Genomic DNA, 276,074 nt, shown 5'->3' with positions numbered 1-276,074 from the left:
GTCCAAGCGTGTTGTGACTTGTTCACACCTGTCTCTGAAATACAAATTAACGACGATCGCTGATCAGAGAGGTTTTTGTACGATCTGGAAGTGTTGCCATCAGTCAGCATGCAATGCAAACATTTTCGACTTTTACTCAAATTACCGTACAAAAGTTTAAACTGATAAAACTTAAAAGCATTGTAATTTTTATTTGTAAAGCTTCATAAACAGATCCAGAAAAGAAAGATCCAGATTCGAAAAATTCGAACCTTGGTTTCAGTGGTTTGCCGTTTGCGTGGTAAACTGTAAAGTCTAGGGAGAGACGCCCCGTGGCGGCAGTCAGTGTCTAAAGGTCTGTAATAAGCGGCAAAACTGAGCGTAAATAAAAGTTGCCACTTGCCAATGCAGGGAATTTACCGCGAAGCGAATGCAAAAGGACTCATAAATACATACAATGTAGGACGAAATGGTCGCATAGCCCCATACCCAGCATTCTGTACGCATGCGGTGCAGTGCACTTGTACGAACCGGATATTTTGACTTAGCCGTACAGTGTACTGCACTGCATTCGTACTGAATGTGGAGATGTTGGGTATGCGACCATTTTGTCCTAAGCTGTATATATATGTATATATATGTATAAATACATTAATATATGTATATATACATATGTATATGTATATGGATCCGCTCAACTCGGAGTCGAATGCGGCAGATTCCGGCAAACTCCTTAAACATAAAACTAATACCAAGCAAGTGTTTTAATGCTTATTTATAGCTAAAATGCATAAAACAACTTTCCATGTAACCGATCTGCAATGATTCTGACTGCGCAACAAGACGTGACGATCTTGAGCAGTTAAGCCCGGGCAAAAATAGGCCTTTGGCTTTGTGCACAACGCATTAATCAGCCACTTTCTCATTGAACGTCCCATGCAAGGCTACATTCTATTCTGTCTCTGCCCAGTTAAACATTCCTTTGCCAAACACTGATTCTCGAACTTTTCCGTTTTTTTCAACAATATTCTAGAGTTATTGGTCGACATTCTACAATCTAAACACATTTTTCCTACATGTCAGTGGTCACACACCGTCAACCTAGCGAAGCAAGTCTAGCGTCACACACCGCTTACCAGTGACTGATACGTCGTTGATCAGACTACAGAAGGTCCAAGCTAACTGGCTTGTGCATGAGCTGCAGGAGATCGCCACAATTTTCTTTTGTTTACACAGGAAGTTTTAGACCCGCAACGGAAGCTACAGCTTCGTATATTATGGTACGACGGATATCCCGTCGTATACCGCATATATGTATACAGGAACGCTGATCACGATTCGGCTGTCGCCTGGAATCTGCCGCAAAAAATTCAGCCAAGTAGTTCCAGTTTTTGACACATTCGTACTTGTTCTTACTTTCTCTTATGGTTAGATATATTGCAGACAGTCATAATATTATTATTTTTGATCATGTACAAGGTGATCATGACCAGACCAGAAATCGTACAGACCAAACGAACGTCCTCGTACTGAATGTACGTAGTACATTCGTATGGGTAGCACGACAACTCTATGACCTTCATTTCGTTGACCGATAATTTGATGACCGTATTCGTATGTGCACCATATTGTAACATTTCTCATCGGTTCTCAACTTCTCATCAATAAACATGCACGTATGACCACGCATAAGCAGCTGTGAACCAGGTAAGTTAGGAACAATGGGAATCAGTGATCCACGCGACTGGCAGCGTCTGGCGGGCACGCACCACCGTCTGGCGGGCACGCACCATCACACTCGCGCTCATCCGGCTATAACCGGCACCGGCAGCATACAGGCGCCTCGCACAGTTGGCCAATCTAGGTACGTACGTCAACTGTCGCCCCTTCTGACGTTGGAAATTATCAGAAGATATCATCACAAAAGTAAGAAGGTACTGCGCTCCCACGTCTATGGGCATGATTCAGTCACTCAGCTAGGAGTCCTCTTCGAATGCAATCATGTGATGCGGTTTGCTTCGATTCGATTTACTACAATTTACAATGCCGAGGATATCGGTCACTCTTAGGAGTCAAAAATAATTGTTTCTCTATATTCGTTCTAAGTAAAATTCCTTCCTTCTTTATCCTTTACTTTTCATTTCTGTGGATGTGGATCACACCTCTCCGAATCTTTTAGAACTGTTGCATACACTGGGTACACAACAGTGTGGCCCGGTGGACATTGGTCATCATCATGAGGCATGATTAATGGCCAAACTGACTAGTAGCAGGCAATTACACAATATTTTACAAAATCTGTGCAGTCACGGAGACCAGATGTGAGACAAGTACAGCGCTGCATTGTTTACTCCACAGCGTTTACTGAGCAGCAGCCTCGCCTTCGGCGGGAGCAGCTTCCGGTGCTGCTTCAGCAGCAGGGGCCTCGGCAGGTGCGGCTTCCTCCGGAGCCGGAGCGGCAGCAACAGCACCAGTCACGGATCGGACATAGTCATCCAAAAGCGGCACATTTGAGCCCTGGTAGAGACGGCTGTTGGAGTAGTCATAGAAAGAGGCGGCCTTGCTGCAGTCCACGTCGAACCACCAGTTGCAGACCAGGGTGATCTGGTTGAACACCTGCAAACACACCCACCCATCAGCATTCTATCGACCAATCAGAGAAGACATTGTCGTACACTCATGTTAGGGCACAAATACGAAGTCTGGTTGCCGTTGATGTCGCAGCGGTGAAAGACTGCAAGAACACAAATCGTGACCTTTGAGTTGATGGAAGTATTGTTTAATGTCTTCTTACCTTGGCAGCGGGAGGCCGGAGAGGGATCAGCGTAGAATCCAGGCTGGTGGGTGCTACCGCAGTCGAAGGTCGTCTGCGGAATGGCGACATTGTTGGGATAGTCTTGACCGGCGCGGGCGGTGGCGATCAGGTTGTACTGATCGGGCACACTAAGGGCATTCCTTCCACGCAGCTTGTCCAAAGCTCCGAAGGCAAGCGGATTCTGGGCCTTTACCGCACTCGCCTAAATAAGACTTCGCTAAAGTACTTTGGCTTCAACTTGGTAAATAGTTATTTTTATTGCATCCTATTCCTTTGACCTTTACCTTGATAGTGGCGGCCGAAGCGGTGGCGACAACAGTAAGGATTACAAAAACCGATTTCATGGTGCCGACGCCTTTTTGTAAGTTAAACTGTTATAGAGCCCGCTGCCTTTTATGAGCGTAGAAGTGAAATGTGAACGTAGACTGCTGCTGAACTGGAAGAAATTTGTTCGCTTTATATTCGACTGACACTTTCATGGTTAAATGTTTTGGGCGTTGGCACGGGCGTTCACTTCCGTTATATTGCTGGCAGAGAGATGCAGATAAGCTGCATTATACAACTCTGTTCGCGAATAAAAATTTCGAACGAACAGTTGCACAATCATGAAGAATTCATTAAAATATTACTGAAACGACCTTAGAATGTCTGATGATCAAATCAATGGCACATGTACTGCACGTGTAATTCGGTTGGAGCGGGTGGTACGGTAATGCGGAAGCCTGGTACGTAGTTCCTAATCCATTCACATTAATGTATAATTAATGTTCTAATTCGTTGCATAATAAATTGTACATTTAGCGGCAGCCGCTCTCCGGACACTGGAGTTCGACAGACGCGCCAAATTGGTAGTGACAAATTGTATTGCAGCAACAGCTGCTGCCTGTGGCGCTTCGTCTCGATCGAGTCCGCGGCCTCCGTTAGCCAACTGAACTAAACCAGACGTACCAAGCAGAGCGTTTTAGCGAAATTTTAAATTTACTAGTATTGTACATACGTACGTATGCGAAAATTATTGTATAGCTGGTGATCGATGTCTTTGCGACTTGTGCTGAAACTTAAAAGATTTCCATTGCGGAAGCTGGCGTATCCTCGATCGATGCAGCTGATTATGTACCACTACCAACCAACTAAAAAATTGGTAAGTCTTCAGTTAATAACTTACGATTAGTTCGACCTTATAATGACTTTTTTCTGGGGTGACTCATTTAATCTAATCGAAAGTGTATCGCGCAAATTTTCGCAAAGGCAACAAACGAATTTCATTTGCTCTGCACGCGACGCTTGGAATGGATCGCACGGCGCATGTTGTGTGTCTAAATGTGCTAATCACGGTATCGCTTTAACAGACGGGGATGATGATATGCAGCGGCAATGCTTGCAACGGAAGCGGTCGGTTTGCATTTGTCCGTTTTCCCCCCATCAACCGATCGGCAATGAATCACAATGAAATTGGCTACTTCCGGGCTTCCGTTGTGCCGCTGATACGCCGTGGTCCATGTGTCTAGGTTTGTCAGACACAGCAGTCAACACTCTCTCGGTATGATGAAGCAGCTGAGCCGTTTACCAACAGGAGCATGGCGAGTATTTAGACGGACGTTTCTCCGTTGATTGGACATATTCAGCCAATCATCTTCTTCCACACAGCGATATAAACATATTAGCACACAATCGCTCATTACGCTCCAGCAACATTGAACAAATTTCATTTTGTGACAAAAAAATCAATAGTAAAACGATGCTACTGTAAACGTACGTACGCACGGTCGTATGCGGTTGCATACAGGGTAATCACTTGGTTGCGCTGCTGCTCTAACGTGTTTAAAACAGGCTGGTTAAATTCTGCGCGTACTAGTGAAAATAACCGGTTGCGCCTGCTGGTATTGCGCAGTTGCGCTCGGCAGCGGCACAAACACGTTGTCAGATTTCTGCTCACTTTGACTTGACTTGTGCAGTGTGTTTCTCCCGGTCTGCGTAACCCGCCAACGTCATTTGTGATTTTTTACTTACCTGGTTTTCCCAGAAAATTAGACACATTTTTAAAAATTGCGGATTTTATAGATACGTGTTAAAATGATAACCAGATCTTTGAGATAACGACCGCTGCGATGATACAGTCATGTGATGTACAATATTTTATCGAGGTTTTTCACCATGAGCGATGATTTTCCTGACTGATTTCTCTCCCCAACATGAAGAGGAAGTTGGGATACTTTATCGCATCTGGCATAACGATTTTATGGGTTTTATTTTTCTATCAATATGTGTTATTTCATCAAAATATTCAGGAACTGGATCCGAATGTATGTTTAGGCTGAGGAATTTACTTTAGAAAATTCACTTTTGCAGAATATGTGCTGATTTTGTGTGGTTGGCTTCTCGCAGGAAGGCGCGAATCGCAAGATCAAGCACCTTTCAGCGCTCTTCGACGATGTACATAATTTAGAGCAGGATAGCGAAAAGATCAAGCAGTATGTTGAGCGGGTACAAGAAGGTGAGTTTTCAGCTTTGCGAATTTTGTTTGCGAACGAAGGGAGCCAAAAATCCAGAAAATCATTAAAATGGATAATTATTTAGAGTTGATAAGACCAATTCACGGTATCGCTAATGTGATGCAACTTATCATTATACAAGAAGCGGGCGGATGCGCCATATTATAATTTGCTGTTTTTGTTATTTTAATGTTTTTAAAATTCTTTTTGGTTTTCCTCCCAAAACCGGAATCGTGCTATTAGAAATCTTTCCCCAGAAATCTGGCCAGAATAGTTTTGAAGAAGTTTGTTGTTAATTGGCGATTTTCCTCACAGTGATCGGTGTGGATGGAGGCGACTCAAGTTTAGCAGTATTAAGGAAGGAAATCCCAGTCATTCCCGTTATCGTTTTCGGATGTAATCGTCCAACAATTAAGCGAAGTCTGGACCAGCTGATTAAGTAAGGCTCAATTAAGTTTTTGCAATTAACTGCGGAGCTTTTTCTAGCTTTTGGCATATTTTCGGTTAAAAATTTACAATTATTATTCGGGAGAGCAATCCTGAGTTTTGTTGTGGTTTTTTGTTTTGAACTTCCTGCTTTCGGAAAGTAGTCGCAGTGGCGTTTTTAAATTTATCAGTACTGTAATTGTTAACTCTACCAGCGTACCTGAATACATATCACTGACGGCGCGTAAATTACGGCAGATGCTGTTTTTGATTATTCGGTCGTTGACAGATATATTTTGCGCGAGATTTCACGGCTGTGCATTTGCTATTTAAACATATAAATTTTAAGGTTTTTTCGTTCTTTTTTTAACCGTAAAAATTTGGAAGGCACCGCAGACGAAGATTTATTGAACTAATTTTACACCCGAATCTTTATTATTACTGTATAACAGCTGTTTTATTTATTCTAGGTATACGGTATTTGGGATTTAATTGTAAATGGCATTTGCTTGTACAAGGTTGAAATAAAAATAAAAACTGTATAACAATGAAAGAATCGTCCTTTATCGTTCCTTCTGGTTTAAAAATTCTTCTTGCCCGAATTTAGACGTGAATTACAGCATTAGATGAGTTTGTCACAAATTATTGCCCAAATTACGAGCGTGTCCCGATGTGGTTATGGACAGTTTAGGGAAAATGTTGTTTATTCTTGCGTGACGGATGTTTAATTTAACGTGTTTTCGATACAGTGTTTTCGGGCTGTTGGCTGTAGCTGTGCGTTGTCGTCTCTCCGTCAGTGACGTTTATTTTGACGAGCTTGTCGGTAGTCACGAAATCTGACTGTAAAGCTTTCGAGTTTACGTGTCATTTCTGCGGGTGATGTGTTCGGCGTTCTGGCTGGCGAGAGTTAACCTTGAGAAGGATTATGCCGCATTGCGATTTCCGCGTTGGCGTTGTCTGAACCGGCCGGAGTAGCGTTCAATGCATTTTCCAAAATTGAAAAATTTCTGTTGAAAAATGAACTGGGCTTAGCTAAATAATACTCTGATTTCCGACTTTTTAGCTAAAAACAATAGTATTTTATGGATAATTACCGGAAGTTGTCGTATGACTTGTGATTATATGTAATTCTGATATGGAAACATGATCTGAAATTTACGGATAAAAGAAAAAAATGTTTGTAGTTATGCGGATTGTGATCGATATGTATACTCGTACTATAGCGATGTTAAATGAAGTTTTGAATAAATCTCAGGCTCGTGAATAATACCCGTTTTTCTTTTTTCCAATGGATAGAATTTAAAAGTCTTTTTTTGTGAACGTATTTATTGCAGTTCTTTTACGATACAGAAATTATAAATATTTAATCACGTATTTGTCAGTGGATTTATCCGTAGATTATTTGTCTTTTTTGTATGTGAACAACATTTGAAAAATCAGAAAAAACATTTTCTTTTCGTGAAACTATTTATTGCAATTGTTTTACCGTACAGAAATGATAAATATATATGGATTATTTGTCAGTGGGGAAGTTGGACAAATGCATTTTATTATATATCTGTACTGTACGTGATCGTGGATTTGAATACGGTCCGCTTTTGTGTCACAGATTCCGTCCGTCGGCCCAATCCTTCCCGGTGTATGTCAGTCAGGACTGCGGGGATGCCGCGACGGCGGATGCGATCGCCAGCTACGGGGATCAGTTGACGCATTTGAAGGTGGGTTTGACAACAGCAGCGTGTGCACAGCTCGGATGACCACATTGCGAGCTTCCCTCTTGACCTCTCCGTTGTTTCCTTGGACCATATTATTCGCATTGGCAAACAGTCGATTACCAAACATGGATCCATTATCGCAGTGTAACTGTATCGCTTTTCGAGTGGTTTAATTTGTATTCAACCGAAAGAATGACAAAGTTTGTGTGGGACTGATTGCCGTCATTGAGCGGATGAGTGTGGGAAAAAAATACCTCCCCGACCGGTGTTTCTCTATAATTATTCGAAAATTTTGAAAATGCTATCTAGCTGAAGTGTCCGGGAAATTTTATTCAGTTTTTTTGATTTATTTATTCATTAATTTTTAAATTGTTTTTGAGTTTCGGTATGTTTATTTATCGTTGAAGAATCAGTAATCAAATGCCAGCGTAATATTACAAGCTAAGTTGTGGTTGAAAAAACCATGAAAACTAGTAATTTCTTAATTACATGTCCTTAAGAAAATATTTCGAACTTCTAGGATTTTGTATTTTTATCGTGGAAGAATATTTGCCAGGATATTTTTGCCAATGTTTATATACTGAACTAGATCAGAACAATATTCTTCGTACTATTTTATTTCAGGATAGTTTTAGCCTTTCAATAATTTATTTGTCCCGCAAGGATCCGTTGTCATTTATTGCATTTTAAACTATTCGTAGTGGTTGAAAAAACCAGAGAAAATTTTTTATTGATCGACTTTTTGTGATTGATGCACTGATAAATGCCTGTCCGATTTTTCTTCTCAGCAATTTACGGAATTTGTTGACAAATGATTTTCATGTATGGCATGTGAATGTTTGGTCCATGTTGCAGCACACCAACAATACTCCCATTAATCTGTCAAAGAAGGACAAGAAATTTGAAGGCTACTACAAGATTGCCCGCCATTACAAGTGGGGATTACAGCAGATGTTCCGCAAATACAACTACTCAGCGGTGATTATTGTCGAAGGTAAGCCCGACCGTCTTTTCCCGGTCGTGTATGTAGACATGTAGGCCACTTCCGACTCCCCGCTAATCGTTCCCGGCAGCGCCCTGTTATTAGGCGATAATAGTAGGTATTTTTATTAAAATTGCCGTGAAATGATACGGTAATTTTCAACTGTTTTTGACCTATTTTATTCTATGAATATGAATTCTATGACTTTATTCTGTGAATAAAAAGATAAAATACTGTAATAAAATGATTTTAATGATACACTAAATAGTATTAAAATTTAAAATCAATATTAAGTTATTTTTAATCAAATAACAGAAATGTATATGAATTTTATGAAGTTTATTCTATAATTATAAAACTAAAATAGTGTGATACATTGAATAATTTGAATTTAATGATATGATAAATAATATTAGAGTTATCGATAAAATTATTATTAATAAAATAATAAAAAATAGTTTTGTTGCGCTCATTATCTTTGCAAAAATCTGCATTTGTAGATTTGTTTTTAGTAGAAAGCTTGCGGTGGATATTGTTGTAACCAGACTGATAAAAGCTGAAACAGGTTATTTGGAGAATTTTATTTGTTACGGTGTTTATAATCATTTCTTTGTACTCTGAATCCGAATAACCGAATTTAAGTTAACAATTTTAATATGATTTTCATGTCGTTGTTCATCTAAAGTGAAACACTTTCCCCGTCAGTTAAAAATGGAAAAGTGCCATTTAATACCAATGTCCCTGCCACTTTTCATCCCATAGAAATTGATGTAATCCAATTTACCTCGCTGCACTTAATTCAATATGAATTTGCTTATGTATTCCTATCTTCTATCGGTATGAATGGGCTAATTGGGTTGGTGCGGCATTGATGAGAAAATGGTTGGTGCCGAGTTAATGTCGCTCGTGGGTTAAGTGGATTTTTTCCCTTGTAAAACTGGATTGATTGAGTTGGGAAAACGGGGAATGGATGGGATAGATGCGACGGGAGAGAGGAAGAGAGTGATCAATATGATTTAAAGCATTTTTGCGCAACTCGAGCACCTGCTGGCGTGACAGTGCGAGTGTTTGCCTGTTTGTCTTGCATTTCAATATCGGCGTATATCGCGCGCGGGGAATTGTGCGGGCGTTTATTAGGCAGGGGATCGATTGTCCGGGGCTCCGCTTTTTAAGGCCAATATGACAAATAGGCGCTGTGTAATATGCGGCGGCCATCTCGGATTCCATTATGTACTCTTGAATTTTTCGGGATAAGTCGACAGAAAATGCGCCGGTTGTGTATCGGGTAGTGGTCCGCGTGATTTGATTGATTCAGTCTGGGATTTTGGTTATTTCTGTAAAAGATAAATGCGGATTTTGTCTTCCGGTTTAATCATGAGACGCGGGACTTTGTCTTTGTCATATCTTCATGCCCATGTTTTGAAAATTAATATAAATAAAAATTTGTGAATAAAAAATCAGAATTACACAGTTTAATTCTTGTTTGAGCAACATGCTACAAGCTGATGAAATTCCTATCATGAAGACTTTATATTGATTTAATTTTTATACATATGTATTTTGTTCAGATATTTTTATACTCGTACAGATAGAAAGTATTTGCAGATAATTTTATATGTTTACAGGTATATTTTATTTTTACACCGATATATTGATGTAACTTTTTCTGTATCGTTTAAAGAATAATTTAAAGAATTGAAGGGTTAGTTTAAAAGAATAAAGAACGACCGTAATGAACTGTGGACCTGTTAACTTGAAGGGCAAGGCGGATGAGAAAATCTCACATTCACAAAGAAAATGAAATTTGTTGAATAATTATCTGATGTTGTGTCTATTAAACAAAAGCTACCGAAAGCGCTTTTGCGTGGTAAATAAAGATGGAAACACGGTGCGATTAGCCTCTGACGTTCAACATCTGCCCGCAGACATAAACAGTCCCCTAGACTTTTATTGCATCTATTCTTGGGACGGTCGTTTCGTAAAAATAGCGACGGTTCATGGGCTGTGCGGACTGCCAAGTTATTTGTTCCGTAATAAAATTTTTTTGCATCGGTATGTGAATTGTGAAGTGCGTTTACGGCGTTCGTGTTCGACACGAAGACGCTTTTACTGGTATTATGGGATGGTTTTCCGGAGTAAACCTCATTGCTGACTTTCCATTTCTTTACTCAGAATCAAATTCAGTGGAAGTGTCAAAAACTAAAAAAGTGTTTCCGTACAGAGATCACAATAAATAAATAAAATAAACAAAGCAGTAAATAATAAAAATAATGAAATAATAACAGTATTAACCAAAAAAGTATTTAAGTTTACAGTACGTACGGAGATTGCAGTATTTAAATTGGAAGGAATATGTTACTAATGTCATAACAGATCTGTATTTTAATGTGTTATTTTTTGGTATTTTATATTATTTTTTTTAGCTTGGCATCATTTTTATAGTTTATTTTGTTTTAGTTTCTTTATTTTGTAACGTGAGCTGTTATACTACTGTTCGGGTGTTTTATGGTAATGGTGTGCAAGCAGTTCCCAGCGGACTGCGCCCAACGACACTAAAAGCCAAATTAAAACCGGCGTAATAGGTTTTCGATGAGGTTACGTATGGGACCGTGGGGAGCCATTAATGCGCCGCTGCAGTGTGATCTGTGTGTGTTGACTCTCCCACGCGTCCCCGTACCGGTTGCGATGTAATTGGAGAATGCCGATGAATTTACTCTTTTGGCATTGCAGACGATTTGGACGTTGCTCCGGATTTTTTCCAGTATTTTGCCGCGCTGTATCCACTGCTGGCACTCGATACGTCCTTGTGGTGCATATCCGCGTGGAATGATAATGGAAAAGCGGATCTGACTGAAAATAACGCAGGTAAACATTAGACGACTGGAAGATTTTTTCCAGATTATTCATCGACTGGTTGCTTTCATTACACGATTTGCGGATTATAAAGGAATTTTTCTACAAAAATATTTTATGTTCTTATTTATATTAATTAGTTTTACGTCAATCATTGAAACAAATACTTTGCATACTGGAACATATTTTTTTAAATATATTTTTATATATTTGGAATATACGTTTCTGGTAAAACGGACGAATTGTCAAGCAAAAAAAGCAGAATTATCATTACATTACAAATAATATTTTGTAATTATTTTATAATTATGTTAACTCTTTATCGAGAATTGTAAAATTTTCTGTGGCTGACGACGGTAAACTTTGTTGTAGAATTACTCCATCGAACGGATTTTTTTCCCGGTTTGGGCTGGATGTTAACCAAAGAAATCTGGAACGAACTGGAGCCGAAATGGCCCGAAAAGTACGAGTCAAAGCACCCGTATCGATTAAACCGTCGACTTTCCCATAAAAAAATTAATATCGATCTGTATAGCGCTTTCTCCGATATATTTTTCTCCTTCCATCCATAATTGATTTTGTCGTAGCCGGTAATTGAATAAGGTGTTGGGTGTGCAGATTCTGGGACGATTGGATGCGCCGGCCCGAGCAGCGCCAGCAGCGCTCCTGCATCCGACCGGAAATCTCCCGTACCTCCACGTTCGGGAAGAAGGGTGTCAGCAAGTGAGTTATGCGTTTGATTATGTCCATTGGAGTGTGTCGATTGATTGCATTGTGCCGGCGGCGGGAATAAATCACTAATGATCGTTTGCTTGGATTGGAATAGTGGGGAGTTCTTTGAGACGCATCTGAAATTCATCAAACTCAACGATGTCGCCGTGCCCTTTCGCGAGCGCAATTTGGCCTATTTATTGAAAGTACGTGCCGGTTTTCTGATGTGTTTATCTGTGTACGGATGGTGATCGATGCCGATGACGCGGAACGATCAATTTTCCTGTTTACTGATGGTGTCCGAAGAAAATGTAGTCGATAGTTTCAAAGTCGTAGATTTTCACGAAAATATTTGCATCCAGTTTTTAACCGTTTATTTTCGATTATTATTTTTTGATGTTTTATTTTTCCCGTTCGCAGCTGGTAATTAATTCCTAAATGATACAAGTTTTGGATTTTTGTTCTTTTATTGCAGAATTTATTCTTTCAGTGACCTGCCAGTGATCGTTATTAATTACTGCTTACTTATTGGTACTTTTGTTTAATCATGATGGTTTCTCTTTATTGATTTTTATTTTGTTTTACTCGTTTTTCATGTTTATATATTTTTTTATGTTTGTAACAGGAGATTTATGATCCACGCTTCAATTCCATCGTGTACAACGCGCCCGTGATCCGGTTGGATGACTGGAAGCAGAAGGAGATTGTTGGCCTGCCTGATAATGCCGCCGTCCGCATTGAGTACCGCACCAAAGATCAGTTTATCAAAATTGCCAAAGCCATTGGAGTGATGCAGGATTTCAAGGTAGATTATCAGACTGATACGTCATGCCTGTATGAGTTATACTATTTTATAGAAAAGGAACATAATTATTACGAAAATCACGATGAATATGCCGGCAGAAGTTAATTAATTATTGAATTTACCGTTAAAGTAATGTGGTGGTTGCATGCTAAATAAAAACTTTTAGAAATGAAGTTACATGGACACATTTTCGGTTTTTATTCGCATTGACTGCTGTTCGTACATGTATCGAAGCGGAGATTGATTTTCAATTATTAGCCGATATGTGTAGGAGGTGTTAAAAATCCTGACCTTATGTGAACTTTCTGTTCTGTTTTCTTCTTTATTATATATGATTATTATATTATTAAGTATATTATGTTATTATATTGTATAATTATTATTATATTTATAATTTTATTTATTTTTTGTTTGTATAGGCTGGAGTGCCGCGCGGTGGCTACCGCGGCGTGGTGACCCTCGTCCATCGTGGTCGGCGGGTATTTTTGGCGCCACCGGCCGGCTGGGATGGCTACGATCTCACCTGGAACTGATGGATGAAACAATCAAAAAAGCCTACTCCTTTTTTTTATCAAAACCCTGGAGCTTTGATTCCCCCATTTCCCCGGTTCTGTTACTCGGTCCGCGAAGGTTACTAGATTATGGCGCTCGGGACATTCTGCCGTTGGGCTTTCCGTTCCCCCCGTGCATCGGATGTGTCGCGAATGTAGAAAACAATTTTAGAGAAAATGAGAGAGAGAGAGTGGAAACCCTTTTTTGGAGGATATTTTTTATTTTGCTCATCTGTGTGTCTGAAATTTTATTGGGAGAATTATTATGTGAGAACGGTGGACGAGATGCGAAATCTTACAGAGCATGTTCTTTTTCGATTTTGTTTGTTTTTCTGGGATGTTTGCTGTTTGATTACTCATGATCTTGCCGTGATGGGACGGTGGTGTTTTTTTTTCGTTTTTATTGGTTTTATTAACGATGATCCGGTGGGATGGTCGGTTTTTTTGTTTTGTGTCACGGCTGTTGTGAATTGGGGTTTTTTTTTCGGTTACTCCTGTTTCTCTGGATGTTTTTAATTTATTTCTTTGCTTCAGCTGTCTGTGACAGTTTTCTTTGATATGAACGTGGATAAAAATGATGAACTTCACCAGGCAAAAAATACTGGTCGATAAATTCTGATAATATATTAATACAAAGTATGTGATAGTCGAAGATTAATTGCTATTTGTTGAGCAGTTAAATTCGAACCTTAATGCAATGTAAGGAAATTAATCTGACGTTAGCAGTATTTGCAAAATTCTTATACATTATTATAACAAACGAAAAGCAAATTAACCCACCAAAGTCAGCTACCAGAAGGAGTTATTGTTAACCAATCTTCGTTATTGCCGCTTACTGTTTTCAGCCGACGTTTAGTAACTTTTTAGTGAATAGAAGTTGCAGAGGGTACTCTACAAACGGTCTCAACCATCACTAAGCGGTTCATAAGCCAGTAACCACAGCGACAGCTACCCGCACCGCATCACCTACATCCTAGAGTAGAGTATACGATGTATGCCGCACCGGCAGTGAAAAACTGTTTCCGCATGGTCATTTCCGCTATTATCCGCTATAGCTTGGTAATTCAATGACGCCTATTCGTAAGGGAATGCCGAAATGCTGTACAATTTTAAAAATGACTGGGTGAAATGCCTTCCATGATTTATGTTTACCTCAGGTCAAATCTTATCATTTCTTCTAACGCTGGACTAGGCATAGTGCGTACTGCGTAGTATATTCGTTTCTCCGATATATTATAAATCTGAATTATTAAACGGAAACACTTTTTAAGTCCATAATTCGCGTTAATTCTTGTTGTTTGCACTTTATTCGTAAATCGTTTTTCAAATTCTCTGCCAAAAAAGTGTTTTTTGAAAATTTTTCGAGCTTACTGACCACCGGTCATTTCGATGACCACCGAAATACCAGCCTTTGTAACACTTTTTTGCTCGAATTTTTGATTGCATGTGTGGCTTTCCACTAAACCTTTGAGATTTTATATCGAATTTATAGTTTTATTAGTAAAGTAGAACCATGCCCATCCCTGTCAAACTTGGCAGGAAATTTTAGAATGACCGTGCTTGTCCGCTGTCCAGTTATTTTTCTTGTCTTTTAAAGATTTTGCAACAAGGGCCGCTAGATTGGCTTGGATTATTTATTTTGGAATTATCTCATGCTGGGAGGCTGCAGGGGCAACCAAGACCTTCGCGAACCCAAAATTTCAGATTTTGGGCACCTTTGGTCACTTGGTGCATGCCCAGCCCACACTGTGTTGGACAGTCCGATTTTTAAAAACGACACATAATATCTCTACTGTGAAATATAACTAAAGAATATGAGCTGCGTGCGTTACGGGCTCATGTAGGAAAAAAGAGTCACCCACCCTGCCATTTGACAGGAATGGACGGGAACGAGTTAAAAGTAAAGCTGCACTTAATGAGTACTGAAAAAATTATTTAAACGGTGTCATCTAAGTGCTTGGAAATGGAATACGCAATTTTATGTAATATCGTATACGCAGCAGGCTGAATATCGTATACGCAGCAACACGCGTGACTGGTTAAGCATTAAAACATAAAATGATCATCATAAGTTTGAGTTCAAACTGATCTTTGTTGTTACTCGGATAACTTTTTTTTAGATTTTTCTGCGTTCTTCTGTAGTTACTTGGATAACGTTTTTTAGATTTTTCTGCGTTCTTTCTCAAAAGGCGCGCTCGGCCTTATGTTCGGCCTTCCTGAATCTAGTGTACTATGCGTGTGTGCAGAGCCAACCACACCGCACGCGAGCGTAACGAAATTTCTGCTTAGTCGACACTCGACAGCCACTCGGTGAGCCTAACGCCAGTGACACACGTGTTTTCCCGATGCCCCGGTATTTTGGGCGTACGGCGAAGGTCACCGCACGTGCCCCCCCTCCCTTCCCCCCCCGTGGCAGCGTGTGTGTGAAAGAGGCTAGTATATAATGGAGTGGAAAAACCGCGCGACTACACAAGTGCCAGAACCTTTTACACGGTTCCCGTAAACATTGAGGAGACACTTCTAGGCCAGATGGTTCCTTCAGCCAGGTCATAGATTAGCCACGTTTTCGCTGACTTTTGCTTTTAATTTAACGCGTCTCAACTCGAGCGGCTTAGCCAGTGCTGGGAGGGAGCCAATGACTGTTCGGATTTTAAAAGGTTGCAAGGTCACGAATCAGCGATGATGGCGATCACCAGAATCCAGAAACACCAGTTCACTGTGCGGCTAGGTCACGTGTCTAATTTATTAGAACGTCCCGTACGAACGATAGAAGAACCAAAACTAAAGGCTGGATTAGAAATGGATTGGGCAGGTTCCGATACATGTGCCCAGTCTTGATACATTCGTACGCTAAACTGGTCAGACCAGATGGCCTCCACATGGTGAACCGCTTTTAAACAACATTCATCCGCTTTACTAACTACAGGGAGCTCAGTGCACATATACTATTACTGTAAAGCAAAAATGAAGATCCTTGCCGGCGAGGTTATTGTCAAGGGCACGGACAGTACGACGCGTCCTCACGTAACTGGACGACACAACTGAAGCTTTTCTACTTTGTATTTTATCATTCTACAATGTACAGAGTAGGACGAAATGGTCGCATAGCCCCATACCCAGCATTCTGTACGCAAGCGGTGCAGTGCACTTGTACGAAACGGATATTTTGAACTCAGTGGTACAGTGCACTGCGCTGCATTCGTACTGAATGTGAGATGTTGGGTATGCGACCATTTCGTCCTAAGCTGTATGCGCTAGCGTTATAATTATAGCAACAAACTTTTCTCAGTGAACCGGCAGCGTGGAATACTCCTGATCCAGCCAGACCCAGAAGAATGCACCAAGCAGTCATCATCATAACTGTGCAGTCATCGTGAGTCTCGTAACACCTTCGCTGGCTTGTCGAATGAATGTCGCGTGCACCACAAGCCACATTTTCTCTTGATAACGGTTGCTCACTGAATACCGCGTGTACGACGACCTCGGAGAAGTATCAATTCGCCCTAACTTACCTAACAGATAAATCACCAACGGCATCAGTATAAAAACGTTTCCATTGTGCATTGTTGTGTTAGTCGTACCCTGGACCCAGGTAAAAAAACGATGAATTCGAAAAAAATTTGGAGATTTGTACTGCTATTCAGATAAGCTCAAGGTCACGTCTAACAGCAGTTCCACTGACAGAATGCATATCTTAACGACGGTATTAAACTGGTCCTGCCTGCAAACACAGCGGCGTCATTTTAGCTGATTAATCTAAATTTTAGACGGTAAAGTTAGACAACATGCTGTTCTTCAGGCTTCTGCATTTTTGCAGCGCCGGCTGAATACATATAACAAGAGCTTCCATGCTTTCCGACAATTTAATTATTATGAATTTTGGAAGACTTCTGCTCACGACGTTCACTCTTCGAACAACTACAAAGTGACAATTTGACAGCACTGAACAATGCATGGGCGCGGCACCGCATTTTTGTGTATACTCGACCTGTCGTACTGCGTACATGTCACGCCGGTTCCGCAGATTCAGTGCATGTCACACTAAATTTTTTGATATGCCTGGCAGGCAGAAATGCACTTCACTATCCATGCCGCTGACAAGCCGTAGAAACCGTTGTAATGTCTGAAGTTATTGCAAAAAAACAATAAATCTCTTACTGCCATTATAGGCGTTTTATTAGCCTAATCTTTTGGCAAATTATGGGAACTTCCGGATTGTTTGTCTGGCTCAGTATTTGGCTGACCATTGTGTTATTGATGGTGACACACAGCCAACAACAACTACAACCAATTAGTACGTAAGCGGTTAGCATTATGGACATGCCCACATTATTATAACGTCCTTGACTTTTTTTCAGCTGTCTTTATGGATGGGGATTCGGGAATCAACGCAACCCGGCTACAAATTCCGTCGGAGATATTCTCCCTGGTTCCACTGAACAGTACCACCGTCCACGTTACCAATGCCGGTAATTTGATTTTGGGCTATAGCGCTACGCTATAGTTTGAGCGCATGCTACTGTGTTGAGGCAGGACGCGCCAAGCGAAGCAATAAAACCAGTGTTCATATATTTTGTAGAAACTAGAAAGATTACATACTAACTTTCACCGGCGCTCTTAAGTTTAAGCTGTTCTCTAAATCCGCAGACGTTTAGCGGTTACGATTAGCTGCTTTAAGTAAAGATGATATCTTGCAAATTCATAAGTGCATTATAACGCCCTGGGCGTTTAATAAAACACTTATTGCATATTCGGGTTGGGTTAAAAACGCCGGCATTATATGTGTATAGAGCATGTTCATGCCAAAAAAGTGGAAAACAGCCAATCTGTCGGCGGCTTACAAATTCCAAAATCAAATTAAATAATCACCGGCGTGCACCAGAACACAAATAGTCCGTGCTCGCCTCGAACAGAAAAAGCACTGGTCTGCGCAATATGCAGAAAACGTCTGATCATCGAATTTCAGTGTACCAGAACTGAGGTTCCAGTAGATCCTCTGATTTACCCTGCGTCCTGTGCTAATTCAGTAAGCAGCGTTTAGTGACAGTTCTCCTAGAAAAAACTAATCTATCCTTATTAGTGTGCAGGACCCTTCGACAGGGCTCGGGATTATGGTTGGGACTATGCAGTGCGGATGTGTGCCGGCAACTGGCATCGTTCAGCCAAGCTATGCACATTCCACTGGTCATCAGCGCGGCGTATCACGTATCCACCGAACAACCGTCCTATGTGCTGAATGTGCGCCCGCCTACTATGACGGCCGTGGGGGAGATTGTCCGTAAGCTGTACAACTGGACGGAGGTACTGTACATCACGGATTCACAGACAAGTATGCTTTTTCGGCAGATTTATCGCTTGTGACGTTACATCGATTTTAACGGCTGAACAGATTACATATTTGCGGTGTCTAAAATTATTGCAGAATTTGACCAATCACTACTACTATATTCCCGTCAATTGTCGCAGTTAGGCAATGAAGTACTGAAACCGTACATGCGACATTTTATTGTCCATTCGGTGGAGGAAGCCGGCGCCCTTATCAAGGCAACCGTTCTGCGTAGTCCGATACGGGAAAGCCAGATTATCTTCGATATGCCGGTGGGAATGGTCAACGCCATTCTGCGGGTTATGCTGCAGGATGACATGGTGCGCCAGCGGCATTTCCACTTTGTCCTGGCATCTCTGGTATGTTGGCTTTTCTCTTGCAATTTCAAAGAAATACCGAATAATCAACTGATCAGCGTCATTCTTCTACTTTCTTTTGCTTTAAAGTAACAGTGTCTCCTAACTGACCTTGCGTTAGCATGGTAGGACTACCAAGAAATCGCTCGCGATATTCTGCGATATTCTTCCAACAGCTTCACAGCCTTGTCCATGCTCGACGACTCCGCTAAAATCACGGTTCGTTGAGAAATTAAATGGACGCCAGAGCAATTTTTATTTTATCCAAAAAACGCCGTTGACAGACGGAGGACGCATTAGTGCGCGACGCCTTGGGTTTCATTCAGTCTGCTACTCCAAGTCTGGGCGCGTCTAAGCGAAATATTTCGCTAGACTGTGCAGCTGCTCCATACGATACCTGGGCAAATGGCGAAAATACCATAGGACTACTGAGGACTGTACGAAATTTGCTGGGGAAATGTTATACGAGTATATATAAAGAAAACTACATATTTTTCAACGTGTTGTAGCACTCGTACAATGGACTGACGGGAAAGTTAACGTTCAACGCGACAGGCAACCGCAAAGGGTACCAGTTCGGGGTTATGGAGTCGCTCCACGGACGAAATCTGACTAAAGTGAGCAGAGCAGTAGGCAATAGGCACTAAACTATTGCCGGTGAATAAAAATGATAACGCATATCACAGTTTCAACCGTTGGGTTTCTCACCGGGACCTAAAATTACAATGATGAAACAGAGAAACTACAAAGTATTGGGGAATTTTAGAGAGCAGTGTGGAGTGACACCAACGGGCTGCATCTTCTAAATAACGATACCGGAGATGCCAAGACTCCTCTCAAAGTTGTAGGAATACTGGTATGACTCCTTACAGCACACCGCTTTTTCTTCCGTTAATCCGACGACAACGGCGGCATTTCGCAGACGGACAGATTCCTGATGATCAATGCGTGCAACTCCACTCCCGACGTGCGGACGATACGGTTATCATCGAGCAGCGCTGACGCGGCCGCTTCCGATCAGTGCTACACGGGATTCGTGGTGGATCTCCTGCACGAATTCGAGATCACGGGTAACACCTTTAAACTCCACCACAGTCAAGGCCACTATTACTACGGTAACAATATCAACGGCACATGGACCGGCGCTGTTGGCGAACTCCTACAAAAGGTCACCGGCAAGATTTACAAGTTGTAGCCAAAACAATTTTCTTTATGATTGCCAGAATTTTATTTCCTTATTGTTTGTTGGTGTAGAATGCGGACCTGATTGTCGGCGACCTGAGCGTCATTGCCGAGCGGGAATCTGTGCTGGATTTCACGATCCCCTTTATGAATGACGGTTTCATTATCCTGATGCAGAAGGACGCACAGAAGACCTTCGATATTTTCAGCTTCATGTCGCCGTTTTCCGCGCGCTTATGGGTATCCCTGCTGCTGGCCCTCATCGTGTCCTTTGTGATTGTCCTACTGGTCGGCCGGTTGTCGGCGATGGAGTGGCAGCGGCCGTCGGACCAGCCGCGCAACGGACACCGGCGTCTAGAAAACCAGTTTACTCCACAGGAATCCTTGGTAGGTTCACCAGCGTACTGTTACGATCTTCCGTGTTCGCTTGAGCGAACTTTCAAGATCCGCAGTGCTAGGATTAACTCCTGGCCGCATTCGGGGCTACTGCTAACTATAATTAATTTTTATGGTTCTAGTCGACTGCGCGCTAATTTTATTAGGCGTTAATGTTTGTTAAGTTTGCTCTCATATCGTATTACGACTCTCTTCGCTGCCTGATTCAGTCTTTGTAATTAATTTTTTTGAGTGGTGAACAAACGACCAAATAATGGACTTTCTTGTAGTGGCTGATGATCGTTACACTTTTACAACAAGGACCCAACATCGCGCCGCAATCCTGCGCCACGAAAATTGCTGTTGGCTCCTGGTACATTTGGGGGTTTATTGTGTGCGCCACTTACACGGCTAACCTCGGTACGTACAGTAACAAGAGATAGTTTTTCGCTGCATGGTGATGTGGTGCTTCACATTATTGCAACTGGCAATGAGCTCTGTTGAAACTTGCTCATGACCGAACCAATCACTGATCAAAGGAGAATAAACTTGCAGCGGCCTTCCTGACCCTGAACCGCATGACCTCGACCATTCAGTCCGTGGATGATCTGGTCGGTCAAGATGAGGTTCGCTACGGTATTCTGGAAGCTAACATGGCCTCCACGAATTTCTTCCGTAATTCCAAAGAACCGATATACGAGCGAATGTGGAACACCATGCAGCGGCGTGACACCTTGGTAGACAGCGTGAAGACCGGACTGGAGCGTGTGCGTCAAGGGAAGTTCGCGTTTATCGGCCCGAAGACCGTGGTGGACTTTGCCGATCAGGGACAGCCGTGTGATACACGCATCGTCGGACAGCCGCTGTACTACGCTAATTACGCGGTGGCGGTGTTCTCGGGTTCACCGCTTCGGAAGACATTCTCTGAAGCCATACTAAAACTGAACGAGAACGGCGTACTAAAGACCCTGGAAAAGAAATGGTTCAGCAGAGGTTTGCACTTTTAATACCCAAGGGTGTAGAAAAGCGTCAATACGGAAGGTGATTTATTTTTAGATGAATGCACAAGCGGCGATGGAAATTCGGTAAGGAACTTGTGCACTGTTGTATAATATTACTGGCTCTGAAAACATGGATTTTGGTTACAAAGGAATCACAGTTTTAAAAGACGATGAGCTAAACATAGCCGTGCATCGCGCTAATCATCGAAGGGTTTCTGTTTTCCCGGCATTTTTTATGATACGGTAAATGTTGTTTCCACAGGGTGCCGGAAATCTAATTCCTTTGAATCCAAACGAGGTGTCCGGTTTGTTTCTCATCCTCGCTATTGGACTGACAGTGTCGGTGGCCGTGGCGCTGGGCGAATACTTTCGCATTGGACGGCGTCGGTTCCGCAAATACGGGGTTTGTCATGGTTTACCTTGTATTCGGCGTGCATTATGTGACAAAAGTTCCCTAGGTGACGTTCAACGAAATCCTCTTGACCGCGCGAAAACCAACGGATCAGAGCGCTACGGAGAATCAATCCGAAATGAATTTAACATCCATGGATGCCTCCTCCTCCCAAAACAGTTGGCTGGAACTAAAGCTACCCGGTACAGTGGCTGCGCGCGATAGACATTAATAGCATTCGGATATGCAGGGGCTCGGGCTAACTATGTGCCAATGGTTCCAAATCAAGACTGTTATTAGAGAACACTACTCGATCCTGATGTCTTCATTCTCAGTTTTTTTATCTGTTAACTAGTACCCTCTAATCCGTGCCGCATGTACTGCAACATTACAGCTGACGCTGCATTAGTTTCGATGAACTGCAGTTCAGTCTGGTTCAACAAAACTGGCGCTTTGCCGTCAGCATAATTTCCCCGCACGCTAAGTGCCATACAAGTACGAGTACTGGATAATTGCTTTGTCAGAATGTTTCACGCGGGCAAAATTTTTTTTGCTACGGTAGATAAGCCGGTATGCCGGATTTTGTACTGACTGTCCAGCACAAAATATTACGTTATGCTGTCCCGGAGAAAATTCAGTGCACCCTAGTAGATATCTGGTATTTTGTGCTTATGTTTGGAGGATCTTAACCGCTGCGATAGTTTATGAACCAGTTTACGAAACGGTTGTGTATACGTGCCTTCCAGCACTACAGATAGTTGTCGTTGTTCTACGCTAACGACCGACATTGTTATCAAAGTATATTACCGAGGTTCAACCTCCCTGCCTTCGTTAAGTAGAAGCCGAAAGTAGAAATAAAATGCCTGCCAGGCGGATTAAGCCGCGGATAATCAGGTCCACTGTTGCGGTATCTTTAGCGAACTGTAATAATAATAATAACAAAATTACACAGCGTTCACATTGCAGAGTTCTCTACCATGCTTTCCAGAATACTGTCTTCCTTTAAATTTGTTTTATTTTTTTTCATTTGTCACTCAATACAGGCCAGTACGCTACAATCAGCTCCTATCAGTAAGTTTTACTCGGTAGAGTCATCTATCCACTATGACAGGGCTTTAATTTATAGCTGTCTTTATTGACGAACGGGAACCAGCGTCAATCACCCAAATCAATAAATCACCGTTGAACCATACTGGATTTCCCTTGAATGCCACCACAGTGGCACTGCGAAGTAACGATACATTCTACAATTATAATGCCGGTGAGTTGACCAAGTACCGGCAGCAGCATTTAAACAAAATGAATGCCAGGTACCAAAAATGGTGTTTACTGTTTACAGTGTGTCGCAACGTTAAAGATGCAGCACACATGTGGTTGGGACTGTGCAGTGCGGAGACCGTCGCGCAGCTGTATTCCCATAGCCAAGCGCTGCACATTCCTCTGGTGGTTAACAGCGCGTACCAGCCTGCTGTCGCCAATCAGGACAAGACTGCGTCGTACATGTTGAATGTCCAACCAGCAACTTTAACGCCGGTGATGGATATTGTTGGAATGCTGTATAACTGGACGGAAGCCATCTATGTCACCGAATCACCAACAAGTACGACAATATCGCGATAGGATTGTTTTTTTTTCAACAGCTGACGTAAGTACAATGATGCTAATAAAGAACTTATGCTTATACTGTACAGAACATAGCCAATCCGTGCTGACGTACAACCAGCACCTGGCGGATACGGGACGGCCAAGGAAGCTGCCTTATGTGACCTTTATTCTCGCCCATTCGGCCAGTAATGCGGCTAAGTACATCTCGACGACAGTACTACGGTACACCATTCGCAAATGGAATATCGTTCTTGACCTACCGGCTACGTTCATCAACACCCTGCTGACGGTGATGTTCAATAATGATGCCGTGCGTCAGCGAAATTACCATTTCGTTATAGCGTCTTTGGTAATTGTGCTTGCCAATTGAAAGTGTATGTCTAACGTAAAGCTGTGCTTCTATCCAAGCGCAGGAAGCGGAGGCGGTCAGTTTTGAAACGCTGCGATTAACCTCCAACAGTATCACGACGCTATCCATGCTGTACAATGTGAAAGTGGCGGACGACCAGGCCAGCATGAAAACCGTAATTGTTTCGTTCTCACGTGTAGCGAGCAACGAGTCTTTATGGTGTCCATCTTATTTTAGACGGAAGACGCATTGAATCTGGACGCGGTTAATCTGATCCAATCGGCAGCGAAGGAACTCAGTTATTCCCGCACATCCGTTTTAGATTGTGCAACAGTTCCACTTGGTACATGGAAAGATGGCGAAGCATTAATATCCTTGCTACGAAATGTAAGCAGAATATTTCGCCAATATTATATTGCTTGCTTTTTGTAGTGCTCCATATTTTAGAATGCAGGAATATATATGTACATTCTCACTGTTTCTTTCATCAGGCAAACTACACGGGGCTGACCGGTGCACTGGAGTTCAACGAAAGTGGAAGAAGGAAGAATTATCGGCTGGATATAATGGAGTCGCTGAACGGGGCTGTCCTAACAAAGGTGTATATCAATAACGCCCATTTCTGCAGAGCGTTGATTTCTAAAACTGCATCTTGTAGAAAGCTACATGGAGCGATACAAGTGGATTTCAGCTGCTGCCGGTAAATCGCACCGAGGGAAAAACGGTCTTGAAAGTTGTGGGAGTTTTGGTATGCTGTCATTTTCGGTGTTTTAATTGGCACTGGAATCCAACTGTTTGATAGACAGACCGGTTCTTGATGCGGGAACCCTGCAACGGCACATCCTACGTGTACAGAATACCGGTGCCTTTTCCTAGCAGTTCCGACGTGACACTGTGCTACGTGGGATATATTGTCGATCTCATTCACGAGTTGCAGGCTATCACCAGTTACACCTTCGCTTTCCATCACAGCCAGGGAAAATATTATTACGGGAACTTTATTAATGGAACATGGACCGGAGCTGTCGGAGAACTGCTGCGCAAGGTGCATGATTTTGCTATTTCAATCGCAATTTCATTTACGTGATTCTGTTCTTAGAAGAGCATGAGCATCCATAAAATCATTTGGATTGAAACTTAAACCTAATTAATTTATTAGAAGATATTCGTTTATTAATCTAATACCGAGTTAAGTTATTTAAATAAAAATAATGTGAGTTATTATGTATAATTTGCGGTAATAAATTTTTCAAAAGCTAGATTTTACGTTCTAGAATGTTGATATGATTGTGGCCGATCTGGGGGTCATCTCGGAGCGGGAAGCCGTCATGGACTTTACCATACCCTTTATGAACGACGGTTTCGTCATTCTAATGAAGAAAGACGAACACCGAATGCTGCAGTTATTCAGTTTTATGCAGCCCTTCTCCGCGCCGCTGTGGCTGTCACTAGCGTTGGCCCTGCTGATCACCTTTGTTGTTGTGTACGTGGTGGGACGGTTGTCGTCGGCGGAATGGCATCGGCCAGCAGACTATCACCGTATCGCCAACCGTACCCTGATTAATGAGTACACCGTGCAGGAATCTTTGGTACTTATGCAGCAGTCATTGGGAACCTGAACCATCACTAGGGTAGTGAATATAACGATGAAAATTCAGTGCAAAAATAATTTTTTAGTGGCTGATGGCAGCAACGTTGCTACAGCAAGGGCCGAACATTTCACCCCGCTCGTGTGCTACAAAAATTGCTGTTGGCTCGTGGTACATTTGGGCGCTGATCGTGTGTTCCACCTACACCGCTAATTTAGGTCAGTAAAACAAGTTCAGAAACCCATTTTTTTAAAATTTTATTTGCAGCTTGCATTAATCGTACGTTATCGGCAACAAAACATTCAATATGATGGATGACATTTATAATTGACTTGCCGTGTCTATTAAGTTTAAGAAAAATGGCCCGGTACATAGCGTCAATTATGGGATACATTTACTAAAACTTTCGCTTTCGCGCACTACGAATCAATTTTTTATAATACTTTATGTCATTCTAAAGCTGAATGATTTGTAAACATTATTCTGAAAACCGTTTGCGCGCGCAACATCCGGTTGCCGAGATATGGCGTACTAAAATGGGCGAAAAGTTTTAGTGCACTGTTTAAATTAAATGCGTTGTTAAATGCATTGTTTAAATGCATTAAATGGGCGAAAAGTTTAGATGCACCAAAGGTCTGGTTATTACCCGATCTTCTTGAAACTTTGCTGCAAAAGACACATGGCCGTGAAGTCGAAAGTGAACCAACATCAGATTCATAGCATTTTTTTCCGATTTTAAAATGAATTTTAAAATTTTTAAAATTTATTTTGAAATCTTGGGATAACACTATGACCATGAAATTGGTTTCGGAGAGCGCGAAAGCGAAAGTTTTAATGTATGTATCCCAGTTTTGACACCATGTACAGGGCCATTTTCCTTAAATTTTAAAGAAATCACAACAGTGTAATTTTTGCTTGTACATATGTGGAAAATCGTTTCTTTTGGCAGCGGCGTTTTTAACACTGAACCGGATGACCTCGCCCATTCAGTCAGCGGATGATCTGGTGGCCCAGGACGAGATTCGCTACGGCATCCTGGAGGCCAGCGTGGCCTCCAATAATTTCTTCAACAATTCCAAGGAGGATCTGTATGAGCGCATGTGGCAGACGATGCAACGTCTGAACACCTCGGTGGACAGTCTGCAAACCGGTCTGGATCGGGTGCGGCACAGCAAATTCGCCTTTATCGGTCCGAAAACTGTGGCGGAGTTTGCCAACTCCGGAATGCCGTGTGACACGCGGATTGTCGGACAGCCGTTATACTACTCCAATTACGCCATTGCCATGGCGGCCGGTTCACCATTGCGGAAGATCTTTTCGGAAGCCATTCTGTATTTAAACGAGAACGGAATATTACGGACGTTGGAGAAAAAATGGTTTCATAGAGGTAAGAAAGGTCACATTCTTGTTTTCTGGTTGAGTATAACTCATTCAATCAAAGCTAGCGCTTTTGGGTTCGCAACAAAGCATGCTAAATTTGGGCTTGCCTTAATTTTTTCCCCCACTACCCTAGGCGATTGCCTGTAATCTGATTCAAAAAACGTTTTTCCAGATGAATGCATTAAAGCGAACCAGAAAGATACCAGCTCCAGTGCGGTATGTATAAGTTAATCCATGCTACGCTTTTGTAATGCTAGAAATTTGTTTTAGGATGCTACTGATCTGACTGCTCTGAATCCTATCGAACTGGCTGGATTGTTCGTGATACTCGCCGCTGGCCTGGTGCTGTCGCTGATTGTGGCGGTTGCCGATTATTTTCAGAATGGACTGCGAAGATTTCGCAAATACGGAGTCAGTTTCTCCTTCTCTTTCTTTCCTGTTGTAATACTATATTCTACCAAAATTTGCGGGACTGATACGTCGGGAACGTGGTTTTTTTAGGTATCTTTTGATGACATATTAATGACGACGTCTAAGGAAAAAAAGCGTGGGCATAGGCACATCAACAATACCGGTAACGCCACGCCTCTGAATGAAGTGTCGCAGCGGAATAGTTGGTTGGAACTGATACCGTCCGGCACACCCGAGCCGACATAGTGGATACGCGCTCAAAGTAAATCTGTTAATTTTTTTCCAAAAGTATTACTGTCATGTGACGGATTGGGAAGTAATAATGTAGTCTGGAACAGAATAATATAGACTGTTCGATGCGAACTGAGTAGCGCGAAGCGCACGTGGTTCTTACCTTTTATACGGCTTTTGCTGCTGCTTGTTATCACGCATTGTATTGCGCCGACAAGGCCGAATGTACCGACAAATGAAGTACTGGTCATTTTATATACAGTGTGTTACAGAAAAACGTAATTAGTCCTTATATGTACATGGTTTCACTGGAAGCATCTGCGGTTTTTATGTTCTGTAAGTACCGGCATGTCGAAAAAAAAACAAACAACTTAATTTATTGGCTCAGTGCTTCAGGTGGCGCTGCTCCATATGTTTAGTTGATGGTGATGGTGTACATTATTACATACGTTGGTTTGTTATTTCTCTATGCTTAATAATGAATGTATGATATGCTCACTTGCAGTTATAAAGATTTATTGCCTAATATATTGCACTAGGACAGCTGCATTTAATTTCCATTCAACTTGTGCAATCTTAAAACCGGTTGGAGCGATCGTGCGGCTTCGGTGATACATGTACTTGTACCCATTGTACAGAAACATCCATCAAAATACAGACTGTGGAAGCGGTAGCGACACAAGGAAGTCGTCGCTCTAGTTACCTGCATCCGAAAACTTCGTAGCTAGTAACATTCTGAATAGATTGTCAAACTGTCTTGGTACGTCAAAATACATGACTATCGATATACGTGTAGTAATGAGAATAACCGGCAGGAATTCTGCTCGTCCAGATTTTGGGTGTCAAATAGCCTTTACATTTCAAGTATTGCTTTTTCATTTATGTTGCAGGCAGGTTGCTGCTAACAATTGTACGAGTAAAATAAATGGTAAGGTAAAATTATACGTAGTAAATCGGGAAATTCTGAGCATTTTTGGCGAGGGCAAAGCTTACAAAAGAAAAGCCGGTTTGGCGCTAATATCAGTTTGGAAAGTTGCTTAATTTATGATGACACTTCTGTCTGTCTGTGATAAGTTGTAACCACGATTCTACATAGCTCGTAAACATACTCTATCCAGTATTCCCATTTTTTATTTTTTTGCAGCAGCTGGATTACCAACATCCAAGCCGAGCATCCCCAAAACGGTCTTTTCGACGATACAAAAATGCATTATTGAGCAAAGCATTTACGAAATAATGCGTTGTCGATCTTTTAAGTTCTTAATAGTATCATTGTCCCTTGTGCTATCTTTGTTCTCTTCGGATGGATCCTGAGAATTTATTCGGCAGCAGCAGGAGCCTCACCTTCAGCGGGAGCGGCTTCGGCTTCAGCTTCGGGGGCGGGGGCCTGACCAGCGTTGGCACGGCCAGAGGCAACGGCGCCAGTGACGGCACGGACGGTGTTGTCATCCAGCAGGGGCACGCTGATGCCCTGGTACAGACGGCTGTTGGAGTAGTCATAGAAAGTGGTGGCCTTGCTGCAATCAACATCGAACCACCAGTTGCAGACCAGGGTGATCTGGTTGAACACCTGCAAACACACGCACCAATCAGAAAACGAATCAGCCAATCAGAACGCACGGTGACGTACAGTCATGTTGGGGCACAGATACGAGGTCTGGTTGCCGTTGATGTCGCATCGGTGGAAGACTGTAATAAAAAGTGACCTTTAGGATGGGTTGGAGAGGTATAGGGGGCGGCGCTTACCTTGGCAGCGGGACTGCGGGGAGTTATCGGCATAGAAACCGGGCTGGTGGGTCTTGGTGCAGTCGAAGTCGCTCTGCGGGATGACGACGTTGTTGGGGTAGTCCTGGCCGGCGCGGGCGGTGGCGATCAGGTTGTACTGGTCGGGGATGGTCAGGCGGGTGCGGCCGCGGAGGTTATCCAGGGCGGACCAGACGATGGGGTTCTGGACTTTGACGCTGGCAGCGGAGGCGGCAGCCACGAGAGCGAAGAGGAGGATAGCCTGCATGGTTGGTTTGGGTTAGGGGCAGTTGAGGAATATAAAGGCCGGTAACTGTGGCTCGAGTTGAAACTGCTCAGGCAACTGGAGTGATGATTGTTCACCGCGGTGTCGCGCGGCTTATATACTCAATGTCAAGTTTAGTTCCTGTCAGGCCGTGCCCGGGTGATTAAGCAATTCCCGCCGCCAAAGTGCTCCGCGCGACAGTGACACTCATGTACAATACAATACCAGTTACATAACCCGCCTATTAAGTAGGCCATTAATTTTTTTTACTGTTTAACTGGGTCAAGAAGGCCCGCAGACAATTGGAGCGGCATATCTTCCTCCTGTGTGTTGAGAATTATGTATTCGCCGCATTTTTCCGGCGTTCTGTTGATTGTGTAATAGCGGGTCAGAAAGTCAGACGCCAACCGTTAATCATCGCTGTTTTAATGGCTCTTTGTCCGGCCGACAGGCTGCCTGCTGATTGGTGGAAAAGAGACAGCTGCGGTTACATAACAGCGATTAGGACGCATCGCCGCTCGTCTGTGGTTTAAGCGAATTTCGCGATGTCTAGCGGAAGTATGTTTGTTGTCCTGCTGAGTTTGCTGTAAACGACCTTGAGCCGGTGAAGGTCGAAGACCAGATGTCACGTGTTCTGGCGGTGCTTCTTACTTGACACTTGACAGTAGTTACGCTTGCTTGTCCTATTTTTCGCATCTTTGCAAGCGGCTTTGTCGTTCGGCCTTCCAAACCAATAATTTAAAAATTCTGGATTTTTATGCATGTATACTTGCATACAAGCTGGCGCCATAGCCAATTTGTGTGGAGTTCCGTACAATATACAATATACCAATTAAAACACTGTATAATATATTCTAACTTTTGCAGCCCAAAACGTTTCCCATTCGTTTTTTGTTATCTGCTTATAATTTACTTTAATATCCTTTAATGTCCTCAAAGTTTTAACAGTATGCCTTGACTAATTAAAACGCTAACTATTTTAAAAACGAATTTCCATTAACAAAATCGCTCAGTTTACCTTACCTTTGCAGCATCTAAAAATTTAAAAGACATGTTTATGCGCCCGTTGTTATAACATCTAATCTCATTTTAACTGCTCAGTAATCAGCCAGAAAAGTATTCGTACAGCTTCATAAATTATCGCGGTAATTAAAAGTTTAAAACTATTATATTTTTCATGGATAGTATATTTATTAAATTAGAAAATTAGATAATTGCTGCTAGCTGGTTGCCGGTGTTAGCAGTACTTTAAGCTGCAATTTTATGATTACATTTTGGGATTAATTTCTTTGATTTCATAACTCGCTACATGTCTATAATGAATGTCATCAATAATAAAATACGCTTTCCCAAATTGGTTTTCGTTTTCCCCATGTACTAAATTTTTTCCTGGCTTGTGCATTAGCGACTAAAGTTTAACAGCATTTATAAGCGGTATTCATTACTTGTAATTTTCGACTCCGAAGCCACAGTCAGTGCAGTTTCTGACAATCAGATACATGCCTAGGAGGCATGACCGCTCGAATGTCCTACTTCCGCCGAGAAAATTCTTGTTATGGTTACATCAGTTGGTATGGGTACAGTGTCGCTTTCGCTTTTTACGCCATTAATTCTCCTCACAAGCAACCAAAACTGGTTCTCAAAGAAATTATGTTAAACCCGCCCTATTTTTCTTTGCATTAATAAAAAATGCTGGCACGTCTACGTTCCCACACTGTTTGATTTCGCATTCATTCGCAGAAATGTAATTAAAATTAAATCAGTACTCGCTCGCGAATGCGTAAGATTTCTTATCCCAGTATTGTTATTAAAAATTCTAATATTTTATTATCTGTTTAGCCAGAGTCGTTGCAATTCCGAATTCGTAAAATATGCTATGATTCTTTATTGCGTTGTTATTGGTTTGCTCTGTTGCTCATTTTCTGTAACTTCGTAAATATTATTCCGCCATCTGATTTGGTGCCTACGGCTTCTTTCAAACAGCCACGATTTCAGAAAGTGGCGGCAGCACAAAATTGCTTCTAAAAATTTCCGGTGTGCAGTTTCGCTCAATATGATTTTGAGGGAAAAATAGGCGATACTACAATGGTAAAGATGGGAAGCTTATAATAAAGCGATACCATAATAGCGTTACCATGATAATGCTCCTAATCGTACTCGTCGACACAGCCACATTCAGGCTGCATTTTAATAAATAAAATTTAATGTAAACCTGTTAAGTTATAGGTATATCAGCATTGACCTTAAAACTTTTAATAGGATAAGGTCAGTTCCTTTTCTTCTCTATACCTTGGTTATAGCACTATTAACAACCAGAAAATATTTCGCAAAAGTTTCCTTTCGCACCCGGTTTTGAGTTTTGACGAACCAATCCGAAATATTTATTATCGATCTCATCAACATCACACATACGAGGGGATTGTTAGTGAAAGGTAAAATTGAATGTAATTGCACTGAACGGCTTATATAGCTTGCAGACGGCATGGAGGCAAATCTTCAACGTAAATTTAATACTGTTTAAACGGATAGCAGGCTGTACACGTATGCGACATTTTGCGGACAAACACCGGCATTTCTTCTTCATCACTCCGCTTCAGTGTCTGCACCGGCCGGGGGTCACTCGAACTTGACGATAAAACACCTTAGGGCACTCTTTCTACAACCAGCATTTTGCTGCAAAATTCTTTCTTCAACATGAAAATAAGAATGTTGGTCCAACTTCCGGCTGCAGCTAAGTAATTCGCAGAGCTGCAGCTTCCGGCAGATGCTGAATAATTTGCGATATTTAAGTTTTGTCTGTTCTGACCGTAATTTTTTCTGCTTCGCCTCCACTAAAATGACCAGAAAGAAAATAACCTTGTCGTTTTCCGGATGCGGGTTTATGGGAATTTACCACACGGGAGTAATTCGGTTCTTGCGGGAGTGTGAAGATTACATTGAAGTAGACAAAGCCGCCGGTTGTTCGGCTGGCGCTATGGCTGCTGTCGGTCTACTATGCCGACCTTTTGACAGTAAGCAATCGTAAATACATGAAATCATTTCGAAAAAAAAACTTTATTTGACACCTGGAAATAGTATCAAATGCAGCCTCTCTCTCTTTGAATTTAATCTGAAGGCGAATTTTGCAAATGCAGCTCGCAGCCTGCTTGTCTAGCTTAATTTGTTGTTGTGCAAGATTGTATCTACCGATTTGTAACTTGTACAGTTGTACTGTAGAATTTACAGAACCGTGAAGGTGACAGCGTTTACATTATCTTGCTCATCTACACAGTCATTTTTGGCACTGTAAAATGAGATGCTGAATTAGGTATATCCGTTGTTCCGTTGAAGATCTAGATGGGTACGATGTCGCTTTGGCATCCTACTGGAAGCTGTTGTTGCTTGTAAACGGTCGTAGTGCAAGATCCGGCTTTCCGTAAAACCAGTTTAAGTCCGAATGTAACTGACAGGTTGACACGTACCGTACAGTATAAGATCCGGCTTTACGTCAAACCATCTGCGATTGATGCGTCGATACTGAAATTGACATGTACTGCTTCTTACGTGCAATGTGCAACCGCGATGGCGTATGCAGATCTGCCTTTAATGATTGGCTGATCATAGGGGACTTGCTACTGGGCATTATGGATGTTGCACGTGCCACGCGTGCCCATCCGCTGGGTCCACTGAATCCGCGCTTCAGCCTAGCCAAAGCCATTCGGCGGGCTCTGACACACATGCTCCCATCGAACGCCCATGAGATGTGTCGCGACCGGCTGCGATTGTCGGTGACCCGCTGCTACGACGGGAAGGGTGTTGTGCTCAACAATTTTGCCAGCCGGGAAGAACTCATTGATGTACGTACTTGGCTGATCACATAAGCCCGTTGCTCAAATTGATCAGATGAATTTGTAGTGCAAGTGCATTTGTAGTGCAAGTGCAGTTTGTAGTGCACAGTGCATATAGATTGCAAGTTTGTGATCTTGCACAAGTTAAGCAACCGTTCTCGTACGTGGGCGGATTCAGTAAAACAAATTCTTAGCTAACGTATGTTTTTTTGTCTTCCTTAGCGCGTCTTCGTACAGCTTTATCGCAGTTAACTGAGTAACTGCGCTTGAATGGGCGAAAGCAAATCTGAACACTTTCACTTCGCTATTTTCATCTTTGTAGGCTGTCGTTTGCTCATCGTTTGTTCCATTTATTTCCGGCATCGTTCCACCGCTGTACAGAAACACCGTGAGTGCGTGGACATACAGAATTTTTGATTCATTACTGGACCAGCGCAATGTTACACCGCACACCGCACCTGAGCGTTAGGTTTTAATCTGTGTAATGGACTTTTTATCTTTATTATCATAATTAGTACAGCTTTAAAGGAAAGACTGCCACACTGAGCAATACGAGTAATCATGCTTTTATAGTATTACTGGGATGGCTTCCTTACCGACAATCTGCCCATTTACGATGAGCGCTCCATTACGGTATCCCCGTTCTCAGGCGAAAGTGATATTTGCCCGTTGGATGCATCGTCAGCGTTTCTAGACATCTACTTCTCCAACCATCATATCCGCCTTACCGCCAAAAACTTTTTCCGTTTCTCCGTAACACTGTATCCCTCCTCCCCGGAAATCCTGGAAAAAATTTACTGGGAAGGATATCAGGATGCCAGACGCTACATCAAAGATATCAGTACGTGTTTATATCCTGGAGTTTCTTTGAAAATCAACCTTTTTTGTGACCAACATGTATAGCGTATCAAAATATCATTGTACCGTATATTATATATATACAAGAAACAGCCTCGGCTTCGCCTCCGCGTTTCTTGTGGTCAACGTCCACTTTATTAAGTAATTAATATTTATTAAAAGGATTTAATCTCTCAATATGTATGTGGCGAGCTACGCTCAGTAATAACAATCAAATGAAGAATTTGTACCAATCTTCATTAAAATAACATATTTCGTCGAAGCATAATCGGTACATGGTAATCGATACATGGTCGAAGCATAATCGGTACATACGAAGCATAATCGTTTACCTAACGGGACATTTGCGGTGGATAGAATCGCCTGCTTGGCCACCCGCTTACCTAACGGGTCCGGTACACTGGACAGTACCGGTACCTCGGTCACCAGCTCACCTAACGGGTCCCGTACATTGGACAGTACCGATAGCTCGGTCACCAGCTCGGGTACACTGGACAGTACCGGTAACTCAGTCACCCGCTCACATAACGGGCCCCGTACACTGGACAGTACTGGTAGCTCGGTCACCCTCTTACCTAACGGGCCCCGTACACTGGACAGTACTGGTAGCTCGGTCACCCGCTAACCTATCGGGTCCCGTACACTGATCAGTACCGGTAGCTCGGTCACACGCTTACCTAACGGGTCCGGTACACTGGACAGTACCGGTAGCTCGGCATCCGCTCACCTAACGGGTCCCGTGCTCGGCCATCCGCTAACTCGGTCACCGGCTAGCTTGTTTGCCTAACGGGCTATCTGCGCTGGACAGTACCGGCTGCTTGATCACCCGTTCACCTAACGGGTCCCGTTCCCTGGAGAGTACCGGTTGCTTGGTCAATCTTTCGCCTAACGGGCTCAGTGCACCGCACAGTATTGAACAGTATTGGTAGCTTGGTAGCCCCGTACACCGGATCCTACCGGTAGTTTGGTCGGCCGGCATTTGTGCAGAAATTGTCCTCGATGACAACGTTAATATATAGTCGTTCTTGTTGTAATAACGGTCTGCTAATTAAATTCGTTCTGATAGTTTAAATAGTAGAAATGACTTTCATTTTTTAGTTACATTTTATTTCGTTTACGTGGCAACATTGCCTGGTTAAGGTAGTCGAAACTTTTCCGCTCTGGCGTTCCAAGGCGTTTTGAAAGAAATGAATACTATCTGGCCAGGTTTTTGACTACGGGCTTTCAGAATATAATACTGGTTTGGGTCAGTCTTTTCTGGTTTGCCGGCTCTGGTGTATCCCATTCGTGGCTATATAGATCTGAATTAGGATATATATATATATATATATATATATATATATATATATATATATATATATATATATATATATATATATATATATATATACATATATATATATATATATTATGTCTGTTATGTCTGTAATAGTAATATGTTTAGAAATGGGGGTACCTGGTATGATATTAGACACTCTGAAACAAAACATCTACAACAGTTTGAACAATTGTAAGACTTTTGAGAGGCACTTCTAAATATGGCTTTTCAGGAAAATCACGAGATTCATAGGATTCATTCTAAACTGAGGATTTTGGTGAACGCAGTGAACCAACAGCCGAACCACATGAACCAATGTGCCGTTTTGCAGAGCGAGTTGAGCTGAGTTAGGTCGCGCGGACTAAAGGTCACCAAAAGGTCACCAACTATAGTTATAAGAAGAAAACGGTCACGTGACCACCGAAACTATGGTAATGAAAGGTCACTTGACCAAAATTTACACCTTTTTAGAATCAGGAAGAAAAACGAAACAAAACTGTCCATAAACAATTTGGCAAAATAGTTCCGTTCACCGGGTTCATTTGGTAACCACGCCCACGGTAACGGGTTACCGTTACCGTTAGCGTAACGGGTTACCGTTACGGTAACGGTACCGTTACCGTAAGCGTAACGGGTTACCGTTACCGTAACGGGTTACCGTTACCGTTACCGTAACGGGTTACCGTTACCGTTACCGTAACGGGTTACCGTAACCGTAACGGATTACGGTTACCGTTACCGTAACGGGTTACCGTTACCGTAACAGGTAACCGTTACCGTAACGGGTTACCGTCACCGTAACGCGTTACCGGTTTGATTACCGTTACCGTTACCGTAACGGGTTACCGTTACCGTTACCGTAACGGGTTACCGTTACCGTAACGGATTACCGTTACCGTTACCGTAGCGGGTTACCGTTACCATAACGGGTTACCGTTACCATACCGAACCCATAAAGAACTATCAATACGAATGAAACCGAAGGCGGAGCCGAAGGCGACGCCGAGCTGCGGCGCGAGCGAGCGCAGCGAAGCGAGCGGAGCAGCAAGTGAGACAAAAGGACATAATGTTGTTGCCTATTTTTGCGTACCCCGTTTTTTACATTTTACTTCTGACTTACATTTGGCTTTCTGATTTGATTTTGATTATGTTTAAGGAAAATTTAACTATTAAAAACAACAACAAATGAAACAAACTAATTACGGAAGAATAACTCTTATGGGCTCAATGCGAACGGTCCAATACCTATTACAGACACTCGTATTCACCGAAGGTGAATTGAGAGCACCATGTCGACACCCTCTATGTCGACCGGCCAGCATGTAATAGTAATATAGATCAAAATCACCCCCCACGGCATCTTCGTCTATCGCTGAAACCAACTTTTTATTAACATTCATAAAATTCTAAGACTTTTGAGCTTATGTTGTAAATATATGTTTTGAGGAAATTCTCGAGATTTATAAAGGTCACTCTGAAACAAGGATTTTAGTGAACGCAGTGAACCAACAACTGAACCACCTGAACCACTAACTTACTTTGTTGGCCAGGTCGAGTTGAGTTAGACCATCGAGGTTAAAGGTCATCGAAAGGTCACTGGACATAGTTATAAGCAGAAAACGGTCACGTGACCATTGAAACCATGGTACGGAAAGCTCACATGACCAAAATTCTTCGTTTTTCAGAATCAGCAAGAAAAACTGAATAAAACTGACCATAAACAATTGGGTAAAATAGCTTGGTTCATCGGGTTCACTTCGAGACCACGCCTACAATCCGTTGAACTTCAATACCATTACCGCAATGTGTTACCATGGTGTAACTGGATCACACAACTGGAAAAAGTATCGAAAGGTCAGAAATAGCAACCACCGTTACCGTTACCACTGATACCAGTCTTACCAAGCGTTACCACTGTTGCCCGGCGTTACCACTGTTACCTAGCGTTACCTAACCGTAAACACCATGGGCGCCACCGCTACCGTTACCCACGCTACCGCTGTTATAGTGGTAGCGTGGACTAAAGTAATAACGTGCCACTGCGGGCACCGTAGTGGGTTACCAATGCGGTTTAATTAGGATTGTCCGTTGTCTTAGCGAGCGGAGCAGCAAGCTAAACGAAATGACTTTTATCAATATGAATTTCATTTTTACTTTTGCCATTTTTACTCCTAACATAATGTTCACTGTTACCGGTTACCGTAATGGGTTACCATTACGTAATGGGCTACGTAATATATTACGTTACCGTAATGGGTTACAATTATGGGTTACCGTAATGAGTCAGCATTACGGGTTACCGTTACGGCGTTTCGTAATGGAATACCCTTACGCGCTACTCTAACGGTACCGAAGCAAGTGACCGTTACTATCTATATCGAAGGCGGAGCCGAAGGCGACGCCAAGCTGCGGCGCGAGCGAGCGCAGCGAAGCGAGCGAAGTAGCAAGTTAACACTCGCACAATTTCTACTGCCGCTCAGGCGCAATAAATGCTTAAAAAACCAAGAACAAATTCTGCAGATGTGCCACGCTCTTTAGCCTTATATGTATTCCTAGAGAATTTGATAAGCTATAGAACTAGCTAAAATTTTAGGAAAACAGAACAACTGTGTTATTGTTAGCCAACAGAAACGGGAACACTCCCGAACCGGAAGTGGCACACGTTTTCCCTGCTTACGCTCGACCAGATTTTTTGTTTTGGAATCAGACAACGTACGTTGCTAGATCCTGCTATTCAGCATATTTTAATACCGGTTTATACTTAGGGAAAATTAGTTTGTTGATACGGGAAGAGACGTTTGTGACACAAGAGACTGTAAAAATCGCTCTGTCCGCGGTTTCACCGTCTCCCTCGGACTGGCTTTGTAGCTGACTGCGCTGATTTGATTTTACTAATGTTTCATTTGTTGATTATTTGAGTATTTGAGGCATTTTTATTATTCGGTATTCTTCATTTCTTCTTAATATTGATAATGTTGGTTTCGCTCCAGAAAATGAATTAAAATTCTGAAATATCATTTGCTCATTAGGAGCCGTGTGAACACCACATCTGAGGTCGACCTGCACAGCAACCGTGTAACAACACGCACAGAGCAAATTGAATTGCTGGTAACAGCTGGTTTACACAGAAAGCGAAGAGCTCACTGAAGAAACGTCAGAAGATAAGCAGTTTGTTACGTTGTTGTTGTTATCTGGAAATAGCGTAATAAAGTAGAGATCAGTTCCTCAGAGTAAATGGGAGCCTCGACTTCCCAGACGAGTCCATCTCGCAAAACTAACAACCGGATTCGCCACAATGACGGCTCAGATCAACACTGCTAACTTGATTGACTACCCAGGAGTCGACTCCTCTTTGAAATGTAAACATAACATCCACCTTCTTTCCTCACAGATTCTGCGGATGTGCGCTGCTGGCTGTGTTTTTGAGCTACGGTTGATATTGCAGACTTTGAAGAAACGAGTTACTGTTCAAACAACGCAATTTTCGCAGGCAAATGGAATATTAACTGAGCGTCCCAATCTTGATCTGCAAGTCAATGCTCCGTAATATCGATGATAAGAATTTACAAAACTAAAATAGGTCGACCCAGATTTATTAAATATCGGAACTAACTCTGCACTCTGAAAAGCACAAAGTAAATGAGTTATGAGAGGATAAAAAAATCCAAGATCAGACAAACTGAATTTTCGATTCTGTAACGGAATGTTAAATTTGGCGCGAGTGTGCAAAAGCCTCGTAACACAGCCGGAAATGGGCGTGTTGCACGATCGTGATTGGCGCTGCCTGGCCGGCGCACAGGAAAAGCCGACGTAAATCGAATGTGAAATTGTGCGAGTGTTAAACAAAACTACTTAACCGTCATGGGTAACCATTACGGATTACCGTATCGGATATATAATATATATATATATATATATATATATATATATATATATATATATATATATATATATATATATATATATATATATATATGTTCTGAGATTAACATATATGCACGTCCGACTCAATTCATTAACATTTTTTTATTGATAGAAGTATAATGTTCAGCAACCAATTATTTGCGGTTTAGTTTTGGGTGATATGGACATTCCCCGACCGGTGGATCGTCAAAATCGTTCTGCCTATCACGAGTCCGCGGCTAACAGCGCAAATGAAGGGCAGGATCAGCCACGTAATTTACAACGACGGACCATTAATCGGCAACCCGACCCGCTATCCGAAGGTCACACATCATTGGTTTGATGCATTATTAAGTTATTAACAGTAAAGTTCACTTTCAAATTGGTGACTTCATCATGCGTGTACCAATACTGTCTACAGAATTTGGCCGAGCTAGCAACCAATTCGTCTGTCTGCTGCACTTGATCAAATGTATGACGCTCCCGTGGATCCTTCCACTGGAAGTGATGTATGTGATTATGATTACCGTCGTCAGCGCCCTGTTGCATCCGCGAAGAGCCGTTCGGGAGGGATATCTTCTCTTCCACGTTACAGTTGCGATGCTGTTGGGATATGATAAGCAGCAGCGCAACAAGCGAAGGCTAAGGTAAAAGTGCAGCGACGGTTTAATTTCCGAAATCAAATTATTTTGCTTAAGACTGTGCTTTGTTTTACTGGTTGCAGGCACATTCGGCATTTCGTCAGCTTTGTTGATATCATCGCCAGAAAACTTATCGGACCGCTGCACGATGATAACAATGCACTGGAGTCCTCGCTGGCGCCAGCAGCTTAATGTTCTTTACTGTGATATATGTAGTTTCGCAATACAGAGCTGTTCAAGGCTAATGATTATTTATTTTTAAAATATTCTGATCGAGAGCTTTTGCCTGACATAGCACAGAACCTGCCTTCTGTCTATTTCTGAGGGACACCGGCAACTGCTTTTCACACAATACATAGATATTTGTACTCGTACAATCTGCAATGACGAATGAGAGTCTCAAGTTCTTATCCGGAAATTTCGTATTTGTGGGTTTTTAACACACACTCACGGCTGTAATACACGAGATTTTAAATGCAACATATAACTGTATGCAAAGTAGCGATTGTTAGAAAAATCAGTATGGTAATACATTATGGAGGCAATGATCAGCAGTACAACGAAACATTGAGCAATCCGACAAAGGTACCTAGCCGGAAGGAATTTGCGCTTGTCGGCACGGATTTCGACTGGAAATGCAGATCTAATGATGCAAACTCATTCGTACCACCGTTGGATTTTGACAGACAGCCAGTTGCTGGTACAGTACATAACACCATTCGCCACACAAGTCGGAGATCTAGTTTACGTGCTGGACATGCATTCTATCCAAAGCGATGCTAACTGTAACCAGCTTCGTGCAGGGGATGGTCCTAGCAGCGTTTTCCCTTACACCTTCAGCCACGGTGCGTAAATATAATTGAACATTTCATAGCGTGTTTAGGCAGTACAGAGTAGCTCAAGCTCGAGCTCTGCCGTTTTTAAGTGTTAAAGCCTAGCTACTGTTAGAGGAAACTTTGCTGCTGTCTTGGTGGTGGTCGCCCGAATGTCCCGTAGTATAAAGGGCTTCGATTGTTTTATGATGTCAAAATTTCAACCACCTTAAATGGTGTAACCATGACTGAATTTGTCCTGCTCTGATGGCTACTGCCAGCGATAATTTAGGCTGAGATAAAACTACTAACCAAATTTCTGTACGTATGTGTTTTTGTGTTGGCAGTTCTTTGTGAAAGAATCTGTTACACGCATTACTGTCTCTTAAATAACTGCTATTTTCCTCTGGAATACATTTCCATACCTCTATTTATTCCAACCGTCATTATTCAAAGGTGTCAGAGATGGCCAGTCACCGATCACAGCCAATGAGATCTTTGTGCCCCTTGTGCGTTTCTCGGTGGAGCCGATGACGCGCGACCAGTGTCGGCGACAGTTTACGGCCAACTGTCATCTGCCTGGATACGGCAGCAACAACTGCACCGCCAAACAAGGTTTGACGCTCCATTGCAGCCGTGATGCCACACCACAAGAAGTGCAGCAGTTAGCCGCATCCTTGTCCAAACCCCCCATCAAGGCGATGCGCATCGACCTGTTCGACGGAGAAGCTGTGACTTTTGCGAATTTGTCTCCAGTCCGGGAACAGACAGTGATCTTCTATTTAAATAGCTGTCAGTCTCACCGTGCCACAGACACGCTGTCCGTATTACGCTTTCCGCAGTTGCTTGAATTCGGGCTCCGTGACTGCCGTGATCTGGACGTTCGCCGCAGCGATTTCTGGCATTCCAGCAAACTGCGTCTTATTACTTTTTACAACACGGCACTGCGCCTGCTGGAAGCGGGGACTTTCAGCGACTTGCCGGGACTGCGTTTGCTGGCCTTAGAGCGGGGCTTCAGTACGATGCAGGTTTTCGACGCCGACGTGCGGGACTATCTGGCGCGATTGCACTGCGGCTGTGAATTCCAGTGGTTCCGCGATTGGTGGCGCGTTAATGGACTGTGGCAGCAGGCGGCCGAAGGCGACGTCTACGACATTCCCTATGATTCCTGGCGCAGTGACAACTTTACGCGGAAAGATGTCTTTCTGTCCGTCAACTGCGCTCAGACTCCCTTTCCCAACGGATCCGCTGCCGTGGATTTCGTACAGGAAGTATACTCGGCCAATGAGCTCTCGTGTAAGTAATTTAATCAGCCAGTCAAAACAGTGAAACTGACTTGGATGTATCATGTATGACGAAGAACAGAAGTGGACTTCGCGATCACATATAACAAAATCTGTACACAGTGTGCAGCAGCATCCAATGCGCATAGTAAAACATTGGCAGTTGTCAGCATTGTGTTCGAACAGAGAACCGCTTGTTTGTGCAATATACGTTGCTGTAGAAGCATCCTCTTTTTTCGTCTTACAGTTGAACAGTTTAACTGTAGGCAGCTTAACAGGAGATGCGCCGATTCTCGTTTGTGATAACCACAAAGTACAATATATAGCGAAATGTTTGAAATCTGAGCCTTGCAGACTCGAAAAAAGCGCATCCCGCATGCCCAGAGGAAGAGAGCGCCAAGCAGAGCTTCCCCGTTTTGACAACAGCACCTGGCACCGAGGAGGAATGCCGCCTTTTCTACAGCACACCGTGCTGGTCACTAAATTTCCGCGTGGAGGATTGTAAACAGTTCGGCCTGACACCCACCTGGAATGATGACTGCGATTATCCCAATGGGACGGCACAGGAAGTCCGGCGAATGGTGCCGCTGTTAGCAAAGCTGGACCCCCGACCGATTCGCCTGATGTTGACCGGTGAATCCGCGGCAACGGTCATCGCTGCGGATTTGGCGCCGGTACGGGAGCGGATTATGGTGTTCAATCTGGTGGGCTGTATCGATACCCGCCCCACGAAGAAGATCAACGAGTACGACCTCTTCAACGCGCTCGATTTCTGGGTGGCGAACTGCGCTGATATCGACGTCAAGCGGGCCGACTTCCAACGCTCCCGGAAACTGCGCATAATCGTCTTCTGGAACTGCACGATTCGTAGCCTGGAGGTGGATGCCTTCGGTGACCTTCCGGATTTGCGGATTGTGTCACTGGAGTACGGCGTGTACACCAGCCACAAGGCCATCATTGAGCCGGCAGCGGTGTTTGAGGAACGCCATCGCGATTATTTGTGGCGGCTTCACTGCGGCTGCGAGTTTGTCTGGTTTCGACGGTGGTGGCGCAGTCAGCCGGCGCTCTTGCGCACTGCCGTGGAGCAGGGCGACGTTTACACTTTCTGCACTACCTGGCGCAGCGGTTGGATGAGTCGCGAGGACATCTACGTGCCGATCGACTGTGCGGTGGAGATTCCCACGGGAGCAGACACTGTTGACCTTAATCAGACCGACTACTCGCGCAACGAGAACTGCTAAAGGACGGATACCGCTGGGACACACACCATACAGATACTGACTTGTGAGCTAGGTTGTGACCAGTATCAGATTAAACACTAAGCTCAACTGAACACTACACTAAGTTATGAGGAGAACTGTCAAGCAAATATTTTTGAATTATCTGCAAGCTAATTGACTAGTTCCGCAAATATACGACAAAGAAGTTAGTCGACCCAGCAGACAAATACAAACCGAGAAAACACAAAAACTTATCAACAGGATGGCCGCCCTTAAACGGGCCTGAAATTCGTAAAAGGATTAGGAAGCGAATCCTGTAAAACCTTAATATTTCCGAAAGAGTAAAAGGAAAATTGCGCAAACAGATGAAACACGGACACAAGACCTCGATCCGACCTGACCTCTGCCAACGTCACCCGGGACGATGGACAACGGACGCGTACTCGATTATCGCGACGGGCTTAGTGGTTTGTTGAACGGAGCCGGCTGGCAGCCGTAGTGGTTATAGGATTTGGCGCATGTTGCAGAAGCAGTATGCTCCTCAACCCAACACAACCATCTGCTTCATGTTACCGTACCCTGTGTAAATGGCTGGTCAGGTTTACTTCTTCATTAATTATTAAAAGATCGTCACATCGAGCATTACAAGCAGCGTTCTATTTGCTAATGTCCGAATCGTTGCGCTAAAATTTTGTTTGACATGGGTACATATAGTGATATTTCGCGATCCGGAGGCGGCCAGCTTCGTCCAGACAATCAGAAAGGCTGAAGGTACGTTATGATCTGAAAGGTACCTCTGCCATAGCGTGGTACCGTAATTATAGAATTAGAAGCCCAGGGTTACAAATATTTCAAATGACCCACGGGGTGGGCTCCAATTACGGGCATGGGCTTGTATTTGAGGGGGGGGGGCTTCAGTTTTTCAGACCAGCTCTTTGGCATTTTTTAAATATGGGCTTCACGGTATTTAGCTAAACCCATGGGCCTCTATTTCGGGGGGGGAGGCTTATAAGTTCATACGACCTTAGGGGTGGGCTCTAATTACGGGGGGGGCTTGTATTTGGGGGGGCTTCAAACTCGATAATTACGGTATCTTTCTGATCACACCACTCCACGTCACTCCATTAACGAAGCGAGCAGTGGCTGTGCATGGTCCAACACATACAGTACTTCACAACTTACGTTTTATGTACCATGGTTAGTTTACCTACATCATGTCTACATGCATGTTACAATATTCTACCCTTTGTTATTATTATTACGGCACAAGAGCAGACAACCCCAAAGGGACTTCAAGTCTGGTCGAACAAGAACATTTTTAAATGCAATGTAAAGAGTTAAGACAGATCCACAGACTTGAGTACGAACTTAAAGGCAGGTACAGAACTGGCATCAAGAATTTTATGGTTAACAGCAATAATTTTATCAAGCAGACGCTTTAAACGCATTTCCATAGTCCACCCTCCGATTACTTTCTTGGCCCGGGTAACTTCGATCCGTGCCGGCTTCCGCAAATTATAGTGCATAGTGTTATCTTTTACTTGAACCATATCCAGGAGGTAGGCCGGAAGCGGGAACTGATTTTTGTTCCAGATCTTGAACAGCCACACCGCTTCGCTCTGACGCCATCGGTCGGATATGTGAAGAATACCCAACTTCTGATACAGTTCCGGAGTAACCGGCATCTTGTAGTCAGTAATGGTTTTCAGAGCTTTACGTTGTAGTCCGGCTAGCTTGTCGCGCTCAGTCAAAGACGCTGCAGAGCATACCGGAGACCGGTGTGCGATATGGCAACCGAAGCAGGCGTGATAAAGACCTTTGCGCTGTGACATGCAGTGCCAAATTAATCATGGCAGTGCCAAAATTCCCTTTCCGTTGTACCTTTCTGAACTGCTCGCTCCACTTCAAGTGGTTATCAGTCTCAACGCCGAGATATCGAACGCAACTAGCAATGCCGACAACCGACAGATTGATGGCGATTTCCGGATCCGGTTGTGTGTTTCGGTCAGAACATACATACTGTACATCGCCTGGCACTTTTTTCCATTTACGTGCAGCAGATTTTCTTCCATAATCTTGCCAACCCGAGCTAATCCACCGTTCAGTTTCGCTGCAGCAATAGTTTTTGTTTTGGCATGGCATGCACAATTGTGTCATCTGCAAAACAGTCAACATCGCAACCGCCCGCGTCAGCAGTAAGCACGTAAGCTGCTTGTTATACACATGGATGACCATATTATAGTTATTCAATAAACCGTCATTGTTTTGTTTTGGTGATGCTTATACTGTATTTGTTTCGTGTTTGTATCTATACCTTAACAGGCTGTGTTTTTGGCTAATATTGGATCTGTCAGTTACAGTTGCAGAGCAGATCTTTGTACTTGTTAAACTCCTTTGCGGTATAATAATGAAAGAATAATTCGTTGATCACAAAAACAAGCCGCAATATGCGGAAAGTACATTAGCACTTTAGCAGCTTGGACTAAATTAATCGGTTATAGGCAGACCAAAGACAGAAATTACTTGCCGTAACTGGCCCGAAAGCCATCGATGATTCATCATTCACGTTTTTGCGAACTGTCTTCGAATTTAACAAGCGCACCTATTTTTCGTAGTCTATGCACAAAAAAACAGGTTGCTGTCGACCATGTGAATGCGCATGAAGCCAGTTACATGCGAACGAGAAGATATGAATTCTTTAAACGCTTTGTCTCATGGGTGTATATTATTACAACCCGCCATCAGAAACGTAAACGCCATAAAACCAATTAAAACCCGGTTGCATAAAACACCTAACAGAATGTCCCACATAAAGCAATTTTTTAAAGGCTGTCGCATGGATTTTCCCGTATGAACAGCTGACCAGACGTGCGCGCTTTAAAGACCTTAAATGTCTTATTGCGGTAGGTACGTCCTGTACTGGATCCCGAGCTAGGTTCGGCGATGTCAACCTTTTAATCCATAAAATAAGCAATGTTAGCGCATTGAATATCAGTCTGCTATATCTTTAGAGCATTTCCGGTACCATAGATATGAATAAGCGCAGAAATAACCGACGTGCTGTTTTAACTTTATGGGATGATCTATCATCTACACTGACCTTCATGTTGTATAATACCGAACCGGAGTCGATTTCCTTCTTGTACGTTTTAACGGTTATTCGGGCTTTGCGGAATTTGGCACCACATTTTGCATAGGCCGGTGATTCCTTGGGGGCGATACTGCCGATTCCGAAAAAAGCATCCTAAACCAATCACACGTTGCAGCATTAGTTAATGTTAATAAACACATGGTACATAATGGCTAATGCCATGATTATTATTCTGTAAATAAATATAACTTTTACAATTTCTACAATAAGGAATATTTGCTCTTCGTGAAACAGTTATATTACATATAGTACATACTGTAGCAATTTGTTGAGAATCGGAATCGCCCGGCTGACTAGGAGCGGCGCAAACGATAGCCACGAGGCCGACCAACAAGAACGACAACTTCAGCATCGACATGACTGTGGCTGCAGCGCAGTCTCAGATTAACAACGAAAAAAACAACGATTTAGCGTTTAGTGCGGCAACAAATAAAACAACGGCAGCCCACCTTAAATACTACCGCGATCAAAAAAGGTGCGCCGGGTAGCTTCTTCATTTCATAGCTTCAGGGGGATGACAAATTAAAATGGATAAGCTGGTCGGTCTTATGAATGGATAGTTGGCTACGGGTGCTACGTGGCCGTCGTGTAAACGTTGCATAAAGTATCTAAGAGTCTAAACTCGCGTTATGGCCATAGATCATAAATTTCTTCAGTAAAAACATTATGCGTGAAAAACAAGGGTACGCGCGGTAAAATACGAGTGTCAAATCAGCCAGCGAGACGGTTAATACTTGAGCAACTACGAGTACGCCAGATATCTACTGAGTATGCGTTGGTCCATTTACGATACAAAGCGTCCACTACGCTGTCTCAAGAGCCTCGATTTAATAATATTATTATGCTGATGTGTTGAAAAATCTTTCTGTTATTATATATGGGGTCATCATAAACCGGAATAAGAAAAAAAACAACGGTGTTGATTATGGTACACGTCGCAGAGACTTTGCGAATCAACCTGCTTGCAAAATTACGGTATATTAATAATATACGTAGCTAGATGTGGATCGCTTCGCCTAAAAAATAAAAAAATATTTACCCATTACGCAAGGAAACTCTCTTGTTTTCTAGGTTATGTGAAATTAACAGTCACTGACACAGGTGGCGTATGTACCGCTCAAGGATTACACTGATACTGCCGAATTAAAATTTCAGGATTTTTAAGGCCCAGCTGCTGATGAGTGACTGGTGTACTTAAATAAAGTAGAAACATAATGATCCTCATTACAGGAAGAACGGGTGTTGAACGGTACTGCAACCTTTTCAATTGGAGAGTAAGTTTAATTTATCCTGATGCGTGATGCAGTAACAAGTCAAAACATGTGTGTTTTTTAAGAAAATGGAAAATGGTAAGATTTTTAACAAACGGTGATTATAGTGCAGTCCTACAAGGTCAGCGAGAGTTCCCGAACGATATTCTAGGTTGTACGCGTATGTAGTGCAAATCACGTTAACACTTCTCGTTTACACTTTGGCTCGTCGTCGAAGCTGGTTATGGAATTGATACAAAAGTATGCAATTTACATAATCAACTAACACAAACTCAGTGATGCAGAGCGCGCAAATCATCCTCATTGTCTCCGCTGCAGTGACTGCGGTAATTGTCGACAGGTGCCGGCATTTAGCGGACGCTGCGTTAGCACAACGATTGTTCGCTATAAAAACAACCATCACGTAACCTTGTGATCATCACTGTCTCACTTTCTCTCTCCGCCGTTAGAGACCACAAAAAACACCTCCAGCTACATTTATGCATATGTAGCATCCTTTAGGTGTGAGAAGAATGCGCTAGTAAAACAGTGACGATGCGGTGAACGGACACTAGTAAGATCTGATAGCGTTTTTTTTACGCAACGGTCGCGCTGCCCACTTTCGCTTTCTTCTGAAAATCAGCCCGTGCTTTTTCGCTCGAGAATTTATTAATTTAATCCAGATTTTCTATTAAAAAAAATAAATTATTACAGCCGGGATCTTTTTTGGATAGTTTGCTAATAATTATTGCCATAATTTCTAATGCAATGGATTTTGATAATGTGACGCTGAACGATCTCGGATACGAAGTGTACAATTACACCGAGACATACAATTTCACGGCGGACACCTGTGAGAAGTTGCTGCGCGCCCTGGCCGAATGGAATATTAGTGTGGAGGACTTCGTGGCGCAGAAAGCGGATTACATTGACGAAGATAATTGCCATCGACCGCTGAAGAATGTAACGCTAATCAGTGAGCATCCCATCAAATATGCCTATATTGCCATCTATCCTACCTTGCTGGCCTTATGCACCATCGGGAATCTCTTGACCATTGCCATACTGCGCAAACAGAACGGGCGCCGTAATAAACGCTGGTCCGCCGATGTTTATCTGGTTGCTTTGGCCATTTCCGACATTTGTGCGGTGTAAGCCGTAGCACTAATAAGAACCTCTCGCTTATCAGTTGCACAATAAATGAATAATAATAATAAATGAATAATAATAATAATTCTTTTATAATTTTTCTATACCCAAACTATTTGACCAGGTAAGTACTTTTAATAATGTTTGATAGTATTGTGAAAATATAAAAAAGTTTTAGTTTATTTCGGAATGTTTTGCGGTGCTATATGCGACGCACTCGATTTAAAGGATAAATCGCTGGGAGTTTTCCATTGACTGAATTCTCAACCACAACCTTGTAACCTAAAAACTACTTGATCAATGCAAGGGATTAAAGAAACCCGGAAATGATCAGCACAAGGCCATCGCATTGTCTGCACCGTTTTATCGTAGGTGGGGTCAGCTGGTATATTTCAGTTCCACAATCGACGCCGCCATTGCCGATCCCTACTACAAATCCTTCCTGAGCGGGGCCAGTGGCGGCATAGCGTTTTTTGCCGACGTATTTATAAATTTTTCTGACTGGTATGAAAAAAAAACAATTTCTTTAGCAAGATGTTAATAAAATGCAGAAATTATCGCTTTTGTGGATTTCCCACAGGATATTAATCAGCTTTACCGTTGAGCGTTTGCTGGCCGTTGTACTGCCGTTGCAATATGGAAGGCTGGTCAGTCGCAAACGCACGTTTTTCACCGTGTGCTGCCTATTCGTCTTAGCCGTACTAGCCGTTGTGTACAATCTGTACGACTACTATTACTTTTATTTCTGGGATGATCCGCGATGCCCGGTAGGGAACACGTTACCGGCTTAAAGTGTACCTATGACTGCAATAATAATTCTGTTCTTTTCAGTCAACATTTTTACCATTCCCCGTCGTGCTAAAAAACTGGCGTTCGGCACAAAAATATTTCACGGTAATACGGTAACAAACAAATTTTCTCGTTGTCGAATTTTTCAATCATATTTCTTTTATCGCGTGTTAATATGCTTTTGTATAATTATACTGTAGCCGCTAGATGAAATGGCACCACGTTTAGATCCGGCCGTAGCCCGCCACCCGCCAGATATCGCACACGCTACGTAGAACATCGAGCAGCGTGTGCGTCGGTATCCGTACACCAGACTCTGTGGTGCAATTTCAACAAGCTGCTACAGTACACAATATACAAAAGTATACAATTACATACAAATGTATAAAGTACAAATGTTTATATATACAAAGTGCCACAAGACTTTGGTAAATTCCTGCCCGTTTCCCAAAGTTCTTTTTATTGGCCCACATGAAAAAACGATTTCCAACGATGCATAAGGTATAAAGCAATTTTTTAATTGAAACTAATGACTGCCTTCAACTACTGCTAAAATAACCACACGCCAGAAAATATCCCAACGCTGTTAATGATTTACTTCAGAACGATTTTTTTTAATGCAAATTATTATAGGCAAAGCGCTTTTAAAGATGAAAACATGATTTTTCTTGACCTAAACTAACTTTAAATACCGAAGCAATTTTCCCAGTGGCTGGTGTTTTGCAGATAATTGTGCCGGTGTTGAATTTCGCCATAATCCTGACTCTAAACAGCATCGTCGCTGTGTGCTTGTGCCGTCAGCGCCGATTCCGCACTTTGTACGTACACAGCAGCGCCACCAACCCGGATGTGGATGCCGGTAAAGATGGCGCGGCCATCCAGATGCTGCTGACCGTAGCGCTCTTCTACATCGTCACCCAGTCGCCCAAGGTCGTCTTCAATCTTTGGATAGCCGTCAGCGCGTCGCCGCTGTGTTACACTCCGCCCACCGAAAACCAGCATGCCATCCTTTTGCGTCTCAGCGATATTATCTTTATTGCCAATTATTCCTGTAATTTTCTGCTGTATTACGGCGTTAGTAGCGCTTTCCGTAAGGGGTGCCGGCAACTGTGGCAGTCGCAACCGTTCCGGCGTCTGGACGGGCGGAGCGGCGCGACCACGCCCACCGGACATCCGGGTGCGTATGATACGCAGCGGGGCGTAATGAGCGGATTGGAAGCCATACAACCGGTGCAAAAACGGTCGTTGGAGTCATTCAGTTCCAGTAAGACCATGTCCAGTACGGTGATGCCGCTTAGTGAGAAGTCCTCGAATGGAAGTAGTAGCACCGGCAAGTGAGGCACCACATTCACATTTTGCCTGGCGGCAAAAATTGAAAACTGTGCTATGATAAATTTATCATTATTGCGGTATATGGTTAGTTGTGCGAAGAATTCATGTTGGTTGGCAGAGCTTGTGCAGTAATTTTTGCACGTCTGGTTTTTTCTGTCGTAAATCTCTTCTGAGAGCAAATGGGAAAACTGAGCTTTGGTATTATCTTTGTAATAAATTATGATACTCGTATTAACTCAATGTCTCCTGCAAAAAGGCAATCACTCCCATAAAAGAAAACTTTGTCTAATATGCACAACAAAATCAGCGAGCTGTAACAAATTGCCCGAGCGTAATAGGACGTACAGACTGTACGTCTGTACGTGGCCACTTACATGGCCCCCTTGTGCAAGGTCACCGGAAATCGTTTGGCAAGTTGTTTTGTAAATAAAGCATTTATCTCTGGTCCGGACTCGAAGTATACTCACCGCTAAACAAGCGATTTGCCATCTGGCCTGATCTGGGTAGGTTATCTTGGCAAACCGCAGTAGTTTTTTTCTAGTTGCTGAATCATACTGTATATAACATACTGTATATAAATTATCCTTCATGCGTTTCCAGAATAGCATTATATACCAGCAGCAATTTTTTTTACTGAAAAAACTGTATTTCATAATGATAATAATTATTGTGATCCTCTTGCGTGTACAACCGTACTAACACCACAAAAAGCACCTGCGGCTATGATTACGCATACTGGTATTGCATGCAAAACGCCGGTAGGTTGTTTGTGTATGTAAGCATAAGTACAATGCGAGCAAGAAAGGAAGCTACGGGTTTAGGGTATGCGTTGTAGCGAAGACAGCGAAAACCGGTTTGTACAGCTAGTACGCGCACAGACAGCCACACTCATACGTGTGTAAGTGAATGCGAGCGGATTTACCCACTCACACACACATGTGCGCGATCGATCGATACAGCAAGGCAGCACTCCGCTTGCGCTTTTTGGCAGCACCGGAATGCGCTGTCTTCAGTCTATTTATAGTCACAACAGTGAGGCTGCATTGATCAACCAGCCTCAGCGGGCAAAAAAGGCTGTTCGCTGGCTTTTTAACATAGACCGTAGCCTCCTCATTTAGTCAGATTGTAAGTCAGAGCTGCCGACAGTAGCGCGCATGCCAAAGTCAATTCCGGTGAACGAACACACAACAAAACATTGAACTGTGCGGCATATCGTCTTCCGCGTTAAACTGATTAATACTCACTTTCATTTTCGTTCCACGATGGTCATCTATCCCTAATAAAAAATCATATTATTAAATATTAATTAAAAGCCATGGATTGGAATCCGTTTACCAATGCGTCCTACGATTATGTGGACGTCAAGGAGGAAGTCAGTGTCAATTTCAGCACGTGTGATGACTTCCTGCGAGCTGTGCATGACTTTAACGTCAGCGTTGAGATGCTGCTAGCGCAGGTGGACAACGAGGATTTAGCACGGGACGGGTGCAACCGGACGCTGCCGAATATGACCACCATCACCGCACACCCGGCAAAATACGCGGTAATTGTCATGTATCCGGTGTCGTTGCTGCTGTGTACGATGGGGAACATTCTGAATATTATTATCTTGCGGAGGGAGAATGTGGTGCGGCGTGGTAAACGCTGGTCAGCAGAAATTTATTTGATTGCACTGGCTGTTGCCGACATGGGCGTTCTGTAAGTCAATCTGTTATTCTATCTCAATACCCAGCAGGAATATTAGAGAAATAATCTGCTAAAATTAGGCAAAATAAAATGTAGTTAATGCAGCGCAATTTGTAAGGCTATCGAAGCGTTTTTGAGAATTCATAAAAAACTATGCTAAATTCGTCGCTTTTTTATTTTTTAGCTTTCTACCACTTAATGTTTGTGCGTACGTGCTAAATTTTTAGATTTTTCTGTAATATAATTTTATTTATAGCGAATAAAATGTGTTTTGCTGGCTTATTTCTTTGACTATGATTTTTCTTTTCTTCTTGCACTGAATCTTATATTTAAACAAAACTCGTGTCGAAGGCTGCTGCATCTTGCTCTTTGTCAATAAATGGCTCACGGAAAACGGCGAAGTAAACACAATAGACAGTAGCCGCAAAACAATGGGAATGATTGCTATGCAGAGCGATGGTGTTGATCTTGTTGCCGTTTCTGCGGCGCGGCACATGCCGAGATCTATTTAGCACCGACTTCCGTAACACTTCGTCAAAGGAAAAAATTTTGCACTTATGCAATCTATAAGTTAGTCATCTAATCAAGAGTTACGGTTATGGTTCATAAGCATGTTCTGCTTATAATGGCAGCGTTAACATTAAAAGCACTTTTGGCAGCCGGACTACTCGTAGCATTTCACGTTGCGTTCTAATGAATATTCGATAGCAATTTTATTCCTGTAAAAACAGACTTGTAATTTGCGCCATTTTCTTAGTTTTCTGTACAAAGTCAGCAAAAATAAAACAGAAAATGTTTTTCATTAAAAAATATTATGGAACTGGATAATTTAAATCAGACAGAGTTTGCAATAATTTCAGGGATAATTCACTTTACTAATATGGTACATACTGTACAACTATTAATACTTCTCAATCACATGGTTTACATATGTACAAGTACATCAAATAAAAATAATAATAATTAAACAAACAAGCTCAATAAATATGTAACTGATCTAATAGAATTATAAATGCGAATCTTATAAATGTATTATGATTATTTCGTAAATTCAAGGTCATGGTGATGTCTGTGACGATTCTGTTTTTTTTTTAATTACAGGTGGAGTCAACTGTCTCTGCAGCTGTCGCAAATTGACGTGTTGGCAAACCATCCGAAATTTTCTACTTTACTTAATGGAAGCATTGGTTTATCGACATTTTTAACGGATACATTTATTAACTCTTCCGACTGGTAAGGTGCAGCCAATTTTTTTAAAGGATATCTTCATATATACGTAGATCAATTAGCACTGGATTGGAATCCGTAGCCATAAGCCGGTAATACAAAATTTCGTCAATATTACAGGCTCCTGATCGTCTTCAGCATAGAACGACTGCTGGCCATCGCTTCCCCACTGAGATACGGGCGCATTGTCAACCGTCAACGGACCATCATCATCGTCGTTAGTGTGTTCTGCTTGGGCATGTCTGCGTCGGCCTTCAACTTGTACGATTATTACTGGTTCTATGCAAACGAAGATCCACGATGTCCGGTAAAACGTTTAACCAGTGCACTACTGTGCAATGTACATATCCAATAAAACTCATATATCTGCTGAAATTCTTATAGGCGTGGCTCACAGTGAAGTCACCATTACACGAGGATTGGAATCAAGTACAGCGTTTCTTTGTGGTCAGTAGGGACGCTTGTAATTCTTAATCATATGAGTACTGGTAAAACGAAAGTGTTATTAGAAAATTTTGTTGTTAAAGGTCAAGTATCTTTTTTAGTCAAGTACCTTTTTCAGGTAGCGCAACCGTTAATCAACTTCCTGGCGATCCTGGTTATCAACACGATCGTGGCCATGCACTTACTAATCCAGCGACGATTCCGCGCGTTACACGTCCGCATCTCATCTGTCTCCGACACCGATGCGGCCAAAGAGAAGCCTCTCATCCACATGCTCCTAGTGGCGGCGGTCTTCTACGTCGTTACCCAAATGCCGGCTTTTGTCTGGAACCTGTGGACGATCTTAATCAACCGTCCGTTTTGTTATGACGATGTAGCGGAGGAGACACGGGTGTACTTTATGCGCTTCACATCCATCGCTACCAATGTGAATTATTCGCTGAATTTTCTGCTGTACTATGGAGTGAGCCGTGCCTTCCGCCGGGGATGCAGAGAAGTGTTTTGTCAGCGGAGGATGTTCGGGCTTATTCTAGATCGTAGCGGTTCGGCCTGGCCTAATCGATCCGTCAAAAATGATGCGGGTCAACAAGTAGAGAAACGCAGTCTGGAGTCGAGCAGTTCAAACAAAAGTCTTCTTAGCCAGAGATCCTCCATATAAGGCCAGGGATGTGATTTCTCCGACGGAATGCACTTGTTACTGTATATACGTAGTTTATGTATTTCATCCTAAGATAGTTCCTTCAGTTGGTGCGGACTGTTACGCATTCTGTATATATTCCAATGAAAAGCTTGTGATTGCGCTGCAGTTGTGCGAACACTTCAACACTGACGGATCCCACGAACACGAATGCCGACGGATCACACAACTCGCTGAAGGTGTTCAGCTGCTAACCTTATAACTGATTGAATGTTTCTGCGTAACTGCTTTCATCATGTTTCTCTTGCATCAGTAAATAACTGCTTACTTTAAAAAACGGCTCGTTGCCTCGTCTTTCCGAAGAAGTTAGTGTATGTCCATCGCACGTAATAAGGTTTGCGGTGACCTAAATGACGGGAGAGGCAAAAACGTCCTGCAGTAGTACCAATGACCATAATCTCGGCATTCGAGGCGTCTGTCCTTCCTTCTGAACTCAAACAACATACTACCAATTATGTCAACAATACTGTTCATATTAAATAGCGACAAGTGGTTTAGAGTACGTATTAGTACGGTTACGTATGCAAAGGACCACGACTACCGTTGTGAAATGATGGTTTTTTCACCAAACAGTTGACTGTCTGGGCATAAATACTGTAAATTATTTTGCATGTGCTACGCTAAAAATATCATAACATGATTCTAATAAGAAAGCAATCACTAGAGTTTTCCAAGATATACAGTATATTATAATCTGCATTAAACGGGTTGCAAGCGCCTTTTTTGCCGTGTGCATACACAGATTAACGTTTTATTTACAAACAAGGATCCAAAAGTTATCCGGTGCCCTTGTAAGCGGTGACCTTGTATTAGGTTTGTACTTGAGGTAGAGTACGAAACTGTATTACTGTATATGGAATAGTCGGAAATGGCCGAAGTCATTTAAGCGGTGCAGCGGTGTTGTAAGTTATTCAAACCTGATGCTCGCTCTCTCTTTTTATTTGCTCCAGAAGTTGAATTGCGTTGAAGTTGAATCATTAAAGAACTGGGAAAGCGTCTCCGGACTCATTCAGGAGAAGCCCGCTCACACGAATTTCTTCGGCAGCGACTGTCTCTAGAGATGCAGCGGGGTAATGCCGCTTCCGTTATGGGTACCGTTGAAAGAGCGGAAATGTTTAATGAATTTTTTTTTCTTTAAATGTTCTTCGAACGTGTTCAAATGAAGTTTGAAATAAAAACGCGTAACAGCATTACGACAGTAGAAGTCAGCCGAATGTGAATCACACAACCCACACTGTAAAAAAGCACCATCCATATTCTTACCCCTCGTCCCCTTTGATTTAATAGCACCAAACAAATTTTTCGCATATTTTCAGCAAGTCGGACATTGTGTTCGCTGTAGCATCAGTTGCCGCCGCTGCTATTACTTCCAATGGAGGATTTTCCACTGAGCGACATCACCGTACTGAACGTGGTCTTACTGGAACTGAACGACTCCAGTGAACGCTTTTGCACCGGTTGCATGGCTTCCAATCCGCTCGTCACGCCCCGCTGCGTATCATACGCACCCAGATGTCTGGTGGGCGTGCACACCCACGTGGGCGACCACGTAGTCGCGCCGCTCCGCCCGTCCAGACGCCGGAACGGTTGCGACTGCCACAGTTGCCGGCATCCGTTACGGAACGCATCACTGACGCCATAATACAGGAGGAAATTACAGGAATAATTGGTAATAAACGTAAGGTCACTAAGGCGCATCATGATGGCGTGCTGGCTTTCCGAAAGCGGAGTGTAGCAGAGCGGGTATGCGATGAGAGAACTCCACAGGTTGAAAACGATCTTGGGCGACTGGGTAACGATGTAGAAGAGGGCCACGACCAACAGCATCTGGATGGCTGAGCAGTTTACCGGCATCCACATCCGCGTTGGTGGCGCTGCTTTGCACGCACAGGGCGCGGAACTGGCGCTGATTGAACAGGCAGACAGCGACGATGCTGTTGAGGATAAAGATTATTGTAAAATTCAGCATCGGCAGGATTAGAAAGTAATCTACACACTACGAATACGGAACCGAATACGAACACGGATGGAAATGGTGTTCGTAACCGCATCCGAGATCTGACAATGCATTCGGACCGAAACAGATGTCGAAACGGTCGGTACCGATGATTTCGGCCATTTACACTTCGGTTACGTTTATTCGGCCACCACTCACATTCGACCACATTATGTACTTTTAGGCAAAATTCCACCAATGCTAATTATTATCAATAATTAAAAAATTTGCAAACTTGCAGTCTACTAAGAAGAATAAATGAATGCGTCGATGCATTGTTGCCAGCTTTTATCTGTTTCTATAAAATTTGATCAATACTTACTTTCATTAGGAAAGAAGGCAACAAATAAAGCTACTTTTATTAGGAAAGAAGGCAACAAATAAAGCTATTATCTATAACCTAAGCGTATTTATGGTTGCGTAATGACGCGTTGCGTTGTGTCTACCTGATAACAGATCATTTATCAGTTCACATTCAGAAAAAGAAACAAACTTTGTTGGAACAGAACACAGATTACGCCACGACGGCCACGTTCACTTGCAGCTTCAGCTCACCATCAGCCTCTCATAATTCAAAAATAAATGTAACAGAAGGTTTTCTTGTAAATTGTAAATAAGCAGCTTACAATTTACAACAAACGCTAAGTAACAACTTGACACAAGAAAAATAAAAGCCAAAATGTCGTGTAGCCAAAATAACCGTGGCCGAAAAGAGTGAGGACCGAAGTGAGCAAGGCGAATTGTATGTTGCCGAAGTGATAACAAGTGCCCGAAACGTAGCGCGGCCGAAGTGGTCAGGTAAAAACTGCTTCAGACCGAAAGCGCTCAACCGCCCAAGTCGGCGACTGCCAGCTAACTAGCTGCACTCGATCCAACTGCTTTTAGAATTTTCCTATTGGTCGGTAGAGCTCGATGCATACGCCTGTACGACTCGTACAAATTGCATTTTTTAACGTAATTTCAATTGCGATACCTCATGTCAATCAAAAATTTGTTTTTAAATTGTGAAAAGAGTTTTCAAAAACTTTTAAGCTCATAAAAAAGAGGAATGTTTTCTCTGCTTAAAATCCAAAGCAAACGGAATTCCATCAAGACAGGCAGAATCGACAGCTATCCGGAGACACGCTACGATTCAAAGCTTAAATTTCGTGCTTTACGGAAGGTTTACGAAACGAATAGGGGTATGACGTAGGCAAAAGAGGCGGGGATTCGTATTCGGAACCGCATTCGTAGTCTTCAGATTGCTTTCTATTATCTGAAAAATAACGGAACAAATGTAAATTGATTTGTGTCCTTTACAATAATGTACAGAGCAGGTTTCAAAAACAAGTGTCCACTGTAAGCGTGCTGCACATAGGCCGCTAACAGTAACGTATGAAGTGGCGCATAAAACTGTCTAAGATTCCCTCTTTTGCACCGCAGTTGCGTCAACTTCGTGACGTAGTGCGCCGTAAATGGCTTAAGCCAGTGTTTATTTCACGGTTGTACAGAGTAGTGCTCACTTGTTTTTAAAACTGGCTTGTATAAATGAAAGCAAAATATATACTTTGTAGAGTATGGTTCTCGCGAATATTGTCTAAGGTCACCTTGTTTGGCATCAGGTATTTGCTATTTACCATGTCAACCTTCCTGAACGACGATCAGTCGTGTTTCTGTAGAACCTTAATAAATTATAAATCGACCGGAGCGAAGCGAAGATCCCTTATATTCAAGAGTCAAGACTAATGCTTTAGTTGATTTCTGTCCGTTACGGTAAGTCGTTGCGAAAGGTCGTTACGAACCTGTTGCTGGCTGGTCGTGTTGGTAAGTTTAGATCAGTAATAAATATGTTAAGTAATTGTTAAGAGTTCTACTGGTAATCCGTTAAAAATTATTATCACTCGCACGAGCGAAAAGCTGCTACTCTCCGGTCTGCCAAATGCACGCCAAACTACTTTTTCTAGTTACCATTAGTGCCTGTGTGGCAGTAGTATACATACATACATACTTCGATGTTTTTCTTATTAGAAAAGCTATTATTATTTTGGAACAAACGCCCTCGGATAACACTAATTTCCTTTTTAGTTATAGAAATTTATTATTTTGTGTTTGTGTGGACTACATCGATTTCGCCCGTAAACTGCTTAAGCCCACTGTACAGGTCAGCTGATTGCTCACTCACGTAAAATGGACATCAGCACATCGCTAAAGCCGCAAAACCGGTTTTGCGGCTTTAGCCATGCCGGCCCATGCGCACCTGATCGAGTGAGCAGAGACACAGAACAGAGAGAGCGGCTGTTGCTGGTGAGCAAGCTGCTGGCCCGTAAAGCGAGCTTGAGCAATTTACGGGCGAAATCGATGTAGTGCAAGGAAAATTTAAATATTATGGTCAAAGGCCAGGTCGCAAAAAGGACAGCAAAAGCATTACCAGTGAAAACATGGAAGTGTGAACTAACCATGGTAAGAATCCCATGGCTAAACTGCACAGAATAAACACTCTTTTACGAACTCTACAAACTATTTTACGAACGAGTGTAAGAATTACCGTAAAATATTTCTGTACCGCACCCCATCGTTTTTGCACTTTTGTGGGTTGTAAAAACGTGGCCTAAAAAACAATCATGTTAGTGCAGCCAGTATTCACATTATGCCGACATTATTAATTATTATTATGTATTCCTAACCGGGCAGCGAAGATCATCCCAGATATAAAAATAATAATAGTCGTACAGATTGTACGCGGCAGCTAGCACGGCAAGGGCAAACAGGCAGCACACGGTGGAAAGCGTACATTTACGGCTGACGATCCTCCCATCCTGCAACGGCAGCACAACGGCAAGCAACCGCTCAACCGTGAAACTGATTAATATCCTACAAAAATATAATAAAAACTATAGTAAATCATAAAATAGTGATATCATTCTATTCTATTCCAAGAATTCGTATTAATGTGTATAGCATACCAGTTGCCGTACATAATCGTAACACATGTATACTTCTAATTCTAGTGATATCACTCCATTATGTAAAAAATCGTATTTTATAGCCTACCAGTCGGAAAAGTTAATAAATATTTCGCCAACAAACGCTGCTCCGCCAATGGCTCCGCTCAAGAAAAATTTAAAATACGGATCAACAACGGCGGCGTCGATGAGGGAGCTGTAATCGAGCAACTGACTCCACCTATGACAAAACGATGCAGTCAATGCGCTGATCTTGTTCTGATCCGAACTTCTCTGATCCTAGGAGTAGGTACATCAAGTATCGATTGACCGATTTTTAAATTTACCAGGCTGCTAATTAAGTATTTTGTCAATAGAAATATTTCAACCCAAGCAATCCTTGACAATAAAACGCAATGCAGATGAAACCGTACTCCAAAGGCAATACTTATCAATCCAACATTTTTTTTTATTCTTTTGGTTATTAAAAAACTTGTTATTTAAAAACATTTATTTAAACAATTAATATATCAAAGCAAAAATTTATTATGTTGCGATACTGAAAGGCAACAGGTTTTAGTAATGCTATGACTTACACTGCACAGATGTCGGAAACGGCCAAAGCAACCAGATAAATATCCGTGGATGACCGTTTATTGCAGCGTACATTACGTTCACGCAACATGGCGATGGTTAGCAGATTCCCGATGGTGCATAATGCCAACAAAATAGGATAAATGGCAAGATACGCATATTTCACCGGGTGCTCACTGATTAGCGCAATATTAAGTAGCGGTCGCTGGCAAGTATCCCGCTTAAAATAATCCGCTTTCTGCGTTATGATTTCCTCCACACTGATATTCCATTCGCCCAGAGCGCGCAGCAACTGCTCACAGGTCTCTGCCGTGAAATTGTATGTCTCGGTGTAATTGTACACTTCGTATTCGGTATCGTTCAGCGTCACATTATCAAAATCCATGACACTGTGAAGTGAAATCGAAGAAATGGTAATGTGATTTATACTCTCCAATCCAATAAAAACTGCGTTATTTGATAATTCCTTGTTACAGATTCTCGAATAAAATTGTAGCAGCTCATTTCCATGAGAAAGCGCTACTTATGTACCAGGAATGGATCACGTGCAAAGTGAATCACTCACAGCTTTCGCAAATGATGTTTAGTGTCTCCACAAATTTATTTATTGCGCCGGAAACACAGAATTAATCAGCATCGAAAGGCACATAAACCAGTTTCTGGTGTGCAGAACAGTTTTCATTGAAACGGTACGGCGAAATTATAGACAGCCGCACGTGAATATGTATATGCATTATGCAGTAATCATCAATACTCGTATGTACCAGATTACGAGAATCTTGCGACTCAGATTTATTGGGCAACCAGTGCCAGCTATTACAAAGTATCCGTAAATATTTTGCGGATAACATTTTGCCGGCAGGCGAGATCCGGGATCGTTTGTTACCTGGCAAAATATTGCCGAATACATTGCAAAATGTTATAGCCATAGCTTTGCAAAAGCTTTCCGTATATGACACAGATTTGTCGAGGAAGGATCAGCATTTGGTGATTACAGTATATCGACCGATTAAAGCATATCGAACATCCAAAATGCAGAAACCGTTATTAGCAGGAATATACGCCATTGTTGTGACGCAGTTATCCCATCGCAGTTTTGGAAACGATAAAGGTAGCGTTATTTTAGTTGTTACAACTGTCTTGACCTAATAACATACATAATATTTATTTAGATGATAATTGTCTCTGTTACTCTGTGCGACAATCTTCATAAATGCAATTAATTATATCCATATTATAAAAAGCGTAAAATGGTATCTAACCATGAATTCCAGTAATTTTTGCGTGAAAATAACAAAAGTAGCTTCTTACAGCCTAGCCTCCCTTCAGCTTTTGCTTTAATGATATTTTGAATGTCTGTGAATACTTACCTGGAAACTGGCTCACATGCTAGCGAAAAAAAGGGACAGAACTGGCCCCTGTGAAAGCGACCGTTACATGATCCCAACTGAAGACGCTGCAAGCCTGCAAACTGCAAATTACCTATGCAGTGACTTAACGCAGTCCACGCAATGTAGTTCCACAAACCGTTTGTCATTGCAGCCGAAACGGACCCTTTTGAGTTCTCCGTGCCATTTCCGCAGTTTTCCACCGAACCAATGACCCGGGATCAGTGCGCGCTACAGTTCTCTGCCAACTGCGGTTGGAACGGATACGCCATCGATAATTGCACCCTGGACCAAGGTTTGCATTTATTGTGCAAACCTGAAGTCGACGCGCAAGAGCTCCAACAGTTAGCCAATGCCTTGTCTAAACCGCCGATCAAAGCGGTTTTCATTGGTTTATTCGACGGAGATTACGTCAGCTTTGCTAACCTTTCTCCAGTACGCAAGCAAACTATTGTCTTCGGCTTGTATAACTGCATCGCTCCGCGCTCAACGAAGAAGTTGGCACAGTTCCGTATGCCGAATCTGCTGCACTTCGCACTGGCACACTGCACAAATTTGGACGTGCGACGAGCGGATTTCTGGCAATCCAGCAAACTCAGACTGATTGAGTTCCATAACACGACACTACAGTTTCTGGAAGTGGATACCTTCAGCGATCTTCCGGCGTTGCGATTGTTATCACTAGAAAGCGGTTTCAGTGAAATGGGGGTTTTTGATGATCGAGTCCGGGATTACCTGGCGCGACTGCATTGCGGTTGCGAGTACGAATGGTTCCGCGACTGGTGGCAGGTGAACGGGCTACTGCGTCAGGCTGCGGAGGGAGAAATATATCGAACCCCTTACGGTTCATGGGAGAACAGCGTTTTTGTTAAAGAGAGCGTTTTCTTGCCGGTTAACTGCGCCACGAATCCGTTCCATACTGGTTTCCACACTATGGACAACTCACAACCGATTTTTTCAGCCAATGAGGAGCGGTGTAAGTCACGGAAAATCTAACTAACTGCTTTTCAGAAGGTTAGTAAAATTTCATGTATGTAGCGACTGTGTAACACGTATTTTACTATTAACCTGCTGGAAGCCAGCTAAATAAATAGTCGCTGAACAATAAACATGACAACAACAAAGGACATTATCGTTGCTACCGTGCATTAGCCGGAACTACGGGCAATAAATCAGATTCACGTGGTACTTGTACTTGTACATCTTGTACTAGAACGTACATTGTACGTACACTACTTAAAATTAAATGACTGATGTGCGGTTTAATAGACGTTTGGAAAAACGAAAACCATGCGTAAGCTGGCAAAACCTGCGCAAACACAGTCTGGCAGAAACGTGGACACTTCACAGCATATAAAAATGTGCGAGTACAGTACTACAAGTGAACTAACAAAATTTACGGCGGTTGGGTGTGCCGGTTACACACGCGGGATGATGCAGTGAGGTGATTGAATTATGGAAGAATGCGCAAACGGGCAAAGCTTTTCAGTTGATTATGTTGAAATTATGGGAAAAAACGATTTTCGCATAAAACAATCATGAGAGGAACCGTTAGTCCACGCGGAGGCGCACGGCAGCGAATGTCGTTCTCTCTTTTTTAAATGTTTTTCGTCTCACCCAAAACAGCAAAAACCGAACAACACATAATATATATATATATATATATATATATATATATATATATATATATATATATATATATATATATATATATATATATATATATATATATATATGCATTATAAGTTGACTCACTTGCTTTCAGATCCAGAAAAATGGAATCCCGGATGCAAAAGTAGCAGCGGCGACCAGGAAAAATTCCCTGTAATGGGAACCGTAAAGGGCACTATTGAAGAGTGCCATTTACGATTCTCTTTGGGCTGCCTGCCGCTCAATGCTGCAGTCTACGGTTGCGAATCTTGGTATGATGGCGTTGCAGGAGTGGACGTGGGCTGTGAAACTCCCGAGGGAATGGCAGAGCATGCGCGACTGACGGCGGCAGGGTCGACAAAGTTTTACTCACGACCCATCGATATCTGGATTTCTGGGGATGCTGCATCTCACCTTACCGCTGTGGATTTGCAGTCAATTCGAAATCAGGTTGTAAGTTTCGGAATCTTTGGATGTGTGAGCGTCCGGTCGACGTACATGTTATATGAATTTGACTTCTTCAATGCGCTAGAGCATATCTTGCAAGACTGCACGGATCTCGACGTCCGGAGGAAAGACTTCCAACGATCCAAAAAACTGCGAAGCATTGTTTATACTAATGTTACAATTCGTACGTTAGAGAGAGACGCATTTAGCGATCTACCTGATTTGCGGATTGTGGCGTTGGAGAGAGGCGTACAAAAACACCGTGATGCACAATTTCGCTGGGTACCGACACCTGTTTTCCAGCAAAACCACAAAGACTATCTGTTCCGCCTGCACTGCGGATGTGACTTTGCCTGGTTTCGCCGCTGGTGGAACGAGAACACTGCCTTGTTGCGTGACCACGTTCAAACCTTCGAGGTCTACGCTTTCCAGTTTAGTTGGGCAAACAGCGAAATGTTTAGAGAAGACCTTTTTCTGCCGATTGACTGCGCTGTTGAAATCCCCAATGGATCCGCATCTATAAATTTTAATCAAACAGAATACTCGATAAATGATACTGAGTGCTGAAAGAACTTACAACGGCAGACTGGGAACCTTGTGTGCCCATTTCTTTAGTGCTCTGATATGGTTACCTGTCTCAGTATCGGTAGTGCGAATCTTCCCGTATTTTGTTTAGTGGTTACATGGTTTCGTTGAAGCCATAAGCGAAGGCAGTTTCAATAAAATATGGAACAAGTTACGCAAAGCTTCTGAATTGTCCTTGTTTCGTTGTATACAGACTGTACTCGTGCCGATTTCTGCACATAAGGCCCTGCGTCGTTAAATGAGTGAACTTAGGTATCACAACCGACTCAGCGAATACGACTACTCGAGTAGGAAGTGATAAATTTATGATGGGTCATACCTTTATCGTTTTCGTGATGCGGTTTGATTTTTTGCGTATAGTGTAAAGAGCGCATAAATTTTGCGGTTTCCCGTATGTGCACTCATGCCGTGGACGTACATGGGAATGCTATTTGTCTTATTTCAAGCGTAATGGACGGTCACTATCCTGATCCAAGGTGGCGATGATACTTATTATCATGATAATTATGGGTTTTTTGTACTTAGCGTGATCGTGATACGTGATACGTGATACGATACACTTGTATCGTGATACGTGTTAAAGACCAGTTCATTATTCCACTGAGCAGAAAAGCTGAGCTTTACAAGAAATGATATTGTAAATACTACATGCCATGCTGTACCACATCAAGACTTTTTGTATAACCACTGTGTATGGGCGTTTTAGTAACTTGTGTTTAAATTTTATCGCAAAGTGTTTCATTTTTAAGTCAATTCCTATTTTACACATTTTCGTGCTTCCACAGATTTTATTAAAACACAAATGTTTAACGAATCCATTACTTAAATATGCATGTACAGATGTGGTGGTACACTGCACTAGAGTAGTTCTTCCTTAGCTTATTCACTTTATTGCATAAAATGTAGAGGCATCTGTAAGCAATATAGTGTTCCAGAAGTAGACTGTACCTGTACAACTGCGCTAACTGTGAAAATAAACTGTACAGCTGTGCTAACTGCGGAAATAAACGGTCCGTACAGTGGCATCGGAAGAAGTGTATTCGAATGTTAACTAGTGCCTTAGAAAGCTCTATACAAATAAAAATATTTTTTATTTCCGGCAGCAAACAAAGTGTCTAATTCTGAATTAATGAATTTTGAATTTTCTTAAGAAACTTTCATTTTTTTAAACCGGAAAAATTGTAGGATACTTTTACAAAAAAATTCATTTCTGGAGCACCTTTTTTACTTTATAAAACACAAAATCTTTTCTTACTTTGCTATGTCGTGAATGCAGCACGCCGCAGTATATGTATATTCCTGTTATATCGGACTTGAAACACATACCGCTTTATACATATAGTGATACAGATACCCTGTTATGCGGTCCTGAAGTGTTTTGATAAATGCGATTCGAACAATACCTCTGCGTCAGTGCTTTTTCGTGAATTTTCACTGGATACCGATCACAGTTTGCTGCGCAAGCTACGGGTACTTTTAATAAAGCTAGGTTATCAGCAGTAATTGAAGATCCTTCCGAAGAGGATTGCAGGAAATCTGTTCTGAAACGCTTGAAAAGTGCTAAGCTTCGCACGGTTAATGCATTACCAGTCCAGCAAAATCCCGGAATTTTTTCGAGTCTACAGAGTACAAGGCATTTTACAGGAACCGCCTGAGAACAATCGCTTAGGCAGACAAAAAAATGGAATAAAACAGATTTCTCACGACTAAAAAGAACAAGGTATGGTAGCAACATTAGTCCAGAATTAAATTTTTTAAGTAATTGCAATACAGTTAGTTCTCTGTTGATAACGATGGGGCGTCTGGCCGATGTATTTGCGCTTATATTTCAGTTCAGTGTATATATTGCGGCAGCAGTGGCCTTTGACACCACCACTTCAACCACAGTTATTACAAGTAAGACAACTGATCATTTTCTTTCACATTTTTATGTACTATACTTTTTTTGCAGCTCATGGTGTGAGTGGTGTATGTATGGATGGATTACCATGCACCGGAGAAAAAGAGTGCGGGAGCCCCCTGTACTGCCGATGTTCCTTTCCGGCAATGAGAACTAGCATTAACAATACGGGAATATGTTCACCCGTGACACATTCTCCAGAGCCAGTAGCTGCGGCCACAACGGTAAGTGCAGACTGTGCGTTCACCTATCACCTGTACTCGTATAAAACTCAAATCTCGTTGGCGGTTCCTATTACGGTAGTCAGTTGTGCTAGGTTTCTCTTTTTTAGTACCGCCTTCCAAGCCTGGTTTCCAGTACTCAGAAGTCGGTTCTTAACGGCGACGGGCCGACCGGGAATCAGTCCTCACCTTTGGCCATAGTTCCTGCCCAGAAAGGTCCCTATCAAAACGCTCTCAGCGCTCAAAGTACGGCGTTGGATGGAACTGGAATCAACGGATCACCTGGGAACCAGACTATTGCTTCAAACATGCGTCCTGTCAACAGGGATACTAACCATAATGCCAATCGTCCGTCCGGCAGCTCGTCGCCTGCTGGGGATAGCGGCAGACAACCTAATCAGCAAGATAGCGCTCAACATCGTGCTACGTCTGGCCGCGTCCGAGCCCACGCTAACGCCGGCGATCTCATTCGCCACAGACCAGGCTAACCTAACAATCTGTACCGGCAAAGACGCTTGCGAACGCTATTGTTTAATACTTCTCGCTTTCAAAACACCCGGGTTTTTCATTTTACTCGCTGGAAAAGGACACAATTATACAGCAATGATTATCCTTGTTCATTTAATTGACGTACAGATATGTAGTTTCCTTTCAATTTTCAATAAATTTTAATTCAGTTGATCTCTCCGACTCAGCATTTTCAACGCGTGTGCAGAATCACATAACATAACAGGTTTTTAGATGCAATTTGCAACTAGCTTTGGATGCAGTTAGCAACTAGATGTGCGTCGCATTAATGGCAACCAGGCGAAGGGCAGGACGCACAATGATCAACCTATCGGTTCATCTTCCATGTTTGAAGATGGATGTAAACGAAGACGCCGACTTCGTTATGTAAACGAAGACGGCGACTTCGTTTTAAATTTTTTGAAGTACAGTACGTATCTACTTATTATAAACAATTTTTTTGCGCAGCTTATTGTTTACAACACTAATCGATGAAAAATTTTCGAAAATATGTATTTTACTCAGGCAGCACGAACCACCGCAGGTGGGTCATCACTTTTTCATCACTGCTCGATAGCTGCAAAATTCCACGGTGCTGCAGTAAAAAGTTGAAAAACAATATTTTTTTAACTTCGTAACTGCGACTGCAGTCGCCTGTCACAGACATTAAACTTCAGATACGGCATAATTTTAAGTTTTAACCACGTAACTTCGATTGCGGTCGCCTGTCACAGACATTAAACTTCACATACGGCATAATACGAGCCTTCAAATATGTACTGCTGTCGTACGTAGTACAAATCATTTACAAAATAGTGGCACAACGAAACCTGCATCTTATTTTTTAAGGTTGATTGATCGTTCTAGCGCGCGACTGTCTGCATGTTCTGATTTGTAGGCGCACTAAGTTCTTCCTATTCCCATTTTTTAATTTTTCAGGTAAAAGTTGGTTTTGTTGTGATAGTGCATTTGTTAATGCTACTCGTTTCCTTAAATCATTGGGGCGAAAGCTGCTGCATTTTGCCTTTTATAAATAAATGGCACATGGAAAGCGGGGATTGTGGCCACGTGCTAAGTAATCCAACGAAGAGTTCATGCGTTACACGTCCGTACCTCATATAGCTCCGGTGGTTTTGGCATGCACGCTACTCTCGGCAAATCTGCCTTACATGCTACATGAATAAGGGCGTTTTATATAAAATATGCATAATCATAATGGCAGGTGTTTTGGGGTGTTAGTATCGCTGCGTAGGCAAAGGACCACAACTACCATTATGAATAATGTTTATTTTCACTGGTAGAGGTCAATTACATTTGGGCAACCGATGCGCGTCGGGTAACGGAGTAACGCGTAAAAAACCATCCATGACTTAGCGAAAAAATTATCGTCCAGTCGTAAGTCGAGTACGCTTCCGCGCCAAGAAAGAAATTGAACACCGAAGTGGAACTGAAAAACTCATTTTTAATGCTGTAATGTGGTAAATGTGGTATTACGTCAAAAAAGTTAATTATGAGTTTTGGAATGTGACTCTGGGTCGTTGCATTTACTTTTGGTCCAAACACACACACATTTTGTTGATCTGTGCAGGAGAGTTACGAGTTACTCGTGGTTTGGGTAATGGTTGCGCTTCGACGTCGAAGCGCAACGCTTACGCGGACAAGTAAGCTGAAAACCCATCCCAGATTTTGTGACTGCGAATCAGAATGTTTGCTTGTTTACGCGCTGTTACGTCATATTTTTTACGCGTTTCCCCGTTACCCGACGCGCAACGCTTACCCAAATGTAATTGACCTCCACCACTAAACAGCGGGCCATCTTTATATAAGTAATTTTTTTTGGATGCGCTCAAAAGATAATCAGATGATTTTAATAAAAAAGAAATCACTAGAAGTTTCTAAGATAGGTATATCTGTAATAAGCAGACTGAATAGCGCATTTTAGTTTTTGGCTGTCCGCATATTCCAGTCCACGGACGAACATTTTATTTCCAAAACAAGGAATCAAATGATATCCGGTGCCTTTGTAAGCGGCACGTAACAGACAAGCACGAGGAGATCACGAGTGAGCTTTATTGTACAAATAAAGGGGGAACAATGCTGCGTAATAGCAGGAAAGCAAGAACAAAGCACTGATGGCTAAATCTAGCAAGTGAATGCTAACAAGGTTCTTGAGCGTCTGATGGCGTGAAAGAAGTGCTGGCGGCAACCACGTGCTGTGTGCCATCAGCTGTGTGATGATGCGCAGACTGGACTCTATCCAACGCGCGCGTATGAACGCTGAGTCATACTGCGAGAGAGGAACGAGAGAGCAAGTGTGGCTCAGTGTATGCGCTGCGTATATCCGCTTCAGCGGATGAGTGCAGTGCAGCAGCACACGTACGTACAGCGAGAGAGGCGATAAAGGCATGCAATGGGTGCAAGTACGTCCTATGTGGACCGTACGCACCAGGCGCAGTCGTACGCCTCTGACATGCCTCTGGGCGGGAATCCGAGCTCCTGCGAAGGATGCTCCGACTCGGTACCGCACCAGTACCGCACAACTCTCCGGTCGGACCCATGTGGGGTCGCCGGTATGCGTCCTCCGCAGTGGGAGTCCGGTGTCCGGTTGACCGTCCCTTCTTCACGTCCGAACCCATGAGTGGAAACCACTCACGGCCGAGAAATCCGGAAGCCGCTCGGGCGTTTCGTTGGACCGGTGATGCATCTGTTGGCTGGCTTCTTGCTTCTGTTGGCATCGGAGAACAATGTGAAAAGAAAAAGTGTAATGAAAGTTTATGCAGCGCGAAAGAAAATATGAAAAAAAGTTTAATCACAATTCCAGTGAGCACAAGAGGTTACAAAACAGATCTGTCAGAGAGATCGAACTAGAAAAATACAATTCCGTTTGTTAGGGAGAAACAAAAATGCTAAAAAATGCAAAAATCTGTCCGGGGTCCTATTCCGACTAGGATGACGTCCACGGGGCAACTAGGTCTCCACGGGGTCTCCTGTCCACGTTGGTCCGGTAAGTTGGGTCCGGGGCATCGGTTCCCGAGTTACCCGTAATAACCGTTTACATTCACCGAGGTCGGATAAGCACGGTTAAACACTTACTTCCGACTCGTATCCGTCCGTCCGGGGTAGAGAGGCACTGTTGCGGTTGCAAATGCCGAGGCATCCTCTCTGAATGGAGAATAGGACCGAGGTCGGTTTGACCAAGGTCGGCCTACCGGTAAGTCAACCAGCGGCGGGGGTAATTCGGCTATGTTCCGAATTCCTAAAGTTCAGGTCGGAAAAAGCTGTGTGTAAGTCATGCGGCCTTTGTGGTCGTCATGTACAGCAGTTCCGTTCAAATGTGGTCGGTTACAACCGTTCAAACTGCTACCACGAGCCTGATTTGGAGTAATCCGAGTCGAACTGGCTCGAAGGTCCGATCGGAATTCAAGGGTTTCTTCGGTGGAAGTGTCCAGTCGAGGTCGGCTATCCCGTCCGACCTGTAGTCAAGGTCGGTTATCCTATCCGTCGGTGGTCGACTAGGGTTAACCTGCAATGACATGCCCATGTGGGGCTAAACAAGCTCCTTCAGGTCGAATTCGTCCACCGCAGACAGCGATCTATCTTCTTCCGTCATGCCGACTAAGTTTCCGACTTCCGACTTGAGGTCGGTTATGGTCGACTTCGGAAGGTCGGATGAACTGTGTGTTCATCCGTCCGAAGGCTGAATTTTTCCGTTAGGAGGTCGGTTCTCGACTTCCAAATGCCTTTGCCGACTTGTTGTCGCATTCTTCCGACCTCTGTTCGGTCACTTCCGACCTTCGTTTGAGGTCGGTTATCCATGTGGGTATTCCAGGGTCAGCTGTGTCCGACTTCGCTAGGTCGGATGAACTTTGTGTTCATCCGCCGAAAGGCTAAGTTCTTCCGCTGGGAGGTCGATTTCGCGTTTCTGATTGGTTTTCCGACCTGTTGTCGTACACTTCCTACCTCCGTCCGGTGGCTTCCGACTTCCGTTCAAGGTCGGTTAGGCCCTCAGCCTGATGGTCTATTCTTAGGAGTTCTGTGCATCCGGCTACAGTTGACCGGGTCTCCGTTGTTCGGATATCCTACGGTCAGCTCTGGCTGGCAGAGGGATATTCAGCAGCACAACTCCGTTCCTTCTGTGATTCCTGACATGAACTCTGGGTCGGATCCGAGCTTCTGTTGGCTAGTCATACCTCTGGGCGGCCGAGTCCCGCGCAGTTACGGTTTCCTTGGCATCTGTTGGCCGAGTGACTGGCGTTTCGTCATGCAATTGTGCTCGCTTACAACACTAAGGGTCTCTGTGGCCCCAGTTGCCAAGCCGAGCTCTTTGGTTTTTAAACTTCATGCACATGCAAGTCCCTGAGGTCGTCAGATCCTATTCTTCCGTTTTGTTTTGTCGCGAACCTGAGACGCCTAGCCGCTTCTGTTGGGGGTAGACAACTCACGTCCACGGGGAAATTTTTTTTTACCGGTGACGCTGGCCAACTGGCCGTTACTGTTGCGGGCAGGTGGTCATCGTCATCGGCGTTCGTTAAGGGGGTGCAGGTCGAGTGTTCTAACTCGGTCTGCCTAGGATGTTCCATTGGGGAGACATGGGGAAACAGGTCGCGGCGGAGTCGTTGGAGTGGCGGCCAAATCACCGTCGCTGTTCCTCTTCAGGAAATGGCAGCACGTTCAAGGCGCGCGTAGTCGTGGTCACCGGTGAATCGGCTAGCTTACCCGATATCATCCGGGGGAGACTGCGGTTGGACTCCGGGTACAGGTTCCTAGTCCCTGTGGGTCTGGGTTCAAACGGAGAATCCGGCTGGGCTGCCACGTAACTCCTGCTAGCTTCCATCCATTCCTCCTGGACTTCTGTTGGCCGTTATGGTCGACCTGTGTGGTCGGCCATAATGTCGACTTCTCGTTAGTCGGCTACCATGTACTTAGTCGATCTGTGTGGTCGGCTAAGGTAGATAATCGTGAATCAGCCGTCTGATTGGCTATCGTTTCCGAAACCGACTTGTGTGGTCGGCTTGCACAACCGACCTGTGGGGTCGGTTGATGCAGCTATGTCCGCAATGTCTCTATTTTATGGGTGAAGTACAAAGTCGACCTTTGTGGTCGGCTTGAGTACGTATAGTCGAATCCGAGTCTTCCTGCGCTGTAGACGGCTCGGCCGAGGGATTTCCGCTGTTTACAATGGTGAAGGCTGCTCGGCTACCCGGTTCCGAGGTGGGCCACGGGTGCTTGGCAAACATGGTGTGAAACGCGCGCAACGACGTGTTTCGCACCATGTTAGCGTAATCCTCTCGGTCTGTGCTCCGGAGTCGGTTGGCCGGAGTAATCTTCGTAGCTGATCATGGTTAACGGCGCAATCTGTACCATGTAACTGTGTGATCAGCTCCATGTAACGCGGATTGGGGCTTCTGTTGGCTCCAATGGTAGCAAAACGTGGTTCGCGATTTGCTATCTTAGGCCGAGGCGGCTGTTGGCTTCCGGTCGTAGCACATGTGGTTCGCGATCTGCCGGTGCCATACTGGGGAACTGAGGTCGGTTTGCTCAGTTCTAACCAGGGATTCCTCGGATGACGTTCCGGAACGGTGGAAAAAGCCGGCTTGTCAGGTCTAACCACTCGTGTCCGGGTCAAACCGAAGAGTCTGGCTGACTTATGTAGTCAGCATTCTGGCAAAGTCATCGTTGACGTCCGCTGTGTACATGGTTAATCAGTTTCTGTAAAAAGAACTAAAGAAAAGTGTCCATTCCGAAGTCGTTTCTCGACCGTGCTGTTTCTCAGCTAGACTGTTTCTGAGTCAGGTCGATTCTCGACCATGCCGTTTCTCGGCGTTAAGTCCCCTGAGATGTTCCAAGTGGGGGGTCGAGTTCCAATGTGGGAACTCGGTCTTAACTGAGTGGGACTTCGACGGGTTTGTCGCCGCCGAAGTAGTCCTCTTCCTCTTCGTTCTCCGGGCGAGGTCGGTGATGTGGCCGTATAGCCGAATCCTTGGGTTTACAAGTCGCCGGGCCACTCCTTTGAGACATCTCGTCGGTCTCATCCGTCTCCTGACCGGGGCGATCTGTTCTACCCTTCTTCGATTCCCTGGCCGCCTGTTTTTGGAGCCGCAGCGCATACGGTCGTGCGCCGGGTGCTATGTCATCCGGCATCCAAAGTTCGTAGGGCGACGAGTTGAATCTGCAAGGCAAAGTCTTCCTTTCGCGGTACCAGCTGATGAATCGAGTTGCGTCGTCGCTGGGATCTACGTGATCCTCACGAAAGGCATACTTTGTCGCATATCGTTCGTGGGTGTACAGCAAGTCGCGCATCCAGACGGCGAGGATAACACTTCTCATTGGTGTGCCGAGTTGGGCTGCGAGGGTTTCCAAGGCCGCTGGTATCATTTCGTTCTGGTACAGTCCGTACAGGGTGTAATGGCAAAAGTAATTGCCGAGTCGTGCTGCGAAGATGAATCGCAGGAATGCCGTGACTCCATCTTGGGCCATGTCGACTTCCCCTTCGAGAAGATACTGGGTTAAGTCCAGTGCTGCCCGAGCCGCGGTGATTACAAAGGCTGGGTGGGCGTCCGTGATGACGAATAGGGCAATACTCTCCAACTCGTCGTGAGGGTATTCCCGAGCTCCTAGATGGCTCGCGCGCGTTCCGTCCGGGCTGTAAAGCGGTACGTTCAGTAAGACCGGATCAGTCATCGACGGCAACGCATTCGATCTGGTATATGGGTGTTCAACATTCTGCGCTGTGTGCGCGTTCATGTTGAAGTCGGGTTGCCACTGATGCTGTTCCAGCAGCGTCTGATATCCGGATCGGACGAGGAATTGACGGAGGTTTTCTACCATCCGCCAAACTTCTGGTCGATTCCGTTCCTCGTAGTTCATAACGTTCATGATGTGATTCGTTCGTTCGGTTGGGTGTAGCATGACGAACTCGATTCCCTGTTGTCGGGCATGATCATAGCGAGGATCTTCTCGGATCGGCACTTCCACTTGTGGTAGTTGTGCCATTTGGTCGGCTACATCGACGTCCATTTGTTCCGGTTGAGCCGCTGGTCCAGCTTGGACTTCTACCACCGGTTCTACCTGTTGGGCTTCTGGCTGCTGTTCGGGTGGGACAAAGTTACGTTTCGACTTATTTGTTAAGTCGACCGTAAGTCCGATTCCCGTCTCTCCAGATCCAGTCCGTTTCCCTGGTGGAGGTCTTGTCGGCTCTTTTCCGACTTGTCGAATAACGGCCCGTTGTTCTTCGATTCTGTCTCGAAGATCTACTGGACCGATCCTATGTCGGAGGTCGTGTCCCGCAAGGTTCTTGCTAGGTCGGCGCTGCTGCTGTTGAGCCGCCGGTTGAGTCCGGTTTCCATGTTGGGGAATCTGCTGGGAAACAGTTGGACGAGCCTGTGTGACTACTGGCGTTGCCCTATGTGGGATTGCCATCAACTGTTCCTGAGTCGCCGGGACAAGGGTAACCGGCTGTTGGGTTTCGTCCGGCATGTTCATCATCATTGTCACCGATGCGCCCGTCCTTGGTCGGTGTGGATCTCCGACGAAGACATCGCGTATGTTGTGCATCAGTTGCTCGGTTTCCGAGCGACCCTGTGTAAGTGCCGGTAACCGGATCTTTATTTCCGGCTCGTAGCTAGTCGGTGGGGGATGGACTTTCATCGAGGAGATTCGTTCGTCGACCTCTTTGATCTTCTTTTGGTCCTCCAATTGACGATGTAAGTCTTGCGCTTGTCGGTACACCCACAGCCTATCTGTCAAGACTGGTGGTACGGTTCCTGCCCAACTCGGGTCCTGACTTCGTTGGCGCTGGATGGGTGTTCATGTTGGTCCATGTTGTGTCCAGGTTGTCCTGTTCATGAGCCTGCAGCTGGTCCACCAGAGTTTCATTCCGGGCTATGTACGGGTACGCGCTCAGGTTTCCAGCGACAACATTAATGTAAAGTGCCGCTGCCTGAGCTCGCATCCGCGGTCCAGTACCGGTAACCCGTTCGTTGGTGAAGGAAACGATGCATTCCGCAAATGGCAATCTGTTGTTGTCCCGTGTCGCGTTATCCCTGCACTGTCGGCAGTCCCCCGTATAAGCTTCCGTACGAGTCTGTCAAAAGAAAAGTAAGCAAACCGTTTCTCGGTTGCGTCCTATAAGTTACACCCTATAATTACTACGGTCGGGCCAGGTCGGTTCTCGAACTGGTCCAAGACGCCTTTGTGGTCGTCTATGAGGTACGTCGACTTCTGTTGGTCGATGACGCCGATGTGGTGTCACTGGAGGAAGGTCGGTTATGCCACTCCTCCAACGCGTTCTGCGTTTCCTCATTCCCGCGTAGGTGCTTCTGTCGACTCCGGCCGACTTGCTTGGTGCGAGTCGGCCAACTCGGTTGCTTGTGCCGAGAACAGTCGTTCCTTCGGTAGATGTCCGTACCGATGAGTTGACGGGTTTAGGGCGATAAACCGTTAACCGCCCTGGATTTGGTCGGTGTTTGTGGCGAATCGTTGTTGATAGAGCGCCTTCGATAGGACGAATTCCAAGTCGTCTTCCAGGGAATATTCCTTTCGTCCTGCGGTCATATCCGGTTTGGCCTTGTATTTGGGGTCGACTAACTGAGGTTCTGCTGTTCTCCATTCGAACTCGAACCGTGCTATGAGTTGGTGGAGTATTTCTCCACGAGTCAGTCCTTCAGGATGCCAAGACATTCCCATGCACGCTTCGATGGCGTGTATCCATCCTTCATATGTTGAAGGGGCCGGGTCTCTCTGGGCCGATGGGAGCTCCGCAGTACATCCGCTTTCCGCTGGTGTACGTACGTATCAGCTTCCGTGCATGGTATCCCAAGTCGCAATAATGTCGGACGTTATTCTGGCTTAGTTGTCGCCAATCACCCTTCTCGTCTACCTTCCAGTGTTGGAGGAGTTTGAAGGCTATCCTCGGTGTGGCGAATTTCGGTCCGTGTAGCCAGGGCCTTCAGGGCGGTGAAAGTATACATCCATCCCGCGTCGTATGCCGAGACGCTCGGCTTCGGTCGCGAAGCCGATTTAATGCCGGTATACTTCAGCCTTACGTTGGCCAATGGGGGAATATCGTCCGGCAAGACCTCTATCGTGTCTTCGTTGAACTCGGAAAGAAGTGGCCGGTGGTCGGAGTCGGGCGTCAGTGGTATTCGTTTACCATACTGACGAGGGACGTATACTCCACCTTCATCTTCGTTGCTTCTGGAGTCGTCGGCTTTGTCGCCGCTATCCTTCTCTTCAGGTTGTTTATCCGGTATTTCCGGTTCGCCCTGCTGTTGAGGTGCTGGGGCCGACGGTGGTGGAGGTTTACCATTCTCGTCGTCGTCGTCGTCATCGTCTTTGGCGATCCCAGGTGTTTGGAAATCGTCGTCGTCATCATCGTCATCAGTTTCTTCCTCGGATGACGAGATCAATTCCGATGACTTCGGTTCCTTCTTCTTAGCCGGCTTAGTCGACTTCGTCTTGGCCGACCTCGACTTTCCCTTCTGTTGGGTCAAGTCTTCCGGTTCTGGCGAAATTTCCATGGGCGAGGACGGTGGTAGTGACTGTACGTCCTTCGGTATGAACCGTCCCTTAGCACTCCGAGTTGGTTTGGCAGTACTTGCTCGTCCCGTCGGGGCTGATGCCGTGCCGACATATGTTGTCGGCTCATGAGGTGCTCGGGGTCGGGGTAGGACTTGGACTCGTCTTTGTGACCACTGTCCAGCCGTTCGAGCTATGTGCAGCAGGTTGGCTGCATCATCCGACGGTTGTTCGTTGGAGTCGCTATACTCTTCGGTAGGTTCCGTGCCCGCCGGAGGTTTGTCCGTGTTGACATAAGACATCCGGAAATTGAATTCACGCCGATGTTGTTCCGGTATGAAGTTAGGCACGGTGTACCGTACCGGTACGTCGCGTTCTGCGTTAGTCGTCTGGAGAGTATGTTGCTCGACCAGGGACGCGATTCGGTCGCCTATCCTATTCATGATAATTTCGTCGATATTCCCCTTTTTATCCATGTACATCACGTTATATACACGGGCAATTTGGACCAATGTCGATCCGCGGGGATTCCGAATGTATCCGATACACCGTGCAATTCTAGTCGGTGTGTCGTCCTGGTTCCTTGCGGCTTCACTTCTGAGCGCTTTGATAAGGTCCGGTGGGAGCAGTTCAGCCATCCGTCCCCATTGTCGGTGAACGGCGACTGATAATCCGTAATCCAGAGTCCAGGCGACGATCTGCATCATAAGTTGATGTGTCAACCATTTTCCGGTTTCGCCTCCGACCTGGATGTTGTTCGACAGATCTGGGACCAAGGTTTGGTAAATGTCCACGCCGTTTTTCCTGGCGTTTTCAATGCTCCTTACGACTTCTACGTGTACTCGGACGGTACGGATTAACGTATCAACCGGGTCGTCCGGCTGTTCGTCCGGAAGGCGTTCACGTACGTCGTCCGAGGCTGGCCACTGTGATTCGTCAGTGTCCGCTCCGTGATTGAAGATTTCTTTTAGATCGCCTTTGAATCCTTCATAGGGGTCCCCTTCTCCATTGTCGGAGACTGAATCCTTATCTTCAATGTCCGAGATCAAGTCGGACTCCACATCGGAGTGTGGTTTTGATGTGGAAGGCTGGAGTTCTTCAGTCGAAGTCCGCGGTTTGGACGATTTTTGTGGTCAACCTGCTGGAGTTTTAGTCGGCTTTGTGCCGGCTCGCTCCATGACTTCTTGGAATTTACGTTCTACCGCCTCCTTGTCGTGCGGTTGTTGAGCCTTCTCCTTCTGCTCGGTCCTTTGTGGGCCGGCATCCGAAATATCCAAATCGTCGGATGACTTGTGTCGTTTAGCCGGGTTAGGCTTCGGCGTCTTCACCATTGAGTCCGACTTCGGTTTGGTCGGCTCCTTGGCTTCCGACTTTATGGGTTTCTTCTGTATTTCGGTTGGTTGCGGTTTAATGGGCTGTTTCGCTGCTTCTTTCTTGGCCTTCCGTTTATCTTTATGGGATTTTGCGGAGTTGGCTGAGTTGATGACTCGTGCGTCGAGATCATCGTCGATCTGGACGGAAGGTTGTCTGGTCCGAGGGGGAACTTTCATCTTAACGACGGGTTGCTGTACCGTCTTCTTTGTCGACTTGGGTTCCGGGGCGGTGACTTTGTGTCGAGTCGGCATAGCCGTTTGTAGAACGTTAGGTCGACTCTTTTCCGCCCGGTAATGTTCTCCCATGCGCTTCATGACGTCGGCCATTTTCTCGGTAAGTCGGTCGTGGTCGCTTCCGTAGTGTTTCCGACTGTGCTGGCACGTCGGATTCTCAACGAGTGCCAGAGTTCCCTGTCCTCCGGATATGCCATGTCGATGCAGGCATCCTGTTTGGACCTCGTTAGGTCCTTTACATGTCGTAAGGCCGGGTCGTCATGGAATTCACGCGACGAGTCGTGGGGTGGCTTCTCCTTAGCCGTACTCCGTTTGGTCGATATGTTAACCGACTCGTCTACCGGCTCGTTCGTTCGAGACTCGTCAAATGCTAGACGTGGGCCGGAGTGCATCGAGGTCGGTTCGTCCCTTTGTGGTAATTTTTCGACCGTAGTTTCGACTCGCGCCTCTGAGGGGGATGTTGTGTCCATCTCCTTTTGGGTTTTCTTCGGTTTCGTCGGAGTATTCCGAGGTGAGAACCTAAGTGGTTTTTCAATCGTCGGTTGACTTGGCAGCTTAGTCGGCTGGGATGCTGATCGGTTCGGCGAAATCTGTTTTACCGGCGATCTACCTCGTTTCGGCGTGGATCCCTTCGGTGGTACCGCTGCCTTCTGTTGAATGGAGTCATCGGAGTCGATGTCACCCGCATTCTCCTGTTCCTCGCTACTATCCGACATGGTTATCGGAATCTTCTCGGTTACCTCTTCTCCGGGCCGAGGTTGAATCTCCAGCGTATAGGCGCCTGGGTTGATGCTGGGGTTGCGGAGACGTTGGATTGTTTGGATCATGTTCGGATCCAGCGGGAGTTGTCGTAACTCCTGCTTTCCGCATCTTAGAGTCACTAACCGTCTCAGGACTTTGTCCCTATTCTGGATCGTAGCGTGGATCTTTTGGGCCATTTGAGTCTGTTGCTCCTCCGTCATGGTTCGATCTCGGATACCTCCTTGGAGTTGTGCTTCATAAAGTATCCGTTGAAGGTCCAATGTTTTGGCTTGGCTGACCAATTTCTTGTGGACGCCAGGAGTAAATAAGGCCTTCGTCCCCATCACTTTCCGTGACGGGCTCGGCTTCTCTTCAGCCGGGGGTAAGGAAGACGGAGTCGCCTTTAGGAATTCCAAGAGTTGTTCCTTGGTCCTGACTGGTGATGGCGACTTCGACGGGAAGAAACGTCTGCGTGGACCGTGCTCTTCTATGTTATCCGTCGGTTTTGGCTTCCCGGCAAATTTCGGTGAGTTCGATCCACCTGGTTGGAGGATGAGTCGTTCGTAAGGTGTTCGTTCACTCTGCGGTTCTCTTCGTGAGAGCCCAGGTAACGTTGTTGGTCGTTCCAGGGGTTTAGGTCGGCTAGCTTCTGTTGCTGCAACTTCCTCCGATGTGTCCATCGGTTCATCTTCGCCTTCGAGTCCTGGTACTGGTAAGTCGTCCATCGGCTCGCCTTGGTGACTCACCGATGGGACTACCTGTGTCGGTTTGACAGGTTGTACCTTAGGCTTTTTGGCAGGGGGCGGCCTCTTCAGCTTACGTTGTTCTTCCGTTAACTTCCGCCTGTAGAAGTCGTCTACGAAGGACTGAATTATGGCCGTCAAAGTTTGTAGCCTTTCCTGATTCTTCGACAACCACACGGTTGTTGGTCGGAGGATAAAGCGGGCTTCCTTGGCGTTGTTTCTTCCAAGTGTCCGAGGTTAATACCGATCTGACAGTATTGTGGGCTCCGTTGGTCGGTTTCGTCCATCATTTTTCGCAATTCAACGATGACGGCGTCCGCTCGCAGTAACTGTGTGTTAACTGCTTTTACCCATTCGAGGTCGGGTTTGGCTGGTGGGGCTGGAGGTGGAAGTCGGACAGAATCGAAGGTCGGTTTCCGAGCCGACTGGATCTTTGTGATCCGAGACGGCCGACCTTCGGCCATGGCGTTTGTTGCCAGGTTGGTCGATTCCTTCTCTTTGTCCCGTTCCTTCTTTTCCTCGTACTCGTTTACCCTTGTCTCCAACCATGAGGTGGTTCGGATTAAGTGTTGTCGAGTCCTGGTCGTTTGTGGGGCGTCCGGATGACAAAGTCGTCGTATAAACCGAGCGTTGTTTCCCCATGCCAGGATGTCTCGATCCAAGTCGTTCGCTTCTTGGCTGTTGTCGACACAGAAGTTTCTGCGGGCCCCCATCTCTGTGATAAGTTCCGCTACTTTAGCCAACAGTTTGACTATATGTGGCGCGACCGTACTCGACAATTCGTCCGCGTCCGGTATAGCTTCCATGATCCGAGCTTCTGTGGCCAGAGACATGGCCCGGTCGGCCATTTCCTTTGGTTTCGGTTGAGCCAGGCCTGCTGTTGAGGTCGGCTGAGGTTGAATCCGAGCTGTTGTCGAAGTCGGCTGACTCGAGGTGTTTGGCTGTTGCGAACCGGATGCGTGTTGTTCCGTTTCTTTGCGGCATTGTTCGAGTTTTTTCCGCCGTAAAATTTTGAGGTCGACTTGTACGTCCTGGATGTGCATCCGCGAGATCTGTATTTGATCTTCGATTGCCGTCCGAATGTTACGGATGGTCGGATCTGTTCCGTCCATGTAGTCAACTTGGCGTTGCAAGCTGTCGGCAATCCTCCGTGTACGAGCTAACTTGTCGTTAAGGGCTTCGCGCTGTTCTGCCAATGTAGGCTAGAGCGGTTGTTGCGGAGCGACCGGCTGCGTCTGAGTGGAGGTCGGCTGAACCCTTTGTGGGTTAGCCTCGAGAATCTTCCACAAGTCTTCGCCCCGCCTTGAGCAGATGCTATACTGCTGATCCAAGGCATCGCGCATTTGTTTCTCCATGGCGTTGTTGGGGTCGAGCTCCCGGAGTTGTTTTCCGAGCTATCCATGACGTCAACCGCTTCGACTTCGCCGATGTTGACTTCCTTTTGGTCAACCGCGTTGTCCACGAACGGGAGTTCTACGTCAACTCCGGGTGATGGGACTGGAGAAGGTGTTTTCTCCCGGATTTGTGCTGGCGCTCCCGCTTTGTTCGGGTTTGCCAAGTACTGTTTGACGTAGTCGATCACCGACTGAAGTGGTTCGATGAGTCGGTCTCGATTCGGACCTGGCGGTGGAGTTCCCCATGAGCCTAGAGTATCGGCCCAATCCAACTCGAGTCGTAGTGCTCGGTCCATCCGTGTGAGGGTTCTGCTGAGTCGATGGTAGAAGATATCGGCTAAGTCTTGTCCGGCTTGGGTAATTATATCCAAGTTGGCCGGTAAGTTATCCATAGGCGTTGTGCCGACCAGAGTCATCACCGCTGTTGTAGTCGGTGCTGCTCGGCGAGGTGGCGACGGCGTGGCAATCCGAGTGTACTCGGGTTCCGCGTTGAGGATCTCTGTGATCCGTTCAACTACCGACCTGAGTTGTCGTTGGTCGACATCAGTCGTGTGGTAAACCACACATTATGTGGTGTGTTGGCGGTGTGGAGTGTATAACATGCCAGCGTTACACAACGCTGGCATGTATTCCGCCTCGGGCGCATGCAACGCGCACCGAGCGGCGTCTTTATAAATCTTGTTCGTGCAATGTTCATGTAGAGAGTGAGAGAGAGTATAATTAAATACAGTTATGGTGCCGGCTTTGTGCGATTATGCTGTATAGTAGGCCGTTGTCCTACATTGGTAGCGAGATCGTGGTTTTGTAACGATCTTTTACACGGCAAAGTTTTTTTTATATACCACACATTCACTGCACGGAAATTCCAAGCACGGAACGAATGCAATTTTCTCACACGGCTTCCTATGGATTTTAACCGCCGTTGACCGTTCACTCTCCAGCCACGCACTTCCCAATAGCGGCACCTGCCATATTCCCCCTACACTCCTCAGCCACCTATTCTCCACGGACGGCATAATACTGCACATTTCCCACGGACGGCACACTATCGCACATCTGCCACTGTCAGCATTCAACTGCCCGTATTTTCCGCCCGCCTTTCCCAGCCTACTCTGCTGTTGCGCGTTTCCCGTGGACAGTTTTCTGCCGCCTGCATTTCTGCCAGCCTTTTCCTGCTGGAATCTACATATTCCCCAGCACATAACAGTACGGACGGCATCCTTTCGGCCCACATTTGCTGCCCACCTTTTCCGGTCAGATCAACAAATTCTACGGCACCTAACACCACGGACATGGGGCAAGTGCAAAACTATAATTTTGCAAGAAAATAAACAAATTTTAACAATAATTATGTAAACCGTGCCATAATAATTTTTCGAATTTGCACTACTATACATTTTCTACGGTGAATCTACGAGACTGTATATAGTCTCGTAGACACAATATATATTCCGTACAGTATACACTCGGGAAAAATGCCCGGCCGTAAATTTTCACCTAGGGGATAATATACGGACCCCCTCGTGACCTTTAGTGACCTTTTGATGACCTTTTAGTGACCTTTTGATGACCTTTATGACGTCACTCTGTGTGACCTTTAGTGACCTTTATTGACCTTTCCAAATTTTATGACGTCATTAATCCAAAAATTTTTTTCTCTCTTAACAACATAAAATATTTTCCATACCACGGTTTTATTTTACAATATTGCTAAATGATACGCTGCAGCATAGCGGCAGGTCCGCTATTATCATTAGCAAGTTTTAAAACACTAAAACACCGATGAGATATTTAGTCAATTGATATTATAGAATAACACGCTTGGTCATTCACGTAATAAAAAGGTACATTACAAATGACATCACAAAGGTCACTTTCATTACACAACCATGGTACGATCTATTAACACGTTGGCAGCTTAAGCTCATTCCCCTTGTCATACGCGTTACACAACAGCGCGTTCCTTGGCAGCTTAAGCTCATTCTTTTGTCATACGCGTTACACAACAGCGCGTTCCTTGGCAGCTTAAGCTCATTCCCTCTGTCATACGCGTTACATAACAGCGCGTTCGTTGGCAGCTTAAGCTCATTCCCTTTGTCATACGCGTTACATAACAGCGCGTTCGTTGGCAGCTTAAGCTCATTCCCTTTGTCATACGCGTTACACAACAGCGCGTTCGTTGGCAGCTTAAGCTCATTCCCTTTGTCATACGCGTTACACAACAGCGCGTTCCTTGGCAGCTTAAGCTCGTTCATTTTGTAATACGCGTTGCATAACAGCGCGTTCCTTGGTCATACGCGTTACACAACATCCCGCTCGTTGGATACTTGCAGTCGTTCTTTTGACAATTTGGCACTTCACGCTCGTATTACGCGTTACGCAATGCGTTGTCCAACGATTGATTAGGCAATATACCTTAAGGCTACCAAATTTACCACAATCGAGTGGTATATAAGGCTCAGGTTTCACAGCAGCCAGATCACTCCACTCTTCTTTCGTTTTCTTCAAATAAGTTCTTTAACTTATACCGCTTCAACCTTCGGATTAACACCGTCCCAATCATCACAATTCCTTTTGGACCACCAGGCGTGACCCTTGGACTTGATCTTTGGTAGTCACCTTCCTTATTACATACTTCCATCATGCCATACAGGTAGGCCGAAACCAGATAGACTGGAGTCCGCCACATCATTACGATGTGTGTTAAAATTTTGACCGTTCTCTTAGCGGTCATTATTATTGTATTTCTTATATACGCAATCCTGCAATCCCCTCAACTATCCCGTATTCCTTTTAATTCTACAATAATTCAAAAACTCCTTCACTGAACTATCAGTCCATTTAACTATAACAGAGAAATTTTCCCCATAAAAAGGTGCAACAATTAGAAGCTTGGGAAGCCGGTATGGTCGACGTAGACGTACTCGGCGATGCAATCGCCAACGCAATGGCCCGGACGCCTACGCGTCCGGACCCGGTAGAACCACCCAGATTTGCACATAACGGGAAAGATGACATTGGTCTATTCATTAAACGATATGAAGTTATTACTGCAGCACAGGGATGGCGGGACCAGGAACGGGTCAATAGAATATCACTTTATCTGCAAGGATCAGCCCTTGCTTGGTACTCAAGACGCCCCACACCCCATGTAGGTGCACCAGCACAGACATGGGATGAACTTAAACAAGAACTGTTAGATACTTTCCGCCCCCCTGGATACACTGCATACATGATGCGATATTTGAATAAGCGCAAGAAAACAGCACACGAGTCCCTTCAGTCCTACTATATGGACATGATTCAAACCTTCGACATACTTCATTCATTAGGTAAACAGTTCAGTGAGGAAGAAAAGGCTGATGCTTTAACAAATGGACTCTCGGGCACGTTGCTCAGAGACGTAACGTGTCTAACACCAGCGACCCCGCAGGAATTTTTAGTAAAAGCTGCTAAAGCTATTGAAATGGAGGATAAGGTTCAAAAGACAACGGATTCCTTAAAAGGTTTAACACTTAACCCAATCTTCAGAACCGACTTAGAAGGAGCAAAAAACGATTCAGATGAAGAGGTGGACTTGCGCGATATCATTCGAGCTAAAAAATTCCTGAAAATTCCCAATCTTTCTCCTTTTCCCATCACTATAGCAGAGGAACACAACCGTCGATCCGGACAACAGTACGACAGGTCAAATAATTACCCTCGAAACAACAGTTTTAACTCAAGACGAATGTTCAATAGAGATTATGGTAACCGCATTCGCAATAATAATTATAATCGCGAGTTTAACAACAGCTATAACCGCAATAATAGGAATTTTCGACAAAATTATCAGCGAAACGATTCGAACTACAACGGGTCACGAAATCGCACTAATTACAATAACGGTTATAACAACCGACAACATCCAAATGATTCACGCGGTCGAGGTTTTTACAATCGAAATAATTTTCAGCAGCGTAATAATAATAATTTTCGAAATAACAATTACAACAATGAGCAATCACCAGGTGTGCAAGGTCCTCCCCAAGTTCAGGCAATTGAATATCCCACGCAAAACCAGCCTGTAGCTACCAACAAGTTACAGTGCTGGAAATGTGGTGGTGAACATCCCACAAACCTTTGCCCTAATCGGGCACAGAATAATTCAGGGCCAGCAGCTAGACGTCAGGATCGTGTATTCGTCATTCAACAGGTGCCATCGGCCGAATCACACACACAACAGCCTTTTACCTCTTACACCAATCATGGCACCGCCACTACCATTATCGATACAGGGTCAAATCTTTCAATGATTAGTCTTAAGAAAATTCAAGAATGGGGCCTGTTAGAGCTCATTGAGCCTGATGACCAACAACAAATCCAGGATTTCACTGGAACACTTCACACTTCACTAGGATCCTTTGCTTTAGAATCATACATGGCTTTTGGGTATGAATTAAAACTGGCAGTCTTTGATTTTCCGCACTTTCCAGCCGACGTCCTCATCGGCTGGAAAGATTTACGAAACATGTTCCAAACCCCAGACATTATTCTGCCCTCGGCTCCACCCGACCCGTTCCCAGATTTCGATATTATTGACTCAGGTTCGGACTCAGAAACGGAACTAACGATTGACGAACAGTTTAGAGCACATAAAGAAGACAATGAGGACGCTCACTCAGAATTCGTAGAGATTCCCTTTCAGACACTGAAGTCGACAACCTTACAGTATCATCATTTACTGAGAGAATCTTGACCATTCATGAGGATTCTGACACCCATATTCCACCTGTCGTAAACCTTGAAACGAGTGTAGGCAGCTTGCGAACGTTTGTCGACACGGGATCTTCTCTTTCAATTATTACATCAGCTAAAGTTTACGAATTAGGCATTCAAGAGCTGCTGTACACAGGTCCCGAACATAACATTCAGAGCTTTACGGGTCATACACAAACATCGGCTAGTTACATCGATCTGTACGTACTCACCCTCCCTCCTTGCCTGCTTACACTATCCGTCTTTGATGTCGTGCCCTTCGGGGCAGATATCATTTTAGGATGGAATGACCTTAATAAGCTAAATCATCCTGATTTAAACCCAATTTCCCAGTTGAACCGTTCGGCCAATAACACATTCGTTATCGAAGAACTGACTAAACAAGACACTACCCAACCAAACTGCGACAACCAAGGACACACAGTTTGTACTTGTGGACATGTTTCCAAATCTCAGTATCAAGCCAGGACACACAATTACTATTGCAGCAACACTTTCAAAGCACAAAACGAGGTTCAGTACAAATGCGTTTGCGGACATAAAGCGTACAATTTTTCTCAATGGTATTATCACCTCGAGGAATGTACAGTTTTTTCGAAAAAGGTTAAAATGAACGAACTGCTTGTGTGCGAAGTAGAAACCTGCCGCTTCGCAGCAACGGATAAAGTAGAATTCGCTAAACACTTCAGCTATCATCGAGAACTTACACCAGAATCTGAGACATTGTTACTTCCATATACCGTTGGTAACTACCAGGAGTTAGAAGAAGAAGATAAAACATTTCAAGACAGCTTTGCTCCAGAACGCATTAAAATGGGAAAATCACTAAACGAAGAACAAAAAACACAGTTAACCAGACTTCTGACTCGTTTTTCCGATCTCTGGCCGTCGGAAAAATACCCGATAGGAGAAGCAGATGTTCCTCCCATCGAAATCGAGTTAGAACCAGGGGCGGTATTTCGCTCATAACCCGCTCGGCGGGTTGCCCAAAAAAGAAAAAGTGATCATTGAGGGAATTATACAAAAATTATTAGATGAAAAAATTATCGAACCGTGCAGAAGTCCCTGGGCTTCACCAGTCATGCTGGTAAAGAAACCAGGGCCCTGCAACTATCGGCTTGTAGCCGATTTCCGAAAAGCAAACACGCGGTTTAAACAGGATAGGTATCCTATTCCATCAATTGAAGAAGTTTTACAATCAATGAAAGGTCAGTATTTTTCTGCGATTGACCTGGCACAGGGATTTCACCAACTCCCTGTACACCAAAAGATAGAGAAAAGCTAGCTATTATCACCCATTGTGGTTCATACCAATATTGTCGCCTGCCCTTTGGCGTGCACTTCGCGCCGAGCGCATTCCAAAGAACAATGCAAAATTTACTCACACATATGATTCGAGAAAACAAGGTCCAAGTGTACATAGACGACATTACAATCAAAGGAGAGACATGGGAATCCCACCTTGAGAATCTAGAAGAACTTCTTAGTATCCTGCGTACCGCTAATATCACCATCAACGGAAAGAAATGCAAATTTGGAAATACAACATGCAAAATTCTAGGCTTTATCGTTTCGGAATCGGGTATCGCTCCCGATCCTGAAAAAGTTCTAGCTGTCCGAGAGTTCCCTGTTCCTGAAACGTATAAAGACTTAGTTCGGTTTATTGGTTTAGCAAGCTTCTATCGAATATTTATTCCAAAATTCGCCGAGCTGGCAGCCTGTCTACACGAATTAAGCGCGCAGTTTTCGGATAAGAGAAACGAAAAACTACCGTGGATGACTACCCACCAAGAAGCTTTCGATCAACTAAAGAAACTAATGACTCAAGCGCCTGTTCTGGCGTATTTTTCCGAATCCTTCCCAGTACTACTCCATGTTGATGCGTCAGACATCGCGATCGGAGCAGTACTAGCGCAGAAACATGACGACGGAGTACATCCCGTCGCATATGCGTCCAGAAAACTTTCTTCTTCGGAGAAAAAACTATCGGCTACGGAAAAGGAATGCCTGGCAATACTTTATGCGGTCGAAAAATATCGCAACTTTATATTAGGCCGCAAAATACATTGCTATACCGATCACTTCAGTATGCAATGGTTGCAACAACTTAAAACAGAAAATGCGAAACTTGCTAGGTGGGCGCTACGCCTGCAAGAGTTTACTATTCAGATCTTCCACAGGCCGGGACGCAACATATGGATGCCGACGCTCTTTCCAGAGCGCCGGTATTCCCAGCTCCCCGCCTTTCCAGGAACCCGTAACTTTTCCGATTTACGGCATCAAAAATACACCACCGATTGAGCGCATCGATATACGCACCGAGCAGGTAGCAGATAAGTTCGCCTCACAGTTAATCGACTATTTGGAAGGAAATACTACAAAACACTCGGATAGACTGAACAGAATAATTCCAAATTATTACCTGGATCACGGTATTTTGTACTACCAGACAGATCTGGATGGTACACGGAAAGACTTACTTGTTATTCCGCAATCCCTTGTCGATGACATTTGTGGATCAGTACATGAATCCGCAATGTCACATCTAGGATTCGCCAAAACTTACGATATTATTCGGCGCCGATTTTATTGGCCACACATGGCCAAGTACGTACGGAAGTACGTAGCGTCATGTGTTAATTGCCAACTAAAAAACGAACCTCGCAACAAACGTATCGGAGAGCTTCAGAACATCCCATTCCCTCCTCGACCCTTCATTACATGGAGTGTCGACTGCGTCGGTCCACTCGTTCAAGATAAAGAGAAAAAGCGTTATATAATAAATGCCGTGGATGATTTTTCGGGTTTCGCTGTGTCCCGCGCAACGCGACGACACACGGCTGAAGCAGTCGCCGAGTTTTTACTACAAGATGTCTTCCTTCGATATGGTTTTCCAAAATACATACGTACGGACCGAGGCACCGAATTCGTCAACACCCTTATCACCGCCATGTTCAAATTAATGGATATTAAGCATTTGAAATCGGCCGGCTGGCATCCTCAGTTTGCCGGCAAAGTCGAAAGATTTAACAAAACTATGGCCCAGTCCTTGGCCAAACTTTGTTCAGACAACCAAAAGGATTGGAGCACACACTTACCTTTCGTGGTCTTTTCATATAATGCCTCTGTGTCCAGAGTAACTGGATACAGTCCCTTTTACTTGGCACACGGAATCGAATGCCTCTTTCCGCTAGACACAAACTTGCCATCCAAGACCGACACTCAGGACACGGACGACTTGTATGATCATATGCAAGAAATTTATGCAATAGCCACTGAGAACATGGATACCGAAAGGTTAAACCGAATGTATTACTACAATAAAACTCGAAAGCCCGTCACTTACGAAGTTGGTCAAAAGGTATTGTTATTTTCTCCTGGACGCACAGGACCCAGCAAAAATTAACCAGTTTTTATCATGGACCATATGAAATTTTACAAAAGATCGGGGAAGTCGACTACCAAATCTCCTACGAAAGGGCAAACGACCCAGGCAAACCTACAGTGGTGAACGTTGCCAGGTTAAAACCGTACTATGACCGGCAAGATCTTCAGTTATGGGAGGAACCTTCAATCGACGAACCTATGCCCTTAATAGATCCCGACAAACCGCTTTTACCAGTTTCCAATCTCAAGCCTCGAATTCCCAAACCGATACCACAAATAGAAACTCCAACCGAAAATATCGGAGAAAACTCTCCGGAAAACCCTATTCCGCCTCAGCAACCCATAGGAGAAACGCCTAAGAAAGCGAAAAATACCACGAAACTTAAAAAACCAAAAGGGTCCAGAGAACTAAAAAATCTGGGACCGGTTGATAAATCTCTCTGGAACAAGCCCCGTGCTAAAAGAACTGCGAAAGTTAACTACATCGCAAATATGAAACCATTCAACATGGCGTCTTTGCTTGCCTGGACAATGATAATTCTTTGCACTATTCCAGGAGCAGAGTGTAAAGCTTTTACAATCTGTAACTGTGAACATCAACAATTCCTGGGAGTTCTGGACATGGCAGATTACACAAAATGTGCACCATTACCTATAAATCCGTCTCCAATTCAGGCAAACTACTCCATTTTTGCAGTTCAACGTCCTTCTCTTTCCTTTCCAGCAACAGTTTGCACGGCAACTACAGTTACCATGGAAATCACTCAGTCATTTTTCGGGTCCTTAGACCATCTTCCAAGTTCTGCAAAAAGGGACCTCACAGATTCGGAATGTAAACTCATCTCGTCAACTAGGTCCTGTTTCGGTAACCCCATGGTAGCACGTCCAAATTCGAATGTATGGGTATTCAATGGAAAGCCTAGAAAAGACTATTCATGGTTAACAACAACGGTCAACACCGTAGTACAATGCACCCTTGAAGAAACAACCCTTACGCAAGATTCTGAAAACGAGCCCATTTATAGTTTCTTGGGCCCTCTTTCAACACCCAGAAAAGCAGGGTTCGCCATTAGAAATCATGCTACGTTCATCTGGAACACCAAGCAAGAACCTACACAACGTCAGTGTAAATTTCAAGAATTGCCAGGAGAAAATGCTCAAATAACAACCCTAGGACCCAATCAATACAAACTCAGAGATTCGTTTCGTCAAGTGGACTTTATCTTTAAAGAAATACCAGCACAAACCAACTGTTCTTTTGGCAAACCAGTTTATGCGGTCGAAGGTTTTCCGCAAACATATATATCAATAGATAGAAAGACTTTCAAGGCAACTAAGGAGGACCTTGAGGATCTACAAAGATTCAAACGCGATTCACAGTCTTTCTTTCGTAATACTTACGACGATCCACCGGCAGAGGTTATGGCCGCATCTCGACTTTCCTTTAACTCTGCCACAACGCGCACGAAACGACCCAGATCAACAACACAAATGACTACGCCGACTCTACTCCCGTACTATGCTGTAGCGACGGAAGATGACCCAACACAACAGTTACAACCTCTTCAACAAACCGACGAGGTTTCAGCACGGTCACATGCTACAGTACCTCGCGATATTTACGACACAACGACCACTTTGGAACCATTTACCATCCCAATTTCGCAAACCGAACCATATGTCCTGAAACCGAAAGTTCGTACCCGACTCTAAGTCCCACAGAACAGCGAGAAGAAGATAATTATGTGGATCAACTACAACAACAGCTGACAAGTTACCGAGGGATCATTGAGGAATCACGTCGGAACGAAGCACGTAGAGAAGAAGAATACGAAAACGAAAAACGTGAGATGCAACGCCGAATTAACGACTTACAAAATCGCCCTACACCGTCTTCCAGTCCTTTAGTTACACCACAGAGATCAGACTTATTCCTTGGCCCCGTCTTAAATCGAGTCCTAGGCTTGGGACAAAGAAAACCAACTGCTTTTCAGCGAGTCCGAAATATGGCTCAAGAACCAGAACCCTACCGACCACAACCAGTAACACAATCCCCATCCTATAGTAACGTACCAGACAATGCATATGCGCAGCGGTACGGAGAAATACAAACACTCCGCTCAACTAGCGCCCCAATTCTTAGTCCTAAGGACAACATAAAGAAATTTTTCTCAATGTTGCATCATCAGCCATGGACAGATAATCACGACCACTACTGGAATTCTTTCCGATACTTAACTGCTCATTTACAGCACTTATCAGACACAGCAATCAGCACGTCAAACATCCTAGCACAAGAAAGCTATAAACTGGACTGTAAGCAGAGACAAAACACCGCGGAGCTCTTACACCTGCTGTCCCGATTTTCGGGAATCCGCGCAGCCAAAATTCTCGATCTCCCGCTTGTACCACAGTCACAGCTAACGGCGAGCAGGCACTTGTCTACCAATGCCTTGCCGAGGACGTTCAAGTTAACGCAAAGCTGACATCCTGTGGATATGAGCCACTTATCCAAGAAAATTACACTATTGCCATAGATGGACACACTAAATACAAATTTACGCCTTGCCTCCATAGAGGCGGTTTTGCGGCTTTCGGAGACCAAACACTAGAGTACAACAGTTCACTCCGCGATTGGCAAAAGGTCACCAAATCAATAGCCATACAACACGCTAGGTTCGTTAAATCTTTTAAATACAAACCGGATCAAGCGCTACTAGAGGGACTCGACACATCAGATAAGACACAACACCATGCTTTGGATTTAGTGGGAGAGATGAACGCTTTCTTTGATGATACAGATTCAAATTCATTAGCCGAGGTTCTTCAACAAAAACAACAAATTCGAACTACTACTAGCCTCGCGGATTGGACTCTATTTCCCGCAACTCGAGCTATTTTTATCTCTCTATTTGTAATCCTCGGACTGATGCTTCTTTTGGTGATATTCTTTCGATGCTTTGGATGGAGATGGCTACTGGAGAAATATTACAATTATCGTCACCAAAAGCGAGTCAGGCAAACAGAAGAAAAGACAGGGGTTATCTATATACCTAGTACAGAAGTGGCTTCGGGAAAGTCCCCTTCCCCTCAAGAAATTCCCTTACTAGCAATCGAAGACAGTCCAGACCGGACAACTTGCACTACTTCACAGGCTCAAACACCCAAAACGCAGCTCAAAACTCAAATCAACATTAAACCTCCCAAATCGTATAACCCTTATCAAGATCGCAAATAATCAACCAAACACCATCCACCAATATACCGAAAAATGTCTTTCTTCAACAGATTTTTACTCCTATTACTTATCCCATATTCTACCTATACCCAACCGGATTTTGACTATCACGAAATTTTATACTACAACGACAATCTTCCCGAACTACACGTAGGCATATGGCCTGAACCATTCCTCATCGACAAAAATATTACAATAATTCATCCAAAATGTCCCACATGGAGTGTTGTCCTGAAACACGAAAATAACAAAAATCTATGGAAAAATCAGAATTCAGCCGATACTGCGTTCCAATATAACCCCCAAATCCATAATCTTACTAATTTCCATAACTTATTGCGCAGAATATTCCAGGAATTCGAATTTGCATCCTTATTAGAATCTTTAGCCGCCTTTACCAGAGATCAACCTATCACCAAATGTATTCAGTGGAAAGCAGAAGGAGAACCCGATATTCCCCATAGCGAAATTTTTCATGAGATAACAGATATCGCAGATTTCTTTTCAAAACCAGCCAATCAACCCAACATCTCCGAGCCCCGTCTTTTTAATGTTTCTCGACGCGACTACTATTTTGATTACATGGAAAAAGCAACAAAAGGCAGGGACCCCCTAGACACGCATCAACAGTGGCAACTTGTTGCCAAGTTCCACAATTATTTACTCTACGATAATTACTGCCGATACATCCAAATTATAAACGATACCGAAGCAATTCCCAATTGCCTCAAATACTGGGTTCTTTATAACCCACAGCTTGCAAATGTTTACCGCAACACTTTAGTTGCGGCGGACTTCCAGCCGGATGCACTTACGCTTAATGACCTGGAATTTTAAAAGGACAGGAAAACTTACGGATTATTACAGCCTACTGCCCGTGTTACCTTATTACTTACAGACATATTCATCTTTTTTTCCTTTCCTTCTTTATCCCTTTCCTTACTTGCTCTACGACCAACGTCCCGGAAAACGAAATCTTCCAACATAGGCCGGACGTTATTCGCGAATTAAAAAATCCGGGAAACTGGCCTCGCTTCAAAAACGTTCTTCTCCTTAGTCGAGCATGGAACGACATGAAAAAAGCATCTAGTCAACTCAAGATACATGCTATTTCGGCCTACGAACCTTCCAGTAATTACTCCAACAACCCTAGAACTACTACTCCTTCCCCAATTTACTCCTTCGAAGAAGTCAACATATTATTCAAACCATCGCCCGAACAATTAATAAAAGAAAGTCAAACTGTCGCAGGATCTATCATACGATCAATGTATCACGATTATTGCATGAGAACGGGCAACATTAATGGGAGAATACTTCTCGTCAAATGCATGGAATACTTCATGCTTTTCCGAGGAGACAAACTCGGATCTCTCAAGGAATACTCTTTTGCGGATCTACACGAAGACCCACAGGAATACTAACGCGCAGGCCAGACACACCATAAAAATTACAAAAAATATTTTTCAAAATCCTTTCCTTTCTTTTTTCCCGCTTTCCCTGTACTTCCGGAACTCTCCCGGGTTATTGCAATAACTTCTTCGTCCGAAAATCCGAAACAAGCTTATCTTTATCTACAGATTAATCCTATTTATCGGAATTACCTTAATCCCCTACACTATTAATGGATCATATACTTCAAACGTTGAACCGCCACCACGACAGCCAGAGGACCTCTTTGAGTTTGACCCCAGCCCCAACAAAGTCGAACTTATTTATACAACAGCAGATGGAAAAGCCTTCTGGGGATTATTTCCGAACCCCTACTTATTTGAAGAAAATATCACTGTGCTCTACCCTATCAAACCCCCCCCGTCTATCTGTTCTTCATGGAACATTTTCTCAAATTATCATAATAACCCGCCAGGATCTTTTTGCAATTCTTGGAGCAATGTTATTGAATACTCCGATTTCCTATACAACTATAAAAATAATACATCGTTTTTCCCTCCAGGCGGCCTTCGACAACCCCTTGAAATACAAAATATTTCTAAATTTGATGATATCCTCAAACGGGTATTTCAAGAACTACAATTTTCAGCACTTCTTGACACGATGATCACACATGTCCGCGATCATTCAGCCTCCTTTAACGAATTTCAACCTCCAAATCCAGAACTGGTACACGAACTTACTGATGTTTTGGACGCTATTATTCGACAAGAAAATATCACTTCTATCGAACCAAACATACTTGCAACTCCGAAGAAAGACCATTTCTTCAACTCGATGGAAACCGTTATTATAAACAGAGATCCTCTTGAAAATTTTAATATGTGGCAAACAGTTGCCAAATTCCATAATTTCCTGCTGTTCGATCGCTTCTGTCAATATATCCAAATAATGACAGAGGTTTCAGCGATCGCGAAATGCCTAAAATATTGGATACTTTATAATCCTCGTCTTGCTGAAGAACATCGTAATTTGATTTACCAGCTATCCACAGCAAATATATCCACTTCCACACCAACCGACCAAATTTTCCAAGAATATCCCAGCGAAACAGAATATTAGCTTCTCCACTTTACTATTATCAAATATTTTTAAACTCCGCATAGGTTCTTATACCTGGAGTTTTTATCTTACCAGTTCTAAATTCTTTTTTCTCTGAGTAAAATCTTTAATTTCTAATTAAACTCTAAAATTAAATTCATTTTTTTTCTCGTTTTCTTCTCCGTAAAATCAGTTCTCCAAATTTTAAACAAGTAAAAATATCATAACCAACGATTTTCGCGCGTACACGAACGAATAATTCAGCAATTTATTCCAGTTAGCAATTTGACGTGTTATTTTAGTTCATTCCTTTATCCGAAAGACTTTGCACCGACTTATTATTTTTCCTCTGACCCAGACTCGTATCTGTGTGTCAAATGTGGATTTTGGACCCCCTTTATTGAAAAAATCGAAACACATTCTGACCGTTACCGTCATTACGAAATCAGCCCTTACATCATGCCAACTCACGCCAAATGTCCACATATTGTCGAGTACCGAAAAACACCAGTATGCTGCTCATACGTTGGAGATTACGAACCAGACCTTGAATGGCATCTCGAATACCATAATCATTACCTTGAATTCATGGCCAGTATTTCCATTTACCAACCAGAAATTTTGCCCCGCGATATAGTTCCATATTGGCCATTTAAACTACAAAAATACCATTGGATTATGACTGAGCAGGAAATGAAGAACTTTATCCCACCTATGGTTTGGTCATGCGTTTTTGACTGATCCAGTTAAACGTAAACTTATTCCATTTTTCCTCGTTTTCATTGTTTTTTTTTTCTTTTTTTTTTCTTTTCATTTTCAATTAGTGGGCACGGTTTTCTTCTAAATTTTCTTAATTACTTTACAATCCGTTATCCGTTATAGTTGTAACAGACGACAGCACAGTCAGCGCCATCAGGATGGGGAACGTCAACATATACGCAGCCAGAAAGCCATGGCCAAATTCATCAAAAAGATGTGGCGTTGTGACATCTGCGGTTTCTTTGCCTCCTCCGGTAGAACAATGACTCTCCACACAGTCCGTCATCTTATGGGGTACCAAGACCCCTATTTGCCACTCCGGTGTGACCAACCCTATTGCCACTACGTTGCCATTAACCGAGCACACTCCGGAGATCACAAACACTTGCATACGTCCTACTTAAACTACTTTCAACGTTATCAAACCCCCAAACTGAACAAAGGAGAGCGCAAAATACTCATCGACGCGTCCCGAAAGTGCGAACAGCATTACCGCGAACACCACTGGACCGCACCAGAGGAACAGCAGTTCGCTAACGCACTGCAGCCAGTACCAGAACCTCCGACAGAACAACAACTTCACCAAATTAATTCCAATATGCGATATCACCAGTTAGCAGTGTGCGAGGACACTCAGGAGCCAGAACACACATTGGAACCGGTCGAAGAACCAGCCACATCTAAGTATGGATCTACCCCACGTAAAGGAATAGCATAATGTACATAACACTCGTGGTACGTCAGGTTAACTCCTGCTAGCGTACTGGGTGGTACACAGCATATGGATACGGATGCATTCATCAGTGGAACCCCTCGAGTTAGCGTATCCGTGGAGTCGTCCCATGTCATGCCAGTATTGTCCCCTTTTCTGCATTTACAATTGTTTTGTTGTTTTTCAATAGAAAATGCGTTAGTGCATGTGAGTGCATGTGTGTCTCGAGAGGGAGAAGTGTGGTAAACCACACATTATGTGGTGTGTTGGCGGTGTGGAGTGTATAACATGCCAGCGTTACACAACGCTGGCATGTATTCCGCCTCGGGCGCATGCAACGCGCACCGAGCGGCGTCTTTATAAATCTTGTTCGTGCAATGTTCATGTAGAGAGTGAGAGAGAGTATAATTAAATACAGTTATGGTGCCGGCTTTGTGCGATTATGCTGTATAGTAGGCCGTTGTCCTACAGTCGGTTCTTCTTTGCGGAGCAGGTCGCCTGCCTTTTTCAAGTAAGCCGTCAGATCATTCATCTTCTGCCGTGCCACTCTCAGAGTTTCATCATCCGTTGGTGTGTTATGTACGAATGTACGCTGGAGGTCTTCCAGTAAGTCCCATCCGTCGCTGAGTATGGAAGACATCTTTTCCCTGCGGCTTTTCCGCATTGCCGAGTGCATTTCCGGCGCCGATGAGTTCGACGGTAGTGCATCCGAAGTCTCCGTGTCGGAGTCCGATGGTCGGCGTTGGCTTCGGCCGTAATCCAGCAGCTGAGTTATGCCATTCATTATTTGTTGGAAGTGGGCTCCCGGTTCGACCGCACCTGTTTGTATCAGGTTCCTCACAAGTTGTATGTGAGTAGTGAACTCGGAAGTTATCCTCTGCACGTTCGGTTCGAGTCCCTTTTTGGCACGCCGCTGTATCCGCCGTAAGAGGTGTTCCGCCTCCTGTATGGTATTTCTACCGTAAATAATTACCCTATCGGTGGGTGATGATGTCGACGTTACGGCCTGTGTGGTTGTCGTCGGCGTCAGGGCCAAGATACCCCGATGTTCTTCATTGAGTTTCGCCAGTAGTTCGACTCCCGGCTGTATTAGCCGTTGATGCGCCTGCGTCTGTGGCGTTCCACTTTGGATCAGACTTTCGACTAACTCTATGTGAGTTGTAAAGTCACCTTCTGTAGGGCGAACCGTTCCAAGCCTCGTCGCGAGCGTTCGCGTATCTTTTCCAAAATTTCCTTTGCCTCCTGTAGGGCAGTTCTTGCGTCGGCAATTGTTTTCTCGCCGTCCACGGCTGGTGTCGCTAGGGCCTGCGTGGTCCTCGGCGACCTTGGTGTCGCAGTTAACTGACTCATCTGTTTCTCCACCTGGATCACTTTGTCGAGTTCCATGTGGCGACTGGACGCCTGTTTGTACTGGTCCAGCAGGACTTGGAACTCGCGGGGATGGTTAGCTCCACTCGTCGGGAGGTTCTGCATCCGTTCCTTGATCGTGTTGGACTGATTAATCGCTTCGTTCCGCTTCCGTTTCAAGGTTTCGAGCGTTCGGAGTCGTTCCGGGTCGAACACCTGGGAGTTCGGTGGATGTGCTCCGCTATCGACCTGTGTGATCGGTAGCGGAGGCGATGATATTGGTGAAGTCACAACGGCTCCCGGTAATAACGTCGTCGGTTGGGCGTTATCCGTCTGTGAGGTCGAAATTTTCTCCGCCAGGATGGCTGTCTTCACATGGTCCATTGCTGTTCGGAGTCGGTGCTTGTCCACCTCTGTGGTGGGCAAGCCGTACCGAGTAAGATTTTCCGTTAGCCCTATGTGAGCTATGAGATCGTTAATTTTCCGAACTGGATCTAATTCGGTAGGATCTCGGATTCCGTCGGCAATGCGTCCGTAGATTCCTTGAAGGGCTTGTTTGCCGTCGAGGATGGTTTTCCAGACTTCTGTCGTCTGGTCATCCTGCCCGATCTGAAGTGCCATCGCGTGATACCTGAGCTGGGGAACCTGTTGTTCGGCTCCGCCTGTCTGGCTCTGGATCATCTGTTGAATCCTCCGGTAATGCATGTCTACTCGGATGGCCTGATCGTCCGTGGTTATACCGCCACGTTGTTTAGCTAATTGGCGGGCAATCCGTAGGCTCCGGTGCAGGTCGGTCACTATCCCGGCTCTGTTGGTGATAGCTACTGGGTCTCCGCCCTGCGTCATCCTTAATCCATCGAGGATTCTGTCTCCGGTCTGGATGGCGGACCGTACGTCTGCCAGTGTGGGCGTTGGTACGGCTGATGACCGGCGTTCGGCTGCGTCCAGGTTCTGGGTGAGGTGATGATGCCGGTCGGCTCGGTTTTGCGCATTCTGCATCCTTGTTCGGATGGCGGTCAACAGTTCCGGAGTTGTTGGCATCCCGGTAAGCAAGTACGGCTGGAGTCCTGCCATGAAGTCGCGGATAGTTTTTCCGTCGCTTTCGAGGGCTAACCACTCGGGGGTTCCGACTTGTTCTACGACTATTCCGGTCATTCGTAGAAGTGCCCGTACCTCCTGCAGTGTTGGGAGCGGTAGTACTGGTGGTCCTTGTGGGACTTGCTGTATCGGGTTCGGCTGGAAGGTCGGAACTTGGATCAGCGGGTTCGAGCTGAGCGTCATTAGCGGGGAAGGTTGGGATCCGGTCGGGACGACTACTGGTTGAGTCGTCGTCGGTTGTAGAGCTCAGATTTCGTTCTCCTTCTCCGTCAGCTTCTTAGTCCAATGCCCTATTTGTTCGGTATTGCACAGGACGGCAGAGGCGTAGTATTCCTTGGTCGGATCGAGTGTGGCCAGGCGCTTCTTTACTTCGTTTATCTCATGAAGGTATTCGTTACGTTTCTGCGCCAAGGCGTCCAGTCGGGCTAATCGGATTTCTTCGTCAATCACCGCCTGTGTGGTCGGTGCTAACATCCCGGACGAGCGCAAGCTTTGTTCTTGTGCTCGTATCTTTTTCTCCAGCTCGGCTGCAGCGTCGACTTGTATGTCTTCTTGTCGGTGTATTCTACCGAATTCTGTCGTATAAGTTTCCGTGTCGTGGGGTAGTCGTGTCCATGACACTCTAAGCCTCACTGCCTCCTTCATAGCCTCCTCCTTACGAACGCGTAGTTTTCCGATCTCCAATGACGGTGTTGGGCCAGGCACTTGTTGACCTCCCGAAGTCGACGAGGTTGGCTGGGACGTCGGCGTGGCAACCTGTGTGGTTATCGCCGGAGGGCCGAGGTCGGGGTCTCCCAGTCTCTGAGCTACGTGTCGGGCTACTGCTTGTTGGCAGATCCGGAGGGTTTCCTGTTCCTCGGCATAGAGCTTGTTGTTGACGTCATTCAGACGGTTCTCGTAGTACGCCAATTCGCTCAGCAACTTCATTCTGTACTGAGTATGGTTCGGGTCCATTTGTGAAGTCTGTGTCAGCGCTTGGCTAATCGTGTCTATGTGAGCACGAGCCAGTGTCGAAGCAACGTTCCAACTTTGTGTTGATCGTTTTCAGTCTGTACAGTACTCCTTGCGCCATCTCGTAGTGTTCCAGATGCTTCGACTTGTGGTCGGGTTTTTCTGGATTCTCCAGTTCGTCAATGATTTTGCGTAGCTGCGGGTCTCGCAACTGCGCTTTCCGAAGTTCCGAGTTCGGTTCCGGTGGAGGTGGGAGTATCTCTTCGACTTCCAACTCGTCATCTTCCGCCGTGTTGATGGTCCGAATGGTCGGTTCCGGTGTCTCCGGTGCTGGTATGTTAATGACTCGGACCTCTGTGGTACTCAAGTCATCCCAGTCGGATATCACGCTACATCCGGGGAGAACCGGTGGAAGGGGGGCTTTCGGTGGGTTTTCCTCATCCTTCTTCTTTTTCTTCGAGGCGTTCGCCTTTAGACGTTTAAGAGTCCTTATTGTGCAGACAGTAATTTCGTCCTTGAAGTCCTCGAAGTTGGGGACTTGGTCCAACTCTTCGTGTGGATCTTTGTCTTCACTACGTTCGAGTGGCCATCTCGATAGGGCGTCTGCATTGTCGCAGAAAACTCCTGGCTTATACTCGATGGTTATGTCCCGTCCTTGTAAAGCCAGTGCCCATCTCGTTAGTCGAGGGTTGATGCCAGGTCGGTTCGACTCGCATCGGAGCAGATTCTGCAGTGCTCGGTGATCCGTCCTTACGGTGAATGGTCCGTGGTCGATGAAGTGCTTGAATTTCTGCACGGCCCATACCACGGCCAAGCATTCCCATTCGGTAACTCCATAGTTGAGTTCCGGTCCACGAAGGACTCTGCTGGCGTAGGCGATTGGATGATCGTCTTGTGAGATCACCGCGCCAAGTCCGGCTCCGCTTGCGTCACATTTTGTGACGGTCTTCTTTGTCGGGTCGAACTTCGCCAGTACAGGTGCTTCTGTTAGCGCCTTCTTAATGTCGTTGAACTCAGCCGTGTGGGCTTCCGTCCAATCAAGCTTGATATTCTTATCCTTCCGGAGGAGCTCGTACATTTTTGACGTCTTCTGAGCGTATCCTCGGATAAACTTACGATAGTAGTTGGCCAGTCCGAGGAACGACCTGAGTTGCCGTTCAGTTCTCGGGCAGCTTTGTTCTGCAATACAGGCCACTTTCTCGTCATCGGTCTGGACTCCGTCCTTACTGAGCACGTGTCCAAGGAACAGCAGTCTGTCCGTTCCAATCTCACATTTGGAGGGTTTGACCGTAAATCCAGCATCGCGGAGGCATTCGAGAGTCGCTCGGAAAGCCTCAAGGAAGTCTTCAAACGTTTTGCCGAAGAAGATGATGTCGTCGATGTAGGCGAACACACCCTTCTTCCGAGCTGATGCTGTTATCTTATCCATGTGCATTTGGAAAGTTGCTGGTCCGTTGCAGACTCCAAACGGCATACGGTTAAATCGCCACATGCCTTCGGGTGTTACGAAGGTCGTGTAGTCTTTGGATTGTTCATCCATTGGAATTTGCCAAAAGCCGGACTGACAGTCTACCTTGCCGTAATACTCCATTCCGGCGCATCGGTCCAGTAGCTCGTCCGGGTTCGGTAGCGGATAAATTTTCTTCTTTGTGACGGCATTCAACTTTATATAGTTGATGCAGAAGCGTGTTCCTACCGACTTCTGTTGGTCGGTTAAGTTAGCCAAGGTTGGTTGTTCTGTTGACAACTGCTGGACGACGATAGTTGGAGGTCGGAGATCGTCCTCTGCCGGTTTACCTCCTCCAAATTCCCACAAAGCCTTGAGTTGGTCGAGTTCCTCTTGTTGCTCGGAGTCGACCGATTTTTATTGTTCGGTTTGTTCCGGTTGTTCGTCTATAAATTCTGTGTGAACTATAGACCGCAATGCTGTAGTTAGCCGGACATCGTGGGTCGGTTCTTCGTCCTCCGATGACGAATCATCCAAGTCGTTTATGCTCGGTTTATCCGTCTTACAGTGTCGGACTGACGGGTCGAATTCTTCGTCGTCGTCTTCTTCGGATTCTTCCGAAGGTCGGTTATCGGAGTCCGTGTCCGCCGAGTCACTCGTACTTTGTATGTCCGAGTCGTCCGACCTGTAGTCCTCGAATTCGATTTCCGATCCGTTTTCGAGGTCGACTTCTGACATGTTTTCGAATCCGACCTTTGTGGTCGTTTCGGGTTGGTCGACTTGATCCGTCAGTTGGGTTGGTCGACTCGCTCCGTCCTGATTCTCGAGGTCGGTTGGCTGGGAGCTTATGGTGCTCAACCATCGGATGCTCGTCGGTTGGGGTTTCCGGAAGCGGTCTACCTTCCGTTCCTGTTGCGGAGGTGACGGTGACGACGGTCTGTCGTCCGACCAAGTTAGGTCGTGATGAGCCTTTATTGCTCGTACTACCTCGTCAATATTGTCTTGGCAGATAGCACACCGATAAGGTTTATCGGTTTCCTCCAGGACTATGTTTTCTTGGGGCTTCGCTGGGCTACTCACAAACTTCACGTCGGTTGGAGTATGCTCCATAAGTGGTGGTAACGGATCGGGTATGTGCCGCTTTATGGTGGTATCCTCGCCGTATCGTTGCCAGAATGCAGTCGTTGACGATTCTCCGTGCAACTGAACTCGCTGCAGGTAGGCAAAGAGTTGGGAGCCCAATTTCTGGCAAGGCATTTCCAGCGGGGGTGGTATGGGAAGTCCATATTCCACGTACTGTCGGTGGATAGGGATACGTTCATCTTCCCATTCCCATACTTCGTCCTCTATGTCGTTCGCGAGGGCGATTACCGGCTCGCACCTTTGTTGTGCTTCCAGTATCTGGTCGGGAGTTACCGCTCCGTTCTGTTGCAGAGTGGTCACCATTTCCGACGTCCGTTGGTCGAGAAAATGCCGAACTCCCGAGAACCAATTTCGGTACTTTTGTCGTACTTGTTCTAGGTTCTGGGCATCCGCGTCAGCGGATACCTCTGGTATCGGGATAGACTTCAGTACGGTCTTCGCCGATCGTAATGTTCCGGTGTTTTTCCGTTCTTCGTACGCTTCGATGGCGTTGTGCAGCTTGAGTTCCTCGAGCAGAGTCCGGTTGTTGTCCCGGAAGTCACGGCAAATGTTACGCGTAGGATCCGAAGGGTGATCAATCCGACTTATCCTCGCTTCATTTGGTAACATGCCCGATGTCTCTGGTATCGGGATAGACTGCACTACCGTCGTTCCTCCTGGTTGTTCAGGCTTAGGAATCGGTGTTAAGACGAAGGTGAACTTCGAATGCAGGTAGTCGCATCCGAGTAGCACTGGAATGTCCGCTTCGGTCGGCTGGACGTGGAATGTATGGTGGCTTGTAAAGCCCTGCATTGTTACAGGTGCAGTACAACAGTGAGACACCATGAAGGCGACTTGTCCGCCTACACCAAGTATTTTGGTGCAATATCCGAGGGGTTGCATCGTTAAACCGTTCCTCTCGCAAAACCGTTGTTCGATGAGCGAAGTCTCCGCTCCGGTATCTAAAATCGCCAATGTGGGCGTGGATCCGACTTGGATTTCGTGTGTCCAAGCTCGAACCGTCTTCGGTTTCTTGTGTGTTCCTTTCTCGAAGGTTACTTCCCGCACCGTTGGCCTGATGGGGATTAATGACACCGGTCCGTGGTCGGTTTGTTGTTGAGTTGAACCTTGTGTAGGTTCGACTCCGACTTCAACCACTTCCTGTACCTGAGGTCGGTTAGCTACTCCGTCCTCCGGTATTTCGGCGGTTCCGAACCGTTGTGCCTGAGCCAGTATCCGTTCTTCCATTGAGACGTCTGTTGGCCTCAGTTTCGACCACTTATAGTCGAGGTTGAGGAATGTCCGAGAGCCACGTACTGTTCGTACTACCGGCTGCGGCTCGTTCTTCTGGGAGAGGTCCGCTTCCTGCTGCAGCCAGTAGGCGGGTGCCTGTGCTTCCAGTGGGAATGTGTCCCATATTTCGACTTCTTCCGGTTCTTCGGTGGAGTCGATGGCTGCCATTGTTGCAGCGTATCTATCCGTTGCGCGTCCGGATGATACGTTGGGGAAGTTTCTGTTGCCCGATGCGTGGATCTGCGTTCCGGTCCTCCACGTCTTGGGCCTCGTCTGGGCTGCTCGGTTGAGTTTATCCTCACCGGCAATCCGGTCCAACTTCCGTGGCCGGGCCGTGCTGCGTCACTTTGTGTGACGGACGGCGCAGTCGCATTGTTTGCGCTCCTTAGGCCGGGCGTTTCTCGCGTTCTGACCTCCGACGTTCCAGCGCCAAATCGAGGTGCTGGGTCGGTTGCCTCGAGTGCTTGTTGCATCCCGGGCCAAGCTTCGACGGTGCCATTGTTGGCGTACACGCCGAGCTGGGCGGCTAACTTCCGAGCCGTTTCCGCCTCCTTTGTGGAGGTCGACATCGCTTTTGCGAAGTCCTCCTCGGAACTGTTTTCGTTCAGTCCAAGTAGCTGGAGGATGGTGCCTATCTGTTGATGGCCTTCCTCGATCCTCGTGGGGAAATTCGATTCGTTCCAGACTTTCGGCGTTCCAACGTCGTGTCGGTGCGCTGGGTCGATTTGGCCGGGTATTTCTTGCGTTCCGGTCCGGATCTCGATTTCACCGTTGTTGATGAAAATTCCGAGTTCGGCTGCCATAGTTCGGGCGGCCGCCGCCTCCTTTGTGGGGGCGGACAGTGCCGTGAGGAATTCTTCCTCCGTGCAACTGATTCAGTCCAGTCCTAATGTGTTTAGGACTGTTGCTATCCGTTTTTGTAACGGATTGAAGTTCGGTTCGTTCCGGGAAGTAAGCGGCTGGTTAGTCGGGTTATCCTTGTCCGGTGGTTCGGTCGGATGTTGGAGGTCGAATGAGTCACCGGAGCTCATCGACCTTGGGTGTTTCCCGGGGAGTTACTCCGGGCCGACCCATTGTTGGGTGGCGTCGAGTTCAGCGACTGGCGGGGCGGCAACGGTTCTCTGTATGCCGGGGAACCTTGTTGGTTCCCACCGCTATTCCTGCGGTTCCGTTCCCGTGGCCGGGCGACCGGTTTCCGTTGCCGGGGCTACCCGAGCCACCAGCCTGTTGCTGGCGAAGGCGTGGTGGTGGCACGACGTCTCTCCAGAATGGATTAGCCGAGCCAACCGGGCCTTGAGTCGAGTATCGGCGGTACCAATCGTCGTACCACCGTAGGTTCGGGTTGTTATCCGATCCGTATATGCAGCGCGACTCGTCGTGATTGTTGAACATGCAGTGTCTGCACCTAAAGGTCTTGTCCTTCGTCCACTGGAAGAAGGCTGCCTCCATCTTGTCGACGTATGTTGTCGCTTGCCGAGCACTCTGTTGTGCTTGGGGAGGTCGGTTCCCTTGTTGGTTGCCGCCTCCGCCGCGGTTAGGAAAGTTTCCACGGCCTCGATTCCCGCCGCCGCGTCCTCTTCCGCGACCACAACCTCCGCCGCCATATCCTTGTGTAGGATACTGGCCGTATGCGGAGTATCCCTGGTTGGAGTTCTGCCCGTAGCCAAAACCTGTGTTGCTTTCGCTGCCGCCCGAGCTGTAACCTGGGCCTCCGTAGTTGTTAACGGGGGTTCCGATTCCAGGTGCCGGGGGATTCAAGTTCGCTGCCGCCGCGCCCGCCCAAGTCTGTTGCTGGACTGGTGCTTGTTGCACCGGTGGCGTCGGCGCCGGACTCAGTTGTTCGTACTGTGCCGTCGGAGTTTGGTATCCCGGCATCATATGCGGCTGATATCCGGTCTGTTGCGGTATCGCCGGAGGTGGAGTTGGGACAGGTGCAGGTGTTGCTGCCCGAACTCGGATGTAATCGCCATCCCGTGGTTTTCGCACCTCGTACATTTTTTTGCCGTTGACGAAGTCCCGCAAGTAGTCACGGAACTCGATCGGCGTTGCCGGCATCCTGATTTCTAGGGCCTCCCGTAGTTTGGGCTCATGGATATTCTCCTTGAGATGGTACAAGATTATCTGATCGGTGATCGTGCGGACTTGGGATTTCATGAACATCATAGCGTCGTAGTATTGTTCTGGCGTTTCTTCACCGAAGCGGAATATACGTTTGTTGATCCGCGATATCATATTGACTTTCCTGTTTTTGTCCGCAAATCGCTGTTCGAATTTGGTCAGCCATAGGTTGACTGGCCATCCACCGAGTGGTTCTCCGGCGGCTTCGAGAGTATGCCACTCCTCCGCTTGGCCATCTAGTCGGGCCACCAAGTCGGACATGAAGGTCTGATCGTCCTCGTACCATTGTTGGGCTTGACGATACAGGCTTCGAATTTGTTTGAGCCACCCATGAAGCTTAGTGTGGTCACCGTCGAACGGCGGTAAGGGTTGCCGACGTCCGTGGGCCATTGCGCGCACTAAAGCGACGTGTGTTAGATCCTGTCCGAAAGGATCAGGTGTGCCGCCGGCGCAGCTTGTTGTGCAGCCGGGGCGGGTGGCGGGTTGGCATATGGCATGTGACCTTGTTGGTCTTCGTTTGCCTCCTGTTGATAAGCTTCGTCATCATGACCATCGTATCCGTCCTGTTGCGGATACCTAGCCTGGTCTGCGTGACGAGGCTGTTGTGGTTGTCCTCCCTGCTGTTGTGGAGGGGGCGCTCGATTTTGTCTCGGCGCCTGCGGATAGAATCCACTCGGTTGGTCGTAGACTCTCCCGTACCGGTTGGGCTGTGTTCCCTGAGCCGGCATCCGACCTTGTGTAGGTCGGTTTGGAGGCCTCCGGCCTTGTTGGTCGGGGCTGTCCTCTTCATTTCGTCCGTCCTGCTGGTGGTCAGCCATGTTAAATGACCGAGCCCGCCCGCGTTCGAAGTCTAACTGCGGGTTCTGGCGGAGTATGTTCGGGTCGGAATTCGTCCTTGGTGGGCGATATGCTTCCGCTCCGGGTCTCGGTAGCGGGACTGGGAGACGTGAGGAATCTGTTGTCCGGTCTCCTCTCGCGTTAGGTATCGGCGCGTGCGTTGTTTTCCGCGTCGCGTACGAGGTGCTGGTGTATGCACCGGCAGACGTCGTTGTCGCCACGTTCGACGTTGGTACTCGTGGTGCCGCGATCGACGTATTATGTTCCGGTTCCGGAGGGCTCGGTACAGTTGGTGGTTGTGGGATTGTTCCCACACTCGGGTCGGTTGTTACGACTCCGACGAAGTAGGAGGTGTTGTTCTCCTTCTTCGGCATTTCCTGGGTCGGATTGATTCCCCACAGGATGTCACTGATTGTTCGTTACGGCTGTTGATCCTGTGTCATGGACGTTCGGTATGAGGGAGGCCGGCTTTGTTCCAGGTTTGAGGGGGGTTCGACCCGGCTTCGTTCCAGGTGGTTTTTCTCCTCCCTCAGACACCGTGTTTCAGTGTCCATTTCGTCCATTTGCCGCATCATCTCCGTGAGATTGCGGGCTGCCTGTTCGCCGAATTCATACAGCTCGACTCCGCGAGCCTCCAGGTAAACGATGCGACTGTGTTGCGCCTCGTTCACCTTTTGGGCCTCGGTAAAGCTGTATTACAGCTGAGCGCGGAGTTTCTGTTCCTCCTTAAGGACTTTGTTCAGTCCATGAACTTGGTCGGCTAGTTGAGCGTTTGCCTCTACCAAGTCGGCATCGGCTGTCCTTTGGTTGGGAAGGCCTGTTTGCCGAGTGTGTGCGTCGATAAATTGACGTCCCATTCTGGTGAGGAGGAGCTCCATTTCCGACTCAAGTTCGTCGGTTCGTTGCGTTAGCCGGTGGATCTCGTTATCGGCCTTCTTGAGTTCCACCACATACCTATCAACTTCGTTTCGATAGACCTCGGCTTCTTCGTTGGCCTGGTTAAGTTGCTGGTGGAACCCTCCTGCTGCCATTTCCGACTCGACCAACGCCGTTTGTACGTCAGCCAGTTCCTTCTTTGCCTCTTCGAGTGCTTTGTGCGCCTCGTCGAGCTCGCTTTTAATGTCGAAGACGGCCGCTGTTGACCGTTCCAGTTTACCAGTAAGTATGGCGACTTGGTCGACTTCGTATCGACACGGCAGGTCGGCTCGTTTCAATATGGCGTTGAGCCGGTCGATTTCCCGTTGTTGGGTGGCGATGCCTTTGTTGGCGTCGGCCATGTCTCGTTCCCATTTCCTCCGTTCGAGTTTAGGGGTATCCTTCGCGTTTCGGAGCGATCCTTCTGCCGAGTCGACAATTTTGTCGGCCAAAACGATCTATATGATTAGTTTGTGGCATCTCGTTCGGAGTAGGTCGAGATCATCGATCTTTTCGGGCGGTGTTGCCGCGATCCACCTGTTGGCGTGTATTCAAGTGTGCTGGCTTGGTAGCCAAGGCTGTCCTTATCGGACTTAGGTGGTATCGTAAAGAATCCGTCCGCACTGCTCGGACTTGACGCGTTTGTTGCGTCGAAGACTTCGTTTGTCGGTGACGGGGTACTGCCGAGTTCGCCAGTTTCGAACATCAGTGGTGACGATCTAATTGTCAGGTCGACAGGTCGACTTTGTGTCGCCTTAGCGGACTTCACCGTTTGTTGAGCTTCCGTTGCTCGGGTCGACTCGCATCCAGTTGGCGAAGGTCGGCTCAACGGTGAAATAGCCCGTTCGTTGGGTGCCGGTATATTAGTCGGCGATCCGGCTGGGTGAGGGCCGCTTCGTGGCGGTACCTCGGAATCTTCCGTTCCCATTGGTAGTTTGGTCGGCTGGACGGCCGCATCCGACTTTGTGTCGGTTGGTTGCCGTTCCAGGCTAGTCGGTTGCTGGTTGCCGACTTCCTTTTGGGCTTCCTCCGTGGTCGGCTTCTATTGACCGACCTTCGGGGTTGGCGAGATCCTTCCGACCTGTGTGGTCGGTTGGACTTTGCCGACTTTTGTTGTCATCTTTTCCGTTCCGGTCGAGGTCGGTTGTTCGACCTCCTGGGTTTGTGGTAAGTCGACCTTCCGTTGGGCGACTCCCTTTGCCGAAGGTCGGTCGACCGTTTGTTGGTCGACTTTCCCAGTCGGTTGCTGTTCACCGACTTCTTTAGTCGGCAATTTTCGCTTGACCTGTGTGGTCGGCGATTTCCGTCCGACTTGGTTAGTCGGTATGTCCATATTGGGCGAAGTCGGCTTCGGTAATTCTTCCGTCCTGCTGGGTGATTGCCGTATGAGCTCGGTGGCCTTTGTGACCGTTACCGAGTCTTGAGCTCTGTGTGAGCTCGACTGTTGGTTAGCATGAGACGATGTGGTCCCTGCCTGCAGCTGTTCCACATCCCCCCCGGTCGGGTGGGACGGGGCTGCTACGTCAGCTGGGGCTTCCAGGGATGTTTTATCCCGGGCGTCCTCAAAACTGTCATCCGAGGTCGGATTCGAGTCGGCAAGGAAAATCCGTTCGTTACGCTTCTCCCTTGCCTCAGCCGACTTACAGAGGGTGATTTCGCAATATGCTTCCAGCACGGGAAAAAATTCCCGAAAATTTCCCTTTCTATTCTTTTAATCTGTTTGCTAACCAGTCTTGTGGGATAAAGTGTGCCTGATTGTTCAAAATGATTTGCTTAGTTCGAGCGATAAACATGGCACGAAAAACCGATTTAAAAACAAGGTGCCGAGTGCCGGCTCTATCAACAATTTGTAAAAGCCCCAGAAAAATCGCCGAGTGTCTGATGAGCAAACGGATCGCTATTTCTCATACTACGGTAAATAAGATCTTGAAACTTTATGGGCCCGAGAGTGAAGGAAATGGATCGCCTGCAAAACGCCTAGAAAATCAGTGCCTACCCAAAGTTCCCACAAAGTCTCTCATCGCCGAAGTCAAGAGGGTTATCTAAACACCGAATCCACCGTCTCAGAGACAGTTGGCAAGGAAATTTAGGACATCCCAGTACACGATATCGAAGATTATTCTTCAGGATCTTGAAGCGAAAGTACGTAAAAATGTCAAAGTACAGGCCCTATCAAATAAGCAGGCAAAACAGCGTGCTTCTCGTGGTTCCCGATTTGCCAAATTTCTGAACCAGCGAAATTTACTCCACATCATTTTAATCGACGAAGCATGAGTCTATCTTGATTATACGGGCAAGCGAAGAAAGATCTGCTACGAGTTTAAAGGATCCAAAAATCCCGAAAACTGGATAAAATTTTGCAAATTTAAAAAAACCACTAGGTGTTATGTTTATCGCCGGAATTTCTTATCGTGGCCGAACAGCGATCCGGTTCATTCCTCTCACTCCTAAAATAACCGCCGATCTCTGCATTCAAAACGTGTTGGAGCCATTGGTGCAAAAAGACTTCCCCGTGTCTATCCAGGCGAAGAAAGGAAGGTGGCACTTCATCAGGACTCCGCTCCCGCATATACTTCCAAAAAAATCTGCTAGCGGCTAGCTTCTCGTGGCATCCGAAACTTTCCGAAGGGCATGTGGCCGAGCAACTTACCGGACTTAACATTCATGGATTTTGGAATGAACGGGATTTTTAAAAGAATTTTGTATCACAAGTATGCAGCGTCGATTCGCGGTTTGTTAACAGTCGCGCTCCGATCCTTCTCTAGTATTTAAATTATTCTGATACGTCAAATACTTCTTTCCTGGAGTTATTGTGTGGAGTTGATGGCAGAGTAGAAGGGCTTTCAGATAAAGCAAATATTAGAATAAAGTTAAATGCGGCGGAGATTATAATAAATTTATGAATAAAGTGGAAGCATATTGCGAAATCACCCTCTGTAGTCGAGTCGGTTGTGGACGGCTGACTTTTATCCTGACCGGCGTACCGGAGTGAGTACTTTCCGGTCATGTTCGCACGCCGAGAATAGTCCGTGTTGAACTTCCTCGCTTATTCGTTCTCTCGGGGATTCGACATTGTTGTCGAATCCGGTCGACTCTGGTGGAGCCTTAAAGGTTTTTAGCAGTTAGAAAGAGAAAGTCGAACAATCTTCTGTGAAGATGTTCGTTAAAGTCGGGAACGTCTTTTGGTTCAGGAGCTTCCGAGTGTCAGGACCGTCCGGTGAGATGTTGTTGTTGTTGTTGTTGTGCCTATTGGTGACTCAGTACACAGGGTATTAATATACAGTACAATGGTACGGTACAGTACGTAATAGTAGTACGGTGTAGTACGTCCAATACTACTGTGCTGACCAGTATGACGTAACAGGTTAAGTGGTCTTGCACTTCTGCCTACGTCACAGAATGCGAGCCGCGTGCAAAAGTTTAAAAAAAATGATGATTCACCCTATGTTAGGCAGTGGGAACTTTCCCCTGCACGCTGACTGGCTGCTTCTTAAGTACTGATAAGCGGTCGTTATGACGTGACAAGGAAGCTCGAGAATTTTCGCGCTATTTTCCGCGAGAAAAACAATTTATTTTTAGTCGGCTAGAAAGTTTATCTAGTCGGATTTTTAAGTTTTTTAACCGTTAGCAATTAATTTTATTAATTAAGAAAATTTTCTGGTGGTCGGAACACCGTTAGAAATCAGAAAAAAGAGAGTTTCCGACCTGTTGCCGGTTAGCCTTTGTCTAACTGTATAGACAGGTTCGTTGACCTAGCAGGTCGGTTCTCGACCAAAAGCAAAATTCCGAGTCGGTTTCTCCGTCAGAAATTCCTTTTTATCCGTTAAAAAGTTGAAATTTACGGATAGAATTAGTTTTCTACCGCTAGAAAGTGAAAAGCCGACCTAGTTTCGGCTAAAATCGACCTAGAACCGTTACTTTACCAGTGTCGGTGTCGGTGTCGGTTCCGCCCGATTTCCTCCGTCCGAGGTCGGAAATCCGTCGTTTCCGAGCTGAAATCCGCCGTTAAAGTTGCGGGTCGGTGTTCAAACCGATGGTCCCCGTATTAAGGAGTAATCCTATCGCGCTGCAGACTCTCGTTCGAGTCTGATCCGTCAGTTGGGAGAAGAAAGTCCGTGCGTTTGGGAATGTGCTCTTCAGTGTGGAAGAGGCAAAAACTGTGCTCACCAGCTGTGGGGAGAATCACTTCAGTGATTCTCGTTTTTCCGCAGCTGTAAGACGATGCGATCAGTCCGATCAAAGTCAGGGCAGAGATTGCTTCAGCAATCTATCTGGCAGTGACTTTCAGGTTCCTCACAAGTTCTCCGTGATTCAAGCCGGTGAAGCCGATTCAAGCTGAGACGGTGAAGTCTCCTCAAAGGTTCCGTCGAAAGAAAACCAAATGATTCTGCTTACCATGTAACAGACAAGCACGAGGAGATCACGAGTGAGCTTTATTGTACAAATAAAGGGGGAACAATGCTGCGTAATAGCAGGAAAGCAAGAACAAAGCACTGATGGCTAAATCTAGCAAGTGGATGTGTGGGCGACTCGCCTATACACCTATGCTATACATACCGGCAACAAAGCGCTCGCTACATTTATTCACAACTGGCTCAACACCGCTTCACAGCCAGCCGCTCTAAACACATCGAGCGTGCTTTTTATATGCGCGCGAGAAACTCATAGCTGGCACAAAACCTGCAAGCTCACTGCTTGCATAACGCTTGCTCACTGGTCACATAACTCGCTACCAGAAACATCTAGAACATACGAGCACTGATCTCGTAACATGCCTCGCGGCACACACTGCATATCATTGTGTGTAGCGTAGCTACCACACTTCCCCCTTTTACGGTGAAAAAAGATGCACAGATACTTCAGTACAAACACAAGTCAGGAAGTTGATGGAAGAATTTGTTAACAGCAAATAATACTTCTAAAGGCGATGCGTCCGGGTGCGCGAACGTTGAACAAAAATCGGCTGCACTTATTGGAGAGATCGGAAATCCAAGTCCATTTTCATTTTCATCACAACAGGAAATTACTGAATCCGGCAACGTATCACACAGCATGCTGCCTTGTCGCGTTTCACACAGCATACGACGCTAATGCCCCCAATAGTTTTGTCCATGTCCATGTACTGGCAATTCCTGATTCTCCCAACATGCAGACGCGTTGTGTCCAGGTTTGCAACACTGGTAACATAATCTAGGCGCTCGTGGACGAGTCATACCTTTAGTCTTTTGATTGTTTGTTGACTTTACTGTAGTTGTAGTGGACAATCTTGTTCTTAGTTGACGTGGGAGGAAATGTAGTAGAAAATCCAATTGTACGCGAAAGTTGTAAAGGTCACACGGCATGTTCAGCATAAATTGTTGTTGTAATTCTTCTGGTAAATGGCAAAATAGTGTATGCAGTTGTTCCGGTACCGATGGTGTTGGATAAACAGTTTCCAGATCTTGTAAAACGTGCTCCATGAAAAGTATTGCTGGTGAAGATTCCATTTTTATAAATGATTATTTAACGTCGATTGTTGAATACGATCACGCTCTCTGACTTTGAGACGTTGATCGGGGCTGGATACGATGCGAGCAGTTGAAGAATTCCGGGATAAATGTTGACCTGAGCTCAAAGGTCACGGGCGTAAGACGAGTCTCCACATTAAGATGATACAGGTAAAAGGTCAAAAGATGACTTCATTGACTCAGAGGATAAAAAAATTGTCCGTGATTCGAACGCGATCTGCTACCAATATGTGGGCGACTCGCCTATACACCTATGCTATACATACCGGCAACAAGGCGCTCGCTACATTTATTCACAACTGGCTCAACACCGCTTCACAGCCAGCCGCTCTAAACACATCGAGCGCGCTTTTTATATGCGCGCGAGAAACTCATAGCTGGCACAAAACCTGCAAGCTCACTGCTTGCATAACGCTTGCTCACTGGTCACATAACTCGCTACCAGAAACATCTAGAACATACGAGCACTGATCTCGTAACATGCCTCGCGGCACACACTGCATATCATTGTGTGTAGCGTAGCTACCACAGATGCTAACAAGGTTCTTGAGCGTCTGATGGCGTGAAAGAAGTGCTGGCGGCAACCACGTGCTGTGTGCCATCAGCTGTGTGATGATGCGCAGACTGGACTCTATCCAACGCGAGCGTATGAACGCTGAGTCATACTGCGAGAGAGGAACGAGAGAGCAAGTGTGGCTCAGTGTATGCGCTGCGTATATCCGCTTCAGCGGATAAGTGCAGTGCAGCTGCACACGTACGTACAGCGAGAGAGGCGATAACGGCATGCAATGGGTGCAAGTACGTCTTATGTGGACCGTACGCACCAGGCGCAGTCGTACGCCTCTGACAGGCACATAAACTGTGTTACCGTATATGGAAATGAGCGCATGTGGCCGAAGTCATTAAATTTTAAGATGCCAAAAGGTATTTAAATAGCCGATGCTACTATTCGCTCTTTTTATTTCCTTTCAGACGTTATTTACAACAGAAAAAGCCAGCCGCATGTGCGTCACACAACCAATACCGTAGAAAAGTACGATCACTTTTTCCCCCTCATCCGCTTTGATTTAAAAGCACCACATAAATTTTTCAGTTATTTTTTGCAAGTCGGCCGTTGTGTTCACTGCAGCAACACTTGTCGCTGCTGTTAATACTTCCCCTGGAGGATTTTTTACGGAGCAACATCACCGTACTGGAACTGAACGACACCAGTGATCGTTTCTGCACCGGTTATTTGCCTTCCAATCCGCTCATAACGCCCCGCTGCGTATCAAATGCACCCGGAAGTGCGGTGGGCGTGGGCGCGCCGCTCCGCCGTCCAGACACCGAAACGTTTGCGATTGCCACAGTTGCCGGCATCCCTTACGGAAGGCACTACTTAGTACTGTTGCCATAATACAGCGGGAAAAAAAGGGCATAATAGGCAATAAAAGCTATGTCACTGAGGCGTATCATGATGGCGTACTGGTTTTCCGTGAGCGGAGTTTACATAGCAGAGCGGATATGTCCACACGTTGAGGACGATCATGAGCGACGCCGCGGCCAACAGCATCTGGCTGGTCGAGCAGTCTTTACCGGCAAGCACATCCGCGTTAGTGGAGCTGTTTTGTACGCACAGGGCGCGGAACTTCCGCTAATGACACAAGCAGACAGCAACAATGCGGTTGAGGGTCACGATAAATGTGAAATTCAACACCGGCAAAATAATTTGAAAATTACAGATATTCGGAGATCTAATTCTTTTCTTCGGAATGATGCATAATGAACACATACTTCGATATTTTCGACACTACAAAAGCTTTTTCCATCTGAATTTGTGTGCATAAGAAACGCCAAAAAATGCAAAAGCATTTCCTAGCGAAGATATCAAAGTATGAGAAATTCCATGGCTGAATTCCACATCATAAGAACTTTATTTTATAGTAACTACAGAGAAATATTCATGAACCAAACGCCAACAATCTTGTGTAATTGCGGCTTGTAGAAACGTGGCCTAAAAATACAAACGGGTCACTGCAAGCAAAGGTAACTTCTGGCAGCAGTGTTTCCTACCCGGCATCTTGGATCATCCATGATGTAAAAGAATAGTCATACAGATTGTAAGCGGCTTCTGCAGCACCGCACGCACAAACAGGCAACACAAAGTCAGTATAGACATTAGCCCTTTAATAAGTATCGCAGTACAAGTACAAAATTAGTACTAAACAAAACGTCATTAATTTTATAACAGAAAAACTTCCTCTATGCTATCCTAATAGGGGAGCGTACCCATTATACAAATCGCGCTTCCCCGTTGCATTTGCATAGATACTTGTAGCTTAAAAAAACTCTTTCGCCCGCTTCTGGCCAGTGCAAGTCACTATACCGTTTCCAACCTTCTCCACTAGCTTTTTAGTTCCGTCTCCCCAAGGTCTGTAAATTTCGAAGGCTGTAGTAACAAAATCGTATTATGGTTGCAGCCAAGCGTGTTTCGTTAGTTTCTACCTTTCCGCAAGTTCGGCTGATGCGCCGGCGTTAATGGAAGTACGGTCGATATACGAAGTCGCCAGTGTGTCTACGCACGTAACATCAACGGCCAGCGGTTTTCCGCGCGCCCACGGTGCACGAGTGATAACATCTGCCCTTTTGTTATCTTTCGCGGACATTCCTTTTGGTTCCATTCTTGAAGGAAAGCCGGCTGACTTCAGTCCTCGGGCAAATTGCGCGCTGATTCCGTCTTGTCGTGGTAGTCCTCCGGCTGACCGCTTACAGCGAAGTCCATGCCGGCCTAACTCATCGACCAGCCCACCACAAACGTAGAGGTGTGGAGTAAAAATCGGTGCTCCCAGACGCAGCGCAACACTTATGCGAGAAGCGTTGTCCTCCAACAGATTACCGAGGCATGAAGCCGGTAACGCATGGATTCACACGCCAGATTCGGAGACGGATACCGCCTTTAGATGCGCGATTTGCTCCTGTGAAGTTCACAGAGCGGTCAGCCTCGAAAATGTCTGAAGGGTACCAGGAGTGTCCCCGGCTTTCTGGACGTGTCGGAAAACTTTCACCGGGAGATCGTCGGTGCCAGCCTTTAACTTCCAGGTGCGCGTGGCGATGGTAACGTCCGTTACCGCCAGTGTCGGGCACATTCCGGAAATCAGTTGGCGCAACGAACAAGCCGATGCCAAGTAGGCAGAGGGAGCAAGCTTCTCTGTGCGTATGATCACCAAACCACCGAAACGGACCGGAAGGGAGGCCTGGAGCCAACATGGTGGTCCATCCTTACATTGGTGACGGTCTCCACTGCTTCGGGAAATACCTGGTCCAGTCTGTACAGCTCCTGTGGAAATATCCGTGCGAGGGAGGAGCGCACGATGTGCCCTTTTTCTGGCACTCCCAGGCAATTTTTCAACAGAAAAAGCGCTTGGTGTTTAGGGATTAACTGAAAGCGGCCGCACATAAATCCCACCTAGCTGATCTTTTCCTTGATCATCGAGATTACGGCGGTTGGTAGAAGAGGGGATCGGAGCAAATTTAGTTCATTATAGCTATTCCAGGGAGTAAACCGGTGAACTCGTTTAGCGGCCGATGAACGCTGTGCTTCGGTGCCCTCGCACAAGAACACTTCACACTTCGCAATATTGACTTCCAGACCGATCTTTTTGGCTTCGAGATTTAGCAACTGGAAGTTTCGGATCGTTTCCGATGGTATTGCTCCTAGCGTCCCATCACTCATGTACCACGCGTTCAGGTAAGAGTTCAGTATGTCGACGACGAACTGCAGTACCAAACAAAACAACACTGGCCCAAAAGGATCCCCTTGCTGCATGCCAGACTGAGAGAAAATAACTGTTTCTCTCAAGAACAGCGAAGAGAATGAAACGTAACACATTTTTGTAAAGGCGTGATATTCCGGGATGACGTCAGCACTTATGCTAAATACTTCCTCTCGTGGCACGCAGTTAAAGGCGTTTGTGAAATCAATTTTAAGAAAAGCTCTAACGCCACTGCTGTATTGAAGAAGAAAGTCCCTGGCAGCGTGGATAATTTCTTCGACTCTACTCTTTACTCCGGAGCCAAACTGGTGTGGTTGGACCATTCGGCCAGGACGCGTCGCAACTTTTCACAGGTCTGTGCCGTGAAATTGTATGTCTCGGTGTAACTGTATACCTGTACTTCGTATTCGGTGCCGTTTAGTGTCACATTATCAAAATTCGTGGCACTGGAGATTTAGGTAGTGCTAATGCTATGACTACGTAAATGCTACGTAAATTACTGTAGATTTATTGTCTTGTGCAACGGGGCGGTCTGGGCATTCGACACCAGTTGTTAAGGGATTTGGTCCGGTACATAGCACTAAATTCGTTGCATCGGCGGGAATATTCGCTGCCGCTCACTCACAAACACTTTTTTGCATTGCTTTATGGTATTGGGTAGCCAAATGATTTTTATACATAGGCGTGAAAGCTGTTTTTGCGCTCAACATCCGGTTGCGCGAAAGCGAATATTCCCGTCCATGTACACGAATTTAGTGCTATGATCCGGTCCAAATCCCTTAAACAAACTGCAACATGAAGGATATACATAACAACACTATTCAATGAGATATTGTAGTAGGCACTAGAGTCCGTAAATCGTCATTTTGACGAAGCTTAACGAACGTTAACGAAACGAATCGTCAAGCCCCGCGCATGTTTTACGGACTTCTGAGCACCGCTTCGTTAAGTTTCGTTATAAGAAAATGTATTCTCGCTTCGCGAAGTTATATTGAAATTTTGGAGTCGCTTTCTCTTCGTCAAAAAGATACCGATGTGGAATTTAGAAAATAAAATAAATTATTTTCCAATTGTACGCCAGCCGCACTCGTGCGTGCGTCTCTGCGCCTGGACAAATAATTCAGTGTTTTGGGCGCCCTGAACAGGGTCTCCTTCATAAGCGCACACTGGAAGCTGCAACCTATTGTACACAGTGAATCTGACGCTTTGCGAAACTCCCAGTTCTAGACACTGCACTAGTGTTTCGCAAGCACATGTTGTTTATAGCTTCACAGCACTGCAAATCATAACGGCACTAGTGAACTGCAAAAGTGCAAGCTGCAATTTTCATAGAAGCTTGATGATCTGATCTACTATTTTTGATGTGGAACGACATAGAAAATTCAGATAAATAAAATTAATCCCAGGAACGCTTACTACTGTGATTTGTATTTTGCGATTTCGTTGCGTTCAGTTTTTTTTACGGAAAAATATCGAAAGTTATCGTTAAGTTGCGCTCAAATATTTTATAAATTCGTCAAGGTTCGTTATTTTATGGGACAGGAAGCGTGCAGTTAAGTTTCGTTACGTTTGCTCAGTACGACAAAATTTTTCGTTTCGCTGCCAAAATTGTGACGATTTACGGACTCTAGTAGGCACAGTAACATCCAGGATAAGTCTGGTCACGTCTAAGAACGGCGTGTCACATTAACGAAAAAAGAGAGAAAAAAACGTATAAAATAATTTTCAGAAAGAAGCGATATGCGCCATTAACGGATACATTTAAACCGTGAATCACCTACCGCTTTCGCAAATAATGTTTACAAAATGTGTATTATTTCGCCCGAAACCAATTGTCAGCATCAGAGAACATATAAACCAGTTTTTTTTGTGCCGAACCGTTTTTACCGAAACCGTACGGCAAAATTATAGACAGCTTCACGTGAAAACATGCAGTAATCATCAATATTTACATGATTATAAGAATCTTGCGATTCAGATTTGTTGAGCAACCAGTGCCGGATATTACTAAGTATCCATAAGTATTTCGCTGATATCATTTCGCCGGCAGGCGAAATATTTTCCGAAATATATAATCGTTTGTTACCTGGCAAGATACTGCCGATTAACAAAAATGTCACAGCCACAGCTTTAAAACAGCTATCCATATTTGTCACGATTCTGTCAAAGAAGGATCGGCATTTGTTTAACTTAATGATCTATATCGACTGTCTAGAGCATATCGAACTTCCAACTGCAAGATGAAGAAACCGTTGTTAGCCGGACTTTGCGTCATTGTTGTGGGGCAGTTATTCCACTGCAGTTCTGGCGATGAGAAAGGTAAGTAACTGTTAGCGTTAATGTACGTACGTAACCAGATGCGTAATTTAGAGGTGGCACACCGTACTGAATTTCAATACGGTTACGTACGGTTTTAGCCTACGCTTCTATGATTACGGTAACAATAACGGATTGAACGTAAGTACCATACACGGTTCGATTATGTAGGAACCAGGTTGTTAACTTACGGTTACTTATGGTTCCCGTTTACCGTAGGTTGTTCGTTCGTGCCTTACAGTTTGACCGTACCGTATACGGCAGTCCCGGACTACCGGGTACGGTTTGCAACCTCTAAGTAAAGCGTATAGGGGGAAATCGAAAGCATACTATACACCTTCCCTGTCCTCCTCCAGTCATCCGTATGGATTTCCACGTCATGGCTAAACAGGGTTTTTAAAAGCGCCACATTTATACCTGCACATTGATTGCTGTAAAGTCGCTTTAGCAAGCGTATCTCGAAATGCGCATGAGTGATTACCTTCAAACTGCCCTGTATTCCTGGAAAATCTCTTTCCTGTTTTTTACATGAAGCTTCACTAACTTGTAAGACCTCAGAGTTAAACGTTAAAAAAAACGAGTTTTATGGACTTCCGGCGCGTGACGCAGGTGGCACCGCCCGGAGTGGCACCGTGATTTGGCTCACATTTTGAAAGTTTTCGAAATCTTCCATCCTTTTGATTTTCGATTTTCAGGCGAAAAAGTGGCTTCTTCTGCGCAACGTTGGTTGAAAAATGAAGAATAAATTACGGGAATCAATCTAAGTGTTAAATCTGCCTTTCTGAACCAGATTTGTTCACGCTTCCAGGATTCTGCCTGCGCGACGCACAGCAAAATGCAAATCACTGCACTGACTGCAGCACTTTGTTGATTATCACTACCGCCTTACACGGTACATGTACCTGCATCAGTGTGCAGGTATAAATGCAGTGCTTTTAAAACTCTCTGTTCAGCCATAACGTGGCAATCCATACGGATGACTGGAGGAGTATAGGGAAGGTGTATAGTATGCTATCGATTTCCCCCTATATACTGGATCGGAAGTTAAAGCAGACATTTCAAAACTCCCACCCGGCGAACTGCCTCGTATGCCAAAAAGCAGGGACAGATAGTCCCTGCTAAATAGACAGTGAATGTTTTAATTAAGTTATTTCGCGGTCGATGTTGAGTAACAAATAAGACTACTTGAGCTGCCAACTTCAGTTACGAGTTATTAAGCAGTCCATACCGACTCCACATCAATCTAATAGTAAGTACCATGTACTGTACTGTACCGTAACTACCGGTTATCATTCCAGCCCAAATGGACCCTTTTGAGTTCTCCGTGCCATTTCCACAGTTTTCCACGGAACCAATGACCCGGGATCAGTGCGCGCTACAGTTCACTGCCAACTGCGGCTGGAATGGGTATAACATCGATAATTACATTGACAACTGCACCCTGGACCAAGGTTTATATTTATTGTGCAAACCTGAAGTCGACGCACAAGAGCTCCAACAGTTAGCCAATGCTTTATCTAAACCGCCGATTAAAGCGGTTTCCATTGGTTTATTCGACGGAGATTACGTCAGCTTTGCTAATCTTTCTCCTGTGCGCAAGCAAACTATTATCTTTGGCTTGTACAACTGCATCACCCCACGTTCCACAAAGAAATTGGCGCATTTACGCATGCCGAGTTTGCTACACTTCATGGCGGCCCACTGCACCAATTTAGACGTGCGACGAGCGGATTTCTGGCAGTCCAGCAAACTGCGACTGATTGAGTTCCGTAACACGACGCTACAGTTTCTGGAAGTGGATACCTTCACCGATCTTCCGGCGTTGCGATTGCTGTCACTAGAAAGCGGTTTCAGTGAAATGGAGGCTTTTGATGATCGAGTCCGGGATTACCTGGCGCGACTGCATTGCGGTTGCGAGTACGAATGGTTCCGAGACTGGTGGCAAGTGAACGGACTATTGCGTCAGGCTGCGGAAGGAGAAATATATCACACATCTTTTAGTTTATGGGATAATTTCGGTTTTGCTAAAGAAAAAGTTTTCTTGCCGGTTGACTGCGCCACGAAGCCGTTCCATACTGGATTCAACACTATGGACAACTCACAACCGATTTTTTCAGCCAATGAGGAGCGGTGTAAGTCACGGTCAAGATCTGGGTAACTAAAGTCTAAAGGCATTCCAGGGGGTTAGTAAAGTGTCATCTATGTACCGACGGTGTAACAAGCACTTAATTATAAACCCGCTCGCTGCGAAGCGAGCTAAAGAATTAATCGCTAAATATGGCAACAACAAAGCTGAATATGGTATGATGATGACAATTCGTAATGTGAAATGGTCCATTTCACTGCTCCAGGCAGTGCAGCGATAACACATAAAATTTTCCACTTTTCCACAACTTTTAACATCAAATCCGACTTGTTAAAAGTCAGTTCACTCACTCACTCATTCATTCCAGGGGCAACAGAATATTAACTCTACGAAGAATTCTAGCAAGAAATAAAACAGTTAGACAGTATTCATAATATGCGAGTAAACCAATAATGCACACCTCAACGTTGATCAGATGGGTTTTGCTAATGAGCAGTAGACGCCTTAGCATATGTGTGATCTTCTAAAACAAATCTTCTTGTGGTTTGCGCCCCCCGTAACATCATACCGTAACTACCATGGTGGTGAATGTTTTGAAATTCAGACAAACTTGACTCACTTGTTTTTAGATCCAGACAAGTGGCATCCCGGATGCAAGAATAGCAGCGCGGCACAGGAAAAATTCCCTGTAATGGGAACCGTAGAGGCGACAATCGAAGAGTGCCATTTACAATTCGCCATCGGCTGCTTGCCGCTAAATGCTGCAATATACGGCTGCCAATCTTGGTATGATGGCGTTGCAGGAGTGGACGTGGGCTGTGAAACTCCCGAGGGAATGGCAGAGCATGCGCGACTGACGGCGGCAGGGTCGACAAAGTTTTACTCACGACCCATCGATTTCTACATTTCTGGGGAGGCCGCATTTCACCTTACCGCTGCAGATTTGCAGTCAATTCGGAATCAGATTGTAGTTTTTGGAATCTTTGAATGTGTGAGCGTCCGGTCGACGTACATGTTATATGAATTTGACTTCTTCAATGTGCTAGAGCATAACTTGCAAGACTGTGTAGATCTAGACGTCAGGAGAAAAGATTACCAACGATCCAAAAAACTTCGAAGCATTTTTTATACTAATGTTACAATTCGTACGTTAGAGAGAGACGCATTTAGCGATCTACCTGATTTGCGGATTGTGGCGTTGGAGAGAGGCATACAAAGACACCGTGATGCACGATTTCGCTGGGTACCGACACCAGTTTTCGAGCAAAGCCACCGAAATTATCTGTTCCGACTGCATTGTGGATGTGATTTTGCCTGGTTTCGTCGCTGGTGGACCGAGAACACTGCCTTGTTGCGTGACCACGTTCAAACCTTTGAGGTCTACGCTTTCAAGTTTGGTTGGGCAAACAGCGAGATGTTCCGAGAAGACATTTATCTGCCGATTGATTGCGCTGTGGAAATCCCCAATGGATCCGCTTCTGTAAATTTTAATCAAACAGAATACTCGCTAAATGATATTGAGTGTTGAAAGAACATACTACGGCAAACTGGGAACTTGTGTGCCCAGTTCTGTAATGCTCTAATATGATCAGCGCCTCGGTATCGGCAGTGCGAACATTCTTGTATTTTGTTTAGTGGGTACATGGTCATACCTTTATCGTTTTCGTGATGCAGTCTGACTTTTTGTGATTAGTGTTAAGAACACATAATTCTGGCGGTTTTCCGTCTGTGCACTCATGACTTGCACGTACGTGGGAATGCTATTTTCCTCATCTCCAGCGCCATGGACTATCGGTCAGTGACGGTCGCTACCCTGATGACAAGGTGATGACGATAATTACTATCATTATGGTTATGGGATTTTGGTACCCGAATATGGTGCAGTACAATGTTCTCGTTCTTCTATAGTTCATGGCATAAAACGTACGGGCATCTTTGAGCAATATACAGTAGTGTTCCGGAAGTACAGACTGTACAGCTGTGCTAACTGCGAAAATAAACGGCACGTACAGTGATCATCAGAAGAAGTTTATCGGATTGTTAGTTATTGTTTGGGAAAATTCTATAAATAAAAACATTTTTCATTTCCGGCCGCATAAGATCTTACTTAGTCTGATCTTATGAATCATGAATTTTCTTAAGAAGCTTTCTTTTCTTCTAAAACGGAAACACTGTAGAATAATTAGACACAAAAATTTCAATCTTCTGGAGCATTTCAATCTTTCTTCCTCTACAAAACACTAAATATTTTTTTACTTTGCTATGTCGTGAATGCAGCACGCCCTAGTATGTTCCTGTTCTTTCTGACTTGAAACACATACAGTACCGCTTTACACAGACAGATACTTTGTTATTGCGGTCCTGAAGTGTTTTGATAAATGCGATTGGAAAAATACCTCGGCGTCAGTACTTTTCGTGAATTTTCACTGAATACCGATCACAGTTTTCTGCGCAAGCTACAAGTATTTTTAATAAAGCTAGGTTATCAACAGTAATTGAAGATCCTTTTGGAGAGGATTGGAAATCTGTTCTGAAACGCTTGGAAAATATTAAGCTTCGCACGGTTAATACATTACCAGTCCAGCAAAATCCGGGAATTTTTTCGAGTCTGCAAGGCAGTTTACAGGAACCACCTGAAAACAACCGCTTAGGCAGACAAAAAAATGGAATAAAAACAAGCTTCTCACGACTAAAAAGGGCAAGGTATGGTAGCACCTTTAGTCCTGAATTAAATTTTTTAACTAATTGCAATACAGTTAAGTTCTCTGTTGATAATGATGAAGCGTCTAGCCGATGTATTTGCGCTTATAGTTCTGTTCAGTGTATATTGCGACAGCGACGGCGTTTGACACCACAACGTCAACCACAGTTATTACAAGTAGGAAAACTGATCATTTTCTTTCAAATTTTTATGTAGCAATTTTTGCAGCTCATGGTGTACAGAGTGTAAGTGGCGTTTGCATCGACGGATTATTATGCGGCATGCAGCGGACCAAATGAGTGCGGGGGCTCCTTGTATTGTCAATGCACCCATCTGGCAATGCGAACTAGTGTTAACAAGACGGGAAGATGTTCACCTCTGACACCGTCGGCAAAACCAGTAACAGCAGCAACAACGGTAAGTGGAGTATTTCTTTTATTGGTTTAGTTAGCAGGCAGAATTATAAACATCACAGTTGAAAACGTAAGTTCAGACTGTGCTATCACTTTTTCCGGCATAAAGCTCAAAACTCATCTGCTTGGCTCCTTATTACGTTAGTCAGCTGTTTTCGCTTTCTCCTTATTAGTATCGCCTTCCAAGCGCAGTTTCAGCTCGCATAAACCGGCCTTTGGTGACATAGGACCGTTAGGGAATCAGACTTCTCCTTTGACCGCAGCTGCCGTCCCGAAGAAACCCAACCATAATGCTCACAACCAAAGCCTGTCTACGACAACGGCTGCAGAATCAATAAGTGCGGTTTCGACGGTATGTCACCCTTATAACTCCTCTGTCGACACTTGCTGCATTGCGCAGTCAGGTGTATTTGCATTTTCTTTTTTGGTTTCGTTTTCCAAGTGCCGACAAACTGCCTAGTTCACAGGATTCAGAGCAAACTGTCAAAGCCCATTCCGAAAACCAGGGTTCTTCACTAAACAAATCTCCCATCGCGGCAACTTCCAACCAGAATGCCAATACTCCTTCTGGTATCTCTCTGGTCGCTGCGGGTAACGGTAAACCATCCGTTCAGCAAACCGGCACTCAACAAACTTCCAACAAAAAGCTTAGCATATTCCAAAAGCAAACTAATATAGAGGTTAATTTTTCACTAGCTCTAAAGTTTTACTGCTGTTATTTGTGGCTCCTCTCCAAATTCGTGACGTTTAGCGCAAGACCGCTTCAGCCACGACGATAACTTGCGAAGTTACCGTAAGGCCTGCGCTTAGCAAAGCACTGCATATCCGGGTTGAGTTGAGGTGCACATACGTACGTGCTCTGTATTCCGCTAAGCGCGATGCGACGGATGCACACTTAACTACCATCGCATTTGCTTTTAATTTTGCGCAACTGTAATTTTAACAGCGTTTAGCGATCAGCCAAAAGAAAAAATTAACCTGTCTAATAATGCGCCCGCTCCCTCTTCTAGCCGCCAAAGACCTCAAAGACACTGACGGCTAACCACCGAGACCGGCAAATACGACTGCGCAAGACGACTGCGCAAATACGACTGCGCAGGTAATTTTTGTTTTGTAAAGTTTATCGGTGCGGCTGCTGCGCTTCAATCTGTTGCAGGTAGTACTCGTCACTGCGTTTATATGGCTCTCCATCCTCACCCAATAATGCCGGCTCCAACATCAGTATGCGGAACTACCGTGACTGCTGTCCATGGATCGCACGTGGAGCAACTTGCGACCTTGTGGAATGAGCTTCCTTTACCTCCAGAATCCTACAAGTCCCTCTGTGCTTTCCAGAAGGCACTCGACGACGTGGATTGGATGAAACTTACGTGGATTAAGAAGCATCCTCTGTGGATTAAGAATCACCCTCAGTTTGCCGCTTGAAATATATGTGCTGTCGTTGTTGTTTCGTTAAATTTCAGCTGAAACTGACTGTACAGGCTGCAAGTGATGTCGGTAGAATCCGTTTGATCTTGGATACAACATCCTTCTTTTTGCGCGAAAATTTCTGTTTGTTTTCCATCTTCTCTGTCTTAGCTTTAAGGGGGCAATGCTCCGTAGCGAAGGACAATAAATTCCGTTATTAGGATTACTGTTTTACTGCTTCCATATACGATGCAAGTATGTTCAGTTGAGCTGCTAGAATTTACAATCGGCCTTATCCTTGTTCATTTAACTAAACTTTGGTTTGCTGTAAAACGCATTCGGAAAATTAGTTTTGTCCTGATCTGCACACACGCTTTTGAATGCTGACTAATTAAGCCTTATTAAAGAATACTTCTGTAGTGGTACGATATATCCTGCTAACATAAGCGCCACTACTGCACAACGTTGTGTCCCAGTTGCCGGAGTTCGTTTTATGATTTTATCATATAATATATTTGTACGTTATTATGAAAAACACCTCTTATTCATTAATATCTTCGGCTTCTGGCTTTTTCCGAATGCCAAGAAACCTAGCTTTTAAACGAAACAATAGCTTTATTTACTAGCTTAAGCAATTTCGTATTTCCTGCCGAAGAAGGGGAAATTTTGACAACCGATAAAATCACCAGAGATTAAAGCTAGTTATTTTGACTTACACCGGTGACCGCTTGATCAGCGAAGCGGTATATATGCAGTACGTACAATACAACACGAAAGCATGCCTTCAAACCTGCAAGTTATTGGTTATCCGTTGCTTCTTTCTAATTCTAGAAACAATATCATTATTATTACCATTATTACCTTAATGTCCACTTGTCAATGATAATTCACAATTTACGCAATTGCAACTCCATTTCAATTTTAAAAAAGCGCAACTGCGGTTTTTATCTTCTATTGTAAACTTCTAAACTGTAATAGCACGGTTTTGCTTTGAAATTGTTTACTATGGTCGCGCCAGATCGACGATATTTTTTTTATTTGAATTCGGAGGCGAGTCTTCACGCTTTACTATGCATACGAAAATTTAAACAGAGAAGTTGAGGGGACATACAGTTACCGTATTTTAAAGTCACAAGAGACCATCAGTCATAGTTACTTATACAGTTGAAAACCCCTACGAGAACTGTGTGAAAGCCAGTCTTCCACAACCATTACAGCCATTGCAGTAAAACAGTAAGTGAGACTGTGTATACGACTTTCCAAACATCCTCAGGCTAGTAGACTAGAGCGAACTGCGATACGAAAACACCGCAGACGACTTCCGGTCAACGAACACGTGAAGTGGCCGCGGCACAATCGAATCGTAAAATTATCACCCAACTCCATATTATTTTGGCAGATTTTGACTTTAATGCTTCCTTTGCAACTCACCTTCAATTGAATTTAAAGCGCTCAGTATTCGGTCACAGACATTTGCTAACCAGTCCTCGAAATCATGGATTATAGTGACCTTGCGTACGATTTTAAAGAAAATTATACCTCGACCAAGGAGGTTTTTTAAGTAAATTTCTCAACATGCGATGAATTCTTGCGCATTGCACAGACGTTCAACTTGTCACCGGACCAAATCATCGCCTCGAATCAGGATTTGCAGGTGGACTCCTGCAACCGCACCGCGTCGAACATGACCAGTGTGAATGCACACCCGGTGAAATACACGGTTTTTGTCATGTATCCCATTTTGTTGGCGCTGTGCACAGTAGGAAATATTCTGAATATTATTATCGGGAACATGCGTCGCGGCGCAATAAGAAATCCTCCGCTAATGTGTATCTGATTGCCTTAGCCGTTGCGGACATGGGAGTCATGTAAGTGAAATGAGCATTGTTTCGTAGGACCTGTTTTGAGTACATGCAATGGAGAATTAAAACTTTTTTTAAACTTAAATTTTAAGCCTGCTGAAAGTGATAAATTTCTCGAAATCCAGCAGCTAGCCCGGCACCAAGCGAACCGCAAAGTTGCGCAACCTTGAAAAGCGTGCAACAAGGCCGGTAGTGGCCCCGTTCGAAGCGGTAAAAGTCGTGCGACGGTTCGTGCACGAAGGCAAGAGACAATAATGTCACTGCACTTGTGTGGTTTAGCTCAAGGTCGTGTACATGTTTAGCTCAAGGTCGTGTGTGGTTTAGATTTCACCAGTACGATGAACACCGTTAAATGAGAATACATACTCTGTACATAATACATTGGCCATAATATATAAGTGCGCATGTGTTGCCAGTGCACTAACAATACATACGGCAGTCAAATCTGTTTTTGGCCACGCCCACTGGACCATTACCGATAAGAATACTCTTTTAAGTATTCCCAATATCTACTCTGTATTCAAGCAAAATATGAAATTTTTCTGAGGGGGCGGCGGTGACCGGGCCCTGGTTAGGTAACTTCAGCAAGACTGATCAAATCAGTATGGACTATAATATGGTTACTACCAAGTACTTACTATAGTGTGAGGTTGCAGAGTCGCTTCCCAGTCCTCTACCTATAGTAAGTTCTTGTTACTACATAATAATTATTCGCTTACCTGAAATTGCGTTGGAAAAGAATAACGTGCCATTAAACTTTTATCTACGATATACCTTATAGTTTATAGATATTCAGTATACTCACACTCTTTGACGATGAGATTTACGGCGTAGTGATGCAGGACCATCTTTCGAATGTTCGTTGGAGACTCCCGGTGGAAAACGCAAAACTCTCGAGTTAGCTGTTGGAATAAGTTGACAGTGCAATGTTTACGAACAACTGATATTTTACGGTACGAGTACATACGGTACAAATTAATAATGTGTATAGTTTCGTTTGGTGCAGCACACTTCTACCGTATCCTATGTTATTACAAGAAACAGCCTCGGCTTCGCCTCCGCGTTTCTTGATGTCAACGGCCACTTTATTTAGTTTTCAATGAATATTTATTAGAATACATATTTCGTCGAAACATAATCGGTTCATCGTATAAGCGCAAAAAACGAATTTTTATATAAAAACACGGATTTTATTTGCATATGATTGTTTAAATCAGTTCGTGATCTCTCAAATCATCATAAATTCTCACAACTGAATTCATGATTCTGTGAACCTCAATCTGATGAATCTGGTTAGTGAAAGCTCGGTCACTCGTTCATTTGACGGGATCTGTGCATTGGACAGTAGTGCCAGCTTGGTCTCCCGTTCACCTAACGGTCTTTGTAAACTGGACGGTACCGGCAGTTCAGTCACTCCTTCACCTGAGGGGATATGTGCACTGGACAGTACCGGTATCTGAGTCACCTGCTAGCTCGTTTGCCTAACGGGCTATTTGCGCAGCACAGTACCGGTTGCTCGGTCACCCGCTCACCTAACGGGTCCCTTACACTGGGCAGTACCGGTAGCTAGGTTACTCGTTCGCCTCACGGGCTCTGTGCACTGGACAGTACCGGTAGCTCAGTCACCTGCTGGCTCGTTTGCCTAACGAGCTATTTGCGCAGGACAGTACCGGTTGCTTGGTCACCCACTCACCTATCGGGTACCGTACACTGGACAGTACCGGTAGCTTAGTCACCCGCTCAGTACCGTTACACGCAATAGCGCAATAGCATGCATGGATCTTATACAACAACCTATTCGTGATTTGATGTTACCACTTTTAGTTCTCTCAAATGCATTCAGAATTCTCTAAACCTCAACCTGATGGTTCTCGATAGTGGTAGCACTTAACGGGCTCGATGCAACGGATAGTAGTGGCAGCTCGGTCACTCATTCGCTTAACAGGTTCTGTGCACTGGACAGTAGTGATCGCTCGATTACCATTTCACCTTACAGGCTCTATGCACTGGACAGTGCCGGCAGTTCGGTCACTCGTTCACCTAACGGGATTGGTACACTGGACAGTGCCGGTAGCTCGGTTACCGCTCACCTAACGGGCTCTGCGTACTGGACAGTAGAGGCAGCTCGGTCACTCGTTCACCTGACGGGCTCGATTACCCACTCACCTAACGGACTCGGTACACTGGACAGTGCCGGTAGCTTGGTCACTCGTTTACTTAATGGGCTCTGTCATTGCACAGTAGCGGTCGCTCGGTTACCCGCTCTTTTCGAACCTCACTGTCACTTGGTTGACCTCACTGTTACTGACTGGAGAGTTGTGATAATTCGGTTACTCATTGACTTAGCGGGCTCTGTTAACTGGACAGACTCACTAACCTACCATGCGTTAAAAAGACAGTCGCGGTGGTCCGGTGACCGACTCCGGTCACATCGTTTAGTTTGGTCTATCACGGATCGAACAGAAAATCACTGATCTGCTAGACAGTTCTTTAGCTCGGTTACTCGCACACTTGGGGAGTAGTGGGTAGTAGTGGTGGTGTAGTGATAGCCGCTCGGCCAGCACTCGTACAGAAATTCTCCTCGATGACAACGTCTTTTAAGCATTCTTGCCTTTATAATGGTCTACTGAATAAATATATTCTAATGATTTATTAAGTAGAAAAGACCTTAAATTTTAATTTTATTTTAGTTGGTTTACGTGGCAACATAGCCTCGAAAAATTGCCACGATATTATTTATTATTACAATAGTAATTTAGCTGCATGGTGAAGGTAGTGGAACTCTCCCTCTTTGGCGTTCGAAACGGGAGAGGATGAATACTATCTGGCCGGGTTTTTGACTACGGGCGTTCAGAATATAAGGTTGGTTTTGATCAGTTATTTCTGGTTTGCCGGCTCTGGTGTGTCCCATTCGTGGCAATATAGATCCCATGTCATATTACGAGTACTGTGCAGGTGGGGACAGCTGTTCCTTCAACTGGGCGATGTCATGGCCGGAACCGGCGGCTCACAGCTCGTCCCATCATTTATTCAAAGTGCTGCGGGGGCTTCGACATTCGCCACGGAATCATTCCTGAATACTTCTGACTGGTATGCACAGAATCGACATCGGAAGCAGAAATGCAATAAAATAATGTCATTCATTGTGCCGCTCGATCAAGTTGCACCACGTGCAGCCTCCGTCGCTATCGTCCAGTGAAGAGCATCCCGTAAAAAAAATCGAACAACGGCAGCGTTTAAACGACGCATTTGACTTTTTCCAGACTCTTTGCTGCAACTTGATCGATTGGCTACAGTACCTGACCCTATCTCACAGAATCTCCGAAAATTTTATTTCCGAATAGATAGGTTTATGATTGGTGATTATTCGGAGTACGCGAGTCGCCGTTCACCTTACCCGCACGCAAGCGTACTTTACATACCGGCAAATTGTGGGCTGTCTATAAAGTGTTAAGCAACGCAATTAAAACGGTGAATGAAATGTTTCTAACGTCCTTAACGAACATTCGTTTCCCAGGTTGCTGATTACCTTCAGTATCGAGCGTCTCCTAGCGGTGGCCGTGCCCTTAAAGTATGGACAGATTGTCAGCCGCCGAAGAACCATCATGACCGTCGGCAGTATATTCTTGATGGGGATGGTATCGGCTTTGTTCACACTGTATGACTACTACTGGTTTTACTACAACGATGATCCACGATGTCCGGTACATGCCAGTCACAAACTGGTCATTTTTCGGTTAACCAGTTGTATACGGCAACTGTATTTATTGCAGCCGAATATTCTCAGTCACTTGGAGCCAATTAGCAAGATGCAATGGCACCAAGTTTATGAATACTTTGTGGTAAGCGAATCTGACAAATTTATAAAAGTTAAATTGTTGTACGTTGAACGAAAATAACCAGGAAGTATGATTACTCGTCATCTGCAGGATAAATAGCCGTGGCATCATTCAGAACTGCACGTTGAAACGTATTTGCAAATACGAATTTATAAGTAAGTATTTCTTTTGCAGGTTATTCATCCAATCACGAGGTTTATTGCAATTCTCGCCCTGAACTCGGCGGTCGCCGCACAAATGGTAATGCACCGCCGTTTTCGCGCTCTCCACGCCCGGACCAGTTCGTCCAGCAGCGATTCGGACAGCGCTAAAGAAGGCTACGTCATCCAGATGCTGCTGGTGGTCGCCGTATTCTACATTATTGCCCAGTCACCCACCTTCGTTGTAACCTCCTGAACATTCTCATCGGCCATACCTTCTGCTATCCACCGGTCTCCGACACGACACAAGCCTTCTTCATGCGCTTCACACCATGAACATAAACTATTCCTTCAATTTTCTGCTGTATTATGGTGTCAGCAGTGCCTTTCGCAAAGGATGCCGAGAGCTGTTCTGCCGACGGAAAGAGTTTGCCATACTGGATAAAAAATAAAGTGGTGGTGGGAAACAATCAGCTGAATCGAAAGAATGCAAGACATCAGCCTCAAAAGAAACTAACTACAGAGTCTCTAAATTGAAGCCTTGGAACAAGATGACGCAGTGCTACCGGCGGTGACCTTTAAAACGTTCCCGGTGCGTAAAGCGCGAAGATACGTAAGAAGTACAACGGAGTTTACTACAGTATATATATATGTTGTGACTGCTTGCTAGTTGTTCTGACCAGCTTGCCATGAGCGTACTCGTAGCATGACTGTATACTGTACTATCTGTACAGATGGATTTATCGGAAGTTGGAACTACTGCTTCCAAATGACTTCGATTTACTGACTCGTTCTTAAATTACGCGATAATTCAAACAGGGAATAAACTGAGCCAATGACAGGCATGGGTGCTTTCTCCATCCTGGTAGCTGCTTCAGTTGTTGCAGTGATGACCCTCCATTTTCCAACCAACATGGCTAGAAGCGCCGAACAAGCAATTCAAATGTGCCTTCCCACGTCGGGTCTACGGCAGCAGACGCAGGTGCAGCAGCGGTGGAAGCGGAAGAAAAGAAGTCCCGGCTTTATCTGTACCTATGCGGCAGATACATCTTCGCAGCGATAGCTTTTCAAATAATGGGGGACCGTCCGCTATCGCCATTATCAAAGCACTGAAGAAACGACTAGAGCAACACACAGGCGAAGCCCATTCTCCTGAAGTTTTACGCCAGAGATTGTCACTGGGGATACAGCGCGGCAACGCAGCATCGGTTATTGGAACGATGGAAGGAGCAGAAAAGTTTAATGAAATTTTGATGTTATAAAGAAATGTCGACGTTTGCAATTATTAGACAATATGTTGTACCGCGGGTGAAATAAATGTATTCAAATTGAAATGTTTCGCATTACATCGCTTCAACACCGCATTAATTTAAGCGGTTGCAACTACATTGAAACGTTGCAGTTACGGTCTTGAGAATAACGTTGTGCTACAGTTATTACCGAGAACCTTGCGAGTCTCGCTTAAACTTTTTACGAAAAAAAAACAGGAGCGATCTAGCAGCAGAGTCACACTGTCAAAAACTGCACAGCAAAACCGAACAATTTTTGAATTTTGCAGTTCGGCAGCGATTGCACTGCCCGCCGCATGCATGCTGCGGTTACGTCGATGCCATTTGGAGACATGTGGAGGCCAATGGCTACAGCAGTGCCCCCAAAATCAAACGAACTTATTGGGAAAAGGGCTATACTCGTACTGATTACTGCACTGCATTAAAGGACAGTTAGCTAGCTAAGTGAAGTTAAATTCGTGGCAAATTCCCTGTATTGTTTTGTTTCGCGTTGGCTCAGCCTACAGGCCTACTTCCTTTGTCATGCCTTGGGAACGCGTGTGACACTTGCCGCCGGCCGTGCACACTGCCCGATTACTTTGCGCATTCTGTTCTGATCCGTCGTGCTGACTAGCTGTTATTTTATCAGTCCGCTGATTTACCCCTCTTGTGGTCTTCTTTTACCACCCGCCCACACTACATGGTGGCCTTTGATGTAATTGCTTTCGCAACTGTTCTGTTACTCAATGCAATAAATGGGGGCAGTCGGGTGGAAGTGGGGATATCGGAAGCTCGAACCGGTGAGGTCATCACCTGCACCTTCGATTTCGCATATGCCGCCGCGCCGCCGACCCGTTCTACCCGCAAACGCCCAATTACTTCCGCTGTGTTTCGTACGGAATTTTCACAAGAATTTAAGTAGGTATATGCAGTTTGGAGCACTATGTAATGTATTCGTTCGGTTTTTGTTTTTGCAACCCCCTGTTGACCACGGCAGTTGAAAAAAATTGTTTATGCTTACTTTAATGTTACTGTACGGTGTCTTTAAACAAAAAAAGAAAATTTTCTGAATTTTTATCAGTTGACGGCGCCCTGGTCAGTATCCTTCAACGTCACGTTATCAAAATCCATTGCACTGGGAAATGAGGTAATAATAATGCTACTATGTGCAGTAACTTTCCAATAAAAAATGCTGGTTATATTACTTATACTTTATTAGGAACTCTCGAGCAGGAAGGTTTAACGTACCACTTCATTTCAGAAGAAAGCGTCAAGATGACAAGATCGGATCACATACAGTGCAACTGCAAAATGAATCACCCACCTCTTTAATTATGGTTACAGAAATATATATATGTAATTCGCCTGAAACACGGAATGCATCATCATTGAAAACCACATAACCAGTTTTGGGTTTTAAAACCTTTTTCATCGGAACGGTACGGCGAAATTATAGACAGCTGCACGTGAAAGTATGCAGTAAACATTAATACGAGTATGTGCCCGATGGTAAGGATCTTGCGATTCACACTTATGGGGCACATGCCAAGTGTTACGAAATTCAATATCCGCAAGTTAGTAAGCATTTCGCGGATAACATTTCGCCGGCAGGCGAGATCCGGGATCGTTTGCTACCTAGCAAGATTTCACCCATTACCATTAAAGAAAAATGTTATAGCCATAGCTTGGCAAAAGCTGTCCGTAATTATCAAGGAACTGCAAAAGGATTCGTGGTTATCAAATCTGCTGTTTTAAATCATATTCGTATGAACATCCAAAATGAAGAAACCGATATTAGCTGGAATGCACTTTATTGCTGCGGTGCAGTTATTTCGCTGTAGTTCTGCCAACGATGAAGGTAACGTTTAGCCATATTAATTACCCACTGTGATATTAATTACGGTTTCAATCCAGTTTTTAGAAGATATTTTGTTACGCTGCGCGAAAATTTTGTTCACAAATCATAAATAATTAACATTATCCATATAAAAAGCACTAGATGGTGGAATTGTATGCCCTAAAATACCGTCAATACACGCATCTTATTACGTCTTCCTTGGCGTACGCTGCAGCGACATTATAACTACTGTGCATACCTGGATGCTGGCTCATATGCGGGCGAAAAAGAGGGGTATATGCCCGATGCCCTCAGTCAACGCCAAAAACTAACTATTTCGGGTCGTTATCTGGACCCTTGAAGACGTTGCAAACTGCAAAACTAATTAAATTATTTCGCACACGCCGATCTAGTGACCACGTACACTTTACCGTTTGTCGTTGCAGCCCAAATGGACCCTTTTGAGTTCTCAGTGCCGTTTCCGCGGTTTTCCACGGAACCAATGACCCAGGATCAGTGCGCGCTACAATTCACTGCCAACTGCGGATATTTCACCGATAACTCCATCAATAACTGCACCCTTGACCAAGGTTTAAATATAATGTGTAAGCCTGAGGTCAACGCAAAAGAGCTCCTACAGTTAGCCACAGCCTTGTCTAAACCACCGATTAAAGCGGTCGCAATCAGTTTGGAAGACGGTGCTTACATCAGCTTTGCTAACCTTTCTCCTGTACGCAAGCAAACAGTTATCTTTGGCTTGAATAACTGCATCACACCACGCTCAACAAAGAAGTTGGCGCAATTACGTATGCCGAATCTGTTACACTTCATAGTGGCACAATGCAGAAACTTGGACGTGCGACGAGCGGATTTCTGGCAATCCAGCAAACTCAGACTGATTGAATTTTGGAATACAACCTTGCAGTTTCTGGAAGTGGATACATTCACTGATCTTCCGGCGTTGCGATTGTTATCCTTAGAAAGTGCTTTCCATGAAATGGGGGTTTTTGATGATCGAGTCCGACAATACCTGGCGCGACTGCATTGCGGTTGCGAGTACGAATGGTTCCGAGACTGGTGGCAGGTGAACGGACTATTGCGTCAGGCTGCGGAGGGAGAAGTATATCGAACCACTGACGGTGCATGGGAGAACGGCGTTTTTGTTAAAGAGAGCGTTTTCTTGCCGGTTGACTGCGCCACGAATCCGTTCCACACTGGATTCAACACTATGGACAACTCGCAACCGATTTTTTCAGCCAATGAGGAGCGATGTAAGTCACGGTAAAAATCTAACTAATGGCATTTCAGAAGGTTAAATAAATTTCCTGTATGTCGCGACGGTGTAACAAGTAGTTTAGCATCAACCTGCTGGAAGCCAGCTAACGAAATAGTCGCTGAAACAATAAACTTGATAATAACAAAGGACAATACCGTTGCTACCGAGCATTAGCCGGGCCCGGAACTACGGGTAATAATCCAGATTCACGTGGTACTTGTACATCTTGTACTAGAACGTACGTAGTACGTACACTACTTAAAACCAGAATGATGACTAATGTGCGGTTTGATAGACCGTTTGGGAAAGCCACGCGTAAGCTGGCAAAACCTGCGCAAATATAGCCTGGCAGGAACGTGGGCACTTCACAGCATATAAAAATGTCCGAGTACAGTACCACAAGTGAGCTGACAAAATTTACGACGATCGGTTTTGCCGGTTACAAACGTGGGATGATGCTCCATTTCACTGCTACAGGCAGTGAGGTGATTGAGTTATGGAAGAATGCGCAAACGGGCAAAGCTTTCAGTTGATTTTTTTTGAAATTATGGGAAAAAGCGATATTCGCATAAAAGAATCATGAGATGATGAGAGGAACCGTTAGTCCCCGCGGAGGCGCAACGAATGTCATTCCCTCTTTTTCAAATGTTTTTCGTCTCACCCAAAACTGCAAAAACCGAACAACATTATATATATATATATATATATATATATATATATATATATATATATATATATATATATATATATATATATATATATATATTAATTAATTATAAGTTGACTCACTTGTTTTCAGATCCAGAAAAATGGAACCCCGGATGCAAAAATAGCAGCGGCGACCCGGAAAAATTCCCTGTAATGGGAACCGTAAAGGGCACTATTGAAGAGTGCCATTTACGATTCTCTTTGGGCTGCCTGCCGCTCAATGCTGCAGTCTACGGTTGCCAATCTTGGTATGATGGCGTTGCAGGAGTGGACGTGGGCTGTGAAACTCCCGAGGGAATGGCAGAGCATGCGCGACTGACGGCGGCAGGGTCGACAAAGTTTTACTCCCGACCCATCGATATCTGGATTTCTGGGGATGCTGCATCTCACCTTACCGCTGTGGATTTGCAGTCAATTCGAAATCAGGTTGTAAGTTTCGGAATCTTTGGATGTGTGAGCGTCCGGTCGACGTACATGTTATATGAATTTGACTTCTTCAATGCGCTAGAGCATATCTTGCAAGACTGCACGGAGCTCGACGTCCGGAGGAAAGATTACCAACGATCCAAAAAACTGCGAAGCATTGTTTATACTAATGTTACAATTCGTACGTTAGAGAGAGACGCATTTAGCGATCTACCTGATCTGCGGATTGTGGCGTTGGAGAAAGGCATACAGAAACACCGTGATGCACAATTTCGCTGGGTACCGACACCAGTTTTCGAGCAAAGCCACCTAGACTATCTGTTCCGACTGCACTGCGGATGTGACTTTGCCTGGTTTCGCCGCTGGTGGAAAGAGAACACTGCCTTGTTGCGTGACCACGTTCAAACCTTTGAGGTCTACGCTTTCCAGTTTAGTTGGGCAAACAGCGAAATGTTTAGAGAAGACCTTTTTCTGCCGATTGACTGCGCTGTTGGAATCCCCAATGGATCCGCATCTGTAAATTTTAATCAAACAGAATACTCGATAAATGATACTGAGTGTTGAAAAAACATACTTATACGGCAGACTGGGAGCCTTGTGTGCCCATTTCTTTAGTGCTCTGATATGATCACCTGTCTCAGTATCGGTAGTGCGAACCTTTCTGTATTTTATTTAGTGGTTACATGGTTTCGTTGAAGCCATAAGCGAAGGCAGTTTCAATAAAATATGGAACAAGTTACGCAAAGCTTCTGAATTGTCCTTGTTTCCTTGTATACAGACTGTACTCGTGCCGATTTCTGCACATAAGGCCCTGCGTCGTTAAATGAGTGAACTTAGGTATCACAACCGACTCAGCGAATACGACTACTCGAGTAGGAAGTGATAAATTTATGATGGGTCATACCTTTATCGTTTTCGTGATGCAGTCTGATTTTTTGCGATTAGTGTAAAGAACGCATACATTTTGCGGTTTCCCGTATGTGCACTCATGGCTTGCACGTATATCGGAATGCTATTAGTCTCATTTCAAGCGCAATGGACGGTCACTACCCATGCAAGGTGGTGATGATACTTATTATCATGGTGATTGTGGGGTTTTGGTACTTAGCTTGCACTTGTATCGTGATACGTATTAAAGTACAGTTCATTATTCTACTGAGCAGAAAAGCTGAGCTTTACAAGAAATAACATTGTAAATACTACATGACATGCTGTACCAAATTAAGACTTTTTGTGTAATCACTGTGTATGAGCGTTTTAGTAACTTTTGTTTAAATTTTATCGCGAATTGTTTCATTTTTAAGTCAATTCCTATTGTACACATTTTTGTGCTTCCAAGATTTTATTAAAACACAAATGTTTAACGAATCCCTTACTTAAATATGTGTGTACAGATGTGGTGGTACACTGCACTAGAGTAGTTCTTCCTTAGTTTATTCACTTCATTGCATAAAATGTAGAGGCATCTGTGAGCAATATAGTGTTCCGGAAGTACACAGGAAGTAGACTGTACCTGTACAACTGCGCTAACTGTGAAAATAAACAGTACAGCTGTGCTAATTGCGGAAATAAACGGTCCGTACAGTGGCATCGGAAGAAGTGTATTCGAATGTTAACTAGTGCTTTAGAAAACTCTAAAAATAAAAATATTTTTTATTTCCGGCAGCAAACAAAGTGTCTATTGTCTAATTCTGAACTAATGAATTTTGAATTTTCTTAAGAAACTTTCATTTTTTTAAACCGAAAAAATGGTAGGATACTTTTACAAAAAAATTTTATTTTTGGAGCACCTTTTTTACTTTATAAAACACAAAATCTTTTCTTACTTTGCTATGTCGTGAATGCAGCACGCCGCAGTATATGTATATTCCTGTTATATCGGACTTGAAACACATACCGCTTTATACATATAGTGATACAATACCCTGTTCCCTGTTATGCGGTCCTGAAGTGTTTTGATAAATGCGATTGGAATAATACGAGTACCTCTGCGTCAGTGCTTTTTCGTGAATTTTCACTGAATACCGATCACAGTTTGCTGCGCAAGCTACCGGATACTTTTAGTTAGGCTAGGTTATCAGCAGTAATTCAAGATCCTCCCAGGGACGATTGCGGGAAATCTGTTCTGAAAGGCTTAAAATCTGTTGAGTTTTGCATGGTTAGTGCGTTACCAGCCCAGCCAAATACTGGAATTTTTTCGAGTGTGCAAGATATTTTACAGGAACCACCTGAGAACAACCGCTTAGGCAGACAAAAAAATGGAATAAAAACAAGCTTCTCACGACTAAAAAGAAACAAGGTATGCTAGCAACTTTAGTCCTGAGTTAAATTTTTAACTAATTGTAGTACAGTTAGGTAGTTCTCTGTTGATAATGATGGGACGTCTGACCGATGTATTTGCGCTTATAGTTCTGTTCAGTGCAAATATTGCGGCAGCGACGGCTTTTGATACCACAACGTCAACCCCAATTACTACAAGTAAGACAACTGATCATTTTCTTTCACATTTTTATGTAGCAATTTTTGCAGCTCACGGTGTAAGCGGCGTCTGTATCGACGGATTGCCGTGCAAAGGACCAGATGACTGCGGGAGCCCCCTGTACTGCCAGTGCACCCATCCGCCCATGGTAACTAGCATTAACAATACGGGGAAATGTTCACCCGTGACGCAATCAGCGAAACCAGTAACAGCAGCAACAACGGTAAGTGCAGACTGTGCAGTCACCTTATTCCGGCATAAAGCTCAAAATAATTTCCTCGGCTCTCTTTATTTCGTTAGTCAAATGTTTTCGCTTTCTCCTTATTAGTATCGCATTCAAATCCCCGTTCCCAGCTCGCAGAATTCGGTTTCTGGTGACATCGGCCTGTCAGGGAATCAGACTTCTCCTTTGACCGCAGTTGCCGCCCCGAAGAAACCCAACCAAAATGCTCCCAACCAAAGCCTGTCTATGACAACGAGTGCAGAATCAATAACTGCGGTTTCGACGGTAAGTCACCGTTGTAACTCCTTTATCGACACTTGCTGCGCCTGGAAGTCATGTGTGTTTGCATCTCCCTATTAGTTTCGTTTTCCAAGTGCCGACAAGCTGCCCGGTTCACCGAATTCAGAGCAAAATGTCAAATCTCCTTCCGGAAACCAGGCTTCTTCACCAAACAAATCTCCCATCGCAAAAACTTCCAACCAGAATGCCAATGCTCCTTCTGTTAGCTCTCTGGTCGCTGGGAGTAGCGGTAAACCATCCGTTCAGCAAAAGGATACTCAACAAACTTCCAACAAAAAGCTTGGTCAGTTCCAAAAGCAAACTAATAATGCACCCGGTCCCTCGTCTACCCGCCAAAGACCTCAAAGCCACTGACGGCTAACCACTGAGACCGGCAAATACGACTGCGCAGGATTACTATTTTATTGCTTTCATATACGTACCATGCAAGTATGTTCAATTAGCTGCTAGAATTTACAATCGGCCTTTTCCTTGTTCAATCAACTAACCTTAGGTTTGCTGTAAAACGCGTTTGAAAAACTAGTTTTGTCCTGATCTGTACACTCGTTTTTGATTGCTGACTAAATTAAGCTTTATTAAGGAATATCTATACTTCTGTAGTGGTACGATACATGCTGTAACATGAGCACCATTACTGCACATCGTTGTGTCCCAGTTACCGGAGTTCGTTTTATGATTTTATCATATAATATATGTATTTGTACGTTATTATGAAAAACACCTCTTATTCATTAATATCTTCGGGCTTCTCGCCTTTTCCGAATGCCAAGAAACCTAGCTTTTAAATGAAACAATAGCTTTATTTACTAGCTTACAATTAAGCAATTTCGTATTTCCGGTCAAAGAAGGGGAAAATTTGACAACCGATAAAATTACCAGAGATTGAAGCTAGTTATTTTGACGTACAGTACACCAGTGACCGCTTGATCAGCGAAGGCGCGGTACATATGTAGTACGTACAACACGAAAGCATGCCTTCAACCTGCAAGTTCCTGGTTATCCGTTGCTTCTTTCTAATTCTAGAAACAGAATTACTTATACAGTTGAAAACCCTATGAGAACTGTGTGAAAGCCAGTCTTCCACAACCATTACAGCCATTGCAGTAAAACAGTAAGTGAGACTGTGTATACGACTTTCCAAACATCCTCAGGCTAGTATACTAGATCGAACTATGGTACGGAAACACCGCAGACGACTTCCGGTCAACGAACATGTGAAGTGGCCGCGGCACAATTGAATCGTAAAATTAACACCCAACTCCATATTATTTTTGCAGATTTTGACTTTAATGCTTGCTTTGCAACTCACCTTAAACTGAATTTAAAGCGCACAGTATTCGGTCACAGACATTTGCTAACCGATCCTCGAAATCATGGATTACAGTGACCTTGCGTACGATTTTAAAGAAAACTATACCTCCACCAAGGAGGTTTTTCAAGTCAACTTTTCAACATGCGATGAATTCTTGCGCATTGCACAGGCGTTCAACTTGTCACCGGACCAAATCATCGCCTCGAATCAGGATCTGCAGGTGGACTCTTGCAACCGCACCGCGTCAAACATGACCAGTGTGAATGCACACCCGGTGAAATACCTGGTTTTTGTCATGTATCCCATTTTGTTGGCACTGTGCACAGTAGGAAATATTCTAAACATTATTATCATGCGCCGGGAACATGCGTCGCGGCGCAATAAGAAATCCTCCGCTGATGTCTATCTGATTGCCTTAGCCGTTGCGGACATGGGAGTCATGTAAGTGAAATGAGCGTTGTTTCATAGGACTGTTTTGATTAATATGCAAGGGAAATTTAATAGTTTTTTTAAAATTTAAATTTTAAGCCTACTGAAAGTAATAAATTTTTCGAAATCCAGCAGCTAGCCCGGGCACCAAATAAACCGCAAAGTCGCAACCTTGAAAAGCGCAAAACACCACTAGTGGCAACGTTCGATGCGGCAGTCGTGCGACGGTTCATGCACGAAGGCAAGAGACAATACTGTTAGAGTGTTAGTGCACTTGTGTGGCTTAGCTCAAGGTCGTCAAAAATTCTGCACAGCTAGTTATGCCATCGCTAACCACAATGCAGCAGAACTTGACCAGTTACTAAATCAGCGTTTCACCAAAAAGGTAAATTTCAGTAAGGTGCATCAAAATCAAATCATCTGAGTATGGACTACTTTTTTGTTACTACATACAGTAAGAATTGTTTTCTTAACTGAAACTGCGGTGACAGAGAAGTAATGTACCATTAAAAACTTTTATGTGTACTAATTATGGTTTATAAATATTTAGTACACCTCACTCGTTACCGGTGAGATTCACGGCGTACCGGTGCCGAACAGAATCATCCATCCAGAAATTATGTTCTTTTGAAAACTACCACTGGAAAACCAGAAATTTTCTTGTTTACTGTTGGAATAAGTTGAAAATCCCGTGATTACGAACAACTAGCACAGTACATACCGTGCACACTATTAATAAAGTAAACCAAAACTTCGTTTAGCGCAGTACAATAGACTGCAACCTTATCGTATGCCATTTTACCACGCGACCCTGTCATATTACTGTGCAGGTGGGGGCAATTGTTTCTTCAACTGGGTGATGTCCTGGCCGGAACCGGCGGTTCACAGCTCATCCCATCATTTATCCAAAGTGCTGCTGGGGCTTCGACATTCGTCACGGAATCATTCCTTAATACTTCTGACTGGTAAGCACAGAAACAACATGGGTAGTGGAAACGCAGTAAATGTACATTTACTATGCACCTCGATCAAGTGCACCACATGCAGCCCCGATCGCTATCTTCCAGTGTAGAACATCCCGTTCACCCAGTCGAACAATGGCAGCGTTTAAACAGCGTATTTGACTCTTTCCGTAAATCGGACTCGTTGGTGCAACTTGATCGAGGGGCTGCAGTAAGTACTTGACACTGTCCCAAGGGGACTCCGACGAATTTTATTTCTATAAATTCTATTTTATTAAATATTATTCTATATTATATTATTCTATAAATTTTATTTTCTATTTTATTTCTATTTATTTCTATAAATTATGATAAGCGATTAGTAGCAAATTTCGTGATCCGGTCTACAATACGCCGAATGCATCAGACAGATGAGGTCCGTTATTGCTACACCGTGAATTCACTGCGTTTTCAGTCAATGCATCCAAGCAGTCACTTCTGCAGAGTGAAGCAAAGGTGCTAGAACCACGAATGGCGCACCTGCAAAACGCTGCAGTCCAGTTAGCGGCGCTGTTAGAGCCCGGGGTCGCCGGTCCGCCTAGGACCGGCTATGAGAATTAATTTCTGTGCACTGTGATACAGTATACGATACAACCCAAGACCCAAGTACGATACAATATCCATGGAATAAGCGGGTCGCCATTAATCCTACCCGCACGCAGCCATACTATAAGACCGGCGATTTGTGGTGTAAGTAATAAGGGAGTCAGAGTCAGACTTTGAGTAGTCAGAGTCAGTGTTTGAGCGGTCAGAGTCTGAGTCAGACCTTGAGCGCAGGCCAACTAATAAGTGTTAGTTGATGTTTGTGGTGCTATGATTTTATGGATATATAACAACTCAAAGGTGACGCTTAACCCAATCGACCTTAACCACGATGACCTTTATATAAACTCATTCAACCTAATAGTGCAACAACATCAAGGCTAAGAAGATATTCCAGAAACCACTTTCCAGTCAAGATATTCCAGAGCTGCTATCCATGCAAGATGATACTAAATCAGTCATCAGAAGTTCTTCTCCCTCGAGCATTCAACAGTGATTTTTTGATACATAACATGAAAGATGAAAGAACACTCCTTAAACTCACTGACAAGATAGAAACCAGACAGACAGGTTTATTCATAGATTGTTTTTTGAGAGATTGAAATCCGCTTTACACACTTATAATTGGTTAACACTTCCAGGCCACTTCCTTGAACTTCCTCTACTCACTTTCCATAGGATAATCCCCACACTTTTGCTGTCTACCGCCTTTCCATTGTGTCCTTATACAGTTCAATACGAGAATGATTCATACACACTGTTCCTTTCTCACCGCATCACATTATGACTGTCCATACAAACAGTACTTCAACCAGCCATACTCGTAACAGTGGGATGCATATAAAGTTGTAAACGTAGCTATTACACCAGTGATTGTAAGACTTATAGAAACGCTCGCTTTCTAGGTTGCTGATTGGCTTCAGTATTGAGCGTCTCCTAGCCGTGGCCGTGCCCTTAAAATATGGACAGATTGTCAGCCGCCGAAGAACCATTATGACCGTCTGCAGCATTTTCTTGATGGGGAAGGTGTCGGCTTTGTTCACATTGTACGACTACTACTGGTTCTACTATAACGATGATCCACGATGTCCGGTACATGCCTCAAGTTGGCCATCTTTTGGTTAACCAGCTTTATACCGTAACTGCATGTTTTGCAGCCGAATATTCTCAGTCACTTGGAGCCGGTTAGCAAGATGCAATGGCACCAAGTGTACGAGTACTTTGTGGTAAGCGAATCTGACAAATTTTTATCAGGTGAACTACGTTGAACGAAGAAAACTAGGAAGAGCATGCTTACTCGTCGTCTGCAGGAAAACGATCAATGGCATCGCTTAGGTACGAACGTATTTTCAAATCACTCTATTTATAGATTATTCACCCAATCGCGAGTTTTATGACAATTCTGGCGTTGAACTCGGCGGTCGCGGCGCACATGCTCATCCAGCGGCGGTTTCGCGCTCTGCACGCCCGGACCAGTTCGTCCAGCAGTGACTCGGACAGCGCCAGAGACGGCTACGCCATCCAGATGCTGCTGGTAGTCGCTGTATTCTACATTATTGCCCAGTCCCCGACCTTCGTGTGGAACCTCCTGAACATTCTCATCGGCCATCCGTTCTGTTATCCACCGGTCTCCGACACGACACAAGCCTTCTTCATGCGCTTCACATCGCTGACCATGAATATCAATTATTCGTTCAATTTTCTGCTGTATTACGGTGTCAGCAGTGCCTTTCGGAAAGGATGCCGGGAGCTGTTCTGCCGACGGAAAGAGTTTGCCATACTGGATAGAACAAAAGTGTTGGTGGGGAACAATCAACTGAATCGAAAGAATGCAAAGCACCAACCCCAGAAGAAACCTAGTACGGAGCCACCAAATTAAAGCTTTGGAAAGGGTGACGCAATGCTGCCGGCGGGGACCTTTGTTGGTTTCCGCTTTGCGTAAAGCGTGAAGATACGTATGTATTAAAACGGAGTTTATCATGTTGTGATTGCTTGTTATGGCCTGATTGCCATGAGCGTACTCGTAGCATGACTGTACACTGTATAAAGTACAGACAGATTGATCGGAAACTGGAACTACTGCCTCCAAAATGACTTTGGTTTGCTAATTCATTCTTGTATTACGAGATGATTCAAAGCGTCGAACAAGTAATTGAATCTGCAACGCTCTGACGCATCGCTTTAACACGGTTGTGCATACTTCAAAGGAAACGGTTAAAATTACATTTGACACTTCCTTGAGAATTACGTTATGCTACAGTTATTGCCGAGAACCTTGCAATTCTCCGATTAAAGATTTTACGAGAAAGTGACGTGATCTAGCAGCACAATCACACTAATGAGCATTGTCAAAAACTGCACTACAACCGATGTCGCCGAATTTGGAGTCTCGATCTCATCCTGGAGTACAACATCGTCAATCCCGCAGAAGATGTAATAGTTGGCTGCGCAGATGAAGCGAAGCTGTAAAATCAATCTTCTGTTTCAAAAAACTCCCATTCACGATAAACCGCTTTAATTCTTTTTGCTGAAAGTGCAGCAACACCACATACCGAAATCGTTCCCGTATCGTTAATGAGCACCGTGGTGCGCTTCCACTTGCGCTTCTGATAATCAGTCTCGATGGGGGCCGACCAGATGACCTTATGACTGCTGTTCCTCATGGTAATATTGTGGACATTCTCGTCTAAGCGGTCCAGCAGCAGTTCGAATACGGAACCGGCATAGTTTTCGCCGCGTTTTGTGTAATAGAAGGACAGGTTGCGGGGTCGCTGGTTGTGGATCGGCTCGGAGATGATGTAAGAGCGAACGATCTCGTTGCTTTCCACTCCACGAAATTCAAGAAAGTATGGATCTAAAAACGTATATGAAGCATCTACAGTATATGAAGGTAAACACAACCTTTCGCTTTGAGGAAAAAGGTCGTAAAATTAGCACCAAAGAATGCAATAAAGGCGTTAACAAAAGGATCACAATTTCACTGCAAAAGTTCCTTACCTGAAGAATTCCTTGGCGCCTCGACGGACAAGAACGGACTACCGGCTTCTTTCGTTCGCCGCCAGGAAACATCCGAATCCGCGCTGTACGCCCATCCACATTCATCCAAGGCGAAACTACATGAAACATCTTTGTCCAAGTCCACTGCGACTTGTGTGCGTCGTTGCTTCGATTCTTTCGTAGTTGAAGGTTCAGTTGAATTCATAACATAACCTGAGCGAAAACAATCTAATAATTATGATCATGTGGCAAATCGTAGTTCTCAAACCTGGAGATTTGATTGTCAGCTAGAGAGAAACCAGGGAAAATTGTGTAGGAAAATGACACGGTTTACCCGGCAGAATTCTGACGTTAATATTGGCAATGGCGGCAATCTGGCGATCGAAGCCAACACGAAAGCGGAAGAGCAGCTGCAGAAAAGCACCATAATACTTTCAGATTTCCCATTCGGCTCAACAGTCAATAGATATTGTATAATTAGCGGTAGATACCCTAATGTTAATAGCGGGTGGTATTATGACACTCTGCCGGGTCCACTTGAAACTCGACACCGTCGACCAGATCATCTGGGTATCGGTCTCTTTCACCGTGCGCAGAAACAACTGTGCTTGGTGGATGCGCGACCCGAAGTCCGAACGGGTCTGTACTACGGCAAAGGTCAGGTTTGCCGGGTCGGTGTGGGTGAACTCGGGGGACTCCAGTTCCGCCCACGATTCACTCGTAGAGATAGCGTAAGCCATCCAATCAGTTCCTGCATTCACGAAAAGAAATCAGCGTAAAGTCGATTTTCGGCTTGGATCGTCTTGTAAGTACTTCTACGTAATTTTACGGTTTGCGGTAGTTGAATACCTAATCAAAATTATATGTTGCTGGCAAGCTGAGGAGCGCGTACGAATAAGCACTTGAAAACGCCGGAAAAGGCAAAATAAGCCCGCAAGTTAATTTTATACCGTAACAATATTATTACCAGGAGACAGATACTGGGAAATGCGATAACAGCAGTATGGACGCTTGCTAAAAATCTAACAACAAAAATTACGACTAATACAAAAACGAGGGCAGCAAAACGTGGGTGCAAACGATTGCCAACAAGCCATAAACGGAATATTTTAGCAATGGTTAGTGAACTAAGAATTAGAAAAATTGTCCCCATCAACTACCCAGTAGACGGACTTTGGCAATGTTCATAAAAAATCTTAATTATAGCTGAGATGACATATAGCAAATCGTTTTTTGTCGAAAACAAAAAATACCATTTTTGATGTTTTTAAAAAGTTCGAAAAAAATTCATCACAATAATTAACTTACACAATTTTTAAAATTGTGGTCAGTGATTAGTATCTTATAGTCGTATCGTTACGCACGGCATAATAAATATTTTATCGACGCGCGCCCTAGGACGCACCGACGCAGTAATTAAAAGTACCGTGTGAGTAATAATTACCGTTCGGTGGTCGAATACCGTTGATAGCGCCATCTGACGTGTTGGATCGTCTCCACGTGCTGTTAACAATGTAAGGTTTCCATCCACAAAAATCCCGCTCAAATACACAGTCAAGGTTGTCATCCTCGAGTGCTACCGGGACTGTCGTAGCCGATACTACACATTAAACCCATAGAAGACATCAACACGAAATTTTACTGCCTTATTTATAAAGAAAGTGAATATTCAACAAGATTCTCAGATCGGTAGTTTCGGACCAAAATACACTTGAATTATTAATTTTTACCGTATGGTGTGATGATACACAACAGCCCGGCGGTTAACACCAATCCAGTTAATCCAGCGAAACGTGTCGTATTAATGGACATAATAGTTATTGTATCGAAATATTGTTACGCGATGATTTTCACTTGAAGTGTCGTCGATGCAGCTGTGCTTTAAAGGCTTGAAATATGAATTTACAAATATTCGGTATTCCTCTTGAGTCTCCACTGGAATGTGCTAATCCAGTCAACAGTGAGCCACTTGAACGCGCAGCCGGCATACATTATACGCACGTGGTGATCCGCGCCGGAAAATGACCAGACCAGCAAGACTACGCTAGACAACATATAAACTGCGGTAATAGCCAAATGGTACCCGGATGGCATATTACGCGGCTGTATAAACAAACCCTTGAAATATTCACAAATTGACGGAAACAGCGGTATTTATGAAATTATGGTCAGCGGTGGTCGTAGACGCGTAGTCACTGGTCAGGATATTTTTGGACTCTGTACCGCACATTAAGTATATATCACGCGCACGATAGGACTTCTTTCTTGTATAAATCCGTTTAAAAATTTATTTTTGTTACTTTCTGGTTATATCGTAGTTGTGTTGCGTTTGTATATAGCGTAAACTAGTAAAAAAACCTTTGGCATAAAGGAAAAAAGCAAAAAATTCCGCTCCTGGGTGGATTCGAACCACCAACCTTTCGGTATCCATTAAATTTTCTTAACAGCCGAACGCGCTAACCGGTTGCGCCACAAGAGCTTGTTCATATTAGTCATAAATTATCTGCGCATCGATCAGTCGCACTACGCGCTCATACGGATTCATGCTACTGCACTTATACCGGTATAGTAGTGTGTACGCATACAGGAGGTTTCGGTTGAAGAATTATTATCAGATAATATTGACTTAATACTAAATGCCATTTGTCAGCTATAATTGATGCGCTGTATGGTGGACTAAAATCACAGGATATAATTATTAAATATCTACCAGCCAGTTTTCAAATCGAAGCAGGATAAACCCCGGTATAAATAATAAATTTTCTTAACTACTTAAACGGAAGGCGCAGCTTGTTTTCAACGATTCGCGATTACTACTAATATTACAACGGCTAATTGATATATCTCACTAAACCTGGTAAAAAATTCGAAATTGGACATTATTAGAAATTTAAGGGATTTGAAAAATCAAATTGTAAAAAAGCCAATCAACGGCGGGTTTATTTTCTGATAATTAGCTCCCATGAATTAAACTTTCCTAGTAAAGCATTGTCTCACTGGAAAGTACTCGTAATAAAGCACTATATGTTTCAGTTATCTATCCAAATACAACTTTTCGAACCGCTTTGAGAGAGTTTGTACTCAAAACCTGGTAGGAAAATTAATATGACCATCCGTAACTGTTTTAATAGAAACCATCATTCTTATCATTAATACAAGGAACTGAGCAACAAATAACATAACCAAAATAATAAACAAGCAACCTTCTGGTAAACACGGACGGCGGATTCGCCGTAGAGGACACCGACAAATCGGCCGTTTCGCCCATTGCATAATTACAGATACGAAGTACACAGACGCGGCGCAGTCATGAGCATGCCGGCATTGACCCACTTCTACTTCCGCAACATCACCACCGTGATCATTGATCAGGTAAGCGAACACAAAAAAACAGCATGATGTGTGCTTGTCAAGTGAGAAAGCATTAGTCTCTCGATTTGGCGTACTTCGGATCGGACTTGAGGCATTTTTCATGGTAATAACTCTCGCATCGTTCACCCATCAGCGGGTTGTCCGATAAACAGCAGTCAACGGCTTGGGCCAGACGATGGCCAACTTTGTCACGCCGGTCACGCAGATACGCCACGACGTAACTGTAAAGAAATGAAATTTGTACATAATAATTATTTTACACATCTCCGCAGCGCATTAACCTTCCTCATTTAATTACATCAAATTATATATGAGAAAGCCTTCCTTAAAGTAGTCGCTTCGACTCGGTTTAAAATTCGTTAAAAAAATTAAGGAATTTATTCTCAGCTCTTTAATAGCGAAAATAATTCCGAAGGTTTTTACAAGTATATATTTTTTGCTGGATTGGCTGGGTGCTTTGGAATTTATTTTATCTGCTTAGAAGAGAATGTGGCTGTTAGCTGCGCCCCATTACATATTGCTGAAAAACCTGACACCGTCATAAGTTTATTTTAGTTAAGTCTGTCCTTTGTAATTTGTAACTAAAATTATGTATTTATGTATAGTACACAGCATATTTTATAATTATATAAAATAGTAATTTTTTAAAATTAAACAGTTTTCAACGATTACAATAAAGAAGCGTTCGAAATACTTAGATCAGAAATTCAAAAAAATGATAATGCGTATAATTTACTGTGTTACTACTGCCCAGTTTAAATACTTACCTTAAAAGTTTGGCGCCATTCCTGGCGACGGACGTCTCGAACAAATTACTGGCCCGGGCCGTCTGACAAAAATCCCACTCATGGCACTCCGTGGTACTGCCATTCAGTGACCTCAAATACGTAAACCAGTTCTCCTGATGCGCCACGGCCAACTCCCGCAGACTATGATTGACCACCTCCTTTCGCACATCATTATCATCATCACTCGGCAACCGTCCCGCCATTCCCATGGGCAGCGGGAATCCCGACGGCGGCGGCATCATCATGGGAGGCTGACCCACCGGGATCATCTGCCCATTGACCATGGCCGACGGAACCGGTACCTCCTCGTACTGATCGTAATCATCGGCGTCCTCCGCCGGCACCGCCACCGGTACCAACCGCCCGTGGACCATGGCCGAGGGAATCGGGATATTCTGCACCGGGGGCTGCATCCCGTTGGGAATACCCACCGGGAGGATGCGGCCGTTGATCATAGCCGAAGGAACCGGCACAGGCATCTCCGGCGACTGTCCCATGTCCTCGGGAACAGCCACCGGGACGATGTTCCCGTTGATCATGGCGGAGGGGATGGGGATGTTCTCGGAGGGTTGCGCGATGTCTTCGGGGATTGCCACCGGGACAATGTGTCCGTTAACCATGGCGGAGGGGATAGGGATGGTCTCCATCTCGGGTTTTGTGAGTTCCTCGGGAAGGGCCACCGGGACAACCTTTCCATTAACCAGGGCGGATGGAACGGGGACAATTTCCATATCCGGTTTGGTGAGTTCTTCCGGGAGCGCTACAGGGACGATTCGTCCGTTGACAAAGGCCGAGGGAACCGGGACGGCGTCGTAGTCAGGTTTGGCCATATCCTCTGGGATCGCCACGGGAACGACCTTCCCGTTAACTATGGCGGAGGGGATGGGCACGGTTTCGATGTCCGCTTTATTCAGCTCCTCGGGAATAGCAACAGGTACGATTTTTCCATTGACCATTGCGGAAGGCACCGGGACGGTCTCCACTTCCGGTTTGGCCAGTTCCTCGGGAATGGCAACCGGGACAATCTTTCCGTTAACTACGGCCGACGGAACCGGGATGGTTTCCACCTTCGGCTGGGTCAGTTCCTCAGGAAGAGCAACAGGAACGATCTTCCCGTTGACCATAGCCGACGGAACCGGGATGTTCTCCACTTCCGGTTTGGTCAGTTCCTCAGGAAAAGCAACCGGGATGATTTTCCCGTTGACCATTGCGGAAGGCACCGGTACCGTCTGCACTTTGGGTTGCATCAAGTCCTCCGGAAGAGCCACCGGGACGATCTTCCCGTTGACCATCGCCGAAGGAATCGGGATATTTTCAACCGGCGGTTTCGGTATAACATTGGCCAGTTCTTCGGGTAACGCTACGGGAACAATCTTCCCGTTGACCATCGCGGAGGGCACCGGGACATACTCGATCTTCGGGGCGGTCTTAGTGTCATTCTTGACCTCCCGCTTACTGCGCATCGTTCCAAACAGGGAATTCGGGAGATTCTCCGCCCGTTCCACCAATTTTTGCGCACCATTCTGGAAGGCCGCCGTCTTCTCGTTGATCCGGGACACCGGGGTCCTTCCCAGGTTCTTCAATCCCGAGAAGAACTCCGTGATCCCCAGGAGGATCGCCGTCAGGTCGTCGGTAAAGGGCGTGTTCTTCATGGACACCATGGCTTCCTTGCCGAGATTGTTGAACTTCTTCATTGCCTTCACCGACACCGACTGGCGTTTGCGGCGTCCGTGACCTTTGACCTTCTTCTTCCGCTCTTCGATGCGCCGGAAGACGTCGGGTCCCGGCCGGGTCATCCGCGGGGCCTGCAGGCCGTTGGAGGAGCCGAGGGGGTTGCGGGGCCCGTCGGCGATGGCCTGCTTGATGTTCTTGGGCATAGCCGGGCCGCCCATCGCTTGAGACACGCGGTCCACCACGTTGGTGAAGCCGCTGAACATGTTGCTCAGCATGCTGCCGCCGCCGCCGAACATGCTTCCGCCACCGCCACCCCCGCCGAATAAGGATGCAAAGTTGCCGAAACCGGAACCGCGGGCTTCCCGAGCATTCGGGTAGTTCTGGATGGCTGGGAGGGGGTTGAGCAGGGCCGCGGTTAACTGAAACATTAGAATGTGCACACGTGCAAATACACGATATAAAGTACGTAATAAACAATATAATTCGTATAATTATATGTACCTACGTGGGTTCTACTGATTAAGCAGAATTACATAATTCGTATCACGGTATCCGTTAGATATACATACAGTACAATTCGCGTTAATTCATTCCAGATTAATTGTGTGGAACTTTTTAAGAACCTTTAGTATAATGAGGTTTCGAGCCGGCAGCAAATTTTTAAATTTAGAACGTGCTCGGCCAGTCGTCCGTAACCTGACTTATTTTTAACAATTGTATTTGTTGTGTGTTCCTACTTAAATAAGTTTGAGTTTTTTTATTAATTTTAAGTTTTAATTCATACTTAATTAAGTTTGATGATTAAATAAATTATTATTAACTATTATAGCAAAAAATACCAAACTTTGACCAAATCAATTCTGACGCGACCGAGCGATGATAACAGGATCTTATACAGCAAAATTATTTCATTCGCGATCGTACGCACATAGTTACCTTATAGAGGCGTTCCGTTATAATTTAGCTACAGGATGTCGCGCTTCCGTTAACTCCGTAGCATTGTATTTTACGCTTGTAATGTTTCGAACTTACGGCGTCAACTTTGTCATCCCGGGCGGCTTCGATTCCCTCCGCATCGGGATTTATTCCCACGGTATACGTAATTCCCAGCGCAAAAATAATAAACCGTACCGGCCACATTGTCAATGTAAACAGTGTCACGATCTGACCGGAATCGTTAATCCACGCAAAATGGTCAGCGCGTACAAAGCGGAAGTGTTGTCGCCGTGCTTTATAGGCATATATACAGAATGTAAAGATGAACTGCCATCTTCTTCGCCTCGAGGCACAAGAGCGATCTTTGTGATTCTTTGTACGTATTAATAGCGTGAAGTGAAAGCGAGAGGACTGGTTTGATCACACGCTGTAGATGATTAAGAAGATGCGCCAGGTTCAACGTACACCACAAAGGGTGAAGCGCCGCGACACGTACATCATAGCTATACAATGCATTTGCATTATTTTTAATACATTCATCGTTTTATTAAATTCCTTTTTTTAATTGTTCTTTCATTTTCATTCATCGTTTTTAATAAATTCGTTGTTTTTCATTCGTTTGATGAAAAATGTAAATACTAACCTGGAGGGCTATCGAGTACAATGCATATATGCAAATCTCCTAATTATAAAAAAAAGCACAAGGAAAACTACGAGAATAAAAAAAACTGAACCCATTCAAATCCGAACATTATAAACGTAATATGGTATTCTTGACACTTTTGCATACCACCTATTATGCAGTATCTATATATTACGTGCTGATCGTTATTTTCGCTTTTCGGGTTCGTTTTTGAAAGTCGTTTTCTCTAAATTTTCTTCAGGAAGAAACTTGAGCCATATATAACTGGCTATTTAGGTAAAGTGTAAACAAATAGCTTCAAAAAGCAAGTTAAGGGTAACTACTCGGTAGTTTACGACTAACCTTCGCAACATATTATTATTGCGCTAAGTATTTTATAAAAACACGTCTTTAATACGAGTACGTACAGTAGTCAGTTGGGTCGAACCGGTTTCATAAATACTGCAATTTGTTTCTTGTTTATATTTAATGTCTTCTTTAATTATCTGGCGAAAAATGACTAAACACCACTCAACATAAGCCAGCCGATCTTAGAGTCTTGGAAATTTTAAGTTAGTCAATTTACGTACATCGATTTTACTGCCTCTGCTAACACGAAGTGGTCATTTACAAGCTCAAGGCCGACCGGGGCGGCCAACGAACAACCGTCCAACAATTAATTATGTAAAAATGGCTAGATGTATCAGAATAATTAATAAAAATTAATTGCCGGCTGTATCATTACGCCGGCGACTGTAAAATCGTTGACATTCCAAAATCGTTGTTTCACGTATTGGTCAAAATTTGTCGCGATTGATATTAAGTAACAAGAAATGATAGAATCGTCGATGGAACACAGTACACTGCTTAATAGGCTGATTCAGTTTTAATTAACTCCGGGCGCTTCTGTTCTAATTAAATCGTTAACCCTTGTTTTAGTGGACCTTATGCAATGCTGCGGAAGTTAACGTTCGCGCCAAGTTCGAAGCAGAAAAACTTGACTTCGTATAAAAGAACCGCTAAGCAAGCTACATTTTCATCAGGCAGCCGTTCAAGCAATTCTACAATCCAGCGGCGCTTTCCTTAATACTAACGGTCCCTTTCAGTACTAGCCATGAAGTCCATTCTGGTTCTTCTTGCCCTCGTTGCTGTGGCTTCCGCCGCCAGCATTAAGGTAACAATATCAAAAGCCACAGTACTCAATGTAAACTTTACGTAGTTTCCATCTTAATTTTTTTGTAGTGGCTATTTCCGGTACTAACAGCTTTAGTCCCATTTTGTAGCTGTTAATCTTTTGTAGGCTAAGCGCGCTGTGAAGACCCAGAACCCCTTAGCCTTTGCGGCGTTGGATCAGCTGCGGGGCCGCAACAAGTTGACCGTACCCGACCAGTACAACCTGATCGCTACCGCCCGTGCTGGTCAGGATTACCCCAATAATGCCGTCATTCCGGCCAGTAGCTTTGACTGCAGCACCACCCACCAGCCAGGTTTCTATGCTGACAACTCCGCGGGTTCCCGATGCCAGGGTAATCCATTACATGCCTGTTTACATCAGGTTTTCTTGATTATTAACCCTCTGTCTTGCAGTCTTCCACCGCTGCGACATCAACGGCAACCAGACCTCGTACCTGTGCCCCAATATGAGTGTACGTCACCGCGCGCTCTGATTGGCTGACGACAGAACGCTGATTGGCTGTCTGTGTTTGTAGGTTTTCAATTCCATCACCCTGGTCTGTGATTGGTGGTTCAATGTGGACTGCAGCAAGGCCGCCCAGTTCGATGACTACTCCAACAGCCGTCTCTACCAGGGCGCCAACGTGCCTCTGCTGGATGACGTTGTCCGCAAACTGACCGGTGCCGTTGCCTCCGGTCGTGTGGAGGTCGCCGCGCCGGCTCCAGAAGAAGCCGCGCCGGCCGAGGCCCCGGCTGCTGAAGCAGCACCGGAAGCGGCTCCCGCTGAAGGCGAGGCTGCTGCTCAGTAGATGAGGCGCTCGTAACCTATAGACTGCTGGCTCGCTCTCAACCTTCGATCTGGTTTCCTATACTGCACAGATTTTGTAACAATGGACTGTAATTCATGAACAAACAATGTGATCGCTGTACGAATGATGCTGACTTTGGGCTTGATTGACAAACAGTAAATAAAAACAACCAGTTACGGGTTTTCAATGGTTGAAGTCAGTTCCACCTCGTCAGACCGCAATTGCGAAAATTTGAGCAATATTCCGAAAGCTCAAGATACTAACGTGCAAAAATGCAAGTCTGGAAATCAAGATAACACCACTCAACATCTTCGAATGCGACTTACGCAGCGTAACCTGCGGTTCCGTGGTGGTCAAGCCGGAAGGTGTCGGGATGGTCAGATACGGCGCCGGCAAAGAAATTACCCGGTTCCGCTTCGAACACTGCTGACATTCTGTTGCATCCGATGCGGAGCAGCGGTGTCCACTGCTGCTGCAGACTGCCGGCGTTCTGCCAGCCGCACATGTTCACGTGGTTGCCATCACCGAAATCACAGATGATCGTGCCGCGGACGGGTTCCGCTGCAGGCATTCGACCAGTTAAACATTACCGTCAAAGTATTTGCAAAAAAATGTGGTAACTATTAAGCAGTTCCAGAAAATCGCGATAAAAATGCTGATAATTATTTTGTAATACAGAGTATATAGTGCAAAAGACTATTCACAAGGAGTTGAATACTTTCAAAGTTTTACAAATTTCTAATAATTGTAGTAATAAAGCCACGCCTTCTGCCATAAGACAACGTTCGAATACACTCGCAGCGTATCGTTCTGACCACACGTATATTACTCGTATTTAACACAAAGGGCAATTCACAGTTTTAATCAATTTGACCAATCCCTAATAATTCAACATTATTAGGGATTAGTCACTAAGCTGAGCAATTTGTGGCTCACGTACTGATATAATAGTGAGGCGGCGAAACAGGTGTAAGTTGATGGTTTGGAGTCGAAAGTCGATCGAACGGCTTGAACTGTGACTAATGATAGAAGTGCGCAAGCGCAATATGCCACATAACGGCCAAAATCGCAACCAATCAGAAGACGGTATGTTGGCGTGGACCGCGTGATAACGGTTTTGCCAGACTGGTTAAATTTTGATGTTGCTAAAATTAAAATTTGACAATAAAATTTTTATAAGGTGGAAAAAACATCCCAGTTGGAAAAACCAGAAAAAAGTCAAAGTTCGCTGTATTTTATCGAATTATATCGTTAGCTTCAACTGTAAAACTAAATAACTTGCAATGGAAAACCTGCTGTGCGCGAGGGGAAATATCAGAAAAATCTTCGAATTGGAATTTAAAAAAGTATTTGACTAGCTAGCTAACTAGTGTTAACAAAACAAAAGAACTTCGAACGCCATTCAACGGTTGTAATTTGGCAACAGTGCAGCGTTTGCGCACTTCTACCAGTAGCCACAGTTCAAGCCGTTCGATCGACTTTCGACTCAAACCATCACCCTACACCTGTTTCGCCGCCTCACTAATAATGGGCGCTGGTGTGGTCGGTCCCGTTGTCAGGCCAGAATCGGTGGTGATGGGTGGGGAGGTTGTGTAGAGATCCAGCGCCGGGCATTTCGTTCGTGTCGAGATCCTGGTTCATGATGTCGTGGTCGATGGCCACGTAGAAGCCGCGTGCGTTGAGCTGCGCCTCGATCACCAACTGCAACAGCGAAATTTAATATACAGATCTGAGCGAAATGATTTGTGGGCGATCCCAAAACGACAACAGCTTAAGCAATAACAAAAGATGTCTCTGTGCCATGCACACTCTTTTGATGGAGCCAAGTCGTGCAAAAAAATATTCACGATTCACGAATAACTGTTCAACGTTTTCTGAATTTGCACACATTTTGACTATCTGCCACCACACTACGTGCATAGCCCTCATATTACAACGGCAAATTACAACACTACAGAGTAGCACAGCTGATTACTCACCAAGAATATGAAAACTAAGAAAACGAAGGTCATCACAAAATTTGATACCGAAACCGGTTAAAATTCCTGGAGCTCCTTTGGTTAACGCAAGTTTTACAAAAACAGATTGGCAAATATTGAAGACTTACGCATCAGCAAAATTGCCACTATTGCATAAATCCAAAGCAGCAATGGAGTTCGCTGCATTCCTAACTGCTGTCATAACACTACGTTTGCAGCACTAATATCCAGTTCAGCAAAACGAGAATGTTACAGTGGTAGGGAACTGAAATACTGTAAATTACCGCTGTTTAACGTTTCGGTTTCCATGTCACAACAGTCAACACATACCAACAGGCTCGTTGAAGCAGACGGAGACCAACGTGTACAGCCACATCCGCGACGCATCCCCGGTTTCCCTCAACAGAAACCGCTGGTTGCGGCGTGTTCACCATACAGCCGCAGATGTTTGATTCCATGTCCGAAGGCGCGGTAGGCGAAGGCCATGCTGCTGTTAACATAGGGGAAGGCCTTGGAGCGCATCTGGAGGGTGTCGGTGATGGCGGCGACGTCCTGGCTGTCGGCCACGAGGTATCCTTCGCTGTCGTCGTTGTACACGGCGTACGGGCCGACACCGTACGATCCGTTGACCGCTCGCCAGCCGACGGCCGGCCGACTGGGCGGCTGCCAGCCACAGGTGGCGCCACACTGGAAATAGCAGGCCACACCACTGTGCGACGCCGGCTCGCCATATTCTGCAAAGAAATTCATGCAACTACAGCCCTGCCGGGCCAAGTTGGGACACTTGTATAAAATAAATTCTAGAAATAGTTGTATACGTCGTTTAACTTTTAACTTACAATATTGTTAGTGTAACTTTTTATTACGAATCCGAAGATGTCAAAACCGATACGTTGTCAATAAATAAGATATCTTTCCCATAAACCAGTATGTTATAACGCACCTTTCGAAAAATAGGGTTGCCTAGCGCACAGAATGTGGTAACCTTGAATCGGCATTTTCCTTGGATGACCCATGGATACCATCATACAACTTTAACGTTTGACTGAAATATATTGCTCAGGCGAAGAGATCGTTGTGCTGAATAAGTGGAGTCAGACACCGACAAAGCTGGAGATGAAAAAAGGTTGTAGCTGCAGTTCAAACTCTGCGACCGCAATATTCCGGGCTTGTTATGAAAATAGGAGAACTTGGATAGACGCTAAGGTCCTCCTGTACGAGATTTTTCCAAAAACATATGCATAAGACGCCATGCGACTGTACGGCGAGCATTCAGATGAGGTAACCCTCAAGAGTTCAGGTGTCTGCAGGCAGACTGTAAAGGTCACAGACCCCTGGTCGGAATCGGCTGGCAAATAGACTAATTCGCAAGAGGACTAGATGGCAATCCGTTTAAAGTAATTGCTTTTGGATCACCAGATCACCAGAAATTTAAAGCAAATTTTGAATAGGGCAGGGGCTTACAAGTTCGATGGGTTCAACCACTTTTTTCAGCTAGTCTATCCTAGTTTTTATTCTACCAAAAATCAAAGTACGCTCTGAGCATGGAAACCTCAAGTGCAAAAGATGTTGGACACCCACAGGGACAACTTTCATATTTGATTAGTTGTGATCTGGTGACGGGTGGTTCATGGGAATTTTTGAGAAAAACTGTCCCAACTTGGCCCGGCAGGGCTGTAGATATCATGCTTCGTTGTCATCCACACAAATTATAAAAAAAACTTCAAAAAGATTCACGGGAAAAATTAAACAACAATTTTTAAAAATTCAAAACGGAAAATTTCCGAAATAACATTTAAAAAATTGATACGGGTTTAGCAAGGAGTAAAATCGATGAAATTAAAAAGACTAAATTCAAAATTCCAGGAATCAATTCAACATATGTCTGTACCAGTGATAACATCGGTTCGTTCGTCGCGAATGAATCCCTCTTCCGTGAAATACCAGACGCGGCGGTTTTTCGGCTACTTCCCCGGGACGGGGTCAATGTCCAGCTTGTCGGGTTGCTCGGCCGTGGTCGTTCAGTGGCTGTCCGCACTGGGAGCGGTGGCGGATCTGCTCCACTTCCAGTCGCTCAAAGCACTGGCCGCCACCCCTCTTTATAAGGGACAGTTCCAAGTCCTTTGAGCGGGCTGGATAGCGGGGATAGTTCTGACCCACTTGCCTTCCAGTGTGCTCACAGTGCACCGACCAACGCGGCGGTTTTTCGGCTATTTCGGTATTTCCCCGGGACGGTATTGATTTACTAACTAGTATTTGTATTGATTTTGCAGCAATGCTAATATTTCGATTAATTCTTTCCAAGTATATTGCATCGCAAGATTCCTGTTAGACAACACACATCCAAAAAAACAACATCCAAAAAGACAACACACATCCAAAAAAGACAACACACATCCAAAAAAGACAACAAATAATACAACACAGAAAAGGCGGAAACGGACCTTCTTCAACGGAAACGGAGTCGATGGCCACGGGGGTACCGCACCAGCTGTGCTCGGCGACGAAGGTCACGTGGAAGCCGATGTCGGCCTCGAAATGCGCTTCGGCATACCGCAATATGGATTTAACTGCAATATTATCTCTATTTTAGTCTCTGTAAATTTATACATTTATATGCCAATGTGTATTCCTTTAAATTATTTGCAGGGTATTTACCGACATAGGTCCCGTAGTATTGATAGAAATTCGGATCCGTTCTTAGTCCGGATCGGCAGTTCCCTCAATCCGTGATGGCGCCAGATATTATCGCCTTGTAACGGTCAATTGCCGTCCCAGATAGGAAATTCCGGTGGACACTCCAAGGTTGTAGTACCTGAAACTGAAAGAAATATACCATGCTAGATCGTTCAAAAACTGCCGACTTACCAAGAGAACCTGCGACAAATCCGCTGCTGACGTGCCGCGGAAGGCCACAAACCGGGAAAAAAACCCATCTAGATATTCCACATTTAAAAAACTTAACAGAAAAAAGATTTACAAAACAATTATCGATGATTGTCGATAAAGATTTCATATATTATGTATTAATGCATTTCCTACTCGATATTTCGTGTGACGCTTCTGATTATTGGTTTTTTTGCGAAATTTTCGATTAAATACTTTCGATGTCGGAAGTCGTCGCCGGGAGGTTGGTCGCGCCGGCGTTCAGAACGCGCTGCCCGACGCCCTCCGATTCCGGATGCGTCCGCCAGCCGCACAAGTCTGTGGCGAAGGAGCAGGTCAACATAGCGTCGCTGACTGCCGGCTGCGGCGTGGGCGTGCTGCGTTGGGTGGTGGTGCGGGGAGTCGTCGTCAGGAAAACGGGGCTGTTGCCAAAGACCACCTCGCCCTCCGGTGCGAAAGTGATTTAATCGAGGCCGAAACGGCGGATGCTCACCACACCAGCACTGATAACAATCTGCAACAAAAATCAAATGACGGAAAAAGTAAAGAATAAAAAATTCACAATGGATGGTAGATTTCATTATTGCCGAAACAACCAACTATTCTGCGTTGACTTTCTTAAATTATTTATTTAGTGAAACACTCGTCTACGCCTTTCCTAAAACTTTACACCATCTGCAGACGAACGTCTGCAAATCGTCGGGGACCCGTGATTTTGCGACCGCCTTACCTTCCCATTTCCCGGCGGTCCTAGGAATACCAGATCTGAAAAGGGAATACAAACAGGCAATCAAATGGTTTTTACCCAACTGCCAATTCCTCCGTAAAATTTTTCCAAATTCAATTTCGCAAATGCGCAAAAACTTTTATTTTTTCGCCTCAATGCAGCCGATAAACATTCTGCTTCCGTACAAGAATCTTGTTTTTTTCAAAACATTACAGTACTGACAGTTAAATAAAAAACCACTGGTTTATTAAACAGTGAACAAAATTTGTCTGCGTATATCAAAAATAAATCAATACCTATCTGACAATAATTTACAGTATGCTTGGCTTTTACATACAGTACCAATGATACCATTCACCCCATCTCGGGCTGGTTAAATCCATTTTAAATCAAGAATTATTCGAGCCAACGTACGCTGAATTCCCGGAGAGTGTCTCGAATAGTACGCTGTATTAAGCGGTATTTAAGCCCATCTGTTGATGGTCGTCAAGCCGAGGATCTCTCGCGAAATCGTCACTGCTCACCGTCGGCGAAATTCAGGTTAAGGTAGATTCCATCGCCGGCCGCCGCTGTGGGGTACACGAAGAAGCGCAGAACCGCCCTTGCACGGAGTGCGATTGAATTGGATACCAGATGCGCGCGATCGGCGTTGCTCAGCTCGGTGCCTTACGCGAACACGAATCACCCTACAACAGCTGGAGTGCAAACAGGAAACAGGGAAAATCCACAAGTGTCAAAGGCAAAACTTGTTGTTTACCATCGGTATCGGGCTGCGCAATGATGTTTTGCGGCGATGTAGTGACGGTGTTGACGCGCTGCCATTGGAAGGTGTCCGTCGTCTCTGTGGTCCATCCGCACAGATTCTCCGCGAAAGAGCACGTCAGGGGATTGCGGGTGCAGACGTGGTGGTGGACAGGGTGGAGGAGGTCGTGGTGCTCTGGGCCGTGGTGACGGTGGTGGTCGGTAGAGTGTTGGGCGCTTTTGTACAAGAACGCGCTCAAATGCTTTGAATAACGAGAGAAGGTAGATGCTGTTCTCTGTAGATGCTAACACTGGAAAAACTGACCCATCCATCCTTCGATGCACAATGTGATATGCTGGTTCCGCACAGTGCATATGACTGTGCGGTACACAGTGATCATGTACCGCACAGTGCATATGAAAGGCAGAAAGGAGCTAAACAAAAGAAAACGTGATTCATAAATTGTGGGAGACAAAACTATCAAGTAAAAGCTCTTAGTAGGAAGAAATCTGCACGAAAAGACAAATTGTGTTTGCCGCAGGGTATGCAGATCCCGTTAATTTGCAGTGCGCGAGCAGCTGCAGCGACTCAGCTGGACGCCGGCTTTTTTGTTAAAATTTTGAAGGTAACTGCCGCATCGCGATAACCGACACACACATACGTGACATACCGTATGTATGTACGTACCTCACGTGATTCCGTGAATATTATGTTTAGGGAAGATATTATATTTTTAATTTTCGTTTCTTTAAACTCGTGAAAATACAGTACAGTAACTCTTTTCCTTGTAACCGAAAAAATTCAAAGTATTACGTATTATAACAGCACTGCTTTTATTCGTTTATGAGATTATACAGCGACTACGAGTACTAAACGTTTTTGTCACCATTCCAAACGATTTCGTCGACTGTGATTCGATTATGCGATTCCATACTGGCAACGAATTCAAACCAGAACCAAAATGTCTCGTTGTATAAAAGTAGATCCCTGCTAATTCGGTACAAACGAAAGTGGATCCATGCTACGTAACACCAGGTACATAGCCTACTCGGATCGACCATGACCCCTACCTCACTGAAACCGTTACTAGCTGTTGCCGGTGGAATGCGCCTGGCTCAATTGGCATGTATGTAATTAAGCACCATTTATACAAAATTAAAGTGGACAATTTAGCCGGAATAATGGAAAAGTCCAACATGCCGACTAAACAGGAAAAATTACTGTCGCGAATACCAAGTAGGAAAACTTCAATCAGCGTACGCAACACAACGGTACCAGATTATTATCGCCCTACAGGCCCGGTAGACGGTAGCGATATACGGTCGATGCCGACCGCACCGGAAGCGCACCGGCGCACAACCTGTGTGATCGCAGCCGGGATAACACGGTGTACGGTGAATAATTATACACTCATTAATCCATTTTATGTTTGCAAAAAACGAAGTCAGTTTTCAACACTAGCGTTTTATTTTACGGAATTTTTCGATAGCTAGAATGCGGTGGTTTATAATTGCGAATCTACTGAGAACTGGTAGAATAGATAAAAAACGGTTTACGGCCTTGAGACTCCTGAAAAAAAAGACAGGATGCGGCTCGATATCGTGAAACTCAGGAAGTGTGGGCTGAGCAGGCATTTGATCTTGATCGCTTTTCTGATGTTGACTGCTGGAGAATGTTTCGAGTTAGAAAAGATGATATTGATAGGCTGCGAGTTGCCCTGCGTATTCCGGAATCAGTTCGAACTTCGGAACGGGATAGGTGTACAGGAACGGAAGCGCTGTGTATCGTATTACGACGGATGTCGTACCCAAATCGATGGTGTGATCTGCGAGCCATCTTTGGTCGCTCTCATGGATCTTTGATGAGAATTTTTTATCACACTCTGGAAACAATAGACGCACACTGGTCTCATTTACTTCGTGACCTTGAGCAGCGCTGGTTAATGGAAGGAGACTTCGACGAATTTTCGCGCGCCATCACAGCGAAAGGCGGTGTTTATCCTGGTGTGATTGGATTTATAGATGGAACTGCACGAGAAATATGTCGGCCTAAAAGATATCAGCGGATTATGTACAGCGGTCACAAAAGATTTCACTGCACCAAGTGGCAGTCTGTTCTCTTTCCAAACGGTAAATAAAAATTAACATTTATGCTATATTTTTTTATGCACGTATGCATTGTTTAGTGAATATCTGAGCTATAAAATTTTTGGCTAAATTCGGAATTAATTCACTGATATTATAATATCTTGTGCTTTTTGTAGGAATGATTGGTAACCTTTATGGTGGTAAAGAAGGATCGATGCACGACAGCCGACTCTTTGCAGAAAGTAATTTCCTACAGCAGTTCAGAGACAAGCAGGCTAATTTTCAGCAGAAGTTTTACATCTACGGAGATTCTGGTTACGGCCGCAAAGATCTGTTAATTAATCCATTTTCCCAAGTAGAGGCAGCCAGTAATCCCCTGAAAGAAGCTATCAACGAGGCTATGTCGACAGTAAGGGAATCTGTTGAGTGGGGCTTCAAGGAAGTCGTCAAAGAATTTGCCTTTGTTGATTTTAAAAAGCAGATGAAGATATTTGAGAAACCTGTTAATAAGATTTTCAGAATTGCTGTGTTACTGACGAACTGCAGAAACTGTTTGTATCCAAATCAGGCTAGCCAGTATTTTAATTTAGAACCACCATTTCTCGAAGAGTATTTGCGAGATTAAAAAAATCTACAAGCCATAATATTTTTCCTGATTTTTTTCGTTTTCAATTTTTTTCAGGTCGACCTGAAGACGTAATTTCTCCACTTCTAGTTCCTTTAAGCGCACTTCTTTAGCATCTTCGGCCAGTTTCATTTTAGCGGCCATTTCTTCAGCGGCTTTTGATTTTTCGAACTCCAGGCGCTTATTGTCTGACTCCTTAAAGTTGTCGAGCCACTTCTCTTCAACATCAACATTCTGGGCTTTTGCCGCATTTGAGCGCGACGTGCGGAGCTTTTTCTCCAGCGGTTTTTTGGGACATCCAACAAACTTAAATTTTCGCGGGGAAATTTTCATACGCTTTGCCGAATGTTTTAGGACCTCTCGAGTCTTCAGTTCTTCGACCCAATCTTGCTCGCCACAGCCCGTCTCCTGCATCCATTCCTCCTTGTTTAAATCCCGCGAAGAAGCCGCTGCTATTAAATTTACAAAAAAAAAACTAATTTATTATTGACAGAAAATGTAAACAAGTCTCACTTAAATTACTAGAATTTTAAACTTTTGAAATGCATTAATTTAACTGCTGCAGCGCATGTGTTATGCATAAATAAATTATAATTGTTGTGCTTCGCCTTAACTAATAAAATGGAAGTAAATAATAAAATTATTAAGAGAAGTTAATTTTCCGTTTTAATTTTAAAATTAACGCTTTTATGGTCTTTCACACGTACATGTTGCCAAATTCAGGTGGTCTTCCTCATCGTTTGGAATTTTGCGGCCGTGTTCGCCAGCAGTTTTCATAATGTTGGAGATTTCTTGGCGCTCTTTCTGTGCTTGAGTAGCTGCGCGTTTCTTTTCCGCCTCCGCATCCTCGGATCCCTTTATAAGTTCACATATCTCGGTGAGGAAGATTTCCATGCGTCCATATTGCTCCTCGGTACCACTGCGGCTTTTATTTCGCAAATCTTTTGCTTTGAACCAGGTGACCAAATTTGCAAGCCGATCCTTAGCAGCTCTTTCCGTCACAGGTTTCACAAAAATCTAAGAAATACAGTCGTGGTTGAGTAATCACAGAAGCACGGAAATTACTTACACTTTTTATAAACACATCATTGTTGGTAACAACGGTTGATTCTTACCTTAGTGTCATTCAAAGCTCTCACGATATCTTTCCAAGCAGCACTTTTATTGTCCGCGACATAGGGATTGTAATGCTTGACGAGGTCCAGGAGAACGAGATCAGAAGTGGCGTTAAATCGACATTTTAGCACTCGAACATTAGGAATATCAAGGCCTGCTTCAGACGTTGGTGGTGTCGGAGCCTCCATTTCCAGTAACAAAAGAACGTGACTACACTTACAGTAAACTGCAAAAAACCTCAAAAATATCCAAAAGAGATAAAAAACTTTCCCTTTTTTCTTGCTGCATGCAGTTTTTTAATCAGCAAAAAGCATAAAGAGATACGAACAACCAATCAGAATTCAAGAATTCATTGGATCGAGCGGAACTGATATCCAAGTACATGCCAAAGGTGGCGGTTGCTACTTCGCAAAAAGCAACGGTACGCCCACACCAGAATAACGATAGGATCATCACTTACCGTCACACTTATCGTATGACGGTCCGGTAAGGGTACTCCGTTGTGACGTTTAGGAGCCTACCGTATATCGCACCGTATATCGTAGGCCTTTTTTAAGGAGCGATAATAATCTGGTAGCGTCGTGGGCACCGTAAGGAGGGTGGCCGGTCCCGTCGTGGTAACGGAAACAGGCGGTCGCGGTGTCGTTAATTCCAGACAACTCACCACGGGTCCGATCTCCGCCAGAGGGAACGCATCCAAACCAGTAACGAAATCACGCGCGGCGAATATTCCTTCGAATTCCAGCTACATGCGGGACACATGCATTCTTCACGCGTCCACCCCACGGAAATTCAATTTCATTCACCCACTTGGAAGGGCTCATTCAGACACAAACCCTGCATCTATTGACGGATAACTGACGTTGTCGATGTGCCAAATAATGGATAACGAATGTTTCTTGGTTTTTCTTAACGAGCTTTTCTCCATAAGGATTTCATCGACAGTCATAAAAAGAATTCGCAGCGTGTCTGCGTGGTGAAGACCACGGCGTAGTGGACGCCCTTGGGGATGATGGCGGTCTGGTGGACGTAGTTCCAGCGGCCGGGAATGACCTGGATGAGGAGCGGGATCTCGATGGCCGCCTCCACGTTGTGCACGGCGGCGTCCATATGACGATCACTCCCCGGTTGTTGTGGCCGGGACTGGCCGTGGCTGTTGTACCAGAAGGAGATGCGGCCCTGGCTGTGCTCAGCCCAAAGGTCACGACGGGCGAGCGGACGGCCGATCGACGTGGCCAGAACCACCAATGGCCGCCGGGTCGCTGTCGAAGAAGCAGTGGTTCACCAGGAAGATGTCGCCTGCGGAGCAAATGGCAGTAATGTGAACTTTACATTTCGTTTCAACACGTGCGAAACGTCACTCCCCATCGGTTGTCTAAATACTGTCACTTTATTACTGTTGGCACTGACCACAACATGCTGATGAATGATCATTGGTGGAGGTCAATTACATTTGGGTAAGCGTTGCGCGTCGGGTAACGGGGAAACGCGTAAAAAATATGACGTAACAGCGCGTAAACAAGCAAACATTCTGATTCGCAGTCACAAAATCTGGGATGGGTTTTCAGCTTACTTGTCCGCGTAAGCGTTGCGCTTCGACGTCGAAGCGCAACCATTACCCAAACCACGAGTAACTCGTAACTCTCCTGCACAGATCAACAAAATTTGTGTGTGTTTGGACCAAAAGTAAATGCAACGACCCAGAGTCACATTCCAAAACTCATAATTAACTTTTTTGACGTAATACCGCATTTACCACATTACAGCATTAAAAATGAGTTTTTCAGTTCCACTTCGGTGTTCAATTTCTTTCTTGGCGCGGAAGCGTACTCGACTTACGACTGGACGATAATTTTTTCGCTAAGTCATGGATGGTTTTTTACGCGTTACTCCGTTACCCGACGCGCATCGGTTGCCCAAATGTAATTGACCTCTACCATTATTATCCACAGTTACATCGTAGAGGAATGGCACGATGTAGTATATAACAAGACTGACAGGCGAGTCGCCTGTATTTTTTTAAAAAAGAAAAATATGGAAATTCGTTTGTGAAATAAGGAACAACTTCTTTAACCTTTAATAAGTATCACGATACAAGCACCTTTTGCCGCATTCATCGCTCATGAATTTTATGCCGATAAAATCGCAGTCACATTCTGACATTTTCGGGATGCAAACACGGGGACTGCGCTTGAATAGGTTACCGTTCTCAACAGTTACGAAGACCGGATGATCAAAAAAGAATTTGTGTTGTACGAGTAAAAAAAATATTTCATTTTTTTATCAAAAAATATTTCATTTTTTTATCAAGCAAAACATGCTATTACTGCGCATGGCACAACGCGGAAACACTATATTAAAATGCTGTGCAAACTTATTGTGCCACTACTCTACGATATCATCATGCAAAATACCGGTATAACATTATGATCAGCAGCCATCAGTTTTAAAAATTTCTGTCATGTCGGCAGAACCTAATGACGAGCTTTTAGACCACCTTGCATAGCAGGGGTAACAAAACTCTGCTGATACCTGGACGCCGAGAACCCCGTGTACACCGTCCCCCCAACCGTCCACGAGCAGTGGGCTGCCGGTTACCGTCACCTTCTGCAGCACTGGACAACAGATGGTCGTCCTCCGGGTGTTGCTAATTGCTAATTCACCTATCAGGCACCGGACGAGTTCCTCACCATTGAGGACACTATTGGTTTTAAATGGTTTTTTGCAAAACATAGCGAATTCAAAAACACATCTTCAGCATATGAAATAAACAGAAAATGGAGAATTTTTGAAAATAAAGTAGGAAAAATGACAATGGAATACTTTTCAAATATATAAAAATATGACCGTTAAGGTCACTTTTGTTGTGGATTTTTTCCAAAAAAATTGAAAATAGTAAGTAGAACTATTCTTGGATTAGATGATAGAACATTAAATGGAATAATGTTTTTAAAAAAAATATATGTACGAAAGAAGAAAAGAATGGTTTCAGATAAATAAAAAATATTTGTGCTGTTAAATGCAGATCATTGTCCGTATGACTGCTTCAAATGGGAAGTGGCTGCGGAGTGGGATTTTAAACATGGTTTGTGCGATGGATGGGAGCTGGGGCTGACGCAGGAGGTGTCGGCGAAGGGCTTTGTGGTGGCCCATGACAGCAGTATACCGGCGCCGTCGCACACTGAGACCGGTAAGCACAGGAAATTGTGTTGAATTTTACAATTAATAGTACGCATTCGCTGCCAGGAATTTCGTTTGTATGGTGAATATTGGCGATGGTCACAGCGAACGCCGATGGAACTGCGATCATTGACGCGGTAACAGAACTGCAAAACCACAAAAAAATTACGGACACTGACAGCATGCAGTTTTTTCCAAACCATTTTTACCGGCTTAAATTACACTTGAAGGTGAACTGAATTTTACATAACAATAACTTGGGAAAAAAATTATTTACTTGCAACAGACAAAGGCCACCGCTATAACTCTGACATGTCACAACACAGTTTCAGCTCGTTACAACACTTCGACGATTACATTTGTTTACGGTATTTACAGTGAAGCGCTACGATCGGCTGAAGCCTGGAAGGCGACTTAAGCAGAGAGAGCACCCGGAGGTTCCGTGGTGGTAAAGCCGGAAGGTGTCGGGCTGGTTTCAGTGCTATATGCGGAATCACGCGGGCGTTGTCCAGGTTGTCCAGACAACATTGTCCAGACCGCTGTAGAGTCATCGCGAACTGAAGCGCGCTTAAAACACAAGCTAAAATAATCACCAAACCAAGAGCAACGATTGTCACGGCTTCGTCGTTTCATAGAAATCCATAAAGCAACGCAAAAAAGTTGTTAACGTTAGGAGCGGGGAAAGCGTAAATTCTCTGAAATGCTCACGAATGTGTTATAGAGTTACGTTCCGGCAAATTTCCCTTGAAGCGATATTTAACATTTTATAATTTATTTTAAGAGTTCAAATAGAACGTATCTTGATATTTAAGGGTAATGGTGCGGCGGCTCCTCTGCAATGCAAAGAATGACGTTACCTTCATGCTCACTTTTAGTTGGAAACATTAGCAAAGAGTTTGCAGAATTAGATGCCGAGCTGTAATTTGCAGCTCAAGGCCAGGACATTTATCATCTGCACAGGTGTTGCAAAAGCCGGTAATCTAATTTCAAAGCATTGGTCATAATTTAATTACCAGCTGGATTTTACGGTAACGACAGTAAACATGTTGATATTCGTTCTTTCGCTTTTTCATGGCATAAAAGTGTCATTATGAATTGTGTGATTACTGTTTTGTAGTTGCTGCTTAAGCGAACGTCGTCGTTATGGTTGCTTAAGCGAACTCGCTACACTTACAGTTACAGCTACAGATATTATAGCAATTTAAACAGGTAATACGAAACCGCGTAAGTGATACAATAAGGATGGCTGGGTGTGCTGTACAAGCCTAATGTTTCAGATCAACATTCGTCGTGATTTTGCACTAATTAACTTGAGGCACTTTTGTTTTACAGTCAAACCGTTAACCTTCATTCTACACTAATAACGATTATGCACAGCTCCGGAAGTTAACGCGCTCGCCAAGTTCGAAGCGAGGTACATTGTACAGATTGGCTCATATAAAAGAACGGCGGATCCGGCGAAATAATCAGCACTCAGGTCCAATCACCCTAATTACCTGCAGCTTTTTTCTGGGCATTAACGGTCACGTTTTAACTATCGCCATGAAATCCGTCCTGATTTTTCTTGCCGTGGTCGCTGTGGCATCTGCAGCCAGTCTTAAGGTAATCTATTGCCAAAGGTTTTATGAAGACGTTTTGATGAACACCTTACAATGTTGATTAATATATTTTCATATTTCCTAATTTTGCATCTTGCAGGCCAAGCGTGCAGTGAAGACCCAGAATCCGCTGGCATTCGCTGCACTGGACCAACTGCGTGGAAAATCCAGACTGAGCGTGCCCGACCAGTACAACCTGATCGCCACCGCCCAGGCCGGTCAAGATTACCCCAACAATGCTGTGATCGAGCAGGGATTTTTTGACTGCAGCAGCACCCATCAGCCAGGTTTCTATGCTGATCCTTCTGCGTCTTCCCGCTGCCAGAGTAAGTCTACTACGTGATTCTTTACGACAAATGCTCTGGTCAACAACTGTCTGTCTTGCAGTTTTCCACCGCTGCGACGTCAACGGCAACCAGACCTCGTACCTGTGCCCCAACATGACTGTACGTCATCACGGGCTCTCATTGGCTGACTGAATTCGGACTTCTGATGGCCTGTCTGTGTTTGCAGGTGTTCAACCAGATCACCCTGGTCTGCAACTGGTGGTTCGACGTGGACTGCAGCAAGGCCGCTTCTTTCTACGACTACTCCAACAGCCGTCTCTACCAGGGCGCCAATGTGCCGCTGTTGGATGACGTTGTCCGCAAGGTGACTGGCGCTGTTGCATCTGGTCGTGTGGAAGTTGCCGCCGCTCCGGCTCCGGAGGAAGCCGCGCCGGTCGAGGCCCCGGCTGCTGAAGCCGCACCGGAAGCTGCTCCCGCTGAAGCTGCTGCTCAGTAAATGATGCTGTCGTGACCTTTTGACCGCTTGTCACCGTTGACCTATGATCTGGTTATACTGAACTGCACAGATTTTGTAAACATGGACTGTAACTTTTGAACAATCAATGTGATCGCTGTACGAGTGATGCTCTGGGCTTGATGAAAAAGCAAGAAATAAATCAACCGATCTATTACGGTTTCTCAAGGAGGGTTGCTTGCAAGCGTTGCTTGCAGGCTGCAGCCGGCTCGTTTGAGTTCGTTGGTAATTTAAAACTGCAAAGATATGAAAGCAGTTGCACCACATGATAACTTGCAGAAAATACAAATCTGGAATGGACATAACACGACTGACTGTGGTTGTAATAAGTGGTATCTACCGGTAGATATACAGAAATACAAATGATACAACATATCTTTGATTACTTGATATACGTAGTATATGAAATACCGTTTAATTCGACAATAAAGTTCAATGAGCAGCAACGGGCCTCCGCTGGCGGAAATTATTAAAAAATGTCCACAGATTAAGCAGTTAACACAATTTACATGTACAATTTGTAGGGTAGACTGGATGACTGATTCGATTCCAACGATGGCATAATATTAACTAAACTATAGATACTAAGCAAGTAAATTTTGCTTTTTTACCGCTGTATATTGGATACATAAAGAGTACATATGCATTTTGATCTATTTCGCATTCAAAAGATTTCTTTGTGCTTTTGTCGCTTTTCCTATATTAAATTTATATCCTACTTGTACATGCACTTTCTGATGCTTGTCTGGCTCATTTACTTCGGTAGATGCTGCTTTACCTTTGACCAATGTTGTTGTTGTCTTAGCTGTTGCAGCCAATGGCTAACTAGTACATCTTTGTTGGTTTTACGTATGCTCGATGCCTGCGCGCATCTCGAAGTCTATATACGGTAAGTACAGCGGAATGATTCAGTCAACAACACTCCGAGAGTTTCAGTGATTTTGGGCTACTCGCACATTTTCGGTTTTCCTATCTTCGTTGTTACTTGTAGTTTTCTCGGACTACCGTAAAGCGAATACCTGGTATCTGTGTAGTGTTACTCTCATTGCTAGTGATTAAAGGTCACTTCTTGCATGAGCATTGCTATTTGCTCGCACAGAAATCTTGTTGTTCGCCTCGGTTTCCATCTGGCGCTGGCGTTGTGTTTACTTCTCTGCAACCATCCATCTGGAGAGCTGCCACGGATTTCGGATTCGTCTCTTCTACGTCGACCGGATGACCACGTTGGATTTTTCAGGGTTCCAGACAGTGATTCCAGAGCTTCCAGGATATTATAGGGATTCCACTCCGAATTCTTCACTGCAGCAGATTGAGATCGATACAGAGTCGCTCTACCGATGCTGTCGTGGTCGGTAACGGTATAAAAAGGTCAGTGTCGCAGAATCTTCCTTATCGTTAGGTGGAAAGGTCGTCCATTCTTTTCTCGCTTCCCGTACTCCTCTTACTTATATTAGAAGCCATCGTGTGCTGGCAAGGATTTGACATTTGCGACGGAAAGTGATATCCTGCCATTTGTACTTGTAGTTTCAATGTGACTGCCACCGCACAATGCCACAATAGACCTTTAATAGTTTTTCACAGATTTTGTAATAAATTACCGACTAGAAAATCCAGAAATTCGGGGGATAAATATAAAAAATTAAATAGGAAAACTGTCTATTCATCACAGTATACAAATTCCAAAAGCACATTAATTTAAGAGTATCAACAACGTTTAAAGCGTCTCCTCGTCGAAGCCCTTGGTGCGGAAGGCGGCCACCGTCGGCTGCGAGGGCGGCGGCGTGCTCTGGCCGCTGGCGGGCGGCGGTGTTGGGGGTTTGCTGCTGTAGGCCGGCGGTTTGGACATGGTGGAGGTGCGCGTGGACATCTCCGTCAGCGGCGTCTCGGTGACGACGTGCTCCTCGTAGCTGCGGCCCTGGCGCTCGCGGCGCTTGCTGCGCAAGTGCAGCAGCGCGATGACCACGCCCAGCAGCACCAGGGCGCCGGCCACCGAGCCCACGCTGATCAGCACGATGTCCTGCGTGCTGTAGGCCTGGGGTGCGCTCGTCGGCCGGACGACGATGGGCGGGGTGGTGGCGTTCGTCGTCGGAACTGCACGGTAAAAAAATCGATTGCATTTTAAGTTATTTAGTAATGATCAGAAAATAAAATGACAAACTGCAAAAACCACAAAAAAAGGAAATAAATAAAACGGACCGTCAGAGTTGAAGGAACAATATGGGAACAAAGAGCAAAATATTGACCGCAACAACGAAATTGACCAAAGATAAATCTTCGGAAAGGTGTTTAACAGCCAAAAATGCCATTACTGAAATCAATGCCGCTTGTAGCCGCAAAAAAATAGAACTAAGAATTACTAAGAAAACAAGCTTTTGAAAAAATTAAACAAACTATTAACCGACAATACGAGTAACGAGAGCATAAGGCCCCATTCACACATTCACCGAAAACTAAAAGGAAAACAATTACAATCGAAATCTGTGGAGACTAAATAATTTCGAAAGATCTCGGGAATTTTGCAGAATTATTTACCATAATATCGAGCATATTGAGGACGAACAACAGAAACTGTATTTTCTGGCGACAGACAATAAGGGTTGCGTACCGGTTGTTGGTGTCGGGGACTCTGATGTCACTGATGTTACCGTCGGTCCGGATGTGGTCGTGGACCCAGCGGTGCCCGTTGGCCCGGTGGTGACCGATGTCACCGTCGATCCGGATGTTGCCGTCGGCTCGGTGGTGACGGGAGAGACGGTGGTGGTCACGTTGTCCAGTTGCGCCACGAAGCCTGCACAGAACCATAGCGTTTAGTGCTGTTCCCCGTTAAATTAGCACGTCGCTTACCTTCTTCAGCCGAGTACCACGTGTCCGTCAGCGCGAACAACGCCGGCACGACTCCCGGCTCCTGACGGTTCTGCACCTCCAGGACACTGACGCGGAAGGTCTGCAAAACACATGCCAATCGTAAACTGGCGGCAAAATCAAATAAAAAATTAACCGTTACTTAATCACCAATATGCATTCAGGTAACCAGCTGTATAGTTTGACAAGCAAACGCCAATCTGAACAGATTAAAGTTGTCAAAACTAAAACTGCTTACATATACAAGGCATGCAGTATATTAAAAACTTAATTTCGAAGCACCAGTAATTAAACAAATTCCACCAATCGCTTACTAAGTAAGTTATTATAGACAAACATTTTGCTTTATTTTTTAATGTTAATAATAACATTTTACTTCTAATTAGTTTGATTTTAAACGCTGTTTGTTGTGCTGTTTATTTCACTTTGTAAGCAGCCTCACTGATACCTTTATTAATCTGTTAAATACTGATAATATATAATAATATTAAACTAACTGATGTTGTGTGTTGTGGAAAAACAACCTTAGAAACCATAACACAAAATGCGAACGTACAATTCGGCTGGGCTGATCGCTGGCGGGAACCTCCACCACGGCGGAATTCCAGCGTTCGGCGTTCTCCGTGGGGGCCAAGGGATAGGGCAGACTGTTGTCCCCGCCCACCAGGAGATCCACCTGCAGGCGGGCGCGGGTGACCAGCATGTACTTGAAGGCGAAGTTGGTCGGTTCGGAATGCGGCGGGATCTCCCCGCTGACGACCTGCACGGGACCGGCGGACAGCGCTTCGCCCAGGACGACCAGCGCGGTCTCGTGCGTGCCGGGCAGAACCTGGGTGGTGACGCCGGGCGGGGCCTGCCAGCCGCAGAAGGGCGCGCCGGGGGCGATGTCTTCGCAGGTCAGGGAATTAGGTCGATTGATCGGGCCGCAGTCCAGGGTGCTGTTCAGAGGGGTAAGGGAGGTGGCCTGGGTTTCGCGGTTGATGATGATCTCGTCAAGAGCAAATTCCGACGAGGAACCGGCTCTGCAGCAAATTCCGAATAAACAGCAAGAATCACAATTTCAAAAACATTTCCGTTTTATTTTATGCACATTTCTTGTATTTTATTGCATGATATTCCCTTGTCTTTTCTTTACATTTTTTTATTAAAGAGATAACGAATTCAAATTTGAAAAACCGTTCCATTTTATTTTCTTTTCTTAAAACAACGTTGACCGAAAATTTCTTTCTAAAAAGTTACTACTGTATTAAATTCTAATAGCATTCAGACAGACGGACGCGAACATAAGTGGCTGCTGTGTACGATGGAATCCTGGTCGTCAAAGCGCAAAATACTGAATATGAATACCGTTTGCCGGCATCAAATTATCGTAGTGTAAGGGATTCAACCTGAGCCTGACTTTAAGTTTCCGACAGCTGAGAATTAGCTTACCACATAAAAACAAACGCACTACACTTCGTTTTTTCTTATGCATACAGAAGAGGCAGAATGATTAATTATTCAGGGATCAAACACTGCGTGAAGCGTCCATACTGAGTAAAACTGATTACTATTACCAATTTTCATAAATTTTCATCTGTTTAAAATGTTTTGAATTTTTTAAATACTGTTTTGTTTAAATAAATAAATACTGTTTAATACTGTTTTGAATTTTTTAAATATTTTCCTTAATATTTTATGCACAAAAATTCACAATTTTTATTATTTATAATTCTACTTACCAGACCTGGGCAGTTAATTTTAACTATTTAACTTAACGCGAGTTTTTTTCGAGTTAACGAGTTATAACTTAACTCTGAAGCTTAACTCGCGAGGACGAAAACTTAACTCTAGCGCAACTCAAAAATAATATAGCGCAACTCGAGTTTAGCGTAACTCTGCAGATTTCAGTTGATGTTAAAAATGAAACTGAGTTTCAGAAATATCATCAGAAAGAATATTATTCTAACCGTGTATCGCATAAATTTTCGAAATTATAAAAGCATCTATGTTCAAAACTGTTCGTGCCAACGAACAGTACGACCGCCCAAGGCATTGGCTAGATGAATATAAGGGGAAAACCACTACACTCGAACCGTCTCCCTGTACTGCTGCCGTTACCTGGCTGGAGTTTCTACGTTGTAGGCTGTAGCTAAACACGGCACTTCTTTAGTGCGCCAGATTTAATCAGATGTACTGCGGTAACGCATCACTATCCAGGCGGGTGACAGCAGCAATAGAGGGAAACAGTCCGAGCAAAACGCTTCTCTTCTTCTACGTAAGTATTGTGGAGTGCGAGTGCAATCAGTGCATTCTGACTGTGATTGTAGTCTTTTACATCATTTGAGCTTTAATTAACATAATGCAGTAACACGTCCAGGCTCTAGCAGCGTGCAGAGAACAGACGGGGAGTTTTTTAGAGAACAAACTTTGGTCAACGGTAGGAGGACGCCAATGTTCTGCAGCAAAACCACAAGGGAATTTGTTGTCTGTGTGTTTCTGCTACTTGTCCATTGGGAAAACAGTCCGAGCCGTGTAACGCCATGTTTGGCAGCCATGTACAGAGAACCATACTAATACACCATAGTGTAAAAGTCCAGCGTTGCCGGCGCTTCCCTGGGTCCCAGACGAGCTAATTGCACTGATGCGAGTTCTGAAAACACTTGCTCGAAAAATTTTAATTCTGAAATGTGTTTCAAATCTGGTAATAGTGATACTAGTACGCATAAGAGATTAGTTGAAAATGGTTAATAAAGTGCAGAATTTTTTTATTGAAAAGCGATTTTTTTTATTTTAACGCGAGTTAACTCGAGTTATTGTCGCTAACTCAACTCGTAACTTAACTCGCGAGCTGCGATTAACTATTAACTCTAACTATGAGTCCAAATTCCATAACTGCCCAGGTCTGCTACTTACCCAGCTGTGACGCTGAACTCCAGCTGTACCAACGGCGAGAATCCGGGCACACAAAGCGTCACCCGACCGGGGATCCAGCGTCCAAACGCCATCCCGCCCAGGGCGGCGCTTCCGTGCAGTTCAAACAAGACATCCGTCGAGGTGATCTGTCCATTGACGACGTAATGCGCCTTCACCGTGAATGTTTCCACATCCGCATGGGCGAAGTAGAAGAAGAACACCTGCATGCGTTCCCGCACGTAGAACCCACGCGACAATAAATTGGCGTGACGTTGCTGACTGTTCGGTTGGAACAGCGCCATGCCACCGCCCACGGAGGTCGTTATGTCCTCACTGGTGTTGGATATCCTGAAACCTTGATATCCGTACCCGCAGAAATGGGAATTGAAGGAGCAGCTCAACGTCCCGGTGGGCAGGGGCGGTACCGGGGTGGTGACGGTTGGCCGCGTGGGGCGGGTGGTCGCCGGGGTCACCGGCGCCACGCCGGGACAGTTGTCGCCCAAAGTGACCACTTCCGCTTCGTTGAGCAAGCGGATCTGGTCGATGGCGACGGTGGAGTCGGCGTCGGAGAAGGCCGCTTCCAGGATGAAGACGACGTTGGTGGAGGCGGGGACGGGGAGGGTGGGGTGCAGCCAGGCGTTGGACTGAACGCTGCTGCTGCTCCAGAGGACGGTCTCGTTGTTGGCGGCGTTGGAAAGGGACTTCAGTTGGACGTACTGGATGGAGGGTCCATACAAGTGAACGAAGAAGTCCAGGCTGGAGTCAGAGGAGACAGCAAGGCAGGGCGTGTACAGGCGCGCTATGCTAAGGGCCTGGTTGGGGATGCCGGTGGACTGGACGTGGAACCGGCCGGATTTGCCGTTGTTCGGGTGGTCGTGGTAATCGATTCGGCTCGTTGAGCGGACCCATCTGCACAATCCGGCAAAATGCAATTATTAGTGCTCAAATCAACGAAGAATAATTCGATTTAGTGATAGCGCAAAAAAACGAAGGATGCCTAGTCTGCACCCCTACTTTCTTCCGGCATGTGTCCCTAGAGTAGTACGTACAACTGTATTGTACATACGCAGTATACGCTATACAACAACTAGTACTGCACAACATTTTTATTTTATGCCCAACATTTTTATTTCTTTATCAGAACCATATTGCTTACCTGTTGTTAAAGGGAGCGGCGCGGATGTCACTCAGCCATCCACAGAAGCCGTCCTCGAAATGACAGCTGACCACGGGGCACAAGCCGGGCACGGAGGCCGCCAGATTGTTCTCGCCGCGGTACCTGACGTCATCCACGGCCACCACACTGTCCGGCAGGGTGAAGGCCACCTCCAGGATCAAATGCGCGCCGGCCTTCCCGCACACCGTCAACACGGCCTCCTTCCAGCCGGGAGCACTTCCGCCGCTGCGCTCCCACACGATCTCGTCCACCTCGTTCTGGCGGACGATCAGCCGGAAGTAGCGCAACTGATAGGCCGCGATGTTGTACCAAAAGGTCACCTGCGTGTTGTACGGCATGGCCGAGGTGATCGGGCGGCTCATGATGCGCGCCACGTTATTGCTGCCGTTTATAGAATTGGAGGACTGGGAAGCGAGGTAGTTGGAGCCGTATTTGGCGCCGAGGATGACGGCCGGTGGGGTGCCAAAGGAGGTGTTGAGGATCTCGAAGTAGTTGCGGTAGTACAGGGCGTTCATCCAGCCGCAGTTTTCCGCTTCGAAATGGTGGTCTGCGGGGCGCCGGGGCAGGTGTAGGTGTCGGGGGGCACTTCGCCAGACAAGGACGCTTCGTTGTCTAAGACGAAACCGTCCAGACCGACGGCGCTGTCGGCAGCCGGGAAGTTCGCCAAGAAGAACAGCTGCAAGGCGGAATATTGTCAGTTGCTCATTACGAATCGATTAATGCTGCCTTACTGAAACTGAACTATATGAAGCCATATTTATGCATCAATTATATGGGGCTCATCGGGTTTATATTACATGTATATTCTTATTTATTATTCAGATTAAGCGCTACAATTGTAGGAATTATGTGTAAAGGAAATTACTATAAAATTATGGATTTTTCACGGATAATTTGATCCTGCAGCTGTTTGATCATGCAGACTGATTTGTTTCTATCTACAGTAATTACGGATTTGTTGAAGGCTATCGTTCACGATTATAACGTAGACAAGTGGCACGATGTTCTGGGGTCAAAAAAGCAGAACTAATACGATCGAACTGCTTCCACATCGCAGCTTAAAACATGATATTATTCCTGAAAACTATTTTTGCAAACATCAACATTTTGACCGACTAACTTATCCGTTGATAACGTTAGTTGGTGCAATCACCTCATCTTCAAATGCCGAAGAGCTCACTTCGTAGCTGTAGTGCCTGATTTCATCTGCGACGATTTCGGGAACAAATACCGAGGTAGATTGATTGATTATCGAGCAGCCAAGCCGGGAAAAATTCGGCCGGGGTGCAAGAATTTTTTTTTATTTGGCAGAACAGCACAAGATGTTTTAATTTGTTTTACGTTTCAAACCAAACGTGAACGCGGAACCCGTTTCTGGTGATAATATACTAATCCCTAGTATCTACTGTTAAGGAATAATTATGGATAGAAACTTACGGTAAAGGGGTTCTCATCGCGCACGGTAACCTCGGCCATCCGCCAGCCAGTCGGACCGGTCTCCTCCGCCGTCCACAACACCTGCTCATAGCTCCCATCGTAGCCCTTGTGGCCCTTGATTAGGCTCAACTGACGCCGTGCAGGAAGCAATAGAAGGTGAACTGGGTGGCGGCGCGCAGTTTCATCGTGTCGTATATACGCAACACCGGAGTGGTCGGTTCACTGTCCGCCGATTCTGCCTTAACATACCTACGCAGATACACGGTGATCAATATCTCTTATACAATTTCCATGGAATATTTTCATTGAAAAAACTTTATGAAAATCGGCAAACATTAATAATAACAATTTTCTACAATACTAAATAATTATGCTTCTTGAAAATTATTGTAAATAATTCATGATATAATTCGTGATAACATGTTTCGTAGAAATGCCTTAATAAGTATAACAAAAAGTAAAAATAAGAGAATAAAATGGAAAGAAACGGACAGAATCACTAGATTAAAATAAAAGATTAAAATATAAAAAATGATAAAACACACAAAAACAAAACCTAGAAAAATTAAAATTTAAAAAACAAATAAACAAAAAAATTGAAAGAATTAATACTGAAGTGCCTTACCATGTTCCGAGCGCGGCATTCTGTCCGGCGTCTTCGCGATAGCGATGGAAGCTGGTCTCTCTCCATCCACAGAAGCCGTCCTCGAAGCCGCACGTCACCAACGGCGAGCGACAGTAGCCGTCGATCTCGCCCGGCTGTACCAGCGCGGTCTCGCCGACCAGCACGAAATCGTCGACGCTGACGTCCAGCGCCGTGGTCTCCAGCACCAGCTGGTAGCCCGGCTCGAAGCACAGGTACACCGTCGCCGTCTGCCACTGTAAAGTGGGCGTGGCGCGCCAGATTTCGTACTCTTCCTCGAAGATCTTCACGTTCAGCTTCAGGTAACCGCCGTGCACATCGCGCGGGAAGCGGTAGCGGAAGGTCAGTTTGGTGGGATTGGGCGGGAACTGGTTGACGTGCATGCTGATTAAGCGCGTCGCCGGGGCGGCTGCCGAGGCGTTGGTGGGGATGGTCGCCAAGAAGAAGTTGGAGGCATCTAGACAAAAATGCGTAGGTAATTATTAAATCGTTTATTTATCTACATTTAGTTGTACATTTATTCATCCGTTTAATTACGTATTTTTTTTAAAGTAATTATTTATGTTTGTTCTTATATTTTTCATGTAATTTACTTAAGCATTTAACTATCAATTAAAGGGAAATTGAATGTTGCTTACTGTTGATCCAGTTCCATGTGATGCCGCTGCCGGACTGAATGTCCCATCCGCAGATATAGTTGGTCGGCTCGTCGGTCTGGAAGTCGCATGTCACCGTGTGGTCGAACTTCTGCGGCGGACACTGCTGCTCGGGGCCCAATAAATCTATGATAAAAATAAGATCATTAATGAAACATTAATTACCATTCAGTCATTCACTATGGATAAAAATACTTATTGAAAAGAAGCAAACAGGTATTAAAGTACAATTTAAATCATTTGAGAATCATTTTGGGACTTTAATTCATCAGGTTCGAAATGCGGTATTTTTCCTAATTTGATATGTTTTTCTTACTTCACCTAATTGTCTACGTTTGTGTTTTAATACTGTTAACTTGAGATCGCGCAAAAAGTAGTAATAAACATATTTATGACTCCGAATAAAAATTTAAATTATAAACACGCAAAATCCCATGATTATTAAATTTGAAAGCGCTGTCAGCTTTGACGTTAACCACTGCACTACGAGAATAATAATATGGTCCAATATTTTGAAGGTTTTAATTTTCGCGGCACTCACATGCGGGGTTATTTTCTCATAAAAACACACTAAAAATTTCCAAGTAGGAATTACACATAGAACGCAAAGGTTCGCATTCAGTTTCGGTGCGTGGATAATTTGAATTTATTTCTCATACTTTTGTAATTTTTCTAGATGACCTGATTGTCTGTGTTTTTGTTTGAATACGTTTTATTTGAGAACGCAAAAAGTAGTAATAAAAACATTTGCAACTCTGACTACACCACTTCAAATTAGAAACCCGCCAATTTTCATGCCTGCACCGTTACTGACACCATAATCTAGCCGACGATGATATTAGCCACTGCACTACCACACCAGTACTGTAGTCCAATGGTAGAAAGTTTCAGGTTTCCGTTTTCGCGACGCTCTAAATGCAGCAGTTTTTTGGGGCCACTTTCGAACAGAAAGACAATAAGAACTAGCAAGCAGGAATTAAAAAACGGGAAGGTTTCGGTAACTGCAAAAATATGTTGCGGTACATTTTTTTCTATATTTCCATCACTCTCAAATTTTGACGGTTACCTGAGCTGGCAAAGAACACCGATCATTATGCTAAAGCCACTGCACCATGAGTCCAGACAACAGTACTATGGCTTCGTAATTGCTAATTTTGGTACCTCAACTTTCGCGGCACCCAGCACATTTGGGGCTGTTTCGAATAAAAGAAATTAAAAATCGGCAAGTAAAATAAATAATAGAACGAAAATGTTGCGTATCTGGGCGCAGCTTCGCTATTATTTCAACTGATTTTTTCCAAGTTAAGTGCTTCATAAGAAACCGGCTAATTATTAAAACACAAAAAAAGGCAACAACTGATCTTTTTCAGTGGAAACGGAGTCAATGGCAACAGGCGTGCCGCACTGGCTGTGCTCGGCGACAAAGGTCACGTGGAAGCCGATGTCGGCCTCGAAATGCGCTTCGGCGTACCGCCAGCGCCCGGACTGGCCCTGATCGACGTTCCAGATGACTACGGTGCTGAGGATGGTGGTCAGATACACCTGCAGGTACTTGTTGTCGCCGCGGATGTTGTTGAAGTAGTACCAAAAGGTCACGCGTCCGTGGAAAAACTTCCCGTCCTCCACCTGCACATTCGGGCCGTCCAGCTCGCTGATCAGTTCCTGGGGCTGGTCGGGCACCGCGGGACGCACGGTGCAGTTGGTCATCGCGCAACCCGAAGCTGGATGACACAAAATACAACGTTACTAATTTTCTAATTGATTGAGTAACTGATTTTTCTAATTTTTACATTCAGCGCCACCGCATTTCTAATTTCATAGTCTTTAAAGCTGTCTTAGCAAAAATTGTTTAGGTTGTGTACGGAGTAAAGGGTAGCGAAAGGTTGTGTGCGGAATGGTCACCTTTTATATTTCCTTATTTTAATAATCAGGTAAATTTCATCTTAACCATTCTTTAATTTATCGGGTTATTCCTTATTTTCATATTTCAGTTTTCTAAATTCTGGTTATTTGCATCATTCATAGGGTACTCACATGGTTGGTCGTCGGGAATTCCGGCGCCGGTCTCCACGGGGCCGTTTCCGAAGACGAAGGGTAGGTAGAAGCCCAAGGATCCCCAGCCGTCGCAAATGCCTGTGTCGAAAGTGCAGGAGGCGCCCGGCAACGGCGACCAGCTGTAGCAGTCACCGTGCGGCTCGAGGTCACCAGCGGGAATCGCGTGCTGGCCTTGGTGGTCACCGGTTCGGCCGTCGGCATGGGACACACCGGATTGCCCACTGGTTCTGCAAAATTATACAAATGTTTAGTTAAAATTATGCGCAAGCACGGTGGTGGCTTTCAAGATACGAGTATTAACCTCCATGACCAATTACTTCATTGGTATCAAAGTACAGAAACACCAACAACGGTTCCATATTAAAAGATATCGATACACACATAAACGTATAAAAATGCTACGCGTATTTCTACAGAAACATTTTTATTTTACATATTTACGGAATACAGCCCCACTATAATTCTCCTATTTTTAATGATCTGGTTGTACCATAATCCACTGTTACCGTCCGTATTCTATACTGATAATCGTAGCACACGGGCTCCTAACATATCCAATAATAGAGATATTATTACTCGAATTGACCTTATTGCAGTATACGGCTAATCAAATTTACAAAAACTATTTTCGTTAATACTAATTAACTATAAGGAAATCACTATAGCCACCCCCTTTCACCCCCGTTTTATATAGCCACCCCTTTTCGCACCCTGTTTTTTATAGCCACACTTTTCAGCTAGTAATGAGATATAGACACCATATTTTGGTTTTTTATAGGCACCAATTTCTGTTGTTTTTTTTTAATTTTTAACTGATTTAGGGCAACGCGTGATATTTTAAGAATTTTGATACTACACTAATTCATGAATTTAAATTATGCTTTCCACCCAATAATTGGTCTGTTCGACTGATCAGATGACATTGACCGTATACCAACGACAACTTACTCGGCCGTCACTCTTATATCCAGTTTCTGCTCTAATTAACGTGATATTCGTGATCTTTCCCGCGTCGGAAGCAATTACATCAACGAAAATGTTAGGATCTTTATCGCGAATTTAATTTAAGACGTGATTTAACATTTGTTCGTTTCTTCCTCCACGTTCGATAATTTCCGCTTTGTTTCAAAAGGTTTGCGACGTCGGTAACAGTGGTCGCCTTACCAGTAGGCAATTTATATCTGTGGGCCTGTAGCCATTAATTTTTGCTTTGTATGGCTGACGAAGGCGATAGAGATTTTTAGAGGTAACCGCATCTAACGTGTAAAGTACTCGTACAAGCTTTGTACATGTATCGTCGTATAAGCATTCTGTGCGCAAATTCACTTACTTAAGAGGTGCCTATAAAAAACATGGAGTGTCTAAAAAAGAAATTCATTAATGAAAAAAGGGTTCCTATAATTAACGGGGTGCGGGAAAGGGGTGGCCTTAAAAAGCGGAGGTGTTTGGGGTGGCTATAGTGTCACCCTAACTATAAATTAACTGTTACTTAATTACCATGATTTCTTTGAATAATAACTAGTTAATCAATAAATATTCGCACCTCGGTAAAGCTCTCCCACGATATCATCCAAGCCGATACTGGTCAGCACGTCGGAGTGCTCCGCGCGGAACACCAAATGCCCGGGTCCGTTCAAGCAGAAATACGCCTCCTGCTGAATCCAGCGGTTGGTATCCGTGGCCGGATCCGCGAAGGCGATCTCATCGTGCTCCAGCACCGAGGAGATGGCATGCACCGAGAAGCGGTAGTGGCTGACCGCGTTGGCGTGATTGACCCAAAAGGTCACCTTCCCGTAGGTCAGTTCGTCCGTCAGCGCGTTGATCTCCTCCGTGCGCAGTTTGGCGGCGTACTCCCGCCCCCCGAAACTGAGGGTGCTGTAGACGAAGCCGGAGCCCTGGTAGGCGCCGGCGCTGATCAAGGGGGCGGAGTCGTTGGTGTGCTCCCACAGGATGTCGCCGATGTTCAGCCAGCCCTTGCAGTAGCCGTCCTCGAAGTCACAGGTCACTGCCGGGAGGGGCTCGGAGGGGAGGGGCTGGCTGGTGGGCAGGGTGCCCCCGGGGGTGCTGCCGCTGCCGGGGAAGGGCAGTATCTCCAGGTCGGCCTCGTTCTCCAGCTGGATCTCGTCCAGACCGCAGATTATGCAGTTGTTGGCGCCGCAGTACAAAGCCAGCTGCAAAAAGCAATCTCGGTTGTTGCCTACGATGATTACGTGGCGAAATCTCATGCGTGCTGACGAATACGTAGTGTAATGCCGGTAATTACAGCATCAAATATTAGTAAAATAAAGAATGAACTACAACTTACAGATACAAGTACGAATTGCAGTTTAAGGTTTCTTCGATTATCATTTTTTTCTTCTTTAATTCGCTAAATGTTCGATATTGCTGAATTATTGAAAGCCGTCACTTTACATAATTACCTTTATTATATTTACTGTTTAAATTAGTTGCATAATATATTAATAATCACACCGGCTCCGATCACAATCTGCAAAACAAACCAACTGATGGAAGAAGAACACAGCAAAAATTTTGTAATAAAGGAATGCAGAAATTTATTAATTTCGTACATGGCGAAACATTCAACCACTCTGAATAGAATTTTGCCATTCTCTTACTCAACCACCCCTCTACGCTTTTCCTACAATGCTACGCCATATATTTCAAAAATGGAAATAAACAGACAAATAAAACAACAGTTGTATTTTCGTGTTTCCCAATTCCTCTCTACAATTTTTCCAAATTTCACATATGCGTAAAATCATAATAGAAGTGCAGTTCTTTTTCCAAAATGAAGGCGATAATCATTCTGCTTACTTACGAGAAAACTGTTTAAAAAACTCCCGCCTAAATAACAACTTGCTGATATATGCAGAGACTTATTGAACAAAATTTGTCTGGCGTATTTGTAAAACAAATCAAAATCTACTCGTATCTCACAATAAATAACAGTATGCGTTACTTTCTCGTTCAATTCACCCTATTTTGGCAGGTCAATTCATTTCAGATCAAGACCTATTCGAGTCAACGTACGCTGAATTCCCGGTTGCGTGTCTCGTTTAGCACGCTGTGTTGTGCCCATCTGTTGAAGGTAGCAGAGCCCAGGATCTGTCGCGAAATCGTCACCTGCTCACCGTCGGCGAAATTCAGGTTAACGTAGATTCCATCGCCGGCCGCCGCCGTGGCGTACACGTAGAAGCGCAGAACCGTCCGTGCACGGAGTGTAAGCTAACTGGATACAAAGTGCGTCGCGATCCCCCGTGGTCACCTCGCTGCCTTGCGCGAACAAGAACCACCCTGCAACAGCTGGATTATCATCTGCCAAGCAGTGACAATCTCAGAGTATCACAGAGATCAGGTTTACCACGGGTATCGGGCTGTGCAATGTTGTCCTGCGGTGCGGCTGTGACGGTGTTGACACGCTGCCATTGAAAGGGGCACGTGGTCTCCGCGGTCCATCCTCAAAGACTCTCCGCGAAGGAGCACGTCTGGGGATTGCGTGGAGCAGGTGGGCAGAGTGGACGGAGTCGTGGTGACGGGGGTGGTCGGCAGGGACCAGGGTGTTGGGGGCTCTTGTACAAGAACGCGATTAAATGCTTTGAACAGCGATAGAAGACAGATGCTGTTCTCTGTAGTCTCCTAACATGGGAATAAACTATAAACAAAAAACATCGATCCTCCGATACAGAATGTGCTGTGCTGGCTCCTCAGGTCCTGTACCGCACAGTGCATATGAAAGGTAGAAAGGAGCAAAACAAAAAATGCGTGATTGATAAATTGTGGGAAACAAAACTACACAGTATAAGGCAAAAGCTCCCAATTCGAAGGAATTTGGACGAAAAGACTGCAGAGTGCGAGCAGCTGCAAGTGCCAGCGACTCAGCGAGACGCCAAGACAGACTTTTTTGTTAGAATTTTGAAGGTAACTGCCGCATCGCGATAACCGACACAAACATAATTATGTAGTAATGTCACATAAGTTGACGTTTTAAAATGCAGTAACGTTTTTCCAGTAACGCTGGAAAACGCAGTAACGATGCAGTAACGATGTCCAGTCGTAGCGTTATTAATAATCTATCAGCTGCCGGAAATCGTCCAGTTTTATTCTAAAGATTTCTAACTTCTATCAGTGGCTGTTTCGCTTCCGTTTCTACTTTATTATTAAGCAAACACAAAAATTGAAAGTGCTACGTATTCTATCAGCACTGCTTCTCTTCGTACATGTAGACTATACAGCGCCTCTGAGTACTAACCGTTTTCGTCACCAATCCAAACGATTTCGTCGATAGCGATTCGACCCTGCGATTCCATACTGACGACAAATTCAAACTAGAACCAAACTCCACCACGTCTCGTTACATAAAAGCAGATCCCTGCAAATTTGTTACATACGAAAGTGGATCCATGCTGATTCGTCATTCGCATCATGGTAGGGCCAATCATTCGCCCTACCACCCGGTGCATATACGCTGTATGCTAATTGACCATGACCCTATCTCATTGAAACTGTTACTGTTGACGGTGAACTGCACCTGGTGCCACCTGGTGCTTAATTACATGAATGTAATTAAGCACCATTTACACAAAATTAAAATAGACAATGTCGTCGGAATAGTAGCTGAAAAAGTCCAATACGCCGACTACATGGGAAAATTACTGCCGCGAATACCAAGTCGAGAAAGTTCAATCAGCTTATGCCACACAACGGAGAGCGTCGTGGGCATCGTGAGAAGAGTGACCGGTCCCGTTGTCGTAACAGAAACAGGCGATCGCGGTGTCGTCCACTCGAGACAACCCACCACCGGTCCAATCTCCGCCAGATGGAACGCATCCAGACGAATCACGAAATCGCGCGCAGCGAATGTTCCTTCGAATTCCAGATTCCAGCGACACAGGCCACATTCTTCACACGCCCAACCCACAAACAATTAATATTATTTACTCACCTTGAAGGTCTTATTCCGAATTTCAGACACAAACCCTGCATCCATTGACGGTTGGCGTTGCTGGTGTGCCATGATGCATAACGAATGTTTCTTAGATTTTTTTCACTAGCTTTTCAAGATAAGGGTTTCATCGATAACATGAAGGCTTCGCACCGTGCATCTGCGTGGTGAAGACCACGGCGTAGTGGTCACCCTTGGGGATGATTGCGGTCTGGTGGACGTAATTCCAGCGGCCGGGTATGACCTCGATGAAGAGCGTGGTCTCGATGGAACGCCGCTTCCACGTTGTGCAGGACGGCGTCCATATGACGACCACGCCCAGGTTGTTGGTGGCCGGGAACTGGCCGTGGCTGTAGCACCAGAAGGAAATACTGCCCTGGCTGCGCTCAGCCGCAAAGGTCGCGCTGGGCGAGCGGACGGCCGAGACTTGCCGGGTTGCTGTCGAAGTAGCCGTGATTCACCAGGAAGCTGTCGCCAGCGGAGCAATCGCGGTAATGTGTAACTTACATTTTGTTTCACCACGTGGAAAACGTCACTCCCCATTTGTTTGTCTAAATACCGGGACTTTATCACTGTCGGCACTCACCATAACATACTGACACATTTCCTAAAACAATTATCATTATTACGCACAGTTACATCTTTGATAAATGGCACGATGTATGTAGTACCTAACAAGTCGCACTGGCTGCTGAGTCTGTTGTAAATTTTAAAAAAGGAATATGGAAATTCGTTTGTGAAATAAGGAAACCTTCATGAATAACTAGTTTAACCTTTAATAAGTATCACGATACAAGTGCCTTTGACCGCTTTTATCGCTCCCGAATTTTGTGCCGATAAAATCGCAATCAAATTCTGACATTTTCGGTGTGCAAAAACGGCGACTACAGTCTCCACTTGAATAGGCTACCGTTCTCAACAGTTACGTAGACTGGATAATCAAAAGAATTTATATTGTAAAAAAAGTGTATTATTTTTATCAAGCAAAGTATGTTATCACTGCGCATGGCAACCGCGGAAAGACTTCATTAGCTGCTGCAACAACTTATTGTGCCACTGTTCTACGATATCATCGTACAAAATACCGGTATATGATCTGTATTCTGTGGTCAGTATTTTTAAGAATTCTTTGTACGTCGGCGAAACTTAATGACGAGCTTCTAGATCTCTGCAAAGCAGGTGTAACAAAACTCTTATTATCCACCATACAAATAAAATTCCTGGCAGCGAATGCATAACATTTAAATTCAGCACAGTTTTCTGTGCTTACCGGTCTCAATATTGTACGACGGCGTCGGTACACTGCTGTAACTGGCCACAACAAAGCCCTTCGCCGACGTCTCCTGCCCGTTAACCGTCAACATCAGTCCCAGCTCCCATCCGTCGTACAAACCATCCTTAAAATCCCACTCCGCAGCCACTTCCCATCGAAAGCAGGCATCCGGACAATGATCGGCATTTAACAGCAAAAACATTTATTTGTTTATTTGACAACCATTCTTTTCCTCTTTCCTACAATCATATATTTTTTTCTAAAAAAATATTCCATTTAATTTGCTATCATCTAATCCAAGAGGAGTTCTACTTACGTATTATTCTCGAATTTTTGGAAAAAATTCTCAATCAAAGTGACCTTAACTTCTTTATTCATTTTTTATTTATTTGAAAAGTATTCCATTGCCTATTTTCCTATTTTGTTTTCAAAAATACTCCATTTTCCTTGTTGTTTTATATTCTGAGAAAGAAGTGTTTTTAAAATCGCTATGTTTTTCAAAATACCATTTACCAATAGTGTCCTGGATGACGAGGACCTGGTCCGGTGCCAGATAGTTGAAATGACTAATGAGCACTTAGCGACACCCGGAGGATCACCTGTTGCTCAGTGCTGCAGAAGGTGACGGTATAACCGGCAGCCACTGCTCCTGAATGGTTGGGGGGACGGTGTACACTGTACAGGGGGCTCTCGGCATCCAGGTATCCGGCGATGGTGACAGCGAGACGCCGATGGAACCACGAACCACTGACGCGATAATTATAGAACTGCAACAGCACCAAATAATTACGGACACTGACAGGAAGCGGTTTTTTTCCAACCATTGTTACCGGCTTAAATTACGCTTGAAGCTGACCTAAATTTCCAACAATTAATTAGAAAAACATTTATTAATTTTTAACATGCACTTGCATTTTCCCAAAGTCGATAAGATTAAACTGAAAACGTCATAGTGAGACCACAGGAAAACCGTTGAAAAATGGCTGTTGCACACCCACAATTGTGATTTTATGTCCGTTATTTGTAAAAAAGTAACTGTTTTGCAACTCTGAGTAAACCAATTGTTAAGTACTTGATGCCGATGATCATTAAGAAAAATAAAAGGATATTTGCCAGTTCCATGGATATTTCCAGGGACTGTGCAGTAAGTCATTTAGGTACCTGGAATGCCGGCTGGTGTCCGAACAGTGTTTTTATGATGATGGGACTGATGCTTGATGGACCGAACAGCGCTGATGCTGGGACTGATGCTACTGGCCCGGCGGCCGGTGAAGCCACGAGGGGTGGCCACCGCCACCAGGCCGTGACCAGTCAAAAGTCAAGGAACACCACCTAACCTTGGAGGAATCGTTGAAACACAAGGGTGCCACGTCGTTGACCCAGAGCTGGGTGAAATTGTTGGTCTCCCATCGGACGAAACGTTCATAAGCCCGGATGGCGAATAACTGCAGGGGGTGGATGCACGGGCCGTAGGCGCGTTAGAAAAAGCTTAAAACGCTGCGGACAGCAGGGAAAATGTTGCTGCGGACGATGAGGGTGACGGGCCGGTTGAGAGTGGGCAGGGAGCTGCTGCTGACCAGCATACAGCCCTCCATGACCTCGCTGATGCCGTAACCGGGCGGACCGTGGGGACCGCTCACCGGCGCCAGCCATTTGTAGACTACCAGCCGTAGGTCTTAAAATCTTCAAAATCGCAGGTCACGTTGGTGGATTGTGTCTGCAGGATGAGCAGTTCAAAAAGGAAAGTGTCATTCATCGTAACTAAATTTAAAACTGCGTATCTGAATTAATTACTCATTCAGCAATTAATACAAAATACTTTCGCAAAGTAAAAAACAAACAAAATACACAATACTGCTTTAAAAAATTAATTTACAATTTTAAAACCGTGAGGAGTGATTAAGTTATCTTTTTCTTACAGCAGTATCGGCAAGTCGGCAAGAGAATTCGTCGTACATATACGACAGAGAAGAAGCAGGAGGAAGCCGCCGCACTACTGTCCTTCTAGAGCGCTTGAGTCTGGATTCAGCACATGGCAACAAACTCTGAGTGTTTAAGCAAATCGTTCCTTCTCTTGTCAGTAAAACAAATTGTTTTAGGCAACGTTAGGGCAGGGCAACCCATTTTGTGTATCAAACGTAATAAGTACTTAATAAATCTACTTAAAAATCAACTGACATATCATCAGGTTTGATCATTTGGTGGAGATCACTTCATCCACGCCGGCAAACGACCCTTCATTACTGGGAACAACATGGAACACCACCATGGTGGTCTCGTTGCGGCCACACAGGTCTTCTGGCGGACATAGTGCCACGTCTGGTCTGTCCAGTTAAAAAATTAATTTACAATTTTAAAACCGTGAGGAGTGATTAAGTTATCTTTTTCTTACAGCAGTATCGGCAAGTCGGCAAGAGAATTCGTCGTACATATACGACAGAGAAGAAGCAGGAGGAAGCCGCCGCACTACTGTCCTTCTAGAGCGCTTGAGTCTGGATTCAGCACATGGCAACAAACTCTGAGTGTTTAAGCAAATCGTTCCTTCTCTTGTCAGTAAAACAAATTGTTTTAGGCAACGTTAGGGCAGGGCAACCCATTTTGTGTATCAAACGTAATAAGTACTTAATAAATCTACTTAAAAATCAACTGACATATCATCAGGTTTGATCATTTGGTGGAGATCACTTCATCCACGCCGGCAAACGACCCTTCATTACTGGGAACAACATGGAACACCACCATGGTGGTCTCGTTGCGGCCACACAGGTCTTCTGGCGGACATAGTGCCACGTCTGGTCTGTCCGATGTTCTGCCGGGGATGGGTTCGGTCGTTAATGACGTCCGACCAGTCAATAATTATCGTCAAAAAATTGGTCAAAAATGCCGACATTAGAAAAAAGATTCCAAGAAAATCACGATAAAAACAGGGTAAGTATTTGTATTTTGCGATCAAAAACGTATTCACGAAAAGTTGAATATTTAGGAGTTTTGCAAATTTGCCGGGAATGGGTTCGATCTGATCGTGCCGGGGATGGGTTCGGTCGTTAATGACGTTCGACCAGTCAATAATTATCGTCAAAAAATTGGTCAAAAATGCCGACATTAGAAAAAAGATTCCAATAAAATCGCGATAAAAACAGGGTAAGTATTTGTATTTTGCGATCAAAAACGTATTCACGAAAAGTTGAACATTTAGAAGTTTTGCAAATTTTAAAGCTGGTGCGATTTAAAGCTGACAGTGCAAAACGTCGTACTCACCATTTCGGGCCCATCTTCCAGCCACGCAATACTGTACTACTCTGGCGTTCCAATGCTCTTCATAATACATGTTAAATTGTAAGCGAATTTTCGATCCTGGGATCCGGTATGCTGGGATATTGCAGACTTTCCGTGCGGTAACTGAGGTTTGTAGGGTGCCGGCATGGCCGGAAATGCGCAATTACAGCTGAGTATCTTACCTTGGGGTACAGATTGCTCACTGCCGGCACCTTCCGCCTATGCCCGGTCCCTTGGCCCCCAAACAAATTTTTCTCCGATAGAATTCGGGTTGGTAAGCGCATCAGGCCGGATGTAACGGTCCACGCAATCGCTTTTCCATCGTCCGGCTCGCTTGATTTCTTCCTTCGGTAGCGCTTGGGCGTCAGCTTCGGTCGCCGCTCCAGTGAGGAAGCTGTGCGTACTGAAACGCCGGTGATCGGGGTGGCCTTCCAGGAGAGACTTCAGGCATCGGTCCAACCGCTCCCGCGTTAGGTAGCGACAGTCGGGGTAGCGATAAAAATGCTTCGCACTTTCGCCTTGCGTCTCTCGCTGTCGATGGTACGCCTCGATGGCGCGTACGGGACACACAGGCCGGTGTGTGGCGGTGAGCTCGATCCTAGTGCCTTCTGCGCACTGGTCCGTTTTCGTCCGTTTCAGAGAGACTATCACACGCCCGCCCGTCGACCGTATATTATCGCATGTCAGAGTTGTTGTCACATCGAACGAGCTGGACGTCTTGCTGACTAGCTCACTGACTCGCATGAACCCAAAGAAAGCCATGCAGAACGCGCTCCACATCATCACGGCCTCCTCGGTGTTATCGTGCTTAGTCAGTCGCGTTTTAAGCATGCGCATCACGTTCATCGTAATCGGTAGACTTTTGTCAGGCATCGGACCCTTAAGCCGTTTGTATCAACCAACCGCCCGCACGACCAGATCGTCGGTTGTTGGGTTAGGAAGCCCTGCTTCTCGATGGTGATTGTGAATTGCCGCCAGATGCACTTTGCATGTCCGATAATCTGCCTTGTCCTCAAAAAGCTGCGCGACGAACGCAGCTACCGTCGCAGGAGCTGCTGGGAGTGGCGTTACGCGATTTGCGACGCAGAATGTTCGGAAGCGGCTCATCGAAGAATCGTATGTTGTTCGGGATGATGAGGAAATGTTTGCACCGGGGAGGCGCTGCAGGACTGGGTTTGGCCGTAAGACTCCTGCAGGCTCCCCAAGATGTCCGGGCATGGTGTTGGCGACTGTAACGCCTGGGCCGCCAGCTTTCGGAACCACTCTTTCTGAAAACGAGATAAGGCATCAGCTATGCCGTTGTCAACGCCACAAACGTGTTTCAAGGTTAAGGTAAAATTACTGTCAGCCGCCGCCCGCGTCAAGTGCCGCATGAGATCAAGGACGCCGGGCTGCTGGAGCGCAGGTGTGCCCATGCCTCCACAGCGCCGGCGTTGTCAGTATGAAAAATGACTTTCCGTCGCCGCAAGCGTCCCCCCAAACAATAGCCGCAAGGAGGACGGGGACCATCTCCAAGTACTCAATTGATGGCGAGCTTTGCGAGATCCACTCCGGCCACCTCAGCTGGAACCACTCGTTGTTATAAAAGGCTCCCAGCCCGAGCGTGGCGGACGCATCCGTGTAAAGATGCAAAGCTTCGGAGGTGGTCCAGCCAGGCTCCAGAAAGAAGCAGTACCGTTCCATTGGGGCAAAAACGTTTTCCACCAATTCAGGTCACGGTGAAAGTCGTCGGTGAGGGTGATATTGGAACGTCCGTGGAAGGCGGAAAGCAGCATTATCATCCGCCTTGAAAACAGCCGACTGGATGGTTCGCATTTTGAGGCAAAGGATAGCGTGCCAATTAGACTTTACAGCTCGTTAGTGGTACAGGAGTCCCTTCCGATCCAATTCTTAAGGGTTTCGAAGATTTCTTGCTGCATAATTTGGGGCAGGCTTAGAGTTTGCGCCACCGAGTCAATCTCTATGCTGAGGAATGTCAGCCGAGTAGCGGGGCCCTCTGTTTTGTCCTGAGCTAAGGGCACCCCAAGCGCGCTGCACGCTGCCTTCATGGACTACATGAGCAGATCGCACTCGATCGTCCGGGGTTTGCCGATAAAGAAGAAATCGTCTACGTAGTGCAGCAAAGTATCCAGCCGTGCCCTCTTTCCCACACACTAGTGAATAGCAATGGAGAAAAACTCAAAGATGTACGGCGAGGAGCGGCAACCGAATGGTAGCACTACATCGAAAAAGTACTCACCGCTGATTTTAAATAACAGTAGGTTCCAGTCAGCACGCCCGGCCGGGAGTGATACGAAACGCGGACTTGACGTCCATCTTGGCCATCACTGCACCTTTGCCGGCGGTAACAACTAGGCGTACGGCGTCATTGACTAAACAGTACTGCAGGGGCATCTCGTCACCCCTGATGTGATCGTTAACGCTGTTTCCGTAGCATTGAGAAAGGTCTATTATGATCCGATGGCCTCCGTCTTTCTTCGGACGGCACCCCAGCGCCTTAACAACGAAGTGGGGTAACGGATGGGAAGAAAATGGTCCAATGGTATGACCCAGTGAAACTTCTTTTCTGATGCTGTGCAGGAGCGCATCGTGGTGAACTCGTGCGGAGTGCGAGTTATTTGTACAGCGGCTTTGTTGCGGTCCTGTATACCGAATGTCGGCTCCGGCGCGCAAAATGATGAGGATGAACTGACGGAAATGGTTGTCAGGGTGATCCGTGAGCAGCCTTGCGAAAGCGTCAGCACGCAGGGGCGTATGAGCGCTTGCAGGAACTCCCGACGACTCAGCGACTTCTGGACTTACACTGGGGTGCTTTGTGCTCTTTTCCCCGGCAGTGCTCGCAGACGTGAAGGCGCCGATATTTGCAGGGCTCAGTGCAGTGACTGTAGTTATGATTGCGGCAGATGTTGCCCACCGCTGCTGGGGTGGGGCGAAAGGGCGGGACATAACCTGCTTGGCCACGACGCGGTTGCCTGCACTGGGCAATAAAGTGTCCCACTTCTCCGCAATTTCGGCATTTGTCTGCGGATGCTGCTGGCTTTTTCGTCTTGCCCTCTGAGGTGCTATCGTTGGCGGCCTCTTCGGGAAGGGTGTTCTGAATATAGTCGGCATAAGTGTCGTAATGCTGGCGGGCCCACATGTCAACTTCATGAGGGTGTCTTGTCATGAGCGATCTGAATTGCCGGTCATACTAGAGCCAATGGGCGGTCGGAACCCCCCTGTTGATGTATGCCGCAATCAGATCTTGATACTTAGCCAGGGCCGTGGCTAGCTCCGGCACGATTGTGACGCGGTATGCCAGGAACCGGAGAAGGCGCGGATCCAGGAGGTGAAGGTGTCAACGACTACGCGCACTCCGTTTGGCTTTAACACGACGTGTCCTCTCGACATTACCAGCTTGGAGCATCCATCCTTCGGTTTTTCCACCCGGTTTTTTGGTAGCAAGCAATCAGAATCGACGTACCGCGTTAGGTCCGCTAGTCGCCGGCGAACCCTGCTGGAGACTGCTGGCAGGTGCTTCGCTCGATCGAGCAGAGCGTTGCGAGCGGACGATGATGCGCGGTATCCGCTTCGTTGATGACCGCAGGGATGTGGACCCAGACGGTCGAAAATCGGCGGGCGGGCGGGTGAGCGGCTGCGAGACGACGAGCGGCTCCTGGAAACTGCTGCTTTTACTTCTTCGTCGGCAATGCGCGCGTCCGCTGCTTCCTCTGCTGGTGCACATCCCTTTTTCCGTCCGTTTGCGACTCAATCTGGATGACAGATGCAGCTGCTGGAGAAATAGGCCGGGGAACCCCAAGCTCCCTGGGTGTCAGCGGTGTGACAATATCCAGGAGCTGTTGGATTTGTCGCTGCTGTTGGTCCTGTCGCACCATCATGGTTTGCAAATCGGGTACCGGTGGATCCACAACTACGGCTTTCTTTCGACCTGATTGTAGGAGCAGGGGACTGGGATCGGTCGCGTTTTCGACTGGGACGCGTCCTGGATTGTGGAGCCCGGCCTCCTCTGGTGCCGCCGCCAGAGCGCGGTTTTTTCGGGCTCGGGTTTCGGTTAGGCTTTTTCTTTGTTGGCATTATGCAGAAAGCTTCTGATCACCGTTAATTAACGACACGAAGGGTATTGCTGGAAGATTTTAGCGAAATTCCAAAAATTCGAACGTAACAGCATGAATGTAGCCGAAAACACGAATGCGAGTGAGAGCGAGCTGTAACGCGCGAAAGGCAAAATGCACACGGCACCATGCTGCCGGTGCCGGGATTAACAGGGAAACAACTGTACAGGAATACGTAAATTGCGCCAATTTAACATTAGCTAAGTGACAATTAACTTTAATTTATACCACAGTCTGATTACGTATCAGACATCCCAAGTAGCAAACCACAACGAGCAACTCACAATTTTAGTTAACCTTACTAAAGAGTAATTTACTAAATACGTATTATGTACATTCGTCGTTAAACTATGTAGAACAGCCGAAATGTGCCTCGAACACCAACTGCATTAGCAAAAATACATACCAAGTATCAACGACAAGATTTGTGGAGGATCTCAAAATCACAAACAGCCTAACAAAGAACAATAACAAGAGACGTCTCAGTGTCATCACGCTTTTTGAATTCAAGTTGTGGAGAAAAAAAATTAATTGACAAACAGTTAAATATTTTTTGCACGCAGATTTCCTGCTAAATAGTCTATACTGTACTGCTACCCTGCACTTGTCCATTTATTTTGCAGTGCAAGCGCACGTACGTTGTATGAGCGCTCTTCACGATTCACATACACGGCCTGCAACTGCGTGCAGACTGCAGGCAGCTGACTGAACGTGAGCGGCTTTAGCTCCCACTCGCCTACAGTACAGTGGACTCATACCGTACAAAAGTATGGACAAGTGCAGGGTAGCAGTACAGTACCTGTATTCACTCCATTTCTCTGACACAACACTACGCTCATATACGTACCCTGCATACATAAATAATTCTGTTATTAACAAGGCGATTTCTCGACCGCTTTATACTCTGATCATTTCGTTCTTACAATTTGTTAGTATCATTAGAATCCTCAGAAATTCTATAATTCTTTAAAAATAAAATCGTCCCAAGTAAAACATTGTTGCACCTGCAAAAGCACAAGTTGTACCCTAATATCCATCCATTATAGCGATCGAACTTCGCGCTACAGTGTAATAAAATCACTAAATTGCACACCGAAATAAAATATCGCTATGTACCTAATTAGCAGCGACTGCTGAACATGCGCGGCTTTTTCGGAGGTCATAAATAAAGACTAATGCCACTCTCGGCCACGTCCATGTTGGTCTTGAACTACGATCGTTATCCAACTTACCCTTCGTCTTGCTCTACACGATTATGATTGTGTACGTACTACTGCACGAGAACATCTCGTGTGTCAACGGTTGGCTAAACGGAAACTGCCATTCTTTGAATGCAACTAAATCTGTTTATGTTTGCTTTTCTGCTAGGCGAAATGTCCAAAGTTCTAACAAGTACAGCGCAAATAAACGGTTGTCATGGCTTTGTTATTTCACAGAAATGATAAATCCATAAAGCAACGCAAAAAAAATGTTAGCGTTAGAAGCGGTGAAAGCGTAATCTCTCTTGAATGCTCACGAATTTATGATAGAGTTGTACGTTCCGGCACATTTCCATTGAAACGATATTTAAAATTTTGTTATATTTGTTTTAACAATTTAAGTAATTATAACGTATTTTGATATTAAACGTTAATGGTGCGGCGGTTCCTCTGCAATGCAAAGAATGACGTTACCTTCATGCTCACTTGTAGTTGGAAAAATTAGCAGAGTCTGCAAAATCAGATGCCGAGCTGTAATTTGCAAGCTCAAGGCCAGGACATTTGACATCTGCACAGATGCTGCAAAAGCCGGTAATCCAATTTCAAAGCATTGTTCGTAAATTAATTACCGATTTTACGGTAACGACGGTAAACATGTTGATATTCGTTCTTTCACTTATTCATGTCATCAAAATGTCATTATGATTTGTGTAATTACTGTTTAAGCGAACGTCGTCGTTAGGGTTGCTTATTGCTTAAGCGAACTCGCTACACTTACAGTTACAGATATTATAGCAATTTAAAGAGGTAATACGAAACCGCGCCAGTGATACAATACGGATGACTGGGTGTGTTGTACAAACCTAATGTTCCACATTAACATTCGTGATTTCGCTCTAATTAGCTTGAGGCGCTTATGTTCTGCAGTCAAACCGTTAACCTTCGTTCTACACTAATACAGATTATGCACAGCTCCGGAAGTTAACGCGCTCGCCAAGTTCGAATGGAGGTGGTACAGGTTGGCTTCATATAAAAGAACTGCGAATCCGGCGAAATAACCAGCAGTAGGTCCAATCAGCCTAATTACCAGCAGCTTTTTTCTGGGCATTAACGGTCAGATTTTAACAATCGCCATGAAATCCGTCCTGATTCTTCTTGCCGTGGCCGCTGTGGCATCTGCTGCCAGTATTAAGGTAAACTATTATCAACGTTTTTTAAGAGACGTTTTCGTGAACACCTTAAGATGTTGGTATCATTTCCTGATTTTGCATACTGCAGGCCAAGCGCGCTGTGAAGACCCAGAATCCCCTGGCTTTTGCTGCACTGGACCAGCTGCGTGGAAAATCCCGATTGAGCGTGCCCGACCAGTACAACCTGATCGCCACCGCCCAGGCCGGTCAAGACTACCCCAACAATGCCGTCATCGAGCAGGGATCTTTTGACTGTAGCAGCACCCATCAGCCTGGTTTCTATGCTGATCCTTCCGCGACTTCCCGCTGCCAGAGTGAGTCTACCGTGTGGTTCTTTACAACAGCAGTGCCGGTCAACAAAAGTCTGTATTGCAGTTTTCCACCGCTGTGACGTCAACGGCAACCTGACGTCGTACCTGTGCCCCAACATGACTGTACGTCTTCGCGAGTTCTGATTGGCTGACGGGTTTTTGATGGGTTCCCCGTGATTGCAGGTGTTCAATCAAATCACCCTGGTCTGCAACTGGTGGTTCGACGTGGACTGCAGCAAGGCCGCCTCTTTCTACGACTACTCCAACAGCCGTCTCTACCAGGGCGCCAATGTGCCGCTGTTAGATGACGTTGTCCGCAAGGTGACTGGCGCTGTTGCGTCCGGCCGAGTGGAGGTCGCCGCTCCGGCTCCGGAAGAAGCCGCGCCTGCCGAAGCGCCGGCTGCTGAAGCAGCACCGGAAGCTGCTCCCGCTGAAGCTGCTGCTCAGTAGGTCATGCAGTTGTGACCTTTGGACTGCATGCTCGCTGTCGGCCTCTGATGAGGTTTTCCTACACTGCACAGATTTTGTAACAATAGACTGTAACAATTTTACAATCCATGTGATCGCTGTATGACTGATTCTTTGTGCGTGGCTGAAGAAGACTGCTTAATAAAAGAATAATGACGGTTTCTCAATGGTTAAAGCTTTACCTCGCTAGACTTAATTTTCTAGTTATCCGAAATTTCAAAAATCTAAACTGGAAAAATATAAATCTGGAAATTAATGCCGATAACCCCGCTGTCTTTCAGGCAAATAATGCCTAAATAGTCGAAATGGCAATAAGTCCGCTCTCCGGCCCGCAGCATGCTTTTGCGCTTAAAGGTTCACAGACTCGGTTTTTACGAACAGTAGCCGGCAAGTTTGCGGGAAGCATTAGAAACGTTGTATTACGGTATTACGGAACAAGAGCTGGGAATATTTTGGGGAGTACTTGTACATGCAAAGATAATATACGTCGTCAAGTACTGATGCTCAGAAGGTAAAATGCTGTAAGTTTCTCTTGCACTACACAAGAAGTACCTCGTGTCATCTTCTTCCGGGTTTTACCCACAACCCCCCCCCCAAGACGGCCCATTTGGCCATTTTCCCGCGCCAGATCCCTGCACATTTAAAACATGTTTAAATTTTCAGCCTTAGCAGTACTGGATGATTTTTTCTGTTTCGTTATACAAAACTCAGTGAAATTGATGTGATTTCTACTTTCTAGTGCTTTATTTACAGTACTACATGTATCACCATGTCGAATTTTCGTTTCTTTCCACGTTGTTCCCGAAGCTGCGCGAAATATGCTCATAAATCTGCCCACTGTGTCTAAAAAATAAGGGTTGTGAAGTGAACGGAATTTAACAAAAAATTAATAGGGAAAGCTAGGGACGTCGCTTCGTGGTTTGTTGGCTGTCGCGCAGACAATTGTCCGTTGTAGTCGAAAAATGCTTGGTACTAGGAGAAAATGTGTTACGTTGATGATTTAGAGAAAGGTCTTTCAGATGGAGCACCTCTGAAAAGCAATCTGTGTGGAGATTATAATAAATTTATGAAAAATTGTGACAACTTAACTGACTCACCCTCTGTATATAAAAAAATGCTTTAAATAGCATTTTTGCAATCTGTAACTCATATAAGCACGCTGATGCAAAAAAGGGAGTGTGTATGAACCATCCGGCTGGGAAGATAGGAGGGGAAGTGTTCCTAAGGTGCAACAGCGAAAAGACGCCGGTATTGACAAACTTTATCCTTGGAAATTTCTTGAAATTTTTTTTGCCTACAAACGCATATATCTGTATGCACATACGCGAATAATTTCTGCAGAGTATAAAAGTTCTAGCTGCGTGCGCAATTTGTCTGCAGTGCGCAGATGGTACGTTTGTTACCGGCTCGATTTTTGAGTAAGTAACTACGGTAAATGTGATGACAACAGTTTTGTTCTCTAACTTATTCGAGTCATAAAAAAGTCATTTTGGATTGTGTAAACACCACCGATGAGGTGTTTAGGCGAAAAAAGGTGAATTTATTCGTCTAACGACACAACGCTGTTCGAACGGATTAATTTTACATCGCGCTAGTGATACAATGTGCAGACATTGGTGAAACTTGTGCAGACAAATTTTCCACATTAACATTCAGTGTGACTTTGCTCTGATTAATTAACTAGAGGCGCTTTTGTTTTATGGTGGAATCGTTAACCTTCATTTTCTAATAATTAACGATTATTATGCAGCGCTGCGGAAGTTAACGCGCTCGCCAAGTTCGAAGTGGAGTACAGACCTGATGCGTATAAAAGAACTGTGAATCAAACGACAGAATCAGCAGTCAGGTATCCAAACAGTCCAGGTAGCTAATTAATTAGCAGCAACGTAACAACGTTCAGTTGGATACTAACGGCCTAATTTCAAGCATAATCACCATGAAATCCGCCCTGGTTCTTCTTGCCGTGGTCGCTGTGGCATCTGCCGCCAGTATTAAGGTACGCAGTCATTATGCATAACCGTACACAGTACAGGCAAAATTTCCTTATACATGCAGACTTTTCCAAGTAAGTCACTTTCTTATTTGGGCAACTGTAGAGCAAGCGAGCTGTGAAAACCCAGAATCCGTTGGCTTTTGCTGCATTGGACCAACTGCGTGGAAAATCCAGACTGAGCGTGCCCGACCAGTACAACCTGATCGCCACCGCCCAGGCTGGCCAAGATTACCCCAACAATGCCGTCATTCCGCCCAGCAGCTTCGACTGCAGCACCACCCATCAGCCAGGTTTCTATGCTGACAATTCCGCGGATTCCCGCTGCCAGGGTACGCCACCACGCGACCAGTACAACAGGCTTTTTGCTCATTAACTGTTTATCTTGCAGTCTTCCACCGCTGCGACATTAACGGCAACCAGACCTCGTACCTGTGCCCCAACATGAGCGTATGACACCACGAGCTTTCATTGGTCAACGACTGAACGCTGATTGGTGGGTGTGTGTTTGTAGGTGTTCAACTCCATCACCCTGGTCTGCGACTGGTGGTTCAATGTGGACTGCAGCAAGGCCGCCCAGTTCGATGACTACTCCAACAGCCGTCTCTATCAGGGCGCCAATGTGCCGCTGCTGGATGACGTTGTCCGAAAAATGACCGGTGCTGTTGCGTCCGGCCGTGTGGAGGTTGCCGCTCCGGCGCCGGAGGAAGCCGCGCCTGCCGAGGCTCCTGCCGCTGAAGCAGCACCGGAAGCTGCTCCTGCTGAAGGGGAGGCTGCTGCTCAGTAGATGAGGCGGTCGTGACCTTCGGCTCGCTGTCGACTTCCGATCTTGTTTCTCCTACACTGCACAGATTTTGTAACAATTGACTGTAACATTTGAACATTGAATGTGATGTCTGTACGAAGGATGCTTTGAGCTTGCTTGAAGAAAAAGTAAGCATTAAAAGAACTAGTATGACCACGGATTTTTAATAGTTCCATTCCGCTCACTCCACTTTTTGCTTCGTACTTCGTTCTAGTTAACAAATTTCCGGCGAGATACCGTGTCCAACACGGAGTTCGTTAACAAAATGAAATTATTCTTGCATGCGAAGTATGTTAATTGTTACGATAACTTTGAACTGGAAAAAATGTTATTCTCGTCATGCTTGTAGTGAGAAAAATCAACGAAGCGCTAACAAAAACAGACTACATGCAGCCTACAAGTCGACGAACGCTAATTCACAAGCTCAAGGCCAAAGCAATTAACGTCTGCATAAATGAAGTCCGACTTCGCAATCTGGTTCCAGAGCGCTAATTTTCTGTTAAGTAATTGCCGACCGATCTGACGGTAGCAGCATGGAAAGTGATGACTTTTCGTTCATTTACTTACTGGTGTCAATAAAATTCCACTAGGAATGAAAACCGTAATATTAATCGATTAAAGCAAGCTAGAAAAACTGCTTGTCTATTATATAGATCGAAAACGTAGTCTGTATCGCATACCGAAAAAGTAAGAGAGTGGGGTGACTGGGTGTGTTGTGCACACAAGGTTAAATTTTCACACTGATCCTACCATTTCGTTGCCGCTCTAATTAACTCGAGGCGTTTTTGTTCTATAGTCGAATCGTTAGCCTTTATTCTAATGATCGTTATACAATGCTCCGGAAGTTAACGCGCTGGCCGACTTCGAAGTGAAATAGAAATTGTCTTTGTACCTATAAAAGAAATAGCGAATTTCGCGGTATAATCGGCAGTCTACAATGAAGCAGTTTTGTTTGATTGTACAATCATTCCTGATTATCACTGCCGTGGTTGCAGTCGCCAATCTCCAGGTACATAGTTATGAGGAACACCGTACAATCAAAGTACGTATCTGTATAGCCTTTTTTTCAAGTAAAGCATTTTCTAATTTCTCCGACTACAGAGCAAACGGGCTGTGGAGACCTATGGCCAGAACTCTTGCGGTGATGTGCCTTTGGGACATTGGACAGGCTGCGTGGAACGGATGTACTGAGTGTTCCTAACCAGTATATATAACTTCGCTACCTCCCAGGTCGATCAAGATTATCCAACCCTCCTCAGATGACAGCAAAGCAAAGCTCCTATGGGTTTACTTGCAGCGGCACCCTTCCGCCCGGCTCCGATGCGGATACTACCTTTGTTTTCCGCTGCCTGAGTACTTAAGCCACGTAGTGATTTATGATGCAGGTCTGCCTTGCAGACTTCCACCGCTACGACGTTAACGGCAATGAGACCTTGCATCTTTGGCCCAACATGACTCTAAGACACTCTACATGCTTTTACTTTTCGACGACTGCATGGGGTGTTCAACCAGATCACCCTGGTCCGAGACGGGTAGTTCAGTGTGGATCGACTGCAGCAGGACATCCTCTTTCTACGATTATTACTACAGCCGTCTCTACCAAAACGCCGATGTGCCGTTGCTGATGACGTTGCCCGAAAAATGACCGTGCCGTTGTATCCGGCAGCGTGCAATTTCGCTTCGGCTGCATTAGAGGCCGCGCCAATCAAATCACCGGCAGTAGCCGCCCCGGAAGCTGCTCCTGTAGAATGGGAAGCTGTTGCTCAGTAAACGGTGCAACTGTGATTTTCGAACTTTAATTCCTAACTAACTGATTTTCGGACTGTAATTCCCTGCACATGTTATTCCCTAGCTTAGCTCACAGTGCACAGGTTTTGTAGAACTGACTGCAATAATTTTGTCACTACTGCGGATCTACAGCGGTCAACATAAATGTTTAGGCTGTTAGTTAAGAAATAATAAATACAAGTCGGTACAGTTTTTACTAAGTGGGTACAAAGAGCGCAACTGTAAGAAAGCGCTCAGGAGCGCGCAACAAACGGTAGTAGTGATGCACGTCTACGCAGTAATGTGGTTATCAGACTGTTTCCCCTAAGACAGGAAGTATGACGTCAGTTAAGTGTACACCAGTGCACAAATATAAATAGCCCTTGCAATACAAAACCGTAACGGTCAAAAGACAACGTTTTGTCAACATAATCAGGTTTGAGTTATGTGAATTCTGGTCCTCTGGATCACAAACGGGAAATTTCCGGTACATTGCGTGCTATACAGCAACAGACGTTGTAGTCTCTCTGTGCCGTTAACATCGTCCAGAGGTCACGCTAACCAGGTTTTTACCAGGTAAACCGGCGCACAACGAGTACGTTGCGTGATGCTATCATCCCGCGGCAACCCGGGAACAATAGGTGTCCCAGTTAATAATGCACAAAGCGAACATATTGTATCCCGTATACAACATTAAAGATACAACGGATACGCGGCAGATTGCATGCAGGCTATGCCGGTGTCAGCGGTTAATTGCGCGCGCAGTTATTTCAGGCGCCGGGTGAGCAGGTTGGTTCTGCGTAGTCGATCTTTGATTTTGTGCATTATCCGTCGTGCGATAATCACCAGATCAAATCGCCATCCCGGCATAAAAAGCCGCGCCACACAATTCAGGTGTTAATTACCGGGAAAAAAGGACGTTTATCCTTAGTAAACGTGGCTGCTGCGAATTATTACCGCTCCAATCATCCATCCGCAGCGCGGAAGAAATCTGCGGGCAGACCGGGGAATCCAGGCGAATGATTAATTATGTAATACGTTTATGCGTATATACCCGGCCTGCCTTTCTACACAGCCCACCGGTTGGCCGTTGACGCAGCAGGATCGAAGATGTTCATCCGCTGCCGGTTGCGTTTTTACGGCACAATCTGACACCGGACGAGTTGCACCTGTATGTGTTCCCGATTTGGCCACCTCGATTAAAGATGCTCATTTCCGATAATCACAGTAAGGCGCACAAATCCCTGTAAATGTAAATTAATTTGCAGAGCAACGCCTTAAACGTATGAAGGCCGTTTTCACGCATATTCTGGGTTGATTAGCGGTTGCTGTATTTAAGCTTTGACTTTTCCTCTTCGCATGCTTGGATTTTACTAGCAGACTTTTTAATACCTCGACGGGAATTACCATTAATCCTTATTCACTTGATAGATTATCACTTGCAAAGAACAGTGTGACTGTGCTGTCTCTCCATATATTTGGCGATGCAGATGCGTTAAACTTACGGCGTGTTGCAGTATGTAGAAGATACATATATGCCCATATATGCGCTTGTGATATCCTGTATCCATACCGTTACATCAGAAATACGCGCCTCTTTCCTTATTCTTTTCTCTGGTTTATCTGACATTTGTGCAAGCTGTGCTCTTCTTTACACCAAAGTTCGTTAGCAAATTCTTAATTAGAGCAGGTATGCACTGAATTCGGCTGAGCAATCCGCCAATCCGATGACCTTAACGCTTGAAATCTGCTGCAAAAAAAGCAGCTGCCGATTAGTTTTATATTATAAAAAAATACTTAAAAAAAAGCTAATATCATTATACTTGATATAGATTTTTATATTTTACGTTTCTGCGACTACTAAATGTATTGACACGTAGGTCAGATGACACCAAACGCGACGACGCCAACGGATTATACTTCCGCATTGCTGAATGTTTCCATTTTTTCCACCGTCTCGCCCCCGGCCGCCCAATGGACGGCCGTCCCCATCTTCACCCTGATCATCTTCCTCCTGGTCCTGCTGGTCAACGCCACGGTTCTGTACGTCTTTTACGCTAATCCCCACCTGCGGACGCCCTTTACCATCTACCTCATTAACCTCTTCTCGGCCAACATCATCATCGCTTTACTGCAGAATCCACTGGATGTCCTCTTCGAACTGTACGGCCGCTGGACGTTTGGGCACGTTGCCTGCTCGCTGTATTTATACGGGAGTTACGCGGTCAGCGGCGGCACGATGGTGTGTCACGTGGTCATCAGTGCTAATCGCATCTGGGCGATTGTCTTTCCGCTGCACTATCGGCTGCACCACAGTAAGCGGGTGGCGGTGTGGATTTGTGTGGGGATATGGGGTTATGTGCACGTGTTGATTGTTCCGGGACTGGTCATGGACGGATTGTGGTATCGGCAGCCGTTGGAAAAACTCGGATGTCAAGTTAATATGGAAACACAGGTACCATGTACACCCAAAACAGGTAGTGGAAATAGCCTGCACGGTGAACTCGGTCCGCGGTTCAAAAATCTAAACAATAAAGTCCACCTCCCACAAACCGACAGCTTTGGTTCGAACAGAGAAACGCCTGTTTGCGCAACGTGCGCTAAAACAAGGCATCTACGGTTTTTAGTCGTGCAAACGGTACAATACACTGCAAGCGCTCATGAATACTGTAATTGGAAGCTATATAACACTATGAGCAATCGCTATAATACTCGTATTAATCAGATTACGAGATAGTTATCAACTACAGAAGTATATATCAGTATTTTGTACATTTAGAAGCTCCCTGTTTTGAATTAATACGATAGAAATTTGGCTTTTGTTTCGCGGTTTTGGCACAGTAGTCAAAGGCTTATAGTTTGCACATCTTGTAATAATATGGTTAAGAATCGAGAGTACTGTAAATTTGCTCATAAATTATCGCTTATAAAATAAAAAAGCCAGGAAATACTGTATATCAGTGGGTCACGGAAGTTGCAGTTGAGTAATCCGAAATGGGACAGACGTAAACCAAATAATCATTTTTTTATAAGAGCCATAAGCTTTCCACATGGCATGTGCGATAAAGTGACGCTTGTCTGATTCACAAAACCAGATTAAAGATTATTCCGTCTGTCAAATCCTGGTAAGCGAATAAACGGATTATTCTTAGCTTACAACTCTGTGCGTCAAACATTATTATAGGTAAAAGGGCATTTTCTTATTCTGGCAACTCATTAAGTAAAAGAAAATTCTATTAACTCACCCCCGAAACATGCATTTTTGATGAATATTTGCATAATAACACCGACCTAGCACTGTTGACTGTTCTATTTGCTCCAGATATACAGACTACCGTACAATGTTATTAATACACATAGCATATATTATGATATATACTATTGCAATTTGTCGGAATTACTTGAAATAAACAGTTTTAGTAAATGATGCGTTAACGGACTGGCAAAATGTTAGTGACTACTGTATAATGATACGTTTGCATTGATGCAAAAACTAAAGCTGTAAGGATGATCCGCCTTTCGCTAAGCGGGATTCACTTTTTGCCGCGATCTGGTTTAGGGAATCATAACTCATGACAAGTGCGTCATTTTGTCGTAAAAACGGTATATGGAAAGGTAACTTAAAAGACTGCGGCCAGTTTTCATGAAAATGACTACTTCGCTAAACTGGCAACCGCAACGCCTGGTTGCAAGTCAGTAATTCTCACTTCTGTAATTTAAAAACGATAAGTTACGATTACAATCACTTTACGAACACATTTGATGATTCCCCACTTATTTATTATAACACATACCGTATAAAATTACAAAAATTTCAGCGTTTCTCTCCACTGTTGGCAACATTGAGCAAAGCAATAACCGTAATGACTATCAAACAGGAGGCCATTTTAAAACAACCGGATTAATATTTTTATAATATATCTGTGTTTTGCTTAGACGGCGTGGTCGGGCGCTGTACACTGGCTCATCTACAACATAGCGGAGATCTTCGTGGTGGGCGCGTACCCCTTCATCTGGTACTTCCGAAAGAAATCCCGCAAGGTCACCAACCTCTCCGACTCCAAGCCCAGCAGCAAACCCTCGGACGAAGCCAACACCACCCTCCCACGGGTGGACACCATCATTTCCCTGGAGACCATGGCCCCACCGGCTCCGCCCAAACCCCGCAGTGACCGCGCCCGTGCCTACTCGATGACCATCACCATCATCAAGCAGAAGGAGAATACGCACGCCTTCACCATGTTGACCTTTCTCACTTGTAGTGTGGCACTGTGCTGGACGCCGATTATGGTGTTCTACGGGCTGGCGCCGTATATGGGTTTTCCCCCGGTGTTCTATCCGCTGGCACGGGGCATTTATGCGCTGCAGGCTGTCGCTGACCCGATTGTCTTTACACTGGCGTTGCGGGAAGTGTGGAATGCCTTTGTGGAGATGGGGCGCAGTATGGTGCGCTCTAAACGGCGACCGTCGACCGTGCCAACTGTGACGACATAAATTTATGGGGAGGCTTGGAGCTCCCGTCTTGTTATGCAGTTTAATCAAAATTTTAATGGCAATTCATAACAGTGATCTATATTCAGTTTTTGGTCTTTCCGAAATTAGAATCTTTCTCCGTGTACCGGCCCCGTGCATTACTTGGCCGTGTCAGCAAACAGTTTTATTGAAAATGTCCATGACGAGAATATAAAATTGTGGTTTTACATTTGTGATAAGAAATTCGCCTTCTTGAAATTTTTATTAAGCGCGCTGAATTTGTTTGCAGCTTTCAAATCAGTGGTTATTTTTACCGGCCCAGGTGCCGCTTTTACGTTCGCTGTGAAAACGTAGTCACAATGACTGTTGAATAATAAAAGTAGCGTCAAAATCCACTGGGATTAGGGCCTTATGACATTCTCAGTGCGTAATGACGAGGCAGCGTTTTTCATCGTCTAATTACATTGCGATATGGTTATTAAGTATGCAACTCCCGAGCACATACTGTACAGATTTGCAGAAACTGCGTATATGCTGCGATGTGGTAATTTTTAGTAAAGGGTGTCCCGCTACGAAAACACAGAAAGCAATTATTAAAATTTTACACTCGCTTAAGCATGCTGCGCGTATATGTATCGTACATAAAACGCGGAATATTTTACAAGGTACACGAATGTTAACTTCTTGTTCTGTACTCGTATAAATAAATATTAGGTGCATACGCCGATGATACGTTATATACTGCTGCGATCACTGTTTTTTTCTGTCATATCCCCGACAATAACGGTACTAGGTTTCTTTAGGTACTAGCTGAATACCATATAATTATAATGGATCAAGAAAGTTGTATCTGTATTTACTTATGTCAGTTCAAGCAATCGCCGAGATATTACGTACACAGAGTATTTAATTTACAAACTTTAATTTAAACATATCTCTCATTTAAGTTTACAGCAGGGCGAGGTTGTTCTTCGCCGCAAAAAAGCAATAGTTTCGGTGAACAATTTCTCCACGTTAACTGCAAGTCACCTGAAAATACATTATAAATTTCCTTTGATTCATATTGCACTACTAACCTTAATACAGACACTTGCAGTGTTTTACTTTCAAATTGCACAATATCTGTAACAGGAGCATGCTCAGATACAGCAGATTGTTGATTAAGTTATTATGGCAATTTTGCATAATCTAATCATATTGCTTAACACCGTCTTCTGTGGAATAGATTTAACAATCAACTATTTGTCATTAACAACGTTAACCCAGCACAGCTCCGGTTTACAAATGGCGTCGACGGATAGGAACACATTAAATACAGAAGCATACAGAAGTAGCTGGAATCTATGGTACCACTCTTCTTCTTCTTATCACTGCTTATCTGCTTTATCACCCAGCCAAAGCAATCGAAACATTGTTTCCGCTTACGACTAATTACTCCGCTTATCGCCGATACAAAGGACAATTGTTACCCGCGCCAACGTAACAACTGTCTTCCTTATCGCGCTAACGCAAGAAAACTTCAAGCAAGATATTTTCGCTTTTCTCACGTTCAGTAGTTATGGTACATCCGACGCCTACCGGTCATAAGTTACGTTTTGACTTGTAGCAGCAGGATACCGCGGAGTTACAGCAGTCCAGTGAATTATTTCGTAAAAGAAACGCAAGGCGTTTTTTTCTGCGGTTTGAATTCCATAATATTTATCGTGTTTTTTGTGGAGATTTTGACGTTCGACGTTTGGAAGCAGATAGGAACATGGGGCCAGGTCGGGGCCAATATAACCGGCATCGCTATGCATGGATGTGTATTTTAGGTACGATTACGGAAGTCCTGTACATTCGTTCATTTTAATTTTTAATCAAATCCTCTGTAATAAAATTATTTTATACTTGAGCTGTATTAAGAGAAATTTTACTAGTCTACTCGTATTTCTAGCTAGTGTCGCTATGCGGGCGGCTGTATGATGAAAAGTGCAAATATGCGTAACGTAATAATTATTAATCGTAAAATATTAGTAATTGTAAGCTACGAGTAGAATGATAATTAACAAGTACAAGTACATGTATTTTAGCGCCCGTATTAATGGTAAGTACTGTTAATTAATAATTAATATCAGCATATCCGCTCCAGTTTACCGGCATTTTCTGTCCACAGTAGATTATTAATTTTGTGCGTTACGTAATGACCGACTTTACCGGCCGTAATTAGTGAACATTAATTATTTATCACAACAAAAAGACGCGCCATCTGATTTGCACTTCTGTCGTACACAGCTGCACGCTGAACTGTAAGATTTTGGAATGTACGAGTAATATTAGCACTTTCTTGCAGACAATTAACGATGAAAACAAATTCATAAATTGCGTAATATAACGCGTTAAACGTTGTACTCTTTTTAGGTGCATTAGTTGGCGCCAGCACTGTAGCACACGCCCAAATCTCATGCCAGTTCGAGGGGAACTACTGCGGATGGACACCCAGTCCCGCTCAAATATGGCAGGTCACGCAAGGCTCGGTATCTACTACCGCTAAGCCTCCTGCAGCAGGTCAGTAGGTTTTCAATTCCAGAAATTGAATATCCTTCAAAAATTGAAGATAATACAACTGAACCCTGCACCTATAATTTTCGACACGTATGGCAGAATAATGATACGCTGCATGCAGGGCAATGGATGGCTGCTGCGAATAGTCCCACTGGTGATGAGATGTACGCCGAGCTGCTCTCGCAAGAAATCTACTTGACATTCCAAACCACGCTGACGTTTCGCGTGCTTCAACAAATGTTTGGATCCAATAACGAGCCATATATTCAGTTGAATGTAGTGCCGTCGGATGGATCACCGGAACTGAGGATCTATAGCAAAAACGATCAATTCAGCTGGACCAATCCCTTTGTGGTCAACTTGGAGCCGCGTAGCACTGCTTTTCGAGTAAAACTCTACTCTTCCAATTGCTTCGAGATTAAGTACCGCTATAGATATTGAGACGTAAATATCAGTCTTACTTTTCTAGTTGAAGTTTCGACTGAAAGTACGCAGCCGCACATTCTGGACGGCGTTAAACAACATTGTCCTTAGAGACGAAGGTAAACGGCTGATGTTTTTTTAACCGGTGTTCATTAGTTTGAAGAATGCGTGTATTATATTGACTACCGAATGCAGCGCTGATCGGACCACCAACCACAACCGTGACCCCCATCCCCACGACCACAACGATAGCCGCCAGTAATCTCGACCGTTTCATCACGTGCACCTTCCGTGCCGGCATGTGCGCCTGGCGCAACGCGGCGGACAACCACGTCTCGTGGACCGTGGAGAGCGGCACCAGTATCGGTTTGGGACTTCCCGGCGCTCCCGATGCATCGACCGGTACGCGGGCACATCACTGTGATTCACTGTAACAAAAGGTCAAGATGAGTGCGTTTACAGATGAGCAGTACCTGATGACGCGCGCCGGCAACTCACTCACCCAGCGATACTTTTCCCGTCTGCGATCACCGGCGTTTGAATACACTGGCACCACGCAGATCAGTTTCTGGTATAACTTCAAATCGGAAGGCGGTTCCTTGGTGGGAAGAACGTTGCTGTTCGTGGCGGGTAGTCAGTCTTTGGAAATCACTGGGAGCACTTTTAACGGCGAATTCGATACGTGGCACCAGGCGCAGTTCACCATCAACAGTAACGGTTTCAATGAGGTGCGTGAATGATCGAGTGGTATGCACCGCGCGTTGAGGTGTTTGAACGGGAGTACTTTTATAAAGGCACGCGGTTTTCCTTTATAGCAGCGTTATTGCCACCCCGAGCTTCCGTTTAATTGCTAATTAAATTAGCATTATCCGATCATATTTTGTTCTAGTTTGAATTTGTTGCCAGCATGGAAGCACAGGATCAAATCGCTGTCGACGAAATCGTTTGGACTGGCGACGAAAACGGTTGGTGGTGCTGTAATACTTCGGATTTAACAAAAAAATAATTTGGTTTACTTACTGTACCGTCTCTTCACACATTTCGCTACTGCCGCTCTGCAGGTCTTATAAAACTGTTCATTTTAATGTTAACTGAAAGCTGAAAGGAGACAAACACGGAGACGTTAAAATTTCCAACTAGTACAGATATTTCTAGAAGATGGAAGCCTTTAGCATGAAACTGAACAACCCCTGGCATCTACAAAATTACAATTATAAGTATGGGTTGTATCGCTTGCATGAGAAGACCGAGTAAAAACTTTAAAGGACAAAAGCATATGAGTGAAGTGCAGTGAACTCAGTAAAGGCAGGAGGTGCATGGTGATTATCGCGATGGGGCGGTTACGTGCAACATTCTAACAAAAAGGCTGTTTGGAACTTTGGACTTTTGCAAGCTGCGAACCAAACATATTCAGTGCTGTGCAAGAAGTTGTTCTTGCCAAGCTTTACGTTCTACTTCTGTCTTTCAAAGTTTTTCAATTACACTTTCGATTACTTTGTGGTGTAATTTCTTTGCCTTTCTGAATCACGTGTACATTACAATGTACATGATATGACAGAATAAGCACAACACATGTTTTGCGGATCGAGATGTTCGTTGATGTGAGTTCTACGTACACCAGAGCGTTGCATGATCTACTGCGAACAAGCACTTGAACTCGATCGTTACAGGAGCGCCCAACACTCTGCCGACCACCACCGTCACCACGACTCAGAGCACCACAACCCCCTCCACCCTGCCCACTACTACGTCTGCACCACGCAATCCCCTGACGTGCTCCTTCGCGGAGAATCTGTGCGGATGGACCACGGAGACCATCGACACTTTCCAATGGCAGCGCGTCAACACCGTCACTGCCTCGCCGCAGAATATCGTCGCCCAGCCCGATATCGATGGTAAACAACAAGTTTTACCTTTGACATTTGTGTTCCTGTTTGCAATCCAGCGGTTGCAGGGTGGTTCTTGTTCGCGCAAGGCACCGAGCTGAGCAACGCCGATCGAGCGCATCTGGTGTCCAATTCAATCACACTCCGTGCACGGGCGGTTCTGCGCTTCTACGTGTACGCCACGGCGGCGGCCGGCGATGGAATCTACGTTAACCTGAATTTCGCTGACGGGGAACAACTGACGATTTCGCGACAGATTCTGGGCTCGACTACCTTCAACAGATGGGCTCAGCACAGCGTGCTAATCGAGACACTCAACCGGGAATTCAGCGTACGTTGAATTTGATAAAAATTATGATTTAAACTTTTAAAGTAAATAATGGCCGGCTGAAATCTATTGAATTAAATGAAATCATACCGTAAATCATTGTAATATATTTTGCTGTATTTTACAAATGCGCAGACGAATTTTGCTAATCAAGTGTCGTAAATGAATCACTAATTTTGCATTTAGTCAGTAGGGGTTTTTTAATGGTACTCGTATAGTCGTATGCCAGCAGAACGATTATCGACTGCAGTTTGGCGGATACCGACGTGCACTTTTATTATGGTTTTACGCGTTTTTACACGTAAAGATTTAATATGGAAAAATTTTAGGGAGGAATTCACAGTTTCTGCAAATGCATTTTGATTCGCATGTTTTTATTCCCTTTTCAAAATTGATTGACCCGTTTTCGCACTTGACACGCTCGCTTGCAGATGGTCTAAAATTCTGAGGGCAGCGTAGAATGGTGGCTCAGTAATCGATATTAAGGTTTACGATTCTACACTCAACACACGGCTAAAGATCACGAGTGGCTCTAACGATTTTTTTTCAATGTTCACACTTTAATGCTTTTAGTAGCGTGAAGCTGCGCAGTGCGCACGCGAATTATTACGTGTGCTGGCTGATACCGAAATAATTAAATCCTTTCAGTTTAGAGTAAGTCGTTAAATAATGTTTCGTCTTATACCTAAACTGTTAAATTCCTTCGATCCGTTATTACAAAATGTTTTGCTGTGTTTCTTCTTCCATCATTTGGTTTTTATTGCAGATTGTGATCGGAGCCGGTGTGATGAGCATTCGCCGTTTCGGACTGGACGAAATCACCTTCGCACCGGAGGGCGAGGTGGTCTACGGCAGCAGCCCAATTTTCCTAACGACGACTCCGCGCACCACCACCCAACGCAGCACACCCACCCCGCAGCCGGCCGTCACCGACGCCATTTTGACCTGTTCCTTCGCCACGGACCTGTGCGGTTGGCGGACGCATCCGGAATCGGAGGGCGAATGGCAGCGCACCCAGGATGCCGGAGTGACCAATCTCCCGGCGACGGCATCCGATCAGTTAGCCGGTAAGTATTTTTTTTCTTCGAGAAATTCTGCGAAAAATTCAGTGTTACATCTAAATAAAATAAGGAAGAACTAAAAAACCTATAAAATAATGTTAAACCTAATGAGGGATCAAGTCCGAGATTTGAAAATATTTTATTGAATCAGTGTTAACTTGATGGGTCGTTTTTTGTCTCCGGCAGATCCCTGGTTTGTGGCCTTCCGAGGCACGTCAGCGGCGGATATGTCGCAGGGTCTGTTGGAAAGTCGACAGTTTTTGAACGACCGAGCACGGTATATTTCGCTCTGGTACTACAAGCGCGGAGTGTCCACGGGAATTTCCTACCTGGGACTACGATTGGCCGATCAGAACGGCGTACAGGGCGATAATATCTGGCGTCATCAGGGTATCGCCGATCCGGACTGGGAACAGATCCGCATTCCTATCAACACTACCGGACTTATTTCGGTAAAATATTAGAGTAATATGCATACGGTCTGTAGCTGTTATGTAAAATTTCAAACGGCAGCTATTCAAGCTAATAAATTAAAATAGACAGCAATTGCTTTTATTAATTTCAGTAGGTGTAAAGGATAAAGAGAATCGAAGAAGAGCGAACGATAATATGTAGAAGAAACTTTAAGCTAAAGTTAGTATTTCATTATTTCTTATATTATTGGATTATTAATCGGCATTCGAACTACTCGCCGGTAAAGCATGAGATTTTGCCACGTAATCATCGTAAGCAACAACCGAGATTCCTGTTTGCAGCTGGTTTTTTACTGTGGCGCTAACAACTTCATCATCTGCGGTCTGGACGAGATCCAGCTGGAGAACGAGGCCGACCTGGAGATCCTGCCCTTCCCCGGCAGCGGCAGCACCCCCGGGGGCACCCTGCCCACCAGCCAGCCCCTCCCCTCCGAGCCCCTCCCGGCAGTGACCTGCGACTTCGAGGACGGCTACTGCAAGGGCTGGCTGAACATCGGCGACATCCTGTGGGAGCACACCAACGACTCCGCCCCCTTGATCAGCGCCGGCGCCCACCAGGGCTCCGGCTTCGTCTACAGCACCCTCAGTTTCGGGGGGCGGGAGTACGCCGCCAAACTGCGCACGGAGGAGATCAACGCGCTGACTGATGAACTGACCTACGGGAAGGTGACCTTTTGGGTCAATCACGCCAACGCGGTCAGTCACTACCGCTTTTCGGTGCACGCTATTTCCTCGGTGTTGGAGCACGATGAAATTGCCTTCGCGGACCCGGCCACGGATACCAATCGCTGGATTCAACAGGAGGCGTATTTCTGCTTGAACGGGCCCGGACATTTGGTGTTCCGCGCCGAACATTCCGACGTGCTGACCAGCATCGGCTTGGATGATATTGTTGGAGAGCTTTACCGAGGTACAATGATTATTAACTAATTGGTTATTATTCACAGGAATGATGGTAATCAATTAATATTTTTGTAGCTAATTACTGGTACTAATGAAAAAAGTTGTACATTTATTCAAGCGGATATTACATTTATAAGGTCAGTCCGATAGATGTGTAATGGGTGTGTGTGTCCACAGCCTGTATGCTACGATTATCTATGTTCCATACGGACGACGACTTTGCATTATGATAAAACGAGACAATAAAAGTAAGCGAATTACAATGTATGAACAGATGGTGCTGTATGGCCTTGTATTCCATGAATATGTAAAACGGAAATGGTTCAGTACAAATACGCGTCCCCATTTTATACGTTTATATGTGTAACATAAAACCCTTTTAAATGGTAAGGAAAGACATCGTAACATTGTTGACATTTCTGTACATTGATACAGTGAAGTAGCTGGTCGTGGAGGCTAATAATACTCGTATCTAAATCACCGCAGTACAGTTTACGCTTCTGCATAATTTGTAAAGGGGAAATTTGTTAAATTTTTACAGAACCAGTGGGCAATCCGGTGTGTCCCATGCCGACGGACGCGCCAGTGACCACCGAGGCCAGCACCCGCTTCCCGCTGGTCACTCCCGAACCGCACGGTGACTGCTACAGCTGGTCGCCGCTGCCGGGCGCCTCCTGCTCCTTTGACACGGGCATCTGCGACGGCTGGGGATCCTTGGGCTTCTACCTACCGTTCGTCTTCGGAAACGGGCCCGTCGAGACCGGCGCCGGAATTCCTGACGACCAACCATGTAAACACTACACCGTATAAATAATAATAACAATAAAATTTAAAAAAACAGAAACAGGGAACACAAAATGCAAAACATATGATCACTCGACAAATTTATGAGCGAATTGAAAAATGACTAATAAATAAAGACTAAACGATTTTTAAAAAAAAAACTGTGCCAGATTTGTTAACTGAAAAATGAGAAACGCGGTGACGGAAAATTAGAGAAATTAAGAACTTTGTTACTTGAAAAATTGGTAACGTTGTATTTTGTGTCATCCAGCTTCCGGTTACGCGATGACTAACTGCACCATCCGTCCCGCGGTGCCCGACCAACCGCAGGAGCTGATCAGTGAGCTGGACGGCCCGAATGTACAAGTGGAGGACGGGAAGACCTTCCACGGACGCGTGACCTTTTGGTACTACTTCAACAATATCCGCGGCGACAACAAGTACCTGCAGGTGTACCTGACCACCATCCTCAACACCGTGGTCATCTGGAACGTCGATCAGGGCCAGTCGGGGCGCTGGCGGTACGCCGAAGCGCATTTCGAGGCCGACATCGGCTTCCACGTGACCTTTGTCGCCGAACACAGCCGGTGCGGCACCCCCGTGGCCATTGACTCCGTTTCCGTTGAAGAAGGTCAGTTTTGCCCTTTTCACGTATTGTATTATTTACAGTATAACAACTGTTTTATGAAGCAATTTACTTGGAATGAAATTGATCGAAATATCAGCGTATTTGTAAAATTAGAAAAAATTTAATAAAAAATAATTAGAAAAATAATTAAACATAATTAGCAAAAAATAAAAATAATTCGCAATAAAAAATTTTTTAATAAATCGAAAAAAATCGAACAATAATGTAAAAAAGATAATCGAAAATAATTCGCAAATCTTCGGTATCTTTAAAGTCACGAAACCTGTTGATTTTATCCTCAATTTTACTTGCTGATTTTTATTGTCTTTCTTCGAAATCATACCAAAAATATGTCGAGTGCCGCGGAAATTGAAATTCCGAAGCTTACAGTTGCGAGGCCATAATATTGCTGTCGTGGTTTAGTGGCTGAAGTTATATGCAGGTCGTTCTTTGCCAACTCAGATAAGCATACAAATGCGATTAATTTAAATTTAAAAAAAGCCGCAGGTTGTTTTTGCAGTTACCGAACAAATCTTTTCCGTTCTTTAATTCCTGTTTGCCAATTCTTATTGTCTGCTTTTATTTTAAAATGGTTCCGAAAAACTGCTGCATGTAGAGCGTCACGAAAATGGAACACCGGTACGTTGTAATATCACATAGACCATATTGCTGTTGTATCACATAGACCGTAGTGCAGGGGCCGGAATAGGGGTGTCTCCTGCTCAATCACCATGTCACGTTAATGATGAAAACTTTGCAGTATAAACTGGTGGTGAAGTCGAAATTTGCCCGCTACCAAGTATAGAATATTCAGACAAAAACATGGACAATCAAGTGAACTAAAAAACTTACAAAAGTAAAAGAAATAAATTAGTTCATTTTATCCAGGCACCGAAACCGAATGCGAATCCTTCTTGACGTGTGACTTCGAGCACACGTTGTGCGGCTGGACGTCGGACGACATGTTCCTGGGCTGGCAGATCGGCACCGGGACCACCGGTCTGGACGGGTACGCCATCGTGGCTCCCGACAACGAGACGTACGTCTACGTCGACAGCAATCTGTGGGCGCTGAACCGGCCGGCCGTCCTCAAGTCCAAATCCTTCGTCCCCTACCACGGCTTCATGTCGGTGCGCTTCCACGCCTACGGATACGGGGTGGCCTCGCTGTCGTTGTTTGGGGAGACCGCCAGCGGTCGCTTCCAACTGTGGGAGACCGGGCCCTCGCATCGCGGCTGGCAGATGGCCTCCATCGAGATCTGCTTCAATGAGACTTTCGTGGTACGTAAATTAAATTGGAAAATTAAATTAAATTACGTAAATTAAATTAAAGAATTCCGGATGTGCGGGAAAATGTCGTGCCATGAAAACATGCTTGGTTAATGTTTTTTCTGTCGTTATGGTCTGAAGTGTTTAAATAAATTTTCATAAATGTTTAAGTTTATTTTTATAAATTAATGGCTTTGAGTAAACCGAAATTTCGCCGTAGCTTTATAAATTTTGAACTGTTTTCAGTTCTGTATCGTGCTGTGTTATACAGTAGCGTTGTTTCTGTAGTCTAGTGGCCAAAAGCCGGGTATATGTCTTCAATGACCGTGCCGAAAAGCCCTAAAAATTTGCGCTTCGGTTGCATCAGATTTTATAACGAAAGCTTTTAAATTTTAAGCAACTTTTTTAAATATAAATATTTAATTTGACTGTTTTGGTTTTATACTGTGTTATACCTTTTCATTTTTTTAGTTGTCGTTCGAAGCGGTGTTTTCCGCGCCGGGATTCCTAATCGGGTTAGACGACGTCGTGATGCGCACGGACAACCAATTAATGTCCAATTTATCCTGCGCCATCCTGCCGCAACACACCACCCCCGCGGGCGTCAGCACCGTGACGGCCGGAACCCGGACGACCACTCCCGAACCCACCACCACGATGACCACCGTCCTGACGTTGCGTAAGCTGCTTTCTCGCTGTATTTCGGACTATCAGATGCTGATGATTTGATTTGTGTAGCACCGAACCACGAAGGAAACATCAGCTGTGAATTCGACGGCAATTTGTGTGACTGGCGCAACGTCCCCAACGCTCTACCCTGGACCACCGCTAACAACGATCCAGTTGCGGTGGACGCCGCTCACAACGGTGCATACGCTGTGGCACGCGTGGGCAACGCTACGGGACTGACGTTGGCCAGGATGATCAGTCCGACGTTTAATGCGTTTGATTTCAAGGAAGAACTGGAAATTGAGGTAAGCGAAGAAAACATTTAAATACGGTAAGAATATTTTGAAGGGCTTACGTTTTTGTATCAAATTGCAAGCATTTTCTTAATTTCAGAATAAATTAAGCTTAATTAAGAAGGGTTTGTAACTGCTGACCAGCGAAAATCACTCCGTAATTTGTGTAAAAATATAAGCAATAAATTATCCCATAACCGTCGAATTAATAAGATCGATTCCCTGAAAAATATGAAAATAAAGCACAAAGCGGTGTAGGAAACCATTTTCAAGTAAATCGAAATTAAAAGAGAAACCTGTAAAATTACAAAAAGCATTTTCCGACTTTACATATATGATTTGGGAGCCATTAAAATACGAATAAATCACAAAAATTAAACAGCATTAAACAGCATCACAAAAATTAACCGTTCTGTAAAAGGGCTATTTGCGATTAGTTTTTCTACCAAACCAGCGGACGCGGCTCGACCGGCATCGCCGTGTACCTCGTCCAGGGCAGCCAGATCCCCGACAGCCCCGTCTTCACCAGCGACAGCGGCGTCGTGGGTCAGTGGACGCGCGCTCGCACCGTCTTCTCCATCCGCGAGTGCAACGGCCGACTGCCCTGCCGATTGATGCTGGAGACGCGCTTCCTCCGTCCCAACACGTGGAGCGCAGTGGATTCCTTCCAACTGCATCTGGAGAATGGTAAACCCGTTTAAAATGTCCGTGCGGCCGGGTTTGAGTGATTGGTTTGTCGTAGGAGTTACGCTTGGTACAACGCCGATTAGCTTGACGACGATGGATCCGACCATGGAAGTCATCGAGGAAGGCACGTGCTCCTTCGATGTCGGCTTCTGCAGCGGATGGATGTCACCGGGTTTCTACAAGTGGCACGAGAGTGTCGCTGATCCCATCGGTGTTTCACCGCAAGCCGGTACGTTAGAAAGAAATTATTTTTCATTTAATCGGTGGTTTATTAAACTATCCATTTATTTTTATTGATTCCTGGGTTTTTACTTCTTTTTGTAACCTGTTATCGGAAAGATAATTTTCATTCATTAGTAATCAGCTTTTGCAGTATTGACGGTGTCTCCATATTAATGATTATTTGAATAGTTTCGTTCTAATTGGTGGCTCAGTAATTGTTTACGTTCGTGTCGCTGTATTAATTTTCTCGATTTTTGCTCAGTAGTTTGATAGGAATTTTTTGAATTTATGTTTTCGATATTTTTGTTATTTTGACCCTGGCCTATAATGCGCCTGATCACAGGTCATGGATTCGTCTACGTGGAGAACGAGGGCATCCTGAGCGCGGAGGGCCGCTTCGCGGAACTGCAGAGCCCGGCGTTTACCGCCAACGACGCCAGCCACAACCACACGCGCTCGGCGACGCTGTCCTTCTGGTACTACTTCGGCTACGGCACGGCCACCTTCCAAGTATACAGCAAGAGCGCCGACGAGTGGTGGAACGACCAGCCGGAGGAGAACAGTGTGTGGAAAGTGACGCACAGCGTCTCCGCCAACTACCAGCGACGCTGGCGCCAGGTCACCGTGCGCCTCTGCTTCGAAGACACGCGATCACTGGTCTTCCGCGTCACCCCCAGCAACACGTTTGCGCATGTCGGACTGGACGAGGTCATCACCACCCGCAACAACGGTAAGCCAGTAATATAATAATAACATGTTAGTATACAACGCAACAGGTGATACTGTGGTTAAGATGCTTTTGTAGAAAAGTGGCACTGTCTCCAACAGAACAGTATTCTAGGTGTAGGAAGAATAACTGCTGATACGCTGATTGCCTTCATTTGAATCAAAAATAAAAGAAACGAATTTTTTTTTACCGTCTGATTGGTATGTTTATACCGTTAGCTTGTACAAGCGCAGTCAAAGTATGTACACATGTAGAAGAGGTGGCCGTGATTTTATCAATGTGAAACTGAAGAATAATTAGTAACGCAAAAAAAGTTTGTTTCTTATGCAAAATGAATCTCGTTCATGGGGTATCGTTCGCTGTCGATCCAATTCCCTTTCTCTATGATATTTCCTGTAGATGACCGCCGCGTGTATCTGTAATATTGTACGGTAGGTGATTTTGCACTGTTCTGCTCCCTTCCATTGCGGTTATGATATGAGACGACTGGAAATAAAGATTTACGCATGCTTTAAGAGTGGTGATAAACACCCAGTGGCATGCTTATTTACGTTCACCTGACAGGACGCACTTTATCATGTTGAAATGTTGTTTACAGTGGGGCCGCACACCTGCGAAAGCCTGCAGTACGCCGACGTTACCTGCGGCTTCGAGAGCGGCACCTGCGGCTGGCACAACGAAGAATCCATCGGCCTCAACTGGCGACGCACCCGCGTGGCCGGCAGCTACTTCATGGCCACCCAGTCCGACAACGTCTGGCAAGTGTCCGGCACCGCCCGCTTGATCTCCGACACCATCCACCAGCAGGTAAGGCTGAAATCAGACCTCTAAGCGTTGCACATCGCTTTCTCTAAATCGAACCGCTTTAAAATCGAGGTGGCTTTGTGGTTCGTGAAGCTGGGAACAACTGACCTTTGAATTTAATTTGAGAAATGATTTAGAAATTACTTCAAAACTACGCCTCCCAACAGGTACCCAACCCCACCCGCCTGTCCTTCTACTACGGGAACCCCGAAGGCGGCCACGGAACCACCAAGCTTAAAGTGAAGGTTTTCGATCAAGAGCACGAGATCTGGCACGCGCCCCGCAGCAACACCACCACGTGGCAGCGAATGGACGTCGTCATCTGCCAGGACCCGGGCTACCAGCTGGTCTTCGAGTCCACGGTGGCGGGTGTGCAGGTGGACGATATCGAGTTGACCGGGGAGATCGAACCGGCCCCGCCCGGGTTTAATCCGCAGTGTCCGTCGCCGATTTTGACGTGTGATTTCGAGGATGGCATGTGCGGCTGGACCACCGAGGTGAGTGTTATTAGATTTATTACAGTAGCTAGATCCTTGCTCAGTCTACACCAAATGAAATTATGACCTTATCAGGCAGTTAGAACTTTTCATTGTGAAATTTGGAAAATTTTAGGCATTTTTTGGTTTATGAGATAAAAACTGTGGCCCCTCCTAGGAATTAAATCCTGGACGTAAACTTTTATGGCCCATCGTATCACCATTACCGTAGTCTATGGGCAGACTTCAAGCATCTTTTGTTGCGTTGTTCAAACGACGTGAACCGAAATTTCATTAGAAATAAAATAGGATTTGAAACTCAAAATTTGTTTTTAGCATTTTTTCGAAAACTTCAATACAGTTTTCAGGCAATGGAATGATTAAAATGAATGGTTTCTTGTTCTTTTCTGTTGTTCTGTCTGCTGCTTTTTGTCGAGTTTTTATTGATCCTTAGCTTACAATGTTTTATTAGAAAGTAATGATGTGGAAAAATTAATTTGTTTCAGCCGCAGATTAACACAATGCGTACAAAATGTAATTATTTTTCGTCCTACAGATCGGAAAGAATCTGCGCTTCCGCCGCGCACAGACCGTCGAGAATGCTGTTGATAGCGGCGTGATTGGAAGTGCTGCCCAGGGTACGTGGTTCGTGTATGCCGCGGCCAATCAGCGGCAGGATAGCGATGAAGTGGCCCGCTTGGTGGCCAACGGCGCGGTCAAGTTGGCGCGCGACGGAAAATTCTCCTTCTGGTACCACGCACGCGGACACGGAGTGAATTTTGTCAGACTGACCAAGACGAAATTGGGCATGAATGGAATAGAGTTTGATGTGTTGTGGGAAGAGACTGGAGGAAATACCGATCAGTGGAAGCGAGCGGAAGTTGTCTTGTGCGACTCAGCGGAATTTTATGTACGTAAAAAAATACTGACAATGCTAATATATCCGAATCTCGAATAGTAATTTCTTGCTTTTGATGCCTATTTTCGAGTATTGTATTGTACGGGAGCGATCGATAGTGAACGGTTGCTTTCAGTTTTTCTAGAAAAAGCGAAAAAATGGTCATGATTGGGAAAAAATTTGTTAATATTCAGATTAATCATTTTATGCTGTAGTTCATAACTTCATATTATTATAGTAATTATACGTATGAACAGGAGTACAGTTTCAATGGCTGAATCAGTGTGCTTAATTTAATTCAAGTGACCTTTTACCTATCTATTACTTCTGCTTTGGATCAAATATTTAATCTGTAACTCACTGTTGGGAATAGAAAGTTTGGATGCATAATGTAGTTTTTTCTTAACAGCTGGAATTTTCCGCCGGCTTCATTCTGCCGGACTACGTCGTCGCCTTCGACGCCCTCGAGCTGGAAGACGAAGGCGCCATCTCGGGCGCCATCCCGCCCGACACCTTCCTGTGCCCCGGCCAGACCGTGACGACCATCAGCTGCGACTTCGAGAGCGACCTGTGCGGCTGGACCAACAACGGTCTGGGCATCGACTGGCACATCCAACCGCCCGGCGACGGCGGCGAGCACTATATGACGGCGCAGTCCCGCGACGCGCCCTTCGACGGCGCCATTGCACGCATCACCAGCCGCCCTGTGACCTCGGCCATGCCGCGCAACACGCACTTCATGTTCGGCTACCGGATGCCCAGCAACGGTATTAAGTATCTGCGGGTGATCCTGCGCGAACCGGCCAGCGATCAGGTGCTGTGGGAGCGCAACGGCGCTCAGGGCGCCGACTGGATCTGGACCAAATTCACCGTGTGCCCGCGCATGTCCGGCTTTTCGTTCGTCTTTGAGACGGCGTTCGAAGAAGGGGATCATCAGGTGGATATCGACGAGGTGAGGTATGTGGGAGAGCAGAATACGGAGGACGCCTGGCCGGGAACATGTCCGCTGGTCAGCTGCAATTTCGAGCACGATATGTGCGGATGGGAGAATCATCAGACCGCCGCTTCCAGGTATGTATCGGTGTTGGAATTTCCACAAACAATCTTAACTGATTATTTACTTGAGCTGAATTTAACATTGTTTCAAATTTTCATACTCGTACTGCCTGTTTTACATCGTAATTCGAATCGGAAAATGTGTTTTTATTTTAAAATCAGTATTTTTTTGCATTTTTATCCGTCTTCTCAGATTTAGCTATCGGAATTATTTTATCGTTAATTGGTTTCTAAAATGTATTTATGTGCTGCGCTTATTACTATTACCGTTAATTAATAATTTTCAAATTATTTTTTGAAATTGGAATATTTTCAAAAAATAATTTTAAATATTACGATAAATGTAAAAATAATTTTGTAGCACTAAAAAATCGATTTGATTTTGGAATTGTATTGTTTATCTGATTGGGTATTGTAACTCTACTGTATTTTTACCCGGTATCTTCATATCCTAACATTGACATGATTTGTAGCTGGAGTCGATCGAATGCCCTCCTAGAAGAGTTCGACCACTACGAAGCCACCCCCGACGGCTTCTGGCACGTGGAGTCCCAAGGCGCCCGCAACGGCCACCTGACCTTTGCCCGCTTGATCAGTCCCTGCATCCGGATCCAGGGCAGCACCCCCATGAACTTCTGGCACCACGAGTACGGCCAGGGCATCGAGTACCTCACCCTCAAGGCCTTCCATCCCAACGGCCAGGAATCTATCCTCTGGCAGCAGGAAGGCGCCCCCGGCGTCTGGCTGCGCCCCGAAATCACCGTCGGCGTCACCGGCAGCGTCCGCCTCGTCCTGGAAGCGGCCTTCACCGCCTCCATGGGCGTGGTCGGGATCGACAAGATCAAATTGCTAAACGAAGCCGAACGCTTGACCTTAGCGGATGATTGTCCAGCGTACCCCGCCGACCGCCCCCTACCGCCCATTACCCCGGCCAGTCACACGATGAGCTGCAGTTTCGACCGGAATTTCTGCGCGTGGAGTCACGCGGAAAATTTCACCATTGCCAGTGCGTTTACCGGGTTCGGAGGGTCCGTTGGTGGGTTTGCGTTGGCCCGGAGGTCGGCGACGCTGGTCGGACCGATGGTGATGCTGCAGCAGCGCACGCAGATGTTTTTCTTCTACCGGGCGCACGACGATCTGGAGGAAGCCGAGTTGAACGTGTACTATGAGGATGGACGTGTGGAGAATCTGTGGAGGCTGGCTAGGAGCTCCGTTGGTTTTGGACGGTGGATCCCCGTGCGGGTGCCGCTGTGTCTCGACGGACGGTTCCGTCTTGTTTTTAATATACAACTCAACGGGTAAGTTTGTTTTATATGACACAAGAAAGCAATTTTTTGAAAATTTGAACTTTATTTTAATTATTTTATTGCCATTAATGTTTAGTTTTGGTAATTACGGATTCGCCCTGGACGAGATCATCATCACGGCGGAGACCAGCAGCATCACGACCGGTCTGTCCGCCTTCAACTGCACCGCCCAGACCCTCCCCTCCAACACCGTCAGCTGCGACTTTGGATCGTCCCAGTGCGGCTGGGAAGTGTACGACAACAACGACGTGGTGGTGCAGCGTGGCCGCATTCCCGGCGACGACGAGCATGCCACACCGGTGATGTATGCTCTTCCCTCACCGACCGAAGACCTCGGATACACCTACCTGCGCAGTCCCGACAAAGTGGTGGAGGCCGGTACCGTCTTCTCCTTCTCCTACCTGCAGCGCGGCAGTGCTCTGGGTTACCTGGAAGCACGCTTTCCCAACGGGACGACCCTGGAGATGCTGGATCTCAGCCCGGCGGAGGACTGGACGTCGGTCAGCGTGGCGCTGCCGGCGGTGACCATTGGAGAGAATGTCCAGGTACGCGGTGATATACCTTTAGGTCTAAACCTTTATTAGGCGATAGCCATCAAAATACAGAAAAATATGCGGACACACTACTGTACGAGTTGTAATTTTAAACACTGAAAGACCGCCAAAATCTCTGTCCTCCTCCGAGTTAAAAGGTAACGCATTTAAAACCGCCGTAGAATCTCCTTCAAAACGTTGCTGAATAAAGGCAGTTGAACGCGCTTCTCCAGTCAGTTCGCGAATTTTTCCACATTGCCTACAGGTGTAGGGGAAAAGACGATAGTCCCGTAAATGATAACTCACTGGTGGGTTTTTTTTTCTGCTGGTGTCCCATGGAGTTTACCCTTTCCCAATCTACTTTGGAGTGACACTAACAAGCGAATCCCATCAGTTGTGTGTCTGAGATACAGACATCTGTTTACGTGTAAAACAAAGCCGAATGTATTGCGGGGCGTATTATGTAGGCTAACGACAACACTGATAAAAAATGCTACAGATATTAGCATACAATGGTTCATTCATTTGTTTTTAACATTTGAGCAGAGCGCTTCACGGTGCTTAGTACTTATGACTGATGACAGAAAGAAATCAGAACCAGTGCCACTACACTACCATAATGATATCACACTGATCACGTTCTGCACGCGGTGAGTATAAACCGTAAAAATACAGTATAAACCTGCCCATGCGGCACGATAGCGCCATGAAACATAGTTGCGTAACTTTTATCAACTTTGACTGCGTATTGACGCTGTCATTGTCCCTAATAGTTTTTTTCATAAAAACTCTGTGAAATAAATAATGTGTATTTTCAAGTGCAACCACATGGTTTGTACGCTGAATCTCGGACACAACTGACCACTGCTGACTGATTGTCAGAAAATAAAAAGAAAAATATACAACCATATTATCGGTTAATCTACATTATTCTACAATGCACGTTACAAGCCTGTTGACTGGAGATTTACAACGGTGTCTTATCAGAAGTCGTGTGTTTGTATATACCATACGGAAGTAGTATCAACCTGCAGACTTGCAGGATTTAGGTGACCAGAGGATGTAATGGTGGGTGTGTTTTGGGCTGTTGTAGATGCGATTTCTGTTTGGTTTTGACAAGACCTTGACCCAGCGCAGCAAGCGTGCCCTTCCGGAAGATGTTTTTGCACTGGATGACGTGTGGTACTCCACGGAAGAGGGATTCGTTCCCGACGAACAAATCGACATTATTACTGGTACGTTTAAATCACTTTAGCCTATTGAATTCTAGTCAAGTTTCCGTTAATATTCCGTAGAAGATGGATGCGAGCCACCGTCGCACACGGGTGTGACCTGCGATTTCCAGTGTGGCGCCACCTGTGGTTGGCAGCCGCCCAGTCGACCGGCCGTCGGCTGGCGAGCTGTCAACGGATCGTACGGGGTGGGTCCGTACGCCGTGTACAACGACGATAGCGAGGGCTACCTCGTGGCCGACAGCCAGGACGTTACCGTCATCACCGACACGCTCGAGATGCGCTCTAAAGCATTCCCCTATGTTAACAGCAGCATGGCCTTTGCCTACCGCGCCTTTGGACACGGCATCAAGCATCTGCGGCTGTATGGTGAACAAGCCGGCAACCAGCGGTTCCTGTTGTGGGAAACCGGGGATGCGTCACGGGAGTGGCTGTACACGCTAGTGTCCGTCTGCTTCAACGATCCTGTTGTGGTATGCGTTTTATTTTTTGACTTGTAACCGATACGTTAAAAGGGCAGTGATTAATTAAGTAATTTAGTTCACTGCCGTAGTAAAACTGCTCGTGTTATCGTTGCAGCTAACGTAGTGTTGTGGCAGAAGTGATAGTGAAGTGGAACCAGATTATTCTAAGAAGATATGCAAAACTTGTCACTGTAAAATGCCTGTGGAATAATCTTTTGTTTTTGATTTCGAATTGTGGTGATTTTTGTAATTCGTTGAATAGTGCATAGGTATTAAATCAGTCATATGCACTAGCGTTGTAAGTTGCCCATTGCGCTTGATCATAATTTACAAGTACCGTAAAACGTAGTGTTGTGGGAGATAGTTAAAAGCTGGACTGGAGGTTGCTAGTTATGTGTCTGCAATGTCATCAGATGTTTGACTATTTGTCGATTTTTTTTCCACAAGTGCATCGGTAGTGCATCGGTAGAAAGAGTGGTCTCGGCATTGAGGCGGCCCTTAGTATCGTTTAATCTGTTCAACGTGGACCACTATCTTGTCGCTAATATGTATTTTCGCCCCTTGCAGTTGGTGTTCGAGGCGCAGTTCAACGCGCGCGGCTTCTACGTGGCCATCGATCACGTGATCATGAACGAGGATCCCGACACGAACGCGCCCACTTCGCAGTGCCCGGCCGTGGAGCTGCACACCACCTCCCAACCCATCACCACTGATTCCGGCCAGACTACGGGACCGACAACACCGGCGCCCATTATTATACGTAAGCTACATATTGTGAAGTGCAATATCGAATTTTGAATAATTAGCGATTACTGATAAATCCTGTTTATTAAAATGGTGAACGTGAACTGCTCGTTATGGAATGTGTTATCAGATACGTAATCATAAGGTGTTAATGCATACGAACGTAGTGTAGTGGCTGTTACGGGCTAAGATTATAGTCAGGCTATACCATCTTTAAATTCTTATCAGTTTGAAATTTCTTAGAATCTCTAAGATGTCTAGTTTTTTAAGATTAATTTTTTGTACAGCTGCAAAATAATTACCATCACTTTTATCATATTTTTTGAAAATTTTTTTACGATATCGGTATTTTTGGTGCAACTTCACGGTAGTTATTGACTGTTTGATTGGCTGCAGCGGAACCCATCCCCGGCACGATCAGTTGTGATTTCGGCGAAGGCAGCCATGCGGACATGTGCGGCTGGCAGAACGCCGACAGTCTGCAGCCACAATGGACACCGCTCCTCCGCATCGGACAGACCAACGTCAGCACAGTGTTCGAAGCGGAACCGGGCAACTTCTTTGCCGGCGCCACCATGGGCAACGAAACCGTCCGCTCGACGCGGTTGGTCAGCGCGAATCTGGCCACGGCCAACATCTTGAACGCCTCGTCTAACCACTTCCATGTCGAGGTAAGCCATCACTACTGTTTCTTCCGCAATTTCCAGCTCGCTTTCTAACAGCCAGTAATTACTTTAAATTTTTGTTGCCAGTTCTGTCGATGAATTGTAATTTACTGGTAATATTTTTCTTGATTCGGAGGTTTAGTACTTTATTATTGGTTTGTTTCATAAGAATTATCATTTATTCGCTTATGTAATGACGAGTGGTGCTGAGTAATGGTGATGAGACTGATGACTTCCGTTCACCCGTTGTAAGTTGTTGTCAGAATGTAGTATACGGACATTTGTACAACTATCCGGGATCTTGTTTAAAAATTGTCAAACTTCTGTTATGCTTTAATTCTTTGGTAATAGTTTTTTCGCACTACTAACGTCAATCAGAAAGATGCTGGAAATTGATAAGTGTTGTCATTCTAGCAAATGTGTTAAAGCATTCCCCGCAATTCGTTTTGCTACATAGTTTTTCTACCGAACAAGCGGCCGTAACGTAGCCGGTCTCGCCGTCTTCGTGGCCACCTCCAACCAGCTCCCGGCCACGCCCATCTGGGCCGCCGGCTCCGGCGCCATCGAATGGACCCGCGCCGTCATCGACTTCGACCGCCCCTCCAGCTCTCGCATCCAACTGGTCCTGGAGGCCCGCTACATCCAGCGCGGCGCCTGGATCGCCGTGGACCGCGTCGTCCTGGCCGGTGAGAACGGCAACGTCCTCCCGCCCACCATCGCCACCACCGTCCAACAACCTCTGGCCATCGTCGAGGCGGCCACCTGCTCCTTCGACGTGGGCCTGTGTCCGGGATGGATCGGCGTCAACTTCATCGAGAACTTCAACCGCTCCTACCACGGAGTGGCCGCCCAGGCCGGCAACGGCTACGTCTCCGCCGAACACCCCGAGGGCTTCTCCGAGCTCTTCACCCGACCATTATTGCTGCTGGATCAGGAAGAAACGACTGTAGAGGTGACCTTCTGGTACCTGTTGGGTCCTGGAACCCAGTTGGAACTGCAGATTCACGAACCGGCTCTCGGGAACGGATTGGTCGGGGTCGTGTGGGAGGTGACGAATAACGCCGGGGATGTGGAGAACCCCCTGACCTGGCATTTCGTCCGCCAGAAGATCTGTGTGCCCCGCAACGAGACCACCATGGTGGTGTTCCATGTCAACCATCGCATTGAGGGGTCGTTTGCCGCCATTGATGAAGTCATCTCCACCAAGTCTGATGGTATGTCAATTGATGTTTGAGTAACTTTATTCAGTACGCTTCATGAACAGCTAGCATCTCATTGCATTATCGCAAAAACGTCGAAATCAAGATCATTGTCTAAATAAACATTGTCATAAATACTGATTAAATAAAAATGTCTTCTAAACAGTTAAGACTTTTTTCTGAACGGTTTCCTCTGATTGTCAACACTTGAAGCGCTAATATGTTGAATCCAGGTTCAGGCGTTGAAGGAGGAAGGTAGTGCAGCGGCATACCCCCTTCGGCGAATTTCTGCCGTTTATGCTTTAATAAAAGGATAAAATTAACTCCCTATCAGTAATCTTCCTTTTTAAAGAAGCTACCGGGATTTGAACCGGACTTTATGTTCCACCGACGCTCTAGTTCATAGTTTTTGTTTGGAATATCATTGTTGTTTTTTATTGTAATTTCCTAACCAACTAAATGTTTTACTGTTTAAATTTGTATCTGCCATGCATTAATACAGCACAGGCTATTTTGGTCTGGTGGTTATTGGTGATTAGATTAATAGATTCTAGTTGTCATGTATTAAATGGTTATTGGGTTTATGACACTTTTGTTGACTGGGTGATCGTAAATTTTTTTCTAATAAATTGCTTGACGAATAATTTTAAATTGATTACTTACGATGTCATCATAACACTGATTTGAAATGTTCGCAGAATCCTGTGAACCGCTGATCCCGGAGCCGCAGTCCACCAACGTCACCTGCGATTTTGAGGATTTCGAAACATGCGGCTGGCAGTCGACAGATGGCTGGCGCCCGGTGCGCGGGCCCCACGGTCCGCCCGGCTACGGCATCACCGACGTCAACGAAGGATACATGCTGGTCAGCAGCAGTTCCTTGCCCTCTCTCAACCAGCCCGCCACTCTCGTAACCCGCAGCAACATTTTCCCGGCTGTCCGTAGTGTTTTAAGCTTCTCCTACCGCGCGTACGGACACGGCATCCACTCGCTGCAGCTATTCGCCATCCGCGCGGACGAACGCTTCTTAATATGGGAAACCGACAATTTCAACCAGCTCTGGGTCAACGACGTGGCGCCTCTCTGTTTCAACGATCCCGTCAAGGTCAGGACGGTGTTCCCTGATTTTTGATATTTTTTCCTGAATATTTTTATTATTATTTTTATTTTGGAATTTTCTGTTGTTGTTTTAGTTGGCATTCGAAGCGCGCTTCAATTCGCGAGGCTTCTACATCGGTCTGGACCATGTGGTCCTGCTGGGCGAGGGATCCGACGCGATCATCCCGACGGAAGCCTGTCCGGATGTGATTCCGCACAGCACTGTGCCCTATCTGACCAGCCCGACCCCGTCCGGAATTACCACCACGGAACCTCCGGTTACGCTGCGTAAGTCGCTTTCTCAGCTGTTCAGCCGCTCGTAGCGCTTGAACTGCATAAATAAATATATTCATTGTGCATTAATAAATATAGTTCAAAGTTTTTTAACGAGCTGAAATTGTCCACGGCTGATACGTCTGGCAAAAAATTTTCTTGGTTTTTTTTAACTTGTCTCGACGAATTTATACAACACCAGGTTTGTGGATTCCATTCTGATTTACGAGTATATAACCAAGATTGCTGGAAAAAGATTTTTGATCAATATTTATTATGAAGACGAGTTAGTGATTCAGACAGACATATTATTACATACATCATAATAATACTCAAGCGAGCTAGTGCAAGACCGAATTCTTATCGCCGGTGTACTACGATTTTTTTATGTGGTACTCTCACTACTACAAGTACAGGCAATGTCATGTTTTCCAAATTCGGATGTCTGTTTGTGAAATTCGGCAGCAGCACTTTCTCGTAATTATGCCGTGTAATATTCAAGGAATATAAACAATATGCATTCGTGCGTTTTAGCTGTGGCATTCGACGGAGAGATTTCCTGCAGTTTCGAAGCTAATAATCTGTGCGCCTGGCGCAACCTGGACTCCATCCCTTGGACGGTGGCCGCCTCGCACAACAACGTCTCCGCCCACGCTGGCAACTACATGGCCGTGGCCACGCCCCGCGGCAGCACCGGTCATCGCGCCAGCCTCGTCAGTCCCAACATCAACGCCACGCTCTTCCACGGGCACCAGCTGAGCTTCCAGGTACCACCTTCTGCGATTTCCTTAGGGCATACAAAAAAATTAGAAAAAAGTCTATTATTAATAACCTTCTGCATTGATACGTAATTTATTGCCAAAAGAAGTAATGATTTATTTTCAAATTCATTATTATTGTTGCAAATACATGGTGGATGCTAATATTATTATTGATTTGCACGCAGCGACCATAGCCATTTTTCTACGGTTTTGGCATGATCTCGTAATGTTGTTATGGCGTTCTCAGTTAGGTTTTATCGTCATTATGCAAGTGCCCATTTATACACAAAACGTTATCTGATCCGTGACAATTACAAGTGTCACGGTGACCTTTACATGTTGGAAACAATTATTTTTTTCCCTATTTTCTTGTTGTTGAATCCAGATCAGCTTTAAGGGTAATTTAAGCCCGAGAAAATTATGGGGGAAAAATTGTGTCTTTCAGAGTTAGTAATTATTGTGTCGTGTTGTAGTTTTATTATCGCGTCAATGATCGCGGTTCCACCGGCGTCTCGCTGTACACGATCACCTCCGATGTGGAGCCGACCACCGAATACGCGCATTTCGGTCCGGCACCCTTCGGACAGTGGAATCTGGCGCTGGTCAACCTCCGCATCGATCCCAATGCGCCGCGCCGACAACTGCAACTGACCAGTCTCTTCACTCAACCCAACAGCTTCGTCGCCATCGACGACATCATTCTACATGCGGAAACGGGTACGCTGCCGTTAAAATTCCGTTATTTCGGTTTGCAAAAATATTGTATATGAATTTCCATAGAACCAATATTGACATAATAATTGAACCGATATGTACAACCATTAGAGGGAATTTAGCTTGCTGTGCTATGTGCAACAGTATTGTTCAAATTCCGGAAACGAGTGGTAGACTAGTGTCACGTAGTATATCACAACTAGCCACTTATCTACGATTTTCCCCATAGTCTAATCATGATCGACGCATTTGTTTGGTCATTATGTGTTAGCAAATGTAGTACATGTTCTACAGTCTGTACATGCATAATCGACGGACGCTATTTTTGCAGGCGATACGGTACCGACACGCCCCCCTACCCCCACGACACCGGCGCTGATCACCGTCATCGAGAGCGGCACCTGCTCCTTCGACGTGGGTCTGTGCGAGGGCTGGCAAGCTGAACACTGGAAGGAGAGCGTCGTTGTGCCCGGACCCACGGATGCCCAGTCAGGTGCGTTTTTGATCAGTCAGCGTTTTTCACAGTAATAGACCAACGCATGACAAACGCAAATAATTTTCGACCGGTTATTAGCACTGCAAAATCTATCACAAAAATTCGGCAGTTAAAAGAATGACATAATAACGACGAAACCAACTAATCCGAAACAGATATTGAATCCCTCAATATTAAAAAATATGTTAGAAGAAATTGTGCTACGAATATTTAACATAATGCAGGTCGTGGCTACATGTACGTGGATGAAGTGAAAGACCGTTTTGTGGTTCGCAATGACACGATCAGCGCCGAACTGCGCACTCCGCCCTTCCACCGCGACTTCTCCGCGCAGACCAGCAGCAAGATGACCTTCTGGTACCGAGCCGGACCTGGCGCCGCCACCCTGGAGGTGTTGCTGCGTGAAACCGCCGCCGGCTACCTCAACGCCGAGAGTTCTGTCTTCTCCGTCAACCCCCTCGTCCTCGAGGAATGGATTCCGGTCACCGTCACTTTCTGCAGCACCGGTCAACAGGGGGTCGTCTTCCGGGTTTTCCTTGGCGATGATTTCACCTATCTAGCGTTGGACGAGGTCCTGACGATCAAGGACACTGTCGGTAAGAATCTTCTCAAAAACACTATAGAATGGAAAATAGTCATCGCTGGGAATGTAGAATACCGTGGGAAAATATTCCTACAAAAATATTAATATTCATACAGACAACAGAACATGTTTTCAATAAGTACGAACTACGAAGCACTGCATAGCTGAAAAGATTTTCCAAAAACAGACAGTAAAAACCAATATTTTTGGCATGTATGTAATACAAAAAATCAAATAGAATATATGTACGAAAATAGTGAGTAGATAGTAGAAAACAGAATGAAATATTTTTTTAAAAGAAAATACATAAAATATAAAACAGAATGGTTTTGAAATAAATAAACATCTTTGTGGTGTATGCAGACCACTGTCCGGACGTCTGCTCCAAATGGGAAGTGGCCGCGGAATGTGATTTCGAGGACGGATTGTGTGAAGGATGGGAGCTGGGATTGACGTTGACGGACAACGGACAGGAGACGTCGGCGGAAGGCTTTGTTGTAGCCAATTACAGCAGTGTACCGGCGCCGACTCATAATGAGACCGGTAAGCACAGGAATTTATGTTGAATTTTGATGTTACGTGTTTAAAGTCCGGATTTTATTTACAGATTTTTAAAAGTTTCGTTAAGGCTTTTATGCAGGGATGAGCCCAAAGCAATTTTATATCGCGCTAAAGTAAAAATTGGCAAAAAGAATTTTACCGTAGGATTTCCTGTTTGAAAGCATATTATGCTTTAGCGCAAGTCAACCTCCCTGGTTTCATCGTGCCACTTCTCTACGATATTATTATAGATTATAGTGATCTTTCTTCAGGAGATGTTTCAGTGTTGTTCTATTGTGGTGGCTAGCGACTTAACGTTATTAGAAGACCGACAATATTTAACAATTTCACAGAACTGCTTATGGGCAAGCATATTCTGCTCTGCTGTGATCTTTGCGTATCGAAAGGAAATACGTAAACGAAGAAATATCTCTCGATTGCTCCGCAGGCGACAGCTTCCTGGTCAATCACTGCTTCTTCGACACGGACCCGGCTGATATGGGCGGACCAGGCCACGTCTCGGCCGTCCGCTCGCCGAACGTGACCTTTGACGCTGACCGTACTCAGGGCCGCATCTCCTTCTGGTACTACAGTCACGGCCAGTTCCCGGCAACGAATAATCTGGGAGTGATCGTCATGGACGCCGCCGTGCACAACGTGGAGGCGGCCATCGAGATCCCGCTCTTCATCCAGGTCATTCCCGGCCGCTGGAATTACGTCCACCAGACCGCCATCATCCCCAAGGGCGTCCACTACGCCGTGGTCTTCACCACGCAGACACGCTGCGAAGTCTTCATGATTGTCGACGAAATCGTTATCGAAAGAAGTAAGTACAAAAAATATTGCACTTTTACTTATTTAAAATTTTCTTATCCTATTTAGTTGCATTCACGAGTAGTTATTATATTTATTTAGTGTGTGTAATCCTGGTAAATTTGTTCCGCTTCCTACTTTCTAAATTGATAAGATAACGCTTAGTGAAAAATGGGCTGTATTTATTCTTTTTAATTATGTTTAGTTATCTTGATTTTACTTGGTTTATTTACAAGTTGCAACCGTTCCTTTATCATTTTAATTTCTACCATTTTACATGAGCAGAAAGCTATAATTACTTATACTAAAATTTGTTAGTTTATTATAACTGATTTAAATTATTAGATAAAATAACTTGATAAGAAATTTTAAATTTAATGCAGATACTAACCAAAAAACGGAAACAGAACTCAGAATAATTTAATAAAAAATGTTCAATTAGAATAATCATAGTGCTAGCTCAGAATTTCTGTTTATAATTTCTATCACGTTTGAACAGACGTCCCCACCGAATGTCTGGACGTTTCCTGCACCTTCGACGACGGAGACACCTGCGAGTGGGAGAACACGACCGATCCCGGTTTCTGGCGTCTGGGCAGCGGTCACGTGGGCAGCCCCGCCTACGGTATCAACGGCAGCGCGCATGGCAGCGGTTTTCTCTATTTAGACAGCAACGACCTGCCCTCGCTCAACTACCCCGCCGGCATCCGCACCAGCATCACCCTGCCCAGTCAGACAGCCGATTTCTTCTTCTACTACCGCGCTTTCGGCACCGGCATCGCCTCCGTTTATTTGTACGCCGTTCACGAGGACGGCATCCGCTATCCGCTGTGGCACACTAGCAACGCCGCTCGCCAATGGATACCGGCTTACGTGCGACTGTGTCTGAATGAACCCTTCAAGGTGGGTGAACAAAATTGATTTTTTGTGGGGTGGTGGTGTAGAAAATGGTGTTTGGTGTAGCTGGAATTCGAGGGTATCTTTGCCGCACGCGATTTCGTGATTGGTTTGGATGCGTTCCACCTGGCGGAGATTGGACCGGCGGTGGATTGTCTGGAGTTGACCACCCCGCGACCGCCAGTGTCGATTACCACCGCGGGACCGGTCACGCTTCCTACCGTGCCCACGACGCTCCCGGTTGTCCTGCGTAAGTTCTTGGAATTTTTCACTTTATTTGCGAGATGTCCTTGATGTTTCATCCGTCATCCTTCTACCGGCATACTGCTTTTTTTTCGCGATAACATTCTGCAGTTCGTTTTACTGTAGAGCACTTTGAAATATTTGTACAGTATTTACAATTTGCTGTCAATTTAATACTAGTGATCAATAGTTATATCGTAGAGTAGTGGCTCGACTGTACAGCCTCAGCGGTGCCAGTATGTCGCGCGTTATGATAATGCCAGACTTAAAATGACTTACAAAATAACACAAAGTGAAGATAATTAACCGACGAGACCGCTTTTTTTAACCGCTGTCTGTCTGTTCAATTTAGCACCAGCCTGGAATGGACCGATCAGCTGTGATTTCGAGAACAACACGCTGTGCTCTTGGCGCAATCTGGACGACAGCGCGAACAATTCCAAGTGGCGCGTGGTGGAGAGCGTCGGCAGCGGTATCGCCGAGATCCCGGAAGCTTACCGCGGACGCTACTTTGCCGCAGCGCAGCCCACATCCACCAGCCGCGTGGCGCGCCTGATGAGTGCCAATCTGGATTCCGACTGCAGTCAGCCATTTAACATTGAGGTATGCAATAGATCCCGGTAGTGGTTGGGAATGACCTTTAGACTAAATTTAAAAATTCAATAAAACCGTGAATATGTATACAGTGTCTACGAGCTTTCAACCATGACATTTGAAATAAATAAAAAACAAACTGAATAAAAGTTTAAATTTGCGGAAATGGCTGTACATTTAAAAAATATACTAAAATCGCAAATTTATGTATGAGATTTCCGCAAGGCCGGTTAAAATAACAGGGCACCACATTTAGGTAAATAATTTAATTTAACTGAATTTGCGTAGTGTTTTATTTCCGGGCTCTATCTGTAAATGTTCAGCCATGACAGCTACGTGAGAAGTCACATTCTGCTTTAGTTTTACTATCGAACCAGCGGACGATTCGTGCAAGGTATCAGCGCTTACTTGGCCGTCAGCGACGCCTTCCCTGTCACCTCCGTCTGGCACACCGGCCACGGCGACATCGGCCAATGGCAACGCGCGGTCATCAGCATCCGACAGGCGGACGGCGCCGACGCCAGCCGTTGTCAGCTGATCCTGGAGACCCACTTCACCCGCCTCGACAGCTGGACCGGCATCGACGAGATCAGCCTGGAAAGCGAGACCGGTACGTCGCACCTGATTATTCCTTTTTTGTATATTTTAATTTATTTATGGGGATTATGTAGGAAGCACATTCCGCCCCACACAGACGTTCCCCACGACCCGCCCACCAACCTCCACGGTCACCCCGACGGTGTCCACTCGGCCGCCGGTGACACGGCCCCCGTTGCAGGAATATTCCTGTTCGTTCGATGATGGATTGTGCGCGGGATGGAGCTCGTTGGGATTATTACACTGGCAGACCGCCAATCATTCGCACGCCGGTGTTCAGCCGTTCCGTGGTACGCGCTATTTAATACATTTAATAAATTGCTAATAATAATACATATCTGATTGCTAAATATTAATTATTAAATAATTAATACATATTTAATATAAAGATATATATGTTATCGCTCTGGTGTATGTGAATAATATGTTCTGTTTCATTTATTTCCGTTACTGTGAATAGGAGAGGGATTCGCCTTCGTGGAGGAAACCATCCACAATCAGCACGACCGCTACGCCGAACTGGAGACGCCGGTGTTCCGCGCCAACCGCAACGGCAGCCACGCCTTCGTCATGGACTTCTGGTACCTGTTCGGCCAGGGCACCGCCACCCTGGAGGTGATCAGTAAACCGCAGGGCGAACATTTCGAGGACCCGGCGAAGGAGGGCACCCTCTGGACGGTGACGCACACCACCGACAACGATGCGGTGCACCGCTACTGGCGCCACGCCAGCGTCCAGGGCTGCTTCGATACGGCACAGCTCATGACGGTGGTCTTCCGTTTAACACCGTCCGAGCGACACTTCACGATCGCTGCGCTGGATGAGGTGGTCACCACGGCACGCCCCGGTAATTTAATTAATTTGTGCCATAGTTTAGTATACTTAAATGAGACTGATGGAGACAAATTTAAATTAAAACAAATTTTTAAATAAAAATTAAACGGGAGTTCTGCTAGACAGGGAATGGGCGAAGTTTCTATACAATTTCTGTCAATGTTCAAACAATCTGTCATGCTAGCAATGCGGCCGACGCCAATGGATGTATCCAACTTGTGCCTCTATTCTACCAATCTGTCGTAAATTGGTGCCAAAGCACTTAACCAGTTGTACAGCAGTTTCACAATGTTGTGGAGGCAGAATTAGATATTACTAGAAGATTTCGAATCAGTTTCATTATTGTGCGCTAAATAATACCTTTATTGACTTTGAATATATTTGTATTATAATGCAGTTATTTTATAGATTTATTAGGCCCCGAGCAGCAGTGTCCACCGCAGAAGTTCGACCACACGGTGACATGTGACTTCCAGACCGACGAGCCGACCAACTACATCTGCGGATGGGACATCCAGTCCGGCAGCGGCATCACATGGAATTGGATCAACAGTACGCAACATTCAGTTTCCCTTTAATTCATAATCAAATACAGAATCAAATCTACGTGGAATATATAAGAATAAACATAAATAAAATCTTAATAGAGACATAAAAGAACTACATAAATAAATGCATAAATCGGTAAGAAAATAAATTAGTATATATGAATAAATACATAATTAAGGCGATAGACTGGTTTTGCTTCATCCCCAGAGAAGTTACAGTAACTACATTTTCTAGAACAGAAAAAAATGCTTTTTAAAATGAGAAGTCTTTTGAGAAGCAAAGAACAGAACAGAAACCCAAATCCGTCTAAAACCAAAAGGTACCGCGGGTCCAAAACGACGGAGGGGTGCAGCAGCACGGTTCGATTCACGTAGCTGCCATCACAGTTTCAATCGAAGCATACCCAACCGCACGCGGGCTGCGTGTCTGCGTACCGCTGCAGCCGTGCGCAGGCGGCGATTTCATGAACGCCATGCGCAGCCTGCAGGTAGCGTGGTTATCTGCTCAAACTGGTCCACCGATGCAGCGGACCATTTGCAAAACCCGAAAACCTTGATTTACTGGAAGTAAAGTTCGGAGAGTTTACGCGTATTGCATTCCACTGCCGCAATGGAATTGGTCGTCCTTGGTACCATTGGAAAGAAAAAATTATTCTACACACTGGGTTTTCTTGGTTTTGCGATATAGTCATTCGAACTCCAACGCTCAGTGATTTTCTCCGTAAGAAGAATTAGTTCCATGTTCAAAAACTTGTATCTTCCTAGCTTTTTATTCAAGATTTTTTCTGAATAAACCCAGTGTGTGAAATAATTTTAAGTTCCATTTGAAAACATCAGACCTGAAGATGTTCCATCTGGTGCTTGGCTTAGATTTTTTTAATGCTCACACAACAGAAAAATTTCTATCGCGTTTATGCTGTTAGTGTTGATTTTGAAACTATGTCTATTAAAAAGCGCGATTTATGAGCTTTCTAATGAACCCATACACTCCGAAAACAGCTCAAACCAAGGTGCACAAACAATTTTCGAAGTAGCTATAAAGATTGGTATTTTACAAACTAGTCCATCGCCTTAAATTCACAAACAAAATATACAATTATTTACAGAATAAATATATGATTTAACAATTACTTACGGATTTTTTTGTAGATGCCTCCAACTTCTTCTTGGCGACCATCCCCACCAACGCCTCAGCAGCCGCCCCGGCGACGCGCCTAATCAGCATGCACGTCAACCAATTCCCGCCCAATCCCACCAAGCTGACCTTCCGCTACCGCTTCCCGCGCGATGTGCACGGCGGTTACCTGAAACTGAACGTGAAGATTTTCGAGGAAGAGTACGAAATTTGGCGCGCCACGCCCACTTTACAGTGGCAGACGGCGACGGTGTACCTGTGCTTCGAGCCGGGCTACCAGCTGGTGCTGGAGACCACGGCGCTGGACGTCAGCGTCGACGATTTCGTGCTGGTCGGCGAGACCGCGCCGGTGCAGCCGGGCGAGATCGACGGCTACTGTCGCTCGCCGTTGGTGACGTGCGGCTTCGAGGACGGCTTCTGTGGATGGAGAGAGACCAGCTTCCATCGCTATCGCGAAGATGCCGGACAGAATGCCGCGCTCGGAACATGGTAAGGCACTTCATTGTTAATTTTTTTTATATTTTATTTATTTTTGTAAGAATTGTGTTTTTTTTATATTTTAACGTTTTTATATATTTTTTAATATTTTAATGTTTTTTATTTTTTTCCAGTGTTTCTATTCGTTGCTATCCATTTTAACCCTTTATTTTAGATTTGTATTACACTGATCAAAAAAGCATTGTGGAACATTTTATCACGAATTATATCATGAATTAATAAGCATAGTTTTTGAGACGTTTGGTTATTTACTATTGTTGAGAATTATTATTATATAATAATTTTTTTGCCGATTTTTATGAAGTATTTTTTATGTAGATTATTTCAAGAAAATTTATAAAGATAATTGAACACGGTGTATTGCATAGGTATGTCAAGGCAGAATCGGCGGACAGTGAGCCGGCCACGCCGGTGTTGCGTATATACGACACGATCAAACTGCGCGCCGCCACTCAATTTACTTTCTATTACTTCTTGCACGGGCCCGTTCGTCAATTGAGCCTGATCAAGGGCCACAAGGGCTACGATGGCACCTACGAACAGGTGTTGTGGACGGCGGAGGAGACCGGTCTGACTGGCTGGCGCATGGCGGAAGTGACCGTGTGCGATGAAAACCCCTTCACCGTAAGTCTCCATCCATAATTATTCCTTAAGAGTAGTACTAAGTAGTAATATATTATCACAAGAAACGGGTTCCGCGTTCACGTTTGGTTGCAACGTAAAACAAATGACAACATTGCCCAATAAAAAAATTGTTGTACTCGGCTTGGCTGCTCAATAAACGCTCACTGAATCAGTCAGGCTACCTCGGTAATTTTCCCGAATTCCTCGCAAATAAAATCAGTGGCACTACAGAGTACAACGTGTGCTCTTCGGCGTTTGAAGATGAGGTGATTGCACAAACTATCGTTATCAACGGATCAGTTAGGCGGTCAGAATATTAAGACTTCATTTTTACAAAAATAGTTTTCAGACATAATTTTAAGGTGCAATGTGAAAGCAGTTCGATCGTATTGATTTTGCCTGCATGTTTGAACTACAACATCGTGCCACTTGTCTACGTTATATTCGTGGACGACAGTCTTTTGCAAATCCGTAATTACTGTACGAGTAGAACTAGTTTATCTTCATGATAACAGTAATGATCAAATTATCCGTGAAAAATCCCTAATTGTATAGTAATTGCACATAATTCCTACAATTATATAGCGCTTAAACTGAACAATATATAAGAATGTAATACAAACCTGATGAGCCCCATAAAACTGATGAATAACTACCCCGTAATATGGTTCTTGTAACACATACCGGTTATTGTGCAGCTTCAGTAATCTTAAATCGATTAATAATAATAATGGCAGAGCAACTAGCAATATTCCGCCTTGCAGCTGTTCTTCTTGGCGAACTTCGCGGCTGCCGACAGCGCCGTTGGCCTGGACGGTTTCGTGTTAGACAACGAAGCGAGTTTATCCGGCCAAGTACCTCCCGACACCTACACCTGCCCCGGCGCCCCACAGACCACCATCACTTGTGATTTCGAAGCGGGCAACTGCGGCTGGATGAACGCCCTGTACTACCGCAACTACTTCGAGATCGTCAATGACACCATCGGCACCCCACCGGCCGTCATCCTCGGCGCCAAATACGGCTCCAACTATCTCGCTTCCCAATCCTCCAACTCTATCAACGGCAGCAACAACGTGGCGCGCATCATGAGCCGCCCGATCACCTCGGCCATGCCGCACAACACGCAGGTGACCTTTTGGTACAACATCGCGGCCTACCAGTTGCGCTACTTCCGGCTGATCGTCCGCCAGAACGAGGTGGACGAGATTGTGTGGGAACGCAGCGGCGGAAGTGCTCCCGGCTGGAAGGAGGCCGTGTTGACGGTGTGCGGGAAGGTCGGTGCGCAGTTGATCATGGAGGTGGCCTTCACCATGCCGGACAGCGTGGTTGCCGTGGATGACGTCAGGTACCGCGGGGAGAACAATCTGGCGGCCTCCGTGCCCGGGTTGTGCCCCGTGGTCAGCTGTCATTTCGAGGACGGCTTCTGCGGATGGCTCAGTGACATCCGGGCCGCTCCCTACAACAACAGGTAAAATTTGTTGTAGCTTCCGAATTTTGTGGGGAGATGGACAGTTTATGTGCAAATATTTCCCAAATTTTTACAAATTAATTAAATTTATTTATTAATCAATTTAATGCCTGAACGAATGCATGGAATTCTGCTGTGGGCATTTAATTTTTAAATGGCCGTCATACTATGTGTGCACTCTAAATGGTGTTGATTAATGTAATAAATGCGCATTTTTCTGGATTTTTGTGCAGATGGGTCCGCTCGACGAGCCGTATTGATTACCATGACCACCCGAACAACGGCAAATCCGGCCGGTTCCACGCCCAATCCACCGGCATCCCCAACCAGGACTTGAGTATAGCCCGTCTGTACACCCCCTGCCTGGCCGTCTCCGCTGACACCTCCCTGGAGTTCTTCGTCCACCTGTACGGCCCCTCCATCCAGTACGTCCAACTGAAATCCCTCTCCAACGCCACGAACAACGAGACCGTCCTCTGGAGCAGCAACAACGATCAATCCAACACCTGGCTGCACCCCACCCTCCCCGTCCCCGCCTCCTCCAACGTCGTCTTCATCCTGGAAGCGGCCTTCTCCGACGCCGACTCCACCGTCGCCATCGACCAGATCCGTTTGTTCAACGAAGCGGAAGTGGTCACTCTGGGCGACAACTGTCCCAGCGTGGCGCCGGTGACCCCGCCGACCAGCCGCCCCACACGACCGACAGTCACCACCCCGGTGCCGCCCCTGCCCACCGGGACGTTGAGCTGTTCCTTCAATTCCCATTTCTGCGGTTACGGTTATCAAGGCTTTAAAATTGCCGACGCCAGTGAGGACATAACGACCTCCGTGGGCGGTGGCATGGCGCTGTTCCAACCGAACAGTCAGCAACGTCACGCCAGTCTGTTGTCGCGTGGGTTCTACGTGCGGGAACGCATGCAGGTGTTCTTCTTCTACTTCGCCCATGCGGATGTGGAGGTGTTCACGGTGAAGGCGCATTATGTCGTCAATGGACAGATTACTTCGACGGATGTGTTGTTTGAACTGCACGGAAGTGCCGCTCTGGGCGGGATGGCGTTCGGACGCTGGATACCCGGGCGAGTGACCCTTTGCGTACCGGGATTCTCGCCGTTGGTACAGCTGGAGTTCAGCGTCACCGCTGGGTAAGTAGAATTATAAATAATAAAAATTGTGAACTTTTGTGCATAAAATATTAAGGAAAATATTTAAAAAAATCATAATAATAAACAGATGAAGATTTTTGAAAATTGATAATAGTAATCAATTTCGCTCGGTATGTACGCTTCACGCAGTGTTTGATCTTTGAATAATTAATCATTCTACCTCTTCTGTATGCATAAGTAAAAACAAAGTGTAGTGCGTTTGATTTTATGTGCTAAGCAAATTGTCAGCTGTCAGCAACTTGGTCAGCCTGGTTACTATGGCTGAATCCCTTATACTACGATAATTTGATACCGGTAAACGGTATTCATATTCAGTATTCTGCGCTTTGACGACGACCATCGTACACAACAGCCACATACAGACTGTATGTTCGCGTCCGTCCGTCTGAGTGCTAATAGAATTTAATATAGTAGTAACATTTTAGAAAGAAATTTTCGGCCAACGTTGTTTCAAGAAAACAATATAAATTTAACGGATTTTCAAATTTGAATTGTTTATTTCTTTGACAAGAAAATATAAATAGAATGTAATTCAATAAAATATAAGAAATGTGCGTAAAAAAATGGAAATTTTTTTTGAAATTGTGCTTTTTTTATTCATCTTGAAATTGCTGCAGAGACCGTTTCGCGTCGGCATTCGCTCGGACAAGGTTACCATAAAATATAAAAGCTTTTTTTAAGTATTTATTTTCTTAAATTTTAACTTTAATTTTAAACTGGGTTTAAGTGTGTGCGCGTTACACTTCCTGTAATTTTCATGCTTTTGCCTGTTAAAGGTATAATTATCAAGAAAAATTAATATGAATATTCTGCAGAGCCGGTTCCGCGTCGGAATTCGCTGTGGACGAGATCATCATCAACCGCGAATCCCAGGCCACCTCCCTTACCCCTCTGAACAGCACCCTGGACTGCGGCCCGATCAATCGACCTAATTCCCTGACCTGCGAAGACATCGCCCCCGGCGCGCCCTTCTGCGGCTGGCAGGCCCCGCCCGGCGTCACCACCCAGGTTCTGCCCGGCACGCACGAGACCGCGCTGGTCGTCCTGGGCGACGCGCTGTCCGCCGGCCCCGTGCAGATCGTCAGCGGGGAGATCCCGCCGCATCCGGAACCGACCAGTTTTGCCTTCAAGTACATGCTGGTCACCCGCGCCCGCCTGCAGGTGGACCTCCTGGTGGGCGGGAACAACAGTCTGCCTTATCCCTTGGCGCCCACGGAGAGCCTCGAACGCTGGACTTCCGCCGTGGTGGAGCTGCCCGCCAGCGACCAGCCCAGCCGAATTGTACGTTCGCATTTTTTTTGTTAAGGTTGTTTGAGACACAACATCAGTTACTTTAATTATTATCAATATTTAACAGATTAATAAAGGTTACAGTGAGGTTGCTTACAAAGCGAAATGAGCAGCGAAATTTATCACCGTTTAAAACCAAACTTATTATAAGAAAATTGTTATTAAGATTAGAAAATAATAAGCAGAATAACTGTCCATAATAACGTATTTACTAAGCGATTGGTGGGGATTGATTTAATTGTTGATGCTTCGAAAGTAAGTTTTTAATGTAACTACATTCCTTATATATTTAAAAAGTTAAATAGTGTCTTCACCACAACTTTAATCTGTTTTAATTGGCGTTTGCTTGTCCAGCTATAGAGCTGGTTACCGAAATGCATATTTTTGATTAGAGGTAGCGGTGAATGTTTTTAACAGATTAAGGGTTTTGCCGGCAGACGGCAGTTGACGGTTGTGCTGTGCATTGCAGACGTTCCGCGTCAGTGTCCTGGAGGTGCAGAACCGTCAGGAGCCGGGACTCGTACCGGCGTTGTTCGCGCTGACGGACACGTGGTACTCGGCTGAAGAAGGTAAGCAACGTGCTGATTAAACGGGGAACAGCACTAAACGTTATGGTTCTGTGCAGGCTTCGTGGCGGAACTGGAAAATTTGACCACCACCGTCCCTCCCGTCACCACCGGCTCGACGGTCACCAGTGGGTCGACGATAACATCCGGGCCGACGGCAACTTCCGGATCGACGGTAACATCAGTGACGTCACAGCCGCCGACTCCCACAACCGGTATGCAATCGTTTATTGATTGTCACCAAAAAATAGTTTGTTTTTTCGTCTGAATATGCTCGAGTAATGGTAAAATCGTTTGGCGCAGTTAACCGCTGTTTGTTTTCTTAATTTTTCCCTCTCCATGAATTTCGATTGTAATTATTTTTCTTGGTGTACTCGTATTTTCGGTTAATTATTTGTTTCAAAAGCTTTTATTAGTTATTTTCGTTTTGTTTCTTGCGGCTGCTATTGCATTGATTTACTCGAATTTTTGGCTAACACCTTTCCGGATTTTTAAACTTTGGTCAGTTTCGGTTTTGCAGTTATTATTTTTGCTTACCCTCTTTGTTCCCATGTTGTCGGTCCAGATTTGTTTCCTTGTTTTTTCAACTGTATTATTTATTCTCTTTTTTGTGTATTTTGCAGTCCAAACAAATTTAATAATAATTTGATTTTGATTTTTAATGAAATTAATTTTCGGTTTGAATTTTAATAAATTTTATTTTGCGATCAGTATTCAGTAATCGATTTTTTTCGTGTAGTACCGACGACGAACGCCACCACCCCGCCCATCGTCGTGCGACCGACGAGCGCACCCCAGGCCTACAGCACACAGGACATCGTGCTGATCAGCGTGGGCTCGGTGGCCGGTGCTCTTGTCCTGCTGGGCGTGGTCATCGCGCTGCTGCACTTGCGCAGCAAGCGCCGCGAGCGCAAGGGCCGCAGCTACGAGGAGCACGTCGTCACCGAGACGCCGCTCACCGAGATGTCCACGCGCACCTCCACCATGTCCAAACCGCCGGCCTACAGCAGCAAACCCCCAACACCGCCGCCCGCCAGCGGCCAGAGCACGCCGCCGCCCTCGCAGCCGACGGTGGCCGCCTTCCGCACCAAGGGCTTCGACGAGGAGACGCTGTAGAGGCTGTTGATACTCTTAAGCGGATGTGTTTCTGGAATTTGTATACTGTGATGAATGGACAGTTTTCTTTTAATTTTTTATATTTGTCCCCCGAATTTCTGGATTTTTCTAGTCGGTAATTTATTACAAAATCTGTGAAAAACTATTAAAGGTCGATTATGGTAGAGTGCGGTGGCAGTCACAGTAACCTAAAAGAACAAATGGCAGAATATAACTTCCGGTCGTACGTGAATGTCGAATCCATGCCGGCACACGATACGATGGAGTTTCCTGGGAATTTCAGAATTTTTTTCAAAAACAAACTTATTATTACAGTTCAACGAAATATTGCTAACAAAACGAGTACTCGTACAGTACTTTTAACAATAGCTTCGGAAACTACAAACTTTGTATCACTCATTGGGCATCAATCGACAGAGGCGGCCTTATTTCAGGCGATGAATTATTGCGTTTAAGTGGAAAAATTTATCGAAGGTTAAATAGATCGAAATGCATAATTATGCTCTCCTTACGAACTTTATTCGATATACAGCTGTAAAAAGCAAAAGTATTAGGAGCCAAAGGTGGCGAAAGGTGGTATGAGGAGCCTTCACCACATATACTTGCTTAGTATGTAGTTATTATTAGTCATTGCACGAATCAGTCACCCAGTATACCTTATAATTGTAACAAGCAATATGTGTTAAGTGTTAACTACTTAATCTGCGAATAATTTTAATTAATTTCTGCCTGCGCCGGCCATTAATTTCGGCCCGTTGCTGCTCGCTGAACTCTGTTGCCGAAAAAAACGATATTAATCATCTATCAAATAATTACATTGTATCATTTGTATGTACTGTGTGTATCTACTAGTAGAAGCCACTAATTACATTTTACACAGTCAGTCGTGTTATGTCCACTTCCAGATTTGAAATTGTTTTCCAGTTATTAGGTGGTGCAACTCCTTTTGCAGTTTTGAATTACCAACGAACTCAAACGTGCCGGTTGCAGCCTGCAAGGCTGCAACCATTTAGAACCCGTAATTGGTCGGTTAATTTATTCCTTGATTTTCCATCCAGCCCAAAGCATCCTTCGTACAGCGATCACATTCAGTGCTCAAAAGTTTCAGTCCATTTTTACAAAATCTGAGCAGTGTAGGATACCAGATCAGAGGTCATTGGTGAGCAAACGGTGAAAAGGTCACGACACCATGATCTGCTGAGCAGCAGCTTCAGCGGGAGCAGCTTCCGGTGCTGCTTCAGCAGCCGGGGCATCGGCCGGCTCGGCTTCCTCTAGAGCGGAAGCGGCGATGTCCACTCGGCCGGACGCAACAGCGACAGTTACCTTGCGGACAACGTCATCCACGTCGGCGCTACCGATGCATCGACCGGTACGCGTGCACACCATTCTGATTCAGTGTAACAAAAGGTCAAGATTAGTGCGTTTACAGATGAGCAACCACCTGCTAACGCGAGTCGGCAACTCACCCACCCTGCGATACATTTCCCGTCTGGCATTCGAATACACCGCTACCACGCAGATCAGTTTATGGTATAACTTCGAATCGGAAACTGGTTCCTTGGTGGGGAGAATGTTGCAATTCGTGGCGGGAAGTCAAGGTTTTGACAATCACTGGGAGCTCTTTTAACGGCGAATTCGACACGTGGCACCAGGCGCAGTAGCTGTTTCAATGAGGTAAAGTCATGGTCGAGTGGCATATGCACCGTCCGTGTATTTATGTATTACGGCGAATCCACTTTTATATGTAACGAATTGGTGGGGATCTAATTTTAGCGGTAGTCCGTGGTAATGCAGCGGCTGTTTTGGGTACACTTAACGCACGTCCTAAGATCATGCGTGATAGTAACGATTTTGGATGTTTTTTCAATGCTTAAAAATTTGATTCTTTTAATTAGTGTAAATCTGCGCAGGCGAATTGTTATGTATGCTGGCCGAGGCCGAATAAAAGTTATCTACTTTTATATAACGAAACATGATTGTATTTGGATCTGGTTTGAATACGTCGCCAGTAAGGAATCGCAGGATCAAATCGCCGTCAACGAAATCGTTTGGACTGGTGACGAAAACGGTTAGTATACCTTCTGTACAGTCTGTACGAGTAGAATAGTGCTGTTATACTAGTAATAATAATACTTTGGATCTCTGTGGAAAACGATTGCTTAATATGCAGCTAGTAAGAGCTGAAGCGAGACAACCACTGAACACTCAGACTTTATAATTTCCTAATAAACTTTCTAGGAGATGGAAATGTTTAGAATAAAAGAATAAAACTGAACGATTTCTGGCAGCTGATCAATTAACTGCGCTGCGATTAGCAATCAATTAAAAGGACAAAAGTTTGCAAGTAAGTACGCATTAAAAAGTCAACATACTGTACGTGCGTACGAGTACTTATGTGTATGTGTCGGTTACGGCGATGCGGCAGTTACCTTCAAAATCCTAACAAAAAATTCTCTCGCTGAGTCGCTGCTCATCACAGTGCAGTGAGTGCACACTGCATTTGGCATGGACTCATGGTATTCATCTCGCATTGAGATTCTAATAGGACCTTCTAGTGTTTTCTTCCACAATTTATCGGTTACGCTTTTTTTGGTTTGCTCCTTTCTGCCGTAAATGTACACTGGGTGGTATATGATCCGAGGAAGCAGCCCAGCACATTGTGTATCGTATGGTCAGTTTAAATCAGAGGATGTGCCAGTTTACTTAAATTCCCATGTTAGCAGATTGGCATTGCAGAGCATAGCATCTATCGTTATTCGCAGCATTTGAGCGCGTTCTTGTATAGGAGCGCCCAACACCCTACCGACCACCGCTGTCACCACAACCCAGAGCACCCACCTTGCCCACCACCACGTCTGCCCCACGCAATCCCCTGACGTGCTCCTTCGCGGAGAATCTGTGCGGATGGACCACCGAGACCACGGACACCTTCCAATGGCAGCGTGTCAACACCGTCCCTGCCTCGCCACAGAACATCAACGCACCGCCCGATACCGATGGTAAACGCAGAATCACTGAGAATCGTTGAATGTCACTGCTGGACTAACCAATTTTTGCAGGGTGGTTCTTGTTCGCGCAAGGCACCGAGTTTGACCACGGCCGATCGCGCGCGTCTGGTATCCAGTTCAATCACACTCCGTGCACGGACGGTTCTGCGCTTCTACGTGTACGCCACGCCGGCGGCCGGCGATGGAATCTGTGTTAACCTGAATTTCGCTGACGGCGAACAAGTGACGATTTCTCGACGTGTTTTGGACTCGGCTACCCTCAACAAGTGGGCTCAGCACAGCGTGCTAAACTGAAAATTCAACCGAAAATTCAGCGTACGTTGAATCCGATAAAAGCTACGATTTATAATTAATTAACCATTTAACCGGGTATGATCTAATGAGTTAAATGAAGGAAGTAAGTTCTACCGTAAATTATTGTAATATAGATTTCATTTTACACATGCGCAAAATTTGTTCGTCAAGCCTTTTTATTAAATTACTAATTCTGAATTTAGTCAGTAGTGTTGTCTTAAAGGTTCTCGTATGCCAGAATGATTTATCGCCTGCAGTTTGGTGCAAAAAAAACCTGCACTTTTATTATGGTTTTATGCACACGTGAAAATGTAGTATGGAATAATTTTACGGAGGAATTCATAATTTTTACAAATGCAATTCGATTTGTCTATCTTTAACAAAATTTGATAGATCCAGGGCCGGAGCGAAGTCGGAGGGTAGAGGGTCGTTTTCGTGCTAGATACTCTCGTTTGCGAATGGTCTGAAATTCCAGGGATAGCGTAGAACGGTGGCTGTAAATAATTTAAATAGATAGTTCAGTGTAGAGTGGCTTGGTTCTCCCGAATTACTAAATTCCTTCGATCCGTCTTCCGTGATTGAGGATTTTTACTGTTTTCTTCTTCCGTCACTGGGTTTCTTTTGGAGATTGTGATCGGAGCCGGTGTGATGAGCATCCGCCGTTTCGGACTGGACGAAATCACATTCGCACCGGAGGGCGAGGTGGTCTACGACAACAGCCCCATTTTCTTAACGACGACCGCGCGCACCACCATCCAACGTAGCACACCCACCCCGCAGCCGGCCGTCCCTGACGCCATTTTGACCTGCTCCTTCGCCACGGACTTGTGCGGCTGGCGGACGCATCCGGAATCGGAGGGCGCTGGCAGCGCAAGAGTACGCCGCCAAACTGCGCACGTCGGAGGAGATCAACGCGCTGACGGATGAATTGACCTACGGGAAGGTGACCTTTTGGGTCAATCACGCCAACGCAATCAGTCACTACCGCTTCTCGGTGCACGCCATCTCCTCGGTGCTGGAGCACGATGAGATCGCCTTCGCGGATCCGGCCACGGATACCAATCGGTGGATTCAGCAGGAGGCGTATTTCTGCTTGAACGGACCGGAGCATTTGGTGTTCCGCGCGGAACACTCCGACTTGCTGACCAGTATGGGGTTAGATGATATTGTCGGAAAGCTTTACCAAGGTGCGATGATATATGAGCTAACTAATTATTAATTAAATGAACGAGACTAATTAAATAATTTTTAATCAACTGGTGTCGATAAAAAAGATGTTTTGAACACAAAAGCGATTACCGTAATTTTACAGTGCATTTGTTAGGCGCGTGGTGTGAGAATTCAAAATCCATGTGCTACGATTATCTTACTACGAGTGCTACGATTATCTTACTACGATCTCGTACATGCGAGTGGCAACAGCTTATTATGATAGATAAGCCAAAAACCAGAAACACCGTCCGCTTTAGAAAGCTAGTGCTACTGACATTTGAAGCCCATCAGCTGTTTGGCTTATGTTCCACATGCAGAATCTTAGATATGTGCTTACCGTTTGAAACAAAGCCGAATTTATTGCGGATGGTATTATGCAGGAAATGACAACACTGGTAAAAAAAGGAAACCGACTGTAGACGAAGTCTGCAGAACCATCGGGCAATCCGGTGTGCCCCATGCCGACGGCCGAGCCGGTGATCACCGAGGTCAGCACCCGCTTCCCGCTGGTCACCGCGGAGCCACACGGTGACTGCTACAGCTGGTCGCCGTTGCCCGGCGCATCTTGCACCTTCGACGCGGGCATCTGCGACGGTTGGGGTCATTGGGTTTCTACCTGCCCTTCGTCTTGGGAAACGGCCCCGTGGAGACCGGCGCCGGGATTCCCGACGACCAACCATGTAAACACTACACCGTATTAATCATAAAACAATAAAAAATCAAATGTAAACAGAGTAAACGAGATGCACAACGTATATAAATAATTTATGAAATTAATAAGGCAAAATTTAACGAATTATTAAATAAGGAAAATTAAAAAACTACAAAATAAGAACTAAAAACGTTTTTTAAAAAAGCTATGGGAGATTTATTAACTGAAAATTAAAAACGCGGTGACGTTAAATTTTCAAAGATGGAGAAACAAAACATAAAATTTTTTATCACTTGATAATTTAAGAAATTAATAAGGTAAATATTTGACGAATTAGATAGAATACGTGGAAATTGAGACAGCGCAGAATAAAGCCTAAACAATTTTTGAAAAAAGCTATGAGAGATGTATAAAGCGAAAAATTGGAAACCCGGTGACGCGATATTTAAAAAGTAGAAAAATCAGTTAGTTAATAATTTGAGAAAATTAGTAACGTTGTATTTTGTGTCATCCAGCTTCTGGTTACGCGGTGACCAACTGCACCGTCCGTCCCACGGTTCCCGACGAACCCCAGGAGCTGATCAGTGAGCTGGACGGCCCGAATGTGCAGGTGGAGGACGGGAAGACCTTCCACGGCCGCGTGACCTTTTGATACTACTTCAACAAATCCGCGGCGACAACAAGTACCTGCAGGTGTACCTGACCACCCTCCTCAACACCGTGGTCATCTGGAACGTCGACCAGGGCCAGTCAGGGCGCTGGCGGTACGCCGAAGCGCATTTCGAGGCCGACATCGGCTTCCACGTGACCTTCGTCGCCGAGCACAGCCGGTGCGGCACCCCCGTGGCCATTGACTCCGTTTCCGTTGAAGAAGGTCAGTTTTTGCCTTTTTCTGTTTTTTAATAATTAGCCGGTTTCTTGTGAAGCACTTAACTTGGAAAAAAATAAGTTGAAATAATAACGTAAGAGAAAAGTTAATCGAGAAATAATTAGCAAAAACTCGGTGGTATTTTGCAGATACGAAAGTTTTTAGATCTATCATTAATTTTACTTGCCGATTTTGTTTCTTTTATTCGATATAGTCCCAAATGCGCTGAGTGCCACGAAAGTTGAGGTACCGAAAGTAGTAATTACGAAGCCATAATACGGTTATCGTGGTCCATTGGCTTTTGCACAATGATCGTTGTTCCTTGCCAGCTCAGATAATTATACAAATTTGAGATTGGTGGAAATTTAGAAAAACAATATACCGCAGCATATTTTTGCAGTTACCGAAACTTTCCCTTTCTTTAATTCCGGCTTGCCATTTCTTATTGTCTTTCTGTTTGAAAATAGCCCCAAAAAACTGCTGCATGTAGAGCGTCGCGAAAACAGAAACCTGGAACTTTCTACCATTGGACCATAAAGACTGTAGTACTGGTGTCGTAGTGCAGTGTCTAATGTGATCGTCGATTACCTAGATTACGATGTCAGTAACCAAGAAAATTTGCCGGTTTCTAATTTAAAGTGGTACAGTCGGAGTTGCAAATGTTTTTATTACTACTTTTTGCGCGTTCTCAAATAAAACCTTTGTAAACAAAACATAGACCATCAGGTGAACTGAAAAAGTTCTAAGGAGAAATAAATTCAGATTATGGTCTCTCCATGTCAGTAATTATTTAATTATTTTCCCGTTAACTGGTGGTTTAATAATTGTTAATTTTTATATTGTTGTTGTTTTGATTATTCTGGATTTTTTAAAATTGTTTTTGCTCAGCATTTCATGTCATACAGCCTACAGATATTTTTTGAATTTTGATTTTTTCTTATTCTTTTGTTATTTGACCCTGGCCTGTAATGCGCCTCATCACAGGTCATGGATTCGTCTACGTGGAGAACGAGGGCATCCTGAGCGCGGAGGGCCGCTTCGCCGAACTGCAGACCCCGGCGTTCACCGCCAGCGACGCTAGCCACAACCACACCCGCTCGGCGACACTGTCCTTCTGGTACTACTTCGGCTACGGCACGGCCACCTTCCAGGTGTACAGCAAGAGCGCCGACGAGTGGTGGAGCGACCAGCCGGAGGAGAACAGCGTCTGGAAAGTGACGCACAGCGTCTCCGCCAACTACCAGCGACGCTGGCGCCAGGTCACTGCACCTCTGCTTCCAAGACACCCGCTCCCTGGTGTTCCGCGTCACCCCCAGTAACACCTTCGCGCATGTCGGACTGGATGAGGTCATCACCACGCGCAATAACGATAAGCCAGTATTACAAAATAAAGCATATTAACAGAAGTCGCAGCAGTAAATATTGTGGTTAAGACGGTTTTGTAGAAAGGTGGCACCGTAACGCAACGAAACCTCCTTGCAGGATGCAGAACTCAATACTGTAATTGCTGATTTAGTGATTCGTTTCATCTGAGTCAAAAGGAAGTAAGATCAAAGGAAGTAGATTTTTTTACTATCTAATCCATATGTTTGTAGCGTTAGCTTCAAATTGAGACGAATTATAATTTTGCTCGTTACGACCGAGTAATATTCGTCGTAAAAAATTACAGAGTGTGCAAGCGCAGTTAAATTATGCCACCTTCCGGCTACCGAAGAGGTTGGCGGGAATTTATTAACGTAAAACTGGAGAATAATGAAAGGGAAAAAGTTTATTCCATATACAGAACATATTTATATTTATGTAGTTTCGTAATTTGTAATCATCGATCACGTCAACTGCTGATATCCTTAAATGTAACTCCCCTTCTCTACGATATTATTGTTGTCTGTCAGCAGCATACATTAATTGTAGTATGCGATTTTCCAATATTCTGCTCCTCCCATTGCAGCGGGAGGGATATGGGACGACTGGGTAATATTAATGCACAGTTCTAAGCACCCAGTGGTGCATGCTTAATGTAGCCCTGATCGTCTGGCAGTACGCAATTTGGTCTTTAACATACTGACACGTTGCGTACAGTGGGACCGCACACCCGCGAAAGCCTGCAGTTCGAGAGCGGGACCTGGGGCTGGCACGACGAAGAATCCATCGGCCTCAACTGGCGACGCACCCGCGTGGCCGGCAGCTACTTCATGGCCACCCAATCCGACAACGTCTGGGAATTGTCCGGCACTGCCCGTTTAATCGCCGACACCATCCACCAGCAGGTAGGGTTGCAGTCACACTTCGAAGAGTTACATATTGCTTTCTTGGCAAAATTGAACTTGGCTTCGTGATTCGTAAAGCTTGCAATCGTTGGTGAAGAACAACAGCGACTGACCTTTGAATTTATTTTACTTATATTAATTTGTTTTTGAGATCGTTTCGAAATTGTTTGAAAATTACGGCTACCAACAGGTGCCCAACCCCACCCGCCTGTCCTTTTACTACGGGAACCACGAGGCCGGCCACGGCACCCCCAAGCTGAAGGTGAAGGTCTTCAATGAAGAGCACGAGATCTGGCACGCGCCCCGCAGCAACGCCACCTCGTGGCAGCGGATGGACGTCGTCATCTGCCAGGACCCGGGGTACCAGCTGGTCTTCGAGTCCACGGTGGCGGGTGTGCAGGTGGACGATTTCGAGTTGACCGGGGAGATCGAACCGGCCCCGCCCGGCTTCAGTCCGCAGTGTCCGTCGCCCATTTTGACCTGTGATTTTGAGGATGGCATGTGCGGCTGGACCACCGAGGTCAAGTATTTTCAGCTTCATCTTATAATAAATAGATCCCTTGCTCAAGTCTCTGCTGGACGAAATATGACCTTATCAGGCTGTTAGAAATTTTCATGATTATATTTCGAAAGTTTAATTGTTTTATTTAATATTTAATTTAATGAGATAAAAGTTGTGGCGCAGCCTACGAATCGACGTGCAGTTTTATGGCCCCATCTACGTATGTTACCACAACCGTAGTCTATGGGCAGCTATATAGTTAATGAGATCTCGTTTGTGCCGTTTTCGAAACGACGTGAAAGGAAATTTGATTAGAAATGAAATAAAATTTGAAGATACATGTTTCTTCAATAGGTTTTCGAAAACTTTTACATAGATTCTAGCCTCTAGGTGATGGAATGGTTAAAATAGATGTTTTTTTCCTAATTTCCATTATTTTTTTAGTTACTGTATTTTCTGGAAGTCTGTATTAAATCTGGTGGGTTCTTTGCTGAAATTGATTCATTAGGAGATTATTATGCACAGAAAAATTAATTCCGTAATTCGTTAGATTAATCTGCCACAGATTATTCTGGTGATAATTATCACTAGAATAAGGATAATTATCATTATCCTATGATAATTATCACTAGAATGATACTTATCACCTACAGGTGGGAAAAAATCTATGCTTCCGCCGCGCACAGACCGTGGAGAAAGCTACTGACAGTGGAGTCATCGGCAGTGCCGCGCAGGGCACGTGGTTCGTGTATGCCGCGGCCAATCAGCGACTGAAGAGCGATGAAGTGGCCCGCTTGGTGGCCAACGGCGCGGTCAAGTTGGAGCGCGACGGAAAATTCTCCTTCTGGTACCATGCACGCGGACACGGAGTGGATTTTGTCAGACTGACCAAGACGAAATTGGGCATGAATGGACTGGAGTTCAATGTGTTGTGGGAAGAGACTGGAGGAAATACCGATCAGTGGAAGCGAGCGGAAGTTGTCTGGTGCGACTCAGCGGAATTCTATGTGCGGTGACACTTATTTCAGAAAGCGGGTTACAAAGGTTTCGTAAAAAATTTTGATTTATTATTATTACTGCAAGTACTTGTATAGTTGTATTTAATAGTAGAATATATGCCTTGTATTTGATATGTATTTTTCGTTCATTTTACCAGTTTTTGTTAATTTTTTTATTTTACTAACGATTTTTCTATGCGGCTAATGGCTGTGTATGAATATTGTTAAAAATCAGTTGCAGATAATTTTCCACTTATTACTTTTATTATGAACTTTGAATACAGTGAGTGTTTTATTCTCAACAGCTGGAATTTTCTGCCGGCTTCATCCTGCCAGACCACGTCGTCGCCTTCGACGCCCTCGAGCTGGAAGACGAAGGTGCCATCCCGCCCGACACCTTCATGTGCCCCGGCCAGGCCGCGACGACCATCAGCTGCGATTCGAGAGCGACTTGTGGGGCTGGACCAACAACGGTCTGGGCATCGACTGGCACGTCCAATCGGCCCCTGACGACGTCGATAACTACATGACGGCGCGCTCCCGCGACGCGCCCTTCGACGGCGCCATCGCCGGCATCACCAGCCGTCTGATTTGAATTGCATTTCCTGCAGAAGGCACACGGGTGTGACCGCGGCTTCCAGTGTGGCGCCACCTGTGGCTGGCAGCCGCCCAGTTGGCTGGCCTTCAGCTGGTGAGCCATCAACGGATCGTACGGTGTCGGTCCGTACGCCGTGTATAACGACGACAGCGAAGGCTACCTCGTGGCGGACAGCCAGGACGTCACCACCATCACCGACACCCTCGAGATGCGCTCCAAAGCATTCCCACACGTCAACAGCAGCATGGCCTTCGCCTACCGCGCCTTCGGATACGGGATCGAGCATCTGCGACTGTACGGCGAACAGGCCGGCAACCAGCGGTTCCTGCTGTGGGAAACTGGGGATGCGTCGCGGGAGTGGCTGTACACGCTGGTGTCCGTCTGCTTCAACGATCCTGTTGTGGTATGAGTTGATCTTTTGACATGTGACCGATATGTTAAAATGACGGTGATTAATTAAGTAAATTAAGCTTTTTTTAATTTATTGTTTTTTAATTCTTAATTTGCTGGTTGTGATTAACGAGGTAGTGTTGCAGCAAACGTAGTGTTGTGGCAGACAGTCTAAAGTCACTGTGAATTCCTGGTTGATGAATCCGTAGTTTATCAAATGTCTGTCTATTTGTCAGTTATTTAATATTTTTTTCACAGTTTGCCTAATTGTCACTAGAAAGGGTGAGCTTGGCGTTGAGACGGCCCTTGGGCCTTACTGCCTTAGTAATGTTTGACGGTTTGACCTGTTATTGACTTTGAAATAGTCCACAAATCTTGTCGTTCATATGCGGTTTCGGTTACAGTTGGTGTTTAAGGCGTAGATCTACGTGGCCATCGACCACGTAATCTTGAACGAGGATCCCGACACGAACGCACCGACTTCGCAATGCCCGGCGCTGGATCTGTACTCCACCTCCCAAACCATCACTACCGATTCCGGGTTGACCACGGGACCGACCACACCGGCACCCATTATTATACGTAAGCTACATATTGTTAAGTGCAATATCGAATGCTGAATGATTAGCAATTACTGATTAATCAAGTTTATGAAGATGGTGAACGGCTCGTTATGGAATGTGTTATCAGATACATAGCAAATGCGCTGTTAATGCATTCCAACGTAGTACCGTGGCTGTTAAAGATTTTGCGCAGCTACATTAGCTATAAACCTACATCAGATTAAAATTTACAGAATACCGTAAAATTTGTTATGATTAATTTTTTGCACAGCTGCAAAAATAATTACCAGCATTTTTATCGTGTTTTTGTGAACACATGTTTTCCAAAATATCTGAGCTGTGGGTAGAACTTTTTGGGTGGCAATTAATAATTATTGACTGCTTGTACTTCGAATGCCTGCAGCGGAACCGATCCCCGGCACGATCAGTTGTGATTTCGGTGAAGCGCTTACGCGGACATGTGCGGCTGGCAGAACGCCGATAGTGCAGCCGCCGTGCACACCGCTCCTTCGCATCGGACAGACCAACTTCAGCATAGTGTTCGAAGCGGAACCGGGCAATTTCTTTGTCGGCGCCACCATGGGCAACGAAACCGTCCGCTCGGCGCGGTCGGTCAGCGCGAATCTTGGCCTCGGCCAATATCGTGAACGCCTCGTCCAACCACTTCCACATCGAAGTAAGCCATCGCTACTATTTCCGTCATAGGAGTTATTGAGTAGGTAATGTTGAATTAGAAAATGGAATGCGCCCGGAAAATTTCCGGGCGCATAAAAGTGAACCTACTTTTATTTATTTGTTTGCTTAAAAAATGTCGTGACATGGAAGTTAAACTTAGAACATGTCGAATATTCATGGATAAATTCAGCGCATGCAGTCTGTGACGCAGATCAAAATAATTACTGCTTCTGCTACACCGAACGTAGTATTGTGGCAGGCGAGAGTATCGCATTAATGGATCGCATTGATACTAAAATATTCGGAAAAGTCGTAAATACACTTGTAAATGAAATCATTGAAATTTTTTCCACGCATTTGTTTCTTATTCGTTTACTGTACCTGGATTTCCTTTGTAGTTTTTCTACCGAACAAGCGGCCGTAACGTCGCCGTCTACGTGGCCACCTCCAACCAACTCCCGGCCCCGCCCATCTGGGCCGCCGGCTCGGGCGCCATCGACTGGACCCGCGCCGTCATCGACTTCGACCGCCCCTCCAGCTCCCGCATCCAGTTAATCATCCAAGCCCGCTACATCCAGCGCGGCGCCTGCAGATCGCCGTGGACCGCGTCGTCCTGGCCGGCGAGAACGGCAACGTCCTCCCGCCCACCATCGCCACCACTGTCCAACAGCCCCTGGCCATCGTCGAGGCGGCCACCTGCTCCTTCGACGTGGGCCTGTGTCCGGGATGGATCGGCGTCAACTTCATCGAGAACTTCAACCGCTCCTACCACGGAGTGGCCGCCCAGGCCGGCAACGGCTATGTCTCCGCCGAACACCTCGAGGGCTTCTCGGAACTCTTCACCCGACCTTTATCACTGCTGGATCGAGAAGAAACAACTGTAGAGGTGACCTTCTGGTACCTGTTGGGTGCCGGAACGCAGTTGGAACTGCAGATTCACGAACCAGCTCTCGGGAACGGATTGGTCGGGGTGGCGTGCGAAACGAACAACGCCGAAGATTTGGTGAACCCCCTGACCTGGCACTTCATCCGTCAGAAGGTCGGTCTACCCCGCAGCGAGACTACGCTAATCACCATGCCGCAACGAGACCATGCCATGTTAATCACCGTATCGAGGGCTCGTTTGCCGCTACTGATGAAATGGCCTCCACGAAATCTGAGGGCATGCCAGTTAAGTTTTATGTGGCTGTGTTCAGTACGCAGCTGTATGAGCCAACATCTCAATGCGTTATGACTGAAACTACGAAAAAGAAGACACTACCCAAATAAACATTGTCATAAATATCGTCTAAATAAAAATGCGTGGTAACAGTCCAGAGAAAATAAGAACGGCTTTCGTAATGGTAAACACTTGAAGCGTTAATATGTTGAATCGAGGTTTAGGCGTTGGAGAAAGATTGTAGTGCGTAGGCTTTCCCTCGGCGTCGGTTTCTGCTATATTAAAAGGGAAGCTTCGAATTATAGCATAAGCAATCGTATTTTTTCAAGAAGCTACCGGGCTTTATGTACTGTCACTGTCGTTCAAAGTTTATGCTTGAATATCAGTGTGTTTTTTGTAATTTCCTAAATGAATGTGAAATAAGTTGAGTTTTTTACTGCTTGAATTTATAACTGCCAAGCACTAATACAGCGCGGTCCGTTTTTGTTTTGATTACATTTATTACTGCATAAATTATATTCTAATTTAATTTAGGCAGTTTGTTTATGACACTTTTGTCGACCAGGACATTAAAAATTTTTAAAAATAAATTTGATAATTTATTGATACTTTTATAGTTCAATAGTTACGATGACACTGATTTATACTGTTTCAGAATCCCGTGAACCGCTTATCCCGGAGCCGCAATCCACCAACGTCACCTGCGATTTCGAGGACTTTGAGACGTGCGGCTGGCAGTCGACCGATGGCTGGCGCCCGGTCCCCCCGGCTACGGCATCACCGACGACAACGAAGGCTACATGCTGGTCAGCAGCAGCTCCCTCCCCTCTCTCAACCAGTCCGCCACCCTCATCACTCGCAGCATCATCACTCGTATCGCGCTGTCCGCAGCGTCTTGACCTTCTATTACCGCGCTTACGGCCACGGCATCCACTCGCTGCAACTATTCGCCATCCGCGCGGACGAGCGCTTTTGATATGGGAAACCGACAAGCTCAACCAGCTCTGCGTTAATGACGTGGCGCCCCTCTGTTTCAACGATCCCGCCAAGGTCACGACGGCTTTCCGTGATTTTTGAAATATTTTACTGAATATTTTGGTTACTATTGTGATTATTTTTCATTTTTATTCTGGAATGTTTTTGTTGCTGTTTTAGTTGGCGTTTGAAGCGTGATTCAATTCGCGAGCTTTCTACATCGGTCTGGACCATGTGGTCCTGTTGGGCGAGGGATCCGACGCGATCATCCCGACAGAAACCTGTCCGGATGCGATTCCGCACAACACTGTTCCCTATCTGACCAGCCCGACACCGTCCGGCTTGACCACCACGGAACCTCCGGTTACGCTGCGTAAGTCGCCTTCTAACCTGCTAATAATCCCTTCGAAACGTTTTATTTTGCTAAACTAAAATGTGATTCTAAGTTTTGGAACGAGTTGAAATTCACGGCCCTGTATGTTTGGCAGACAATTTTATTCCTTTTTTTTAATTTGTTTCAGCAAATGCATTCACTGATACATCAACAACAGATTTATGGATTGCATTCTTCTTTACTTAGCCAAGAGAAAATCTGCGGAAAAACATGTTAGAATTGAAATTTAGTACGTAATATTTACTGTATGGACGATAGTTAGTGATTCAGCATAACACATTGAAACCGACGGATGCTCAGGACCAACGGATGCTCAGTCAGGTGCGTTTTTGATCAGTCAGCATTTTTCATAATGATAAACCAACGCATTACAAACCTACTTTAGCACTAGTACTCTGAACCCGGTTATAAGCACTGCAAAATCTATCAGAAAAATTCGGCAGTAAAAAGAATGACATAATAACGACGAAGAAAACTAATCTGAAACAGATATAAACTCCCTTAATGTTAAAAAGTATGTTAGCAAAAACTGGGGTATGAATATTTAACATTAATACAGGTCGTGGCTACATGTACAGTACCTGGATGAAGTGAAGGACCGTTCTGTGCGCAACGACACCGTCACCGCCGAACTGCGCACTCCGCCCTTTGTTATGTAACTTAGTATGAATTAAAATGTTTTAATTTTTAAATAAAAAATCACATAATTTAATTTATATGGGTTAAAAATTGTTTCTACTGTATCTTTTTTGAATATTGATTAAGAACGGAAATAAATATAAAAAAAATCTGATGATAGCAAGGCCAGTGCGAAAACGCACACGATAAGTGCCTGCACAGAGCATTTACATTTAAATTCTACAGCGATATCGTAGTGAAGTGACGTACTAGCCCAAGCCGATAATTACGTGTAACACGATAATATGTACATCGCTTGATATGAAGACAATGTGCGATATAAATATTTTAAAAGAATAGAAAATTCAGTTTTTTGCCGCTTTATTTTATTGGTCGGTTCAATGTAGCACCGGCGTGGAACGGGCCCATCAGCTGTGACTTCGAGAACAAAACACTGTGCTCGTAGTCGTGGCGCAACCTGGACCCCAACCCCCACATATCCCAGAGGTTCGTGACGGAGAGCGTCGGCAGCTGTATCGTCGCCGCTTACCGTGGGCGCTTCTTTGCGCAAGCGGTTCCCTACCCCGCCAGCCGTGTGGCGCGTCTGAGGAGTGCCAATCTGGATTCCGACTGCAGTCAGCCGTTTAACATTGAGGTACACCATACATCCCGGCAGTGGTTGGGAATGACCTTAACTTAAATTTACATATTCAGTAAAACCGTAAATATATCTACAGTATTTGCAAGCTTTCAGCCATGACATTTGAAATAAGTAAATCCGAAATGAATGAAATGGTAAATTTGCAAGAAAATGGATATAGACGTGTTCATTTAACAGATTCTTACTGTGAAAGCGCAAATTTATGTATGAGCTTTCCGGATGGCTGACTAATTGCATTAATTAATTAATTAATTAAACTGATTTTACACGTGCATATTATTGTCGGGACTTCATCTGTTAATGGTCGGCCATGACAGTTGCGTGCAAAGTCATAAGTATTTTTCTCTAGTTTTATCGAGTTTTACTACCGAACTAGCGGACGATTCGTACCAGGTATCAGCTCGTATTTGGCTGTCAGCGACGCCTTCCCCACCACTTCCGTCTGGCACACCGGCCACGGCGACATCGGCGTGTGGCAGCGTGCGGTCATCAGCATCCGACAGGCGGACGGGGCCGACGCCAGCCGTTGTCAGCTGATCCTGGAGAGCCACTTCACCCGCCTCGACAGCTGGACCGGCATCGACGAGATCAGTCTCGAAAGCGAGACCGGTACGCTGCGTGTGTATATACTTTTTGCTGTGGTCTTAATGAATTTACAAGGATTCGCAGGAAGACAAATGACAGAATATTACTTCCCGGTGGCAAATGTCGAGTCTATGCCGGTCGACGGTACCGTGGAGGTTCCTGGGAATTTCAGGTTATGGATTACTCATACTGCGTTTAAATTGAAAAATTTATTGAATGCAAAATATAAATTAAAATGCATATGTACATATAAACGCATATGCATATTTATACGTATGTTCCGTATACAGCTGTAAAAAAGCAAAATGTACTTGCTTAAAGATATTATTACTCCATCGTACGAGTCAGTCGCCCAGTATATCCTACAAATCGTGCATAGCGCATACAGAACTGTTTAAGTTATCAATAATTTTTAAATAATTTCTGCAAGCACAGCCCGTTGAAGTCTGCTGCCGAATACAGCGGTATTTCTTATCAGATAACTACAGTGTATTTTGTGTATATATATCGTATGAATATTTCTCGAAAACATTAATCACAACTTACACGGTCAGTAGTGTTATTTCCAATTTCAGAATCGTATTTCTTGGCAGTTATGAGCCGGTGTCATTGGTTTCAGATTTCTGCTTATGTCTTCGCTGTTTTGAATTACTAACGAGCTCAAACGAGCCAGCTGCAACCATTGAGAACCCGCAATTGGTCGGTTGATTTATTCCTTGTTTTTCCATCAAGCTCAAAGCATCATTCGTACAGCGATCACATTCATTGTTCAAAAGTTTCAGGTCGTTTTTACAAAATCTGTGCAATGTAGGAAACGCATGATCGGAGGTCGACAGCGACTCAGCGAGCAAGCAGTCCAAAGGTCACGTCCGCCTCATCTACTGAGCAGCAGCCTCGCCTTCAGCGGGTGCCGCTTCCGGAGCTGCTTCAGCAGCCGGGGCCTCGGCAGGCGCGGCTTCCTCCGGAGCCGGCGCGGCGACCTCCACACTTCCGGAAGCAACAGCCCCGGTCAGTTTGCGGACAACGTCATCCAGCAGCGGCACATTGGCGCCCTGGTAAAGACGGCTGTTGGAGTAGTCGTAGAAAGAGGCGGCCTTGCTGCAGTCCACGTCGAACCACCAGTTGCAGACCAGGGTGATCTGGTTGAATACCTGTAAACAAAGACAGATCGTCAGAATTCAGTCAGCCAATGAGAGCGCGCGGTGGCGTACAGTCATGTTGGGGCACAGGTACGACGTCAGATTGCCGTTGACATCGCAGCGGTGGAAGACTGCAATACAGAGAGTTGTTAAACGGCACATTTGTTGTAGAGAATCACATGGTAGACTTACTCTGGCATCGGGAAGTCGCGGAAGGATCAGCATAGAAACCGGGCTGATGGGTGCTGCTGCAGTCGAAAGATCCCTGCTCGATCACAGCGTTGTTGGGGTAGTCTTGACCGGCCTGGGCGGTGGCGATCAGGTTGTACTGGTCGGGCACGCTCAATCGGGATTTTCCGCGCAGTTGGTCCAGTGCAGCAAAAGCCAACGGATTCTGGGTCTTCACAGCGCGCTTGGCCTGCATGCAAAAAGGGGAAGTGAATTAAACATTGTTAGGTGTTCATGAAAACGTGTTTAAAAAAACTGTGGTAACAGTTTACCTTAAGGCTGGCAGCAGATGCCACTGCGACCACGGCAAGAAGAACCAGGACGGATTTCATGGCGACGGTTAAAATATCAACGTTAATGCCCAGAAAAAAGTTGCTGGTAATTAGGCTGCTTGAACGTTACTGCTGGTTATTTCACCGGATCCGCAGTTCTTTTATATGGAGCCAACCTGTACTACCTCGATTCGAACTTGGCGAGCGCGTTAACTTCCGCAGCTTTGCATAACCTTGATTAGTGTAGAATGAAGGTTAACGGTTTGACTGTAGAACAAAAGCGCCTCAAGTTAATTAGAGCAAAATCACAACGAATGCGAATTTTGGAACATTAGGCTTGTATAGCACACCCAGTAATCCTTGTTGTATCACTAACGCGGTTTCGTATTACCTCTTTAAACTGCTATAATATCTGTAGCTGTAAGTGTAACGAGTTCGTTTAAACGACCCTATCAACAGTAATTACACAATTCATAATGACATTTTTACGACATGAATATTAAGTGAAAGCACGAATTTCAACATGTTTACCGTCGTTACGGTAAACTCGAGCCGGTAATTTAATTTATTACTGATGCTATGAAATTGGATTACCGACTTTTGCAACACTTTGCAGACACTTAATGCATTGACCTTGAGCTTGTGAATTTAGAGCTCGTCGTTCTGATTATGCAGACTCTTTGCTACTGTTTCCTACAAGTGAGCATGACGAAAATGTCATTCTGCACTGCAGGCTTTCCCCAGGCATTAACCTTAAATATCAAGATACGTTCTATTTAAATTGTTAACATACGTTACAAAATTTTAAATATCGTTTCAAGGGAAACGGGCCGTAACGTACAACTCTTATAAATTCGTGAGCATTTAAAAGAGTTTGCGCTTTCACAACTGCTAACGTTAACAATTTTTTGAGTTGTTTTATTGAATTGTGTGAAATGATAAAGCGCAACCGTTATTTGCGCTATATCCAGTTGGGGAGTCATGAGTAAAATAAGATTTCGGACGCAAAGACGGGCACCAGGGGTCTCGTTAGGATTCCGATCCTGTCCGCATCAAATACTGTAATATATACGAGGTGGTCGTATAAAAACGTACTGAAATAATCACGAAGATCGTTTTTACCCAGAACCATGGTTCTAGCATTTTTCATGTGGACTAATTTAAAGGAAACTTAGAAAAGTGGCTCAACTCTTGGTTCAGTACAATAACGATTCGGTCAATGCTGGATACACGGTAAAACACGGGCACTGACCGTGTGCACAGGTTGTATTTTTGGAAATGGCTTTAGAAACTCCTTAGCGTTTAGAAAGGTAAAAGCTTAGACCGTTGCTGCTTTACCCGCTCATATTTTCTTGACATTACAGACTTTGAAATTTTTTCGCACTTCATTAAGATCTTGTTACTATTACTATTACGTAGTTAGCCGAAGTGTCTCGGCGCAACCGTTTTTATTGGAATTGCAATATTTTGTACTGGAATACTTTGTATGTACTGAATTGCAATACTTTGCTGCCCCGAGCCTGGAACTTATTTATTATACCACCGCGTACAGCACAAGCGATAACTCAGCATATAGCTTGATATTTTCATGACCTCCATCCAGGAGCATGACCCCGAGACACTTCGAATAAATAATAACTTGCTAATTCTACACTGTGTGTGTTGTTGCCATGTTGAATCGAGACTAACACTCAGCGCTGTGGAAGAACCGTAGTGCGGCGGCTTTCTACTACTCCTTAGCTTGCCGATACTGCTTTAAGAAATGAAAATGCAATCATTCCTCACGGTTTCAAAATTCTAAATTAATTTTTTAAAGCAGGATTTTGTATTGTTTGTTTTGGTTGTGTATCGTATTTTTCGAAAGTATTTCGTATTAATCGCTAAACGAGCAACTGGATACGCAGTTTTAAAATTATTTGCGATGAATGACACTTTCCTTTTTGAACTGCTCATCCCACAGGCCCAATCCACCAGCGTGACCTACGATTTTGAAGACTTTCAGACAAGCGGCTGGCAGTGCACAGATGACTGGCGTCCGGTGGGGGGACTCACTATCCGCCCGGCTACGACATCAGCGATGTCAAGGAGAGTTATATGCTGGTCAGCAGCAGCTCCCTGCCCACTCTCAACCAGCCCGCCGCCATCCTTATCCGCAACAGCATCCGGGCATATGAGCGTTCCCTCCTGTGGGAAGCCGACAATTTCAAACAGCTCTAGGTCAACGACGTGGCGCCCTTATCTTTCGACGATTCCGCCAAGGTTCCTTGATTTAATTATGTACCAACCCTATACCCTCCGGCTTGGCCCCCACAGAACCTCTGGGTACTCTGCTTGGTTGCCTTCTGAGCTTTAGCCGTTCGTAGCGCTTCAACGTGCATAAATAAAATTAATGTAATCCGAAGTTTTGTGACGAGCTAAAACTGTGCACGGTCAGTAAGGATAGTGCTTGACAAAGAATCTTCTCCCCACGCGTCGGTAGTGACCTTGTTTAAACGGATGTATAAGTATTTGAAGCATCAAGATAGTACCGATAGATTTGGTTTATTTTTTTGTGATTGAGTAAAAAAAATGGAAGGGAGAAGATCCTTTTAAGTTGAATCGAAATTTAAGTAAGTCTGCGCACAGTAATGCCACAAGCCTACTATACGATTAACAAATGACAGGAACGTGGAACGACATGAGGTATCGCCGCTGCACTACGATTGATCTGTTTACGTACGTAGTACTCGTACTTGTGCTGCATGTTTTTTGGAAATTCAATTTCTATGCGTGCAACCTGAAAAGCATCAGTATAAGCAATTATTACTTAGTAATTATGTCGCGTACTGCTGACGGAAAGAAAAACAATCTGAAGTGGTACGTGTGTTTCAGCTGTGGCATTCGGCGGAGAGGTTTCCTGCAGGTTTGAAGCCAATAACCTGTGAGCCTGGCACAACCTAGCTAGACGCCAGCCTGTGGACGGTGGCCGCCTCGCACAATAACGCCTCCGCCCACGCTGGCAACTACATGGCCACGCCCTGCGGCCACACCGGCCGGACACGGACACCAGCTGACAATCCAGGTATAATGACTTACTGCAAGGAATTGGCAGAAATCCTTTTAACCGTAATCTAATCTGATAATCTGCAGCAAGTAATTAATAACTCACTGCAAAAAATTATTTGTGTTCGAGTTACTTAGTGTTGCAGAATAGTTGGTTTATTGCACATAACAGACACTGAGCCACTATTGCGGCCGTGCAACAGCCATTTTTCTACGGTTTTCTTTTGGTGTCATTATGATGTTGTCAGTTTAATCCCATCGTCTTTGTAAAAATGCAGGTGTATAGGATGTTGTGAAAGATCACTGTTATACTAGCGTTACCTGCATTGTGAAGGCCGATAGCTCCGCCTTCACGATTGGCCATTCGCCGTTGTGTTTCGCTGTTTCTGGGGATTTCCATCCCACACATTTCTGTGGTGTTTGACGGACGTACAGCACAGCTGCGCTGGCTGTAGGATCCGATCTCATTAGTCGGTGTTTGCTGCGCCACGGTGCGCACCTTAGATTTCGGCATTGAAGCCTCAATCCGGGTTCTCCGCTGCTTCGCCGTCGAAGGTACGTGGGCGCCCATAAGGCCCCACGTTACAGCATGTTGCAGATAAATAATTTATTTCTTAATTTGTTGTTGTTGAAAATTCATTTCATCGTTAAGCTTTGGAAAAAAACTGCATTCTGTCAGTGTCCGCAATTATTTGGTGGTGTTGTAGTTCTGTTATCGCGTCAGTGATCGCGGTTCCATTGGCATCTCGCTGTTCACCATCACTTTCGATGTATAGAAAGTAAGGACACTGGAAGGAAAACGTCGTGGTGACCGGTGCCGCGGATGCTCCATCAGGTACGCCCTAAACGTTCTCCACATATCTGTAAACATAACACCCAAGCATTCTACAGTCAGTACAAAACATTGTTAAATCATAGTGGTTACAACTGGACATGCAACTGGACCGAGTGTGGTTGACATTGCTACTAAAACTGTGAATTGCTCATTGTACTATTTGCGTAATTAGCAGTATGTTATCACTTATCAAACATGCTGTTCTAGTGCATGCGAACGTAGAATTGTGGCAGTCTGCAGCGAAAACAAAAATTCAGTTGCAACATTTCAAAAATAGCTAAGATCACGCGAATAAGTAACTTTAAAAACAATAATTTATTAATAAGTTTTTATCGTGATTTTTGTAATAATATCCGATTTCTGGCAGAAGTTTTGAAGTTTATTTTTGACTGGTCGAATGGTTATAGCGGAACTTTTCCCGGCAGTCAGCAGTCGCAGTGAAATCGCAGTGGAATCCACAGTTGGCTGTCTATCTGTATTGCAAAATGCCGGCAGTTACCTTCTCAGTTTGTCCATTAATTATTGTACTCGCGTGCTTACAATTTTCTGTCTTTTCATCTTCTTAAGATTTGGACGTTTGATATTTTATTGTTGGTTTTTTTTATTGGTAACGAAGCCTAACACTTTATTCAGTAATAAATAAAATTTCAAATAAATAATATTTCATATTTGTCCACTCATTAATGGCAGTGTGTTAATAATGGTGGTTAATGGCCGCTTACGCATTGTTCGTTCCTGTTACTGCTCCTGATGTAGTATTGTGGCATTCACTAGGTTAATCACTGCCAAGAGGTGCTGACAATTTGCCAAAATTGCTTAATTATTGAATTATGTATGAACTACTCTTCTTTTGCGTACTTAACCCATTCATGAGGGTACTGGAAAATCTGATAAGTCTTTTCATTATGATTTATTTCGCTGTGTAGTTTTTCTACCGAACAAGCGGCCGTAACGTAGCCGGTCTCGCAGTGTACGTGGCCACCTCCAACTAACTCCCGGCCACGCCCATTTGGGCCGCCGGCTCGAGCGCGCTCGATAATTAAGCGCTGGAGAAGGACCATAGTGCAGCGGCTTTCTTCTGGCTGCTTCTCTTGCGTATACGACGATTTCTTGTCGACACTGCGTTAAGAAATAGATAATTTAATCATTTCTTGGGATATTAGAACTGTAATTAACTTTTTAAAGCAGTGATTTATATTTTACATTGTTTAAAAGTATTTTTTATTGATTGTTTAACGCGTAATTGGATACGCAGTTTTAAATTTCGCTACGACGAACGATACTTTCCTTCTTGAATTGCTCATCCTGCAACCGATTTTCGTATAAGTATTCAACAGAAAAATTTGCGGAAAAGACTAATTTTACATAGTACATGGTTTAATCTGTAATTTAATCTGAGGACATTAGTTAGTCGTGCTTGTGTAGCAAAATATTAGTGTATTTAACAGGGTGGCTAGAAATGACAAAGCATTTGCACTATGATCTTTCTGTACATAAAATATTTCCAGGATCTTAATTATTAGTTTGCTACACTGCTAAAACTTAAGTAAGTATCTATTACACAAACCTCCACTGTTTTCGAATTTGGTATTGTTGAAAAAGCTAAGTTGTTGTAAATAACTGACCTTAATATTTATATAGAAGCAATCATTAGCGTACATCTGTATAGATATCCCCAGTAAAACAGTTTATAAAAAAACCATGAGCTGACTGCTGAACGTTAGTTAAAGGACAAAATTCGAACACATCCGTTCCCTTTGAGGCAATAACACATTCAACTGACGTTTTTTTTCAAGCTGTTTTACTCGGGTACATATCAGCCAATTTTCTACGGTTTTGCTGTGAAGCCTATGATATCGTTGTAATGGAGGTTCATCTTCATTATGGAAGTGTCAGCCTATAAATTAATATTGCCAAATGTCACAGTTACCGCGTTGGCCATTGCAAATTGCAAATAATTAACTTATTTTTTAAATCGTGGATGACATGCAGTTCAGCTAAAGCTGTAAAGTGTAATTTTAAGCCGGTAATGATGCGGAAATAAACTGCTACTCCCAATGTCCGTAATAATTTTATTATACTGCAGTTTATTATCGCGTCAGTGGTCGCACCTCCAGAATACGCTCTTTTCGGTCCGGCACCGCTCGGACAGTGGAATCCGCATCGATCCCCTGCACCGCGCCGGCGACTGTAGCTGACCAGTCTCTTTATACCACCCAACAGCTTCGTCGCCATCGACAGCATCATGTTACATGCGAATACCGGCACGTTGACTTTGAATATTTCTGGAATTTCCATTTGCCAAAAAAGATTTCATTTTTAAAAAAGGTCAGGTCTAAGCGTGCGAGCTCCTGCGCGTAGATGATCTAATTTTTCAAGCGTTGGACGAAGTGGCTGCGGAGTGCGATTTGCAGGAAGGACTGTTTGGTCGATGGGAGCTGGTGACATGTACGTTAACGATTAACGGATAGGAGACGTCGGCGGATTACAGCAGTGTACCGGCACCGTCGCACAATGAGACCGGAGCACAGGAAGTTGTGTTGACTTTAAATGTTACGCATTCGCTGCCGGGAATTTCGTTTCAGTGGTGGATATTGAAAGTTTTGCTACACGAATGAAATATGGTCTAAATGTTTGTCATTTGGTTTTGCCGACATGACAGGAATTCTTAAAACTGCTGACTAGCGATCGTATACCGTATTTTGTGCGGTGATCTCGTAGAGTAGTGGCACAAAACATTCGGTAAAACAGTTATATATGTTCCGTCTTCCCGCGTTGTGCAGTGCGCAGTGATCATATATAAATATACCGTGCTTAATGAAATACTTAATTAAAAAGCTTAATATAATACTTGATGAAATATTTTTATAAATACAGATATTGAAAATTCTTTTGACCAACCACTCTATGTAGCTATTGAACGGTAGCCTATTCAAGCGCAATTCCCGTATTTGCACACCGAAAATGTCAGAATTTGTTTGCGATTTTGTCGACATACAGTTGGGGAGCAATGAAAGGCGCCACAAGTTTTCCGATTTCACAAACGGATCTTCGTAGTTTTCTTTTTAAAAGAAATAAACAGTATATAGACGCATTTCGTTTTGTTGAGTGCGGATAGAGTACTGCTGATGGCTTTCAATGTCGATAGCAATATACATCGTTGATCGTGCCATTTCTCGACGTCATTGTGCATAATAATGATTGTTGTTTTTATGAGATGATTCAGTATGTTGCGGTTACTGACAATCAGGTATGCGAAAATGTGGCCGTATTTAGACAAACAGGTGGTTAGTGGCGGGATTTGATAATTTCACAACATTGACGTTCTTGTATGATTTTTCGCGTGTTGAAGCGAAACGTAAATTACGCACTAGCGCGATTACTCCACAGACGACAGTTTTCTGGTGAACCACTGCTTCTCCGACAGCTAGCCGGCGGACAAGGGCGGACCGGGCCACGTCTTGGCCGTCCGGTCGCCCAACGTGACCTTTGAGGCTGAGCTCAGCCAGGGCCGCATCTCCTTCTGGTACTACAGCCACGGCCAGTTCCCCGCCACCAACAGCCTGGGCGTGATCGTCATGGACGCCGCCGTGCACAACCTGGAGGCGGCCATCGAGATCTCGCTTTTCATCGCGGTCGTTCCCGGCCGCTGGAACTACGTCCACGAGACCGCTATCATCCCCAAGGGCGTCACTACGCGGTTGTCGACAACCGCGTATAGGACTCGCAGGACTCACAGGGTGTCTGCGTCCAGTGCGCAGAGCTCGTTAGGTGAGAAGGCCACTGAACTACCAGTACTGTCTAGTGCAAAGAATCGGTTAGATAAGCAAGTAATCGAGCTACCACAACTGACCGGACATACACCACCGGGCAGACAAACTTTCCAGTGAAAAGTGGCAATGAAATGACTAGTGAGCGGGAGAGTCAGCAAACTAATGATCCAGTGCACTTTCACTGTTTCGAATTTTACACCTAACAGAACGTGAGATTTCGGGTTTATTTCATACGCCAACCTAATGGCAATACACCATGTATTTTGCTCTAATGTCAATTGGTGAATGAAAGGGGGTGATACTGGGGACCGATCAAAACTCTATGTCGGGTCGGGTTGCATTCCCACTTCTAATAAACATCTGATGTTTTAATAAGCAGCTGACCGGTTAGTCTTCAGAGGCTGGTTCAGGTGACTGTGAAATTTCGATCAGCCGTTATTAAAGGGCATGCAGTAATAACATCGGATGTAATTACATTGTGCAGTTACCTGATCCCCTGCCTCCAAGAACTACAATTAGTCCAGTTATGGTGTTCCGCATGCTGCCGCACTTTTTGCCTTTATCCTCTGAAAATCCCCATTTCGCTTGATCATCCCACCTTCAAGAATCTGGATAATTTCCGCACTACGACAAATAGAGCGTCCAGGTACCTACCACGCACGTGACGGTTACGACTTTCTGTAGCCTCAAGAGTTTGTGTGCAAGTAGGTTGACGCAATAAGCAGCATACGAGTATCTTGCGAGCATTTGCTTACGCTAAAAATTTTGTTAGCCTAGAAAATGTAGACCATTAGTTTCCCTAAGTCAAAATGATAAAATAAAATAATAACTACTCAGTAGTTTTATTTTAAAACTTTAACTGCCAGTTAGCGAATTGCCTCTGCCCCGCGTTTTTGCGCTTGTTGCTCATCAGTTTGTTTTGCTTGCTAAACCTTGTCTTGCGTAGTTTCTAATAACTCTTGCTATGACCTTGCGTTACGTGTCTTCACCGCAGTGGGGTCAGTGTGCATTCTAGCCGTTGTAACCCGTGCAAACGTTTGTCAGCTTCGGTTAGCATAGCTGCCGACCGTGCTTAGTAGTCTTACCTTCCATACACTACCAGTCGGCAAATCGTGGCAAGACGGATTAGCCAATCCACTAGAACATGCAGCAGTGACCAGTCAAACCGACTGCTGTTCCAATATGCTACATTTGCTGTTTCAGAACTCATGGCGCCCAAATAACGAACGAAAATTGTCATTTGCTGGATTACTAATCGCAGCATTTACGGTTACGTTACACTTAAAATAGCGTGAGTACAAACGGTTGCAAACCGGGACAATGTCATGCGATAACTGCTGTTAGAGACGTTCCAATAATTCACGGTAAACTGCGGTTCACAACTTCACAGTTTACCAGTGATTATTGTAAGCTGGACTTTACCGTGATTATCCTTCCTGCCGAACTATGCATGTATAAATCATTGCAAAACGTCTAGCAGCCCCTTTCGAAGGAATAATTTCTGAAGTAAAAAACTGTAGGCTATCCTGTGAAGTATGCTATATGTTGTGGTATGTCCTCAAAAATCAAAACAATACGACGCACGTGGCAGGAAATTTTTCGTTTTCGACGCACGTTTTCCGGAAATACCTGCGGAAACCAAAATAGATCGGCAATAAGGTTAAGCCAGAAATCCTGCGTCGAAGCTGCGCGCTAGCATTGCGTCATCCTGGCCCAGTTACCAGCACGTTCCCCATCCGCAGTTCGTTGCCTTATTCTTACACGGATCGTCGTCCATTTAATTTTCAAACTACGGATAAATTTGTCTTATAATAACTGAAATCACAACGAACATCATAACCACTTTAGCATGCTTCAGTTTCTTTCGAGCGCTCCGCGTAGTATTCACTCCGATCATGCAACGCAATGTCTCCCATGACCATAACCTTACACGCATCAACCCGTTCGCTCTTTCACCGAACTTGCG

At 45.0% G+C, this 276,074-nt stretch overlaps 34 protein-coding genes, 2 long non-coding RNA genes and 1 other non-coding gene across 43 annotated transcripts in view; 23 read left to right on the top strand and 14 right to left on the bottom strand.

The window, feature by feature from the left end:
* Positions 1-249, bottom strand: part of LOC129595216 (DNA polymerase theta-like) — a 9,631-nt gene extending 9,382 nt beyond the window's left edge. The window contains exon 1 of the mRNA XM_055492144.1: positions 1-249. This exon is cut by the window's left edge and continues 523 nt beyond it. The gene's annotated coding sequence lies outside the window, so the exon portion shown is untranslated.
* A 1,849-nt stretch (positions 250-2,098) lies between these two features.
* Positions 2,099-3,266, bottom strand: LOC129595233 (uncharacterized). The gene is made up of 4 exons (XM_055492166.1): positions 3,079-3,266; positions 2,774-2,996; positions 2,655-2,713; positions 2,099-2,595 (listed from the first exon to the last, which is right to left on the bottom strand). The coding sequence occupies exons 1-4, from the start codon at positions 3,136-3,138 to the stop codon at positions 2,341-2,343; spliced, it is 597 nt and encodes a 198-aa protein (XP_055348141.1). The 5' UTR covers positions 3,139-3,266; the 3' UTR covers positions 2,099-2,340.
* Positions 3,267-3,758: 492 nt separating this feature from the next.
* Positions 3,759-13,916, top strand: LOC129595195 (alpha-1,3-mannosyl-glycoprotein 2-beta-N-acetylglucosaminyltransferase-like). The gene is made up of 12 exons (XM_055492121.1): positions 3,759-3,935; positions 4,144-5,097; positions 5,180-5,288; positions 5,602-5,725; positions 7,322-7,430; positions 8,283-8,421; positions 11,140-11,274; positions 11,635-11,725; positions 11,881-11,985; positions 12,089-12,179; positions 12,599-12,778; positions 13,198-13,916. Exons 2-12 carry the CDS (start codon positions 4,987-4,989, stop codon positions 13,309-13,311), a joined length of 1,308 nt encoding a protein of 435 aa, XP_055348096.1. The 5' UTR covers positions 3,759-3,935; positions 4,144-4,986; the 3' UTR covers positions 13,312-13,916.
* Positions 13,917-17,487: 3,571 nt separating this feature from the next.
* LOC129595229 (probable glutamate receptor) lies at positions 17,488-22,493 on the top strand. Of its 2 annotated transcripts, XM_055492160.1 has the most exons (15): positions 17,488-17,623; positions 17,688-17,798; positions 18,410-18,658; positions 18,752-19,014; positions 19,141-19,230; positions 19,296-19,448; positions 19,521-19,628; positions 19,778-19,867; positions 19,934-20,179; positions 20,266-20,580; positions 20,859-20,988; positions 21,124-21,561; positions 21,625-21,653; positions 21,832-21,972; positions 22,028-22,493. In XM_055492160.1, exons 1-15 carry the CDS (start codon positions 17,530-17,532, stop codon positions 22,190-22,192), a joined length of 2,622 nt encoding a protein of 873 aa, XP_055348135.1. In that variant the 5' UTR covers positions 17,488-17,529; the 3' UTR covers positions 22,193-22,493. The 2 variants fall into 2 exon arrangements, with proteins under 2 accessions (XP_055348135.1, XP_055348136.1); XM_055492161.1 differs by lacking the exons at positions 17,488-17,623; positions 17,688-17,798 and having other exon boundaries at positions 18,522-18,658; positions 18,796-19,014.
* Positions 22,494-22,853: 360 nt separating this feature from the next.
* Positions 22,854-27,780, top strand: LOC129595232 (glutamate receptor-like). Its single transcript, XM_055492165.1, has 15 exons — positions 22,854-23,031; positions 23,087-23,221; positions 23,300-23,560; positions 23,652-23,914; positions 23,979-24,089; positions 24,152-24,301; positions 24,406-24,513; positions 24,573-24,662; positions 24,717-24,959; positions 25,189-25,503; positions 25,592-25,721; positions 26,453-26,890; positions 27,056-27,099; positions 27,154-27,294; positions 27,385-27,780. Exons 1-15 carry the CDS (start codon positions 22,938-22,940, stop codon positions 27,538-27,540), a joined length of 2,679 nt encoding a protein of 892 aa, XP_055348140.1. The 5' UTR covers positions 22,854-22,937; the 3' UTR covers positions 27,541-27,780.
* Positions 27,781-28,640: 860 nt separating this feature from the next.
* LOC129595221 (uncharacterized) lies at positions 28,641-29,814 on the bottom strand. The gene is made up of 3 exons (XM_055492149.1): positions 29,272-29,814; positions 29,156-29,214; positions 28,641-29,095 (listed from the first exon to the last, which is right to left on the bottom strand). Exons 1-3 carry the CDS (start codon positions 29,534-29,536, stop codon positions 28,844-28,846), a joined length of 576 nt encoding a protein of 191 aa, XP_055348124.1. The 5' UTR covers positions 29,537-29,814; the 3' UTR covers positions 28,641-28,843.
* A 2,344-nt stretch (positions 29,815-32,158) lies between these two features.
* Positions 32,159-40,491, top strand: LOC129595230 (patatin-like phospholipase domain-containing protein 2). Of its 3 annotated transcripts, none has more exons than XM_055492164.1 (7): positions 32,159-32,544; positions 33,137-33,369; positions 33,683-33,748; positions 33,934-34,201; positions 34,576-34,703; positions 39,610-39,762; positions 39,861-40,051. In XM_055492164.1, exons 1-7 carry the CDS (start codon positions 32,298-32,300, stop codon positions 39,903-39,905), a joined length of 1,140 nt encoding a protein of 379 aa, XP_055348139.1. In that variant the 5' UTR covers positions 32,159-32,297; the 3' UTR covers positions 39,906-40,051. The 3 variants fall into 3 exon arrangements, with proteins under 3 accessions (XP_055348139.1, XP_055348138.1, XP_055348137.1); XM_055492163.1 differs by having other exon boundaries at positions 34,576-34,721; XM_055492162.1 differs by lacking the exon at positions 34,576-34,703 and adding an exon at positions 40,164-40,491 and having other exon boundaries at positions 32,164-32,544; positions 39,861-40,086.
* A 271-nt stretch (positions 40,492-40,762) lies between these two features.
* On the top strand, positions 40,763-44,058 carry LOC129595225 (uncharacterized). Its single transcript, XM_055492152.1, has 3 exons — positions 40,763-40,925; positions 41,349-42,188; positions 42,530-44,058. Exons 1-3 carry the CDS (start codon positions 40,838-40,840, stop codon positions 43,414-43,416), a joined length of 1,815 nt encoding a protein of 604 aa, XP_055348127.1. The 5' UTR covers positions 40,763-40,837; the 3' UTR covers positions 43,417-44,058.
* Positions 44,059-45,863: 1,805 nt separating this feature from the next.
* LOC129595253 (uncharacterized) lies at positions 45,864-46,989 on the bottom strand. The gene is made up of 3 exons (XM_055492190.1): positions 46,803-46,989; positions 46,496-46,639; positions 45,864-46,346 (listed from the first exon to the last, which is right to left on the bottom strand). Exons 1-3 carry the CDS (start codon positions 46,902-46,904, stop codon positions 46,218-46,220), a joined length of 375 nt encoding a protein of 124 aa, XP_055348165.1. The 5' UTR covers positions 46,905-46,989; the 3' UTR covers positions 45,864-46,217.
* A 1,265-nt stretch (positions 46,990-48,254) lies between these two features.
* LOC129595188 (probable G-protein coupled receptor frpr-1) lies at positions 48,255-51,385 on the top strand. Its single transcript, XM_055492115.1, has 5 exons — positions 48,255-48,947; positions 49,318-49,449; positions 49,526-49,712; positions 49,777-49,839; positions 50,461-51,385. Exons 1-5 carry the CDS (start codon positions 48,565-48,567, stop codon positions 51,070-51,072), a joined length of 1,377 nt encoding a protein of 458 aa, XP_055348090.1. The 5' UTR covers positions 48,255-48,564; the 3' UTR covers positions 51,073-51,385.
* A 322-nt stretch (positions 51,386-51,707) lies between these two features.
* Positions 51,708-55,356, top strand: LOC129595189 (uncharacterized). The gene is made up of 6 exons (XM_055492116.1): positions 51,708-51,804; positions 52,380-52,764; positions 53,854-53,985; positions 54,100-54,286; positions 54,364-54,426; positions 54,542-55,356. The coding sequence occupies exons 1-6, from the start codon at positions 51,789-51,791 to the stop codon at positions 55,079-55,081; spliced, it is 1,323 nt and encodes a 440-aa protein (XP_055348091.1). The 5' UTR covers positions 51,708-51,788; the 3' UTR covers positions 55,082-55,356.
* Positions 55,357-56,259: 903 nt separating this feature from the next.
* On the bottom strand, positions 56,260-61,199 carry LOC129595218 (uncharacterized). Of its 2 annotated transcripts, none has more exons than XM_055492146.1 (5): positions 60,634-61,199; positions 60,147-60,278; positions 59,887-59,966; positions 59,641-59,703; positions 56,260-57,054 (listed from the first exon to the last, which is right to left on the bottom strand). In XM_055492146.1, exons 1-5 carry the CDS (start codon positions 61,014-61,016, stop codon positions 56,465-56,467), a joined length of 1,248 nt encoding a protein of 415 aa, XP_055348121.1. In that variant the 5' UTR covers positions 61,017-61,199; the 3' UTR covers positions 56,260-56,464. The 2 variants fall into 2 exon arrangements, with proteins under 2 accessions (XP_055348121.1, XP_055348123.1); XM_055492148.1 differs by having other exon boundaries at positions 56,674-57,054; positions 59,826-59,966.
* A 210-nt stretch (positions 61,200-61,409) lies between these two features.
* LOC129595193 (uncharacterized) lies at positions 61,410-64,849 on the top strand. The gene is made up of 3 exons (XM_055492120.1): positions 61,410-61,742; positions 62,174-62,995; positions 63,785-64,849. Exons 1-3 carry the CDS (start codon positions 61,664-61,666, stop codon positions 64,681-64,683), a joined length of 1,800 nt encoding a protein of 599 aa, XP_055348095.1. The 5' UTR covers positions 61,410-61,663; the 3' UTR covers positions 64,684-64,849.
* Positions 64,850-66,433: 1,584 nt separating this feature from the next.
* Positions 66,434-67,491, top strand: LOC129595254 (uncharacterized). The gene is made up of 3 exons (XM_055492191.1): positions 66,434-66,597; positions 66,653-66,825; positions 66,933-67,491. Exons 1-3 carry the CDS (start codon positions 66,495-66,497, stop codon positions 67,308-67,310), a joined length of 654 nt encoding a protein of 217 aa, XP_055348166.1. The 5' UTR covers positions 66,434-66,494; the 3' UTR covers positions 67,311-67,491.
* Positions 67,492-119,023: 51,532 nt separating this feature from the next.
* Positions 119,024-123,184, top strand: LOC129595170 (uncharacterized). Its single transcript, XM_055492087.1, has 3 exons — positions 119,024-119,383; positions 120,679-121,512; positions 122,096-123,184. Exons 1-3 carry the CDS (start codon positions 119,305-119,307, stop codon positions 122,992-122,994), a joined length of 1,812 nt encoding a protein of 603 aa, XP_055348062.1. The 5' UTR covers positions 119,024-119,304; the 3' UTR covers positions 122,995-123,184.
* Positions 123,185-124,336: 1,152 nt separating this feature from the next.
* On the top strand, positions 124,337-126,213 carry LOC129595261 (uncharacterized). Its single transcript, XM_055492200.1, has 3 exons — positions 124,337-124,584; positions 124,754-124,932; positions 125,591-126,213. Exons 1-3 carry the CDS (start codon positions 124,536-124,538, stop codon positions 125,681-125,683), a joined length of 321 nt encoding a protein of 106 aa, XP_055348175.1. The 5' UTR covers positions 124,337-124,535; the 3' UTR covers positions 125,684-126,213.
* Positions 126,214-134,639: 8,426 nt separating this feature from the next.
* Positions 134,640-138,063, top strand: LOC129595201 (uncharacterized). The gene is made up of 3 exons (XM_055492131.1): positions 134,640-134,954; positions 135,380-136,204; positions 137,009-138,063. The coding sequence occupies exons 1-3, from the start codon at positions 134,876-134,878 to the stop codon at positions 137,905-137,907; spliced, it is 1,803 nt and encodes a 600-aa protein (XP_055348106.1). The 5' UTR covers positions 134,640-134,875; the 3' UTR covers positions 137,908-138,063.
* A 1,591-nt stretch (positions 138,064-139,654) lies between these two features.
* LOC129595258 (uncharacterized) lies at positions 139,655-140,999 on the top strand. The gene is made up of 4 exons (XM_055492196.1): positions 139,655-139,821; positions 139,873-140,045; positions 140,151-140,330; positions 140,406-140,999. Exons 1-4 carry the CDS (start codon positions 139,716-139,718, stop codon positions 140,697-140,699), a joined length of 753 nt encoding a protein of 250 aa, XP_055348171.1. The 5' UTR covers positions 139,655-139,715; the 3' UTR covers positions 140,700-140,999.
* A 4,816-nt stretch (positions 141,000-145,815) lies between these two features.
* On the bottom strand, positions 145,816-148,494 carry LOC129595250 (uncharacterized). The gene is made up of 7 exons (XM_055492188.1): positions 148,358-148,494; positions 148,072-148,227; positions 147,119-147,378; positions 146,962-147,037; positions 146,628-146,840; positions 146,183-146,484; positions 145,816-146,093 (listed from the first exon to the last, which is right to left on the bottom strand). The coding sequence occupies exons 1-7, from the start codon at positions 148,437-148,439 to the stop codon at positions 145,929-145,931; spliced, it is 1,254 nt and encodes a 417-aa protein (XP_055348163.1). The 5' UTR covers positions 148,440-148,494; the 3' UTR covers positions 145,816-145,928.
* Positions 148,495-149,016: 522 nt separating this feature from the next.
* On the bottom strand, positions 149,017-149,106 carry Trnan-guu (transfer RNA asparagine (anticodon GUU)). Its single transcript is given in 2 exon segments — positions 149,017-149,052; positions 149,069-149,106. It is a non-coding gene; the product is annotated as a tRNA-Asn (tRNA).
* A 630-nt stretch (positions 149,107-149,736) lies between these two features.
* LOC129595157 (titin-like) lies at positions 149,737-153,685 on the bottom strand. The gene is made up of 3 exons (XM_055492074.1): positions 153,494-153,685; positions 150,767-152,880; positions 149,737-150,220 (listed from the first exon to the last, which is right to left on the bottom strand). The coding sequence occupies exons 1-3, from the start codon at positions 153,599-153,601 to the stop codon at positions 150,052-150,054; spliced, it is 2,391 nt and encodes a 796-aa protein (XP_055348049.1). The 5' UTR covers positions 153,602-153,685; the 3' UTR covers positions 149,737-150,051.
* Positions 153,686-155,057: 1,372 nt separating this feature from the next.
* On the top strand, positions 155,058-156,181 carry LOC129595235 (uncharacterized). Its single transcript, XM_055492171.1, has 4 exons — positions 155,058-155,193; positions 155,320-155,545; positions 155,607-155,665; positions 155,729-156,181. Exons 1-4 carry the CDS (start codon positions 155,134-155,136, stop codon positions 155,999-156,001), a joined length of 618 nt encoding a protein of 205 aa, XP_055348146.1. The 5' UTR covers positions 155,058-155,133; the 3' UTR covers positions 156,002-156,181.
* A 7,213-nt stretch (positions 156,182-163,394) lies between these two features.
* Positions 163,395-165,164, top strand: LOC129595213 (uncharacterized). The gene is made up of 3 exons (XM_055492142.1): positions 163,395-163,457; positions 163,921-164,464; positions 164,599-165,164. Exons 1-3 carry the CDS (start codon positions 163,395-163,397, stop codon positions 165,045-165,047), a joined length of 1,056 nt encoding a protein of 351 aa, XP_055348117.1. The 3' UTR covers positions 165,048-165,164.
* LOC129595223 (citron Rho-interacting kinase-like) lies at positions 164,993-168,865 on the bottom strand. Its single transcript, XM_055492151.1, has 4 exons — positions 168,696-168,865; positions 166,163-167,462; positions 165,755-166,064; positions 164,993-165,499 (listed from the first exon to the last, which is right to left on the bottom strand). Exons 2-4 carry the CDS (start codon positions 166,349-166,351, stop codon positions 165,054-165,056), a joined length of 945 nt encoding a protein of 314 aa, XP_055348126.1. The 5' UTR covers positions 166,352-167,462; positions 168,696-168,865; the 3' UTR covers positions 164,993-165,053.
* Positions 168,866-170,395: 1,530 nt separating this feature from the next.
* Positions 170,396-171,899, top strand: LOC129595234 (uncharacterized). 2 transcript variants are annotated; one of them, XM_055492167.1, is made up of 5 exons: positions 170,396-170,552; positions 170,676-170,945; positions 171,042-171,267; positions 171,329-171,387; positions 171,455-171,899. In XM_055492167.1, the coding sequence occupies exons 2-5, from the start codon at positions 170,886-170,888 to the stop codon at positions 171,722-171,724; spliced, it is 615 nt and encodes a 204-aa protein (XP_055348142.1). In that variant the 5' UTR covers positions 170,396-170,552; positions 170,676-170,885; the 3' UTR covers positions 171,725-171,899. The 2 variants fall into 2 exon arrangements, with proteins under 2 accessions (XP_055348142.1, XP_055348143.1); XM_055492168.1 differs by having other exon boundaries at positions 170,433-170,567.
* Positions 171,900-173,454: 1,555 nt separating this feature from the next.
* Positions 173,455-179,233, bottom strand: LOC129595179 (uncharacterized). The gene is made up of 6 exons (XM_055492102.1): positions 178,656-179,233; positions 177,500-178,408; positions 175,161-175,626; positions 174,587-174,686; positions 174,348-174,530; positions 173,455-173,833 (listed from the first exon to the last, which is right to left on the bottom strand). Exons 1-6 carry the CDS (start codon positions 179,189-179,191, stop codon positions 173,457-173,459), a joined length of 2,571 nt encoding a protein of 856 aa, XP_055348077.1. The 5' UTR covers positions 179,192-179,233; the 3' UTR covers positions 173,455-173,456.
* Positions 179,234-180,238: 1,005 nt separating this feature from the next.
* On the bottom strand, positions 180,239-182,011 carry LOC129595212 (uncharacterized). Its single transcript, XM_055492141.1, has 4 exons — positions 182,008-182,011; positions 181,395-181,538; positions 180,739-181,213; positions 180,239-180,362 (listed from the first exon to the last, which is right to left on the bottom strand). Exons 1-4 carry the CDS (start codon positions 182,009-182,011, stop codon positions 180,239-180,241), a joined length of 747 nt encoding a protein of 248 aa, XP_055348116.1.
* Positions 182,012-182,502: 491 nt separating this feature from the next.
* LOC129595211 (uncharacterized) lies at positions 182,503-189,887 on the bottom strand. The gene is made up of 7 exons (XM_055492140.1): positions 189,683-189,887; positions 188,566-188,850; positions 188,266-188,369; positions 186,501-186,695; positions 185,011-185,638; positions 183,447-183,694; positions 182,503-183,133 (listed from the first exon to the last, which is right to left on the bottom strand). Exons 1-7 carry the CDS (start codon positions 189,885-189,887, stop codon positions 183,116-183,118), a joined length of 1,683 nt encoding a protein of 560 aa, XP_055348115.1. The 3' UTR covers positions 182,503-183,115.
* A 93-nt stretch (positions 189,888-189,980) lies between these two features.
* Positions 189,981-197,444, bottom strand: LOC129595245 (uncharacterized). Its single transcript, XR_008691284.1, has 4 exons — positions 192,078-197,444; positions 191,605-192,009; positions 190,847-191,402; positions 189,981-190,452 (listed from the first exon to the last, which is right to left on the bottom strand). It is a non-coding gene; the product is annotated as an uncharacterized LOC129595245 (long non-coding RNA).
* Positions 197,445-199,260: 1,816 nt separating this feature from the next.
* LOC129595242 (uncharacterized) lies at positions 199,261-200,446 on the top strand. The gene is made up of 4 exons (XM_055492178.1): positions 199,261-199,465; positions 199,551-199,776; positions 199,838-199,896; positions 199,957-200,446. The coding sequence occupies exons 1-4, from the start codon at positions 199,406-199,408 to the stop codon at positions 200,221-200,223; spliced, it is 612 nt and encodes a 203-aa protein (XP_055348153.1). The 5' UTR covers positions 199,261-199,405; the 3' UTR covers positions 200,224-200,446.
* Positions 200,447-202,092: 1,646 nt separating this feature from the next.
* LOC129595240 (uncharacterized) lies at positions 202,093-203,312 on the top strand. The gene is made up of 4 exons (XM_055492177.1): positions 202,093-202,237; positions 202,338-202,563; positions 202,623-202,681; positions 202,746-203,312. The coding sequence occupies exons 1-4, from the start codon at positions 202,178-202,180 to the stop codon at positions 203,016-203,018; spliced, it is 618 nt and encodes a 205-aa protein (XP_055348152.1). The 5' UTR covers positions 202,093-202,177; the 3' UTR covers positions 203,019-203,312.
* A 2,602-nt stretch (positions 203,313-205,914) lies between these two features.
* On the top strand, positions 205,915-209,297 carry LOC129595210 (alpha-2B adrenergic receptor-like). The gene is made up of 3 exons (XM_055492139.1): positions 205,915-206,030; positions 206,684-207,258; positions 208,740-209,297. Exons 1-3 carry the CDS (start codon positions 206,009-206,011, stop codon positions 209,295-209,297), a joined length of 1,155 nt encoding a protein of 384 aa, XP_055348114.1. The 5' UTR covers positions 205,915-206,008.
* A 1,521-nt stretch (positions 209,298-210,818) lies between these two features.
* LOC129595159 (MAM and LDL-receptor class A domain-containing protein 2-like) lies at positions 210,819-248,566 on the top strand. The gene is made up of 54 exons (XM_055492076.1): positions 210,819-211,087; positions 211,674-211,820; positions 211,939-212,204; positions 212,287-212,359; positions 212,436-212,642; positions 212,703-212,968; positions 213,130-213,205; positions 213,911-214,135; positions 214,195-214,457; positions 215,221-215,521; positions 215,702-215,967; positions 216,271-216,898; positions 217,433-217,681; positions 217,946-218,305; positions 219,191-219,582; positions 220,042-220,249; positions 220,309-220,544; positions 220,970-221,219; positions 221,275-221,448; positions 221,785-222,171; positions 222,767-222,975; positions 223,140-223,469; positions 224,005-224,358; positions 224,756-225,417; positions 225,876-226,700; positions 226,786-227,254; positions 228,336-228,477; positions 228,538-228,947; positions 229,506-229,698; positions 230,079-230,353; positions 230,805-231,561; positions 232,245-232,651; positions 232,740-232,932; positions 233,452-233,684; positions 234,152-234,395; positions 234,724-234,885; positions 235,113-235,484; positions 235,835-236,014; positions 236,460-236,837; positions 237,324-237,727; positions 237,788-237,971; positions 238,317-238,567; positions 238,919-239,168; positions 239,230-239,445; positions 239,616-240,002; positions 240,398-240,541; positions 241,687-242,161; positions 242,539-242,794; positions 243,559-244,265; positions 244,499-245,407; positions 246,244-246,709; positions 247,188-247,287; positions 247,344-247,499; positions 248,024-248,566. The coding sequence occupies exons 1-54, from the start codon at positions 211,030-211,032 to the stop codon at positions 248,398-248,400; spliced, it is 17,109 nt and encodes a 5,702-aa protein (XP_055348051.1). The 5' UTR covers positions 210,819-211,029; the 3' UTR covers positions 248,401-248,566.
* A 2,417-nt stretch (positions 248,567-250,983) lies between these two features.
* On the top strand, positions 250,984-251,903 carry LOC129595163 (uncharacterized). The gene is made up of 3 exons (XM_055492079.1): positions 250,984-251,071; positions 251,186-251,399; positions 251,460-251,903. The coding sequence occupies exons 1-3, from the start codon at positions 251,069-251,071 to the stop codon at positions 251,603-251,605; spliced, it is 363 nt and encodes a 120-aa protein (XP_055348054.1). The 5' UTR covers positions 250,984-251,068; the 3' UTR covers positions 251,606-251,903.
* Positions 251,904-254,245: 2,342 nt separating this feature from the next.
* LOC129595160 (MAM and LDL-receptor class A domain-containing protein 2-like) lies at positions 254,246-262,377 on the top strand. The gene is made up of 9 exons (XM_055492077.1): positions 254,246-254,440; positions 255,419-256,701; positions 256,892-257,221; positions 257,857-258,210; positions 258,507-259,202; positions 259,594-259,771; positions 260,156-260,428; positions 260,826-261,597; positions 262,242-262,377. Exons 2-5 carry the CDS (start codon positions 256,627-256,629, stop codon positions 258,729-258,731), a joined length of 984 nt encoding a protein of 327 aa, XP_055348052.1. The 5' UTR covers positions 254,246-254,440; positions 255,419-256,626; the 3' UTR covers positions 258,732-259,202; positions 259,594-259,771; positions 260,156-260,428; positions 260,826-261,597; positions 262,242-262,377.
* A 3,131-nt stretch (positions 262,378-265,508) lies between these two features.
* LOC129595162 (uncharacterized) lies at positions 265,509-266,607 on the bottom strand. Its single transcript, XM_055492078.1, has 4 exons — positions 266,459-266,607; positions 266,151-266,376; positions 266,031-266,089; positions 265,509-265,970 (listed from the first exon to the last, which is right to left on the bottom strand). The coding sequence occupies exons 1-4, from the start codon at positions 266,516-266,518 to the stop codon at positions 265,698-265,700; spliced, it is 618 nt and encodes a 205-aa protein (XP_055348053.1). The 5' UTR covers positions 266,519-266,607; the 3' UTR covers positions 265,509-265,697.
* An 828-nt stretch (positions 266,608-267,435) lies between these two features.
* LOC129595164 (uncharacterized) lies at positions 267,436-273,100 on the top strand. Of its 2 annotated transcripts, XR_008691278.1 has the most exons (4): positions 267,436-268,780; positions 269,330-269,519; positions 270,208-270,335; positions 272,422-273,100. It is a non-coding gene; the product is annotated as an uncharacterized LOC129595164 (long non-coding RNA). The 2 variants fall into 2 exon arrangements; XR_008691277.1 differs by lacking the exons at positions 267,436-268,780; positions 269,330-269,519 and adding an exon at positions 269,977-270,055.
* Positions 273,101-276,074: the final 2,974 nt, after the last annotated feature.

Source organism: Paramacrobiotus metropolitanus, unplaced genomic scaffold, assembly GCF_019649055.1.
Source record: "Paramacrobiotus metropolitanus isolate TYO unplaced genomic scaffold, Prichtersi_v1.0 Parri_scaffold0000075, whole genome shotgun sequence".
NCBI lineage: Eukaryota > Metazoa > Tardigrada > Eutardigrada > Parachela > Macrobiotidae > Paramacrobiotus > Paramacrobiotus metropolitanus.
The sequence above is the reverse complement of the archived record's forward strand: the minus strand, read 5'-3'. Positions and strand labels throughout refer to the sequence as shown.

Coding starts and splice junctions, on each gene's coding strand:
- LOC129595233 (XM_055492166.1), bottom strand. CDS start 3,138: ATGAAATCGGTTTTTGTAATCCTTACTGTTGTCGCCACCGCTTCGGCC. Junction 2,997..3,078: donor CTTCGGCCGCCACTATCAAG/GTAAAGGTCAAA, acceptor AGTCTTATTTAG/GCGAGTGCGGTAAAGGCCCA. Junction 2,596..2,654: donor ATTTGTGCCCTAACATGAGT/GTACGACAATGT, acceptor GTGTGTTTGCAG/GTGTTCAACCAGATCACCCT.
- LOC129595195 (XM_055492121.1), top strand. CDS start 4,987: ATGAAGAGGAAGTTGGGATACTTTATCGCATCTGGCATAACGATTTTA. Junction 5,098..5,179: donor TTCAGGAACTGGATCCGAAT/GTATGTTTAGGC, acceptor GGCTTCTCGCAG/GAAGGCGCGAATCGCAAGAT. Junction 7,431..8,282: donor ATCAGTTGACGCATTTGAAG/GTGGGTTTGACA, acceptor TCCATGTTGCAG/CACACCAACAATACTCCCAT.
- LOC129595229 (XM_055492160.1), top strand. CDS start 17,530: ATGGGAACTTCCGGATTGTTTGTCTGGCTCAGTATTTGGCTGACCATT. Junction 19,015..19,140: donor ACTTTGTCCTGGCATCTCTG/GTATGTTGGCTT, acceptor TTAGCATGGTAG/GACTACCAAGAAATCGCTCG. Junction 19,868..19,933: donor TCAAAGTTGTAGGAATACTG/GTATGACTCCTT, acceptor GGCATTTCGCAG/ACGGACAGATTCCTGATGAT.
- LOC129595232 (XM_055492165.1), top strand. CDS start 22,938: ATGCTTTCCAGAATACTGTCTTCCTTTAAATTTGTTTTATTTTTTTTC. Junction 23,561..23,651: donor TGTCACCGAATCACCAACAA/GTACGACAATAT, acceptor TATACTGTACAG/AACATAGCCAATCCGTGCTG. Junction 24,302..24,405: donor TAATATCCTTGCTACGAAAT/GTAAGCAGAATA, acceptor TTCTTTCATCAG/GCAAACTACACGGGGCTGAC.
- LOC129595221 (XM_055492149.1), bottom strand. CDS start 29,536: ATGCAGGCTATCCTCCTCTTCGCTCTCGTGGCTGCCGCCTCCGCTGCC. Junction 29,215..29,271: donor CCCGCAGTCCCGCTGCCAAG/GTAAGCGCCGCC, acceptor TTTTTATTACAG/TCTTCCACCGATGCGACATC. Junction 29,096..29,155: donor ATCTGTGCCCCAACATGACT/GTACGTCACCGT, acceptor GTGTGTTTGCAG/GTGTTCAACCAGATCACCCT.
- LOC129595230 (XM_055492162.1), top strand. CDS start 32,298: ATGCTGAATAATTTGCGATATTTAAGTTTTGTCTGTTCTGACCGTAAT. Junction 33,370..33,682: donor GCCGGGAAGAACTCATTGAT/GTACGTACTTGG, acceptor TCATCTTTGTAG/GCTGTCGTTTGCTCATCGTT. Junction 39,763..39,860: donor ACCCGACCCGCTATCCGAAG/GTCACACATCAT, acceptor TACTGTCTACAG/AATTTGGCCGAGCTAGCAAC.
- LOC129595225 (XM_055492152.1), top strand. CDS start 40,838: ATGCATTCTATCCAAAGCGATGCTAACTGTAACCAGCTTCGTGCAGGG. Junction 40,926..41,348: donor CCCTTACACCTTCAGCCACG/GTGCGTAAATAT, acceptor CATTATTCAAAG/GTGTCAGAGATGGCCAGTCA. Junction 42,189..42,529: donor CTCGGCCAATGAGCTCTCGT/GTAAGTAATTTA, acceptor TGAGCCTTGCAG/ACTCGAAAAAAGCGCATCCC.
- LOC129595253 (XM_055492190.1), bottom strand. CDS start 46,904: ATGTCGATGCTGAAGTTGTCGTTCTTGTTGGTCGGCCTCGTGGCTATC. Junction 46,640..46,802: donor ATTCTCAACAAATTGCTACA/GTATGTACTATA, acceptor TGATTGGTTTAG/GATGCTTTTTTCGGAATCGG. Junction 46,347..46,495: donor CGGTATTATACAACATGAAG/GTCAGTGTAGAT, acceptor ATGGATTAAAAG/GTTGACATCGCCGAACCTAG.
- LOC129595188 (XM_055492115.1), top strand. CDS start 48,565: ATGGATTTTGATAATGTGACGCTGAACGATCTCGGATACGAAGTGTAC. Junction 48,948..49,317: donor ATTTCCGACATTTGTGCGGT/GTAAGCCGTAGC, acceptor GTTTTATCGTAG/GTGGGGTCAGCTGGTATATT. Junction 49,450..49,525: donor TTTATAAATTTTTCTGACTG/GTATGAAAAAAA, acceptor GATTTCCCACAG/GATATTAATCAGCTTTACCG.
- LOC129595189 (XM_055492116.1), top strand. Junction 52,765..53,853: donor GTTGCCGACATGGGCGTTCT/GTAAGTCAATCT, acceptor TTTTAATTACAG/GTGGAGTCAACTGTCTCTGC. Junction 54,287..54,363: donor ACGAAGATCCACGATGTCCG/GTAAAACGTTTA, acceptor AAATTCTTATAG/GCGTGGCTCACAGTGAAGTC.
- LOC129595218 (XM_055492146.1), bottom strand. CDS start 61,016: ATGGATTTTGATAATGTGACGCTGAACGATACCGAATACGAAGTGTAC. Junction 60,279..60,633: donor GTTTCCGACATCTGTGCAGT/GTAAGTCATAGC, acceptor GTTTTGTCATAG/GTGGAGTCAGTTGCTCGATT. Junction 59,704..59,886: donor GAGGATCGTCAGCCGTAAAT/GTACGCTTTCCA, acceptor ATTGTTTTTTAG/GCCACGTTTTTACAACCCAC.
- LOC129595193 (XM_055492120.1), top strand. CDS start 61,664: ATGCAGAAACCGTTATTAGCAGGAATATACGCCATTGTTGTGACGCAG. Junction 61,743..62,173: donor CAGTTTTGGAAACGATAAAG/GTAGCGTTATTT, acceptor TTGTCATTGCAG/CCGAAACGGACCCTTTTGAG. Junction 62,996..63,784: donor TTCAGCCAATGAGGAGCGGT/GTAAGTCACGGA, acceptor ACTTGCTTTCAG/ATCCAGAAAAATGGAATCCC.
- LOC129595254 (XM_055492191.1), top strand. CDS start 66,495: ATGGGGCGTCTGGCCGATGTATTTGCGCTTATATTTCAGTTCAGTGTA. Junction 66,598..66,652: donor TTCAACCACAGTTATTACAA/GTAAGACAACTG, acceptor CTTTTTTTGCAG/CTCATGGTGTGAGTGGTGTA. Junction 66,826..66,932: donor CAGTAGCTGCGGCCACAACG/GTAAGTGCAGAC, acceptor TCTCTTTTTTAG/TACCGCCTTCCAAGCCTGGT.
- LOC129595170 (XM_055492087.1), top strand. CDS start 119,305: ATGAAGAAACCGTTGTTAGCCGGACTTTGCGTCATTGTTGTGGGGCAG. Junction 119,384..120,678: donor CAGTTCTGGCGATGAGAAAG/GTAAGTAACTGT, acceptor TTATCATTCCAG/CCCAAATGGACCCTTTTGAG. Junction 121,513..122,095: donor TTCAGCCAATGAGGAGCGGT/GTAAGTCACGGT, acceptor ACTTGTTTTTAG/ATCCAGACAAGTGGCATCCC.
- LOC129595261 (XM_055492200.1), top strand. CDS start 124,536: ATGTTCACCTCTGACACCGTCGGCAAAACCAGTAACAGCAGCAACAAC. Junction 124,585..124,753: donor CAGTAACAGCAGCAACAACG/GTAAGTGGAGTA, acceptor TCTCCTTATTAG/TATCGCCTTCCAAGCGCAGT. Junction 124,933..125,590: donor CAATAAGTGCGGTTTCGACG/GTATGTCACCCT, acceptor TCCCTCTTCTAG/CCGCCAAAGACCTCAAAGAC.
- LOC129595201 (XM_055492131.1), top strand. CDS start 134,876: ATGAAGAAACCGATATTAGCTGGAATGCACTTTATTGCTGCGGTGCAG. Junction 134,955..135,379: donor TAGTTCTGCCAACGATGAAG/GTAACGTTTAGC, acceptor TTGTCGTTGCAG/CCCAAATGGACCCTTTTGAG. Junction 136,205..137,008: donor TTCAGCCAATGAGGAGCGAT/GTAAGTCACGGT, acceptor ACTTGTTTTCAG/ATCCAGAAAAATGGAACCCC.
- LOC129595258 (XM_055492196.1), top strand. CDS start 139,716: ATGATGGGACGTCTGACCGATGTATTTGCGCTTATAGTTCTGTTCAGT. Junction 139,822..139,872: donor GTCAACCCCAATTACTACAA/GTAAGACAACTG, acceptor CAATTTTTGCAG/CTCACGGTGTAAGCGGCGTC. Junction 140,331..140,405: donor CAATAACTGCGGTTTCGACG/GTAAGTCACCGT, acceptor TCTCCCTATTAG/TTTCGTTTTCCAAGTGCCGA.
- LOC129595250 (XM_055492188.1), bottom strand. CDS start 148,439: ATGTCCATTAATACGACACGTTTCGCTGGATTAACTGGATTGGTGTTA. Junction 148,228..148,357: donor GTGTATCATCACACCATACG/GTAAAAATTAAT, acceptor TTTAATGTGTAG/TATCGGCTACGACAGTCCCG. Junction 146,094..146,182: donor ACGATACGGGAACGATTTCG/GTATGTGGTGTT, acceptor TTGATTTTACAG/CTTCGCTTCATCTGCGCAGC.
- LOC129595157 (XM_055492074.1), bottom strand. CDS start 153,601: ATGTGGCCGGTACGGTTTATTATTTTTGCGCTGGGAATTACGTATACC. Junction 152,881..153,493: donor GGGATGACAAAGTTGACGCC/GTAAGTTCGAAA, acceptor CTAATGTTTCAG/TTAACCGCGGCCCTGCTCAA. Junction 150,221..150,766: donor AATGGCGCCAAACTTTTAAG/GTAAGTATTTAA, acceptor ATTTCTTTACAG/TTACGTCGTGGCGTATCTGC.
- LOC129595235 (XM_055492171.1), top strand. CDS start 155,134: ATGAAGTCCATTCTGGTTCTTCTTGCCCTCGTTGCTGTGGCTTCCGCC. Junction 155,194..155,319: donor CTTCCGCCGCCAGCATTAAG/GTAACAATATCA, acceptor AATCTTTTGTAG/GCTAAGCGCGCTGTGAAGAC. Junction 155,666..155,728: donor ACCTGTGCCCCAATATGAGT/GTACGTCACCGC, acceptor CTGTGTTTGTAG/GTTTTCAATTCCATCACCCT.
- LOC129595213 (XM_055492142.1), top strand. CDS start 163,395: ATGACCCCTACCTCACTGAAACCGTTACTAGCTGTTGCCGGTGGAATG. Junction 163,458..163,920: donor GAATGCGCCTGGCTCAATTG/GCATGTATGTAA, acceptor AAAAAAAGACAG/GATGCGGCTCGATATCGTGA. Junction 164,465..164,598: donor GTCTGTTCTCTTTCCAAACG/GTAAATAAAAAT, acceptor TGCTTTTTGTAG/GAATGATTGGTAACCTTTAT.
- LOC129595223 (XM_055492151.1), bottom strand. CDS start 166,351: ATGGAGGCTCCGACACCACCAACGTCTGAAGCAGGCCTTGATATTCCT. Junction 166,065..166,162: donor GAGCTTTGAATGACACTAAG/GTAAGAATCAAC, acceptor TGTATTTCTTAG/ATTTTTGTGAAACCTGTGAC. Junction 165,500..165,754: donor CCACCTGAATTTGGCAACAT/GTACGTGTGAAA, acceptor TAAATTTAATAG/CAGCGGCTTCTTCGCGGGAT.
- LOC129595234 (XM_055492167.1), top strand. CDS start 170,886: ATGAAATCCGTCCTGATTTTTCTTGCCGTGGTCGCTGTGGCATCTGCA. Junction 170,946..171,041: donor CATCTGCAGCCAGTCTTAAG/GTAATCTATTGC, acceptor TGCATCTTGCAG/GCCAAGCGTGCAGTGAAGAC. Junction 171,388..171,454: donor ACCTGTGCCCCAACATGACT/GTACGTCATCAC, acceptor CTGTGTTTGCAG/GTGTTCAACCAGATCACCCT.
- LOC129595179 (XM_055492102.1), bottom strand. CDS start 179,191: ATGAACGCCCTGTACTACCGCAACTACTTCGAGATCCTCAACACCTCC. Junction 178,409..178,655: donor GCCGCTCCCTTTAACAACAG/GTAAGCAATATG, acceptor CGGATTGTGCAG/ATGGGTCCGCTCAACGAGCC. Junction 174,531..174,586: donor GTGGTACTCGGCTGAAGAAG/GTAAGCGACGTG, acceptor GGTTCTGTGCAG/GCTTCGTGGCGCAACTGGAC.
- LOC129595212 (XM_055492141.1), bottom strand. Junction 181,214..181,394: donor CACATGGAACTGGATCAACA/GTAAGCAACATT, acceptor ATTTTTGTCTAG/ATGCCTCCAACTTCTTCTTG. Junction 180,363..180,738: donor AATGCCGCGCTCGGAACATG/GTAAGGCACTTC, acceptor GTATCTGCGTAG/GTATGTTAAGGCAGAATCGG.
- LOC129595211 (XM_055492140.1), bottom strand. CDS start 189,887: ATGTTTTTGCTGTTAAATGCCGATCATTGTCCGGATGCCTGCTTTCGA. Junction 188,851..189,682: donor GTCGTACAATATTGAGACCG/GTAAGCACAGAA, acceptor CTACTTCGACAG/CAACCCGGCAAGTCTCGGCC. Junction 183,695..185,010: donor CGTGGGAGAGCTTTACCGAG/GTGCGAATATTT, acceptor ATAATTTTGCAG/AACCAGTGGGCAATCCGGTG.
- LOC129595242 (XM_055492178.1), top strand. CDS start 199,406: ATGAAATCCGTCCTGATTCTTCTTGCCGTGGCCGCTGTGGCATCTGCT. Junction 199,466..199,550: donor CATCTGCTGCCAGTATTAAG/GTAAACTATTAT, acceptor TGCATACTGCAG/GCCAAGCGCGCTGTGAAGAC. Junction 199,777..199,837: donor CGCGACTTCCCGCTGCCAGA/GTGAGTCTACCG, acceptor TCTGTATTGCAG/TTTTCCACCGCTGTGACGTC.
- LOC129595240 (XM_055492177.1), top strand. CDS start 202,178: ATGAAATCCGCCCTGGTTCTTCTTGCCGTGGTCGCTGTGGCATCTGCC. Junction 202,564..202,622: donor CGCGGATTCCCGCTGCCAGG/GTACGCCACCAC, acceptor TTTATCTTGCAG/TCTTCCACCGCTGCGACATT. Junction 202,682..202,745: donor ACCTGTGCCCCAACATGAGC/GTATGACACCAC, acceptor GTGTGTTTGTAG/GTGTTCAACTCCATCACCCT.
- LOC129595210 (XM_055492139.1), top strand. CDS start 206,009: ATGCTCATTTCCGATAATCACA. Junction 206,031..206,683: donor GCTCATTTCCGATAATCACA/GTAAGGCGCACA, acceptor ATTGACACGTAG/GTCAGATGACACCAAACGCG. Junction 207,259..208,739: donor AAGTTAATATGGAAACACAG/GTACCATGTACA, acceptor TGTTTTGCTTAG/ACGGCGTGGTCGGGCGCTGT.
- LOC129595159 (XM_055492076.1), top strand. CDS start 211,030: ATGGGGCCAGGTCGGGGCCAATATAACCGGCATCGCTATGCATGGATG. Junction 223,470..224,004: donor TGTGCGGCTGGACCACCGAG/GTGAGTGTTATT, acceptor TTCGTCCTACAG/ATCGGAAAGAATCTGCGCTT. Junction 245,408..246,243: donor GAGTTCAGCGTCACCGCTGG/GTAAGTAGAATT, acceptor AATATTCTGCAG/AGCCGGTTCCGCGTCGGAAT.
- LOC129595163 (XM_055492079.1), top strand. Junction 251,400..251,459: donor CGCACCGCCCGATACCGATG/GTAAACGCAGAA, acceptor CAATTTTTGCAG/GGTGGTTCTTGTTCGCGCAA.
- LOC129595160 (XM_055492077.1), top strand. CDS start 256,627: ATGGCCACCCAATCCGACAACGTCTGGGAATTGTCCGGCACTGCCCGT. Junction 256,702..256,891: donor CCGACACCATCCACCAGCAG/GTAGGGTTGCAG, acceptor GGCTACCAACAG/GTGCCCAACCCCACCCGCCT. Junction 258,211..258,506: donor GCGACTCAGCGGAATTCTAT/GTGCGGTGACAC, acceptor TATTCTCAACAG/CTGGAATTTTCTGCCGGCTT.
- LOC129595162 (XM_055492078.1), bottom strand. CDS start 266,518: ATGAAATCCGTCCTGGTTCTTCTTGCCGTGGTCGCAGTGGCATCTGCT. Junction 266,090..266,150: donor CGCGACTTCCCGATGCCAGA/GTAAGTCTACCA, acceptor TCTGTATTGCAG/TCTTCCACCGCTGCGATGTC. Junction 265,971..266,030: donor ACCTGTGCCCCAACATGACT/GTACGCCACCGC, acceptor CTTTGTTTACAG/GTATTCAACCAGATCACCCT.